This window comes from Pinus tabuliformis, chromosome 6, assembly GCF_031772625.1.
Source record: "Pinus tabuliformis cultivar Carrire ecotype Pingquan chromosome 6, CPIR1, whole genome shotgun sequence".
NCBI classification, from domain to species: domain Eukaryota; kingdom Viridiplantae; phylum Streptophyta; class Pinopsida; order Pinales; family Pinaceae; genus Pinus; species Pinus tabuliformis.
This window is the reverse complement of record NC_142292.1, coordinates 698388815-698677172: the sequence shown is the minus strand read 5'-3', so window position 1 is coordinate 698677172 and position 288358 is coordinate 698388815. Positions and strand designations below refer to the sequence as shown.

Here is a 288358-nt window from a genome sequence, read left to right as displayed (position 1 = left end):
GAAACAAGACTCCCTATGAAATGTGGTATGGCCACATTCCTTCGGTAAAGCATCTCAGGGTCTTTGGTTCCACCTCTTATGCCTTGATACCAAAGGTACATAGAAATAAACTTGGTGCAAGAAGTCGTAAGTGTATCTTCCTGGGGTATTCAAACACCTCCAAAGCATACCGTCTCTATGATGAAGTCAATGAAAATTTTGTTGTATCTAGAGATGTATTTTTTCTTGAATCATCCAAAACTGACAATGTTTTTGAGCGGCAACTTGATCGCTTGGATAGATTCGCAAATGCAAAATCATTTCAAGAATTTGATAATCAGATTCCACATATTAAAGGGGGATTCCTATACTATATCAACATGTGGAATCTTCTTCTGAAGAACTCTCTCCCCCGCATGAAACTCCATCAAGGGATGATGCTTTAAGTGATGTGATTGATAGAATTGGGAGACTCAATCTTGATTCAGTCCCAACTCAATCAACAGAGTAGCCTGGACCATCTGAGAAAGGTCCCCCAAAGTGGCTGACAAAGACACTTGAAAGTGTTCATCCTGATGAGGTTGGAAAGACAGGAACTAGAAATTCAAACCGGCAAAATGGAGGTGATGTAGATGACTCTAATTCACATGTTGATATGGATGTTTCTTATGATTGTGAATTGAACTTGTCTACAGATTTTGAACCAACTTCCTTCAAAGAAGCCACTTCTTATGATGAATGGAAAGAAGCAATGCAAAAGGAGTATGATGCTCTCATAAAGAATGGCACTTGGAAGCTGGTTGATCCTCCATTAGGAGCCAAACCAATTGGCTGCAAGTGGGTCTACAAGAACAAGTATAAAGATGATGGCTCACTTGACAAGCACAAAGCTAGGCTTCTGGCAAAAGGTTTTTCATAGAAGGAAGGGGTTGATAATGAGGATACTTTTACCCCACAACAAAATGGGCTACCATTCAGACACTCTTTGCCCTAGCAGCTCAGAACGGTTGGAAAGTCCATCAAATGGATGCAAAAACTGATTTCTTGAATGGAGATATAAAAGAGAATGTTTTTATGTCCCAGCCTGAAGGATTTGCTATGAAAGGACATGAACATAAAGTATGCAAACTTGTGAAATCCTTGTATGGCCTTAAACAAGCACCGCGAGCCTGGTATGAAAAACTAACTAAGCATCTTCTGAAACTCAATTTCAAACATTATGATCTTGATGATGCAACTTTATTTGTCAAGAAAGTTGGCAAAACAGTTGTATATCTTGTGGTATTTGTAGATGATATTTTGATGATAGGGAACAATGAAAGCTACATTGCACCCATAAAGAAGGAATTGGGGAAAAGTTTTGAAATGTCTGACTTGGGCTATGTTCATTACTATCTTGGTATTGAAGTAACTCAACATCTGAAGTCCATATTTCCTTCTCAAAAGAAATACATTGAAGATCTATTGAACATGTTTGGCATGAAAGAATGCAATCATATTACTACTCCAATGGAACAAAACTTAAAGCTCACATCTATAGAAGGAAAAGAATTTGAGGATGCAACAAAGTATAGACAACTTGTAGGAAGTCTCAACTACCTAACTACTACCAGACTAGACATTTCGTTTGCTGTTGGAATCCTCTCCAGGTTTATGCAAAAGCCTTGTGAAGGACATTGGTCTGATGCAAAAAGAGTTCTAAGGTACTTGAAGGGAACTCAAGACTTTGGAATCAAGTATACACGAGTGGACGACTTCAGTTTGATTGGATACTCTGATTCAGACTTCGATGGAGACAAAGAAACTGGGGTATCTACTTTAGGATATGCTATGAGTCTTGGATTAGGAGCTGTCTCATGGAGATCACACAAACAATCAGTTCCAACAGATTCCACAACAGAAGCATAATACGTGGCAACAACTGAGGCAACAAAAGAAATTGTGCGGCTCAGGAAAATTCTTGAAGATTTGCAGGTAAAACAAGTACAATCAACTCCACTCATGATTGACAATACCTCTGCAATAAAGATGGCCAAGAACCCAAAGTTCCATGATCGAACAAAGCACATCAATACTAAATATCATCTGATTCGACATCATCTTGAGGCCACGACAATCCATCTCCATCATTGTTCCACTAATGAGCAAATTGCAAACATCTTCACCAAAGCGCTTGGAAGAGAAAAGCTTGAACGATTCAGAATGATGCTTGGACTCACTAGCATCCCTTCAGATTAAGTTGGGGGGGGGGTGGAGAGGGGCCGAGGGGTGAGGAATGTTGACACCTAATCATCAGGATTGGGTGAATAAATACAATTTATGTAAATAAATAATAAGAAATATGAACAGTCATCGGGAGATGAAGTGAATAGTCTCCCTCATGTATATAATAAAGACCAACCTGAAGGAATAATATGAATTGAATTCATGGAGTTATTACCTAGCCTGACAGTTTCTCTAGCCTCAGCAATTCGATCTCACTGATCAACTCTTAGTGTTTTCTCTAAGTTCCCATCAATCCTTCTCTTATAATCCTCTCGTTGATAAATAAATGGCCCAAATTATATTATAATCAATGGCTAAGATCATATTGACTTGATTTTCGGCTTCTTCTACAAGTTTCACCCACACTTTATATTAATACCCTTTAATTATTTTAATTTCATAAGTTTAGACTTAGGGTCCCATTAAAAATAATTAATTATTTTAATAAAACTGTCTCAGGGTGGAATTTCCCAAAACGAATTCTGGGTATTGGAGAATGCATGTGTCTAATTCTCCCTGCAAATTTTGAGACTTAGAGGACATTCGATGCTAGCATAAATGAATAGTCTCATGAATTTTACAAGATGGAATGTAGTAGGGAATAGCTACAAGAAACATGAGAAAATAAAGGGGGTATTTACAGAAAAAGAGAGCAAGGGAGCTTTAGTGAAGGGGAGCTTAAGGATATGTGGATAGCAGCATGTTGGGAAAGGTGCAGACAAACTAGAGATTCATAGACCTAGTTTGGGTTGTGGGTGCACATGGTGCAACGTGGATAAGAAAAAATAGGTGGAGTTGCAAAGTGATCTGGATTCATGGTAAAGGGTGGAGACTTATTATTTTCTTGATTCTTGGTTTGCAAATGGTATTCTTTGCATTTCATTGGTTGATTGTGGGCATCACAGTTGGATAGTAATGTGCGTTGGATTCCCGATAAAGGGTAGAGCCATTAGAGGTTGTAATGCCTAGTTCAAGCAGGTGAAGACGAGTGGTCTATGGATTCCTATAAGAAACTGATTGGATTTGATTTTATTCCCTTGAGAACTTCTCCTCATACTCTGAATCTAGCTTGGGGTTGGTTGAATACAAGAAATAATTACACTGCAGTTAGCCTAAGGTTGGGTGGAGAGTTGAAGTCCCACTCTCAATTTCCAGTTGATTTCTTCATCTAAGATAAGTTTTTACTTATGTCTTTGTATATGTTGATACTATGTGAATGAATACTATTATTATATAGCATGTTATCTTTATGATATGTATGTGTTCATGTATGCATTGCTTATATGTGTGCTCCTTCATCTCATGATATTAGGAATTGAGGATATCGACTGATTGCTATATTGATAGCTAATTCTATGAATTGTTAATTAGTTGGAATGTTAGTATGCTAATTGAAATTCCATGTTCTATTTTCTATGTTTTAGTTAAGAGTTTCCATGTTAGGAAGTTACCATTTAAAGTGTTGTGTAAGTACATTATATGCCTACAAAGCTTGCAGGCTCTTAGGTTGGAAATTCCATCCCTCATGGAATAGTAAAGATAAGTTGTATTTTTCTACATTAGCAAACTTTTGTATTATTGTGGCTAATACCATAGGGCGTTGATGCCATGATATTAGTTGTGTAAATGAATAAACAAAAGGAAATATTAATTTTTTTATGAACTCAAGTGCATTCATTATTGTTCATTATCGTGAAATTTTTTCATAGCCATGGAATCAATTGTGTTTATCATTTCCTTATCACTGTCAAAAAGGCCCGATTCATGGGTTCTTTTATGCCCACATGTTTCCACCACAATTATGGTTGAAGTTATTTCTTACTCCTTCCTCAGATGATTCACCCCTCCCAAGGAATGGGACGGTGCCCTTGGATCCCTAGGGAAAGATGGGGGGTGACATACCTAAACTTGACTCTAGCTATTGTGGTTGTCACTTCCCTATCCAGTTGAATATTTGGACCCTTTTGTTCCTTAGGATCCTCCAACCACAACTATAATTCTTAGATGCTTGCGAGCAGGAAACACCTTTTGGAAAGGGACACACATTCTAAAGGTGAATAACTTGTTGGCAATACCTACATCTGAAGGCTGAATTTTTATAGTCTAGTGGTTGGGAATACAAATTTCCCAACCACTGGAGCTCTAATTTATTTGGCAGATCCTTGTTAAGATCTACTTCAACACATAAGTGGACATAGGTGAAAATGCCTTTTGAAATTTTTTCTTGGTTTACTTTCACGAATTTTCCAATTAAATTTGCCACTTTTCTAAGAGATCTAGATGGGTAAAGTGGATGGGAAAAATTAGGAAATATTACCGATACTGGAGTAGTGTTGGCAGTATAGTGAGAGGATTGAAGTTTGGAAACCATAACTTCATAGAATGACCAAATTGTCCCCAAAACCATGGACCTTGGTCAAGGAGTTTTTACTTAGCCTCAAGGAATTTGAATACCACCACAAAAAAACCTTTTGAGTAAAATATCAATTCCTTATTTTGGGTCCAAGTTTGATAGATCTAATCTCTAAGGGCAGATGATGAGTACCAAAATCCATTGAAATGGCGTATGATTGCCTTTCCTAGATACTTTGCGACCATCATATTGATGATAGCATTTGTCACTTCCAGGGTATGAGTCTCAATAAAGTGCTCAACCAAAAATCTTGAGCTTAAAAGATCCTTAAAATTTGAGGAGTTGGGACTAGGCTTGAGGGCTTCCTTAAAAGATATGGACTTGGTGGCAAAAGGAGCCCACCCTCCCTTCACTCCCCCTTTCAGCTCTATCACAAGGGAGATTGAAGTCTCATTTTTGATGCCATAGTCACTTACAAGGAATTCCTCTTTTAAAATCCTTATTTATACAAAAGCCTCGAAATCTCAACTGGAATTCATATACGAGCCTGGAGTTTGGCAACGGGCTTTTCTACTGAGTCAGTTGACGTCATCATGATACAAATAGTCCCTTGTGAAAGAGGTTTGACAGATACTGTGAAATGGGGCAGGTTTGAAGCTAAAGATCCATACTTCACAAGATATTTCTAGGGGAAGTGAGGGGCTGATGTAGGCCAACCCTCTTCATCTTGGTGAAACATTTTGACAAACAGTTCATAAACGTCCTTAGCATTGCCCCTCCTATCTCATTTAGGAATTTCTACAAAAACTTTGCTAGCAACCAAAAAAATTGTGTCCACCCCTATGATTGGACACCAGATTTGATCCAAATGTCCTCAAATTAATTGAAAGCAGCCCATTGAAGGGAAGCTCTCTGATCTTGAATAAAACCAACATTATCTTGTGGTCAAGTTTGATATTCTTTATAGTTGGTGGCTGAGGATGTAAATAAATTGAAATAAGAAAAAGTTGTAGAACAACATTAGCCCCTATAATGTCCCTCACATAGCTGCAATTCTCCTGTTGAGTTCCATAAATGTTGTCATATAACTTACATGCCTTCAACAACAAGCTAGCCTAGAAAAAAGGCACTGATCCACACTCTAATAATTGAGTTGAAAAACTTGTAATGAAAGTCATTGATGAAGTAGTTGTTAGCTTTTTGTGTTGTGTTCAGTGTTATCATTAATCTCCCTTTATTGTTGGAATAATATGCAATAGATATATATGTGTTGTTCCATTAAATGGTTAAAAAACAAACTTAAAAAATCATTATTAAAAATATATAAAAAATACACAATTTTTTTTTATTAAAAAACAAATTAAAAAATGGATAAAAAGCCGTGTTTTTTATTTTTATTTTTTTACTATGTTTATTTTTTATTTGTTATTTTTTATATTTTTTAACCCTTTTTTAATTATTTAATTGATGTATTTATTTATTTTGTAAAATCTTTATTTGTTAAATAATTATTTTTTCTATTAAAATATGTTTTATTTGTTTATTTATTTATTCATATTTCTTTTAGTGAAATAATTTTTTTTAATTAATTAATTAATTATTTTTATTTTTATTTTTATTATTATTTTTTTTTTTACGTTATTTGTTTTCTTATATTTTTTAATATTTTGTGTTTAAATTTTTCCAATTATCAATTAATTTTGATTATTTAAAAAAAAATAATGCTTGATTTTAATTTTTTAATAGTTTATTGTAACTCAATTTTACTATGTCTTAATTTGATAGTTGATTTTTAAGTTTTAGTTATTATGTATTGATTAGATGATTGTTTTTTAAGTTTTTATTGCAATGGGTCAGATTCTCCCTCAATGTATATCAATTTTGATATTTGATGGTTGATTTTTAAGTTCTATTTCCAATGTATCAAGTTTTCCAAGACTAGAATTCTAAAATAGTTGTACTTTTAGCATTAAAAAAAATTACTTAATGACACTTTGGTTTAGGAATTCATTTTTGAAGTTCTTTTTAATCATGATATTTCATCTTGAATTATGATATTTAGTTTTAATTTTATGACTAAAAAAGTTGAAATTTTAAAGTTTTTAAAAATTGTTATATTTTATCTTCTTTCACAGTAAAAAATAATTAAAAATTTTAAGTTTTTTTTGAGTCCTAATATATTTAACGAAACTATCTGAGTTTAAAAAAAATTAAAATCATGATATTTCATTTTTAATAATATTACTAAAAAAATATTGTAATTTTAATTAAAAATATACAGATTTCCATTTGTTTTATTTATTAAATAAATATTTTAGTTTTTAATACCATTGTTAAATATATTTACATTATTCTACTATTTACACCAACCACATAATCCATGAATCACATATGGGTACCTTACATCAGTCTCCCTTCAAAATATTGAATGGCTTTATGTGATAGATAGGAAAGGTTTTAACCAAGTCGTTACTGGGCATATCTCGTTTCCAAATTGCAACATATCATTGTCCATACCTAACCAAATTCCCCCTCGCAGAAAAATCAATGGCAGCACGTGGCGACATGTTAGAAGTCACTTTAAATTTCACGACAAACAAAATTCCTCTTCCCAAAAAATTCGTGGCCAACATAGCACAATGGACACATTAAAATCCAATCCCACGAAAACAAACAAAATTCCTCCTCCCAAAAAATCCGTCGCCAGTATAGCACAATGGACACATTAAAATCCAATCCCACGAAAACAAAAGTGTAAATCGGAGATTTGCAGATTCTTGATATGGATTTCTGCCAATAAGGCAAGCCAGGAGACGACAATTCCTTTTAACAGTGAAACCAAAATGTTCAGCGAACGAATATCAGCATGTTATTTTTAGCATTAGGCACCCATTAGATTTCGAGGTATTGTCCCAGCCAATTTCACTCTCGAACTTTTATATTGTTATCGAGAAGATAAGGAGGAGAAAAGAGAATCAATCCTGAAAATGAATTATCTAGTTTCTCTAATGTTTTAAGTAAAGTTTTTTTTGGTAAAAATTATGTAAGAGAAATTTTTGGAAGAATTTTTTCAAACCAATAAATACGATGAATCACACTTGTTGATTCGAAATCAGTTGGTCAAAAATTTCTCATATGTGATTTCTACCAATTTTTTACTTAATTCATTATGGATAACAAAAACCTGAATACAAACCTAATAATACAAACATAAATAATTCATTATGTGATTTCTACTAATTTTTTTACTTAATTCATTATGGATAACAAAAACCTGAATACAAACATAATAATACACCTAATTAATAAATCGAATAAAAATCCTACACCCGATAATTGGGACATAATACTGCTCAATTATTTATTGTATTCGGACATAATACTGCTCAATTATTTATTGTACACATAACTGATGGATCGAATAAGAATCCTGCAACCAATAAAAAGAATAGGAATAATAGAAAATAGTAGAAACACACTCAGACAGAAAAATCAGTAAGAACTGATGATTCTGTTTGGAAAAACTCAGTAAATGTACTAATTTTTTTATTAATGAAAAGAAAGCGTTTTTTTCTGCTGAAAAATAGAAGGAATGGAAGGATCATCCTTCGCTTAATATGTATGCAGGTTGCCTGTGGATAGATGATGATCTGTACTAATAGTAGATAGAGGTAAAGTAACAATTGAAATGGCTGCCAGGCATGAATATTCAAAATATGATTGACGCTTTCCTCATCTATCCCTCCCCTTTCCTGTCATCTCAGAGGCCCTGGAGATCACAGAAGGTAGCGAGGGGGAAGGATGGTTCAAAGAATTTTCCACTCAAAATTTGTTTAGTGAGGAGTCTGTTGGCCTCGTCAGTCAAGTGGGCCCCGTCCCAGCTAACGTAGGAGGCTGGATCCGAGCAGGACACCGCTTTCACAGCGCTCCCGTTGATAGTACCAGTGGATCCACACTCTATGACGTTGTTGTAATTATAGTTTCCCCCAACTCCGCAGCATGCCGTCGTGGGGGCCTTGAACCCTGCATTTATATACAGAGATTAGATAGTGTCTTTTTCAATGAAAATAATTCTCAGCAAAACTATACGTAATTCCCCACTATCCAGTGTGAAGTGGGCTGTATGACTTTAGTATATATACACCATAAAAATCTAGCTAGGACCTACACAGAAGGCCAATTTATTACAAAGTTCTGGTAACAGAAACACCAACTAATTGAACTAATAACTAAATTTTATGTATATACCACACCATTCATTCATTCACTTCCCATTTGGAGTATATACACGAATACAGAAAGAAGAGCGTGGGGATAAGGAGTATATAAAGAATTAAATACCATATTTAGAGGGATTGGCGAAGAAATCATAGATAATGTCGTACGTGTTGACGTAGATAATGTTGGCGTCTTTCAGTTGTTTGCGGATGGAGGAGAGCTGATGTCGGAGGAGTGTGTTGAAATAGAGAACCGCGTCGTTGTAGTCAATGGAGCAGCCGTGCTTATCGAAGTCGTTGGAGGAATGGGAAAAGTAAGTGAGCCAGAAAGGACTGCAGCCTTGAGGCTGCATCCCACTCACCAGGATAGTCCTTGCTCCTTCATTGTACAGGGATTGCACAGCTCCTACAATAGACATTGCAACGTTTGGAAGAAAGCTCTTCTTCACCTGAGCGGTGGTGAGTTTGAGCTTCATGTATGCGTAGCTGAAGTCATTGACCCCTATATCTATAGTGTAAATCCCGCTTCTGAATGCCTCCTCGCTTGGGAGATGATCTAGAGGACCTGTAACATTATTCCAGGAATTCTGAAATCAATATATTCAATTTAGCATTCAAAAACCTATTAGTATTGCTATTTAGATTGCTGAGATCTTTGGCAGTCAGTAGTTCAAATCCCAGGGGTAAGATATGTATATATAGTTACCACATTCCATGGAATCAGGCCAACTAGCATAAAAATTCAGTTCGTTTTATTTGATCGCTGATCATATAAAATTCCATCCAAATTCAAACTCAAAGCTTTAGTAAAATATGAAAGAGCATTTCTGCTATTTTAATATTACCATTCCTCTCATCGTATCACGAGCAAGGAGAGCAGCTCGGTAATCTCTTCGTTATGGATCAGTCAAGCAATCAGACATGGCTGGGAAGCGAAATTGGGAAAGGAAAGAAGTGAGTCCACTGGGTGTTGGTATTGCGCAGAAGCAGGGCCGGTGAGGAGGTGGGCTATGATATTCCTGGAGTGTATCATTTCTATGCGCTCATTTTACGTTCATCAAGACTCGAACCAATTATATCTTAGAGTTTTTATTGAAATGGAAATTTTCTTTTTCGAATTATTTGTAAATCATATCCGTCGCTTCTCTAGGCCATTTCTAGCTCGGCTACTTAGCCCTTGACATCTTCGGTAACTTTTCTTTTGCCTATGGATTTGTCTGGTAGGGTGTTTCAGTTTGGATGGCCTGTTAATGATTCTCTGTTACAACGGGGTCTCGTCTTGGTCCAAGTCATCTCTTGATAGTGGGTCTGGGGATATTGTACGGATTGTGGTTTTGTAAAATTATGTTGGGATACCGATTCTCCGTGTTTGGTGTCTTCAGTATTTGTGTTGAAAAAGGGATATAATTTTGGTGCGTCTCTTTTCTAGGTTTTTTGTGGAGGTTGTTAGGTGGTTATTAACCTATGAGTTTGGCTGATGTGGGTTGTTTCTTTTCTAGGTTTGTTTTTGGAGGTGGTTATTACCCTTATGAGTTTGGCTGGTGTGGGTTGGTTTTTGGCTTGTGTTATAAGTTTAAAGTTTGTAATTGGTGTGTTGTTAGTGATTTTGTCATAGATTGGTGCCAGAGACCTTTGGCTATGGGTTTTTGGGTGGTCATTTAACGTGGTGTCTTTCTTGGGCATCATGCCAGCCAGATAGCATATAGCAGGAGGAGTAGGGTTGCCCCAGCTGAGTCTTACTTCTCTTCAATGTTGTCGACTTATAGGAAATCAAGAATCTGGAAACCATGGTGAGTGTTGAGTGGCAAGCATTTTCTAACTCTGAGATATTGGAAGAGGTTTCCTATTAGGTCCTTGACATTGGTCACACTAGGGGTCACAGGAAACACTACCTCAACTCAATTGCATGTACTAGCAAATGAAAACTCATGCTTAGTATGGTATTGGAAGACCAGCAAGTGAAAAGATATAATGTGTTTTCCTCATTGGAAAACATCAAGAAAATGCTGAGAAATCAAAGTTGCTTCATGGACAAACTAGATGCTAAGGCTGGTCCATATAGAGAATCATCTTCAATGTGATTCTGATCTAGATGCAAGGTGAGCCTATATAAAAGGTCATCTTCCATGTGATTCTGATCCTCCTCTTCTCAGTTTGAATGTAAAAGACTTAACTCTGGTTTCCTTCTCGGATCTTTAATAGTCATGCAAGTCTGCTAGCTTCTTTGGTTTTCCCCTAGCCTACTGGTAAACAATGAGAAACCTACTATGTGAAATGAAAAATCAGCACTGCATGGATGAACAATGTAATCTGATTTTGAATACATCCTGAGACCAATATCATTATATTATTAATTAAGAAACCGTTAGAGTGGATTCTGGCGATAATATAATGTCATTATATTATTACTCAAATTACCGTGTGCCTGGATGCTGGCCAGAACCTTTTGCTTGAACGCCTTGAACTGATTGATCTGAACAGTGAGAGAGATGGGAACAATGAAGGAATTGGTGTCACGCGCAGTAGCACCTGCCGCTGCAAAGTTAGCGCCATGCCCGAAAGTCGAAGCTACCGACTGCAAATATGGACTCAGAAACGGTAATCCAATAGCCTGGGCTGCAGCATCGATCATGTTCCACAATTAATTAAATACTAAACGTCATGATGAGAACTAATCGAGCTAAATAATATAATACAATTATCCGTGCAGCAAAGATCAGCATAACAACCAAAATTAACATACCGAAGAAATCTATGGACAACCTTCCGTCGCTGTATCTGCTGACGGGTTTCCCAAAGAAGGTTTTTCCATAGGGAGGATTCTCTGCAAGCTCGTTGTAGGGAAATATAACGTGAATTGCACCCGTATCAGATGTGGAGTCCCCAAAATTAAATATCGCCGAATAATTGCACCGGGCATGAGACATTATTGGCAAAAGAGCCAGCAATATAAATATGCGTAGTAACAGATAGTTACTTAGTATCTGCTCCATTTTGCTGGTCTCCAATGTCGACGATAAGCCTCTCAGATAGGTTTTCACAGACGAGACTAAGTATGTACTGAAAAAGGCACCGCATGCATTTCCTAAAGTTAAGCTATGGAACATAGCCTTCGTTCCCATCTGTGGTGATGGTTAGCATTTGAAACGAACCAGGCATCTTCCAGTCAATCGACCTTAGTGTTTGGTTACCGACACACTGGAAGGTCCTGCGAAGTCACGAGGGAAATGGACATGACACACTGTAAGGTCCTGCGAAGTCACGAGGGAAATGTACATAAAGTAAAACAAACCTAACAGCAGACCTGTATTGGATCGACAACGAACGTTGTCTCACTGTGTGTTCTGAATAGGTAATTTGTGGGGAGTTTGTGGGGAGCTTTGCATTACATACTGAACAAATCAGAAATCGAATCTTCATTAATGGCAGAAGTGTTCTTATACATTGTAATTTTATTAATCAGAAAAAAAAAATAACTACATAATTTGATTTTACAAGAGTTTACACTCGAACATCTAAACACTCTTGCAATGAGCTATTTATAAGCTCAATGACATAACTACCTTTAATTATGGATCACTTATTAAATAACAAGTGTCTGTCTATCTCTAATTATGGATCACTTATTAAATAACAAGCGTCCATTTACAATAAATGTTATTCAAACCATCTAGCTAACAAATCTCCTAAAATAAAGTCTAAGATACGACACTTTTGGAGAGTCATAACTTGTTACAACAATACACTAATTTTAAATATCTTTATTAAATAATTACAAATTCTAGAATAATAACTATTAATTTAATATCTTAAATTAATAATTATTTTATTCCAATTTTATAACTTAATAATATTATATTTTTGAATCATCTAATATTTACCAACACCACACACTTAACACAAATGAGTCACCACACACTTAACACAAATGAGTTAAGCATTTCCAGACAGATTCAAATGCTGTAAACATTTTAACGCATATATAAATGCAAAGATTTCAGGGGCGAAAATTTTGGTATATCAGAATAATTCATCAAAAGATGTTTTCCATATATTTCCGAAAGTGGACATAGAAAACCATATAAAATAAAACTGCCCACCAATTCGCGATTTACTTTATACATAATAGAATATGAAACGATCTCAAAGCGAGCTAACTAATCGAAATGTCTTTTAAAACCGTATAACAAAATTCTCGGGATGAACATTCTCAATTCAAATCATTAATTGATTGATTGAGTGGAGAGGGTTATAATTAATTGATTGAGGGAAGAGGTTTATTTTATAGTTTTATTATTATTATTTAATATTAAGGTTATTGTTATATTAAATTAGTGTATGAAAATTTGTGAGATAATCTGTTAATGTAATTTTTTTTTTTTACACATATATTTTTATATATATATATTATTTTTGAAATAAAAGAATGCAATGTCAGCTATAATAAAAATCCAAAATAATATGTTATGCATGTTATTTATTTGTTTATATGATCCAATATAATTTCATCTACAAGTAAAAAAATTATTAGTATGTTTAAATTTTTTATATTTCAAAAACATTTCGAGGATTTAAAAAAATTATCTTAAGATCTATGTTAATTAATTTATGTCAATATTAATTTGATATAAATAATGTTAAACAAATATTTTAATATTGTATATAATGAAATATTCAGTGTAAGTTATCAATCAAATATTTTAATATGAATTAATATTAACTTATTTTTAAAAATACATTCATAACAAAAAATGTTTATAAAATGTCTACATGAACTTATATTGTTCTAAAAAATTTGTGTATATATCATATGAAAGTATTGAAAAAAACAAGTTGTTATGGTTAAAACTTTTACCATGCTCTGAACCTAATGGGCCGAGTATTTTACAATGTGGTCCTCTTTTAGGTATATGTTTTTTTTATTATTGAAATGCAACAAATATTTTTTGGATTTATAAGTTTATGTACTCTATATAACATTCAAAACACAATTGAAACAATGAAAAATTACACATTGTATTTTGCACTCTAAAACAAGTTTGCACTTGAAGAAATCTAATCCCTCTTGGCTTAGGTTAAATGTGGAATTAGATGGATCTAGGCTAGTATAAAAAAATTTAATATGAAGTTTATAATATTGGAGTTTATAATATTTTGCGATTAATATATATGGTTTAATATTGGAATTATAATATTGTGCTTATAACATTTCAACTTATAATATGGGGTTATAATATTGTTGTTATAAGATTGAAGCTATAATATTTGAGTTTTTAATATTGGATTTAATATTAAGATTTATAATATAGGGTTTATAAGATTAAGGAATATGCTTTATAATATTAGAGTTTAACATTAAGTTTAGAATATTGAGTTTGTAATATGAAGGTTTATAATATTGATATACACTTATCTACATACATCATCTACATTTACTAATATGGTTGTGCGTGTGTTTGATATATGTCTTTCCGTGTATATGTTGTTGTGCTAGTTAATTATCATGTTAATAATCTTGGTGTTCTATTTCGAAATGAAACTTCTAAATTAATAATTATATCATAAAAATAATTACGTATATGGATCACAGGAGCCTAAATTCAACAATTATATATATGATTGAGATTTAACACTATCAAATATTTTAAATAATATAGTTAAGATTTATCTCACCCCATCATCTTATACATTTTTTATAACTTCCTTCCCGATTAAATTTATACATTATTATCTTTCACCACTTGTTTTGCCCATTTACTCGTAACCATGTTTCACTTTTTCACGCCATGTCCTTCGCTTACTCTTTGTTTAATCCTTTGTCTTTCTTAAATTTGTTCATTATTGTCTTTCACCACTGGTTTTGCGCCATTTATACATTATTATCTTTCACCACTTGTTTTGCCCATTTACTCGTAACCATGTTTCACTTTTTCACCCCATGTCCTTCGCTTACTCTTTGTTAACCATCCTTTGTCTTTCTTAAATTTGTTCATTATTGTCTTTCACCACTGGTTTTGCGCCATTTACTCTTAACCATGTTTGACTTTTTCAGCACGTGTCCTTCCATTTACTCTTTCTTAACTATGCTCTGCCTTTCCTTCCGGTAACTCTCTCTGCACAGCATTTACTTTTATCTACCATCTACCGTTCAATTCGTTGTCCATTTGTTATTGCTATCTTTCATCATGTCGTTTACTCTCTCCATTATTGCTAAATTTCCCCGAATGACTGCACGCACCTGGAATCCCATCAGACTGTTGGATTGTTTGACTACAAGCATGCTAGGCTCACTCAACTTGTCGCTCCAAGAATCAGAATAAAACAATTAATTTTAGAATTATGCTTGCAGATTTCGGGTAAATGAGACCTTGTTTAGAACGATTTCATTGTAAAATTCAATTTACATTAAATTCTATATAACAAATTTGTTTATATTGTTTGTTGGATTAGTGCATTATCATTTACCCATCAATGCAAAATTTGGTTTCAATTTATCCGAATTCGATTTAATTTCTTATTTGGTTAGGCTTGATTTTATGGTAAAATTCCATTTCGACCCACATGTTCGATTTTCCAAGGTTCTAATTATCCTCGTTCATGTTAGATTTTGTTTTCAATTGCAACCTAATGACACCCAAATTCAATCTTGGCAAGTTCAATTTTGCAGCTTTGTTGTGACCAAGTTCAGTATGCTCAAGTTTGTTTTTACAAGGTAAATGTGCCAAGGTTAAATTTCATCTTTGTTTTCACAACGTAAATGTGTCATGGTTAGATTTCATTTTTTATAGGCTCAGTGTACTAGTTTTGATGTCATATTTATTAAGCTTGATTTTGTAAGTTAGATTTCATCTTTTACAAGCTCAGTGTACTAGTTTTGATTTCATATTTATTAAGTTTGATTTTGTAGGTTAGAATTTCTTAGAGTTGATCTTTCTAATGGTTGATTTCCCAAGGAGCTAGCTATGGTCAGTGGTAAGTTTACATAGGGATTTACTTTTGCCCAATTATCATAACGATCCTTAACTGATGTTGGATCTCCTCCATTACTATATAATGGAATTCTTCTATACAATAATAACATTGTGAGTAATATAATACTCTTGCATGGTATCAGTGCGTGTTTCCTACCTTGCTAAATTTGTAGTTATTTTTATAGGTTTCATAAATGGATTTTCTAATTTTTCTGTTGAATTTGAATGATGCTTCCATTCTATTTTAAATTGTGGATGAATTTATATCTATGGTTATTTATCATTGTTTAAGGTTGATCAAGGTTATCCCAATCTTGGTAGCATAGATGAGGTAGTCCATTCAAATTGACTCATGGCTTCAGGCTTTGCAAGAGAGCAATATGAAAAGAAATGCTAGCGACAGAGGGTATGTATGTAGTGTTGTCGTTTGAGGTATAAATCAATCAACCGATAGATCGCGGGTCAAGGGTATTAGTTTTTTCCCAATCAAATCTTGATCTGTAAGGGTATATCACCTTCTGATTGCAGTCTCTCTCAGATGGATAACCCTCTCCATACTTAAATATGTTGGAATAGTAAATTACTCCCATATACATTAAATCCATAGAGTGTTAGTGTGAGTTAGTTCGAGTTCATTCCATATTTGGAAAAGTCTAATTTAGTGTGAATTTGAATGGAGAAGCTAGTTGAATTTGAGACAAGTCAACTTAGAAATACCATGATTCCATATTTAGTAACTTTGGGTCTTATATACCCGTGATTAGGTCATTGTAATGTGTGTCAAAGTATGAGGAGAGAAGAGCCAAGAGTTGCAACTCGATGAATGCGTATGTGAGAAAGATTGATTAATAGAAGTTTATTTTGTGTTTATTTTTGCTTCCTCCTGTTTGCCTTTCCATCAAATTGGTATCAGAGCTGAAGTCAAGGTTTGAAAAATCGGATGAAGAGTTAAAGGAGATAATAATGTAGTGAGAAAAACTGAAGAAGGTTATGAATTGAAGAATTTTTCAGTTTTTAAGGGACTAACATATATAGTTTTCTAAGTACTGATTTGTCGAGTTACAATCACCACCAGTAGAGATGCTTGCAAAGCCACCATATGGAGAAGTTGCCATAAGATGGCCACAGTCATTGTTGTCATGATTAGTCCACAAAAAAACTAGAGAGTGTTTGTTGAGGATTTCAAAACCCATCTGCTTTGAAGAAGTAGTTGCATTCTTTATGAACAACCCTAGCTACATCCTCAAAAAAGTGAGTGAAGGAGAGACAAAATATTAACTAGGAAAACTGGTTTGACAAGAAATGAAGAGGCAAAAACCGAAATGGAGTTAACAACTCTTGTCATCGTTCAAAATAATTAAATAGATTACATAGGAAGCATCAACAATAAATGAGTGGAGTGAAACTCAACTAAACTGAACTAAATTTGAATTGACTATGAAACCTAGCAAACAATGGAATTAAATATGATGACACCTAGCAGACAGTGAGATTAATATCTCAACACCCCCTCCTAATCTCAACTGTTACAAGTAGTGGCACTTACAATGCCTAGTCTCTCTCTTTGAAATTCAAATACATTTTTTCCCAAATGCTTTGTGAAAATATCTACAAGTTGATCTTTTGAACCACAAAAAGTAAGTAATATGTCTCCATCATTGATGAGTTCATGGATGAAATGAAAATGTGCGTCAATGTGCTCATTTTCTTTTAAAGACGTGATATTTTTTTTATAAATAAATTGCATAACCGTTATCACGGTAAATGGTAGTTGGCTCCTTTTGAACATTTGAAAGATATGCCAATAGTCTTTTGAGCCACACTACTTGAAAAGTTGTTGAAGTGGTAGCTACATATTCCGCCTCTGTTGAAGATATTGAAACGATTGGTTATTTCTTGGATGCCCATGAAATTAGATTGGTTCCAAGATGAAAAACATACCCTGAGGTGCTTTTTTGATCATCTAAACTTCTTGCATAATCGTTGTCTGTATAACCTGAAAGTGAGTTATCTTCATAATGTGTGTAGAGAAAACCATAGTCTAGGGTCCCTGCAATATATCTTAAGATCCTTTTTGCAACCTTCCAATGAGAAATCTTGGGTGACTACATAAACCTGGAGACAAAAATAGTTGCAAACATGATATCAGGTCTAGTTGCAGTGAGATATAACAAACTACGAACTAGACTTTTATACAGCATGGAATCAATTAGTGGTGCTACATATTGTATGCTCAACTAAGTGCCTTGAGCAATTGGTGTATCAACTGGTTTGTAATTGGTCATTCTGATTTTTTGGAGGATGTCAGTGGCATATTTTTGTTGACCAACAAAAATGCCATTAGAAAATTGTTGAATTTCAAAGCTTAAGAAGTATTTCATGACCCCTAGATCATTCATACCAAACTTTTTTTTCATTGCTTCCTTGAAGTCTTCTATCATCATATTGTATGTATAAAGAAGACCATCAACATAAAAGCATACAATGAGAATTTTACCTTCATGACTTTTTGTATACAGTGTTGGCTCATGGTTGCTTCTGCAAAAACCCCTTTTGATGGGATAGGTGTTGATGTGACTGTACCAAGCTCTTGGAGCTTGTCTTAATCCATACAAATATTTATTCAACCTATACAACTTATGCTCCTGTCCTGGAACTTCAAAACCAAGAAGTTGCTCAATATAAAATTCTTCCTGCAATATACCATTTAAGAAGGAAGATTTTACATCAAGTTGATAAACTTTCATTTGTGTTGATCTATTGTGGATAAAATAGTTATGAAAATGTCTAACCTTACTACTGGAGCAAAGATTCCACCATAGTCAACACCAAATTGTTGTGAGAATCCTTTGGCAACCATCCTTGCTTTCTGTTTCTCTGTAACAACCCTGGTAAAAAATCCATGTAATAAATTTAATAAAGGCAAAATAATAACCATGCTCATGGGACATGTATTCCAAGCTAAATGTTGGGAAAAACATAGTGTTGGGGATCACTTGTGATTAATTAATGGCTATGGAAATTGACAAAAGCAATGTCAAAGGGTTTGGAAAGGTATGAGGCATTTATTGACATTTTATTTATGAAAATAATGCAAATTAGGAAAAAAGGAAGGTGAAAGGTCATAGGTTGCCTGTGAGGAGGAAAATGAAGGAAAATAATGGAAAATTAAAGAAATTAGAGGCTTCATTAATAAAAAGGCTTCTGAGGATCAATTGATATACTTTTGTCAGTTTTAGCTTGGAGCTCTCTATTCTACTCTCTTTCTCATACTCTTGGACACTTACAGTTTTCTTGGAGCACCCTTGAAGGAGTGTGGCATAATTGGGATTTGGAGCAAGAAGGCAAAGGAAGAGCAGGAAAACATAAGAGGACATTAGGATCAGTAGCTACAATGGTTTTTCCTTGCAGATACCAAGTTGCATGTATGATTTCCTTGATACTTTTGGCAGACATGACACATGCATGTGGTTTCTTGGTTATGATCTATCATTGGCATGGATGATTGCCTGGATTAATGGTGGATTTTCCTAGCCTTACCATTTCCTGGATGGCTATGGTGTTGTGGGTGTCTTTCCTTTTTTATTTTGGATAGTTCTCATGTTCCTTATGGTTGTGGATTGACTTACTAATTCCTGGAAACCTTGGTTGGACAAACACTCTAGAAGACCTATAACAACTTGGGTTGAGTTACTAGTCCTAGAAGCCTTGGTTGGATAAATTCTCTGGAATCCCTTGGTGGGTTGAGTTACTAATCCTGGAAGCCCTGGTTGGACAAATGCTCTGGGAGCTCGACAATAATTGTGGGTTGAGTTACTAGTCTTGGTAGCCTTGGTTAGAACAAACTCTCTGGAGCCCTGGACAACTAGGGTAGAGACCAATCTGGTGATGGTTAGTGATGTCCGACCATGAAGTGGAATCACTGGTTGACGGTTGAGGTGGTTTGGCCTCTAGAAGCTCTGGTTTGGTTTTGTTGGATTTGTTCCATGAGATCCCACATTCATGGTTACAAAGTGGAACATGGGTGATTGGCTAAAATAAAGTTTTGGTTCAGTCAATTTATGGTCGTGTGGTACATAGTAGTCTCAAACTCGATTGAATTTTGCATATGTAAATAAGATTCATTTCCTCTTGTATTTTATGGGTAAATATACTTGTTCATATGTAGTTTTTATGGATGTCATATCTTTGTTATTTCTGTTGAATATATGTTGGTTATGAGGATGCTTTATGACAATATTGAGTATGGATTTCATCACGTTTTGATTAGAAACTGAACAAACAATGAATATATGACCTAATAGATGATAATGTAGTTATTGTAATAAGGCATCAATACTTCCTGATGAATCTCAGATAAGTATGAGACCATTATGCTCAAATATGTTGTTATGACCTATAGATTACATTTTTGTGACATGTTTGACGATATGCCTATCATGGCTAGTAGAGGTCCAGTCAAGTCATTGATTAATATTTGCATTATTAATCTTGTCTCAATGTTATTTATCATTTCTGAAGTTTTCATGAAGTTCTGAGCAGTGTCCTGAGTTCTAGCCCTAGAAAAGTGGCACATAATCTGGGGTTGTTGGCTTAGAACTAGTTGAAAAATTTGATAGTCACATGGATTCCTTGTTGTGGGAGTGACTGGAGGGTCCCAATCACATGCATTCCTTGTCATGGGAGCGATTAAGGCTCTACGATAGTGAAATTTCAAGTTGTCTGAGGGGTTGGTCACCTAGAAGGGTTGGTTTGCTCCTGAAGGATCTGTAGCATGTGTGGAAGGTCATAATGGTTTTGTTTGGTGGTTTCCACTTCCTTAAATGTACATGGGGAGCTGAATCGCATCATAGTAGCCTCTTGTCACATGTTTACACCAACGGACTGATTAAATTAGGTAAATGTGGGAGGAGGGTGTTAGAAAGTGGTATCAGAGCATGGTTCACCCCTTGGACTAGATGGGAGGTGTGTGTTGGTTGTGCATGAATGTTGATTTCATATGTGTTCCTTATTATGGCCTATGTTCTTGTTTCATATGCATGGCGTTGGCCATAGTTGTAGTGGTGTTTCCATGTGAAAAATTGATGGTGTTGTTGTTGGATGTGGTCATCACATACTATATAGAGTTATTACACCATCTCCTCAAGCCCTTGTTCACATGGAGATTAGTCCCATAGAGCTTTGGCATATAAGATATGGACACATTCAATACAATATACTACCCTCTCTAAGTCAAATGGTGAAAGGAATCCCCAATATTAAGGAGGACCATGAAGGAGTTTGCAAAGGATGTACCTTGGGAAAGGATACTAGGAAACCTTTTACAATGAGTCACACAAGGTCTAAAGAAATACTAGACCTCATTCATTCTGATGTAAGTGGAACCATGTCTAATAAATCTCTTGGAGGTCATCAATACTATGTGACCTTCATTGATGATCACTCTAGAAAGACATGGCTCTATCTTCTCAAAACAAAGATGAAGTATTTGAAAAGTTCAAGGAATTTAGATCTGAAGTGGAGACTCTAACCAAAAGGAACATAAAAACTCTAATATTCGAAAATGGGGGAGAATACACTTCTAAAAATCATAACTCATTGCAAAGAAGTAGGCATTATGAGGGAGCTCATAGTTCCCTATAATCCCGAAAAAAATGGAGTATTAGAAAGGAAGAATAAAACCATTGAGAAATGCATAAGAATTATGAAATTTGATCAAGACCTACCAAAATTAGTATGGGGAGAAGTAGCCATGATAATATTATACATACAAAATAGAAGTCCTCATAGAATCCTTGATAATATGACACCTAAAGAAGCATTTTTAAGGAAGAAGACATGTGTAGACCATCTCTGAATCTTTGGATGCCCTGCATACATTCATGTTCCAAAAGACAAGCGAAATAATTTAGACTCTACAAGTATAAAATGTATCTTCATTAGTTATATTCTCTCATCAAAAGCTTATAGAATTTGAATCAAAGAAGAAAGGTGAATTGAAGTTAGTATGGATGTCATATTTGATGAAAATCTTGCATACAAAAGATCCAAAGACATACCTATTAAATCCAATGAAGAAGATGTACCACTATTTGAAGAAGCAAAGGAGCATGAAAAGTCACCTACAAATCAAGAAGAAGAAGGAACAAGTGAACATATTCAACTTACAATCATTCCCGAAATAAAGAAAAGGCCAAATTGCTTAAAATCTACACTTGAATATGTTGAAGGACATGGAGAAGCAAGATGATCTTTCAGAGAAAGAAAATAATGAAAAGGTACTCAACATATGCAACATACATAGCGAAGCTAGCTGAAATAGAACCAATTACTTTTGAAGAAGTTGCTCTTCAAGAAGAGGGAAGAAACCAATGCATAATATCAATATATTATGATGAATGGGGTTTTGGGTTTGGGAAATCTTCCTAGACCTAGTGATAAATCTATTATCAATTCCAAATGGATTTACAAGATCAAACATGCCACTTATGGAAGTATATACAAATACAAAGCAAGATTTGTTGCCAAGGGTTTTCTCTCAAAAAGAAGGAATATACTATGAATAAAATTTTCCTCCCACTGCCAAGTACACTAAAATTAGATCTTTGTTTTCCTTAGCTGCAACTATGGGATGAAATATCCATCAAATGGATGTAAAAACAACATTTCTAAATGGAACCATAGATGACGAAGTATATATTGAAAAATCAGAAGGATTTGAGATAAATAATAGGGAAACTCAAGTCTATAGATTAACGAAAGCTCTATATCGTTTGAAACAAGCTCCTAGGGATTGGTACACAAGAATGGATGTCTATCTTTTACGGATTGGCATTGTCAAAAGTATTGCATATGAAAACCTCTACATCAAGCAGTGAAGAATGAACCGACCATCACACTTTTATATTTGGATTATTTATTTGTTACAGGCATGGAGCGCATAATTCTATAATGTAAAAAGGTGTTGGAAGTTGAATTTGAAATGAAAGATCTAGGGCACATGCATTACAACTTGGGATTATAAGTTTGGCAGAAAATGGGTAAGATATATCTTGGTTAAGGAAAGTACATAATCAAGATGTTACAAAAGTTTGGGATGATGGATTCCAAGCCTATGACAACTCCTATGATCACAAATCTAAAGAAGTTGAGAAGCTGTGATTCTAGTCATGTTGATCATACAAGTTATTTTAAGTTGGTGGGCTCTTTAACTTACTTGGTAAATACTAGACCTAACATATGCTTTGATGTCAATGTTCTTAATAAATTTCAATTCGAGCCTCATCATGACCATTGGATAATTTCCAAGCACATTTTATGATACATGCATGGAACAATTCATCACTAACTTAAGTATGATGGAAATGAAGTTAAACTAATAGGTTTTACTGAATCTAATTAGGGTGGCAATAAGACTGATGGAAGAAGTACTACTAGGACTGTTTTAGTTTGGGATCTGCAATGATTTAGTGGATGAGTAGAAAGCAAGGTCCAATTGCATTAAGTACTGTTCAAGTTGAATATGTTGCTACATGTGAAGTAGGAAAGGAAACAATTTGGTTAAGAAGGCTCCTATTAGATTTGTTTGGAGGACTACTAGATCATATCATGATAAATTGTGATAATCAAAGCAACATCAAAATGTCTGAAGACCCTGTGTTCCATGCCAAGATGAAGAATATTAACAACAAGTACCACTACATTAGAAGTTTGGTACAAGATGGGGTTGTGAATCTACAATATATTCTGACAGATGAGCAAGTAGTTGATATATTGACGAAGTATCTTCCAAATAAGAAGTTTGAATATTTCATAAGCATGCTTGGACTAGTTGACATTAAAGATTTATTAGATAGGGAGAGGTGAAGCATATTGGGGTGACAAGATGCTTGGGAGGACATATGGTCAGCGCATGATGATGTCTAGATCCAAGAGTAGGGAGGGTATCATTGGGCTTGTGGAGTTCTAACCTTGGATACAATACATAGATCCCTAGGTTGGTGTTAGAGTTGAAACTTGATGGTACCTATAGTGGCTAATGCTTGGAACACACCTTAGTCCTACCTAGTTAGATACCTTGGTCAAGTATCTAATCTATAGCACTGCATGTGTTGTGACTCTTCATAGATCATATCATTTTTAGTTCATCCATGTATATATATACCTCCCTAGTTAAGAGAGAGTGTTGAAGAATGTAACTAGTGGAAGTCTTCATAATTGTATTTCAGTCATGATGTAATGTATTTGTCAAAATAAAAGAAAAATATTTTTGAAGCATGGGTTTCATGCTCTTTTATTTATTTTCTAGGTCAAAGCCTTCATTGAAGGCTTCTGGGTTTTGTCTTGAGTCAAAATAGTCTTTGTCACATTTATCAGACCCTTCTTGGGCATTTGTATCATGTAAAGAAATTTATTATTGTGTCAAAATAGTCATTTTACCCCTCCTCACCAATTCGGCCCTGTCTTGGAGAAGTCAACCTAGTTGGAGGCAATTTGACCCTATGGAAGCAGTATAAATAAAGCCAGGTCGATCCATTTAGAAGAAAACACACATAAGTTCGATATGCAAGAGAAAGAGGATGAAAATGAGAGTGAATTGTGGGAAAAGAAGACTTAACCCAAGGAGAAAAGAAAATTGAAGTTTGGAGCATCTCTATCTCTCACATGTGAGTTTTTCTAGAGTTTTTGGGAAAGGTTTTGTAGCTGAAATTTCTGCAGTAATTGTGGGTTTGAACTTCTGTTGATGGGGGGCCAAAATTATGGTTTGAAGCAATGTTTGAGAAGATAACACTTGGAGGATTTGGAAGATTTTTTCTACTTGAAGGAAGGGATGGCTTGGTGACTGAAGGAGGTCTTTGTATAGCCCAAAAGGGTCTTGGATTATCTCTTCTTTATTGAAAGTACTAAAGGAAGAGTTTGACTGGTTTTTCCCCTTCATAGAGGTTTTTCCCTAGTTGAGTTCCTACATCTTGTGTCCCTTGTTTTTGTGGTCTTCATGCACTTTTTTGATTTGGTAATTACTTGATGAAAGATAAAACAATAAAGAAGTAAGCAAATCCACCACACATCACAAGTAATTATCAAGAAAGAAGAATCAAAACCCTAATTACTACAAGCATTGATTTCTCAACAATGCTTGTATTGTACCAATACATCTTTGTCGAGACTATGGACGCTTGTGAGAAACAAAGCAATGTCAAGAAAAAGGAGGTAAATTATGCACCTAATAGATGTTTTCTGATCGTAAATCTTTATAGTCGTACCGTATCTATTCAATAGTATAAATTATTCTCCACATTTTGGATTCATTGTCTAAAGATGAATAGATATTAAGTACCAAAAATTTAAAATGCATTTTGTTAAAGTTGTCTTATGTGGGACCCAGAAAATATTGTACAATGTTTAAGGAATTTTGTGAAACATATATTTTGGTTTTCAATCAATTTAAACCACATTGAATTAATATCTAATATACCTTCTTTGCCTCAATGTATTACCATTTTTCAAGGCTCAGCAACCCCCCTTTTTCATTTTTTGTAAAATAAATGCCCCCCAATACAAATTTGAAAATATTACCTTTGATTTTGGGTGCTTGATTTAGAGTTATAGTTTTATGATCTTCCTTCTCCAGTTTTGCATTCTTCTTTACATCAATTTGTTTGGGTTTTCCTTCATATATTGATGCATTTGTGATCTAATGTTGCCATAACATAATCATTAGTGGGTTTTTATGCATGTATCTAACACAATGATTATGATTTCCATGATGGAGTTCTTGTATCATGCGAGTTTTTCATTTTAACACATTTTTCCACACATTATTCAAATGCACCATTTGAATCTTCCTCCATGATTATTCATCATTAGTACACATGCTCATTTGAACTTATTCAAGTTAATTCCATTTCTCAATTTGCTTAAGATTGAGCTACCATGATGTTTCAATAGTCTCACTAGGGTTTAGAGTGCATGAATGCATGAGTTTAGCATTTTGGAAAATTTGAAATAATTCAATTAAAGCTTATTAATATCCTCATAAATTGCACTATGACTATAATTGAGTCCATTAGGTATTATTGGCTTCTTTAATCTCAATGGTAGCATGTTTTATATGTACATATAATAAGATCAAATGTTTGATTTCACTTTGTTTTAAATTTGATAGGTGATAAACTAGTGTGAAGTTTATTTTTAATGCATTAGCTAAGCTCTATTTTTTTTAATTAAATCATTTCTTAATTTTCAGCCTACCATCAACTTCTTCTTGTCGAGAGCTTTTCGACGATATTTTCTTTTGTTCTTATTTCGAGTATGGAATACAAAATTATGGCTCTCTAAAAGTTTTATCACAGATGTTATTTTATTTTTCATTTTTTATTTTTTATTTTGTTTTGTTTTGTTGAGATTGGTCAGTTAACAAAATCCAATAAATGATATTTGTTACCTTTATCTGATGGGTTCCAATGGTTGAATATTGAATTTCGAGACTTGTTTTCTCTAAACTCTCATCTCTTCCTAGTTCATCTCAGAGATGAGATCCATAAATTAACAAAACTCAGTACACAGATTATTTACGTTAGATTTTTCTATTTCCCATTTTCCAATGTCCAATGGTTGGAAGATCATAAATTGACAAAAATCAATACACAGAGATTACTTACTTTAGATTTTTCTATTTTCCATTTTCCAATGTCCAATGGTTGGAATCCAATGTTCAATAGCCAAAATATAGTGTCTCGATAGTCGTAATTCGGTGGCCACTAATAATTTTTATTTTCTCTCAGTGTTTCTCTTCTCCATTACTTTATAATTCATCCGAGATCCAAGTTTGTGGTCGTGTGGCTAATGATATTTTATGTAAATTTCTTTTATTTTTATTTTTTGGATTTTATTTATTTTTAATTTAGATTTAGATTTACGTGCACAATCAAAACATTTAAAGTGGACAAATACTTTCACTTTACTTTCACTTTATAACTTTCACTTTACTTTCATATAAATTTTTCTATTGGACAAATACAATATAAACTCTCAAAACATGATATACGAATGGATGAGATTAACCCATGAGTTAGATCAACAATGGTTGAGCGTTAACTTTGGGAAGCCATATCTAGAATTCTAGAAGGTCAAATTAGGCACAAAATAGCTCATTGTAAAGTTAAAATAGAGGAGAATAATTTGTGAAGGTTAACATTGGTAAATTTAAGACCATAAAAAATAAATAAGAGGGACATAGATTTACTATAATATTGATAACACCAAATTGTATAAATATTGTGAGCCTGAGATCACTAGGTCTATTTGAAGAAGTGAATTGATTTCCAAAACAATTTTGTTATTAAATTCACACCAAATGAAAAACATTAAATCTCAGTAAAATTCCATCAATTTGTTAAGAAACAAATTGCAATAGTCATATATCATGAAATACAAGAATATTGAGTTTGTTATAGTGACCTCAATTTTGAATTTTTCCACACACTTGCCTTGTATTACACATCAATTTGTTACATCCATGCAAACGATGGTCAATCTGGATCTTTCATTATTTGATGAACTATTCTCATGAATTCCCACCATATATGGAAGAAATATCTCTCCATGAAGTATAAAAATCCTAGATTAAGTACATAAAAACCCCTAATTTTGGATGTCATCACAGGTCTTCAATTCACAACCTGCAATGTTGCATGTTGTAGAGTGAACATAGAGAAATGTCAGTGCAATATGAATGTCTTAAAGGCCCAATGGTATTCTTACAAAGGTAAAAAATAAAAAGTAAAAGAATATTTCTATTCTCGAAGCCTCAAGATTGGTATCTATTCTGAACTGGTGGAGATTGGGCTCGATCTCCCTTTATCCTGGACCTGCTTCCTACCATAGCGGATCCATCCCACTCATTGTGGAAATACTTCCTCCCTTTATGGATCTCTCAACTTACACTCTTTGCCGATAAGTATAATTCTCTTAAAGAGAACTTGGTTGTCATTTTAGAATTCTGAACTATACTTACATCCTTTTGCAAGTATCCATTAGCGACATTTTGACTGCAAGGGTTTGGATTGAGGATCATTGGAAGGAGGCTTTCAAAATCAAGGCATGGTTGTAATTCTCATTTTTTTCATTATTAATACAAATACATGTTTCTTTCCCATATACATTTGTCATGATGTTTAATGTAAGACTCCATCACTTACATAGTTTATGATTATATTTGGTGTATTATATATGCTTTGATCATTTTTTTTCTATCTCTATAGGTCTCTTCTTGGAGAATTGAGGAAAAGACTAAAGCTACAAAGGACATCAATAAGGATCATCATAAAGCATTTTAAAAATGGTATGAGATATGCATCCTTCTTACATTTGTGATTTAATGATAAAGTAGGGAATGTTTTCATGTTTCTAGACTTGGTTTCTGAGTCTAGGGAGAGTTGTCCTATCAGCATGATATGATTTTTTTCAAACAAATTGGTGACTCCAATGTGGAACGCATTGTTCCTATAGTTTCTCTTTCTTTCGGAAAATTAAAATTGTGTTTTGAGTCTCTCGTCAACACTTATTGATTCTGAAAACCCATATCTCTGAGATATTTTGAAATTTTTATTTTTTTTTATGAGTTTTTGCACCCATCTTGCCTTGTTGTGAGAGACAGTGTGGCCTCATCACTTTTTCTCCTTAACAAATATGAATATCACATTGGTGTATACTACTAACTTGTAACGATCAAAGAAAACTAATTTTTTATGAGTCTTTCTCTATTTGATCTTCAATCTGAAGATTATTTTGGTTTTTGGGTCCATTCTCAATCTACTATAGATTGAAAACATCATTTTAGCTTGTTTTGGAAAATCTTTTTATTTGTGAAGATTTTCCATTTTAGTTTATTGAAGTATTAACAATCTTCTACTGCATTGGAATTGCTTTGTCAAAGATTTGTTTGTTGGAGTTTTTTATGAAGAAAAATCTTATTCCTTTCCATAGAATATTTGTTTTTCAAAAAGGAAAAATTTGTATTGGAGTTCATGGGTGAAGTATTTTTTTAGCTTCCATTTTTAAGCATAATAAGTTACATTTTTCAAAACATTTCCTCCTCATGATTGGGGTAGCTCGTGTATGCTACATTTTCTTTTATTTGCATTTAAAGAGTGGTTCATGTTTCTTGCTTTGAAGTTACCCTTGTTTCTTTGCTTGAAACCTCTCACTGCTTACTATAATAGGTATTCATTAAATTCAAAATATTACATTTTCACATTCACTAAATTAGATTTGGACTTGAGTCATAATATCATTGGATTCATCTTTGTGGACCCTCTTAAGTAAACAAAAACCTAAAAGTAATGTTAATAAAATCAATTAGACATCCTTTTTAGATTTATATCTAGTCACACCTACATTGGATTAGTTGTAGGGAATTGCAATAGGTTTGAAATTTAACATTCCAAAGTTACAAACAAACATAGAAGCTTGTGATAGGGAGAGAAATCCATTTGCTACAATTTGTCTCTCAGAATCTCCTCTTATACAGGAGTCAAGCATAAGGTCATATATAACCCAGTGAAGTAATCGACCTTGCATCATTGGTTATGGTAGCATGATTTTCACGTATGAAAAACGATGTCGAAAGACACTTGAGGATCACTTTGGAGGAAACTCGCAAGGGGATTACGAGCCTTATGGTTTCCTACCCTTGTGTGTACATGATCCACTTCTTATCATCTACTAGAATTAACCAAGATCTTTTACTTTTGTGATGTCAGCAGAATTTGATTTAAAAGAGCATGAAAAGCCACATGTGCATACTATAAAGATGATGAAACATAACGATGACCATCAAATCAAGAACACAAACACATTGATAATGAAGTTCACACAGTGTGGGTTACGTCTTTGGGCCCTGGTGTCAAAAGTGGGGAGGCCACTTCATTAATGCTACAACATGATGATGAGTACATCATTACAAGGATGAATACCCTCAATTAGATTGGCGTGTCTCTCCATGATATGTTCTCAAGAACTCTCACTCATATGCGAAAAATCCCTCAAAAAAAGTGTCATGTCTCTCTATGAGACATTCTCCCTATAAGAACTCACCCTCAAATGGGCATTCCTTCAGCATGACAAGCTAATAAAATCTCACATCATATGGCATAAAATTATCCCTTAACATAATGGTAATCAAGGATCTCAACAACAAAAACATCATCTTCGTAAAACAAAAGAAAATCGTGACATAACTGCATCATTTACCTCCATGCTCATAGATTTATGAAAAATTTAAATCTCAGCTGCTGACCAACACCACCGTTGAATTCGTGGCATAAAATCCTATCAAATGACTATAAATATTTCCCCTTTTTGACACCATCAAATTTTGGACCCTCTGGAATCTTGAAGATTCACATAAAGATTCCTTCCTGAAGATGGCTGAAAAATATGCTGCTCGAATCAAGATTCTGAGCGCACCACTGCACTCCCTGTGGGATTCTGTGAAAAATGACTAGAAAGTTGACATCATTTTGCCTCGGTAAAAAATTAGCCTCTAAGGGAATATTTTAGATCCCACAGGATTCTCCAAAGATTTATTTGTTGTTGGGCACCTAAATTTCTACTACTCAGACGGAGATTAAGACTGCACAGTTGGAATCCTTGAGAGAAAACATGCAAAAATGACTATCCACTTGTCAAGTTTTGTCACTGATACCTCTGGCCCTCTAAGGGAATCTTTTCAACATACTAAGATTCTCCACGTTCAGGGTTCCATACCCTCTACTCACTCATGGTTCCATCTGAATTGTGGTTCTGCACTCCTGGTTCTGACCTCTGCCTCCCCTTCACTGCCTAGTTGACTGATTAGAAATGTTTAAGTAATGGTTTGACCAATGGAGTTAACAAAGGCGTTGTTGGGCACATTGGTTAAGGTTCTAAGTTTGGTGGGGGGAGGTCAAAGGTTCCAATCCCCCGCCCAACCAATTTTGACACATTGTATAATTTAAATTCGGCGGTTATAACATATATTAACTATTTTTTTGAGTTCAAATATAATGTGGTTAATGCAAATGGTTTTATTTAGCAACAATGTCAATAAATAGCATGTGGGGGTTAATATAAGATATGTAGCCACAGGGTGTGGTGGGGGGGTGGGTTCGCCACCCTAATTTGAATTTTTCTTTTTTGTTATATAATATCATGTTAACCAGTAGGGTGGGCGGGTCTGGCGGGCCCTACCCGCCCCCTTTTTCTTAATATTTTTTTAGTTTTATATAACAAATTAGTTTTTTTCAACTTTGTCGAAAATAAGGGTTATTGGGCATTTTAACTATTCTAAAAATTCACCTGTTACGGTGGTTGGATTCCATGTGCATGGTCTCGATCATCTTGTTGCCTCCTTAAGCCTGCCACTTGTCCAATTTTGACCAAAACTTTGATCGTGAATATCTGGAGCATACGAACTCAGATTTGAGTGCCATTCACACCGTTGGAATGAGGTTGATGAGCACTACAATCTGGTCCTAGTTTCACTTTGATCTAAGGAATTTTATGTTTGAGTTATTCTGAAGCCACTGTTAAATTCTAAGCATGTCTGGAACCACCTAGATCATTCCTCACCACTGAGGAGCTTTTGGTCCTCCAAAAGTATGAACATAATCTACACCACAAGTGTCCTGACAAGTCACCCATCCATAAGTGATGAATCGACACTGACATCCTCTGTAAACCTGTATTACAATCTTTTCAAATTACATGCTCAATGACCAACCATGACCCAAGCCCCCAAACTTTCCAAGAGAACACCCCAACTATCAATAAAAGGCCAAAACATAATTGTTGCTTTAATAAGTGATGGAAAAGAAATCATCACTTTCACATTTATGTTGCAACACATGATTTACAAAATATGGCCATGAAAAGCTACAAAATCTAGTAAAACCATCTCTTACTCAACAGCTCCACGAGGAATGTGGTGAATTTTCTTGTTGAACACCTTCACCAGCTATTTTCTGCATAAGTGGTTTGTCTTTAAGACGTTGTTCTAGATGGAATCTCCAACATGTGGCTCTTTGATGTCCACCTCTATTGGAATGACTACAAAAATTCTTCTTCCTCCATGTTAGGGTCCTAATAAATATAGTGTTCAAGTTATGATTATCTAGCTATTTCTCCCAATGGGATGTTGTAAATTATTTTTTCATTCTAAGTTTTTTAGCTTTTGAAAAGAAAAGAAAAATAAGAAAAATAGAAAAAAATAGAAAGAAAAAAAATTATGAAAATGAAAAAAGAAAGAAAAATATAGAAAAAATGAAGGGGAATAAAATAAAAGATATAAAAAATGAATAAAAATAAAATCCCCAAGGGGGTGCGATAGTTTAAATGTTGCCATAAGTTTTGATTATATTAAAGATTGATTAATTATCAATAGAATATGTTTAAATTTATAAATAAGACACGCCGTGATGCTTTTTTGCTTTCCATAAAGCATTAGCACCATTGAAAGGTTGATATTGTCAACGATTTTCGAGGGCTCCCCACTTTTACCACTTACCACCTCTACCCCCCACCCAAAAACCACAATCCGCTACCTCCTACGCCCATGTACTCCTACTCCATCCATGGCACACCACCCGTCATTCTCCCAACCATCCATGTCACCTTACCATTTTCCATTAAATTCTCCCGCCAATAGTGATATGGACGTTGGCCATTAAATTATCCCACCAATGTATAATTCCATGCTCCAAAACAATAATATTTCTGTTAATCACCCTCATTCCTCACTTTAACAATTCTGTATCACCCTGCATTATTTCCTTTCTCCATTTGTTTGATCCATGCAGGTTAAGACCCGAAGGTTTCCAAGTCCATCAATGCTCTCAGCAGTAGCATTTCCTCTCCTGTAACCAGTCAATTACAACTTGGTAATACTATTTTTTGAGCCTCCATTACAGTTGAATATGGCTTCTCATAAAGGAAAGGGAAAAATGGTTGTCAAGAGTTATTTTCTATCTCTTGTTCATAATTTAGATGAATTACCTTTGGTCGACATGCAGTAAAAAATAGCAAAAACCTAGTGTGAGTTCTATTTGTATGAGCTTCATAACTGGGCAAATCAAAAATATTTAGACAATAGTGATGAATTGAGTATTTAGGAGTCATTTTTACGTCAGTTTATTTTTCTCCAGACTCATGTTTTCCAAGAATTCATTACATGGTGTCATCTTAGGTATCTCCCTAGCCAGCAAGTTGTAATAGCCCAGAATAATGAAATTCTATTCTCAATTGCACCAGAAGCCATCTGTCGAGCTCTTCAGGTTAATCCCCAAGATCCCTTACATCCATTTTCCACTGATTCACTCATGGAAATATACCAGAAGCTTACCTTCTCTCAACAAGCCCATATCTTTGAGTCTTTTCTGCCTGAGAATTCTGAATTTCCCAGACATAATCCCCCATATTCTGCTTCTATTTTCCCTGAAATGTCAAGGTAGGTTATTTCTATGGTTACTTGCCTATTAGGTTATCCCACAGATCAATGGGTAGATGAAGTAGTGTTAGGATTTTTGTCAGTATTTTCAATTGGTTAGAAGCCATCAGTTATTTTTAACTACAATCAATACCTATCAAGTGTTATTCATGATCAATTTCTAAAGTTTAAAGTTGAAGGTGCATTCAAACACCAAACAATCCTCATACATTTAACATTTTTATATCAAGCAAATAGGTTCAAATTTTAGTTGCAGAAGATGGATGAACAGGGAATACCACTATCAGTTATTCACTAGACTTCCTTAGTCAGAAAGAATTCAGAAGAATATTCATTTAGCAATTTTATAGATTAGTTTTTGCATGTATCCTTGTGTCTTCTTAGCAGTGATATTATACCAAGGATTTCACCAGAAATCAAAAGTTTTTTGCATCTCATAGAACAAGCTAAGGTTGGATACTAGTATCTTTACCATAATTATATAGAAATTCGAATTTATGGATGTGAACTCCCTCCCTACAAGTTTCCATCTTTTGTATCAGTCAAAATTTTTCCTTGGAGTATATGAGGAAAATGTTAAATATGGATGGCCTACATTTTTTGTCAAGAAAGAAGAAAGAACGATTTAAATTGGAGGCACATATTGGTCCTTACATTGTCAACAACAGAGCAACAACAAAGGAAGCAAATGAATTACTAAAGAAAATGAATTTCAAGTTGAGTTTTACATGTTCTTATGATCCATTAGGGGTAATTTCAAAACTGAGAGTTGAGAAGAAGACCACACCATATGCACATACACCTAGACCAGAAATAGAGCAGTATTCCAATCAAGAGGAGTGGATAGAGAATACACTATAAGAGGCTGAAGAGAAAATTTTCAGTCAAACATATCTACAAACTCCTATTTCAAAGGAAAAAGAAGTCAAGAGATCAAGGGAAAGTATGTCTCCTATAGATTCAGGGTCTCAAGCTGTAGAATTTCATGTTTTCAAGAGGAGAAAGAAAGATCCAAAGACAAATACTAAGACTGATACTAAAAGTGATACTCAGGTAATAAATATTCAAGAGGAATCTTCAGAAGAAAAGGGCTCACAGGAGCAAACCATAGTTGTTTTAACAGGTATTCCCACCACTTCATTCCCATATGTTGAGGAGACAACAAAGTCACCTATGTCTTCTACATCCCAAATTGCAACACAACAGAATATTTTTGCCAGGTACAGGGAAATTAAGAAGAAGAATGAAGCATTGAAGGCTACTACATACACAGAATTTTGGAAGCAGACTTCTACTACTCAACATAAGTTATTGTCTGCACTTGACACAGAAAAGGGACAATTCCAATTAGCATTCTTGGAACCTACAGTTCCAGTCCCTAAAGGTGCATAAGACTACAATGCCTTAGTCTTTTATTTTGATACCAAGAAAATTCATCCAATCAACTATATTTATTTTCATAAAGAGGTTGGTGAAATGATCTACTCCACTTTAACAAGTTCAACCATGGAAACGTCCAAGATGCAAGCCTCTCTAAACAACATGCATTCCAAGATAAACATAGAGTGAATGTCATCCTTAGCCAAAGACAGAAGAACCAAAGCTCTTGAAGATTTGGTAATTAAACTAGGATATGATCCTAGTGATATTAAAGAAGCTGAGGAGATGATCAAAAATAAAAATGTTGATATTCAATCTCTAAGAAATCAACTGAAGCTTCCAACCACTGAGCATCCACAAACCAAAGAAAATCACTCAGTTGTAGACAGAGAATGAGAATTTGATCAGGTTGATAGTTGAACAGAACATTCAAATTCATAAGTTGGAGATAGACATGGAGGCACTTCTAAAAGAAAATGAAATGTTAGCAACTACAAGTACACCAACACAACAAACAACAATAACAACATCAATAGAAAAGGAAAAAACATCCACTAGAGATTCTTCTAAAAAGTTAGTAAAAAATTTAGGAGATTTATCAATAACTAACCAAGAAAATTAGAGATTGTTAGCATCATTGAGAAGTATAGAAGAGAATAAAATCAAGACTGACAATGCATATTTAGTAGAAGTGCAAAAAAATTTCAAGTTGACTCAATAGATTGCAAAGTATGAAAATCAATCTTTGACAACCCAGATATTAGCAAAGGCCAAGAAAAGTATATGGCATAACATTAATGAAAATATTACAGAGTTATGGCCATCATTTCATATTATTTTTTAGCAGGAGGAACTAGTACAAAATGTTAAAGTAGCATTCTAACAAACACAAGCTGAAATTGAACACAGACTAGCAAAAGCACATAGAATTATCAAGATGTTGAACTCCAAGGCTAAGGATGAGCTTGAAGAACTCCAGATTCATGACAGAATAGGAACATTCATGGAAGTAAAGAGAGTTATGATAAAGAAGAACTTCATGATACAACTAGAAAACAAATGCAAAGAGTTGGAACTATAAGTGAAAATATTTAACAAAAAGTTTAATTTATTGCAGGAGAGAGGGCTTCCAACTTTGAAACCCTTTAATAATATTTTTTTTCCATTAGAGAACTATCAAGACCAATTATGCAACATAGTTGCATATACATCCAAACTCACTAAAGTAAGAGGAAAAATAATTGGTGAAGCTTTATTGGAAGGGTTACAATATGACCTCTACATTCAGCATGAAGTCCACCATTTATTTCTCAATAAGCCAACTTTTCAAACATACACAGAGGTAGATGAAATATTTTGAAGTATGGTGAATTTATCTATTCCTAATGAATAATGATGGGATAAACTATTGGAGCTTGTTGAGTAAAATCAAACACAATTTGGAGTGGTTAAACAGGAAAAGTAGAAATGTAGCTACAGTCAACAATAACACTCCTCAAAGTGTGAACAGAACATCTGAATTAGCCCATCATTTCTATTATTTTGTTCTATTTTGAAATATATACATCTTCTGATAGATATTATTATGCAAATAATTTATTTTGAAGTCTGAATTTAGTTCAAGACAAAATCTATAAATATTTTGTAAAATGATTGAGAAAGGGTTGGATTATCCAAAAGAGAATATCTCTCTTTGATGGTAAACAATGAAATTTATTTTGAAGTAATCAATTCAGAAATACAGAGCTAGTATTGTTTCAGGATTATTGTGTCAATTAAATGGTGATTTTTTCCTTTCTGTTATTTTGTTTTTCCTTCTGATATTTCATATGGATGTTCTTTCCTAGTTGTTACAAGAAGATTAAAACCTTAATTTACTTACAATACTTTTCTCTAGCTTGTTAAATAATCTTAATGTTTTCCTTCTGAGATTAATTATAAAATTCATTTAATTATGTTTTATATTTAATTGAATCTTACCTCATATTCATCTTATTCGTACCACACATAATTCACAAGATCCGAGATTTTCCCTACCTCGCTGTGTTTCAGCTACTCTATTTATTTGTGATTGATTACTGAAGATTTTTAATGACTCCATGCCAAATGGAATTTTCTTTCAACCCACAACCAAAACTTTAAAAAACCTATCTTGACCTTTCATACCTAGCCTAAGATCTAAACAGTAAAATTAAAATCATACAGAGAGAGCACTCTCTGAAGCTAAAAGGGATAGATCCCATCTTTAAAAGTGGTTTGTGGTTACCTTTGTCATTTCCTTTTTAGCTTAGTAAACTTACAAAGTAATAATACTCTAGAACTACTTAACCTTCTTCCCCTGATGTCGATAATACCTTTCATGCCTCATCCTTTTCCTTGTTTACATTCTCTTCCAACACTCATCAAGTACATGGTTATGTAAACCACAAAAACCACATAGTTTTCTATGCCATGATTTCCATTCATTATTAACAACATGCTTGTAATAAAAATGAACTCTAGAATACTGAGACTATTTATACCTCTCTCGACTATTTCTGGTGCAATTATGGTGATGAGATATTTCCTTAGCTCCTCCTTTGTAATGTGCACCATCTTGGGAGGATGGTGATGTGTTCTAATCATTCTCTTTCATTGACAGTTTCAACAATTCCTTAGAAGGTTCTGAAACCTTTGAGCACTCTCCTTCAGTGTATCCAAAACTTGCAAAATGAGATATTTGTACCACCTCCAATGGTTGAGTCATTCCTTGGCCATTAACACCAAGTCATCCTCCTTTATACACCATCTTAGTAAGGAGTCTCATGTAAATTCTTGAAATGGGCACCTCCATATTTCCAACAGAAATAGTGTCATGTGAAAACGAAACTGAAAAACTATCAACATTGTTTAACTCAACTGTCAATTCTAAAATAGGTGATGATGGCTTTTCTAAGCCTTCGTTATGCTTCAATTCTTCCAAGGCCTTTTCTGTGGCTTGTAACTGAAGCTGTAATATTTTCTTCTCCTATATTTCTTCTTGTAGGCATCTCCTCATTTCAACATTTTCTACTTGAAGGCTCTAACTGATATCCTCATCTAAATGACAAGAAGATGATGAAGAATATGAATGGACACTCGAGGTGGTATATGGAGCATCATCCTTTGCTCTTTCCTTCTCCCATTCCTCTCTTGCCATCTTTTCCTCATAAGCAACATACATTATGTCTACCATTTTTTACATCCTCTAGAAGGACTAGTACATATCTATGTGATCCTTCATTTTCTTTCTAGCTACATGTTCAATCCTTCAGACTCACAATTCACATCAGCGAGAAGACCGTTCTGATACAAAATTTGATTCGCTTTTCATCAGCTGCCATAATTAACCAAGATCCTTTACTTCTGTGATGTTAGCAAAATTGCATTTAAAAGAGAATGAAAAGCCACATATTCATACTGTAAAGAAGATGAAACATTACGATGACCATCAAATCAAGAACATGAACATATTGATAATGGAGTTCACCCAGTGTGGGTTATGTCTCTGAGCCCTGGTTTCAAGAGTGGGAAGGTTGCTTCATTAATGCTACAAGATCATGATGAGTACATAGTACATTATTTGTCATTACAATGAGTAATACCCTCAATTAGAGTGGTGTATCTCTCCATGAGAAGTTCTCAGGAACTCTCACTCATATGGGCAAAATTCCTCAACAAGAGTGGCATGTATCTCCATAAGACATTCTCCCTATAGGAACTATCATTCAAATGGGCATTCCTTTAGCATTACAAGCTAATAAAATTTCACATCATGTGGCATACAATTATCCCTCAACATAATGGTTGTTGGGTGATTTAACTGTCTATTAAATCCCTATTATTTAATTGTCAACCTGGGGTTTCAGAAAACTTAGAAGCAAACTAAAATATATGGGACCTCAGATGCAACTATAATTAACTTTAGAAGAGAAGTTATGGAAACTGAAGGGAATGCAATTATAAACTAATTAGAAGTGCATATTACAAATATAAAATTTAACTAAGTAATTTCTAATTCATTATGTAATAAGTTGGAGAAGTGGCTCCTAACTTAGGAGACCAGATTTGTCCTTATTCTAGGATACTACTTAATGAACAGAAATAAAAAACCACTAATGGACAATAGATTAAGATGCATAAACAAATAATAGAAGAGGCTCCTAACTAAAGAGGTCCTCGTTGTTCTTCATTACAAATCCATTCATCATTAATGCCATTGTTGGAAAACTGGAAATTCAGAAAATTATTTGAAACTAGAAAAAGAGAATGAATTTCAATTATTACTCATATCAAATGGAAGAGACTCTAATTTAGACCCTTGTTTGTCCTTTCATACTCTGATAATATTTAAACTAAAATTCATTCATTAATAATGAAAAATCTTCAGACATCTAAGTAATTAAATGAAAATAAAATCTATAATGAAATAAAATGTTTCTTTGATCCTTTTAGAGTGAGCTCAATTCTCTTAAGAGCAAAGTGACAAACTATTCCATAAATTCATATACTACATTAAGACAATTTATATCTAAAATTGTAGAAATAAAACTTTATTCTATTCCATCATAAGTTAGGATACATGCTCCAAGAGTCTTTCCTTTGGAATGGAGGAGGTACTCCTATTTATACAAAAACATAAGCAACTAACTCATTAATGGAGATCCACTAATCCCTCCTATATCCACAAATCCATCATATGGTTACAACTAATATGAGACACAAATTCCTTTATCCATGATTTTCTCCATGAGATATGCTTGACCCCTATCCCAAATCTCCTTCAAATCTTCAAAAGAATTCGAATTTGAGTCTTGGAGGCCACATAAGAGTGCCTTGGAACAAGGGAAATTTTTAGGGGCTAATATTCGCCCATGGGCTAATTTTATATACTTAAAAAAAATATTTGCTAATTTCCAATTTTTTGTAAAAATGATTCGCCCAAATTTTATAGAATGAAATTATTTTACCCCTAAAATCGCCAAAAAATTATATATATACTATATAAAAATATTATAAATTTGAGTATTTTTACAAAAATATCTCCAAACATTTTATAGATTTCATATTATGGACTAGTGGGATTCGCCAAGGTTTCTAAACTTTAAGATAAATTTTCATCCTTAAAATTTTCTATGCGTTGGAACCTTCCAAATCACCTACACATGTCACCAAACTCATTCCACCTTTAGGTATAAGCAAATACATGTTATTTTTCTAATTTTTAATCATAAATTCAATTTAAATACATAAAATAAATAACTTTGGAAAATGAAAATATGAACCCATATGGTAATGGAAATATAATGATAATGTAATAAAATGATGTGAAAAAATGAGGATAAAGGTGAAAATGGAGTGAAAGTGTATGCTAATTTGGTGGCCTAACATACCCCCCAACTTAAGTTATTGCATATCCTCATGCAATCTATTACATTGAATTGTCTTTCTTTTATATGAACTTTGGTTGATGTTAGTTTTTCTTTCAACTTCACATAATTATTTGATAATTTTGTTCCTTTTGCAAAGTGTCCTTTTGAAAAATATTTGATTGCAACATATTACATTGGTTGATTCTTGTGTAGCAACCAAATTTTATTAGTATTGGTTCTTGTGTAATAATATTTGTGTTATTTTTGTGTTGCGTCAAAAGACTTGGAAAAAATTTAATCAACAATTCATTCTAGGATCATCATTCACAAAACATGTAACATTTTGAGTCATAATGCAATAGTAGTTGTTTGGAAAAATATGTTGGTTAGGATGACATGTGTATAAAGGAAATATATGGCATATGAAAGGTGATAATGTAATATGAATGTGATATATATCACGAAATGTGAATATGAGGTATGAACATGAATTCCCCCTTCAACTAAAGATATGACAATGTGAAAAAGGAAGTGAGGAACTTTCCAATGTTATAATTTTTAGCATTTTAAGGAATTTCATGACTAAAAATTAAAAAACCATGTACCTTCACTTACCCTCAATGTGCATGAGTTTTGGATGCTAAAGAGTGTGGCTGCTAATGCTGTTGGATCATGGAGTATGTAAACAAAGGAATTTGGATCTTCCTATGTGTTTTCTTTGTTGATGACAAGGTTTGAATATTTATTGCTACTATAACAAATTGATTCATTGCATTTTGTTAAAATGATATAATCTTCAATCATTACGACACCCGATGGTACAATTCTAATCATGCAAATAAATGTGTCGATGTCGAGCAAGAAGAGAAGTCATTGGATTACCAACCATTGATGCATGTTGTTAACCAATGTGCGAGAACTCACCATTAATGTCAATGACTGCCAAGGTACCTAAGTACATCTTGCGAAGGGTGAATAGATGAGCCGATGCCGAGCCATTTGCATGATCCAATGATCAAGGGACATTGATGTATTTTCATGATTGTTGGCAAGAGAGCCTGTCATTAAGGCATACGAGCCTCAAGGTACTACTAAGAACTCTAGCCTTGAACCTAAATAATGTACTGATGTTGATAGGCCAAGACTTGTTAGAAGGGAGGCCTTAAGGAATCCTCCATCATCTAACTTGAGCATGAAACAATAATTTTGAAGGATTATGGATGAGAAATTTTGCAGCGGATCAAGGTTTATTTGGAAAAATGAAAAGGAAATGGAATGTTTTTATTGATGGGTTACAGGTTAGTGAAAGTGACGCAGGAAAATGACTGTGAAGGAAAATTAACAATGGATTAAGGTTTTATTTGAAAACATGAAAAGGAAAATGGAAAGAAAATTTTATTGACTGAAAGAGTGAGAATGCAACAAAGACACTGGCATTTGAAAGGCTTGCAAGTGATGGATTTGATTTGACAGCATGTGCTCATGCATTGATGTTTTATCTTTATTGTTGCTTTGATCATTTTCTTATGAAAGAAATGTGGTATTGAGAGGATTTTCAATTATTTGATGGATATGATGACATTCTCCCCCTTGGCTTACCCAAAATCATGTCCTCATGCTTGAAATGGGCTCTTTAAAAGACAATGTTTGCTTGTGGTTATTTGTTTATCTTCCTGGAACTTGCAAAAACTTAGTACTTTTTCTACAATGAAATGTAAGTTTATCATAAGAGAGAGGTGATCATCCCTCTATTTATGAAATTTACAAAAAAAACTGAGAATTGGTACTAATAAAAAAAATTCATGAAAGAAAAACCGAACAAATTTATAACTATGTCGAAACTAGTGCCTCATTTTACTTGTTATATCTTGTTAGAAATTTCTTCATTCTTTAAATGTTTCAAATTCTGATTATATATTTCTCATTATGTAGATCTCGTTGAGATCTTTCCAACGACGCTTGAATTGTCGAAATTTGATGTTGTACGGGAAAGTTGTGTTTATTTGACATTTGGGTGAAACAATGAAGATTGTCATAAGGTTTATGAGTTGCAAGATTGTGCCCTTCCTGCATCTAAAAATATTGTCTATCTTCTTTGGCTGAGCCATGACATAAAATTTTCCAGTTTGTGTTGTCGTTGGCTTCTGTACCTGCAAAACTCAAAGAAACATGATCATATACAAATATTTTACGAAACGAAAACGCATGTCTACAGAATTCAATCTTCCATCTACAAGATTCTCTTCAAGGCATTTTGCAAAACAATAATCCTGTAGATGAAGCACCCTTATCGTTTTTCTTCATGATCCATTTTTAGTGTTGAAAAATGAGCTGGTAGATGGAGGGTGACTGTGTAATAGTGACGTGGCAATGGGTGACATGGCAAATGGATGATGTGTATGTTGACTATTTGACTGATGATGTGGTATCGTTTTTCTTCATGATCCATTTTTAGTGTTGAAAAATGAGCTGGTAGATGGAGGGTGACTGTGTAATAGTGATGTGGCAATGGGTGACATGGAAAATGGATGATGTGATATGTTGACTATTTGACTGATGATGTGGTGATGAATGTGCAATATTGGCCAATGTTTTCCTGCCATGTGGTAAAAAAATTGTTGTTTAATTAATGTTGTGTCAAATTTGTAGAATAATTAAAAATTCCAATCCCCACAAAATTTGAAATCATGACCTCCATTATGCAATTTGAATGACTTACCAATAAACTTTTAGGAAAATATGATTGAAAAATATTTTCCAAATCATTTTTCATATATTTTGAATTCATCATTTCCAAGATTTTTAGGAAAATGAAATTCCAAAATATTTTCCAAATTATTTTCATATCTTTTGAATTCATCATTTTTGCCCAAAAAGTGGATTTTTTAACCAATTTTTACTCTATAAAAGCTTGGGAAATGTTTATGATATATATATTTTGTTGTAGGTTGTAAGCATGGAGAAAATATCATTTCTGAAAATTTCTGCAGTAAGAATTTTTATTTATTTATTTATTTTTTAAATAATATTTTTTTGTTATTTAATTATTAAATTTTTTATTTTTATTAATTTTTTTTAATTTATTGATTGATTTTTTTCTCTGCAGCTTGGCAACACTACTGTGTGGCTGGCCATGGCTTTGTGGCTAGCCTTTTGGATGGCTGTGGCCTTGGCTGCTGGCTACATTTAATTGAAAATCATTTTTCTTCATGCAACTTCGCAAATAAGGCTCGAGAGAACCCTAAAAATCTCTCAAATAGTTACGAATTTTGAGGAAATCTCACATGTTAAATATAATTCTCTCGGTTCTGAAAAAAACCCATGTTTTAGATTTTTGCGATTTTTTTCATTTGGTCACAAAAGGAATTTTAAAAATGATGTTTTTAACCTCTACGAATTTGGCCTCTGCTCAGATAATTGCCGGGTACATTAGTTGTTTTTTTTTTTTTTTTTTTTTTTTTTTTTTTTTTTTTTTAAATCAGGAGAATGCACAACTATCTTTCATTTTTTTCAAAATCACACATAACATTTGCAACAATTCATTTATTTGGCTTCCATGAATTATTTTATTTGTTTACTTTATTCTCATTTTCATTTTTGTGTTTTTATTTATTTATATTATTTATTTGTTTTTTAATGTTGTTTTGGATTTTTATTTTTACAAATTTGTTTAAATAAGCAAATATCTTTTTTTTTTGAAGAAATAAATAATGAAAGAGATTTTTTTTTAACAAAAGATATACTAACTTGAAAATTCTTTTTGTAGTCCTCCACGTCACACAAAGCGCAGGAGGAGAGCATACTCAAGTTTTTATTAGTTGATTCCTCTCTTAAAAATTTGGATGCAAAAAAATGAAAAGAATCGATCTCTTACTTGGAACTATCATTCTTCCACTTTCTCTTGTGCTTTTTGTTCACAATCGTTTGTTTTATTGCAAATTTTTCCTGCTATGGGTTAGTAAATCGGTGGTTCTTACTGCACCACAAAATCGAAAATTTATCCTAAAAATCACAAAACTTGTTTTTTATTTGTTAGTCCTATTTTATTGAAAAATAAATCAAACATTCTCTTAAGTATAAGAGAATTTCCAATGCATCCATTTGTGCAACGAGATCATGAGTAGACTCATATCCAAGTTTGAAAAGTAAACCATATTGAGTTCTTGGACATGATCATGAAGATTGACTAGTAAACCAAATTCGAATGTGATCTTTAGGTTTTTTTATTTTCTTTAACTATCATAGCACAAAGCACTTCAGATCTTGTTTTTGCAATTGGATTTTTATTTTGTTTTTATTTTTTATTTTTTTTTATTTTGTAATGAATGGGGGTTCTTGATTCTAATGTTCTATGTTTTATATATGCAAATGAAAATTAAAGTAAATGAAAAATTCCTAAATGCATCTAACCCCAAATGAAAATGACCTTAAAAGAAAATGTTTCCTAAACAATCCTCCTAAGTTAGTTACATCCAAGTTTGCTTCCCCGGCAACGATGTCAAAATGTTGGGTGATTTAATTGTCAACCTGGGGGTTTCGTAAAACTTACAAGCAAACCAAAATATATGGGATCTCAGATGCAACTATAATAAGTTTTAGAAGATAAGTTATGGAAACTGAAGGGAATGCAATTATAAACTAATTAGAAGTGCATATTACAAATATAAAATTTAACTAAGTAATTTTTAATTCATTATGTAATAAGTAGGGGAAGTGGCTCTTAACTTAGGAGAACTAGATTTTTCTTTCTTTTAGAATACTACTTCATGAATAGAAATAAAAAACCACTAAAGGACAATAGCTTAAGATGTATAAACAAATAATAGAAGAGGCTCCTAACTAACGAGGTCCTTGCTGTTTTTTATTACAAATTCATTCATCATTAATGCCATTGTTGGAAAACTGGAAATTCAGAAAATCATTTGAAACTAGAAAAAGAGAATTAATTTCAATTATTACTCATATCAAATGAAAGAGAGTCTAGCTTAGACCCTTTTTTGTCCTTTCATATGCTGATAAGATTTAAACTAAAATTCATTAATTAAAATCTTCAAACATCTAAGTAATTAAATGAAAATAAAATCTATAATGAAATAAAATGTTTCTTTGATGCTTTTAGAGTGAGCTCAATTCTCTTAAGAACAAAGTGACAAACTATTCCATATATTCATATACTACATTAAGACAATTTATATCTAAAATTGTAGAAAGAAAACTTTATTCTATTCCATCATAAGTTAGGATACATGCTCCAAAAGTCCTTCCTTTGGAATGAAAGAGGTACTCTTATTTATATAAAAACATAAGCAACTAACTCGTTAATGGAGATCCACTAATCCTTCCTATATCCACAAATTCTTCACATGGTTACAACCAATATGAGACACATATTCCTTTATCCATTATTTTTCTCTATGAGATATGCTTGACCCCTACCCCAAATCTCCTTCAAATCGTCAAGAGATTTCGAATTTGAGTCTTGGAGGCTACATAAGTGTGTCTTGGAACCTTCCAAATCACCTACACATGTTACCAAACTCATTCCACCTTTCGGTATAAGCAAATACATGTTATTTTTCTAACTTTTAATCATAAATTCACTTTAAATACATAAAATAAATAACATTGGAAAATGAAAATTTGAATCCATATGGTAATGGAAATATAATGATAATGTGATGAAATAAGGTGACAAAATGAGGATAAAGGCGAAAATGGAGTGAAAGTGTATGCTAATTTTGCGGCCCAACAGTGGTAATTAGGGATCACAACAACAAAAATATCATCTCAGCAAAACATAAGAAAAACATGATATAACTACATCATTTACTTCCACTCTCATAGATAGTTGAAAAATGAAAAGCTCAGCTACTAAAACATACACCACCGTTGAATTAATGGCGCGAAATCATGCCAAATGACTATAAACTTTTCCCCTTCTTGACACCATCAAATTTGGACCCTTGGGAATCTCAAAGATTCCCCCAAAGATTCTTTTTTGAAGGTGGCTGAAAAATCCATTGCTCAGATGAATATTTTGAGTGCACCATTGCATTCCCTACGAAATTCTGGGAAAAATGACGATAAAGTCGGCATCATTTTGCCTCGGTCAAAAACCAACCTCTAAGGGAATCTTTTAGATTCCATGTGACTCTAAAAAGATTCTTTGTTGCTGGCTGCCTATATTTTTGCTACTCAGATGGATACTCTAACTGCACAGTTGGACTCCTCATGAGAAAATGTACAAAACTGACTATCCACTTATCAAATTTTGTCATTGACACCTTTGGCCCTGTAAGGGAATATTTTTAGCATATCATGATTCTCCACGTTCATGGTTCCACACCCTCTTCTCGCTCATGGTTCTGCACTCTCGGTTCCAACCTCCGCCTCCCGTTCGTTGCTTGGTTGACTGATTGGATAGGTTTAAGTAATGGTTTGTCCGATGGAGTTAACAAAGGCGTCATTGGGTGCATTGGCTAAGGTTCTAAGTTTGGTGGGGGGATATCGGAGGTCCCAACCCCCCCCCCCACCAATTTTCGCACATTGTATAATTTAAATTTGGCGGTTATAACACATATTAACCATTTGTTGGAGTTATGTTGTAATATGGTTAACACAAACAGTTTTGTTTAACAACAATGTGTGACAGAGTTAATACATAGCCCGTGGAGGTTAAAAAAATGATGTGTGGTCTCTGTGTGTGGTAGGGGTGGTGTCCCGCAACCCCAATTCGAATTTTTCTTTTTGTTATATTATGTAATGTTGACTAGTAGGGTGGACGGGTCTGGTGGGCCCATTCCACCCAAATTTTTTTAATATTTTTCTTGTTTTATATAACAAATTAGTTTTTTTCAACTTTGTTGAAAATAAGGGTCATTGGGCATTTTAACTATTCGAAAAATTAGGCCGTTTCGGTGGCCAGATTCCGTGCAATGTGCATTGGTCAATTTGTTGGCTCCTTAAGCCTGGTACTTGTCCAATTTTGACCAAATTTGTGACCACAAATATATGTAGCATATGAACTCAGTTTTGAGTGCCATTCACACCGTTGGAATCAAGGCGACTAGCACTATGATTTGGTCCTGGTTTCGCTTCGATACGAGAACTTTGATTTTTGACCTATTTTGAAGCCATTGCTAAATTCTTAGCATGTTTGGAACCACCTGGATTAGTACATCTGACTATCAACCGTCCCCCTAGTCCAGATTGTTGTACGTGGTAACCTTAGTGACCTTAATCTTAGGGTTATTGCATAAGGTGATTGCAAGGGGGATGCCCTTGTGTTACTTGGAACAGATATTGAATAGACTCACTTAGGCCTTCTTAGAGGGTACTTCACTTGAGATGGTATTAAATGTGAAGTTACTTCCACCATATCATGACCATGAAGTAGATTGTTAGGGTAACTATTTCACCAACTCTATTATAGCAACTTTTCACATTTATCTCTATGATGTTGGATTTCATCACCAACTAATGATTTCATTGTGAAAAGGTTGTTCCATGGTTTGACTCCTTAGATTTATTAATGTGTGTTACTTTGTTTGTTTTACTTTTTAGTAGAACTTAGGTTGAATCTAATGGCAACAATTTTAGAAATTTCCAATCAAGGTACCCCCTTTAATGGGGATCCTTGTCCTTTTACTTAGTTTGGAAATGTTGGTCCTCCTTACATGGTTATGTTGTCTCTTCCTAGATTCATGATAGGTTTACTAGTGAGGTTGTTTTCACCTGCATTGGTTCCAAATACCCAATTTGCTTCACCTCAACCATCTTCTCCGCCTCAACAAAACCAACTTCATGTTGACCTTTTACCTTCTTCGCCCATCATGTCTTCTTCCCTTCTTCTTTTCCTGATGAAAGTCATCATACTAGTAACAAGGAGGCCAAGTAGAAGAAGAAAAGGAAGAAGAAGAAGAACCAAAATAAGTTAGAGGGAAACCAACCAACCATTGATGTTAGTGTTGATAATGTTGAGTAACCATCCAAGATACATTGTAAGCTCAAATTCCCTTTCAAGCTTTGTAAGCGTTACCACCTTATTATTGATTGTCCTGATATTCCTAAGGTCTTAGAAGTGTGGTCCAAAGATTCTCATTAACTTACTCTTGCTCCATCAATCAGTGATTATAAGGTTCCACGAAAAAGGTTAAAGTTAGGTTTCCTTGTAGGTTATGCGAAGGGAGTCATAGAACTCACCTTTTCCCTCATATGGATGAAACCTCTAAATTGTTGGAAAACTTTATTGTTTCTCAATGGCAACTTCGGACTAGTTAATGTAATATTTCTCCCAACCTATTGTTAGTTGACGAAGTGATTGTCCAATTCCAAATTTTCTCAATCCCACTCTTTCCTTGGAGAGTGAAATCCATACCACACAGATTGATGAACCATTGGTTGATTAAATGGTTGAATCTATTCTATCTTTGGTTGATCCCACTCTCCCTTTAGAGAGTGAAGTTCATACCACTCATGGTTTTCTTGTTACATCAAATTCCACTACATAGGGGGGCATTTCACCCATTTCCATGAAACCCCCTCCAAGTACTGAGGTCTTTTCCTTTCCAAATCATTGTGAAGGCTTGTGATAAGAACATGCATCACATCGTTATAAATGAAAGTGATTTTGTTAGAATTATATCCTCAACCACTTGGCAAGAATTTGGTTCCCCTCAACTTGTATCTATTACTCATAATATATTGGATTTTAATAGAATAACCATTGAACCTTTAGGGATCCTTCTTCAATTTCCCATTACCTTGGAAGGAAAAATTATCTGTATTTATGTTACAGCAGCCCAAGGTCCCTTGGGAAAGACTATGTCTATGCCTTATAAGTTATCGTGTCAACACTCTTTCAATTGATGTCATTCCTTGTTAATGGAAACATTGTGACTAATTACCAACTTTCGTTTGTTGGCCCTAATATGACTACCAACTATCTAACCTCCTTGAATGTTCCCTATATGCAAGTGGTATTCCTCCCACCACGTGTTAATTATGTGGAAACTTGTCCCATGCCTTCGCTTACTGATGAAAAATAACCGCTCACTGTATTCTCAACTTATTTTGACTTCGATCTAGTAGTTGACATGGTGAATCCTTCAATGGGGACATTGGAGCATAATCTTCCTACCCCTATTGAGTCCCTTAACATGTATTCCTTCCATAGAATTGTTCTTCCATCTGACGAAAACCTCTTGGAATCCATGATCAGGGCATGTCCCTTGGAATGTATTCCTTCCAAAGCTTTGTCCTCATAGAAGCCATAAATAGGTCGCATGAGCATAGTTCTTTTCCCGTGTTAAACTTGTTAAAAAATGAAATAGATTGCATGAGCATAGTTCCTTTCTAGTGTTAAGCTTGTCAAAAAATGAAACAACTCACATGAGCATGGTTATTTTCTTATTTCAACCTCACTAAAAAATGAAATAAGGTTCCATAAGCATAACTCTTTTCCTATGTACATCTCATTAAAAAATGAAGCAAGCCTCATGAGCATAGTTCCTTTGTTGTGTCATGCTTGTTAAAAAATAAAACAAATCTCCCTCCATAATGTTTAGGGGTATGCGTCTCTTGTCATCATACTGGAATTAAGCCACTAACTTCTATAGGTTATGCTGGGGGCATGGAACCTATCTCAAGCATACTTTTCTCTTTGTTTCAAGTTTGTGTAAAAATTAAACCTATCTCAAGCACAATTTTCTCTTTGTTTCAAGCTTGTGTAAAAATGAAACTTGTCATGAGCTTAGTCCTTGTTCCTTCTCATGCTCATCAATACATGAGAATAAGTTACCGAGTATATTTTATCACTTTTTAGGCTAATAAAATATACAAAAAAGGAACCCCATGGATTTATCTTTAAGCCCTTTCCGACTCTCTGAATATGAAAATGTAGCCGAGTAAGCTTGTTTCATTCGCACTCGTAAAAGTATTTGAAAACAAAAGATACCCAATATAAGATTAACCCTTTTCCAGACTGAGTAAAGTATTTACGAAAAAGGAATACTCAGTCAATCCACTAGTAGAAAATGATGAAATTAGTGACTAGGTGACTAAAAACGTTAGTCACCGAAACTTTTCTAGTTGAAATACTACCAAAAATGAGTAATCTTAACTGACCCAACTAAAAATGACTAACATAAATGAATAATTTAGTCCCAAGTTAAAATATATGACTAGTTAATAAGTAATACAACTAAAAATGACTAACGTGAATGGTTAATTTAGTCTAGGAACAAAAATATGACTACGTAACAAGTAATACCATAATAAAAATCAATCTTTATGTTAGTCATTTTAATTGTGTTAGTAATTTAAACTTATAGGTGATAGTGGATTCAAAGGTTGTTATAGATTGACTAACATATGATACTTCCTGTTTGCCTCGAAAATCGCTACACCAACATGGGGGAAAACCACCCGGTCCAGACATTAAAGAAGCTCTTTTTTCGTTTGGTGTAGTGGCTCCAATTGATTAAATTAGGCCCAGTTACCTTTTGGGAATCATTCTTAGCTTTAAATATGTCCTTAATTGCTAATAGCTAGGGACATGAAATCAATTCTTCTAGTTGATCCTGCAAGAAGAATGACCCTAAAGTTGTTTTTGCAGAACAACCAAACCAATCTAAAGTTTTGCCTCAAAGAGAGGACTTCTAAGATAACACATGCATGATTTAACTAGTATGCAATTCATCTCTCTTATCTTGATTGAAGGAAAGAAAATTCCTTCTTCCAATCAAGAGTCGATTTACTAAAACAAGACATTAAGGAATTGAAGTAAAAATGAAGGAATTAGATCAAGGAGATAGCTCTCAATATTTAACTCCTTGTTAATCTAAATACTAACAATCAAGCCCTTAGTAAATAGTTACATAAGTGTTTGATAAAATTATATTCAATCCCTGAGGTATATGCATAAAAAACTATTCATTACCTGGTTTTTCTTGTTATTTGAATGTGATCTAAAATAGTTGTCTTTAGTACATGGTAATAAAAATAATCATATACTAAAAGAAATGAAAATTTTAAGTGAATTATTTTAATTAAATAATTAGTTAAAAGAATTGTTAAACCATATATTGCCATCCAAATAAAATAACAATTTGGTGCTAGATGTATTAAAAAATTATAGCACTGGCATATTAAAAAATGAGATGATGTTGAACGGTGTTAATAATATACATATAACAAAAAAATTGAAAGATGGAATGACTGCAAATTATACAAAACAGAATATCAAAACATTGATAAAAATACCCGATGTATCATGCTCCGTTTGTAAAATACATAGTCTCAGTCTTTTTCCTTTATTCCAAAGCTTCCCAAAAATGCAGAAATGCAACTCTTTGAAGCCTCTTTAAACAAAAAAAAATAACTTTGATACAATCATTTTATTAATATGAGCTTTTGAAAATACATAAATGTAATCTCCACTCAGCTTTCTTCATAAAATTCAGGACCTGGCCCAGTCTATTAAGACAAACTTGGAGATACAAAAATGTAAGTCCCCAAGGCTTTCTTTCTTTGATTCCGGACCATTATTCATTATAATGAACAGGTGTAAATAGCACATGGAGGATGAAAAAATAAATGTTTGCACACAACATTGGGGAGTTTAAATAAATCCCTTATTATTTGTAAAGATAATAAAAAATATAAGCATTTTTTATAATCATTTGTGGAATGTCGCTTTGTCTCTTTTGTTATTGCTGATTAAGTGTGAAATATCCAATGCTCGCTGATTTTTTGGAATGACTTGTCCTTTTTTGCATAACTGTCCCTTCTGTTTTGCCCCTGAAAGCAAAAAGCATTAAGCAGATGAGCTATAGAGTCAACGTTGAATATCTCATCTTAACTTTTTCGAACTATTGAAAATAAATCCATAAGTCGTGTCGAAAAAAACAATGAATTGGCCTTAATTAAGAGGAAAACAGGGCTTTTCTTTAAGAATCATCCGTAATCACATTTGGGATAGGGCTTTAATTATGAAATAAATTGCAATCACATCTATCAGAGGGGATCAAATTGTAATCACAAATTAAAAGGAGGCGGAAATAGTGTGAGGCATGTGGATCTTATGATTTTGATATCACAATTGCGGAAGACCGGGGATAGGCTGATTGCAATCACATCAATGGAGTGACACAATACTAACAGTCTTGAAATTTTTATGATTTGTGATTTGCGGGATGACATCATGGTGATGTCGCTATGACATGGCATCTGACGTGGAGAATGATGTGGTAGATGACATCACGAGTGACATGGCATATGACGTGGATTTGACGTCGTATCACAATTGAAATCGGCATGAGGCATCATATCACAATTGTAATCGACATGAGGTGTGAGGCATGACTCTTGGAACTTTTGCCATTGCACGGACATGGGGGATGTAGTAACTGGAGTGTATAATCAGTCGTTTCCAGAATGGTCGCAAATCACATTGGGAAGGGGCAGAGTGCTTGGCATTTAGAATTTTTGATAATCACAGATGCGAGGGATTTATGAACTAACATGTATAATCCTATCGGCTCTGACTTATATTACATATCGCAATCGGTGGTGTGGAGTGGGGTATGGAATTAAGCCTTTGGATCTTGCAATGTCTCAAATGAAATATTTTGATTCAATGGATTTAAATCCATGATTTGGTCTGGTTTAAATATCGCAATTGCAGAGAGGCAAAGAGGTGTCAACTTGTGGGTTTTTAAGATTTCCTAGACACGGGGAGCTTATTAAATGGATTGTATGACTTTGTTATGTTCGGGCTATATCGCAATTGCATTAGGTATAGGTCACAAGACTGAGGCAATGGTCTTCTATGATCTCCGCGGGTGTGATATTTTTATTCAAGTGAAATTGACGACCTTGTCAGGTCTGACCTTATCAAATCACAATCGCATTATGCTAACGCCGCATGTTTTATCACGATGTGTTGTTTATTATGTTGATTTGTGATGTGGGAGTATGGCAGAGTTATAAAGATTTTAAGTGAATTTAAAAAAACTCTGATTATTTTGTTTTTTAATATAAACAACCCATGTTTTAATACTTAAGGCTTTTAAACCCTAAGTGTGATCTTGGTCTTGAGGGATATTTAAGATTTGGTTTTTGATAATCAAGGTTTAATACTTGGGTTTTAATTAAAAAGCCTAAGTATTAAACTTTGGTTATGAGATTTTATTAACATTTTTTTATGTTTATTTTGTATTTTTTAATTTTTTTTGCTTTTAAAGGAATAAAAACAAAGGCTTTTAAAACTAAAGGGTCCCTATAATAAATTTCATAGGAAATTTATAATATATTAAAATGGGGGTTGTTGAACAATACAACAATTGGCGATTCACTGGAAGAACCATTTGTCTCTGATGAATGATAAAGACATTTTAAAAATTCAGTGAAAATAATTTAGGAAGTAGAAACTACTTTTGCGAAACATTTAGATAAATAAAATTACTCTAACTATAAAATTCATTAAATTGTAATTTCTTTAAAAACCTTTCGTGAATGAAAAACACCTATTTACTTCTATCAGTCATTAATCAGTTATAGAGATAAAGTAGGGGGCCTTTTACAACTTAGCTTATGATGTACTCATTCATCACAAGTAGAGACACTACTGCCAACAAGCCTTCATAGCTTTGACAGGGTTACGTTTTAACCAACAATAATCCAATATCCCATCCATTTAATAGTGTAATAACTAAAGGTAAGTTTTTTTTTTTAAACTGATTCTAAAAGCCATTGTTGTATTTTGGTGGCTAGATAGCGACAATGTCATTCACTGGTAATAATCAAACTGAACAATATGGCTCGTGATGAGACCCCTTGTCTTATAATTGAAACAATCATAAGCCATTACCCTGATTTGGTGTTTAGTATTGGTAATGTTAGTTTAATTGGTTCCCTATGATCATGGTAGGCAGGCTTGTGATGAGATCTCTTATCTTCTAGATTTATTATATTTTATAATTACACTCTAAAAATTCTATTTTTAATGGATGGTGACAATCATTGACCCCTTAAGAGTTATTGGATGACAAATCCGAGTTAAAAGTGCTTAGTCGTAAGATAGTCTTTACCTTTTAAGGATAACTTTTTGACTGAAACTAGAGTAAAAGGATAAAATTTCTTAGGTTCTTTAAATATTTCACAACTTAATGGAAAATTTTTTTAGAGTTATATAATTTTTATCTAGTTTTCAATTTTGGTAACCTCTTCTTAAAAATTTGTACTTTCAATTTGAAAAAATCATAAAATGGTTCCAAGACGTGTTTGTGAAAATCCAAAGGTATGCTATTAATATTATTATCTAAAAGAAAAATGTAAATGTGATATAATAACAAAATTTTCTCAAGATACCACTGTTCACAAGTATGTTGATAAAATCACCAAAACCAAATCTAAAAGGAAAACTTCACAAGATTGTTTATATAAATTTCTTAACAAAAGAAAAAGAAGAAGATAATCATGTAAACATTCCTTCTTATGTTGAAATTTAGATAAATTTTAACTTGTAAAGTTATAAGCATTTAGTAACAATAAAATTCAGTTCAAATGAGGAAATTTCTGTTTACTATGGATTTTCTTTTTCAAAAGAAAAACTTGCAAAAAGTTTTTAACCATTTTGAAATCAAAGTAATGCTTTAAAGAAAGAGATTAAGGTTTAGAAATCCCCCATTTTGGCTGATTCGATGAGAAACGTGAGGAGAAAAGATGCTTGTGAAGATTTGCAAAAGAGAGTTTTATATCAACAAAAAACAAAAAACAAAACTGAATCTAAAAATTCAAGAGATGAATTAAAGTGAATATATGAGACTTACCATTGAATAATTTCATTTAGTCTTACCTCAGAGATATGAATTTCTCCAATGCAAGATAACTAACTCAAAATAATTATATATTAAATCTAAAATGCTAAGTAATGAATTTTAGGATTACATTCACCTCGATTTCACATAGGATGATAATGGTAGTGACTATAACCTTCTCAAGTACTTGCAAATCAAAGATTGCCAGAACATAGCAATTCTCCACACATGTTTTCTGAAAGTGCTATTGTCAGTGTGATGTGTTGGGTGTGGAGCCTGATTATCTTCTGTATTCAAAGGTCTCAGCAGGATGTATACCCCAGGAAGACTGTACACCCCTCCACGAGGTGGGGTGTAGGGGGGGGGGGTGATCCCCCCTGGCTGGGGGGTCCAGGGGCCAGCGATTCCTTAGCGGGGTTGCCCCCGAAGCCAAAAATAGATGTACAATTTACTTGTAAAAGTCGAGTAATTTCTAGTCAATCTGTGCCATTCATTAGGCGTATGATCTGACAGTAGAATTTATGTTTAATTTAGGGCTTTTTGCCCTAGAAGGCAACCCCTCACTATATATGAGGGAATTGTATTGCATCTATGTATATCTGTATTCTGAGTGAGGAAGAGAGAGGAGATTGAGAGAAAAGAGAGTGTTACATCGGATCTGCTGTAGGTTGTATCTCTTTAGTTTGTTGGATAATATAATAAAAGAAGGATTGGCTGTTTCTCCGTGGATGTAGCCCAAATTGGGTGAACCATTTATATCTGTCTCTCTCTTGTTTTATGCGTTTTCTGTGTTTATATTTCTGCAATATTTTATGTGTTCCATTGCTCTGTAATATATAATTGTCTAACAATTGGTATCAGAGCCGAAGGTCTATTTGGCTGATAAACTCGTAGGAGAGAGAAGGTTCCTGGTTCGAGTGGGAGCAATGACGGAAGATGGTAGGTTTAGGGTCGAAAAATTTAACGGCCAAAACTATCAGCTATGGAAGATGCAGATGGAAGATTATCTGTATCAGAGAGATCTGTACCTACCATTGAGCGGAGAGACAAAGAATCCGACAAGTATGACAAACACAGAATGGAACATTCTTGACACAAAGGCACTTGGAACAATATGGCTGTGCCTAGCGGCGTTGGTAGCGTTTAATATTTCAAAGGAAATGACAATAGAGGGTTTAATGTCGACATTGGCCAAACTATATGAAAAACCCTCAGCCTCAAATAAGGTATTTCTTATGAAGCATTTGTTTAATATGAAGATGTCAGAAGGTGGATCTATTGCAGACCATTTAAAGGATTTTAATACAATTACAAGTTAGTTAAGTTCTGTAGGGGTAAATTTTGATGATGAAGTTAGGGCTCTGTTATTTCTGCGCTCATTGCCAGAAAGTTGGAATGGCTTAGTTATGGCCATTAGTAACTCTGTCTCTGGATCTAGTACTTTAAAGTTTGATGATGTTGTCAGTGCAATCCTTAGCGAGGAAATGCGACGGAAAAGCTTCGGTGAGACATCAGGCAATGCTTTGATTGTAGAGACTAGGGGAAGAAAAATAGAAAGAGGAAAGAGCCCAGGATATCGCAGTAAGTCAAGAAAAGGCAGATCCAAGTCCAAATCGGGGATAGTGTGCTGGAAATGTAGGAAGAAAGGACACCTGAAGAAAGATTGCAAGTCTCGGAAGGGAAAAGAAGGAGATCGCAGCAAGAAACTAATCATGAAGCAAATGTAACAGGTGATGTGTTGCAAGATGATTTGATTCTTTCATTAGAAAATATTAGCCTAGGTGGTAGATTCAGGGGCCTCATTCTATGCCACACCTGATAAGAAACATTTTCATGATTATGTTCAAGGAGATTTTGGACAGGTTCGATTGGGTGATGATAAACCCTGTAAAATCGTTGGAATCGGTACAGTTTTCATAAAACAATAGAATGGAAATCAATGGCTATTGAAGGTGGTAAGGCATGTTCCAGATCTAAAGAAAAAATTGATTTCAATAGGGCAGTTGGGAGGTGAAGGTTGCGTAAGTACTTTCACAGATAAAACCTGGAAGGTCACTAAAGGATCCTTGGTAATAGTGAAAGGAGGAAAGGTTGGTACATTGTATTTATGCAATGGTATTTCTAATTCTGTTAATGCTTTAACCTATATAGGAGAAGATACAACATTGTGGCATCATAGGCTCGGGCACATGAGTGAGAAGGGGATGCAGATTCTTCACTCAAGAAATTTGTTGCCAAGTTTGAAGCATGTTGATTTAAAATTTTGTAAAAATTGTGTTTATGGAAAACAAAAGAGAGTCAGATTACTTAGAGTTGGGAAAGAAAAGAAGAGCGAAAAATTAGATCTTGTGCATACAAATGTATGGGGACCTGCTCAGGTATCATCTCTTGGTGGCTCTCATTATTATGTTACTTTTATTGATGATACAACCAGAAAAACCTGGATTTATTGTATTCGAAATAACTCTGATGTATTTGGTACTTTCAAGAAATGGAAAACTTTGGTTGAAAATGAGACAGGGAAAAGGTTGAAGTGTCTTAGATAAGATAATGGAGGTGAATATTGCAGCAAAGAGTTTGATAGGTACTATTCAGAGAATGGAATTCGCAGAGAGAAGACAGTTCCAGGAACACCACAAGAAAATGGTGTGTCGGAAAGGATGAACAGGACAATCATGGAGCATGAGATTGCATGCAAGATTGCCTTTACAATTTTGGGCAGATGCTGTAGACACTGTTGTTTATCTAATAAACAGAGGGCCTTCAAGTTCCTTTGATGGTGGTATTCCAGAGGAGGCATGGATAGGTAAAAAGGTAAACTACTGATTTTTAAAGACTTTTGGTTGTGAAGCCTTTGTCCACATTAATAAAGAAAATAGAACAAAGCTTGAGGCAAAATCAAAGAAATGTACCTTTATTGGATATGGTGTTATTGATTTTGATTATCACTTATATGATTATGAAAATCACAAAATCATTAGGAGCAGAGATGTAATATTCAATGAAAAGGTTTTGTATAAGAATCAGTTGCAGGAAAAGAAACAGGAACAAGAAAACAAAGAATATGTAGTGCTTGACGATATCACAGGAAAAGTGATGGCGCCTGAAAATCATAATGATCAACAGCCAAAACAAAAACCACAACAACAACAAGCACTTCAAACACCTAAAACTGGTGTTAGAAGATCTACTAGGATAAGTAGACCCTTGGAACGATACTCTCCTTCATTATATTATGTATTATTGACTGATTCTGGTGAACTAGAATGTTATGAAGAAGCAGTGCAGGTAGAAACTAGGAAGAAGTGGGAGCAAGCCATGAAAGAAGAGATGGATTCCTTAGCACATAACCAGACTTGAGACTTAGTCAGGTTGCCTGCAGGTAAAACAACATTGCAGAATAAATGGGTTTACAAGTTGAAGGAAGAATATGGAGGTAGAAAAAGGTATAAAGCTAGACTTGTGGTGAAAGGGTTTGCATAGAAAAAGGGTATAGACTTTGATGAGATATTTTCTCTTGTTGTGAAAATGACTTCAATCAGAACTATTCTAAGTCTAGTAGCTACTAAAGATTTACATCTTGAGCAGTTAGATGTAAAGACAACCTTTCTCCATGGGGATTTGGAGGAAGAGATATATATGCAGTAGCCACAAGGATATGAGGTAAAAGGGAAGGAGAAACTAGTGTGCAGGTTGAAGAAGAGCTTGTATGGCTTAAAACTGGCTCCAAGGCAGTGGTATCTAAAATTTGATAGGTTTATGTTTGAACAAGGTTATATTAGATGTCACTCTGACCATTGTGTTTATCTCAAAAGGCAAAATGATGGCAGCTATATTATATTTTTATTGTATGTAGATGATATGCTTGTTGCAGGTTCTAACATGCTGGAAATAAATGTGCTCAAAAGGAAATTGGCAAACTCATTTGCAATGAAGGATTTGGGTGTTGCAAAAGAAATCCTTGGTATGAGAATAACTAGAGACAGGAAGAATCGCAAATTAACATTCTCTCAAAGTGAGTACATAGAAAAGGTGTTGAAAAGGTTTAATATGCAGAATGCAAAACTATTTGGTATACCTTTGGCTAGCCCTTTCAAATTAAGTAAGGAGACATGTCCCAAGACTCAGGAAGAAATGGCTCATATGTCTAAAGTTCCATATGCATCAACAGTTGGAAGCTTAATGTATGCAATGGTCTGCACAAGGCCTGATATTACACATGTAGTGGGAGTTGTAAGCAGGTACATGAACAGTCCAGGAAAAGAACATTGGATGGAAGTGAAGTGGATTCCCAGGTATTTGAGAGGTACCACAAATCAAGCATTATGCTTTGGTGGTTCAAACATTACTGTACAGGGATATGTTGATGCAGATATGGCATGTGACAGAGATAACAGGAGGAGCACTACAGGATATGTATTTACTGTAGGTGGAACAGGTGTCAGTTGGGTTTCAAAAATCCAAAGTGTTGTTGCACTTTCAACAATAGAAGCAGAGTATGTTGCTGCTACAGAGGCTAGTAAAGAAATGATTTGGTTACAAAGGTTTTTGGATGAATTGGGTAAGAAGCAAGAGTTGGGCAGGTTATACAATGACAACTAGAGTGCCATACATCTAGCAAAGAACTTTGCATTTCATTCCAAGACTAAACATATACAGCTCAAGTACCATTTCATAAAGTCAGCATTGGAAGATGGACATTTGAAGCTAGAAAAGATACACACTAGCCAGAATCCTGCAGATATGTTAACAAAAGTTGTAACCAGGGAGAAACTGAGAATCTGCTCAGTTTCAATTGGTCTTCAAGTATGATGAAGAAGATGAGAAACAACCAAGTCCAAAGTGGAGTCATTGTTTAGCAAATGAAGCAGTGGTGGAGTTGCTATAACCAGTCTCAAAGTGGGAGATTGTTGGGTGTGGAGCCTGATTATCTTCTTTATTCAAAGGTCTCAACCAGATGTATACCCCAGGAAGACTGTACACCCCTCCACATGGGGGGGAGACTTGCCGATCCCCCTTGGCTTGGGGGTTTGGTGGCCAGCGGTCAAATAGATGTAAAATTGCCTTGTAAAAGTCGAGTAATTTATAGTCAATATGGGTTATTCATTAGGCGGATAATCTAACGGTAGAAGTTATGTTTAATTTAGGGTTTTTTTCCCTAGAAGGCAACCCCTCACTATATATGGGGGAATTGTATTGCGTCTATGTATATCTGTATTTTGAGTGAGGAAGAGAGAGGAGATTGAGAGCGAAGAGGGTGTTACAACAGATTTTTTGTAGGTTGTATCTCTTCAGTTTGCTGGATAATATAATAAAAGAAGGAGTGGTTGTTTCTCCATGGATGTAGCCCAAACTAGGTGAACCACGTATATCTGTGTCTCTCTTGTTTTATGCGTTTTCTGTGTTTATATTTTTGCAATATTTTATGTGTTCCATTGCTCTGTAATATATAATTTTCTAACATGATGGAGTTTTTAAAAATAAAGACAGCCATGCAATTTAAAGGTATTTATATGTTTTAAATCACTTTATCATAAAATTAGAAATCGATGTTGAAAATATTAAATTCATTAATTTCTTATTGAAATCTACAATGAAAATATAAAGAATCTAATCTAAATTAATATAGTCCTAATTACTAACTGAATTCAGGGTAAATGACTAGGTATAGTCATACTTCCAATGTAACAATTCCCTCATTTTGTTACCTACCTATATATACAAGTAAAACATTAGTAACAGTATGACGAAAACAATAAAAATAGAACAAAATTTATTATTTATATTTAATGTAAAATTATGTACACAAATAAGTTTATTTAAAACTAACTTGTTAGTAAACCATCTTTTTTGGAAAGAATTCTCTAAGAAAATACCTATGGGATCATCAAATAATGGATGAATATTTGTTAGAGAGTAAAATATTTCCAAAGGAGATGATAACAAGACATGTTGTCAAGTAACACTCTCAAGATTTAGATTAGAGTGATGCTGAAATGATTGGAATGAATTTCTGAATATCGAATTAAATATGAAACGAAAAGATTTTTTATATTCAGGAATACGAGTAGCCATTTCATCATTTTTATTTAATAAATCTTGAGGAAATTCAATATGGAAATATTGAACATGCTTGCAAAAGGAAAATAAAGTAAAAGGAAAGAATGGAAAAACAAATAAATTGTTATGAAAACTAAAATTACAAAATAATTTTACAAGGCAATTCTGGAATTCATCTTGGATTTCAGTCAATGAATTGCCACTAAAAGGAAATTCCCTAAAAAACTTATAAACACAAGTTTCTAAAAGAGAATCAAAATGGAATACGTTAGAAACTTACAAAGCTAAATCATCAAAATTCTCAAAATTAAGTTTGTGTTCAAAAAAGGGAACAAAATTAAAGCGCGTGAATCTTCATGAGATAGATCAATTTTCGAAATAGGCACACTTCGTAAAAGATGTGATTCTTTGTCCTCATTGTCATGATAATTGTAATACATTACCTTCTTCCTAAGAAAATTAAATGGCTAATGTGAACTAACAGAATCACAAAATACAAAAGAAGAGGGTTTTGCAATTAAAGAATTATCATCCAAATGAGTAATAGATGCAAAATTTTCATAACAAGGATTAGGAAAATTATCACTTGAAAGATTAAGATGATCATCATTGACTATATTTTGATTTGAAAACACATCCGGATAAACAAAATAATGCATGCCAGAATTTAATGATGGCTGAAATGAATCATTTATAGAACTTGCCATATTATATTCCTAGTTTAAAGAATTTCTTTCAATTAGAGAAACATGTTCTGAATTTTCCTTGTTCATTATCCAAGTCTTGTTGTAAATTATATTTTATTGGAACTATTGATCCATCACATGTATCATTAAAAATTGTTGCAATAATATTTTTAGATTCTATGGAAACATTTGTTTCAGATTTGAGAAAATGAAAATTACATTTTTCTAAGAATAAAGGTTGTGCTTCAATTATAGGTTTGGGTTCCATAAAATCGTTTAATGATTCAAGACTATTTAATGAGTTAGTTGTGCCCTTGTCTTCATTAATTGATTCATTATCTTCAGAGTGAGAAGAAACAAGAGAAGTAAAACGTTCAATTAAATCTTTAGTTGAAGGAAATCATCTAAATGAAATCTATAACAAAATGACCAAAATCTATTATAAAAATCATATAAAGATTCATTATCATACATGTGAATATTATCTAATTCTAAAAACAAACTATTGTATTTGTAATTTTGATGCGCTTTGAGAAATACTTGGCAAAAATGTTTCCACGAATGAATCGACTTCGCAGGAAGCACTAGGAACCATTTGTAGATTCGTCCTCTGAATGTGAGAGTGAAAATCCTACAAATCTCATTATCAACGATTATATTAAAATACTTACATCTATTAACAAAATCAGAAATATGTTTTAATGCAGAAATATTACTCTCATCGTTGAACTTTAACTTTGACAAGGACTCAATCTGCTTCTTGGGCATGCCTCGTGTAGGCTTAAGTGAACTGCATGCATGACCAAGTGTACTAATTCATATGGGAGCCATGATTAGTTAAAAAATGATATAAAAAAATTAAAGAAATAACTAATTTAAGGTCCTCCTTCTACCGTCAAAATGTTGATGCCTCGAAATTCGTTGCACCAACATGGGGGAAAACCACCTGGTCTGGACCTTAAAGAAGCTCCTTTTTCGTTTGGGGTAGTGTCTCCAAATGGTTAAATTAGGTCCAATTACCTTTTTCCAATCATTATCAGCTTTAAATATGTCTTTAATTGCTAATGGTTAGGGACATCAGATCAATTCTTCTAGTTGATCAAGCAAGAAGAATGACCCTTAAGTTGTTTTTGTGGAACAACCAAACCAATCTAAAGTTTTTCCTCGAAGAGAGGACTTCTAAGATAACACATGCATGATTTAACTAGTATGCAATTAATCTATCCTATCTTGATTGAAGGAAAGAAAATTCCTTCTCCCAATCAAGAGTTGATTTACTTAAAGAAGACATTAAGGAATTGAAGTAAAAATGAAGAAATTAGACCAAGGAGATAATTCTTGAGATCTAACTCCTTGTTAATCTAAATACTAACAATCAAGCCCTTATTAAATAGTTACATAAGTGTTTAATAAAAGTATATCTAATCTGTTAGGCCCCTATACTACTAGTGTAACCCCTTATTGTTATTAGTACAACCCACTTATTATATTGATGTACCCATGTAGTGCCCATATTGTTACTATTGTGCCCCATAGAAGCCCATTATTGTTATTATTGTGCCCTTACATTATTATTGTTATGTTGGCTCTGATTATGTTATGACCCCTTAGACTGCTATATATAGAAAGGAGGTCTTTTCATTTGTATCATCCAAGAATTGTTCATTTATGTAATATAAAGGAGGTTGCCCCCTCGAAGAGGCTGAATTCTAAGGTATTGATCTATCTTTTCTATCTTTTCTTGAGCTGGTTTCGTAACATTTGTATCAGAGCTTTGGATTCTAGGGTTTCGCTGCTCCAAACAGGTCATCGTGGCATTTTCGCTATAACTTTTTTTCTGCGATGTTTCAGAAGCTTAAAAAAAAAACCCATTTGAGAAGAAATCACGCTGAATATCAGATCCGAATTTCAGAGCTTTTAGCGCTATATTTGCGGAGATATGATTTGAGGAAGTTGGTCTTTTTACAGACTCCTGAATTTCATTCCAAATAGGTGACCTGTGGAAAATCGCCATAACTTTCTCTCTGAGCATCAGATTGAAATTTCGTAAGAAGGTACAGAAATAGGACGGACTATAGTTTCTTGTATATATTTTTCAGAGCCAAAGGTCGAAACAGTGACACGTGGAACTTCATACTAGTTAGCTCTTCTGGAAAGGTCTATAATCAGGTCATCTTGGGAGATTGTGCATAACTCTTTCTTGGAGAATCCAAATTGGATCAGACTGGTGGCATTGGAAAGAGGACACAGAGGTCTACTACAAGTTTCAATTTTATAACTTAAATATCCAAAAGTACAGAGTTACAGTCGTTTCAAGATCGAGCTCCTAAAATTAAGAAAAAGCAAGATGAGGAAGTTTGATGGCAAGGATCTGGTAAATTGGATACTTCAGATGGAGCAATATTTTGATCTACATGGTGTACCACTGTTACAAAAGGCATGTATTGCATATTCATATTTAGAACTGGATCAATTTTTATGGTATGAAGGGCTTTGTTCTCGTAAACAACTTGTTACGTGGTTAGTTTTCACGGAGGAAATGATAGCACATTATGAGGATACAAAGAGCAACACCTTCTTTAGAGTAACACCACAACAATTGGAAAGAGTAAAAGGGCTTTGTGACATAGTGGAAAGCAAAATAATGGAAACCAGGAAGCATACCCCTCACAACTATAAATATGGAAGTGTTGTTTCTCCTAGCCTTTCACAACCTACAAGGGTTACACCACAACAATTGGAAGAAAAAGGAGAAAAAGGGCTTTGTTACAATTGTGATAGCAAATGCACTAAAGGTCATAAGTGTGCTGAGAAGAAATTATTTTACATAGAATATGAAGAGGAGGAAGAAAAGGATCAAGAAGCATCAAAAGAAGAAAATATACGCTAAGACCCCACCCCAGAGAAAGAAGAAATGAATCAGACCATATCTTGTAAAGCATTGGCAAGAATTACCACTCCTCAAACTCTTAAGATAGAAGGACATATCAAGAAGAAAAGGGTGCAAGAAGTGAAAGATCACATCGAGAAAGAAGAAATGAATCCAACCATATCTTGTAATTCATTGGTCAAAATTACCACTCCTCAAACTATCAAGATAGAAGGACATATTAAGAAGAAAAATGTTCAAGAAGTGAAAGATCACATCGAGCATCAAGAAATGAATCCGGCCATATCTTGTAAAGGATTGGAAGAAATTACCACTCCTCAAACTCTAGGGATAGAAGGACATATCAAGAAGAAAAAGGTTCAAACAGTGAAAGATCACATAGAGCATCAACAACAAGTTCTCCAACTTTAAGGATAATGCCACTTCGGTGCAAAATCAAATGAAACAACAGGTAGATCAACATCGTAGTGAAAAATGTTTTGATGTAGGTGATTGGGTATTTTTACTGCTACATCTCAAGCAAGCTATTTATGAGAAGGAAATGTTGGCAATACTACATGCACTTTAAAAAATGGCGACCCTACCGAATGGGAAGACTCTTCAAGGATGAGGATGTGGAAGCATTGTTTTGTGCTATTTCTATTATCCAACTAGATTGGATAAACGAAGCAAGGGATGAATGGAAGAGGGACGAAGAAGTATGGCCACTTATTCAAAAGTTGCAAAAGATCCCAATTCAAACAATATTGCCAGAAATTGAAGAGGAAGGAAAAATCATATTAGAACTTGGAGCAGTCATAGAAACAAGAACCCGACAGCTACGAAATCGATCAATTTTAGAGTATCTCATCAAGTGGAAGAACTTACCCGCTGAAGATCCCACATGGGAGGACAAGAATTTTATACAGAAGCATCAAGAACTACTCAAGCGTTGAGGACAACACTTTTTGAAGGAGAGGGGCATGTTAGGCCCCTATACTACTAGTGTAACCCCTTATTGTTATTAGTACAACCCACTTATTATATTGATGTACCCATGTAGTGCCCATATTGTTACTATTGTTTCCCATAGAAGCCCACTATTGTTATTATTGTGACCTTACATTATCATTGTTATGTTGGCTCTGATTATGTTATGACCCCTTAGACTCCTATATATAGAAAGGAGGTCTTTTCATTTGTATCATTGAAAAATTGTTCATTTGTGTAATGTAAAGGAGGTTGCCCCCTCGAAGAGGCTAAATTATAAGGCATTGATCTCTCTTTTCTATCTTTTTGTGAGCTGGTTTCATAACATAATCCCTAAGGTATATGCATATAAAAACTATTCATTACCTGGGTTTTCTTGTTATTTGAATGTGATCTAAAATGGTTGTCTTTACTATATGGTAATAAAAGTTAATCATATACTAAAAGAAATGAAAACTTTTAAGTTAATTCTTTTAATTAAATAATTAATTAAAAGAATTGTTAAAGCATATATCGCCATCCAAATAAAATAACAATTTGCTGCTAGATGTATTAAAAAATTACAACACTGGCATATTCAGAAATGAGATGATGTTGAACTGTGTTAATAATATACATATAACAGACAAATTGAAAGATGGAATGACTGCAAATTATACAAAACATAACATTAAAACATTGATAAAAATACCCGATGTATCACGCTCCTTTTGTAAAATACACAACCTCAGTCCTTTTCCTTTATTCCAAAGCTTCCCAAAAGTGCAGAAATGCGACTCTTTGAAGCCTATTTAGACAAAAAAGTAAGAAATTTGCTCCAATCATTTTATTAAGACGAGCTTCTGAAAATATAGAAATGTAATCTCCACTCAGCTTTCTTCATAAAATTCAGGAACTGGCCCAGTCTATTAAGACGGACTTGGAGATACAAAAATGCAAGCCCCCAAGGCTTTCTTTCTTCGATTCTAGACCATTATTCATTATAATGAACAGGTTTAAATAGCACATGGATGATAAAAAAATAAATGATTGCACACAGTGCTGGGGATTTTTAAAAAATCCCTAATTATTTATGAATATAATGAAAAAATAAAAGCAGTTTTGATAACCATCCATGGAATGTCGCTCTATCTCTTTTAGTATTGTTGATTGAGTCTAAAATATACAATGCTAGCTAATTTTATGGAATGACTTGTCATTTTTTGCGTAGTCGTCCCTTCTCTTTTGCACCTGAAAACAAAAAAAAATTAAGCAGATGAGCTATAGAATCAATGCTGAATATTTGCATTTCGAACTATTGAAAATAAATCCATAAGTTGTTTTAAACAAAACAATGAATTGGCCTTAATTAAGAGGACAAAAGGGCTTTTCTTTAAGAATAATTCACAATCGCATTCGGAATAGGGCTTTGATTATGAAATATATCGCAATCGCATCTATCGAAGGGGATCAAATGACAATCGAATATTAAAAGGAGGCAAAAATAGCGCGAGCCCTATGGATCTTGCGATTGTGATATCACAATTGCGAAAGACCAAGGATAGGTTGATTGCAATCACATCAACAAAGTGACACAACACTAATATTCCCAAAAGTTTTGTGATCTACGGGATGATGTCATGGTGACGTCACTATGACGTGGCATCTGATGTCACAGGTGACATGGCATATAACGTGGATCTGACGTCATATCACAATCACAATCTGCATGAGGCAGGAGGCATGACTTTTGGAACTTTTGCGGTTATGTAGATGGGGGCAATGTATTAAATGGAGTGTATAATCCTGTTGGGTCCAGAATGATCGCAAATAGTACTGAGAAGGGGTAGAGTGATTAGCATTTGGAATTTGTGATAGCCGCGGACGTGGGGGATTTATAAACTGGCATGTATAATCCCGCCAGGTTCGACTTATATTGCATGTTAGGCCCCTATAATACTAGTGATTCCCCCATTACTATTGTTATTGTATCCCTTATTGTTATTATTGTGCCCCTATTGTCCCATATAGTTATTAGTATGCCCCATAGAAACCCACTATTGTTATTTTTGTGCCCTTATGTTATTACTCTTATGTTTACTTGATTATATTGTGACCCCTTAGACTCCTATATATAGAAGGGAGGTTTAGTCATTTATATCATCCAAGAATTTTTCATTTGTGTAATGTAAAGGAGTTTTCCCCCTTGAAGAGGCTGAATTCTAAGGTTTTGATCTATCTTTTCTATCTTTTTGTAAGCTGGTTTCCTAACATTTGGTATCAGAGCTTTGGATTCTAGGGTTTCGCTGCTCCAAACAGGTCATCGTGGAATTTTCGCTATAACTTTACTTTTTTTTTTTCGCGACATTTCAGAAGCCAAAAACAAAACCCATTTGATATGAAATTGTTTTGAACTTTGGGTCCAAATTTCAGAGCTTTTATCGCTATATTTGTGGAGATATGATCTAAGGAAGTTAGGGTTTTTGCAGACTCCCAAATTACATTCCAAAAAGGTGACCTGGGTAAAATAATCATAATGTTTGTTTTGAGAATAAGGTTGCAATTTCATAAGGAGTTACAGAATGAGGACGTCCTGTATTTTTCTGTGTATCAGTTTCAACTACTAATGTCGAAACAGTAACATGTGGCACGTCATACAAGTTCGCTCTACTGAACTAGTTTATAATCAGGTGACCGTGGGAGATTTGACATAACTTTTCCTTGGAAAATCTAATATTGATTAGAATTCAGCGGTTAGAAAGAGGAAGAAAATGGCTACCATGGGACGTGATTTCAGATATTCAAGATCCACAATTACAGAGATACAACAGATTGAATATCGAGCTCTTACAAAGTGAAAAAAAAGGTGTGTAGTTTTTTTTAAATTTTGCATAAGATTGGTTTGAAAAATTAGTTTGAAGGAATTCAAAGGGAATAGTGAAGAATTGTTAGCATTAATTAATGCCCCGAAGAAAAAAAATGGAAACACCTAGTAAGCAACTTGAAATATCTAGCATGACTCATGAAGAAGAGGAAGAAATGAAACATGATATATCAAAATTACAAGACCAAGTACAAAAAATTTCACTCTCACTAAAGGTAAATGAAGCCAAGATGAATGGCGTGGAAGCTAATATGAATGGAATGAAAGTTAAGATGGATGGTGTGGAAGCTAATATGGATGGAATGGAATCTAAGATGAATGGCATGGATGCTAAGATGAATCGCATGGACGATAAGATGGAAGAATTGAAGATAAATTTGAATAAGTTGCTACAAGAAATGGTCACTAATGGTGAAAGGGTAGTAAATGAAACTCATGATCAGAACAAAAGAAATGTTAATCATGATTTCATAGACTCTAATGTTGGACTGAAGATCCACCATATTCCAAAAATCGATATGAGAAAGTTTGATGGCAAGGATCCTGGAACATGGATACTACAAATGGAGCAATTTTTCGATCTCCATAATGTACAAAACACACAAAAGGTATGTATTGAAACTTTATATTTGGAACCAAATCAGTTTGTATGGTATCAATGGCTTTGATCTCGTAAAAAAATTGTCATTTGGGCAATTTTTATGGAAGAAATGATAGCACATTTTTAGGATACAAAAAGAAACACCTTTTTTAGCCAATTGATAAATCTCAAACAAAAGGGTTCAATGATGGAGCACATTGAGGACTTCCAAAAATTAAACATAAGGGTAAAATATATTCCATAGGAGCATAGGATTGATGTGTTCATAGGGAATTTAAAGGATAATATGCAACACGAGGTTTGCCTTTGGGAACCTGATTCATTGGAGAAGGCATTCAGGTTAGCAATAAAAATGGAAAGCAAAATTATGGCAACCAGGAATCCTACCACTCAAAACTATAAAGATGGAAGTGGTGTTTCCCCTGGCCTTCCACAACTTAAAAGGTTGAAACCACAACAATTGGAAGAAAAAAGAGCAAAAGGGTTTTTTTACAGTTGCGATAGAAAATACACTAAAGGTCATAAGTGTGGTGAAAATAAACTATTCTACATATATTTTGAAGAGGAGGAAGAAAAGGAACAAGAAATGTCAAAAGAAAAGGATATACTCTAGGAACAAACCGTAAATAAAGAAGAAATGAATCCGACCATATCTTGTAATGAATTGGCTGGAATTACCACTCCTCAAACTATTAAGATAGAAGGACATATCAAGAAGAAAAAGGTAATAGTGTTGATTGATTCAAGAAGTACCCATAATTTTATTGATTGTAAGATAGCAAAGGAATTGAATTTCTTCCTATATCCAGCACCAGATTTTCAAGTGATGGTTGTAAGTGGAGGAACCATAAATTTCTTTGGAAAGTGCCATAATATCAATCTATCCATGGGAGAATATGTATTGAATAGCCCAATTCTTTCAATTCTAATGGGTGGTGCTGATGTTGTACTAGGAGTCCAATGGCTACAATCCTTGGGTACAATAGCTTTTAATTTTCAAGAACTATTCATGAAACTTTTTGTAGAAGGAAAGGAAGTTGAATTAAGCAGTATTACAGGGAAACTAGGAAAGATAATCAACTTTGATGGTATGAAAAAGCCTCTGAAGAAGAAACAATGAGGTGTAATTTCACAATTATGTTCGCTAGAGGTTCCCACATCGAAATCATCTATTTCTCCAGATCTCCAAAATGTCTTGGACAATCATTCCAAGGTATTTAAGACTCCCAAAGGTCTCCCACCTATTTGTGATCATGATCATGCTATTCATTTGATTCTAGGAAGTGTTCCTCCAAACATCAGGCCATACAGATATCCCTATGCCCAAAAGAGTGAAATTGGACGTATGGTTGCAGAAATGTTAAAGGCTGGTATAATTCAACCTAGTCAAAGTTCTTTCTCTACTCCAGTAATATTGGTGCACAAGAAGGATAAATCATGGCGCATGTGTCCGGATTATATGGAGCTCAACAGGCTCACTATTGAAGATAAATTTCCCATTCCTGTTATTGATGAATTATTGGATGAATTGCATGGATCAATTTACTTCACCAAGTTGGATCTTCATTTAGGATATCATCAAATCAGAATGAATACTGAAGACATTCCGAAAACAATATTTAGAACTCACGAGGGTCATTATGAATTTTTGGTCATGCCTTTTGGCCTTACCAATGCACCTTCTACAATTCAAGGTTTGATGAATTCTATTTTCAAACCCTTCCTTAGAAAATTCATGTTATTATTTTTTGATGATATACTAATCTACAACAAGTCTTGGAAGGATCATGTTGAACATGTTGACAGAGTGTTCAAACTATTAGAGGAGAAACAATTATATGCAAAAATTTCCAAATGTTTCTTTGGAGTACAAGAGATGGAATATATGGGTCATATTGTATCTCATGAAGGTGTTAAGGTAGACCCTAGAAAAATTAAAGCCATTAAGGAATGGAAAATCCCCACATCCATAAAACATCTGCAAGGATTTCTCAGGTTGACAGGGTATTATCGCAAGTTTGTTAAGAATTATGGGAGAATAGCAGCACCTCTAACAACATTATTGAAGAAATATTGATTTTCATGGACTCTAGAAGCAACAAAGGCCTTCAAACATCTTAAAGAGGCAATGTTCCAAGCACCGGTCTTAGCTATTCCAGACTTCACAAAAACCTTTAACGTGGAATGTGATGCTTCAGGAAATGGAATTGGTGTTGTTTTAATGCAAGATGAAAGACCCATTGCTTTCGAAAGTCGTCCAATCAAGGGAAAGTATTTACACAAAGCTATTTATGAGAAGGAAATGTTGGAAATACTACATGCACTTAAGAAATGGAAAACCTACCTAATGGGAAGACACTTCAAGGTAAAAACGGATCATGACAGCCTTAAATACTTTTTAGAACAAAGATTATCCTCTGAAAATATTCCCAACTCAAAGAAAATATTCATATGGAATTGCACACTTCTCCCTTAGGAGGGCACTCAGGATTTTTAAAAACTTACCACAGGGTTAAGAAGAATTTTTTTTGGGATGGCCTTAAATCGGATATTCAAAACTTTGTGGCCTAATATTTGGTTTTCCAACAAAATAAAGTTGAAACAATTAAGACCCTAGGTCTATTACAACCTTTATCCATTCCAAGCCAACATTGGGAGGAGGTTTCAATGGATTTTATCACAGGTTTACTCAAGTTCAAAGGAAAGAGTGTCATTATGGTGGTAGTTGATAGACTTACCAAGTATGCACACTTTTGTGCATTATCACATCCATTTAAAGCCAATACACTTTATACTGTATTTATGGAAACAATTTAAAAGCTACATGGAAACCTAAAGATTATTGTAATCGACAAAGATCCCATTTTCACTAGAAATTTTTGGACAAAATTATTTCCTTGTCTCGGTACTCAGTTAGCTCATAGCTCATCTTATCACCCTCATTTTGATGGGAAAAATAAGATAGGAAACAAATGTTTGGAACGATATCTTCATTGCTTTGTATCTCATAAACAGACACAATGGGTCAAATGGTTGCCTCTCCTTGAATGGTGGTATAACACTTCCTTCCATATTGCAATAAAAATGACCCCATTTATGGCACTTTATGGATATCATCCACCATCCATCACATCATATTTAAGAGAAAATTCTAAGTTTCAAGCAGTTGAAAATCACATCGAGCATCAACAAGAAGTTCTCCAACTCTTAAACGATAACCTCACCTTAGTGCAGAATAAAATGAAACAACATGCAGCTCAACATCGCAATGAAAGAAGTTTTGATGTAGGTGAATGGGTATTCCTATGGCTACAACCATATAAAAAAATACATTTGCTCAAGCAAGATAAGAAGGATAATAAATTATCACCAAAGTATTATGGTCCGTACAAGGTGTTGCAAAAGATTGGTACTATGGAATACACATTGGAGCTTCCTGCAGCGTCCCGAGTGCACCATGTTTTCCATGTTTCATGTTTAAAGAAGGTTGTAGTTGACAAGCTCCCAGTTCAAACAATATTTCCAAAATTTTACGGGGAAGGAAAAATCATATTGGAACCAGAAGTAGTCACAGAAACAATAACTCGACAGCTACGCAATCAATCAATTTCAGAGTATCTCATCAAGTGGAATAACTTATCTACTAAAGATTCCACATGGGAGGATGAGAATTTTATATAGAAGCATCCAGAAATAATCAGGCATTGAGGACAACGTTTTTCGGAAGGAGAGGGGCATGTTAGGCCCCTATAATACTAGTGATTCCCCCATTACTATTGTCATTGTATCCCTTATTGTTATTATTGTGCCCCTATTGTCCCCATATTGTCCCCATATTGTTATTAGTATGCCCCATAGAAACCCACTATTGTTATTTTAGTGCCCTTATGTTATTACTGTTATGTCGGCTTGATTATATTGTGACCCCTTAGACTCCTATATATAGAAGGGAGGTTTTTGTCATTTGTATCATCCAAGAATTGTTCATTTGTGTAATGTAAAGGAGGTTGCCCCCTCGAAGAGGCTGAATTCTAAGGCGTTGATCTATCTTTTCTATCTTTTTGTGAGCTGGTTTCCTAACATCGCATATCGCAATCGGTGGTGCGGAGCAGGGTATGGAATTAAGCCTTTGGATCTTACGATGTATCGGATGCGATATTTTGATTCAATGGATTTAAATCTGTGATCATGTCCGGTTTAAATATTGCAATCACAAAGAGGAAATTAGGTTTCAACCTGTGTTTTTTTGCAATTTCCTGGACGCGGGGAACTTATTAAATGGAGTGTATGACTTTGTCAGGTCTGGGCTATATCACAATCACATTAGGTATTGTTCATGAGACTTGGGCTATGGTCTTTTGTGATCTCTGCGGATGCGATATTTTTATTCAAGTGAAGTTCATGACCCTATCGAGTCCAGCCTTATCATATCGCAATCGCATTTCACTAAGGCTGCTTATTTTATCATGATGTGTTGTTCATTATGTTGATTTACGATGCGGGAGTATGGTAGAGTTATAAAGATTTTAAGCTTTGGGAATTTTAAAAAACTCTGATTATTTTGTTTTTTTATTTAAATAGCCCATGTTTTAATACTTAAGGCTTTTAAATCCTAAGTGCGATCTTGGTCTCGGGGGCTCTTTAAAATTTGATTTTTGATAATCAAGGTTTAATACTTGGGTTTTAATTAAAAAATCCAAATATTAAACTTTGGTTATGGGATTTTATTAACATTTTTTTATGTTGATTTTCTATTTTTTAATTTTTCGTCTTTAAGGAAATAAAATCAAAGGCTTTTAAAACTAAAGGGTCCATATTTTAATATAATAAATTTCATCAGAAATTTATAATATATTAAAATGGGGGTTTTTGAACAGTACAACACTTCCTTAAAAAATTCTTTATTGGCTAGTGGATAATAAGAGTTATGGAGCTGATTAGAATATTCAGGGTTGTATCCTTTGATCACATTCATAGGGAATTAAACCCAAAGGCTAACAAATTATCCAAAATGGGAGACACGGGCTTACAACTGGTCAAATACAATATGAAGAATACCTGCACGGAGAAGTGTTGGTTAATTAGTAGACACATTTCCCTTAGTAATGAGAAAATTCTAAAGAAATATAAACATTATAACCACACACAAATATTTCACTCACCTTTAACAACAGATATAAACTTTATCACAAAATCAAAATATCGAATAGTAGAACAAATTGAAATCCCAATATTCTTCACTCATCTTGATTACCCAAATTCAATGACATGTGGATGTGGAGGATATATATATATATATATATATATATATATATATATATATATATATATATATATATATATATAACCCGTTCCATAAACCATTAAACAAAACCATTAGACATGATTCTTTGACCAAGATACATCCATAAACACTTGCAAATTCGAAAGTTGCTATCTTTCATCCATAGACACCTTGAAACTTTGAAACTTGTTATCTTGGTCAAAGGATCACGTCTAATGGTTTTGTTTAATGGTTTATGGAATGGGTTATTTAGAGAGTTTTGGAGTGACGTCCAATCACTTCCTGTTAGGATCATAACACCCAAATCCTATGTTGATTTACAATATAAATAACTAAGGGATCATCTTCGTAGAATCATGTCTAATGGTTTTGTTTAATGGTTTGTGGAATGACCTATTTAGAGAGGTTTGGATTGTCCCAATCACTTCCTATTAGGATCATAACACCCAAATCCTATGTTGATTTACAATATAAATAACTAAGGGATCATCCCAGTAGTGATTTCACTATAAATTCTATGAAGGCATGCATACTCCACCCCCTCTGAATTTGAACATGTGACCTCTTAGGAGGAAACACATGCTCTTAACCATTAAGCCCACTTAAGCTGTATATACACATAAATGAAAAAATATAAATATCTTAAATTCATTATACTAATATTATAATCTCAATGAACATCTACCAAATCAATGCACTATACATATAAAACTTTAAATGATAAGGTCAAGATTCTCCTCCTCTAACTAATATACCTAATAAGATGGTAAATATAAATCACATCTCATATAAAGATTTAAACCTAAATTACCATTATATGATGTATCATCTCAATCACTTAAACACTAAAAACACTAAAAATATAACCTCAAAAAAATCAAAATTTCAAAACATAAATGTAAGAATAGCACCATAATAAAAAGAACCAAATAAAATAATCAATTTTAACAATAATATAAACCTTATTATTATAATATCTTATCTTAATCATTAAATTATTTTAAAATATATTTATATATAATATATTAACAAAATAAAATCTATATAATATATTAACAAATTAAAATTTATATTGAAATAGGAAATTTTTATATGTTATATATTAAAATATACATTTTTAAAAATTAATTAAATACAAATTATTAAAAAAATATAGAGATTGTCTTGAATTAAGGGAAGGAAAAGGCTCACTGTGGGCTCTCTTCTTATATTGTCCTTTTTAGTGAAGATTAATCTGTCTCTAATTCTAATTCCCCTCGCTGAGAAGAGTTTATGAACATACGATAAGAATAATAATATGGAAAGCTTTGTCTGTAATGCCAAATTTCTAAAATAGATGAAAACTAACCTCATGGCACATCATTACTCTTAACCCAATCTAGGTTTTTATTCCCTAATGAAAAGTTGCAATGTTGAATCAGATAGATAACAATCATTAGGATGACCAACAACACATTCTTCTAGATATGAAGTTGATAGTTGCAAAAACTAGATGGTATAGATCATATTCTTTCGATTAGTTGAATGAGATTGCTTGCAGTAAGCAATCTCTCCTTGGATGCAGTTTTCAATCTTAGAATTGGAACTTTTCATGCTTCCTTTTAGAGGTGTCCATTCTATTATATTGGTATTTCTTTGTGAAATACATGTTTTTGATTCTTGTATGTGATGATTTGTGGTAGAAAGTGTTTCACTCACAAAACATTTGTATTGTGATGCCTTCTTCCTTGTGATATTTGTAGAGAAAAAAAAATCGTTTCATTCTTGAGGCAAGGGGTTATATTATTTCATTTGAGGCAGCCATGATGATCATTGTTAGTTCATTTGACTCTTCTTTACCTTTCATGTTACTACTGCTAGTGGGTGCTCCTTTCATGTTACTTCTCCTGGTGGGTGCTCAGAATACAGGTTTATGTCGTATGCGTGTAACTTGCAGAAAATGGAAATCGAATTTCTGTTCTTCTATAATGTTGGAGACCTACTCATAAATTTGATACAAAATAAGGCATCGAATAGTTTTGACTACAGGATGCGCTTCTATGCACCGACATAAGTAGGGGCTCACCCATTGCTTATAGAGAAGGATTATGCAATGGAGTAGTCTAGCTGGGCGGAAGAATGGCCCGTTTTCCGGCACCGGCCGGAAAATCGTCCGGCTCCGGCCGCCGGCAATCCCTCCGCCCTCCGCCACCCTCCCCTCGCTCCGCCACCCTCCTTCGCTGCCACCCTCCCTCGCTCCGCCACCCTCCTTCGCCGCCACCCTTCCCTGGCCATTCTGACAGAGCCTGACCGGCGCAGCTGTAAATCCTGACATCCCCTGACAATGGATGCGGCGCAGCTCGAGTGGATCGAACACGGAAAGTCTCGCTCGCTCCAATTCGAATTGAGGAGGTGCGAAATCCCAAGGTTTCTCCCTCACTCACCTTCCTCCCCAGAGCTCCCGCGGTTGAACCAATTTTCCAGATTTTTCATGATACGAACAGTCAAACGCTCTGTAATGGCCCGTTAATCACCTTGGCTCTGTAACGAACAGTCAAACGCTCAGCCGCTTCATAGGCAGCTTTGGGGATTCAAGGTGATTAATGAGTTTTTGAATGCATTCAGATGATCGAAATCAGCCCTCGCGAAATCCCGCGGTTGCTGTAACCAATTTTCCAGATTTTTCATGATACAGGGCACCTTGGCTCTGTAACGAACAGTGGCCATTCTTCCGCCCAGCTAGACTACTCCGTAACACATTGATTCCTAGGTTTTCATTCATTCAATTGCCTCGCCGAGCTCCAAGCTTGGCGCGATCTGGGTGTGAGGAATATTGTGGGGAAGAGAATGCTAGGCAAGCGTATGAATCGCACAGCAAGTATGTCACAGCTTGGATCTGCAGATTTTGCTATCGAATCCGAACAAATTCCAGATTCCCCTGTTTTTCCTATGGGCCCTGGAATTAGAAGAAGTTACTATTGTACTAATAAACTCGTAGAGCCCGCCCATTTTCTAGACGCTTGTCATCTCTGCAAATGGCGTCTGATCGATGGCCGGGACATTTACATGTACAGGTAAATTAACCTATCGATTGTCTGGGTTTCGTTTAATTCAATCTGGCATGATTTGATCAAATAAATATCTGATTTCTCCTTACTGTGCAGAGGTGATACTGCATTTTGCAGCGTGGAATGCCGGCAACAGCAGATAACCATGGATGAGCGCAAAGAGAAAAGCGCTGCAGGCGTCACTGGCCTGAAGAAAGGAGGTCAGGTTTCGTCTTCTAATCGCCATGAGAATTCAAACAAGGGCAACTTTCAAGCGCAGAAAGAGACTGTTGCAGCAGCGTGATGAATGAAGGTGCTCCGTTTTTTGATGAGAGGTTTAGCCATTTTGGCTATAGTAATGTCTGCTCTAATCTCACCCTTAATGGGTAGTTGTAATCCAGAAAAAATACTACTGTAATCAGGTGCCTGAGATACCCTTGACGAAAAAAATGTTGTACTCAATCAACAATGCAAACAATTTTTTAACCTAATTTTCAATCCGTCTTGTTGAATTTTTTGCTCTCTAAATCTGGCTCGGCCATATTGAGATGCGAACTCTATGTTACATTAGAAATATATTTAACTATTTACCAGAAATTGCAAAGCTATTCTGTTGGTCATGGGTTTGCTTGATGATTCTTTGACCTTGCAACCAGAAAATCAGATAAATTTACTTCTGGCTTCAAAATATAAGTGGTTTCAGATAACTTTCATTCTATATCATCAGTATATTTTTTAAATGCTTGCTACCATCCACCACCACTTATCAAGAGATGATGCATTGTTTATGATTGTTGTATAAATACTTCCTTAATACTGAATGGCCAGCCTCCATCATCACCATAAAGTTGGACTGCTACCTAGCAGCTATACCCCACCTAACAAAAAAGCTTGGACTACTTACTACCTGCAACCTTGAGACAGGTTAAGGTCCCTTGTGGATAGGTTATGGGCCACTTTTAACAAGTATCAAACCCTTATGAACGCTGTAACAGAGCCTAGCTTTCAGCAATCCAACTCTCCTGTGGTGGTTGCCCATCATTATTCTGCACTATAATATTCAATCTATGCCATGGAGATGAAATGAAGAATCCAGGTTGTATTTTTAATTCAGCATTTTTTGTAACAGACAACGATGGGGAATTTCAGTAATTTTAGTAGTAGGCTTTTTGAATCCTCATTAGGGTACCATTCATATTGCTGTTTCATGGCTCTAATATTCTGCATGAATTGCATAGTTCATGTGAAAATATTGTAAAAGGGAGTTATTCTCCTTGCTTCTTTTGGAAGGATGCAGAATCAGATTATAAGCTACAGGAACTTCAAAAACTTTGCTGCCTCAGGATTCATGAATCCAGTTCAGCAGCAGAGTTTCACCCAAAAACGTTGGATATGCAGGAGCAAGATGTATACAGGCAGCATGAATTTAGAGCAGAGTTTCACATGCCATAGAATTTAATGTTGGATGATCTTGAAACCGCCACAAATGGTGTGTATGCAGCTGGGTCTAGAAGTAATCTAAACGCCAAGCAGGGCTAGGGTAAAATTGTAACCTACTCAATGTGCTAAAGGTTATGTTTTTTCTTAGGCTCTAGGTAGTGAACCCAGAGTGCAGTAAAAGTGAATCAAAAGCACATAACCAGGCCCCTTTTGTTACTTATTTTATTCTAGAGGATGTGAATCAGGTCTAGTTTCCCCATCTCCACACTCAGAGGAATTCAGAGTAGGTGGCAAACTTCCTCCCTCCCAGGGAATCAAGTTGGGCTTGCCTCAAAAGGGCGTCCATACCCCAGTACACAGCACTGCAACATATTGATTGTTGTGTGTAGCAACTCAGCAACATTGATTAATTTTCCATGAATGCATTGACTTTTCCATTAAAATTGGCAATAGATGTATTCTCCATCAATTCAATTTTATTGGTGGGAGGTAAGAGTCCTGTCTGTGAACTTTGTACAAACTCAAAAAAATACGTGCAAAAGGTACTCTCAGTTATTTGATTCATATGAAAACGGAAAATGAGTGTAACTACATTCATTTAAAACACATTTAATCACTAATTTGTAAGGTCGTAAAATCTCAAGTTTAATTAGGGTAATTACGTTAAACTAATTTATATAGATCTTGATTTTTAATGAAACAAAATATTAAATTTAATGAAATAGAAATGCATTTATATATCAAATATACAGTGTTATCATTAAAATAAATAAAAGTTGAATTCCAATTTTTTATTAATTATGAATAAAATTAATGTTGGTTGTAAATTTTCATTAATTATATTTGAATTTATATAATATAAAATCAACCAACCAACTATTCAAACCACTTTGATTTCTATATATTCATATTCTCTAAATTTTATTATTGTATAAATTTTTGGAAATAGGGGAAATGACAATTCCTCTTTATTGGAAATAGGGTAAATGACAATTCTAACTTATTGTTAGTATTATGTACAAATTATCTATCAAAGTTGTCAATTCACATCAACATGTTTGTATTGATTTGGGCACTAACGCTATAGGTTATAAGGGTGCATATTACTGTTTTGGACACTAGCTCTACAAGGGTATAAAGGTGCAAGATGTTAAGGTAGTGTGACAAGTATTAAATAATAGAGCTTTCATATTGTATGGTCAAGTTGCATCATTAAAACATCTTACATAACATATTGTATGAAGTTTTACTTGCGATTTTCATTATATTTGTGTAGATTTATTATTGGTTTTTTTGAGCTTTTGGATCAATTTGGGGAGATAATCTTCATGGAGCACCTTTTCTTTATGGCTCTAGATTATTTGATGGAAGTCTTTGGTTGGTAGAGTCTCACTCCTCCTTGGTTGGATGATTGTGCTCGTTGCTTGGTGGTATTCTAACATGTGTTTGCCTTACTGATCACCCATTGGTCACACTTTTGAATTGTTGTGGAACATATCTATGGTGCGGTTTGGTATACATGCTTATTTTGGATATGGATAATTGTTCTATACCCACAAGGGTTTATAATGATTGTGTTAGGAGGTAATGTTGAGGGAAAGTTTCCCTTAAGGTTAGGATTGGATACTTTAGCTAAGTGAATGAAAGAAACTCAAGAAAGACACCTAAAAATACATGCAATCAAAGCAATCTAAGATCTGCAAGACTAATGACCTACTTGGTAGTTCGTCGGTTGAAGTAGATCATGAAGCCTTTTCTTCTTCTGTTGCTCCTAATCTTCATACCTGCAATCATAATAGAAAGAAAACAACAACCAAAAGAGAAATTAAAGCATACATGTATATACAATGTCAATATAATCAAATTTCAATGCATAAATTGGAAACAATTCACATATATCACTAGAATAGGAAGAGGAAGATGCATTTCTTTATTTACTTAGAACCCAGATAGATCCATCTTAACGATGGATCTATCAAGCGCTGAGAGAGATCAAATCTCTCGAGGTGCAAACCTTTCTTCAAGTGTTGCACTCAAAAAAGAGGTGTGCACTTTGAGAGATTTGATCCCTCTCGACGCTTGATAGTTCTGAAGTTAAGATGGATCTAGGTTGGTATTTTAAGGAATAAAACTTCAATATGTAATCCTTGTGTTTTTCCGCTCTCGAATTCCCTCCTCATGTGCATACATCTCTACACAAATAGATCATAAATCATGATCCTCCTCATTTTGCAATATATATATATTGGCAGAGTCGAGTCTGTAGCCGAAGAAGGGACTAATAAAGATATTTTTTGTCATAATTCTGTGTATCTGTTCTTGGGTTAATACATGTTTGATATACTTTGCAAATATATTGTTTATTTACTGCGCGCACCTATATGAGTGATTTATGTTGTTGAGTATAACATAAACTACGCAAGTAAGCTAAGATAATCAACTAACCTTGGAATACCAGTCAGATCTTGGGTAATAACGCAGAGCACTGCGTTCAACACCCAGGTAGGGCTGCGCAGAGGCAGTATATCGGGCTGCGAGGTGTAAGAAAGTGCACGAAGCAACCTGTGCGCAGAGTCAAACCGCGGACCACTTGAACTCATCATACATCTCCAGGGTGCAGAAACCTGGTTCTAGCACCCTCCCATACTACTTCGAGTGAGACCTCAGTCCACGCTCCATAGACTGTTGCCGAAAGGGCTAGTAGTACTGGGATTTGTTTGGCTAACTTAACTCTGAACCTAGGTCAAGCCCCAATAAGCCAACATCCCCATCACTGTGCTGGCCATGCATGTGATATGGGTGAAGTCAAGCTCAAAATGTGAAGCCAAGGTTTCACTTGTTGTTCCTCCCGAGTTCTTATTGCTTGACTTTTTTTGTGGACACTTCGCGACATAGTGCCCAAATTCATGACTGAGGCCCAAAACCCTAAATCAGATATGTGAGCCTCAGACCTTGTAATTCCACCTTAGAGCAAACATATTCCTTCACGAATGAGCCTTGGAACTGTGCAATCCAAAAAAACCAAGATAGAATATTTTTTGATCATTGTGCTTAAATGAGGTAGAGGGCATTTGTATTTATATCCTTTCAAGGTGGTCCACTTTGCTTTAGGGATTACCTTATCAAATATGCACGTGGGATTTTCTTCATAAGTACACTTTCCCTTATCTGATTTGAGTGATATTTAGGTCGATTTTGGTCCTCTTGAAAAGAGGAATTCAATGCAACCATTATCTCCATCAAGTCAGTTGTCCAAAGTGGAATTTGACCGCAGTCGCATATTTTTAGCACAGTGGAGATTCCAAGGTAGTGTGATATCAGTAGTAGATTACTCTTGAATGTATAGGTGTTGCATGCAGTGAGATGATCAACCTTGGAATTGTGCAATCAATTGGAAGAAAATTCCTAAATAATAGGGGCCTAATTTCCTCAAGAATTGTGCAAGGAAATAGGGGTTCAAGTAGAGACAGAAATTGACTAAGTGTGGGTCTGAGCTTCTCAATGAGCAAAGAGATAGGTTATTCACTTGCAAGTTGAGCTCAAATTGAGCTAGAAATTGTAATACATCTCTATTCATCATATTAATGCAAGCAAGCAAAGGGGTTTTTGCAGATTGCTTTCCCCTAGAAAAAATATTGAGTGCATGTGTGTTATTTCTCATTGCAATTTTGTGATTGATGTTCTAAAATGTAAATTGAATTCCGCAAAGCAATAGAGTAGGTTTGTGTCGTGTGATTTTGATTAAAATTTCATGAGCAGTTGCAAATATACACCATAATTTCTACAAACTATACGACAGAACAATCGTGCCACCACTTCAACCTTGCCGCAACTACAAATTCACGGCTTGTCACTAAATTCCATATGTATGCACTAAGCAACCACCCAAGGATTCAAATCTTTCAACAAATACAAAACAAAACAATTGTGCCACCACTTCAACCTCGTCGCAACCACTAATGTGTTTTTCATTGAGTTTCAATTGTGGTTTTAAAGGAGTCTCACCAATGTGTCTATATATATATATATATGACGGTGTGGCTTTGTGGTTTCGAGGACTGACCTCAGGTTGACCACAGTGCTTTCATTCCAAAACATTGACAGTGTATAAAATGGGGGCTTAGCCCTTTCGACAATAGAACCATGACCATGTGACCTCAATTTGCGCTCATTTTCTTTTGATCATATAACATTTCCATGTGACCCTGACCTAGGTGTCCATGGTCATTCGCACGATGATGTTAACGTGACATCATCACGCCACATGGAAGCCCGTGTGGGGTGTCATGTGTCACCAATATTTGGACATTTGACCAACCACAAACTACCATTTGGACCTACAATGTAGTAGTCCCTAGAGGTGCAACATCAACCTGGTGACTTCACCTCATCCAACCAGAATGCACCACATGTCATCCTTGCTTGATTGCGCAGGTGACTGTGTAGGGAGGCCACATCATCTAATCAAATGTTGCGATGTGTCATCCATGTTGCTATGTCAGGCCACATCATTGCCAAACCATCCAATCAGCCATGTATCGTACCAAGATTTGCCATTATGGTGAGATCGCTCCAGCGAACCAGTGCACATGTTGGCACTTATCTGTCATTCGATCGAAGCAAGGTGTGCACTCTTTAATCATGTTAAAATTCATGCAAGTCTGGTCGCCATCCCCTGTGGATTTAATCAATTAACCAATGATATGTTTGGGAGTTGTGCATTGTTTACCATATTAATGTTTGGGCGGTTTTACCCTATAGTTTTGGGCCCTCAACTAATGTTGATTTTCAAATGGTTGTGACTTCTCACCCGGAAGGAGTTTCTCAGAGTGGGATATCTTGTTGGATAGGTCTTGACGAGGACTACCCAACCATGTTGTTTCTAGGATCAATAGGACAACTTAGCCTTGTGAAAAATTCAATAAACTTCATACCTTTTTTGACTTCACGTGATGAGGGCATGCAAGATATCTAATTATCATACTACTTTCTTTGACTCATGAACTACATTGTTGTTGTCTTGGACATCCCCTTTGACATCAATCACAACACTATGTGCAACACCAAATCGTAAACATGTGTGGAATCCTAAGAAGTCGAGACTTACTTTCGATGATGCTACATAACTAAAAGCACTGATCATATCACTACGCAAAATGAAGTGTCAACATGTGGAAACGCCATTGAGAACCGGCTAGCAACATCAATGCCATAGCAATATCAACTAAGGATGCCTAGAGGTAAACAATATATAGAAGAGTGAAATAGAGTATACAGAAGGATAGCATAACGTACACATAAATATTAAATAGTTAGTACATAACACTTAGGATACCATAAAACACACATATTTTCATAATACAAATACTTGTGTGTTATATTATTATACTTGTCGAAGGCAATATGTATATCGTAAGCTCTATTGCTTTTATTGCTTATAATTAATTGGTGTAGTTTATATATATATATATATATATTGCAAAATGAGGAGGATCATGATTTATGATCTATTTGTGTAGAGATGTATGCACATGAGGAGGGAATTCGAGAGCGGAAAAACACAAGGATTACATATTCAAGTTTTATTCCTTAAAATACCAACCTAGATCCATCTTAACTTCAGAACTATCAAGCGTCGAGAGGGATCAAATCTCTCAAAGTGCACACCTCTTTTTTGAGTGCAACACTTGAAGAAAGGTTTGCACCTCGAGAGATTTGATCTCTCTCAGCGCTTGATAGATCCATCGTTAAGATGGATCTATCTGGGTTCTAAGTAAATAAAGAAATGCATCTTCCTCTTCCTATTCTAGTGATATATGTGAATTGTTTCCAATTTATGCATTGAAATTTGATTATATTGACATTGTATATACATGTATGCTTTAATTTCTCTTCTGGTTGTTGTTTTCTTTCTATTATGATTGTAGGTATGAAGATTAGGAGCAACAGAAGAAGAAAAGGCTTCATGATCTACTTCAACCGACGAACTACCAAGTAGGTCATTAGTCTTGCAGATCTTAGATTGCTTTGATTGCATGTATTTTTAGGTGTCTTTCTTGAGTTTCTTTCATTCACTTAGCTAAAGTATCCAATCCTAACCTTAAGGGAAACTTTCCCTCAACATTACCTCCTAACACAATCATTATAAACCCTTGTGGGTATAGAACAATTATCCATATCCAAAATAAGCATATATACCAAACCAAACCATAGATATGTTCCACAACAATTCAAAAGTGTGACCAATGGGTGATCAGTAAGGCAAACACATGTTAGAATACCACCAAGCAACGAGCACAATCATCCAACCAAGGAGGAGTGAGACTCTACCAACCAAAGACATCCATCAAATAATCTAGAGCCATAAAGAAAAGGTGCTTCATGAAGATTATCTCCCCAAATTGATCCAAAAGCTCAAAAAAACCAATAATAAATCTCCACAAATATAATGAAAATCGCAATGTAAAACTTCATACAATATGTTATGTAAGATGTTTTAATGATGCAACTTGACCATACAATATGAAAGCTCCATTATTCTAATACTTGTTACACTATCTTAACATATGCACCTTTATACCCTTGTAGAGCTAGTGTCCAAAACAGTGATATGCACCCTTATAACCTATAGCGCTAGTGTCCAAATCAATACAAGCATGTTGATGTGAATTGACAACTTTGATAGATAATTTGTACATAATACTAACAATAAGTTAGAATTGTCATTTACCCTATTTCCAATAAAGAGGAATTGTCATTTCCCCTATTTCCAAAAATTTATACAATAATAAAATTTAGAGAATATGAATATATAGAAATCAAAGTGGTTTGAATAGTTGGTTGGTTGATTTTATATTATATAAATTCAAATATAATTAATGAAAATTTACAACCAACATTAATTTTGTTCATAATTAATAAAAAATTGGAATTCAACTTTTATTTATTTTAATGATAACACTGTATATTTGATATATAAATGCATTTCTATTTCATTAAATTTAATATTTTGTTTCATTAAAAATCAAGATCTATATAAATTAGTTTAACGTAATTACCCTAATTAAACTTGAGATTTTACGACCTTACAAATTAGTGATTAAATGTGTTTTAAATGAATGTAGTTACACTCATTTTCCGTTTTCATATGAATCAAATAACTGAGAGTACCTTTTGCACGTATTTTTTTGAGTTTGTACGAAGTTCACAGACAGGACTCTTACCTCCCACCAATAAAATTGAATTGATGGAGAATACATCTATTGCCAATTTTAATGGAAAAGTCAATGCATTCATGGAAAATTAATCAATGTTGCTGAGTTGCTACACACAACAATCAATATGTTGCAGTGCTGTGTACTGGGGTATGGACGCCCTTTTGAGGCAAGCCCAACTTGATTCCCTGTGAGGGAGGAAGTTTGCCACCTACTCTGAATTCCTCTGAGTGTGGAGATGGGGAAACTAGACCTGATTCACATCCTCTAGAATAAAATAAGTAACAAAAGGGGCCTGGTTATGTGCTTTTGATTCACTTTTACTGCACTCTGGGTTCACTACCTAGAGCCTAAGAAAAAACATAACCTTTAGCACATTGAGTAGGTTACAATTTTACCCTAGCCCTGCTTGGCGTTTAGATTACTTCTAGACCCAGCTGCATACACACCATTTGTGGCGGTTTCAAGATCATCCAACATTAAATTCTATGGCATGTGAAACTCTGCTCTAAATTCATGCTGCCTGTATACATCTTGCTCCTGCATATCCAACGTTTTTGGGTGAAACTCTGCTGCTGAACTGGATTCATGAATCCTGAGGCAGCAAAGTTTTTGAAGTTCCTGTAGCTTATAATCTGATTCTGCATACTTCCAAAAGAAGCAAGGAGAATAACTCCCTTTTACAATATTTTCACATGAACTATGCAATTCATGCAGAATATTAGAGCCATGAAACAGCAATATGAATGGTACCCTAATGAGGATTCAAAAAGCCTACTACTAAAATTACTGAAATTCCCCATCGTTGTCTGTTACAAAAAAATGCTGAATTAAAAATACAACCTGGATTCTTCATTTCATCTCCATGGCATAGATTGAATATTATAGTGCAGAATAATGATGGGCAACCACCACAGGAGAGTTGGATTGCTGAAAGCTAGGCTCTGTTACAGCGTTCATAAGGGTTTGATACTTGTAAAAAGTGGCCCATAACCTATCCACAAGGGACCTTAACCTGTCTCAAGGTTGCAGGTAGTAAGTAGTCCAAGCTTTTTTGTTAGGTGGGGTATAGATGCTAGGTAGCAGTCCAACTTTATGGTGATGATGGAGGCTGGCCATTCAGTATTAAGGAAGTATTTATACAACAATCATAAACAATGCATCATCTCTTGATAAGTGGTGGTGGATGGTAGCAAGCATTTAAAAAATATACTGATGATATAGAATGAAAGTTATCTGAAACCACTTATATTTTGAAGCCAGAAGTAAATTTATCTGATTTTCTGGTTGCAAGGTCAAAGAATCATCAAGCAAACCCATGACCAACAGAATAGCTTTGCAATTTCTGGTAAATAGTTAAATATATTAATGTAACATAGAGTTCGCATCTCAATATGGCCGAGCCAGATTTAGAGAGAAAAAAATTCAACAAGACGGATTGAAAATTAGGTTAAAAAATTGTTTGCATTGTTGATTGAGTACAACATTTTTTTCGTCAAGGGTATCTCAGGCACCTGATTACAGTAGTATTTTTTCTGGATTACAACTACCCATTAAGGGTGAGATTAGAGCAGACATTACTATAGCCAAAATGGCTAAACCTCTCATCAAAAAACGGAGCACCTTCATTCATCACGCTGCTGCAACAGTCTCTTTCTGCGCTTGAAATTTGCCCTTGTTTGAATTCTCATGGCGATTGGAAGATGAAACCTGACCTCTCCCCTTTCTTCAGGCCAGTGACGCCTGCAGCACTTTTCTCTTTGCGCTCATCCATGGTTATTTGCTGTTGCCGGCATTCCACGCTGTAAAATGCAGTATCACCTCTGCACAGAAAGGAGAAATCAGATATTTATTTGATCAAATCATGCCAGATTGAATTAAACGAAACCCAGACAATCGATAGGTTAATTTACCTGTACATGTAAATGTCCCGGCCATCGATCAGACGCCGTTTGCAGAGATGACAAGCGTCTAGAAAATGGGCGGGCTCTACGGGTTTATTAGTACAATAGTAACTTCTTCTAATTCCAGGGCCCATAGGAAAAACAGGGGAATCTGGAATTTGTTCGGATTCGATAGCAAAATCTGCAGATCCAAGCTGTGACATACTTGCTGTGCGATTCATACGCTTGCCTAGCATTCTCTTCCCCACAATATTCCTCACACCCAGATCGCGCCAAGCTTGGAGCTCGGCGAGGCAATTGAATGAATGAAAACCTAGGAATCAATGTGTTACGGAGTAGTCTAGCTGGGCGGAAGAATGGCCACTGTTCGTTACAGAGCCAAGGTGCCCTGTATCATGAAAAATCTGGAAAATTGGTTACAGCAACCGCGGGATTTCGCGAGGGCTGATTTCGATCATCTGAATGCATTCAAAAACTCATTAATCACCTTGAATCCCCAAAGCTGCCTATGAAGCGGCTGAGCGTTTGACTGTTCGTTATGGAGCCAAGGTGTCCTGTATCATGAAAAATCTGGAAAATTGGTTCAACCGCGGGAGCTCTGGGGAGGAAGGTGAGTGAGGGAGCAACCGCGGGATTTCGCACCTCCTCAATTCGAATTGGAGCGAGCGAGACTTTCCGTGTTCGATCCACTCGAGCTGCGCCGGATCCATTGTCAGGGGATGTCAGGATTTACAGCTGCGCCGGTCAGGCTCTGTCAGAATGGCCAGGGAAGGGTGGCGGCGAAGGAGGGTGGCGGAGCGAGGGGAGGGTGGCGGAGGGCGGAGGGATTGCCGGCGGCCGGAGCCGGACGATTTTCCGGCCGGTGCCGGAAAACGGGCCATTCTTCCGCCCAGCTAGACTACTCCTTATGCAATTTTACACAACCTACCTATATGAGCCAAGACTAACTTACAATCATCAATGAGCAAATCTGACAACTTTGCGACTATGCCATTGGTGCTCGCGTTGACCTCTATGACTGTTCCTTGGAGGTGATCGTTTCGTTCTTGCAAGTCCACCTCATTCCATTCAAAATTTATGGTATCTCATTTAATGTATAAAACCTCTAACTTTGAATCTCTCACACCTCATTGCTAATATTGACTCTGTGTTGAATATGGATGAGAGAATTGAAAGGAGGTGGAGCTCATGTTGGAAGGAACAATCCACCTTTCTTTGAACTGCATTCACTAACACCATCATAGTATGCAGCATGTACCACTTGCAGGGAAAGGCATTGCAGCAACATTTTTTCATGATTAAGGTTTTTGGAAGCCTTTATATTTAGATCCACAAGCTCTGGACAGTCCAGATACAGGGCATGGATACCAGAGAAACCCCAAAGAGTATGTTTTTTCTATCTCAAATGCTTGAGGACCAATTCATTAGTTACTGTATGTTCCTTAGAATGGTGATTTTGCCCTTGTAAAGATTATTGGGCCCTAAATTTCTCTTACTCCTAAACATGGTTTATATATTCATTGGCGTGAGTGTAAAAAGAGGAGGAGTGCATTTCCCTTGAGACCAATAAATGTGTTGACTCTACCATCTCTACCAGCTCTATCATCTCTACCAGCTATACTATTTGAATTCTTCTTGTCAGAGCAACATAGGTAGCACGAGTTTCCCTACACTATAAAGGTTGCACTAGCTTCACCAGTTGTTGGAGCAACAGCCGTGGATTCAATGAATGTCTTTCTCTTTCGTAGCCTTATAGGTCTCAATTATATTGAAGCTGCGAGTATCCATTCATATCTTTCTTTGTCGATTGTTTTGCTTCACGAGCTTAACTGCATAGCCACTATTTGGAGTCTCGAAATGGATGTATTACGACAAAGAGCTATAAGAGGCTTATAGAGCATTCCTGAAAATGTATTGCATATAATACCAAGTCCCCTCTTAGTGGTGCTTGATCTACTCAAGTCTAGCAGCTGCAAAAAATTAAAACTTTATGCCTGAGAAACCACAAATGCATTAGTAATGTCCAATCCAAATGTATGAGACAACATATGTAAATATCTAAACTTTGCACTTGCAAGTGCAAGTACTACAAAGTGGTTTAAATAGGAAGAAGCAACATGTAACTTGGACAATCTTGGGTAGCCTTGGCCCAAGTTCTCTATCAGATTACAGAGGTCAGTTGAATCATCTTCTTTAGGCACAAAAGTAAGAGATAACTTTGTCAGTGATGGGCAGTCTATAGCCAGGGTATCCAATGAATAGAAATTAACCAGCCAAAAAGTTCCCAGATGTGCATAACATATATTAAGATTTATGATGTCTTTTACAATTTTCTAGTTTGAAGGTTTGAATTGAATAGTTCAATCCGTCCCCTGTCATGTTGTTGATTCCACCCTCGCTGATATGGATTTCTAGAGAAGGGTATCATCAATTTCACTCCTAACCTCCAGGGTGAGATGTTTTGGACATTTTTGAAGAATGATAAAGAGACTTTTTTTCTGTTTATGGGAAACCAAGAGTCAAGTCTCTTCAACAACAAACTAGACTGAATGAGCATATCATTGCCATAAGGTAGACATATTGTTTGCTGCCAATCATTTCAAAACTTCTAGCATACATATTTCTGTAAGAACACTTGTTCCTCTTCTGTCTGACGAATGCATGATGAGGAATTCCTCCAATTCTCCATGATAAGCATGATCAGATGTGTACAAATTATCTCCTACTTTACAACTACTAGCTAGAATACCCATAATCAGATTTACCAATTGTGACATCAAAGCCATGGGTTCCATGCCCTAACCTATCAACTCCCTAACCTTTCCTATAGTACTGGCTGCATCAGTTGACAAGGAAATCAAGCAACTTTTCATATGATACAACTCCACCAAGATCATACACCAAGGATAGCGTGATCCTTTGCCCAACAAGCTCATGTTCAACAACAATACCACAATCAAGCGTGAAATAAATTCCCTCAACATCTCTAGAAGTGGTACTGTAACCAATGGAAACATGTTGTCCAACAATCAAGTCTTTTTCTCTGAGCTAAATAATCTAAGTTTCCCATCTCTAGAGATAAACTCATGCATGTTGCCTGCAAAAACCATTTTCTTCGACTAGAATCAATGGGTCATCCCTTCCATAAAGAAAAGCAAGATGGATATTTGAGAAGTTCAAATAACATAGATGGAGACTGTGTAAAAATCAATCTTTCAACATGAAGTATTACTCATGCGAAGCAATTATCAACAATATTGGGAATGTGTTGATCTAGTGTTGTTGCATCTACTGGAATTGTAAGGTCAAACTTACTAAAGTAAAGGGAATTCACATAAGTATCCAGTAAAACAATACCACGATTTACCACAATGCCATCAACCACAAAAGAAGTAATTATTAAGCATGTTTCCTCTTGCAGTTCTGCATACTAATTTGAGAGGCATGCTTGACCCTCCATTACCATCTAGAAGGCTTCCATTCCAAATGTATCTTTACCCTTTCCCCGATTAAAAATAATAGTTGTCGAAATTCTCATGTGATACATCTGTGCTTCATTTGATTTATGTTTTTCAACAAAGAAATGAGAGACCTTATGAAAAACAACAAATATAAATCCTCCTATATCTTGATCATGGAGAGAAATCCTGATACATTGTTCTAAAGGGAGATTGGATTCCTCTGCCTCTGATTCAACCACTTCATTTTCTGCAACATTTCCCTTTGATGGTACCTTTGAAAATTCTAAAACGGTGTTTCCATCACTGCTATGTTTCCATGTGTAGCCACAAGCCTCTAACCTGTCACAAATATCTCTCGCCAGATTTTTCTTCCGCATCTTTAGATATGCTATCTTCTTTTCCTTTCACTTCTTTAAGGTCTTCATGATTTCCTGCACTGCCATCACTCTTTTTTTTGTTGGAATCATATGATAAGTGGAGTGCCAGTGCTCCAATCTGATTTATTACTTATGTGAGATTCCTGTTATAGTCTTCAAAACTTTGCAAGAATTCCTGTTCACATTTTTCATTATGGCGTTCACTTTTTCCACTGTGAGCTAATTCCCATGACAGTTGATTGGAAGCCCCCAGGCTCGCAGGATACTGTAATAATCTAGGGAAATTGTCCACGAGGGTTTTTTTAAAACAATTGATCAAATTGTGTAACATGATACTGGATGTGGACGCTTCCCTAGTTGAACATCTTTCCCAACTTCCTTTGGGTATATCATATTGTATTCTTGTTTGAGGTGCCTTGGTATGTGATTGATGGTCACACCTTTTTGTTAATATCTCCTTTGGTTATTTTGGTCTTTAATTCTGAAAATAGTTGGAACTTCTATTCATAAGATCAGTTGGTGTAGAAAATATGTTGCAAATTTGTACTGGGTGCTTTTCAATTAAAAATACAATGCCTTCCACCATATGGTAATTAATAGTAGCAGGTTGTATAATAAATATTTGTGGGTTCTTTACTTGTTAGTTTTTTAGCTCTTTAAATTTTGAGGGCAATCCATTGTAAAGAGAAATGGTTAACTTGATGCTTATCAGTTGGCAGTAAGGTTTTGCACTATGGCTTGCGACGTTTGGACTGCTTATGCATTTTCCTACTTTGCATTTTACATGTTCTTGATTTATTTTGTAGTGTGAATTGTGTCCTTGACTCTATTTTCTCTAAAGAGAGGTATTTCCATACCCAATCATACTACCTGTAGAGGTCTTGCCATACCCAATCATGTTTCCAATCATACTGCTTGTAGAATTCACCTCTTGATGCAATATACTAGCATTAAGCAACTTGAAATGGAAAACATGGAGTAAATATTGCAAAGGTTTTGGATGCAAGAAAATCCAAATGCCCTTATTGTATGTAAGATGTTATTAGGAAAATCTTGTTAATATTTTCCTTGTAGGCATGTAAAGGACAAACCTAGTATCTCATGTCAAAATTAATACTTTCTGTTCTCTTAAGGTTTGAAGTTATTTGGTGCAGGCCATACCTTCTTAAATGAAAGGTTACTTCTCAACAAAAAATTGCAGAGAAAAATTGTGTAGAAATTGCTGAACTTTCAATAAGATTGAAAATCAAAGAACACTTTTACAGAAAGAAAAATTCAAGGAGGAGCACTCTCACACAGTTAAGCAACCAAAAGAATAGACAAATTCAGAAAGAGTTGGGGTGGTATTTTCGTAGTGGAAATTTTATTGAGTACCTTGAAATAAATAGTTATTTGAGGAAACATTTTGCATACAATGCTCTGTATTGGTGAGGGTATGTTTTTGTCACTTGCGCAATAAGTAATGTCTGGAGATGATTTGGAGGATTTTGTGGGTCAATAGAACTAGGAAATAAGACCCATGTTGCCTTCATGCCAACGTATATGCTTACAACCATGCTAGAATTTGTTTTGATGTCAAGCTGATGTAATTATGTCCTTATTAGGGACCAATGTGCTCTCACCATGGCTTTGAAGATCTGTACTAGCCACTTAAAATTTGTTGAACATCTCCATTTACCTGTATGCTGCTCCCTAGTTTTTTTAGAGTGGCCTATTTTTCTTTTTTTCTAGGACATTATTAGGGATAGAAATTGGGCACCTAACAAATATGGTGTATATGATTTTGAAACCTAAAAGTCTCCAAAACAAGACCATTGGGCTATATGGTTGTAGTGGCAATATTGATTGTATGAGTCCATAAGATTTTAATTCCTGGCAACCCAAACGTATAAGGCATACATCATTTGTACATGGATAAACAAGAAGAGGTATTTTTCAACTTTTTCTCCTTGAGTGCGGGGTTTATGTTTAAAGGATGTTAAGTAGTTTCAATATCAACACATGAACTATGAGTTTCATAGATTTCAATTCTCTTGCCTACAACATGATTGCTTGAATGGTGTCTTGTTGTAAAAACATTGGATGCATAAACGCTAAGCCTATAAGCACGAGTAAGACATATAATCATCATCTTTTCTGATACATTTTTGATATTCATAACTTTACCTGCTAGCCTAGAGGATAACATCCCCAAAATATTCTATAGAAGCTCGTTTCACTTCATGTTATTCAAATCCAATGCCTCCTTAGGCTCCAAAAATATGTTGCTCCAAAACTACTAACATCAAAAACTAATAAAGATTGACTTATACTGGAAGCCGTTTTAGATACTTCTGTATTTCCTGTGTTTGGAAATTGACCTGCATTACTGCAAACTAATAACAGGGTAACCAAATCCATATTATGCTTCTTTCATGACAAGTTTTTTAATATTAAGAGTAATTGATGCTACGGGTCATTTCAGTGTTAGAAGTAGATCCTAGTAAACTAAAGAAATTGTTTCAAATTTTAGATTTGTTAATTTAGCAATAATAAAATCCCAAATAATTCCAAACATGCCCCAACTTATTAAAGAACTATTTATCGTGTAATCAATTTTTCATCTTCGTTGTGTGCAATACTATTTTTATTAACATGGAGCACAAATAAAATTTATGGATGTTTGCCCAAGGAATGAAGGAATCCACATTAATCCATATTTTATTGAACACATAATATATAGGTGTCACGGAAGACTACTCACCTAAAAGTTGTCTTAATAGTTTTATAATAGTTCCAAATGCATATCCCATTATAAATTTAACATCTCTTTTTAGTTGCAGTGATGTATGTACACTCATAGAGTATTGTTTCTTACCAATTATAATTTTTCCTCTTCAGAGGATTTGTGTGTGGAAGTTGAAGAATTCACTGTAGAGACTAAATAAAACTTTCAAAACCTACAAAAATGGGTATTAGTAAAATTATAAATTTGCGTACTTGGCTTTCAGATCATCAATTTATGTTTTTCATGGATTCTGCCCTTTACTTGATGTCAACTTCTTCGAAAGAGATGCTTCCACCAATTTGAAGATCTCCTCACTGGATAGATACTTCTCCCATGCATTGACATTGGCTAGAAAGGAAGATATATTATTTTATGTTAAATGAGAGGAAAGCTCCTTGATCACTATGATAGGATCAAGATACGTTAGACCTGGCTGATATGCATGTATAAAGTTTCCATTTTGGTATCCAACCAAAAAGTGATAGGCAACTTGACCAGATGTGAGTTTAGATATAAAAGGAATAACACATGAGTTTTCAATAAAAAGCATGGATATATAAGATGACATTATGAAAAGGTTTGGTGCTTCAGAATCTTCAATTTTAAAATATTGTTTCTATTCCACCAGGACCTGAAGCAACACCTATCCCATTTGAAATCAAGACTTTATGCAGAGCTAGACAACTTTGCACTATCTTTCCTTATGCAAATAATGAAACTATGGATTATCCATATACAAGAATCCATGAAGGTAGGGGAAGGACACTGTGGGTAGATATTTTTGGTGCAACTGCAACTTTTAGTGCTCCCTTCAAGGAAGAATTATCTCATAAATATTTTCCTCATAGGATCAAGGATGGTTTTGCATAGTCTACTGTAGTAAACTCACCATTTCCATTTGGCTGGAACCCAACATACTGACCATGCCTATATATTGTTGCCTCATAGAACTGGTGGGTTTTTCAGACTCCAATATCATGGAACCAAGTTACTTTTCTATTAATTTCAAATTGAAATTTCAAAACCTGTATAGTTGTTGTTAAAATCTCACTTGTCGCTTTAGCCTAGTGTGGGTTTATTTTTCGTCATAATTCTTCTTGATGTTAAGGAAGTCAGATTGATTCTCAATGACAAAAAAAAATTGAATCATCTTGAGCCCAAACTTAATCAAGCTCATCATTTCTGTGTACCCAAAATTCTGGAGTGACTTCAAAAACTCCAGTATGTACCTAGAAGATTATTACATATTAGGCCCCACAACTTATTAATGTTAAACTAGTAAATCTTCTTGAGGCTTGGCTATGGCTAATAATTAACTATAGAGGCTAAATGTATCTTTCAAATCCTACAAAATTGGGTAATGGTAAAGAGACTAAAAAATATCTTTCAAAGCCTACAAAAATGGGTGTTAGTAAAATTACAAATTTGTGTACTTGGGCTTCAAATCATCCATTTCTGATTTTGATGGAGTTTTCCCTTTACTTGAAGTCAACTTCTTCCGAAGAGTTTCTTCCACCAATTTCAAGATCTCCTCACCTGATAGATACTTCTCCCTTGCATTGACATTTTATAGAAAGGAAGACATATTGTTTTTTGTTAACTAAGAGGAAATCTCCTTGGCCACTATGATATGATCAAGATACACTAGACTTGAGTCATATTTATGTATACAAGTTTCCATTTTGGTAGCCAAGCAAAAGTTGATAGGCATCTTGACAAGATGTGAGTTTAGATATCGAAGGAATAACACCTGAGTTTTCAATAAAAAGAATGATTATATAAGATGACATTCTGAAAATGTTTGGTGCTTCAGAATCTTATAATGTTAAAAAAATTGTTTCTATTCCATCAGGCCTTGAAGCAACACTTGCCCCATTTGAAACCAAGACTTTATGCAGAGCTAGACAACTCTGGACTGTCTTTTCTGATGCAAATAATGAAACTATGGACTTTTCATGTACAAGAAGCCATTCAGGTAGGGGAAGAGAACTGTGTATAGATATTGTTGGTGCAGCTGCAACTTTTAGTGCTCCCTTCAAGGAAGAAGTATCTCATAAAAAAATTCCTCATAGGATCAAGGATGATTTTTCATAGTCTACAATAATAAACTTGCCATTTCATGTGGCCTGAAGCCAACATATTGACCATGCCTATATATTGTTTCCTCACAGAACCGATGAGTTTGTCAGACTCCAATATCATGAAACCAAGTTACTTTTCTATTCATTTCAAATTGAAATTTCAAAACCTGTATACCTTCAGTTAAAATATCACTCGTCGCTTTAGCCTAGGCTTGGTTTATTTTTCGTCATAATTCCCCTTGCTATTAAGGAAGTTATCTTGATCCTTAATGACAACAAAAAAACATGAATCATCTTGAACCCAAACCTAATCAAGCTCGTCATTTCTATGTATCCAAAAGTCTGGAGTGACTTCAAAAACATTCATATGTACCTAGAAGGTTATTACATATTAGGCCCTATTAGGGTCCTATAATTGACAGGATCTCAAGGTATTTGAGTATTGTATCTTAGGAAACTTATACTGTAAATAATTGTCAATTTGCAAATGATTTCCAAATACAAGAAAATTAAAATAAAAATGAAAAGTGGGTATAAATAAAAAAGAGGAAAAACAAAAATATTGAAAAAAGAATGAAAAATAGAACCCCATCAAAGGAAAAACAAAAAGAAATAACACTAAAAGTGTTGCAAGTCTAAATTCCACTACTGATAGATAGTTTTCTTCATCGTTGTTAAATAAAGGTTGTGTGTAGCTTGTTCAAAATGCCACAATCAATAGCTATTTGTTTAATCATATAGTGTAATCATGGTTAAACATGTTTAAATTTATGTAAATTAGGTTAGCGAATAATGATTTGCCAAATAGTCTAATCTTGGTAAATCAGTAGTTAGGTAGAAAATGACATTGATTCAAATGTTAATCTGAATCAATAGGATAAATAAGGGATAGGTTAGATAGTTTTTCATTTTTTATAAAAGAAAATCAGGTGGGTTTGCTAGTCCAAGTGCACCCCTTAAAAGAATAAAAAGTTAGTTTAGTTAAGGGTAGGTAAAATAGTTGTTTTATAAATATATGCCTATTATTCCATTTTATCCTAAGTCTAAGGACATTGTAAAAATGAAAAGCATGCACTGTAGGATAAAATGTTTTGTATATCTCCTATTTCACCTTTATCATAAGTCTGAAGGCAAAAGATAAAAGGTGCATGTCAACAAATTTTTCTTTGTCATATTTGGTTAAAGGACATTGTGGTCAGGAGCATCAGGATCCTCTCCCCCTCATGATCCATGTTTGTATCATTCTCCACCCCCCCCACCCCCCCACCCCTCCATCCTACCTTTACCATCGGGGGGTTTGAAAAGGTTTTTTCTCCTATCGGGCCACATCCCTATGTGGCACCCTGTTTGTATTTCGCACCCCCCCAACCGAAACTACTTACCACCTGCTACTACCTCTGAAAATGCCTTCCCTTCACCCGCTTTACCGCGTCCCCAACACGACACCTATGCCACTCATCTCCTACCACGTCGTCTAGTTGTTAACCAATTAAATGCTCTCCTGACAAAGATAACCATTCGGCATTCAATTCGTAATTCCCGTGTAACCATTCAAACTTAACGGTCCCGTGCCATTTCCAATAGGACTTTCACAACATTGATTAAAAGCTTTTGAAACCATCGCTTTCCTCCCTTTCACTTCGTATTCTTTGTACTTGACATCTTTTATATAGTGATCATTCTTAGAGCATTTCTTCAACCAGAATCAGATCGAAATTGACAGTCCTTTGTCTCCTTCCCCTGACAATTCTTTACCCCAGTTGTTTCCCGGTAAGATCTTCTATCAATTTCTCTTATATTTCACTAATATAGTCATGCCTCCCAAGAAAAAAACTCAAGATAAAATTGTTAATCCCTTGATCCCTCCCTCCATAGATTTAGATCACATCCCTTTAGTTGATAGAGATTATCGGATTAATGAAATAAAATTTGACTGTGACTTTTTAGAGTTATATTGTTGGTTGGAAGACAAGCATGCAAGTAAAACTGATGAAATTGGACTCTGGGAGTCAAACCTTCCCCTTTATATCTTCCCTCTGACCTTCCCAGCCCCTGAATAGAGCAGAAAATGTCAGGCCTGTTATGTCCCTACCCAAAGAGCTATCATGGCCCCATCTATTGACATTCTCTTTACAATTACTACCCAGTCTATAGACCAAATGATGTTATCATCCCTTGTGGAAAATAATGCTCCTTTCTCCTTAGAAGCCCTCACCCATCTTTATCAAAAGTTGGATTCCACTACCAGAGCCAAAATATTTGAGATCTTCTTGCCTGAGAATGCCCAGTTACCTAAGAAGAATCCTCCATACCCTTCCTCCATCTTTTGTGATCATGTTAAGCAAATTATATCCATAATTTCCTATATTTTGGTTTATTATTCTAATCAATGGGTAGATGAGACCATTTTAGGTTTCCTCTCCATATTTTCCACAAACATTAAGCAATCCATTGTATTCAATTTCAGTTAATTCTTGGCTGATAGAATTCATCAAAAATTTCTAAAATTTCCCACATAACAGTGTTTAATTACACCTCGATTTTAATCTACATGTTCCTTTATTATCAAGCAGATAAGTTCAATTTTGCAATGCAGAAACTTTATGATGCAGGAAACCATCAGCCAATGATTTTTTGGACCTCATTGGTCATGAAAGAGTAGCAGAAATTCTCTTACAAGCAGTTTATTGATGAATTTGTTCACCCAGCCATGAACATCCTTAATAGTTCAATAAAAACCAGAATCATTGAAGATATTAAAATAATTCTACATCTAATAGGTCAATCCAAGACTGGGGATTGGTATTTATACCAAAACTATACAAACATTAGAGTTTATGGTTGTCAATTGGCACCATAAAAACTCCCTAAATACCTTTCCATGAGGATTTTTTCCCTGGAATACACCAGACAGATGTTAAATTCTGATGACATTCATTTTGTGGTGGCTAAAACGAAATTACGATTCTTCATAAAGGCACAGGTGGGCTAATTTGTATGTAATATCGGGACAGCAGGTGACGAAGTAGACAAAATACTTAAAGAGATGAAGTTCAAATTGAGTTTTACATGGTCTTATGACCCTTGTGGTATTATTTCAAATCTCAGAGTAGAAAATAAAAGTACTCCCTACATCCATACTTCAAGGCCTGAAATAGAAAAGTATGCAAATTAGTTGGAATGGACAAAAAACACCTTACAGGGGAGCTGAAGAATAAGTCGTTTCTACTTCCAGTTTGCAGACTTCCACTCCTCAGGAGAAATCGAGTAAAAGAGAAAGAGATTAGGGATCATCATCAACAACAGGAAGTGAAGCCTAAGAGTTCAGGATCGATTATAGGAAAAGGACAAAATTGACTCCTAGGACAGATGTGGAGAAAGAGACAGATGGGCAAGTTGCCATCATAATTACAGACTCACCACTTGCAAGCACCAAATTTATAACATCTTCTACCGAACCTTCATAATCACAAGGTTTGAAGGAGATAGAGCTAGATTCATAAAAGGTCCAAGGAGAAGGAAAATACAGTTTTTGATAGGTACAAGGTGATTAAGCTTAAGAATGAGATCCTTAAAAATAGTACCTATAATTAGTTTTGGAAGTAGACCTCCGGCTCACCAAGCAAATTATTATCAGTTTTTGACACAGAGCATGGAAAGATGCAGATGGCTTTCCTTGAGGCCCAAATTCCACAGCCAAAAATAGTAGCAGACTACAAGAGCACTATATTTGAGTTTAGCACCAAAGACATTCATCCCATTGATCAAATGAAGATGCATAAGCAAACTGGTGAGATGATATCTTCTACATTGAGTAATATTTCTATGTCATTGTCCAAGTTGCAGGTTTCCTTTGCCAATGTTTAGTCACAGTTAAAAATGGAAAAGATATCCTCCTTAGCAAATGCTAATAGGATCAAGTCTTTGGAAGATTTGATAATCAAGATAGTATATGATCCTAAATATGTTAATGTTGTAGAGGAGATTATCAAGAAGAAGATTTTGGACATTGTAGCATTGAGAAAGTAGCTTAAGTTGTCAGCTACAAAGGATCCATTAACCAAGGACATTGAAGAAAATGAGGCACAAAAGGCTGACATGATGAAGCTTATTATAGAGCAGAACATATAGATTAGACAAATGAAGGCAGAAATGGAGAAGATGATAAAGGAGAAAGAATAGAGTCAGAAGATGGCCATTGTTCCCCTCAATGCCATACCCATTTCTCAACTTCCAGCAATAGGAACACCCACTACAACTACTTCTTCCACTCATAATGCAAGTGATGAACATGTAAAAAAGACAATGGAGAACATGTCAATCCAGTGAAAAGAGATCAATACTTTGCAAGGGCAGCTCAAAGCTTTAAAAGTACAGAAAGCCAAAAATGAAGCTTCTCATCTTATTGAAGTGTAGAAATCATAGAGATCATTGGAGAAGTTGCAGAAGGTAGAAAGGGATACCTCAATTGGTTAGACCTTGGCCCAAGCCAACGAAATCATTTGGATGGGTATTCTAGACTTTATGAATGAGATTTGACCATCTATTCAAATCACCTTTGAACAGAAAAAAATGATATAAAAATCCATAGAAACCATTGTTTAAGGAAGGGAGAAGCTTAGAGAAATGCCCACAGAGGCCTCCAACATTATCAAATTGTTGCATTCTAAGTCAAAATATGAACTTGAAGAATTAGGAATAAGTGACAAAACTACCACTATTTTAGAAGTCAAGAAAGTTTTGACCAAAAGGAACCTCATTGATCAATTGGAGGAAAGATGTGAAACATTAGAGTTGGGAGTAAACAGGTTCTACAATAGAATTGAAGCATTAATCCAAAAAGGGTTGCCCAACATTTATGTCATAAATGATAAATTAATCACTCAGGAAGACTATGTTCTGGAGATGAAGGAAATGGCTAGAAGAAGTGTCAAGCTCAATGGGATACAAGATAGTATGACAACAAAAGCATTTTTAGAAACCATGGAAGATAACTTCTACATACAAAATGAGGTAAAACATGTTTTTGTAGTGAAGCCAATTTTTTCTAAGTAAACAGAGGTTGATGAAATTTACTAGAGGGTGATTAAATAAACCATACCCGATGAAAAGAGATGGGAAGAACTTTGTGATTTTCAGGATTAAAAAGGTAATTCAGGTGCAGTAAGACAACAACCAGCACATCAACCAACATAATAGTTAGCACATCAATGCAACATGGTTTCAGGTTGACTCAGCAACCGAATCCACTAAAACAGAGCCACCTTTCCTTCCAGCTGTCTACATGGCCTATTTTTCTGCTAGAGATAAATCTTATTGTTTGTAATTAGGATAATAATACATTGTCTCTTGAGACAACGATTTTGTAATGATTAGTATAAATACTTCACTGTTTGAAGTATTAAGGGATGATTTCTTAATGTAATTTCCTCTGCATATTGTAATTTTTGAAAGTGTTGGAGCATCAATAATACAGGGACCTTTTCACAAGATTCATGTGGTGTACTAAATGGTGATGTGTTTCTTCTGTTTATTTGTTTAAACATTGTTTTTCTCTCTTTGTTGTTATGAATATCTCAATTACTTAATAGAAACCGTGATGAATAGGGTTTTTTATTTGGAGTAACCTATTCTAGCTATTAGTAATTTTCATGTTTTCCACTGAAGTCAAATTAAGGAATTCTTAATTGCTCATTAATTTCCACTAAATTTTACATTTTCTATTCTCTCATAATCCATTTAAATTTCTGAAAAGATCCAAATAGTGCAACCTAGCTTGCCATATGAAACTCCTCTAAAATTTGATGCCAAATCTATTTTAATCTATAGACTCCATATCCCAATGGAATTATCAAAGTTTAATCAACCAAACTATTCAAATCAAAATAATCACTATAGTCATAACTAGCCTAAAATTTACATAAAAACAAAGCTAAATTTTACAGAGAGATCACTCTTTGAATCTGGCAGGGCTAGATCCAAGCTTCCAAAGTGGTTTTGATCCATTCCTATGTGTTTACTCCCTCAACCTCAAAAATATAGAATGACAATATAATGGCGACCATACTGGGGAACGAAAACTCTTTAGATTAAAAAGTCATTATTCCCTAGTATTCAATCATTATTTCTATAAATTAAAGCTTATATATCATTATGAAATACATGATCTGAGGTTGTTATCTTGTATATATTTTAGTGTGTCATTGATTTTGATTTTATGAAGTTGTGTGATGAATTTTAATAGACCTAGCTCCCAAAATAATTTTCACTAGAGCTCACCCTGATCCCAACCCTGCTGAATTTGTAGATAATCCAGAGAAATTGGTGAGAAAGAAAAGTTTTACAGAGATTCAAGGTAGTAATAGTCCTTTGTCTAGGTTCAATTCTCTTCCTGAGAATAGTCCTTTGTCAAGGTCTAACTCTCTTCTAGAGAAATTTAAAACTATTCAAGATATAGAGTTTGATTTGCCTTTCCAACATAGTTTGTTTAGATCAAAATCTGAGACTTTTGTAGATCACACTATCATTGAAAAAACCATACTGCAACCATATATACCCCAAACCCAACCTTTTGAAATAGATCCTGATCTTGAATCCCTACAGTAATTTGATAAATTATAGGGTCTAGTTTTAGTTTTGAACCCATCCATTGATGAAGCTTATATTAAAAAATTTGTTGAATTTTCAGCTTTAACCATTGCATCAGCCTCTTTTTCCAGCCAATCTTCCTGGTTTGTTAATTTAAAACCCCCTAGTCCTATTCATTCCATAGTCTCTACTTCTTCACCTGTAATATCTCAGACTGTTATTCCTACTATCCTTGTAGTTATCACAACCACACCTACCACAGGTCCATCTTCCAGTCAATCTTTCAGACCAGCTATGGTAGGTAGGTATGAACCTTTGGTGTTACCAGGCCAACTAAATGCTATTCCTGGAGATTACCAATCTAAAATTATGACCTTTGACAACACTGGTTCCCATACTACTCAACAGCATGTGGATAGAATGAATGATGTGTTTGACCTTCAATAAGTAGATGAAGATGATGTAAAAATGAGATTGTTTGCTCAAAGTTTAGGAGGTGATGTCAAGAAATGGTTTAGGAGTTTACCTGTAGGAAGTATAGCCAACCTTGATGCATTCCATCAAACTTTCTTAGCTAGATGGGAAATCAAGAAAAATCCACTTCAACTCCTAAATGAATATAAAATACTGAAAAGAAAGCGAAATGAAACCGTGGAAGGATATTGTGAATGGTTTAATATTGTTTACAATGCCATTCCTACAGACATCAAGCCCTCTCCAGGCCTAGATTTAATTGGTTTTCCTGATGGTTTTGATGTAGACATGGACTATCAACTTAAAGAGAGAGACCAGACAACTCTAGAAGAAATGAAAGCTAATGCTATAAAAGTTGAAGCTAACATCTTAACCAAGAAGGCCAAACTAAAATCTGAATGCAGGGTTCCTATAAAAGAAGTGCTTTCCACTTCTGCCTCTGATCACAAAATTGATAACCTAGTGAGGGTAGTGGAAATGATGATGCAAAGAGTAAACATAAATGACCAAACTCAAGTGAGAGAGAATCAAAATGCTCCTCAAAATAGAAGCCAAAACTTTATAAGGAATGTTCCCCAAATCCAACAACGAGAACAAAAGGGTCCAGACTAGCAGGTTCAGCCTCCTTTTCAGGAAAAATACACTAATGATGAGGGTAATTTTATTGAAGAATTGGATGAAAATAAAATAAATCTGATGGGAATAAATAATGATGAAATAATTTTTCTCACTCAAGAGGAGCAAGAAATTTTTCTCCTAGGTCAAATTGAACTTGACTCTGAAGAATCAGATGAATATAAACAAGGTTTTGAAAATGCCATCATGGAGGTCCATAGGCAGTATAACCTTGGGAGCAAAAAGAATTTAGACACTCTCAACAGTAAAAACACTGATAATCTTGCTAAAAAATCCTCTGAAATTGATCTTAGGAAAACCATAAGAAAACCACAGAAAGTCTTCCTAAGAAAACTATTGATAATTCTGGTAAAAAGAAAGTAGAAATTCTTGTCAAAAAGATAGTTGATAGTGTTTCTAAAACTACTCAAACTGATATCCCAACCACTAGTCAATGAAAAGAGCCTATATCAAAAGAAATTACAGATCAATCTGAACTTCCCAACCTGATTAAGATTCAAACATTGTTCAACATTGAGAATGAATTAGAAAAATTGAAAATTCCTATTCCCTTAAGAGATTTAATGAACAAAAACATGTATAGACCCCAAGTGATGAAAGCTATAAATATAGGGTAAAAGACAGACTCTGTAAATCTAAATGATGATGACAAGTCTGAACTGTTATTTGGGCTATAAGTTGAGGCAAAACCACAGGAAGGAGGAGTTCCTCCATTCTATGTTAGCCTAAACATTCTTGACAAGATTCTTCATAATGCTATTTTAGATTCAGGTGCTTCCCACAGTTTAATACCTAAAGATGTTATGGAGAAACTGAGACTTGACATTACTAGACCTTATAAAGACTTATATTCTTTTGATTCCAGCAAAGTAAGATGTCTAGGTCTCATCAAAGACCTATGTGTTACTTTAGGTCAAATCTTGGTCAAAAGTCGAGTAATGGACATAATGGTTGCAAATATTCCCCCTAAGTGTGGCATGTTGTTGTCATGCTCATGGGAAGAAAAATTACAAGGTACCCTACAGATGGATATGAACTTTGCCACCATACCAGTTTTTGGGTAGCAAAGAAGATTATTTAGGGAAATGTTGATGAAATTCATGGTGAGTAGTCAAGAGAAACCTCACAACTATCCACTTTACATTGTCCTCTTATATTTAGACTCTTTCATTCTTTATAATGATGGAGACATGAACACTCAAGGTGATCAATGCTAAAACTGAAATTTCTAAAACAGATTCAAACCAAACAAAAACAATGGAACCAAACACTATTCCTGAACCTCTTTAGAACATGAGCTTTGATGGCTCTTGTAGCAAAGATGGTTCTGGAGCAGGAATATGGGTGGTAAACACAAGAAACAATCATGTTGAAGGTCATTCATACAAGCTTAACTTTCAATGCACCAATAACAGAGCATAGTTTGAATCCCTTATATTAGGATCACAGTTGTTGAAAAAATTAGGTGCCAAGGGAATATCCATTCAAGGGGATGCTGAGTTAATTATAAAAATAAATAAAGGAGAGTATTAAGCTAAATACCCTATAATGAGAGGTTGTGCTCGATTTTCTAAAGAGTTTTCTTGAATATTGATCCAGATTTAAACAGGAGCACAACAAATTATAGAAATAACCATAAATACAGAGATGCGGCAGAAATAATACTTCATTTAATTAATGTAAAATATTGAAATATGCCTAGAAACAGAAATGGAAATAAACTAGCTCGGGCGATTGTAGCTTATCCTTGAGAAGAGATGTGGCAGCTTCATGCCTCCAAACTGCCTTACATTGAGGCTCAAGGGCCTTTTTATTATTTAACAATAAGAGAAAACCCTAAACAACCAAAACCCTAACCAGAGGATATGTAACTTCAAGAGTTTATTGGCCCTGTTGGGGTTAGTTGGACAACCAACTTCCCGAGGTCATGACTTGGTCATATTATCTCCATTGGACGCGCATGATAGTCGGTTGGAAAGATATCTCTGAGGACTACGACGAAAAGGATTATTTTTCAGGTAGATTTCCAAAAAAAAATCGTTTAGGGCCTCAAAATTTCTCTAGGACCTCAAAATTTCTCTAGAAGTTTAGGACCCGAAAAACTGCTAAAAATAGTAAACTGTGCTACAAGTAAGGAAACTAAAAAAATGAAAGAAGCAATGGTGGGGTCCAAGTGGAATTGGTGGGTGGCCACCAGTATCCACCTGGAACATTCCTCCCCCCTTAGGAAGCAATGGTCCCAATTGTGTTCAGTTCCTCCTTGAGATGAGGAAACTTCTGCTCAACTTGGTCCCTGGTGAAGGAGTTGGCTTGCTTTGACAACTTGATACAGTTGGATCTTCTACTGGCGAGTGTGATTGATTTGTGTGTCCATGATCTGATCAGTTGAAGCTTCTTCCATGCAATCTAGATTTAACTATGTTGGTGTGAGTTGTACTGCAATGTCGGATGTGTCTTGTAATGGTGGACATTATGGCTGAAGGCGGTCCACATTGAACAATGGGTGAAGGCCAAGGAATGGGGGAATGCTAAGATCAAATGCATTGTCTCCCACAGACTTGGTAATGGTGTAAGGACCATATCAAAGTGGTGTAAGTTTTCTATAGGCTTCGGTAAGGTGTTCCTTTTTCAAATGCAACCAAACTTTGTCGCCCACCTGAAACTTGTGTGGCACGTGATGTTGATCATGTCGCTGCTTGTATTTGGCTTTTGATTTCTCCATAATGTCATGAAAATGTTGGCAGATATGTTGGATGTGCTCAATGAAGTTGTTTTCTTTATCTATTTCAGACTAGACATGAGTCGAATCTAACTGAGTAGCTGCAAATGGCATGGCCACATCAATGGGACATAGTGGCTGGAATCCCAAGCCCACCTGAAAAGGGTTGTGGCTAGTCAAGTTGTGGAGAGCCTAGTTATAGGTGTCCTGAACATAGGGGAGGATCTCATCCCATATGTATGGATGCTTTGAGTTGTACATGCATAGAGTGTGTACAATCATCCTGTTCACAACCTTTGTCAGGCCATCAGTCTGGGGATGGAAGGCTGTGGACTTAGTGAGTTTGGTGTATAACATCGACCAGAGACTGGACAAAAATGTACTGAGGAACCTACTGTCCCGATTTGAGATGATAGAATATGGAATCCCAAAGTGTACCCACACTCATTTAAAGAAGAGTATATCAGTGGCTTCTTTTGTGATTTTCTTCTTGCAGGCCGCCACAATGGCCATATTTTAGAACCTGTTGAAGACCACAAAAACACAGTCATTTCCATGCTTAGTAGAAGGAAGGCTCGAAATGTAATCCATGGAGATGGATTCCCAAGGTCAACTAGGGGTAGGTAGCGGAGTATAGAGGCCTTGCTTCTTGATGGTCAGTTTGGCAATGGTGCAGGTAGTGCAAGATCTAATGTACTTCCTGACATCTTGTCGAAGATTCAGCCAATACAAATACTTATGCAGTACTGCCACCATTTTCTCAACCCTGAAATGCCAAGCATCCCGACTGTAGTGTGCTTCCCAAATCATCTTGGCACGCTCGCTTGAAGGAACACAAAGGTGACCCAGGTGGCATAACAAGGCATCTTGGAGGTGAAAATCTAGAACATGCTGACCCTCCAAGAGTTTTTGGTATGTGTGAGTGAATTCTGGGTTGCTTTTGTAGAGAAGTGGCCAATCAGAAGTCTTGTGCCCACAAGAGTTGAGCACGATGGTTAACACCATGATCAGTGGTCGACTGAGGCATTCTGCAACATTATTGGTGCTACCCTTCCTATACTTGATATTCAAATGGAACTGTTGCAAGTATGTGGACCACTTCTGATGGCAATCATTCTGTAACTTCCCTTGCATTTGTATGAACTGCAGGGGCCGGTGGTCTGTGCGGATGACCATTTCCTTTCCCAAAATGTAATGCTTCTATTATTGGTAGGCCTGCACAATGGAATACATCTCTTTGTCATAAGTGGGATACTTCTAAACTGTGTCTGAAAGTGTCTCACTATGATATGCCACTGGATGCCCATGTTGAGTAAGGAATGCCCCAATAGCATAGTCAGAGGCATCTATCTTGATCTCAAATGGTTGTTGTAAGTCTAGTAATGCGAGCACTGGTGCCGAGTAGAGGCAATGTTTCAACTCTGTGAATGCCTTCTGTTGAGATTCAGAACAAAAGAAATTTTCTTTCGTACCTCCCTTGGTGACTTGACTCAAGGGCCAAGTGATACGAGAAAATCCCAAGATGAACTTGCGGTAGAAGTTGGAAAGACCTAGAAATTTGTGGAGCTCTGTCAAAGTAGTTGGAGATGGCTAATCCTGAATGACTTGGATCTTGGCTAGATCCACATGCACCCCCCGTTCATCAATAATGTATCCCAGATACTGTACTTGGGTCATAACAAAAGTGAATTTCTCCAAATTGGCACATAACTTGTGTTGCCGCAGTGTTTGGAGAACCTGTCGGATGTGGTGGAGGTGCTCTTCCCCACTTTGGCTAAAGATCAGGATGTCATCCAAGTATACCACTACAAATGAGTTGGTGAATGCTTACAAGATGCCATCCATCAACCTCATGAAGGTAGCAGGATCATTCGTTAACCTGAAAGGCATAACCAACCATTCAGAAAGGCCCTCCATGGCTTTGAAGGCTGTCTTCCACACATCGGAGGGTTTGATTGGTACTTGGTGATATCCTGACTTCAAATCGATCTTGCTGAAATATTTTCCCCCCTTTAGTTGGTCTAGAAGTTCATCAATCCATGGGATTGGGTACCTATTCTAGACAGTGATCTTGTTCAACGCCCGATAGTCAATACAAAGTCTCCAAGTCCCATCCTTCTTCTGTACCAACACGATCAGGCTCGCACAGGGTGATGAACTCGGTCGGATGTGACCTTTCTGCAACAACTCCTGAATCTGCCTCTTGATTTCGTTGTTCTCGAGAATGGAGTGTCCATAGATTGGTCCATTGGGCAGTGGTGTTCCTAGTGTTAGATCGATGGAGTGCTTGACCTGACAGTGTAGAGGAACCCCTACGGGGGAGGTGAAGATGTCCTCGTACTCCTCCATGACCTTGTCCATTTGTAGTTGTCATGTGGAGGGGCCTTGTCTGGAGGTCATGGCCACCATATTCTTCTTTTCGTGAGGGTGTATCATTAGGAAAATAAATTTCCTAGTTTTGGAAATGAGCTTACTGCATTGTTTTGCAATAACCAAAGGGATGGTAGTAGGTGGTGCTACCTTTGGTATCCTGTACAAGTTATTCCCCAAAGTAACAATAATAGCTCGAGGCCTTGATTCATACACAACATGTTTCTTCCACATGTATGGTTGGCCTAATAATACATCACAAACATCAATGGGAGCAACATCACATAATACCTCATCCATGAAAGTCTTGATGTTGTATAGAAGGTGACACTTCTAGCTCACACAAAGATCTTGTCCTTGGTGAAGCCACCCGATGGTGTACAATTGGGGATGTGTTGTGGTCAGTAAGACTAGTCGCTTCACAACCTCTACTGAAATGAGGTTCTTTTGGCTCCCGCTGTTGACAATGAACTGTAGCGGGGAACCCTTTACCCACATATGGGAGTGGAAGAGGTGCTCCTCCTGCTTTGGATCTTCGAGTTCATCCCTCTGGATCATCGTGGTGTCAACGGCGGCGTTGGGCTCTGGATCGTTAATATGATTCCGTTTTTCATTCACCTTGTTGGGTTCTCACTCAGATTCGGAACATGCATCTGATTCCAAAGCCTTTAGCTTAGCTACCAGTGAGTGCTTGGCCCAACACTCACATGTGTTGTGAGTGGAGCTCCTATGGAACTCACACCACTTTCCTATGTCCTTCTTCAGCTTCGCGGTGTTGCTCTTTTCTTGTGGCTTAGGGGCACCTTTCCCTTTCTTCAGATTTGTACATCTAAAGCCTCACTTATTCTGTTTAAACTTCTGATTAATCTTGATAGCATATTGGTACGTCATGCCGAGCAAGGAGATGTCCCAGAACTCCATCTCATCCTGGATGTACCTTGTATCGGTAGCCACGATATTTGAGTACCAAATGTTGCTTAGTATCCTTGATACCCAATTTTTTTCGAAGGGTATGAAAAATATTGGTAAACTCCTTCACGTCTTCATCCCTTCCCTGCCACAACGTGGTCCAATTTATGTATTTATCCTCATAGCTTTCGACAAGGTAGTACTGCTTTTTGATGGCATCCCAGAATGAATTCCAAGTGGGTGCAGCTAAAAATAGTGAGGCCGTACTTTCATCCTTTTTCTCATAGTAGGTTTCCAACCAGTCCTTGACATGGGGATTGGCTTTGAGCAGAGCGAAAGTAATCTTTTCCCGTCTGAAAAAAATCATGAACAAAAAAATACCCTTCTAGCATATTTAACCATTTATCTACAACATCTACATCTATCTAACCCTCAAATGTGGGAATGTCAAAGTTAACTTGTACCTTAAAGGGTGTGGCACTTCTAGAGTAGCTGCTGGAAGTAGATGTGCTGCCCTTGGGTAGCCGCTGAAGGATTTGGGAAAAGTTGTCCATCATCGCGTTCCTTTGTTGCTCGAGGGCCTCTTTGAGAAAGATTTTGATAAGATATCCTGCCCCCTCGTCTTTATTTTCATTTGCCATGGGAGGCCGTCAGGATTTGTGAGGCTGATCTTGCAAAGGTTCAACCAATTCAAGCCCTAACTCCTTATATCCCAACCTCGCTGGGGACATGCAAAGAAAAACAGAGAAAAAGCAGACTGCTTTGATACCACATTGGAAAGATCTCTCCGAGGGCTACGATAGAAAAGATGATTTTATAAAGTAGATTTCCAAAACAAATGTTGTTTAGGACCTCAAAATGGCTTCGGAAGTTTAGGACCCTAAAAATAGTAAATTATGCTACAATTAAGGAAACTGAAAAACTGAAAGAAACAATGGTGGGGGTCCAAGTGGAATTGGCAGCTGGCCACCAATATCCACTTGGATCAAATATGGTCTTTCTGCAATTCCTGGAAAACAAAATATCATTCCAAATAGTCTGGCTTTTTCAGCCAACTCCTGTAAAATGGCTCACCCTAACTAAGAATATACAGTGGAAGTGAAATATCGACCAGTTGTACTAGATAATATGAAGTATTGGCAGGTGTTTAGTAGTGTGTTGGGTCCCTATAATACTAGTGATTACCCCATTACTATTGTAGTTATGCCCCTTATTTATATTGTTGTGCCCCTATTACTTCCATATTGTTATTTCTGTGCCCCATAGAATCCCTCTATTGTTACTTTTGTGGCTTTATATTATTATTGTTAAGTCGGCTGGATTATATTGTGACTCCTTAGACTCCTATATATAGAAAGGAGGTTTTGTCATTTGTATCATCCAAGAATTTTTCATTTATGAAATGTAAAGGAGGTTTCCCCCTCGAAGAGGCTGAATTCTAAGGCGTTGATCTAACTTTTCTATCTTTTCTTGAGCTGGTTTCATAACATTTGGTATCAGAGCTTTGGATTCTAGGGTTTCGCTGCTCCAAACAGGTCATCGTGGAATTTTCACTATAACTTTTTTTCTGTGACGTTTCAGAAGTCGCAAAAAAAACCCATTTGAGAAGAAATCGCACTGAACCTTGGGTCCGAATTTCAGAGCTTTTCGCGCGATATTTGCGGAGATATGATCTGAGGAAGTTGGTCTTTTTGCAGACTCCTGAATTACATTCAAAACAGGTGACCTAGGGAAAATCGTCATAACTTTCTCTCTGGGGATCAGATTGAAATTTCGTAAGAAGGTACAGAAAGAGGACGGATTGTAGTTTCTTGTATGTGTGTTTCAGATTCAAAGGTTGAAACAGTGACTCGTGGCACGTCGTACAAGTTCGCTCTACTGAACCAGTCTAAAAGCAAGTCACTGTGGGAGATTTCACATAACTCTTCCTTGGAGAATCCAATTTGGCTCAGACTTGTGGCATTGGAAAGAGGACGCAGAAGGCTACTACAGGTAGCAATTTTAGAACTGGATGATCCGAAATTACAGAGATACATCAGATTCAATATCAGGCTTCTATAAAGTGAAAAAAGGTGTGTAGTTTTTTTTAAATTTTTGTGTAAGCTTGGTTTAACAGAATTCAAAGGGCATAGTAAAGCATTATTATCGGTAACTGATGCCCCGAGGAAAGAAAATGCAAACACCTAGTAAGGAACCTGAAAGCTCTAGCATGACTCATGAAGAAGAGGAAGAAATGCTACATGATATATCAAAATTACAAGAACAAGTGCAACAAATGTCACGCTCACAAAAGCTAACAGAAGCTAAGATAAGTGGCGTGGAATCTAAGGTAAATGGCGTGGAATCTAAGATAAAGGGCATGGAAGCTAAGATGGATGATTTGAAGATAGATTTGAAGACAGACATGGAAGAATTGAAGAAGTTGCTACAAGAAAGGGTCACTAATGGTGAAAAGGTAGTAAAGGAAACTCATGATGAGAACAAAAGAAATGTTAATCATGATTCCATAGATGCTAATGTTGGATCGAAGAATCACCATATTCCAAAAATCGATATGAGGAAGTTTGATGGCAAGGATCCCGCCACATGGATATTACAGATGGAGCAATTCTTCGATCTCAATAATGTGCAAAACACACAAAAGGTACGTATGGCAACTGTATATTTGGAACCAAATCAGTTTGTATGGTATCAATGGCTTTGCTCTCGTAAACAATTTATCACTTGGGCAATTTTTACGGAAGAATTGATAGCACATTATGAAGATACAAAAAGCAACACTTTTTTTAGCCAATTGATAAGTCTCAAACAAAAGGGTTCAATAATGGAGCACATTGAGGAGTTCCAAAAATTGAACATAAGGGTAAAAGATATTCCAGAGGAGCATAGGATTGATGTGTTCATAGGGTCTTTAAAGGATAATATCCAACATGATGTTCGCCTTTGGGAACCTGATTCATTAGAGAAGGCATTCAGGTTAGCAAGAAAAATGGAAAGCAAAATTATGGCAACCAGGAAGCATACCACTCACAACTATAAAGACGGAAGTGTTGTTGCCCCTAGTCTTCCACAACCTATAAGGTTGACACCACAACAATTGGAAGAAAAAAGAGCAAAAGGGCTTTGTTACAGTTGTGATAGCAAATACACTAAAGGTCATAAGTGTGCTGAGAAGAAATTATTCTACATAGATTGTGAAGAGGAAGAAGAAAAGGAGCAAGAAAGGTCAAAAGAAGAAGATATACTCCAGGAACAAAGCCTAGATGAAGAACAAATAAATCCGACCATATCTTGTAATGCATTGGCGGGAATTACCACTCCTCAAACCATCAAGATAGAAGGACAAATCAAGAAGAAAAAGGTAATAGTGTTGATTGATTCAGGAAGCACCCACAATTTTATTCATTGTAGGGTAGCAAAAGAATTGAATTGCTTCCTATATCCAGCACCAGAGTGTCAAGTGATGATTGCAAATGGAGGAACAATAAATTGCTCTGGAAAGTGCCATAATATCAAGCTATCCATGGGAGAATATGTATTGACTAGCCCAATGCTTTCCATTCCAATGGGAGGTGCTGATGTTGTACTAGGAGTCCAATGGCTACAATCCTTGGGTACAATAGCTTTTAATTTTCAAGAACTTTTCATCAAATTTTCTACGGAAGGAAAGGAAGTTGAATTAAGGGGTATTGCAGGGAAACCAGGAAAGATAATCAGCTCTAATGGCATGACAAAGCTTCTAAAAAAGGAGCAAAGAGGTGTAATTGCACAATTATGTTCGCTAGATGTTTCCACATTGGAATCATCTATTTCTCCAGATCTCCAAAAAGTCCTGGACAATCATTCCAAGGTATTTGAGACTCCCAAAGGTCTCCCACCTATGCGTGATCATGATCATGCTATTCATCTGATTCCAGGAAGTGTTCCTCCAAACATCAGGCCGTACAGATATCCCTATGTCCAAAAAAGTGAAATTGAACGTATGGTTGCAGAAATGCTAGAGGCTGGTATAATTCAACCGAGTCAAAGTTCTTTCTCAGCTCCAGTAGTATTGGTGCACAAGAAGGATGGATCATGGCGCATGTGTCCGGATTATAGGGAGCTCAACAAGCTCACTATTAAAGATAAGTTCCCCATTCCTGTCATTGATGAATTACTGGATGAATTGCATGGATCAATTTACTTCACCAAGTTGGATCTTCGTTCGGGATATCATCAAATCAGAATGAAGATTGAAGACATTCCGAAAACGGCATTTAGAACTCATGAGGGTCATTATGAATTTTTGGTCATGCCTTTTGGCCTTACCAATGCACCTTCAACATTTCAAGGTTTGATGAATTCAATTTTCAAACCATTCCTTAGAAAATTTGTGTTAGTATTTTTTGATGATATACTAATCTACAGCAAGTCTTGGAAGGATCATGTTGAACATGTTGACAGGGTGCTACAACTATTGGAGGAGAAACAATTATATGCAAAAAGATCCAAATGTTTCTTTGGAGTCCAGGAGGTGGAATATTTGGGTCATATTGTATCTCATGAAGGAGTTAAGGTAGACCCTAGCAAAATTAAAGCCATTAAGGAATGGAAAATCCCCACATCCATAAAGCATCTGCGAGGATTTCTTGGGTTGACAGGGTATTATCGCAAGTTTGTTAAGAATTATGGGAGAATAGCAGCACCTCTAACAACATTATTGAAGAAAGATTCATTTTCATGGACTCCGGAAGCAACAAAGGCCTTTGAACATCTTAAAGAGGCAATGTGCCAAGCACCGGTCTTAGCTACACCGGACTTCACAAAAACCTTTATTGTGGAATGTGATGCTTCAGGAAATGGAATTGGTGTTGTTCTAATGCAAGATGAAAGACCCATTGCTTTTGAAAGTCGTCCAATCAAGGGAAAGTTTTTAAGCAAAGCTATTTATGAGAAGGAAATGTTGGCAATACTCCATGCACTTAAGAAATGGCGACCCTACCTAATGGGAAGACACTTCAAGGTAAAAACGGATCATGATAGCCTTAAATACTTTTTAGAACAAAGATTATCCTCTGAAGAGCAACAAAAGTGGGTCACAAAGATGTTGGGTTATGACTTTGAAATCATCTACAAAAAAGGGAAGCAAAATGTGGTGGCAGATGCACTCTCAAGAAAGGATGAGGATGTGGAAGCATTGTTGTGTGCCATTTCTATTATCCAACCAGATTGGATAAACGAAGCAAGGGAGGAATGGAAGAATGACGAAGAAGTGTGGGCACTTATTCGAAAGCTACAACAAGATTCCAGTACTTCTGATACATTTAGCTGGCAAAATGATTCGTTATGGTACAAAGATCGCTTATACCTCTGTAAGAATTCCCAGCTAAAACAAAAGATTCTTATGGAATTGCACACTTCTCCCTTAGGAGGGCACTCAGGATTTTTAAAAACTTACCACAGGGTTAAGAAGGAATTTTTTTGGGATGGCCTTAAATCAGATATTCAAAAGTTTGTGGCGGAATGTTTGGTTTGCCAACAAAATAAAGTTGAAACAATTAAGACACCGGGTCTATTACAACCTTTATCCATTCCAAGCCAACGTTGGGAGGAGGTTTCAATGGATTTTATCACAGGTTTACCCAAGTCTGAGGGAAAGAGTGTCATCATGGTGGTAGTTGACAGACTTACCAAGTATGCACACTTTTGTGCATTATCACATCCATTTAAAGCCAGTACAGTTTCTACTGCATTTATGGAAACAATTCAAAAGCTACATGGAAACCCAAAGATTATTGTAAGTGACAGAGATCCCATTTTCACTGGAAATTTTTGGACAGAATTATTTTCTTGTCTTGGTACTCAGTTAGCTCATAGCTCATCTTATCATCCTCAATCTGATGGGCAAACTGAGATAGTAAACAAATGTTTGGAAGGATATCTTCGTTGCTTTGTATCTGATAAACAGACACAATGGGTCAAATGGTTGCCTCTGGCTGAATGGTGGTATAACACTTCCTTCCATACAGCAACAAAAATGACCCCATTTATGGCACTTTATGGGTATCAACCACCATCCATCACATCATATTTAAGAGAAAATTCTAAGGTTCAGGCAGTGGAACATCACATCGAACATCAACAACAAGTCCTCCAACTCTTAAAGGATAACCTCGTGTTGGCACAAAATAGAATGAAACAACAGGCAGATCAACATCGCAGTGAAAGAAGTTTTGATGTAGGTGATTGGGTATTCCTACGGCTACAACCATATAAGCAAATGTCCCTAAAGCAAGCTAAGAAGGATAATAAATTATCACCAAAGTATTATGGTCCGTACAAGGTGTTGCAAAAGATTGGTACTATGGCATACAAATTGGAGCTTCCTGCAGCTTCTCGATTGCACCCAGTTTTCCATGTTTCATGTTTAAAGAAGGTTATAGGTGACAAGCTCCCAATTCAAACAATATTGCCAGAACTTGACGAGGAAGGAAAAATTATATTGGAACCGGAAGCAGTCACAGAAACAAGAACTCGACAGCTACGAAATCGATCAATTTCAGAGTATCTTATCAAGTGGAAGAACTTATCCGCTGAAGATTCCACATGGGAGGATGAGAATTTTATGCAGAAGTATCCAGAACTACTCAAGCGTTGAGGACAACACTTTTTTGAAGGAAAGGGGCATGTTGGGTCCCTATAATACTAGTGATTACCCCATTACTATTGTAGTTATACCCCTTATTTATATTGTTGTGCCCCTATTACCCCCATATTGTTATTTCTGTGCCCCATAGAATCCCTCTATTGTTACTTTTGTGGCTTTATATTATTATTGTTAGGTCGGATGGATTATATTGTGACTCCTTAGACTCTTATATATAGAAAGGAGGTTTTGTCATTTGTATCATCCAATAATTGTTCATTTATGCAATGTAAAGGCGGTTGCCCCCTCGAAGAGGCTGAATTCTAAGGCGTTGATCTATCTTTTCTATCTTTTCTTGAGCTGGTTTCATCACACAGTGATAAACAAATTGAAAGTTTTCTGCAATCTAAGGATGAATTCAAGATGATAGTATAGATTTGGAATCTGAATTAGAAAATCAAATATATGTAAATTCTAATCTAGAAAGGCATTTAGAAAACTCAGATGTAAATACACCCATAGATAAAGTTGTAAATAAATCAGAATTGCTTGAAATAGACCTAGAAGAAGAAGAGTTTGAAACACTTCAGCTAAAGGACAATGGTTTACCTAGAGGTCTAGTTCCACTGGAAGAATGATTTGATTTCAATGATGTGACTAATAAGCCTAATATTGAGTCCATAGGAGCAGCAATAGAAGATTGTAACATAGGCAGTGAAAAAGACCCCAAAATCATAAAACTGTCTAAATCACTCCCAACTGCTGAAAAACAAAAATACATTGCTTTATTCAAGGAGTTCAGTGATGTTTTTTCCTAGAGCTATGAAGATCTTAAAACATATGATACAAAGATTATACAACACAAAATTCCAATTAAAGAGGATCAGAAACCATTTAAACAAAAGCTTCAAAGAATAAATCTAGTACTGATGCCTTTAATTGAGAAAGAAATTAAAAGAATGTATGACTCTAAAATCACAGTTCCTCTTAAGTACTCTAAATGGGTTTCCAATATTGTGCCAAATAGGAAGAAAATAGGTGAAATAAGATTGTGTATAGATTTTAGGAACCTTAATAATGTCTCCCTAAAGGACAACTACCCTTTACCAAAAATGGATCATATTTTGCAGAAGGTAGTTGGTTCTTCTAGGATTTCTTTATTAGATGGTTTCTCATGTTATAATCATGTTTTAGTCCACCCAGATGATCAAGTTAAAAAAACCTTTACTACTCCATGGGGTACCTTCATGTATGTGAAGATTCCCTTTGGGTTAATGAATGTTGGAGCCACATTTAAAAGAGAAATGGATATTGCTTTTGCTGATGAAATTGGCAGGTTTATAGTGATCTATCTAGATGACATCATTGTTTATTCTAAAACTGATCAAGAACATATGTTACATCTGAGAAGAGTATTTGAGAAATGCAGAAGGTTTGGGATTTCACTAAACCCTAAGAAAACAATGTTTGGCCTTGAAGAGGGAAAACTTCTTGGTCATATCATCTCTAAGGAAGGTATTAAAATTGATCCCAAAAGGATTGAAGCTATTCTGAAAATCAATCATCCTAGAAACATTAAGGAACTTCAATCATTTATTGGTAGAATAAACTTCCTAAGAAGTTTTATCCCTAACCTTGCAGAACTTCTCAGAAACATAACAAATATTGTAAAAATAGATTTAGAAATCAGATGGAACATTGAATCTAAGCAATCATTTAATCAAGTTAAACAAGAACTGAAAAAAGCACTGGTCTTAATCAGTGCAGATTTCACTAAGGATCTTATAATCTTTTCATTTGCTTTAGAACACACTGTTGCAGTTGTCCTTCTCCAGAAAAACGATGATGGATTTGAACAACCCATTTCTTTCTTTAGCAAGGCTTTAATGGATGTTGCACTCAAATATGATATAATGGAAAAACGACCCTTCACATTGATAAAAGAAATTAAAGATTTCAGAGTGCATATCCTCCATTCTCACATAATTTCTTATGTACCAAATGTTGTAGTTAAGTATATTTTAACTCAAAATGGACTAGATCGTAAAATAGGAAAATGGATTGCCATCATTCTTGAGTATTACTTGGAAATCAAGACAACCAAGCTTATCAAAGGACAAGGATTAGCCAAATTGATGGCTAAATCTAATTTTAATGCATTGGATATTAACTTTGTAGCTGCATTAGATGATCAAGAGGACCAGGTGACTCCATAATTAGATGAGGCTTTTATGATATCACCCTGGTATGCAGACCTCATTTTTCTGTTATTCAATTTAAATGCTCCTCCTGGTTTAACTAAGATAAAGGCTAGATTTAAGAAATTAAAAGCAATGAAATTTTGCGTCATAGATAATGTTTTATATTGGAAAGATGTTGGTGGTATTCTACTAAAGTTTCTATTGAAATATGATGCAAAAAGAACAATGCAAGAATTCCATGAAGGTGATTGCAGTGGACATCTATACTGGAAAACCAATGCTAACAAGATCCTTAGAGCTGATTTTTACTAGCCTACCCTTTTCCCAGATGTTCATAAAAAGGTAACCTCTTGCCATAAATTCCAAATATTTGAAGGGAGAAGAAAGCTATTGCCTTTACCTTTGAAACCCATATATGTTGAAAGTTCTTTCCAAGAATGGGGATTGGATTTCATTGGAGAAATCCATCCACCATCCTCAACCCAACATAAATGGATCCTCACAGCTACTGATTACTTCACCAAATGGATTGAGGCCACACCTTCCAAACTGGTTACTGATGTTGTTATTATAAAATTTTTAGAAACCAATATCCTGTCTAGATTTGGTTGTCCAAACAAGCTCATTACAAATAATGTTGCAGCTTTTAAATCCAAGAAAATGATAGATTTCTGCAACAAATACCATATTACTTTGGGACATTCAACTGCTTACTACCCACATGGTAATGGTTTGGCTGAATCTTCAAATAAGATTTTGGTAAACATTATTAAGAAGTTGTTAGAAGAGAACAAAAAGTCATGGCACAACAAGTTGATAAATGCACTTTGGGATGATAGGCTCACAACAAAGAAATCAATTGGCATGTCACCATACCAATTGGTTTATGGAATGGATTTTTTTTTTCCATCCTCTTTGGGAGTTCTAGTCATGAAGATAATTCAGGAATTGCAGGTTGAGCCAAATGACATCCAAAGGAGAATTGGTCAGACAATCCAGTCACAAAAATCCAAGGAATAAGTCTATAATAAGGCTCAAGTCATCCAGGAGAATATCAAAAAGGACTTTGATAGAAGAACTAAAGCAGATGATTTCACTTAGGGTGATAGAGTTTTGAAGTGGGACTTCAGAAGGGAGGACAAATGAAAACATGGAAAATTTGACAATCTATGGATAGGGCCTTATATCATTTATGCTTTCAGAGGACACGATGCATCTCAAACATCTAGATAGGACAGAAATTCCTGGTGGACCTTTGGATGGCAGAATGCTAAAGCACTATTTCTCTGAGCAAAAGAAGTTTTCTAGCATCAATCATTGTAAATATCATTGTTTTTATTATTATGATTGGGTGACCTATTGGCAGAAGTCGAAGCCCACAGAGAAGGCCCTAAGCTTCAATCAATATGTTACCATAAGTATTACAACAAAGGAAATCAGGTGTGGATATTGCTGAAATACAACACTTAAGGTTACTGATCAAATGTTCTTCACACCTCACAGGGAGAGTACCATCCCCAGCTAGAGCCACAATTAGGATCATATAATTTATAGGATCTCAAGGTATTTGAGTATTGTATCTCAGGAGTCTTATACTGTAAATAATTTTCAAATCGCAAATGATTTCCAAATAAAAGAAAAAAAAAATAAAAAATGAAAAGAGGGTATAAATAAAAAACAGGAAAAACAAAAAATTTGAAAAAAGAATGAAAAATAAAACCCCATCAAAAGAAAAACAAAAAGAAATAATACTAAAAGTGTTACAAGTCTAAATGCCACTACTAATAGATAGTTTTCTTCATCATTGTTAAATAAAGGTTGTGTGCAACTTGTTCAAAATGCCACAATCACTAGCTATTTGTTTAATCATACAGTGTAATCATGGTTAAACATGTTTGAATTTATGTAAATTAGGTTAGCAGATAAAGATTCTCCAAACAATCTAATCTTGGTAAATCAGTAGTTAGGTATAAAATGACATTGATTCAAATGTTTAATCTAAATCAATAGGAGAAATAAGGTATAGGTTAGATAGTTTTTCATTTTTTTATAAAATAAAATCAGGTGGGTTTTCTAGTCTAAGTGCACCCCTTAGAAGAAAAAAATGTTAGTTTAGTTAAGGGAAGGTAAAATAGTTGTTTTATAAATATATGCTTGGTATACCATATTATCCTAAGTCTACAGACAATGTAAAAAGGAAAAGCATGCACTGTAGGATAAATTGTTTCTTATATCTCCTATTTCACCTCTATCCTAAGTCTAAGGGCAAAACATAAAAGGCGCATGTCGAAAAAAATGTCTTTGTCATATTCGGTTAAAGGACATTGCGGTTAGGAGCATTGAGATCCTTGCCCCCTCATGATCCATTGTTCGTATCATTCTTCGCCCCCCTCTCCATCGCGACTTTACCACTGGGGGGGGGGTTCGAAATGGTTTTTTCTCCCACCGGGCCCCATCACTACGTGGAACCCTCTCCGCATTCCACCCCCCCGCCGAAACTACTTACCCCCTGCTACCCCATCCAAAACCACCTTCCCTTCACCCGCTTTACGACGTCCCCAATAGTTCACCTATGTCACTCACCTCCTACCACGTTGCCTAACTGTTAACCAATTAAATGCTCTCCCTAAAAGGATAACTATTCGACCTTCAATTCGTAACTCTCGGGTAACTGTTCAAACTTAACGGTCCCATGCAATTTCCAATTGGAATTTCACAACATTGTTTAAAAGGTTTTGAAACCATCGCTTTCCTCTATTTCACTTCTTATTCTCTGTAATCGACAATTTTTACACAACGACTGTTCTCAGAGAATTCTTCGACCAAAACCAGATCGAAATTGACGGTCCTTTGTCTCCTTCCCCTGATAATTCGTTACCCCAATTGTTTCCCGATAAGATCTTCTATCAATTTCTCTTATCTTTCACTAATACAGTCATGCATCCCAAGAGAAAAACTAAAGATAAAATTGTTAATCCCTTGATCCCTCCCTCCATAGATTTAGTTCACAACCCTTTAATTGATAGGGTTATCAGATTAATGAAATCCAGTGTGACTGTGACTTTTTAGAGTTATATTGTTGGTTGGAAGAAAAGCATGCAGATAAAAATGATGAAATTGGACTCTGGGAGTCAAACCTTCCCCATTATATCTTCCCTCTAACCTTCCCAACCCTTGAATTCACCAAAAAATGTTAGGCATGTTATGTCCCTTCCCAAAGAGCTATCATGGCCCCATTCGGTGACATTCTCTTTACAATTATTGCCTTGTCTATAGACCAAATGATGTTAGCATCCCTTGTGGAAAATAGTGCTCCTTTCTCCTTAGAATCCCTCGCCCAACTTTATCAAAAGATGGATTCTGCTACTAGAGCCAATATCTTTGAGATCTTCTTGCCTGAGAATGTCCAATTACCTAAGAAGAATCCTCCATAACCTTCCTCCATCTTCCCTGATCAAGCTAAACAAATTATATCCATAATTTCCTATATTTTGGTTATTATTCTGATCAGTGGGTAGATGAGCCCATTTTAGGTTTCTTCTCCATGTTTTTCACAGACAGTAAGCCATCCATGGTATTCATTTTCAATCAATTCTTGGCTGATAGAATTCATGAGAAATTTCTAAAATTTCCCAAAGAACAGGTGTTTAATTACACCTCCATTTTAATCTACATGTTCCTTTATTATCAAGTAGATAAGTTTAATTTTGCAATACAGAAGCTTGATGATGCAGGAAACTAGTAGCCAATGATTTTTTGGACCTCATTGGTCATGAAAAAGCAGCAAGAATTCTCTTACAAGCAGTTTACTAAGGAATTTGTTCACCCAACCATGAACATCCTTTATAGTTCAATACAACCTAAAATCAATGAAGATATTAAAAGAATTCTACATATAACATGTCAAGCCAGACTTGGGATTGATATTTATACCAAAACTATAGAGAAATCAAAGTTTATGGTTGCGAATTAGCACCATAAAAACTCCCTAAATACCTCCCCATGAGGATTTTTGCCCTGGAATACATCAGACAGATGTTAAATTCTGATGACATTCATTTTGTGGTGGCTAAAAAGAAATGAGAGTTCAACATAAAGATACAAGTGGGCCAATTTGTATGTAATACCCACATAATACCAGGACAGTAGTTGACGAAGCAGAAAAAATGCTTAAAGAGATGAAGTTCAACCCGAGGTTTACTTGGTATTATGACACTTGTGGTATTATTTGAAAGCTCAGAGTAGAAAATAAAAGTACTCCATAAATCCATACTTCAAGGCCCGAAATAGAAAAGTACGCAAATCGGTTGGAATGGACAGAAAACACCTTGCAGGAAGTTGAAGAACAAATATTTTCTATTTCCAGTTTGTAGACTCCCACTCCTCAAGAGAAAATGAGTAAAATACAAAGAGATGAGGGATCATCATCAACAAAAGGAAGTGAAGCCAAAGAGTTCAGGATCAGTTACAGGAAAAGGACAAAATTGACTCCTAGGACAGATGTGGACAAAGAGACAGAAGAACATGCTTCCATCATAATTACAGACTCACCACTTGCAAGCAGCAAATTTCTAACATATTCTACTGAACCTTCATCATCACAAGGTCAGAAGGAGACAAAGCTAGATTCACAGAAGGTCCAAGTAGAGAAGGAAAAGACAATTTTGGATAGGTATAGGGAGATTAAGCTTAAGAATAAGATCCTTAAAAACAATACCTATAATCAGTTCTAGAAGCAAACCTCCAGCTCACATAGCAAATTGTTATTAGTTTTTGACACAAAGCATGGAAATATGCAAATTGCCATCGTTGAGGCCCAAATTCCATAGCCAAAAATAGAATCAGACTACAAGAGCACTACATTTGAGTTTAGAACCAAAGACATTTATCTCGTTGATCAAATGGAGATGCATAAGAAACCTAGTGAGATGATATCTTCTACATTGACTAATATTGCTATGTCATTATCCAAGTTGCACGTTTCCTTTGCCAATGTTCAGTCACCGTTAAAAACTTAAAAGGTATCCTCCATAACAAAGGATAATAGGGTCAAGTCTTTGGAAGATTTGATAATCAAGATAGGATATGATCCTAAAGATGTTAATGTTGTAGAGGAGATTATCAAGAAGAATAATTTGGACATTGTAGCATTGAGAAAGAAACTTAAGCTACCATCTATAGAGGATCCATTAACCAAGGACATTGAAGAAAATAAGGCACAGAAGGGTAACATGATGAAGTTGATTATAGAGCAGAACATACAGATTAGATAGATGGAGGGAGAAATGGAGAACATGATAAAGGAGAAAGAACAAAGTTAGAAGATGGCCATTGTTACCCTGGATGCCATACCCATTTCTTAGCTTCCAGCAATAGGAACAGTCGTTGCAGCTACTTCTTCCACTCATACTACAAGTGTTGAACAGGTAACAAAGATACTGGAGAGCATGTCAATCTAGTCAGAAGAGATCAATACTTTGCAAGGGTAGCTCAAAGCTTTAGAAGTACAGAAAGCTGAAGTTGAAGCTTCTTGTCTTACTGAAGTACAGAAATCACATAGATTGTTTGAGAAGTTGTAGAAGGTAGAAAGGGATACCTCAATTAGTCAGACCTTGGCCCAAGCCAAGGAAACCATTTGGATAGGTATTCTATACTCTATGAATGATATTTGGCCATCTATCCAAATCACCTTTGAACATAAAGAATTGATAGAAAAAACCATAGAAACCATTGTTTAAGGAAGGGAGAAGATTGGAGAAATTCCCATAGAGTCCTCCAACATTATCAGATTCCTGAATTCCAAGTCAAAATATGAACTTGAAGAATTAGGAATTAGTGACAAAACTGCCACTATTTTAGGAGTCAAGAAAGTTTTGACCAAAAGGAACTTCATTGATCAATTGGAGGAAAGATGTGTAACATTAGAGCTGGGAGTAAATAGGTTCTACAACATAATTGAAGCATTAATTGAGAAAGGGTTTCCCAGCATTTATGTGATAAATGATAAATTAATCACTCAGGAAGACTATGTTCTGAAGATGAAGGAAATGGCCAGAAGTAATGTCAAGTTCAGTGAGATAAAGGGAAGTATGATAGCAAAAGCATTTTTAGAAACCATGACAATTGACTTCTACATAGAAAATCAGGCAAAACATGTTTTTGCAGTGAAGCCAACTTTTGCCAAATACACAGAGGTTGATGAAATTTACCAGAGGGTGATTAAATTAACCATACCCGATGAAATGAGATGGGAAGAACTTTGCGATTTATTGGATTAAAAGGGTAATTCGAGTGCAGTAAGACAACGACCAGCACATCAGCCAACACAACAATCAGCACATCAACACAATTTCGGGTTGACTCAACAACCAAATCCACCAAAACAGAGCCACCTTTCCTTCCAGCTATCTACGTGGCCTTTTTTTTTCTGTCAGAGATAAATTGTATTGTTTGTAATTAGGCTAATAATACACTGTCTATTGAGACATTGATTTTGTAATTATCAGTGTAAATACTTCACTGTTTGAAGTATTAAGGGTTGATTTCTGAATGTAATTTCCTCTGGATATTGTAATTTTTCAAAGTGTTGGAACATCAATAATACAGGGACCTTTTCACATGATTCATGTGGTGTACCAAATGGTGATGTGTTTCTTCTGTTTATTTGTAAACATTGTTTTTCTCTCTCTGTTATTTTGAATATCTCAATTACTTAACAGAAACTGTGATGAATAGGATTTGTTATTTAGAGCACCTTATTATGGTTGTTAGTAATTCTCATGTTTTCCACTGAAGTCAAATTAAGGAATTCTTAACTGCTCCTTAATTTCAACAAAATCTTGCATTTTTTGTTCTCTCATAATCCATTTAAATTTCTGAAAAGATCCAAATAGGCCTTGTGAAACTCCTCTAAAATTTGATGCCAAATCCAGTTTAATCTATAGACTCCATAGCCCAATGGAATTATGAGAATTTAATCAGCCAAACTATTGAAATCAAAACTATCAGTATAGTCATAACTAGCCTAAAATTTCCATAAAAACAAAGCTAAATTTTACAGAGAGATCCCGCTCTGAAGATGGCAGGGCTAGATCCCAGCTTCCAAAATGGTTTTGATGTTTTCCTATGTGATTACTCCATCAACCTCAAAAATACAGAACGAAAACAAGCCCCAAAACTTATTAATGCTAAACTAGTAAATCTTCTTGAGGCTTGGCTATGGATAAGAACACTATGCCACTATGTATGGCCGATGGCATAGTGGGCTTATTCTCCTTCCACTGTCTCTCAACCCAGTTAATTTTTTTCTTGATCCTTTCATTTTTTTGGTTCAACAGCCATTGCGCACTACACATTCTTCACCGTATACTCATGTCCACATAATACCTGAGTTGACTTGGGCAAGGAGACCAATATTTTTCCTCTATTGAGCCATAAATTTTTTTTTCCACAACCAAAAATGAACATGGTGTGTGAAAGGCCTTGGTAGTCATTGTCCTCCCCAGAGATAGTTCACCAGTGTGCACTAATGTAATAGTACAACCTTTTACATGATCGTTTTCTCCACCATAAACTTCAATTCATGGGACTAGTTTCTTAGGTTCTTCATTCCCCCCCCCAACAACCCCCCCCCCCCCCCCCCTTATTTGAGTGATGATGGGTAGTATGAAAAAATTTAATTTTTGTCCCACGTGCTTCTGTCGCCTGTGAAATATTCTAAGGTTCCAGAGGATCAACACCTTGTACATCAATGACAACACTAATTAGCACCAATCACCTTACATTCCTTTTTTGTTTCTTAAATTGTATTGAATAGACTAGCTAAAAACCTCTATAGCTTCTTGAAATAATTTAATTGGAATTTGTGATGTCTTGGGGTTTTGTCTATTTGCATTGGGAGACCTCTGAACATAGCTTTTCCATGCTTGAGAAGTTGGGCATCTTGCAGTTGTAACCAAATTGCGAATTCTTTGAAGAACATGTCAGGAATTGTCTTTTTCTCTCACTCATCAAGGACCTTGTCATCTTTATGGAAAGTGGAACCTTTTTCCTATTGGGTTTTGAGTAACCACTTATTTTAGTAACACGACCATGTATATGAAATCAACTAACATGTTCATTTGTAAATGTTGTGATGTCCATGGAATTGAGTATGTGAATTAAAAACTTTATAACCCACTTTATGTTTTACCTAGGAATACGTGGGTTGATCACTAGTTCAGTGTATATTTGCAAAATAATATATGTTTTTTTCTGAACATTTTCTTATGATTGTAAGAATTCACCACACTTATGATGAACAATGTTCGTTGTTGTACAATGTGATTACTTTTTTGCATTTATTAGAAAGGAAAAGAATGAATGTTATTTTTTTTAATTTTCAACATTGTTATTTTATCACATTCTTTAATATTGTCCACACATTTGGGATTTGTTATATGTTTTGGATGAACATTTTTCATAGTTTGCATTGAAACTGTTTTTTCAGTTCAATGTTATTGAAACTTTATAATTAAATTTTTGTAAATATGTCATGTTTTACATTTTAGGTTAGGTTACTACATGGATTCTCTTTGTTGGAGGCATAAGTAATACAAAAAATCAATCATGATGGGGAGGTCAATAGAGCCTAATACATGCCACATAATCCTTTCATTATTTCCACAAAATCAGTTAGTGTATAATTATTTGTTTGACTACAACAAGCATCCATGAAAGCCCCCTCAATATGGTGGTTGTAATCCATATCTGAGAGTAAGGGATCATAATATAGAAGGTTATGGTTTATCATGGAGCCCTTTTAAGCATGGCCATCTTCTAAGTGTTTCAGACGACACACAAATCTGTTTGTGGGACATTAATGCACCTGCCAAAAACAAGGTGCTTGAGGCCCAACAAATATACAAGGTGATATATTTTGATAGATGTTATTCAAAGTAAATTTGTGTCCGACTGCAAATAAATCCACCCATCATAATGAATTCTTATTATCATTAGGTTTGTATCTAAATACAGTTTAGGAGTTGGATGCTTTTCCCATATAATAGGATTGGTTCATATTTTGTTTTTTATCATGCTGCAACTTAGCAGAGGATTCTATAAGAAATTGAACACACAGAGGTTTTTAGGCTTCGAAAGTTCTTTTCTTTAGCTTTGTTAATGTTTCATGATTTTTAGTATATGTCAAAATGAATTTTCATGCTAAAGTTCATTGATTTTACATTATGGTAGCATGTAATAAAAAAACGTTAAATACACTATTAGAACTAAGCTCACACCTCCACAAATGTGACCATTAAAAGATGCCAAGATTATTCTTAATTTTTACTATCATTTTTGTTTTTTTTTTTTTGTAGAAAATTAATGGGATTTGTTGGTGAGTTTATGTTTGTGTATTGTTAACTTTCCAATGCCAATTTCATTATCTTTGTTGAAAATGTTTGATGACCTCATGTCAATGTAAGTCCATGAGGGTTTCGTGGAAGATGTTGCATGGAATTTAAGGTATGAGTAACCCTTTGGGTTTGTTGGAGATGACCGCCATTTGTTGATATGGGACTTTTGTACATTTGCAACTAATAAACCACTATAATAGATCATCAATGTGAGGTAAGTCAACTTAGTGTATGCCAATAATTATGAAATTTTTGTATTATATGTAGTTTCAATATGTCATTTTCATGTTTGCTCCATCCAAATTATCATTCCTATGTTACACATTTAAATTTTCATTTAATAAAAAAAAATAAAAATTGTTTCAGACATAATCCTACAAGTCTGACTTCTATTACAATTTGGCTTCCTAGCTTTTTGTTTGGACAAATGCCAACTACATTGATTTTTTCTTTAATATAATGTATGTAGAACTTTCTGAAAATTTAAAATGCATATCAGTTATATGACGCTTTTCGTAATATATCTTTTTTTATCTGCCTCTTTGTCCCCTCACTCATCCTTAGTTGTAAGCTCTAATATAGATTTTTGTCCTTTCCTCTCTTGCTCAGAACTGATATTTTTAGAGCTTTTCAGTTTATAACATCTATATTTATAATGATAGCTTAGCTTATACTCTCTTTTGCTAGGCAGATAACGTCGAGTCTGTAAATGCCTTGGCACCCACACTTTGTACTAACACTAGATGTACTATCTTTGTTCCTTTGAGAGAATTTTTTGGTCATTTGGTGGACACAAATAAAATTATCTTATCTTATACTTGGAACACAACCTGTATGATTATTTCTCCATATTTATTTTCTTGTTGTTGGGTTAGCCCTAGGACATTTTTTTTCTCTATAATGAAATCATCATCGATTGAATGTGTGTTTTTTCCTTATCAATCCCAGGGATGTCCTAGGACCCTGCCTGTGTGTTCTCTGATTGAATCTTTAGAATAAATGGGTTAAATGAAAATGTTTAATAAAACAAACAATTTATTTATGGATAGTGACACCCAATCACATAAGTTTTAGAGGTCTGCCCTCATTTACAACCATGAATAGATGCTTGCATCTCTAGATTTACCACTACATTGTAATGTTATTTTTCTAAATTATACATGAATTTCACTTAAAATGACCTGTATTTATATATTTATTTTAGCACCAAATTGACATCATGGTAAACATAAAAATATCCCATTAAGTATGAGCTGAATATGATTCAAAGAATCTCACCTTTAGCCTAAGCACATGGCTGAGTAATTTCTGGGGCGTGAATTTTTATTAGAGACACAATTTGTTTGTTTGATTTGGTTAGAAAAGTGCATGCGCTTGGTTTTAAGTGAGTTTCAATTTACCATTTGTAGCATGTTGAGAAATGGGAAAGAATAATGTGTGAAATTTATCTTGCAGGAATTGATGTTGAATGAAAGTATATAGAATTTAACCAAGCTACAGTCCGCTTTGGTAAAGGAAGAGGAACATCTTAAAACGTTTACCAAGAGTACACCATATATGAGTTTGAACACAAGTAATATATGGCTTTTTTTTAAGATATTTATTTTTTCTACCTAATAAATCATAGAAAGAAAAAAAATGATTTTGTAGGAATATTTTGAGGACCTAATTGAGTTCGATTTTTTTGATATCCTACTTGATTGATACCTTCTCATGACAAGGCAACTTTAAATATGAATTAATATTTTATTAAAACAAATAAAAATATTTTTTTATAGATACAAAAGATAAAAACAAATGTCAATGCCTTTGTTTGATTGTTACTTGAATCTGGTGTTGGTAGGTTATAGGAAATGGGATTGGAAAAAGGATGGGGAGACAATGCATAACATGTCTTGGATATGATTCATTTTTTTGTTGGAGATCCTTCAGGAACATGATCCATCAAAGTTGGAAATGTTTCTAGTAGGGATTCCTATGGTTTTAAATTTTTTATTCTTTCACCTCATGGTTATTTTGGGAAAGTAAATGTTATAGGAATTCTAGACACCAATGGACAAGTAAATAGATATTTTATAATTGCAATGACCATTCCATGATATCCTCCCTTTATTATTGATTGTATTTTGAACGTTTCCTTTGATTGTGTGTTTGCCTTTTAACTATGAAATTGAAAATACTTGGTATCATGTCCATTTAAACAACATCCAGAGTTTGAAGATGAAATTAGTATGACAGGATATTGATTGAAATATTTTGTTTTTCTTTTAACTATGAAATTTAAAATACTTGGCGTCATGTCCATTTAAACAACATCCAAAGCTTGAAGATGAAATTAGTATTACACGATATTGATTGAAATGTTTTTAGTTGTTTTGTGTTAAAATATTTTCATAAATATTATAAAAGTTTACTTTCATGTTGTTATTTGTGCACAAGTTGTCTATATAATTAACCAAGTCCATGTGTTAGAGAATGAAATGTTATTGAGAATAAAACAACAAAGATTAGGCATCACACCTCATATTATTTCTTTTCACGAGTTATCTATAGCTTGAACTTTTTAGCGTGTAAATTAGTTGGCATGATTGTGCCTAAGCTTTTCCTAAGGTTGAATACTAAGTTACTAAGGTGTTCTTTTTTGTGGTGACATTTTATTTTCTTTGTTTATACAGGTCATATGGTGACATAATAGTCACTTTCACCCAACTGAAGAAAATTTTTTCGAGCTTCTTGCTTTTCTCAGGAAATATGGCATTGACATTGCTGATGTTGAGGTGTATGTAATATAAATCCTTTATAGTCTACTTTAGTTTATATTTTAGTGTTCATCGTATTTTATGTCTTATAATCTACATTGTATCTTCTTTCATTTTCTGAAGAGGAACTCAGTATTGATGGTAAGGTGTAGAAATTGAAGAAAGAAGAAAACAATAACACTGGAGCGAAAAATGCAGAAAGAAATATAGAAGAGAACTAGTCTAGTGATACCCTTAAATCCAATATCCCAGATGAGACACACACGTAGAGACTGGTGGTCAAATCTTCAGAGCTCGTGAATTCCCCTGTAATGCATTGGAAACACAATGATAAAATTTTGAAGTGATGAAACAATATTTCATGTCTAAATTGTAGTCCAACCAATATTAAGTTGGAAACTCATATTGTAATTCTTCACATTTCGTTTAATATAATATATGTGGTTGAAATTATTTATAGTTGTACTTGATATTGTTTAGTATTGTAATTAACATATGCAACTTTGCATTTTCATATTAGATGAACATTATATGACATTTTTTTTAATTTAGTTGCAAAATTATATTAATAAATTTATATTGATTATTAATGAACACAAAAAAGCCATATAAACTACTAAATTAGTATTTAATTTAGTCACAAGCATTTTTTTTCACGTAGTTGCAAAATCATACTAATTAATTTATGTTGATTAATAATGAACACATAAAATCAATCTAAACTACTAAATTAGTAGCTTATATTAATTAATGATGAACACAAACAAAATTAATATACAACTCAATTAGCCGTTTATAATGATTATTAATAAAATTAAATGACATGAATATAAACTACTAAATCAGTCATTTATATAATGAATATGAAACTACCAAGACAAGATATATGACTATTGTAAATGATAAATTTATGATTACAAATAATGACTAAATTTTGCATATATAGGAATATTAGTAACTAATTTATAATATCTTATACCACTAAATTTAATCATATTTCTTTGGTCATTAATTAGTTTCAAATGATGACTAAAATTTGCATTTATATGACTATTAGTGGCTAATTTACAATATCTTATAATGCAACCAACATTTTGGTAATATTTCTTTAGTCATTAATAGGTTTTCTAGGATGATCATTTAGTAGTATATTTTGTTGTGTATTTGGTCATTAATTATGGAAATTAATGACCATATTTATGACTAAATATACTACTAGATGATAGAATTGAGACAACCAATCAATGACTAAGCTAAAAAAGACTAAAAATTGGTCGCGTTATAAGATACTGTAAATTAGCCACTATTGGTCACAAACAGAAAAATGGTCGTTTATATGCAATTTTTAGTTATTTTATTAGTAACTAATTAGCCATTTTGTACTAGTTCTCTCCTATATTATTTTACACTTTTTTGGTTAAAATTTTCATTTTCGATGATTATTTTTTTGGATTGAAGCTCGTTAATCAATGTAGGTTGCATTGCAAAATAATTACGGGTTTTCTCTCTAAACTCGCGATGATCATGGATCCAAAGACAAAAAACATAATGACATTGCTCTTTTTTTTTAAAAGGTGCGATGCTCAGAAAACACACAAACTTTTTAAATTTTCTTATGAAATTTCTTCAATTTTTTTCATTGTTTCTAATCTATTTTATATTTTATACTTGTAATATAATTTTTCAACCTTGTGAGACTACATTTATGAAAAATGACCTTATGTATTTTTCTTTTTATTTTTTTTAAAACACTCTAAACATGAAAAATAAGTTGAGTTGCCCCTTCATTGGACTCGTAAAATGTAAACAATGTAGGACTTGTCAATCATGATCAGATTGAGCCACTCCTTCTTAGGGTTCGTTAAAAATTCTCTGAATGACTCATCCAAGGGATGACCTTATATGACAAGAATATGTTATCCTCCTCAAGCTTGTGTAAAAATAAAGAGGTAATTTCCGGTATTGGTGAGGGAAAAGGGGAAAGGAACATTTATTTTTTGTATTTGAAAATCCAATGTGTCACCCTTGAACATGACATTGTCACTTTTTTGTGTTAGGGTTAGGAAATCCATTTGCCTCATTTAATAATACCTTAGTGAAAATCTTCATACTAGTATCTAGCATTACTTTGAGTCAAATGCTACCACATCAATTGTCATGTTGCCGATATGTTCAAGATAATGTCCACCCTTAGTTAAAATCACTTTACTGTCTTTAAATCCTTTCTATCATGTTGGTCATCTAGGACTAAATCCTTAATGACTCCTAATTTGTTCTTCAAAACTTGATATGTGTTTCATTTCATAAGCCCTCCTATGATGGGTCACTTCATATCAACTTCACCACATTATTTGGGAATTTAATCTAGAAACCTCATTTAGAACCTTGGAACCTACATGTTTAGTGGCAGGTTTCCTCACTTTCAATGACAATTTCTCATCATTGACATTCGATTGAATGGTTCTTTAGGTGCTCAACCTCAAAATATTTATTCACACCTCATAGATTATACTAGATCTCCTTAAGAACCATTGTCATCATAGATGGTTTCAATTGCATCTATTAATGGTCTTCATAATTGGTCGGTAATCAAATGGTTTCAACCATGTTCAATTTCAAGACATTCATTCACATGGTTAAATTCATGCTACAGATTGATAGATATGAAGACACTATATTTTTTTTCATATATCTAGGTTGCGTGGATTTTTGAGTATTCATGATGTAGCATGGTGCTACAATGTATATCTCGTGGCCATGATTAAACTTTGATATGGAATTTTGCATATTTCCATACTTTACTTTTGAGATACTTGTACTCTGAGTATGGGAATTACCACCTCAATGATGATCATATGATGATATTGTATTGTAATTCCTTGATTCTTGACTTGCAGGTCTATTATAGGCCATTTTTTCACATATGGTCAATAGGCCTTCAAACTGGATCAATTCACATCCTTGGACACCTTGTCATCATCCATACACAAAGCCCTAATCATAAATCTCCCATACCCTTGAGTTTCTAGACCTAACTACATAATTTAAGTGCTTTTAAGGCCCAACACACCCTGGCCCTTGAGGGACTTTTGTTTAGCAACAAATTGTTCCATTCTAGAACAACACTAATTAGTAGCAGGTTGTCCCTTATTGGGGTGTGTTGATTCTAGAAATTCGGGAAAATTAAAAAGAATCTCGATGCTTCCTCTTCCATAAGATTCCAGACATTGTTTTAATCATTTACCTTGGATAAGAACTTCAAATCCCATTTGATCATGCCTTGAAGAATTTACCTCTTATCCATTAAGCTCATCCTCCCCTCTTAAGTGGATCTCAAGCCTAGATTTGTAAATTGATAAGAATTCCTAAACTACCATCCTCTCCTATATATTTACTGCCATCCACAAGCTAGGGGTTGAATTTTGGATATTGGTCATGGTCTCATGTTGTTGCCTTAAATCTAAGAGAGTTATCATTTTCATGCATTAGGGTGACATAGAGGTGTGCTTTATGACAAGGAAGGACAAGTCAACTTGGGGATATCTCTACAAGATCAACATTATTCTTGGTTGTAAGTCTCTCCTACTTCCATTAATACAAATAGTACATTAATTTTCTATATTTTTTATGTTATGTTTACATTCATGTATTTCAATACCTTCTTGATCCATTGAATAGAGTAATTAGATTATGCCACATAGATATTGTAGATCTTTGGCTTGTGTTGATTTTATGTGTAGGTTCTATTCATAGCAGTCAGAGCTATGATTTGAGCTTACAAGATAAGAGGGGAGTAAAGATTGCAACGAATTCTAGGTAAGCCTCTTTCCATTCTTCAATTACTTTAAATAAAATTTTATATTCTTGGCTTTCTGTTGTTCTTGAACAATCCACTAGGTCTAGGGAAGATACTTTTGTCTGGAGTCATAGATTCTGCATAACAAATTGGTGACTCCACTAGGGAACGTTTCATTCCCTTGGTGGTTTCCTTGTCCTTAGTACTTGTTTTTCATGTTGTTGAGACCATCATTGTCTCACTTATCTTTGAACTGGGCTAGTAAGACCTTTCATTGAGCTTCTGTTGGATTTTTTGTTTCTTGGAAATTCACCTATCCTAATCAGCACTCCCCAGCCTTCTCTGCACCTACACTGCAAAACAATGGTGCCCTTTTAGCACCTGCATTGACCCCTGTTTGATGCAAAAACTTTCCTTTTTGTGATTTTATCTCTGATAGGCTTTGTTCCAGTTTCTCTTCCTTGTGTCCCTGAGTGTGCTTTAGTGTCTCAGAATCCTTCATCTTGTTTTCTTTTGGTTTTGAGTGCCTTTGATAAGAATTTGTTTAGATTTTTCTTTGTGCTTGTGACTAGGTCATTAGCAAATTGAATTGTTTGATCATTAAGTGCTTGAAAGATTTGGTGTTTCATTCATCGTTCTAAATATTTTCTTTTATCCATGATTAAGCATGCATCCTAGTTTTCATCTTATTTGAAAATTAAGTGGAATTGAAAAGAAAAATCGCTTTGCATTGCATATAGGGTTTTGTGTATGAATTGGAATTGGAACAATTGAAATAAGAGGAATTTCACTTAACATATTGTTTGTTGTTTTATGTTGCATACTCTTTGTTCTCCTTCCTCCCATAGATAGAATTTTATTGAAAAATAAAATTTTTATTTCATCATGGTAGTGTGCATTTTTTAGGATATTCAGGTGAAATTCGCAGTGAGTCATGAAAACTGAAATTTAATTCAAGATAAACTTTAAAATTTATTAAATCAAAATTAAGGATTCTTTGAAACATTAATGCAAGCATCTAATGGTCTAGCTTAGAGAATGTTTCGACATCTATAAACATAGGAGCTATGATTTTTTCCCAGTGTTGCATCTCGAGGGTGATATCTTGTTCCACGAACAAAAGTGTATCAACTTGTTCTCCATGTACCTTTGGGTATATTGGATGGTGCTCCATACATGAAAAGTATATGGGAATGCACTCATTGTATGGTTACTCATTAGACAACACTAACACGGACTGCACTTCTATGTACTTTTGATTATATTTCGAAAGTCCACCATAGGTTGTTATCCTCACCTTAGGTAACTGAGTCAGCCACCTTGTATACTGTGATACGCCGAACACGAAATTTAGGGAGATTGCCTACCGATACATAAATCCTTGGTTTTCCAACATGGTATATTACAATTCACATTTCCTTAGTAAACCCTTTTAACTAGTTACCCCAATTTGTTTTTGTTCGTGTCTTTAATTTCTAAAATCAATTAATTGACCACGGAACAACATCCTCCTCGTGGAATAACTCCTTAGTGGACCTTAGGTTGAAAATAATGGAAACAGTTCTTGATTCTACCAATTAAGGAAACCCCTCTAATGGGAATCCTAGTCATTTTCCTTCTTTTCGAAATATTGGTTCTCCTTATATGGTAATGTTGTCCCTTCTCGGATTTACCATTGGTTTACAAATTTGGTTTTTTCCAACCTCCTTGGTTCCGAATATCCAAAATTCTTCTCAACTAGTTTGTCCTTCACTTGAACAACATCAACCTCAAGTTGATCCTAAATATGAGCCTTTTCCTTCTTCACCTATTGTTTCTTCATCCCTTTCTTCCTCCGTTCCTGGTGAAAGTCTCGATTTTAGTAACCAGGAAGCTACGAAGAAGAATAAGAAGGAGAAGAAGAAGAAGAAAAATAAGCAGGGGGGGACCAACAAACCATTGCTACCCATGCAACTATTATGGAAAAAACTTCCAATCATCCGTGCAAAGTTAAATTTGCTTACAAGTTATGTAAGGGTGACCACTTTCATAGATATTTTCATGGTATTCCCAACGTATTAGAAGTGTGGTCCACAGGCTTACATTAACCTTTGTCATCAGCCTATCGAAATCATGTTGGTGATAGAACTTCAACTAGTGATAGTAAGTTCCATGAGAAAAAGGGTAAAGTCAAGTTTCCCTATAGGTTATGTGAAGGGAATCATCCTATTCACCTTTATCCTTATATGAATGAAGCCATAAAATTATTGGAAAACCTTACAATTTCTTAGCATCATTTTCCAGTTGGTTATCAAAATATTTCCCCTATTCCTCCAATAGTTTATGAAGTGATTTATCAGAATCTGAATCCAATAAATCCCACTCTCTCTAAACTTGAATCCCATGAATCCGTTCTTGACCAACCATTGGTTGAGAAAATGGTTGACCTGATGCCACCTTCAATAGATCATACTTTTCCCATAGAGAGTGAGGATCATACTGCTCAGGTTCTTCTTATTTCTTCTTATTCTACTAGAAAAAGGGGCATTTTACCCTTTCCTATGAAACCCCCTACAAGAAAACAGGATAATGACTTTGATTAGAGTTAATTGAGAGAATCTTGTATCCCTTCTTACATTCCTTTTAAGAAAATGGTAAAGGATTATGATAAGAAAATCCATCACATTATTATAGATTAGGGAGATTATGTTATTATTCTATCCTACGATGCTCGGCAAGCTTTGGGTTCCCCACAGCTTGTGTCCATTGCTCTAAATCTATTAGCTTTTAACATAAGAACCAGTTAACCCTTAGGAATTCTTCCTCGGTTTCCTATTACCTTGGGAGGAAAAATTGTATGTATTGATGTTATGGTTGTCATAGGCCCTTTTGACTTCAATTTTCTCCTGGGGCGAGACTATGGTTATAATATGAACGTTGTTTTTTCCACACTCTTTTAAGTGATGTGCTTCCTACATGATGGAAGGATTGTGACTATAGATCAACTTTCATTTATTGGTCCTGATTTTACTACTAATCATCCTACTTTCCTAAGTGTTCTAAATGTGCAAGTGGTATCTTCCCTGCCACAAGTTAATTATGTGGAAACATATCCCATTCACGTACCTACTAATGAATATAGGGCTTTCACTATTTTCTGAACTTATTTCGACTTAGATCTAGTAGGTGATATGGTGAATCATTTACCGGGAGCATTGGAGCCTAATATTTCCATTGGATTCCCTAAAATATATCCCTTCCAGCGTGTTGTTCTCCCATTTGATGAAAAAATCTTGGAAGCCATGGTTTCTTGGAGGCCATGACCTGATCTCCAAGCAGAGTTCGTTTTCTTGTGTCAATCTCATTAAAAAATGAAACAAGGTCCTAGAGCACATTTCATTTTCTTGTTTCAATCTCTTTAAAAAATGAAACAAGGTCCCTTAAGCATAGTTCTTTTCCTATGTCAAGCTTGTTAAAAAATGAAATAAATCTCCTTCCATCTCGAGTCTTTGATTAGATATCATAAATTCCCAGTTGAGTATTTCACTTGATCTCGTAAATAAACCTTCATTCTATCCACCTGTTAGTAACCGGTAGTATGATTAGGTGAATGAAATGAAGCTTGGGGGGCATGTCCTTATAATTGATTCATTATGTTGGGGGCATGCAAAATTATATCAAGCATATTTTTACTTTGCTTCAGGCTTGTGTAAAACTGAAACCAATTTCAAGCATAGTTTCCCATGTTTCAATATTGTGTAAAAATGAAACCATTCCCAATTTATCTTTCATGATTTCCAATTTTATCAGCCTATTTATTCGAGATGAGATTTGGTTTTCTCTTTCCATCGTCACCATATGCTTGGCCGATCATACAGTTTCACTTGGTTGTTTTACCCTTTCCTGAGGAACCGCTCTGATGAGTTGTCTTATTAACCAACATCTTGACCTCTACGTGTTTTGAGTAGTTTCATCATGACTGTAACCAGTTTCTACCATTTATATCACTCGTTCCTCCAGGAAGAGTCCTCTTTCAGCTCTTTTCAAACTCCCAAAATATGAAAATATTGTTGAGCACTTGTCTTTTCAAACTTGTTAAAGTAAATGAAAAGATGTCTACTTAGTATAAGTTGAACCATTTTCTAGACTGAGATAAACTATTTATGAAAAAGGAATACCTTAGTTGAACATGGATAAGAGGTTCTCTTGAATATTGTTTTCTTCTTTTTCGGCCTAAAGGGACTATCTACGAAAAATAACCTTTGGAGTTTTCTTTTTAGTCACTTTTTCAAACTCTATAAACATGAATAAGATGTCAAGTTTCACTTTCACTAGACTCATAAAAAAATCACACAGCAATGGACTCGTCGAACATGAAAGGACTAAACCACTCCTTCTTATGGTTCATTAAACATACTCAGAGGGATTCATTTGAAGGATGAAATTCTAGATCAAGCATATGTTACCATCCTTAATATTGTTAAAAAATAAAGAGGTAGTAACCAAAAATGGTCGGGGAAATTGGGAAAATAGGGTACTCCACTTATTAATGGCAGTAATTTGTTCTTGAACATGACACTCTTCCACTTAATCTCTATGGTTGTTGGGTTGGGAAATCTGATTGTCTTTTGGTTCAACATACCATGTCAAAGCCTCTGCTTTCAGTTTTGAGTCAATGTTGCCAACTCCATTCAGTGTCACATATATGATCAAGAGAATTCATTCGGTCCATATCTGATACGATACTCTTAAGCCTTCATTCCATGTTTTTCATTCCTGAACCAATTCCACATCAACATCATTCTGTCTCAGATCATGATACTTGTTTCATGTCATTGATGGGGTCTACATTAAGGCCCTCTTATGACAAGTCACTTCCTATCGACATCAGCTCGTTATCTAGGAAGTTGTCTTAGAAACTCCCTTCAAATACCTTGGTACTTGCATACATACATGGAAAGTTTCCTCACTCTCAATGACAGGTTTACATCATTGGCCTTTGACCAAAATATTTTTTGTGGTGTTCAACTTCAACTCATTCATTCACACCATATGGATTGTATTGTAGTACCTTGAGAGACATTAACATCATCAATGGTTTCTCTCACATTTGTTAATGACTTACATCATTGGTTGATAATCAGATGGTGTCTACCATGTTCAACTTAAACTCATTAATTTGCATGGTTAGACTCGTACATTAGACGATTGTGCGAACGAGATATAAGACCCCGAATCTAGTTTCATCCATCTGGGTTGCAATTTCAGGATTAATACAAGATTACAAAGTATGATGTCTATGATCATACAGACAATCATACAGACAATCATCCAATCATGGGTCCACACTTTGTTATTAGTGGACAAGTTTTCTTGATCATTGCACATGTAACATTAGCTTATGTGTTGAGCATGGGTATGCCTCCCTCAACAAAGATATCATGATGTAAATTTATTTTAATAGATGATGATCTCAACCAGTTTTTCTTGATCTGAACTTGTCACAAGGTAAATAACTTCAGTAATCAATTGTCATTTCTAACTTTGCACATTAGGGGGAAATCTGTTATAGGTCATTTTCTCGCATATGGTCAATAGGCTTTCAAATAAGATCCATTCACATCCTTGAACACCTTTTCATCATCCTTATAGAAAGCCCTAATAATGACTCTCCCAAACTCTTGAGTTTCTGGACCTAACTGTCTCATTTCAGTGCTTTTAAGTCCCAACGCACCTTGGCCCTTTAGGGACCTGCGTCCAGCAGCAGGTTGTTCCATTTTGGACCAATGTTGATCAGCAATAGAATGTCCCTTTTGGGGGTGCGCTGATTCTAGAAATTTGGGGAGAATAAAAAGAATCCTGAAGCTTCCTCTTCCATAAGCTTCTAGAGGTTGTTTTAATCATTTACTGTGGATAAGAACTTCAAATCCTATTTGATCCTACCTTGGAGAATTTACCACTTATCCCTTGAGCTCATCCTGCCCTCTTAACTGTATCTCAACCCTAGATTGGTAAATGGATAAGAATTCTTAAACTACCATCCTCTCCTATATATATATTACTATCCATAAGCTAGGGGTTGACTTTTGGAGACTGATCATGCCCTTATTTTGTTGCCTTGAATCTAAGAGCAGTATCATTTTCATGCATTAGGATGACATAGAGGTGTGCTTTGTGACAAGGAAGGAGAAGTAAACCTGTGGAAATCTCTACAAGATCAACTCTATTCTTGGCTGAAAACCTCTCCCAATTCCATTAATACAAAGAGTACATTTTTTTCCTATATGTTTTATGTTATGCTTACATTTGGAGGTTTTAATTATACAAATCAAAGCTACGATTTGATATTACAAGCTAATAGGAGAGTAATGCATGTGACAAATTTCAAGTAAGTGTATTTCCATTCTCCAATTACTTTAAGGGAAACTTTATATTCTTTTCTTTCTATTGTTCTAAATCAGTCCACGAGGTCTAGGGAAGACACTTTTGTCCAAAGTCATAGATTCTGCATAACAAGGTCTCCAATCAATGATTCCTTGATTCCTACCTTTACATGATAAAGCACTTCAGCCATCATACTCTTCCTAACTTTGTACTTTAGGGGGAAACCTATTACACATCAATTTGTTACATCTATGCAAATGATGCTAAATCAAGATCTTTCATTATCTGATGAACTATTATCATGAATTTCCATGAAAGATGGAAGAAATACCTCTCCATGAAATATAAGAGTCCTAAATTAAATACATAAAAAATTATTTTGATGTCATCCATGCCTTCATTTCACAACTTGTGATGTCGCATGTTGCAGAGTAAACATGGAGCAATGTCGTCAAAGTTTGACTGTGTTAAAGGTGTGATGGTCTTCTTACAAAGGTAAAAATTAAAAAGTAAAAGAATATTCCTATTCTAAAAGTCTTTAGATTGGTATCTATTTCCAAGTGGTGGAGATTGGGCTCAAGCTCCCTTTGTCTTGTACCTTCCACCTACCATAGTGAATCCATCCCATTCATTGTGGAACTACTTCCTCCCTTTATGGATATCTCAACTTCCATTGTTTCCCTATAAGTACAATGCACACAAAGAGAACTGGGTTTCCATTTTAGACTTCAAGCTACAATTAAATGTTATCCAAGTGTCCATTGAACACTTTTCAGTTGCAAGGGTTTAGATTGAGGATCATTGGAAGGAGTCTTTCAATATCAAGGCTTGGTTGTAATTATATTTTTATTCATTATTAATACAAATACATGTTTCTTTCCTATATACATTTGTCGTGATGTTTATTTTAATATTCCTTGATAACTTACATAGTTTATGATTATATCATTGGTGTATTATATGCTTTGATCATTTGTTTGTCTTTGTCTCTCTAGGTCTCTTCTTGGAGCATTGAGGATGAGACTAAATATACAAAGGAAAATATGAAGTATCATCATCAAGCATTTTGAAAAAAGGTATTAACTATGAATCCTACTTACATATGCGATTTAATGACAAATTAGGGAATGCTTTCATGTGTTTGTTTTCTTGTTTCTAGACTTGGTCTCCAAGTCTAGGGAGATCTATCATGTTAGCAAGATATGATTTTTTTCGTTAAGCATCTTGGATTATTCTACTGCTTCTCCCTACACCATCCATTTTGTGATGTTTGTTTATTGTTTCTCCAAGTCAATTAGGTTCTCACCACATGATAGATCTTCTTGTAGTCCTACTGGCCTTTTAATAAACTTGTTTTTTACCCTTTTTATTTTAATTCCCATAACTTCCATTTCTCCTTCCACTATGGCCTCAATTTTCTATATTTTTACTTGCAACAACACATATTTTTTTATCCACGAGTATCATATTTTCCATTATCGGTTCTCCAGGTCACTTAGTTGATTCAAGAGAGTGAGAAACCTTTCCACATCTTTTTTAAGTTGGTCTAGCATCCTATTCATTCGTTCATATTCCAAAGCAAGAGAAATCAATTCAGTCTCCTCCATGTTGAGATTATTATTCATGTTTGGATTCTTTCTTGTTTACTTCCAATGTTTGGTGATTTTTCATGTTAAATTTCACATGGCACTATTGATACCAACTCTCTAAGTTAATTTCTTGAGATTGCTCAGGATATTCCATATTAGTTCTCTACAGAGGATGTGTGTGATCCCTCATTCCATAATTAAGTTTCTACTCTCCTAATACTTCTCTGTTCTTCATGAGGAATTAGTTATCTTCCAAGTGTCTGAGCTAATGACGTGGTGTAACTCTTTATAAATTATGTGATTTATAGGGTTTTATGCTATTACCTTATCCTTTGTTAAGTGGAGACATCATTACACAAAAGTTTTTTGAGTCTTCATTGAGTTACCTTAATGCAGGGTTGGAGGAATCCAAATATTTGACCTAGGATCCCACAACTATATCTAACACTATGCGATAATTGTTTATTCATTATATTAATGTATCTTATCATGGGAGGAGCTTATAAATTATAACTTCTTGTTCCTGTTCTAACTTCCCTTGCTCCATATTAGTTCTGTTATAGGCCAGTGCGTCTACCTCTGCATTTAGTTTCTGCTAGATATGATAAAATTTTGTTATCTCAAAATGCCTCAACTGGATTTTTATCCTTTGAATAATGGGGGACTGATGTAGTTATTCTCATCTCTAAACTTCTCTCTATGTTTAATAACTAGCATTGAGTCCTCAAGGACCATCAAGCATTGTTACACAAAAATATCGTCACCATGATTATTTGCAGTCAGTATGGGTCTATCATCACTTGTACTGTCCTCCTAAGCAAGTCTCAGACCTTAGCTCTTCAAGTCAAGCTTTGAAAATGAGAGAAAGACATTGAAAATCAATAAAACTCTGGTTCCGCACTTTCTCTCACTGTTGCCTGCGGTCCTGCACCTTCTGTTTACAAAAACTGCAGACCTGCCCGCTCTGTCCCTAAAGGTGTGGGTGCGGACCCCTGTGAAAGTCAAAAAGGCACAAGTTTATTCTAAAAAAATCACTTTTGGTTAATTCTTGTTACAGAAAAATATCGTCACCATGATTATTTGCAGTCAGTATGGGTCTATCATCACTTGTACTGTCCTCCTAAGCAAGTCTCAGACCTCAATTCTTCAAATCAAGCTTTGGAAATGAGAGAAAGACATTAAAAATCAATGTAACTCTGGTTCCGCACTTTCTCTCATGGTCACCTGCGGTCCCGCACCTTCTGTGTACAAAAATTGCGGACCTGCCCGCTCTGTCCCTAACGGTGTAGGTGCGGACCCCTGTGAAAGTCAAAAGGCACAAGTTTTATCTTAAAAAACTCACTTTGGGTTAATTCTAGAGCTTTCTAGAAGGAATTTTGACATGGATTGTTCGCTCTGAGGTGGTTCATGCATCCCAAAAGAGAAGGAGCTAATCCCTTGATGAGAAGATCTATCCCTTTGAAGGATGGCTTTATCCCTTTGAAGGAGGACCTAGTAACCTCCCTCCATTGCACTATAAATACAGGCATTGAGCTGGTTGCTGGAGAGGTTAGAAGCTGAACATTTTGAGGGTAAATGCTGGTGAAATCAAGACTTCCTAGTTAAGCCTAAAGAGGAGAGATCACATACCTTTTTGGTTTCATTAGGGAGTGAGTGAAACTTGTCAAAGTAGAGGAGACTTCTTGCTGGACCCTGGGAGGAGCTTGTACAGCATCAAGGCAAAGGTTGTAAAGTTCTTCTTTTTTTGAATTAATACAATCAAACTCATTTTTCTCAACAAGTATCTTATGTTATTTGTTTCATGGACTCCTTGACTTTCATGTTAAATATGTTTTATGCAATTGGCTTTTCAGGTGCTATTTAATTTGTTTGCCTTGTTTGTGTTTGCAGATTCGCGAAAAGGAGCTCATTTGGATCAAAGAAGCGAGGGCATCCACAAGCTTGCGTTGGACCTAAGGTAGGCCCTAAAAACACTTGTTTGCTATTGTTTATCAAAGCATATTTAGAGAAAGATAGTGTCTGGTTGGTTTGCTTGTCATTAGGTCTTCTTTAGATTCTAGGAAGGTCTATCTTGTTCGCAAGATCGACTTATTCTGTGTGAAAAAATGGCGACTCCACTGGCTGGGGACTTGATTGTTTTCCTTGTTTTTACTTTGACCTGAGAAACTCTATTTTGTTTCTGTTTTTGGCTTGTTGTGTGTAAAATTGGGTAGAGTTTGTAGATCCAGGGTTATTTTTTGTTTTTCATAGCTTTGGGAGAGGACTGCACCCTAGCCGTTTGACACAGTGCGTACTTACCCACAGCTTGGCTTTTAGCACAGAGCGGGACCGCACCTGTGCCAACTGTGGGCCTGCGGACCCTGTCAAAATTTTGAAAACCCTAAAATTTCCTTTGTCAGTCAGCTTAGTTTGTGTTTAGAAATTGTTATCCACTGCCCAGACCTGCATATAACTTGTCAGAAGCTTTCCTTGGATTGATTTCGTTAGTGTTAGGGTTTTAGGTGAAATTCCTAGGAGTTTTGCTTGTTGGGTTTGTTTTTCATTGTGGTTGTGTAGTGGCTCTGAGCTTAGAAGCTGTAGGGACTTCAGATCACCTTAGTGTCTACCAACCTTCTTATGAGTCTGACCATTGATGAAATCTCCCCTTGTTTGAGGAATCCGCTTTGAGTTTTCTCTTTACAAAACTTCGAAAAGCTTGTGTTTGAAAGTTTGGATTTTCATTTTCAAAAAGAAAACAAAATTGGTTGTTCTTGACTGATTTGTGATTCTGCATAAATTAGTCCTTAGCTTGCATCTAGCTGAGTAAAACATCCTTAAAAAAGACTTTTAGTAGGCTTTGACTTCAAATAGATTTTTATAGTTTGTAGATCTCAAAGTTAGTCATTTTCATTAGTTTTGAGTCTTTTATTAAAAAATATAAAAAATCTCTTTTGAAAAAAAGTTTGTTTTTTGTAGTGATTGAGTGCTTTGAAAAAAAAGGGAAATTTTTGTGAAATAACTAGTTGTCTCGTTTTGAGTGCTTTGGAAAGGAAAAGCTCTTCTTTTAATTTGTTTAATTGAGAAAGATTTGTGTTTACAAAGTATTTGCATTCTCAAACTCTTTCTTAGTTTAGAAGTTCATCGAAGAGAAAAAGATTGTTTAGATCATCTTAGGTGCATTTTTAGTGATTTTGAGTCGAGTCTTCATACCATGAGTTTCATCTCCGCACCTTTGAACTTAAACAAAAACCACTAAAATTAACGCTTAAAGTAAAATTCACCTAGTAACATTTTTATTTCTAGGGCTCTGATACACCAACTTAGCTTAGGCTAGTGTCTTGGAGTAGGAGAGTAATTAACTCTCCAAGACAGTAAAAACAAACAAGTAGCTGTATCTTGTGGTAGGGAAGAAATCCAATTGTTGCATTTATGCTCTGGGAAAGCTCCTCTTAAAGGAGAAGCACGAGATCGTGTCCGAACCAGTGTGGGAATCAATCCTTCCTCATTGGGAACGACGCCAGATATTCACGTATTAAAAACGGTAAACCTTGGATTAACCATTGTCGAGGAGCCTGGGGTCACTTGTTGGTAAACCTTGGATTATGTCAAGGAGCCTTCAAGGGGATTGAGCTTGCTACTCTGCCCTTGCGTGCGTATCGGATCGTAGACTGTTCCCCCAGGTGTATTTGTCTCAGTTGGTAACCTTAGTGGCCATATTCTTTAGGACTCTTCCTGAGGTGACAGTGGTGGGAAGATCCCACTGTACCTGGAGCAGACGTCGGCTAGACTCACTTGGATTTTCTGGGGGGTTCACTTCACTCGAGACGGTTAAGTGGAGGAACTTGTGCCAGTCTATTCATTAAGCAGGTTGCCGGGGTAACTGTTCCAACCGCCATTTCTGTATTGAACTCTGCGATGTTGGATTTCATCACCAACTAGTGTTTTCAGTCCGGAAAGTTACTGTTTGTGTGTGTTTGATCTCCTAGATTCTTTAGGCGTGTGATTCAAATTTGTTTGGTTCTTTAGAGACCTTAGGTGCTTTTTATTGAGATTTTACTTTGTTTGCGTGTGAAGTAGTTAAAAGTCTTTAACTGTGGCTGAATTACCAAGACAGTCCCGTAGACTTCGGGGCCAGTCTCCTGAGATTATAAACATGGCTGAGTTACTGAGGAAGTCCCGTAGACTTCGGGGCCAACCTCCTGAGGAAGTACCAAGCCAACTTGAAGGCTTAAAAGTCCTTGTAACTCCTAGAGACAGTAGAGTTGGGTCACCGGAAGAAGGAGAATCTTCTTTGATAGTACATCCTGATTTTCAACCGTTAGTAGCAGATTATAATCCACAGTCAGTGTCTGTCTCCGAAATCGCTGGTAGCTTTTCATCTACTAGTGATATAGGTGAAGAACCCGAAATATCCGAGCCTGAAAGTGAATTTTCTGCTACTCCAACATTGGGGTTTGTTTCTCCAACTTTTAGTGGTCCTGGTTCACCTAGGGTAGAAAGAGTAATCACTCAAGATCTTCCTTTTGGACTTATTTCTATTGAAGAACTTGCTCCGGAAGAAGAAGAAGTAGGCATCCCTATCCCTGAAAATCAACCTGTTATTGAACTAAGGGAGCGTGAATCAATTTTTTACAGTCCACCTAGGAGCAGTTCTTGGTATCTTTCTTTGACTAATTATTTAGAAAACTCAGGGTTAAGTTTTTCACCACCTCGTGCTCCTTATCACTCAACACCTAGAGGTTTTTATACTCCCGTAAATATGTCAGGACAGTCATCCATGTTTACTCAATCGCCCGAATCCTTTTTGTACGGCGGTCCTTCTGTTCCCTCTGGGTATCAGTCTCTTTCTGGTACTTTTTTGGGAGCATCTCCTCAACCCATTGAGCAAGGGTTATTAACTGGAAGCAATGGTACAAAGCCGTTGAGCGTAGAAGACATTCTTATGATGTCAGGTTCTATTCCCAATCCTCAACCTCAAGGTGGCCAGTTACCACCTGGGGGGCAGCCTCAATTAACGCCTGGGGGGCAACCTCAAGGTACACAATTTGCATCTGGGGGGCAACCTCAAGGACAGTACATACCTACGGGACAGTACGTTCCTCAAGGTCAACCCCAGACTCAATATGTACCCCAAGGTCAACCCCAGTATCAATTTATACCTCAAGGTCAACCCCAGTATCAGTATGTGCCTCAAGGGTATCAACCCCAAGGTCAATACTCAAACCAAGGTTTCCAACCACCCCAAGGTCAAACGTATGTTCAAGGAACGAGAAATGTACCTTTCAATTATCAATCCTACCCTCAACCCGGTTATGGTCCTCAATATTCTCAACCAGTTATGGGTCAGTACCCCGGAATGAATATAGTGTGGGATCCATCGCAAACCCAACAGGTGTTGCAGCCAAGTGTACAGTTGTCATCTCAAACTGGACAACCCTAGTTTCTGGTACACCCCAGCAACCAGTCCAGTCTAACATTCAAACTTCTGTACCTTCGGTAGTTTCTCAGCCTGGGCCTAGTACACCTCGTACTCCGCCTCAAACGACTGCTACAACTGCCGCAACATCTGTTCAATCTACCCCACCTACTTCTGGAGTATCGACAGCTCCGGTTTCTACTGTTCCTGTATCTACTCCTCAGACATCTTTACCACCGTCTGGATCTACGATTCAAACTTCGGTTCAGATGCCTGTAGGACAACCTGGTTTAAGTACGGTTGTCACAAGTCAACCACAATTCACCTATCAACCGTACCAGGGACAGTACCAATTCGGTCCTGCTGTCTAGCAGCCAGTTTATCAGTATCAACCGTATCCTGGGTACACTTATCAACAACCTCAACAACCCCAGTACGGTCCGGTTAATCCTGGTTTTCCGGGAGGATACAATATCCCGAACGCGATTCCTATTCCTAGTTATCCTGGATATCCTCCTCCTGGGGCTGGTCTCATGACCCAGAGTTTTAGGGATCCTAATCGGCAGTTACCGTTTATCGCAACTTTGGACTTACCTGACTTGTCGCGCCTAACGAACGATCCCATTAATTATCTTCCGTTTTGGCCGCCAATGCCGAATAAGTTGCCCAGTGACATTCCCAAGTTCGAAGGTAAATCAGGAGAGGACCCGTCGAACCATGTGATGACTTACCACCTCTGGTGTGCGTCTAACTCCATCACAGATGATTCAATCCATCTTAGACTTTTCCAGCGCACTCTAATTGGTCTCGCGGCCAAGTGGTACATTGAGTTACCGCGAGGCACTTTTTATAATTTTAGTCAGTTAGCTACCTCGTTTTTAACTCATTTTCAGTTGCCAGTCCGATATGACAATGGCACGGAATTGTTAACTTCGCTAAAACAATCGACATCCACTTACATTTCAGATCATATTCATGAGTGGAGACGTCGACGTCGTTTAGTGAAGGTATTTATTCCGGATCAGATCTTGGCTGAGTGGTTTGTAAAATCTTTGTTGCCAAAGATCACTGAAGATGTTGCTAAAGCCGGAGTTGTTACTGAGGAGCAAGTCATTGCTCAAGCACAGTACCTTGACTTGGTCTATACTCAGTCAGGTACGTTACACGAAAAAATCCCCGATCTTCCCAAGCAAAATCAAATCGCTGCAGCTCCTTCGGGATCTCATGCCGCCGATGGTATGATTGGCACGGTTAACACTAAAAGTAAGAAGAAGTCTTCCAAGAATTCTTCCCCTATCATAACCTTGCCTGATTCCCCAACAGGAGATTCTTCTGCAGAGATTTCCACCGATATTCACGTTGTAGAGTCATCTACAGCCAAATCAAAATCCGGTGGGAAGAAGAAAGGAAAGAAGAAGAATAAAACGGACAAAAGTTCAAAGGAGAAACCTGAAAAGGCGAAATCCAATGATGAAAAGCGCAAACCTCGTTATCCTTGTCTCATTTGTGACGATGAACATTTTACAAGAGACTGCCCTCATCGTGCAGAGGTTGCGAATATTGTCAAGGGTTCCCAAACTCCTGCTGTTTTGAAGGATCCTTTTCCGGCTCAAGACAGTAAGATGATAGGTTCATCCTCGAGTGCCAATGAAGAACCCATACTGATGATGTCCCATGTTAGGATTGCGACTCGATCGCAAGATTATGGTAGTAAGAGTCCTGTTGATGGTAAAGAAGCAGAATCTTCTCATTCTAATCCATCAACCTCAGCTCCCGGTTCCGATCCACTACAGATCGAGAAACCTAATCCAGACTTGGTAATCAAACCGCCCGCCAAGGGTATACTTCGAAAGTCAGCTTTCAATCCACATGCGAGAGCGGCTCAGAATTATAACATTGTTGAGGATTTAGCTGTTTCACCCTCAGCAATGTCGGCTTTGGAAGTGCTGCAATCATGCCCAGCACAACGTAAATTACTTTTGTCGGCTATAGGAGCTGTTGATGTTCAGGACCCGAACCTAATAATTTTCGATCTAGAAAATAGTACACTGTGTTTGCCTCATCAAATGGCTTTCCAGATTCCAGTGATAGTCAAAAACAGGCCTATTCATCGGACTGTAATTGATGAGGGAGCCTCAACGTGTATTATGTCGATACAGTGTTGGAGATCGCTTGGTTCTCCTTCGCTAAATCAATCCCCGACAATTCTAAAGGCCTTTGATGGCCGTGGGTTTCATCCTTTTGGCATTCTACAGGATTTGCCTATAGGGGTTGAAGGAAAAACCGTTAGTCTAGATGTGGAGGTGGTTGATGCCCCTCTAGATTACAACCTTCTCTTGGGTCGAAGTTGGTCTTACGCTATGACAGCAGTCGTTTCATCGGTTTTTCGAGTAATAAAGTTTCCACACAATGGAAAGATCGTAACAATAGACCAGCTGGCTTACTTTTCATCCGACCCAGCCTCTTCTGAGAGTATTCAGCATGTTGGTAAAACGACTATCCCATATAAGGATGTTGGAGTAGGACTAGTTAAAGATGCCGGTTTACTGGGAACTTTTCCTTTTCCTCCAATCAACGCATCATCTTCATTTGCAACCATTCATATGATTACATCAGACACCATTATTTATGATGATCCTTGGATCGTCCCTTCTAAATCTGAGATAGACTCATTTGGTAATTCCATGCCTTTGAGTCCATATGAAATTGCCTATGAAGTCGTGCAGTCATTTGCCGACCCGTGTTCAACCGAAAATGACTTAATGAATGTGGTCCGTGAGGAATCACTTTTCACATCAACCTCGGATTTAACTACGTTTTCTGAACTTGTTCACTCTGATGAGCAAATTCGTGAAATCCTATGTGTAGATGATTTACCATGGAAGATCTCCATCACAGATCTTCGTTTTTACCTGAGGATGATCGTTTTGAAAATGATTTCTCATCAATTTTTACAACTGAATATGTCAAGGAACCTCAGAATCCAATGAAACATCCCGATTCAGAGTTAAATTTGGGAAACATCTCTCGAACTATTCCTATTGACATTTCGGTTAAGCCTGGAATTGTTGAGAACATTCATATAGGTGCCTCGTGTACAGATGACGAAATTCAATTATATAAGGCCCTATTTCAAGAATTCCGCGACGTGTTTTCCTGGTCCTATGAGGAAATGCCAGGAATTGATCCCGCGATTGTTGTTCATGAGATCAAGACTTACCCAGACGCTAAACCCGTCTGGCAACGTTTGCGTCAGATTCACCCACGAAAAGCTGCTGCAATTAAAGCAGAAGTTGAAAAATTGTTGAAAGCAGGTTTCATTTATCCGATCCCGTTAACGGATTGGGTATCGAATATTGTTCTGGTTAACAAAAAGCAGGGAACAATAAGAATATGCATCGACTATAGGGACATTAATCGAGCCTGTCCAAAGGACAATTACCCAACCCCTATATCGATCAAATCATTGATGATTGTGCCGGCAGCGAAATATTTTCCTTTATGGACGTTTTTCCGGATACAATCAAATCAATATTCTACCTGCCGATCAACCAAAAACGGCTTTCATTTGTCCATGGGGGACATTTGCTTATTGCAAATTACCTTTTGGGCTTAAGAATGCCGGAGCAACTTTTCAAAGGGCGATGTCTTATGCGTTTCATGACATCAAGCACATTGTGCAACCGTATCTCGATGATTTGCCTGCTCATTCATTACATCGAGCTGATCACCTCGTCCATTTACGAGCAATCTTTATGAGGTGTAGGCATTATCGGATTCGGTTGAACCCACACAAATGTGTCTTCTGTATAGAAACGGGTCGATTGCTGGGGTTTGTAGTTTCGAAAGCTGGCATTCGCGTCGATCCCTCGAAGGTCGAAGCTATCATCAAATTGCCTCCTCCTTCGAGTCTTCGCCAACTCCAAAGTTTGCAGGGGAAAGAAAACTTTTTATGACGATTCATTCCTAACTATGCCGAGGTTACAAAGGGTTTTACCCGGTTGTTGAAGCAAAACACTCAATTCTATTGGGATGAGATAGCTTAGAAATCTTTTGATGCACTCAAACACGCGTTGACCCATGCACCGTTGTTGCATCCTCCCAATTACAACCAGGATTACTTCTTGTATCTCGCCGCCTCTCATTCCACCATTGGAATGGTCTTAGTTCAGGAAGATGAATTCGGAACGGAACATGTGATATATTACCTTAGTCGAACCTTAAATCCAACTGAGCTAAAATACTCACATGTGGAGAAATTGGCATTGGCAGCCGTTCAAGCTGTCCAACGTTTTTGTCACTACATTTTACTACGTAAAACTACGGTAATTTCGGATTGCAACCCTATGATCTACATTTTGACCAAGCAATTGCTAGGGGGCAAGTACTCTAAATGGATCGTTATCCTGCAAGAGTTTGACTTGGAATTTGAGAAATCTAAGTCTAAGAAATCTTTAGTTTTTGCGGAGTTAATGTGTGACTTCCCGCGTGCTGACACGGAAACTGTGGTGGAGGAGCCCATTGCGGACGAATCCTTGTTTCTAATCACCACTTTAGATCCATGGTATGGGGATATCATCGTTTATCTCCAGACCCAATCCTTTCGGCCAGAAATTTCAAGGTCAGAACGTCGGAAAATTCGATTCCAGTCCCAACAATTTAGAATTATTGGAGATACTCTTTATTGCCGTGGGGCGGACTCCGTTTTTCAATGTTGCTTAAGTCACGAGGAAGCTGAAAGGGTTCTAAATGACTGTCACTCTGGAGCCTGTGGCGGTCATATCTCTGGGTTTTCCATAGCCCAAAAGATATTGTGCGTTGGCTACTTCTGACCGTCTTTATTTAAAGATTGTATTACGGCGTTCTGAAAATGCCACAACTGCCAGATTTTTGATCGTAAGATGTGCGCTCCACCTGCTCCTCTCCACCCTATAATTGTCGTTGGTCCTTTTGCCAAATGAGGTATCGATTTTATTACATGTAACCCTCACTCGGTCGGGGGGCATGCGTATATCATCCTTGCGGTAGATTATTTTACTAAGTGGGTCGAGGCAATGCCTACATTCGAGGCAGATGGCAAGAAAGCTGCAATTTTCGTGTTCAATCATATAATTGCTAGGTTTGGTGTCCCGCAAGCGATAATCATTGATCATGGGCATCATTTTTGAAATGTTATGATGACCGAACTTACAGGCCAGCTTGGTTTACGTCACGATAGTTCAACCCCTTATTATCCACAAGCGAATGGTCTGGTTGAATCCATCAACAAAGTTTTAGTTATCATGATCTGACGAATCATTGGGATTCATCGGTCGAATTGGCACAACATGCTATTTTCAGCGCTTTGGGCATACCGAACTTCAGTAAAAACATCAACAGGGTTCACTCCTTTCCAACTAGTCTATGGTTTGGAAGCCGTGTTACCCATTGAATGCGAAATCCCGTCACTGCAAATGGCCATCGAATTACTTCCAGCCACTTCCGAAGAGGAAAATCGTTTGTTATACTTGGCTCAATTAGATGAGAATCGACATGATGCTGCATTGGCGATCGAGACTCACGCAAAATGCATGAAAGCTCAGTATGATCAAAATGTGACCCCTCGAAATTTTTCGGAAGGAGATCTAGTCTTAGTTTATGATCAAGCTAATGATAAATTAGGCGCTGGAAAATTCGTTCCTATGTGGCATGGTCCCTATGTTGTCAAGCGAAAGCTAGCCAAAGGGGCTTATGAATTGGTAGACTTTGATGGGGACTCTTTGGGTAAACCCAGAAATGGCCTTTACTTGAAGAGGTATTATGCTTAAAAGAATGGGTATGGAGATTTTTAGTTAGGATATTTTTTCTTTCTAGCTGGTGTGTTTTAGTTTAAACAATGTGCTTAGCTTAGAGAGTGTTTTTTCGTCATTATTCCTGCTTATCTTGGTTTTACTCTTGATATTGCAGATGTCGATGCCTCTCCAAACATACATTGGTTTCGCTGATGGTGCTTGTCGTAATACACGGAACATCTCTTCCGCAGCTTGGGTTATCTATTCGCCCTCTGACGAGTTAGTATCTATGCATGGGGTAAGCCTTGGTCAAACAACGAACAACATTGCCGAGTACAGTGCAGTGATTGAGTTATTGTCTGAATCTATTTCATTTGGGATTCAGAGTTTGATAGTGAGGTTAGATTCTGAACTCGTTGTATTACAGCTTAATAGAGTGCATGCCATTAGAAATCCAGTGTTATTAAGATTATTTTTGAGAGTGCGTCTCTTGGAATGTGAATTTGATTACATTGAATATCAGCATATTCCGAGATCTTTAAATACATTAGTAGATGCAATTGCTTCTCGAATGTTAAATAGACATTTGCAATAATCATACATGTAAATTTAAAACCATTCCATAACATGATTTACAAGATAAGCCAGTAATAGTGATATATATCTATATATATATATATATATATATATATATATATATATATATAGGAGTGCATCAAAAAATACATCGTCTTCGATCATAGGTTGAAAAACACCTTATAATCGGCAAAAATGATAAGTACAAAAAACAAAAATGTCACATGTGCCCACAATAGGCGATCATCCTATCACTGCTGATGATCTCTATAAGAAACCACTGCATGGACCACCTTGAAAAGGAACCTCCTAAAAGGTCCAGGGACTCCAATCACATAGCGCTGAAGTCGACGAGGAATGTCGTCTATAGTGGTCTCAGGAATATCTCCTGTCAAGCGCTCGAGATGACCCTCCAACTCGGCCAAAACCTCTACTGATTCGTCCTGTGGGGCTGGCACAAGTGCAACTGGTTGCCTCCTCTCGAAAGGCCGGAGAGCGGATGGTTGCTGTGGACCCACATCTGCATTTTAAAATTTTTACTATCAGTTTTGAGACAATGGAAAAATAACAAAAAAAAATTAAAATAGAAAAAATGTTGAAAATGATTTTACCTGACTCGTCCCACTGCTCTCCTGGTGGAAGAACCATGTCTGGGTCACCACGAAAATCTATCCCAGCGTAAGGGAAGTCCTGAATGGAAAAGACCTGGTTTTCCAACCATTGGAAATACTCAGGTTTGAATCGAGCAACCCCTGTCCTCTCGTCCGGGTGACGGGCCATGACTGCGACCCATCGCATCAGTTTGGGCTCTCGAGGAAGCCCAGCTCCAACAGTAAGGTGCTGTGGGATCAACATAGGAACCCTCTCCAGGCCAAAACTTACGACCAAATCCCCATAACCAAAGGTCTTTAGTCGTCCGTTCTTGGCCCTGGTCAGTTGGCCTTTCACATTGGCCAACACGACATCGCACCAGTTGAATATGGTGCCTCGAAAGCAATCAACTGCCATATGCATTTGGGATTCGGTGGCAATATGTAATGCGGCAGCTCCACAAAGTCTAGTGACAGTGAATGCAATCACCATGAGCTCAGGACGAGATATCGTCTTTATGTCTATCCCTTTGTCTCTAGCCTGCCTGTTGCAGTACTTTAGCCGGAGGTTATCGACAGACTGGCCACCTGGCCTAGTACCGTGCAGAGTCAAGTCTTCGCCTCTCTTAGGCAAACCAGTCAAGAAATATATGTCCGCCGGCTCGATTTCGAGCTGGTGGCCGCCAATGAAGACGCACTAGTCCTGTATGCTCCATCTGTCAACCAGCCACTATAAGAAATCCACCTGAGCCCTCATGCCAGGAATGACCCACAATTTGTACAATCCACACGCCCTCAAAGCATCAAGTGAAGGCTGATGATTCCATGCGGCAGCATCCACGTCCTCATGCTCTCGTTCACGCCAATCTAGCATGATGTACTCTTTGCATCAAGTATAAAGATTAATTAAATTGCTAGAAAATATTTTGTGTGGTCCATTTTTGAGAATTTTTGGGTTAAAAACCCTTGCGGCGGGGACCGCACCCTCCAGGTTAGACACAGTGCGTGGGATCGCACTTTGTCTACATGGAAGGTGTGGACCCCGAGCTTTTTCCCAATGGAGAAAAAGTCGGGGTCCGCAGGCCCGCAATGGTAAACCTGCGGCCCCCGCGCGCGAGTTTTGCGCCTAAAAACCCTCCCAAAAATGAAACAAAAGACTAAAACAAAAAATTAAACGGTTAAAAATGAAGAGTCGGATGATGTAGATTACCTGGAGAAGACCGCGTTCGATTCCGACGGTTGGATTTTCCGCAATCTTCATGGGAAGTTTTTTGAGCAAAAGCACTATTTTCTCACCCAAACTCAAACGGTAAAAATGAATTGACAAAGGCCCTTTTTATAAGTTTTTTGAGTAAATAAATTGTAAATTTGTTTATGTTTCACTTTGAAAAGGTATTTTGTGACATTTTTATCCATTTCAAACAAGTATGAGTAATGTTGTGTTTTTGTGCAGAATAAAGGATTATTCAGGCGAAATCTATCATTTTCAACGAAAAGACATGTAGAGTCATCTTTAAGCTCTTTTCTGACTCCTAAAACATGAAAAGATTGCCGAGTGTTTCTTTTAGACTCATTAAAACGGAATTAAAAGACGGTCCACTTACAACTCTTTTCCGATCGTAAAAACATGAAAAGATTGCCGGATTTTTGTTGTTTCAAATTCGATATTGGTTATAAAACGACGTGTCATTGATCGCTTTTTTACTTTTTCGGGTCAAAGGCACTAATGACGAAAAGTACTCCTTGGTCGTAAAAGATCAATCGGTTCTCTCAAGTATTATTTTATACTTTTTCGGGCTTGGGAGACACAAATTTACGAAAAAGGTCAACCCCGGAGTCTTCTTAGGTTTTTTCAGACTCTCTAAAATTGAAAAACGCCGAGTTTCTCCTATACTAGACTCGTTAAAATTTCACAGTAAAGGACCTGTTCAATTACAAACAGGAACGAACCACTCCTTATTAGGGTTCGAATTTAAACTAAGTTGGACTCATCCGAAGGATGAGCTTATAATCAAGCAAATGTTATCCTCCTCAAGCTTGTCAAAAATAAAGAGGTACTTTCCAGAAATGGTGGGGAAAAAGAGAGAAAAATGAGCCTGTTTGTCATACTTTGTAACCACTCTTGAACACGACACTTTTATTCACCTGGGTTGGGAAATCCTTTGCCTAACAGTTGATCAAACCACATTGAAAGTCTTCAGCCGGTTTTTGGGTATTAACTTGTTGGAAATAATACTGAGAGGGGGGTGAATCAATATTATCTAATTCTTTTTCAATATATTTATACTTTGAATTATTGTATGTCAGTACCATAAAATAATGAGCATGAACAAGAAAAACAGATAGTCACACCAAAGAACACCAGATATAAGGTGGAAACCCAATGTGGGTGAAAACCACCTGTTGCAATATGTCTCTATCTTCTTTCAATTAGAAACTCCTTTTACAATGATTTTGTACTGGTGCAGTCCTTTACCAGTACGCAGGCTGCAACCTGCGGAGAGCTACAACTCTCTCTCCTGGAAGGGAGTTACAACCCCCTACTTCTTTTCTTTCAAGGACCACTTTTCATAAATTTTCAGACTGGATCCATGAACATCAATCAATCATCAAGTATATCTGCATCAAACAATCTCCTTTTCCCAATTAGCACTGAATCAAGTAAACACTTCTTTGACAGCTGTACCCAGAACACAGTAACAGTAACCACACACCAAATTCTGAACCCAGAATACTGCAGCAATAGACAGAGGCAGCTAGATCATAATTTAAAGATATACGCTACTTCAACAACCTGAAACCTGCGTGCAGATCTATAAAGAATAATTCCTTCTTTCAAATATTCAGACACTAATTAACCCAGATTGTCAGATTTATAGATCAAGCATGCGCCTCATATAACAGATCAAAATCATACAAAGATACTATTATTCAAGCATAAAGATTATGACCCATCAATAGAACTTATCCTTCTTTATGCGCTAAGGTTCCTCCTTCATTCAGATCCAGATCTGCACTATAACCCAATCACAAATATTTCATATCTAGCACTTATTAGATATTCAATTCATTCGATGATGCTTTGCCAAATGATCTTCTTCCTCTTATATAGTCTTAGGCCTTCCACAATACCACGGTCCAAAACCATAGGATCAAAAAACTGTTGGACTAATACCATGAACCAACCATGAAAGTGCATGAGATCAACACTTTTGGATGCAATACCACGAACCAAAACCATAGGATCAAAAACTATCGGACTAATACCATGAACCAACCATGAAAGTGCGTGAGATCAACACTTTTGGATGCAATACCACGGACCAAAACCATAGCATCAAAAATTGTCGGACTAATACCATGAGCCAACCATGAAAGTGCGTGAACTTTTCTCTTCATGAAAGGAACTTTTCTCTGCATGAAAGTGCGTGAACTTTTCTCTACATGAAATAAACTTTTCTCTGCATAAAAGTGCGTGAACTTTTCTCTAAACTTTTCTCTGCATAAAAGTGCGTGAACTTTTCTCTACATGAAATAAACTTTTCTCTGCATAAAAGTGCGTGAACTTTTCTCTACATGAAAGAAACTTTTATCTTCATGAAAGAAACTTTTATCTTCATGAAAGTGCGTGAACTTTGCTGCACTATAATTTATCATCTGAGATGAGTGGGTTGCCATCAAGTACAACATATGTATCATAATGCCAACAATCTCCCCCTTTGGACTTGATGGCAACAACAACCAATCACTCTCCCCCTTTGACATCAAGGGCAAAGGGAAAACCAAGATAATCTCTTTCCTAGAGAAACATTCTGCTGCCCATACTCCCCCTGAGTATCTGCTGACATCTCTGAAAGAGCTCCCCCTTTGTATATGCCAAGGTGTACCACTCTGTCCATGCTTCCTCTGAATACATGCTGAAGTCTCTGCTCTACTGAAGTGTGCTGTTAATGCTCCCCCTGACTATAAGCAATGTCAATAACTGATAGCAGCAACATCTGACAATCACCATAAATGACCATGAAAGAGATAGAGACATATTGCAGCAATATTCCTTCTGTCCTTCCTCCATAATGCCAACAATGCATTATATGCTCCCCCTGAACTTGTGCCATTCGATCTTTGACCAATCTACAACTCAGCAAATGTACGAATATACCCCAGATGAACCTTGCGTACAACCAACAATCAGAAGAGAGTCAACAACAAGATGATGCATCAACAACCCCCAGCTTTTGCCTGAGGTATTCAAAGGTCTCCCTGGGCAATGGTTTGGTGAGTATATCAGCAACTTGTTCCTTAGAAGGAACATACTCCAACTTGACCTTTTGTTCAAGCACTTGTTCTCGGAGAAAGTGATATTTGATTGGTATGTGCTTGGTCTTTGAATGCATGACTGGGTTCTTTGAAATGCTGATTGCACTTGTGTTATCACATAAGATGGAGATAGGTGGTGTACAAGTGATTTGAAAATCTTGCAAGGTCTGCATCATCCAAAGGAGTTGAGTGCAACAAGATGCAGCAGCCACATATTCCGCTTCAGCTGTAGACAAAGCAATTGAACTCTGTTTCTTGCTGAACCAAGATACTAATCGGGAACCCATAAAGAATGCACCACCACTTGTGCTCTTCCTGTCATCCATGCTTCCGGCCCAATCTGCATCTGTATAAGCATGAAGTGTGAGATCTGTATCTCTAGGATACCATAAGCCATAGTTTTGAGTCCCTTGAAGATATTTGAAGATTCTCTTCACTGCCTGAAGATGAGTTTCCTTTGGATTTGCCTGAAATCTTCCAACTATTCCCACTGCATGCATGATGTCTGGTCGGGTACCTGTCAAATAAAGTAGACTTCCAATCATAGATCTGTAAGTTGGTTGATGCACTGCTGCTGATTCATCATTTGCACTGAGGTTACATCCTGTGACCATGGGTGTACATACTGGTTTTGCTTCTTCCATACCATATTTCTTCAAAATCTGCTTGAGATACTTGGTTTGAGACAAGAAGATCCCTCCTTCATTTTGTTGGATTTGCAAACCAAGAAAATATGTCAATTCTCCGAGCAAGGACATTTCGAATTCTTTCTGCATCACCAAGCAAAGCTTTGACTCATAGATTCTTCATTTCTACCAAAGATAATGTCATCTACATACACAACAAGTATTAGCAATTTGTCATTTTCAATTTTTATATAAAGATTGCTATCTGCTGATCCTTTTGAAAAACCTTGTTGATGAAGATATTTGTCCAAACGATAGTACCAAGCCCTTGGAGCTTGTTTAAGACCATAGAGAGCCTTTTTCAATCTGCATACAAGATTTGGATCATTTCCAAGAATGAAACCATCTGGTTGCTCAATGTATACTTCTTCTTCTAAGTCTCCATTCAGAAAGGCTGATTTCACGTCCATTTGAAATACTTTGAACTTTTGAAAGCTTGAGAGAGCAAGGAACATTCAGATGGCCTCAAGTCTTGCAATAGGAGCAAAAGTTTCTTCAAAATCTATTCCTTTTTGCTGTGCATACCCTTTACAAACAAGTCTGGCCTTGTTTCTAATTACTTCCCCATTTTCATTCAACTTATTTTTGAAGACCCATTTTGTCCCTATAACATTCTTATCCTTTGGTCTAGGAACCAACTCCCAAGTGTTGTTCTTTTCGATCTTCTCAAGTTCTTCATCCATTGCTTTGACCCAACATTCATCTTTGCATGCCTCTTTTACATTTTGTGGTTCAGTGGATGAGAGTAATGCCAAATAGCTTGAAGCTTCTACAATTGTTCTTCTTGTTTGTACACCTGCTTCTTTTTGCCCCAAAATCTGAGATTCTGGATGATTCTTCTGAACGTACCTGGACGGAGTCTTCTCTTCTACCCTTATCTGTTCCTCTGGTGCTTCTTGAGGTTCTTCTTATTCATCATTCTGTCTTTGAGGGTAGTCTTCATCTTCTTCGATATTTTCATGATTTACTTGCCTAGGAATGTATCCTTTTTCATCAACCACTACATCAATTCTGTCAACAATTCTTCCAAGTCTTTTATTGTAGCACTTATATGCTTTGCTGTGTGGAGAATAACCAAGAAGAATGCCTTCATCTGCTCTAGGTTCAAGTTTGCCAAGTTGCTCGTCAATATTCTTAATATAGCATTTGCTCCCAAAGATTTTGAAGTGTTTTACTGAATGAGTCTCACCATACCAGAGTTCATGAGGAGTTTGACTGCTGCTCACTCGGACATTTGTTTTATTGAGAATAACAACCGCAGCATATGCAGCTTCACCCCAGAAAGTTGCGGGAGTTCCGGACTCATCAAGCATAGGACGGGCCATTTGTTGGACTGTTCTGTTCATCTTTTCCACCACTCCATTTTGCTGAGGAGTTCTAGCTGTAGAGAATTCCCTTCTTATCCCATGTTCTTCACAGAAATCGAAAAATTCATTTGAGGTAAACTCCCCACCTCTGTCGGACCTGAGGCACTTAATTTTGTAACCTGATTCATTTTCAACCAAGGCTTTGAAGGATTTGAATTTTTCGAATGCTTCGTCTTTGTGCTTCAAAAGTCCTAACCAAACAAACCTGGAGAAATCGTCAATAAATAATATCAAGTATTCTTCTCCTCGAGGTGACCTCGTCCTGAAAGGACCACATACATCTGTATGGACTAGTTCAAGAGGCCTGCTGGCTGATCCTTCCTTCTCCGGGAAGTTGGCTCTGGTTTGCTTACCAAACTGACATGATTTGCATATAGTGTTGTCTGGAATTTTGATATTTTGAAGACCACGAACTGCCTGATATTTGCATGCCTTCCTTATTTGTGAAAATCTTAGATGCCCCAACCTCCGGTGCCATAACCAATGTTCATCATCCTTGCTCAAATAGCATTGTTGTTGTCCTTCTTCAAATATGTATAGATTATTTGGAGTTCTTCTACCTTTGATCACTGTTTTCCCTGTATCAAGATCACGAACGCTACATCCATTTGATCGAAATATTACCTCGGTTCCTTGATCGCACATCTGACTAACACTCAGAAGGTTATGCTTCAAGCCATCAACATACAAAACATTTCCAGCTTTGACCTTTTCTTTTAACTGAGCTGTGCCTTTTCCTTTTATAGTTGCTGGAGTATCATTTCCAAAAGAAACTTTCTTTCCCTTTTCTAAAGCAGAATACGATTCAAGTTTTTCTTTATCACCTGTCATATGCTTCGAACATCCACTGTCGATGTACCATAGATTTTCCTGTCCCTCTGCATAAAAGGCTATCCCACATATTTCTGATTGTGGTTCCTTTATTCTCCATGTTTTGGTGCTTGAGGCTTGTTCCTTTGTCTGCTGAAATCTGCTCCTACATTCAGAATCTTCATGACCGAAGTTATTACAAATAGAACATTCAATTTCATTTTCAAGAGCCGAAAAGTTGTTATAGGTCCTTTTTGTAATCCCAGTCATACTTCTTTGTTTTTGAGCTTCTCTAGTCATGATTGTTTTATATGAAACACATTGAACTGCTTTGTGACCAAAGTTATGGCAAGAGAAACATTGGCCATTGAAGAAACTTCTGCGATTATCAAATCTACCACCCAAATGATTGTAATTCTTATTGTCATCCATTCTTGAAGCAAATTGAGAAGATTTTACCTGTGGCTGGTTGTAGCTTTTGTTCACCCTTAAGACAGATTGCCCCTGGTTTACCTGGTAGTCTTTGTTAGTTCTTGATGTAATTCGTCCCTGCTTTACCTGGTGATCTCCATTGTGCTTTTGCTCATTCCTTCTTGCTGCATCAAGATAACTCTTTGAGGTGGATGCTTGAGATGTTTCTCCATTATACCCCAGACCTGTCTTGTTTAGCGGAGAACGCTGTACATTGATGATCTCATCCAGAGTTTCAGATCCTTTGACAAACTTAAGATTAATAGTCTTTGTTTTCTCAATTTCTTTTCTAAGGCCAACAATTTCACATTCTAACTTTTCAAGAAATTTTTCTTTTTCATCAATTTGAAATTGTAGAGTATCAATGATCACATTCTTTTCTTCTATACATGTCTTGAGTCTAGAAATCTCTTCATAAAAACTATCCACATCTATAGCATCCATGTAATCATCATCTTCAAAGGCCATTAAAAGTTTATAGTCATTACCTCGTTCATCTTCATCACTATTTGATAGACCATCACTGTCTTCATGCGTGTAGTAGCTTTTCTTATTTGCATTCTGTTTCTTGTTCCATCTAATAGGTTCCTTTCCCTTGTCGATCTTATCCTTATGAGGACATTTGGCAGCATAGTGACCTACTCTTCCACAAGCAAAGCATTTGAAGGGTAACTTACCTCTGAACCGTCCAACACCCCGTTGAAGATTTCTGACAAAATTTGATTCTTCTTCTTCTTCTAACCCATGTCCTGATTCATAGTACTCTCCTTTACCTGAAGCCTTGAAGGCAGCTTCTTTCCTGTCAGATGGACCTCCTTTTCTCATTTCATAAGCAGTTAGAATTCCATGTAGTTGTGACATTTTAAGATGTTGTAGATTCTCCTTTTCTTCTATAGCAGAAACTTTAGATTCAAACCTAGGTGACAAAGATCTTAGAACTTTTTCAACCACAACAGCCTCTTTTATTTCTTCACCCAAATTTTTCATACAATTAACAATCTCATCCACACGAAGAAAATAGTTAGCCACACTTTCATCATTATACATCTTGAGATTTTCATATTGAATCCTGAGGGTTTGAAGTTTTGCACGTTTTACCTGATAATCTCCTTCATAGCTCAGAACAATCTTGTCCCATATTTCTTTTGCGGATTTATACTGCATAAATTTCACAAATTCTGATTGAGATAGACATCCTAGAAGAGTATTGACTGCCTTTGCATTTGTTTCATATTTCTTCTTCTCAGCTGGATCTGTAGGAGTAGTTGATGGAAAAGTATACCCTGTTTCTACGATGTCCCAGACTTCTGTACCCAAAGATTGAAGATAGGCAGTAACTCTTACCTTCCAATACACGAAGTTTGTCCCATCAAAAATCGGTGGCCTGATTGATGCTTCCCTCTCGTAGTTGCTCATGATGATAGATCTTCCTTCAAGCGATCAAGCTCCTTCAGAAGGACCTGCTCTGATACCAATTGTTGGAAATAATACTGAGAGGGGGGGTGAATCAGTATTATCTAATTCTTTTTCAATATATTTATACTTTGAATTATTGTATGTCAGTACCATAAAATAATGAGCATGAACAAGAAAAACAGATAGTCACACCAAAGAACACCAGATATAAGGTGGAAACCCAATGTGGGTGAAAACCACCTGCTGCAATATGTCTCTATCTTCTTTCAATTAGAAACTCCTTTTAGAATGATTTTGTACTGGTGCAGTCCTTTACCAGTACGCAGGTTGCAACCTGCAGAGAGCTACAACTCTCTCTCCTGGAAGGGAGTTACAACCCCCTACTTCTTTTCTTTCAAGGAACACTTTTCATAAATTTTCAGACTCGATCCATGAACATCAATCAATCATCAAGTATATCTGCATCAAACAATCTCCTTTTCCCAATTAGCACTGAATCAAGTAAACACTTCTCTGACAGCTGTACCCAGAACACAGTAACAGTAACCACACACCAAATTTTGAACCCAGAATACTGCAGCAATAGACAGAGGCAGCTAGATCATAATTTAAAGATATACGCTACTTCAACAACCTGAAACCTGCGTGCAGATCTATAAAGAATAATTCCTTCTTTCAAATATTCAGACACTAATTAACCCAGATTGTCAGATTTATAGATCAAGCATGCGCCTCATATAACAGATCAAAATCATACAAAGATACTATTATTCAAGCATAAAGATTATGACCCATCAATAGAACTTATCCTTCTTTATGCGCTAAGGTTCCTCCTTCATTCAGATCCAGATCTGCACCATAACCCAATCACAAATATTTCAGATCTAGCACTTATTAGATATTCAATTCATTTGATGATGCTTTGCCAAATGATCTTCTTCCTCTTATATAGTCTTAGGCCTTCCACAATACCACGGTCCAAAACCATAGGATCAAAAAACTGTTGGACTAATACCATGAACCAACCATGAAAGTGCGTGAGATCAACACTTTTGAATGCAATACCACGAACCAAAAACATAGGATCAAAAACTATCGGACTAATACCATGAACCAACCATGAAAGTGCGTGAGATCAACACTTTTGGATGCAATACCACGGACCAAAACCATAGCATCAAAAATTGTCGGACTAATACCATGAGCCAACCATGAAAGTGCGTGAACTTTTCTCTTCATGAAAGGAACTTTTCTCTGCATGAAAGTGCGTGAACTTTTCTCTACATGAAATAAACTTTTCTCTGCATAAAATTGCGTGAACTTTTCTCTGCATAAAAGTGCATGAACTTTTCTCTACATGAAATAAACTTTTCTCTGCATAAAAATGCGTGAACTTTTCTCTAAACTTTTCTCTGCATAAAAGTGCATGAACGTTTCTCTACATGAAATAAACTTTTCTCTGCATAAAAGTGCGTGAACTTTTCTCTACATGAAAGAAACTTTTATCTTCATGAAAGAAACTTTTATCTTCATGAAAGTGCGTGAACTTTGTCGCACTATAATTTATCATCTAAGATGAGTGGGTTGCCATCAAGTACAACATATGTATCATAATGCCAACATAACTTTGGGTCAATTGTCACCAAGCCATCTGTCGTGTCGTTATGTGTTCAAGAGGTCACTGCCAATAAGCCATTCATCTGCAAAATATCTATCATCCATCTTGACCATCCCTGAGTCAGTCCTTGCAACTAAATTTCTTCAACTTGATCTATGATTTCGTGTTGTGGGCTTGCCTACGACGGATCGCTTTCTATCGACATCAGCTCATTATCTAGAAAGATGATCTAGAAATCGTCAGTACCTTGAAATCTGCATGCCTCAATGGCAGGTTTCTCGCCTTTGATGACAATTTACATCACTGACTTTCGATCAAAGGATTCCGTGACATGTTCGACATCAACACATTTATTCACATCTCATGGATTGTACTGGGTACTTTGAGAGCCATTGACATCACTGGTGGTTTCTCTCACACTTGTTAACAGTTTACATCATTGGCTGGTAATCAAGTGGTTTCTACCATGTTCGACATCAACACATTCATTCGCATGGATAGAATCGTACTGTTTCGGGAAGTAGAAATGAAGACCCTGGATCTAGTTTCCACAATCCAGGCTGTGAGGAGTTTTGTATTCATTATATAATGGACTATTCATAAACAGATGGCTGCGTCCATACTGTGTCCACCTGAGTCTATACTTGTGATGTTTTACAAGATCATTCCTGTATCAGAGCAGTAGTTAGTTTCTAGTCAGTTTTTATCTGAGTATGGGAATGCCTACCTCAGCGATGATATGATCTCATATATATATCTTGCATTGAATGTTTTTACAGGTTCCAACTAGGTCCTCCACAAGATGATCCTTGAAATGATAAAGTACTTCACTCTTCCTAAATGATAAGAAATCCTCATCTACTACAGACTTCGCACTTTAGGGGGCAATCTGTTACACAAAAATATCGTCACCATGATTATTTGCAGTCAGCATGGGTCTGTCATCACTTGTACTGTCCTCCTAAGCAAGTCTCAGACCTCAGTTCTTCAAATCAAGCTTTGGAAATGAGAGAAAGACATTAAAAATCAATGTAACTCTGGTTCCACACTTTCTCTCATGGTCACCTGCGGTCCCGCACCTTCTGTGTACAAAAACTACGTACCTGCCCGCTCTGTCCCTAACAGTGTAGGTGCGGACCCCTGTGAAAGTCAAAAGGCGCAAGTTTTATCTTAAAAAACTCACTTTGGGTTAATTCTAGAGATTTCTAGAAGGAATTTTGACGTGGATTGTTTGCTCTGAGGTGGTTCATGCATCCCAAAAGAGAAGGAGCTAATCCCTTGATGAGAGGAGCTATCCCTTTGAAGGAGGGCTTTATCCCTTTGAAGGAGGACCTAGTAACCTCCCTCCATTGCACTATAAATACAGGCATTGGGCTGGTTGCTGGAGATGTTAGAAGCTGAACATTTTTTAGGGTAAATGTTGGTGAAATCAAGACTTCCTAGTTAAGCCTAAAGAGGAGAGATCACATACCTTTTTGGTTTCATTGGGGAGTGAGTGAAACTTGTCAAAGTAGAGGAGACTTCTTGCTGGACCCTGGGAGGAGCTTGTACAACGTCAAGGTTGTAAAGTTCTTCTTCTTTTGAATTAATACAATCAAACTCATTTTTCTCAACAAGTATCTTATGTTATTTGTTTCATGGACTCCTTGACTTTCATGTTAAATATGTTTTATGCAATTGGCTTTTCAGGTGCTATTTAATTTGTTTGCCTTGTTTGTGTTTGCAGATTCGCGACAAGGAGCTCATTTGGATCAAAGAAGCGATGGAATCCACAAGCTTGCGTTGGACCTAAGGTAGGCCCTAAAAACACTTGTTTGCTATTGTTTATCAAAGCATATTTAGAGAAAGATAGTGTCCGGTTGGTTTGCTTGTCATTAGGTCTTCTTTAGATTCTAGGAAGGTCTATCTTGTCCGCAAGATCGACTTATTCCGTGTGACAATTCTAGATGATTCTAGAAGGAATTTTGACGTGGATTGGCCGCTCTTAGGTGGTTCATGCATCTCAAAAGAGAAGGAGCTAATCCCTTGATGAGAGGAGCTATCCCTTTGAAGGGGGGCTAAATTGTGTATGAGTGTTAATCGCCTTTGAGTGTTTTTATTTTTTGATCTTTGGAACTCTCACCCGATTTTCTTGACTTGCACTTGATTGGTTCTTAGATTACATTAGAATCATCTTGTGTTTGAGAATTCTCTTGCATAGATCACATTTGCATGATTAGAATTCTCATTTTCAGAATATGAATGAAAAATGTGCATAGATTACATTTGCATACTTTTCAAGTGAATTGTGCATAGATTACAATTGCATAGTTTACATTCTGAAAAATCAATCGTAGATTTAGATCAGCTTTCTTTGATTTGAATTTACATATTTTTATTCTTGTTTTAAACACATAAAAGTAAAAAAAAATCTGTTTGGGAATTTATTTGCATTAATTTTTCTTGATGAAATTAGTGCATTAGAGAATTTGTTATATTTTCTCTTAGTGATCAATTTTTTGCATTGTTGGAAGTGAATGGAAACTCTCTCCTAAATTTAATTAGGATTCATCGAATTGAAAGGATTACATTATCATATTCGATTGCATTCAGTTTTGAGTCGGGTCATAACACCATTGGTTTCGTATCCATTTACCCCTTTGAGTAATAACAGCCTAAATAACACAGCGCTTAATTAAAATTCATCTAGTAATTTTTACATTTTTAGGGCTCTTTCCACCAATATAGCTTAGGCTAGTGTCTTGGAATAGGTTTTAGTTAACTCTCCAAGACAGTAAAACAAACAAGTAGTCGATCTTGCGGTAGGGAGAAATTCCAATTGTTACATCTATGCTCTGGGAAAGCTCCTCTTAAAGGAGAAGCATGAGATCATATCTGAACCAGTGAGGTAATCAATCCTTCCTCATTGGGAATGATAGAAGATATTCACGTATTAAAAACGGTAAACCTCGGATTGAACATTATCGAGGAGCCTGGGGTCACTTGTTGGTAAACCTTGGATTATGTCAAGGCACCTTCAAGGGGATTGAACTTGTTACTCTGCCCTTGCGTGCGTATCGGATCGTACACTGTTCCCCCAGGTATATTTGTTTCCGTTGGTAACCTTAGTGGCGATAATCTATAGGATTCTTTACTAAGGTGACGGTGGAGGGAAGATCCCACTGTACCTGGAGTAGATGTCGACTAGACTCACTTGGATTTTCTGGGGGGTTATCTTCACTCGAGACGATTTAGTGGAGAAACTTGTGCCAGTCTATTCATTAAGCAGGTTGTCGGGGTAACTGTTCCAACCACCATTTCTGTATTGAACTCTGCGAGGTTGGATTTCATCACCAACTAGTGTTTTCGGTATGGAAAGTTACTGTTTGTGTGTGGTTTGACTCCTAGATTTGATAGCGCGTGTTAATTTGTTTGTTCTTACTTTTAGAGACCATAGGTGTGAATTGTGAATTGTTAATTTTAGTTTTAAATTGTTAATAAAATTCACTAAAGTTGAATATAATGGCAACTGTTTCAGAATTTACTGACCAAGGAACCCCTCTTAACGAGGATCCTAGTACTTTTCCTTTCTTTGGAAATGTTGGTCCTCCTTATATGGCTACTTTGTCATTACCTGGATTTACAATAGGTTTACCGATATGGTTATTTTCAACTTTGTTGGCCCCAAATACTCCAATTGTTCCACCTCAACCGAATGTTCCACCTCAACAGAGTTCACCATCTCAACATCACCAACCTTATGTTGACCCTTTACCTTCTTCGCCTAATTTTTCTTCCTCCATTTCTTCCTCTTCGCTTGGTAAAAGCCTTGATGCTAGTAACCAGGTGGCTCAGAAGAAGAAGAAGAAGAAGCAAGATAAGAAAGAAGTCAACCAACCAACCACGACTGTAAGTGTTAGTTGTGTTGAGGAAAACTCCGACATGCATTGTAAACCCAAATACCCTTGTAGGCTTTGTAAGGGTGACCACTTCCTTATCAATTGTCCTGGTATTCCAAAGGTCTTGGAAGTATGGTCAGAAAAATCTCATCAACTTTCCATTGATCCATCAACCAGTGATAGTCAGGTTCCTGGGAAAAAGGGTAAAGTTAGGTTTCCTTGTAAGTTATGCAAAGGGAGTCATCAAACTCACATTTTCCCTCACATGGATGAAGCCTCGAAATTGTTGGAAAACCTTACCATTCCACAACAAGAATTTCCAACTGGTTACCGTAAACTTTCTCCCAACCTACCATCAACTGACGGAGTGATTGATCTAGTTTCAAGTACAGTCAAACACTCTTCCATTGGAGAGTGAAACTCATGTCACTCAGATTGATGATCCATTAGTTGATCAAGTGGTCGATTCAATTTCACATTCGGTCGATCCCACTTTTCCTTTAAAGAGTGAACTTCATACCGCTCAGGTTCTTTTTGTTACATCAGATTCCTCTACGCTGGGGGGCATTTCACCTGTTTCTATGGAACCCCCTCCAAGTACTGAGGTATTTTCCTTTGATTGGAATAGATTGACAGAACCTCGTCTTCCTTCCTCCATCCCTTTCCAAATAATTGTCAAGGTTGGTGGTAGGGACATGCATCGCACGCAGGTAGATGAAGGTGCTTCTGTTAGTATTTTATCCTCAATTGCTTGGAAAGCTTTGGGTTCCCCTCAGCTTGCGCCTATTACGCAGAATCTGAAAGCTTTTAACAGAACCATTAGTGAACCTTTAGGGATCCTTCCTAATTTTTCCATTACCTTGGAAGGTAAAACTGTCTGTATTGATCTTATGGTAGTTCGAGGTCCCTTGGATTTCAATTTACTCATTGGGCGAGACTATGTTTATGCAATGAAAGTTGCCGTATCGACACTCTTTCGTGTGATGTCTTTCCCTCACAATGGAAATATTGTGACTGTAGACCAGCTTTCGTTCCCTAGTCTTGTTTCAACTACCAATAATATGACAGCCCTAAATGTTCCTGATTCTCAAGTGGTATCTACCCCGCCACGGGTTAATTATGTGGCAACTGGTCCCATGTTTTTGGTTACCAATGTAAGTGAGCCTCTCATTGTTTTCTCATCTTCCTTTGATTTAGATCTGATAATTGACATGGGAAACTCTATGGGATTACTTGAACACGATGTTCTTATCCCTTTTGAGTCCCTTGACATGTGTTCCTTCCAAAGAACTATTCTTCCTTCTGATGAAGACCTTTTGGAAGCCATGATCAAGGTGTGTCCATTGACATGTCTTTCTTCCAGTTGGAAGCCATGATCAGTGAGTGCGAGGATAGTTCCTTTTCCTGTACCAACCTCGTTAAAAAATGAAACAGGTGTCCGTGAGGATAGTTTTGTTCGGATCAACCTCGTTAAAAAATGAATCAGGTTTGAGGATAGTTCTTTTCCTGTGTCAACCTCACTAAAAAATGAAACAACTCTCACGAGTCTTTCCAAGATTTCGAAAGTAAACCTTCATTTCATCCACCTGGTTGAATGCAATGAAGCTTGGGGGTTATGTACCTCGATTTGCGCCATTATTATGGGGGCATGCGAACTTATAACAAGCATAGTTTTTTGTTTCAAGCTTGCGTAAACATGAAACCGGATCTGAGCATAGTTCTTTTCCTATGTCAAGCTCATTAAAAAATGAAACAAATCCTCCTCTAATTGAGTCGAGAGTTTGACTAGATCTCAAATGTTAAGTTGTATATTTAGGTTAGTTATTTCAGTTTTTTGCATAATTTTCTTACAGTTTTAGGTCGAGTCTTTCAAATGATCTCGTAACTAAACCTTCATTCCATCCAGCTATCAATTACCAGCAGTGTACTTGGTTGAATGAAATGAAGCTTGGGGGCATGCGCTCTAGCAGTTACGCTTACGGGGCATCAAGCACAATTTTCTCTCTGTTTCAAGCTTGTGTAAAAATGAAACTACTTTGAAGCATAGTTTTTCTCTCTTTCAAGATTTTGTAAAAATGAAACCTATCTCGAGTCAATTTCAGTTATTTTCAAGACTCGTTAAACTCATGAAAATCCTGAGATTATTTTGCTATCTTTCATTCTCGTAAAACAAATGAAAATGCCGAGTTCTTTCCGTCCTTTCCTGCTCGTAAATTAAATTGAAAGTCAGCCATATGAGTACATTTTTATCATTTTTTCGAACTCATTAAAACTTACGAAAAAATGAAAACCATGAGTACATTTTTATCATTTTTTTCGAACTCGTTAAAACTTACGAAAAAGTGAAACCTTAGAGTCACCTTTAAGCTCTTTGCTGACTCCTAAAACATGAAAAGATCGTTGAGTTTTTCTTTTAAACTCGTTAAAACGGAACTAAAAAGATGGTCCACTTACAGCTCTTTTCTGACCGTAAAAACATGAAAATATTTCCGGATTTTTGTTGTTTCAAATTCGAAATTGGTTATAAAGCGACGTGTCGTTGATCGCTTTTTTACTTTTTCGGATCAGGGGCACTAATTACAAAAATTACTCCTTGGTTGTAAAGATCAAGCGGTTCTCTCAAGTATTATTTTATACTTTTTCGGGCTTGGGAGACACAAATTTACAAAAAGGTCAACCCTGGAGTCTTCTTAAGTTTTTTCAGACTCTCTAAAATTGAAAAACGCCGAGTTTCTCCTATACTGGACTCGTTAAAATTTCACAGTAAAGGACCTGTTCAATTACAAACAGGAACGAACCACTCCTTAGGGTTCGAATTTAAACTAAGTTGGACTCATCCGAAGGATGAGCTTATAATCAAGCAAATGTTATCCTCCTCAAGCTTGTAAAAAATAAAGAGGTACTTGCCAGAGATGGTGGGGGAAAAGAGAGAAAAATGAGCCTGTTTGTCATACTTTGTAACCACTCTTGAACACGACACTTTTATTCACCTGGGTTGGGAAATCCTTTGCCTAACAGTTGATCAAACCACATTGAAAGTCTTCAGCCGGTTTCTGGGTATTAACTTTGGGTCAATTGTCACCAAGCCATCTGTTGTGTCATTATGTGTTCAAGAGGTCACTGCCAATAAGCCATTCATCTGCAAAATATCTGTCATCCATCTTGACCATCCCTGAGTCAGTCCTTGCAACTAAAATTCTTCAACTTAATCTATGATTTCGTGTTGTAGGCTTGCCTGCGACGGATCGCTTTCTATCGACTTCAGCTCATTATCTAGAAAGATGATCTAGAAATCGTCAGTACCTTGGGATCTGCATGCCTCAATGGCAGGTTTCTCGCCTTTGACGATAGGTTGCATCATTGACCTTCGATCAAAGGATTCCGTGACATGTTCGACATCAACACATTTATTCACATCTCATGGATTGTACTGGGTACTTTGAGAGCCATTGACATCACTGGTAGTTTCTCTCACACTTGTTAACAATTTACATCATTGACTGGTAATCAAGTGGTTTCTACCATGTTCGACTTCAACACATTTATTCACATGGATAGAATCGTATTGTTTCGGGACGTAGAAATGAAGACCCTGGATCTAGTTTCCATAATCCAGGCTGCGAGGAATTTTGTATTCATTATATAATGGACTATTCATAAATATATGGCTGCGTCCATACTGTGTCGACATGAGTCTATACTTGTGATGTATTACAAGATCATTCCTGTATCAGAGCAGTAGTTAGTTTTCTAAGTCAGTTTTGATCTGAGTATGGGAATGCCTACCTCAGCGATGATATGATCTCATATATATATCATGCATTGAATTTTTTTACAGGTTCCAACCAGGCTCTCCACAAGATGATCCTCGAAATGATAAAGTACTTCACTCTTCCTAAATGATAAATGAAATCCTCATCTACTACAGACTTCGCACTTTAGGGGGCAATCTATTACACAAAAATATCGTCACCATGATTATTTGCAGTCAGTATGGGTCTATCATCACTTGTACTGTCCTCCTAAGCAAGTCTCAGACCTCAGCTCTTCAAGTCAAGCTTTGAAAATGAGAGAAAGACATTGAAAATCAATAAAACTCTGGTTCCGCACTTTCTCTCACTATTGCCTGCGGTCCCGCACCTTCTGTTTACAAAAGCTGCGGACCTGCCCGCTCTGTCCCTAAAGGTGTGGGTGCGGACCCCTGTGAAAGTAAAAAAGGCGCAAGTTTATTCTAAAAAATTCACTTTGGGTTAATTCTAGATGATTCTAGAAGGAATTTTGACGTGGATTGGTCGCTCTTAGGTGGTTCATGCATCCCAAAAGAGAAGGAGCTAATCCCTTGATGAGAGGAGCTATCGCTTTGAAGGAGGGCTTTATCCCTTTGAAGGAGGACCTAGTAACTTCCCTCCATTGCACTATAAATTCAGGCATTGGGCTGGTTGCTAGAGAGGTTAGAAGCTGAACATTTTTGTTGACACCTAATCCTCTACGGTTGGGTGAACCTGGAATGTGAACAATCATCAGAAGATGAACTGAGTAGTCACATTCTTGTATATAACAATAGCTACCTAATGTAATAAATCGAATCAATTTTCTGAGTTTTATGCCAAACTGGAGTTACTCCTGGCCTGACATGGTATCAGAGCCTGGTTCTAAAAATAGTTGTAACTCCCTTCATTTTTGCCACTGCCTCTGTCCTGAGCGCTGCTCTGCCTCTGTCCTGAAATAGTCTGCCACTGCATCAATCCTGAGCGCTGCTGTGCCTCTGTCGATGGCCTAACATGCCCAGAGATGCGTTGGTGCCTCTATGCAAACCTGTCCAAGCTCATTTCGCTCTCACCAGACCGAGTTGCTGTACGCTGAAGGCGTATGGTATTGGGATCTCAAGATCTCCTGTAACATTTACCTTTGCTATGAAAAGTGCCTCTTCATTTGCCCAAACCATTCTACTTTGCTGTAAAAACCATCATTTCATTGCCCTGTTCGACCTGCATGATATGTGAACGCTATTCTATGGTAACTTTCAACACTACTGTCGCTCTGAATGCCAGCTCTTTTTTTCCTGGAGCCGAGAAAGAGCACTACTGTGCGTTTGCATTAACGCTTGAATATTAATGCGCAGTCGTATTAACGTTTGAGTGCTGACGGCAAGTGGTATTATCGTTTTGAGTTTTGAATTCTCAGTGCTGACGGCAAGTGGTATTATCGTTTTGAGTTTTGAATTCTCAGTGCTGACGGAAAGTGGTATTATCGTTTTGAGTTTTGAATTCTCAGTGCTGACGGCAAGTGGTATTATCGTGGTATTACATTTTGAATTTTGAATGCGCAGAGACTTCTTTGAGTCTCCCAATTAGCTGGTATCTGCTATTGTGTTCAATTCAGAGACTTCTTTGTAAAGCTGATGACAAAGGCTTCTGAATGGTGAGGGCTTTTTTGAAATTTGCTGCCTTGAAATTTTTCACGAACAGTAGCTGAAGATTGCTTCCTTGAACCTACTTCATTATCGATTTCTGCATTAGGCAACAGATTCTTTGAAACGCTGATCGGCTATTTTATTCAATTCTCTGAACTCTGTGAAAGATAAAAGGCTCCTTTGAAAAGCTGAAGTCATATTAACGTTTGAATGCGTTTGCATTATTAACCCTGTTGAATTAAAGCTGAATCCGCTCACTATATTCAAGTATTGAATGTGTATTAAAGCTGAGCTCATCTGGGGAAAACACTATGGGTATTAACGAGCACTGTGGGTGTATATATATATATTGTCCAAGTCTGTGGTATATATATATACATATATTGAATGGTTTTCTTGTTTAAAAGAAAATGAAAGGGGAGGATATTTTATAAATTTTGGAGACATTTGAAGAAAACTTAGTGCATAAAGAATTTGAAATCTGTTGCCCTTTTGAGTACAACTTCATTGTATATCAGCAGAAAGTTTTTTTTTTAATCAGCAGAAGTTATTTATTAGCAGAAGTTTTTTTATCAGCAGAAGTATTTTTTACAGAATGCATTCAATCATCTCTATGGTAGGAATAGTTCTCACTGGCAAGGAGAACTATCCTGAATGCTCCCGGATGATAAAACACACCCTCATCTTCAATGAGTTGTGGAAGGGAGTGTGTGTCAAAGAAGGAGACAATGACCCAGTGCAGCCTACATTAGACAAAGAGCTCGTCATTTGGGAAAACAAGAACAGCAAAGCCTATGCATTAATCGCAACATCTGTAAATGAAGAAGTAAGTCGCCATATTTCATCATATTCAACTGCCTTTGAAGCTTTACAAAAGCTGAAAGAACTCTATGACTCACATTCTGCACTTGAAGTTGTTCAGCTCATGATTAAACTCTTCACTCTTGAACTGAAAAATAATGATCCTCTTGCTCTTGCATCTGAAGTAAAGTCTATAATGCCTGATATTAAATCCACTAAGGTTGAGCTGGATATCCCTCTTATTGCTTTTCTCAAGGCACTCTATCCTACCTACTCCAATTATCTTGAGTCTTTACAAGCAAATGGAAATCTTAAAGATATACCCTTTGACTCTCTTGTGAAAAAGTTTGTTGAAAGAGAGAAAGCCTTTGGAAAGAAGACAACTCCTAAATCTTTTGAAGAGACTATGTGCCTTGCTCATAAAGAAAAGCATCCTGCTCAAGATTCTACAAGAGGAAGAGGTGGACGAAGAGGAAGAGGAAGATACTTTAGAGGCAGGGGGGCAGACATTCTCAAGGAGAAAAGGCAGATCTGCATTGCATTCGCTGCAAACGAAATGGATCACATGATGCTTCTACATGCAAGCTACCATGGGACAAAATTGAACAGAAAAGAAACCAGCAGGAAGGTAAAACTGATGATACAGACAAAGGTAAAGCACCTGAATCCACTCACTATATTGAGGCACAATGTAACATTGGAGTAAATGAAGATTTGTTTAGTTCTTCACTTGCTTCTTCGAAAAATGATTGGTTGCTTGATTCAGGAGCAACCTGTCATATGACTCATAGAAAAGATTTTTTTGAAGATTTCACTGACAATGTTGATGGAGCAGTATACTTTGAAGATCAGTCAAAAATCAAGCCATCAGGGCTTGGCACAATCAGGCTTAAACTGCCTGGTCTTCCAGACTTTCTTCTGGATCATGTTCTATATCTCCCACAGCTCAAGAGAAACTTGCTGTCCTTGGTCCACATCCGCCAGCAAGGTCACTCCATTCATATGTTTGATGGCAAGCTTGAGGTAAGAAAAGCATCTGACCACTCACTTGTCATGAGGGGAATAGAAGAAGAAAGGCTTCTCAAACTGCAAGGAACCTCTGCTCATGCACAACATTTCTCATATATTTCTCATCATGAAGAAGGTACTTCCATCAAGTTTATTATGGCATACTAGATTTGGACATTTAAACTATGACAGTGTCTACTTATTGAAGAAAAATGGTGTTGCTGGTTTGCCTACAATTCCTAGGAAACATAAGCAATGTGATGCTTGCATTCTAGGAAAGCATAGCAAACAGTCTTTTCATGATTCACATTCAAGAGCACATAGGAAGCTTGAACTCATTCATTCTGATTTATGTGGTCCAATGCCTGTTCCTTCTGCAAATGGAAATAAATATATCATGACATTTATTGATCATTACACCAGAATGTGTTGGGTTTATTTATTGAAGAACAAATCTGATGCTTTTCAAACATTCAAGAATTTTCATAAATGGATTGAAAATGATGCACAATCTCATATTGGGTCTATTCGCACTGATAATGGAAAAGAATATACATCAAATGAATTTGAAAACTATCTTCGCCAACATGGGATCAAACATCAAACAACTGTGCCTTATAATCCCCAACAGAATGGTGTAGCTGAAAGAATGAATAGAACAATCTTGAATATGGTACGATCCATGCTTTTCTTAAAAAATGTAAAGATAATGTTTTGGGCTAATGATGTTCTATGTGCTGCATATATAAAGAATAGATGTCCATCTAATGCTATAAGAAACAAGACTCCTTATGAATTGTAGTATGGAAATGTTCCTTCGGTAAAACATCTCAGGATCTTTGGTTCCACCTGTTATGCTTTGATACCAAAGGTACATAGAAACAAACTTGGTGCTAGAAGTCGTAAGTGTATCTTCCTAGGGTATTCAAACACCTCTAAAGCATATCGCCTCTATGATGAAGTAAATAAAAATTTTGTTGTATCTAGAGATGTCATTTTTCTTGAATCATCCAAATCTGACAATGTTGTTGAGCAGAAACTTGATTGCTTAGATAGATTCGCAAAAACGAAATCATTTCAAGAATTTGATAATCAGATTCCACATCTTGAAGGGGGGATTCCTATACTAGAACAACATGTGGAATCTTCTTCTGAAGAACAATTTCCTCTGCATGAAACTCCAACAACGGATGATGCTTTAAGTGATGTAATTGATAGAATTGGGAGACTCAATCTTGATTCAGTCCCAACTCAATCAACAGAGCAGCCTGGACCATCTCAGAAAGGTCCCCCAAATTGGCTGACAAAGACACTTGAAAGTGTTCATCCTGATGAAATTGGAAAAACAGGAACCAGAAATTCAAACCGACAAAATGGAGGTGATGTAGATGACTCTAATTCACCTGTTGATATGGATGTTACTTATGATTGTGAATTGAACTTGTCTACAGATTTTGAACCAACTTCCTTCAAAGAAGCTGCTTCTCATGATGAATGGAAAGAAGCGATGCAAAAGGAGTATGATGCCCTCATAAAGAATGGCACTTGGAAGCTGGTTGATCCTCCATTTGGAACCAAACCAATTGGCTGCAAGTGGGTCTACAAGAACAAGTACAAAGCTGATGGCTCACTTGACAAGCACAAAGCTAGGCTTGTGGCAAAAGGTTTTGCACAGAAGGAAGGGGTCGATTATGAGGAAACTTTTGCCCCCACAGCAAAATGGGCCACCATCCGGACACTCTTTGCACTAGCAGCTCAGAACGGTTGGAAAGTCCATCAAATGGATGTAAAAACTGCATTCTTGAATGGAGATCTAAAAGAGAATGTTTTTATGTCCCAGCCTGAAGTATTTGCTGTGAAAGGACATGAACAAAAAGTATGCAAACTTGTGAAGTCCTTGTATGGCCTCAAACAAGCACCGCGAGCCTGGTATGAAAAACTAACTGAGCATCTTCTGAAACTCAACTTCAATCATTTTGATCTTGATGATGCAACTTTATTTGTCAAGAAAGTTGGCAAAACAGTTGTATATCTTGTGGTATATCTAGATGATCTTTTAATGACAGGGAACAATGAAAGCTACATTGCATCCATAAAGAAGGAATTGGGGAAAAGTTTTGAAATGACTGATTTGGGCTATGTTCATTACTATCTTGGCATTGAAGTAACCCAACATCCAAAATCCATATTTCTTTCTCAAAAGAAATACATTGGAGATTTGTTAAACATATTTGGCATGACAGAGTGCAATCCTCTTTCTACTCCAATGGAACAAAACTTAAAGCTCACATCTATTGAAGGAAAGGAATTTGAGAATGCAACAAAGTATAGACAGCTTGTAGGAAGTCTCATCTACCTCACTACTACCAGACCAGACATTTCATTTGCTATTGGAATCCTCTCCAGGTTTATGCAAAAGCCTTGTGAGGGACATTGGTCTGCTGCAAAAAGAGTTCTAAGGTACTTGAAGGGAACTCAAGACCTTGGAATCAAGTATACACAGGTGGACGACTTCAGCTTGATTGGATACTCTGATTCAGACTTCGATGGAGACAAAGAAACTGGGGTATCTACTTCAGGATATGCTATGAGTCTTGGATCAGGAGCTGGCTTTTGGAGATCACGCAAACAATCAGTTCCAACAGATTCCACAACAGAAGCAGAATACGTGGCAGCAGTTGAAGCAACGAAAGAAATTGTGTGGCTCAGGAAAATTCTTGAAGATTTGCAGGTAAAACAAGTACAATCAACTCCACTCATGATTGACAACACCTCTGCAATAAAGTTGGCCAAGAATCCAAAGTTCCATGATCGTACAAAGCACATCAATACTAAATATCATCTGATCCGACATCATGTTGAGGCCAAAGCAATCCATCTCCATAATTGTTCCACAAATGAGCAAATTGCAGACATCTTCACCAAAGCGCTTGGAAGAGAAAAGCTTGAAAGATTCAGAATGATGCTTGGACTCACCAACATCCCTTCAGATTAAGGGGGGAATGTTGACACCTAATCCTCTGCGGTTGGGTGAACCTGGAATGTGAACAGTCATCAGAAGATGAACTGAGCAGTCACATTCTTGTATATAACAATAGCTACCTAATGTAATAAATCGAATCAATTTTCTGAGTTTTATGCCAAACTGGAGTTACTCCTGGCCTAACAATTTTTGAGGGTAAATGCTAGTGGAACCAAGACTTCCTAGTTGAGCTTGAGAGGAGAGATCACTTACCTTTTTGGCTTCATTGGGAAGAGAGTGAAACTTGTCAAAGTAGAGGAGACTTCTTACTGGACCCTGGGAGGAGCTTGTACAACGTCAAGGCACAGGTTGTAAAGTTCTTCTTTCATTTGAATTAACACAATCAGATTCATTTTTCTCAACAAATTGTCTTATGTCATTTGTTTCATGAATTCCTTGACTTTCATGTTAAATATGTTTTATGATATTGGCTTTTCAGGTGCTATTTAATTTGTTTGCTTGTTTGTGTTTGCAGATTCGCGACAAGGGAGCTCATTTGGATCGAAGGAGCGAGGCTTCCACAAACTTGCGTTGGACCCAAGGTAGGCCTAAAACACTTGTTTGCCTTTGTTTATAAAAGCATATTTAGAGAAAGATAGTTTGTGATTGGCTTGCTTGTCATTAGGTCTTCTTTAGATTCTAGGAAGGTCTATCTTGTCCGCAAGATCGACTCATTCCGTGTGACAAGCATCTAATCGTTTTAATGATAACAAATTATAGCCCTTGCCACAGGGCCAAATATTCTTCTTGTTTATTGGTAGATATGCCCAAACCCCATGCGAATTACAACTCATATCAGTCATCGAGGCACAATATTACCCTTCTCACTCCTTTCGACTATGGATTTCCTTTCGATCCATTTTTATATTTATTTTTTTATTGAAATCAAGTCTCGAACTGAGATGCCAATTTGATAAAGAGATTTTCCAAGCTCGATCCATCCTTTTTAATTTTATGATAAATTCTCCTATTCAGAAGGCTTATATCCCTTGGTTGAAATGGCTTCAAATAATAGAGATAAAGCCTTGTTCACTATTGAGACTGTGATTGGGTGCTCTTCCTTAAATATAACACTATTGTGAGCAGTCCAAATTGACTAGCAAAAATATTTGGGAAGTACCATCCAACATCTCATAGATACATATGTAACATTCCTAGGAAAAGGAATCTTGTTTTTCCGCAATTCAAACATTTCAATCTATCTACTACGAATGTTTTCTATAGAGCATACCTTTTCTAAATATTCCTGCAAGACCACAAGGGAGAATGAGAATGTTCTAAATAAATATAGAATATCCTCTTCTACCTCCTTACAAGGTGAACACCACATTGTCCCTTGTATGTTTCTCTTCCTTAAGTTTTTTATAGTTAAGACTTTCCCATGAACCATTGTCCAATAGAATATGTTTACCCTTATGGGTCCATCCTTGTTCCAAATTTTATGCCATAACTTAGAGGGACCAGGATGTGGTAGTTTCTTTATAAGAAGCTCATATCCTGCTTTTACTGTGTATCAATAGTGACGACTATACTTCCATGATCATTTATCATTTTGTGAAATTTCAATTGGGGCTAGATCCTTTAGACAATTAATTAATGTTTCCCATTGTGCTTGTAGGGTGGCAGACAAATTTATACATTTCCACCCTATCCATGGTCCTTGTTTTCTCCATTGAGAGATGTCTCAAAGCCCAATGCATCCTTCTATTCTCAACCAATTTTCTAACTTGCTTACCTCTACACTTTCACTTAGGAACTCTGTTGATGGTATGTTATCCTTCCAGATATTTATTCTAACACTATTTCTATTCTCTAACCCAATTGTTCCAGTATAAGGGGGGATGCATATTTACATGGCTTCCATATCTTTGAGACCACTACAGTCCAGTTTGCTTTTTCAACCCTTAGGAATATACTTTTTTGAAAAAAAATCACAAGAAGGCTTACTTCCACCTTTCTTTGGTAGACACCATATTGTTTTAGCTCCCGATCCAGATTCAAGAAATGGAGGTTCTTGATTCCTAACCCACCACATTGTTTAGGGAGGCATATTGTGGTCCAAGTGAGAAAATGAAATTTATTCTCATTGTTTTTACCTCCTTTCCATAAAAACCTTTGAAATAGATATGTTATTTGATTGATCACACTTTTGGGGGCTAGAGGTCTAGCGAACAAATAAATTGGCACAGATGAGAGAACTAATTTAATCAGGTCAACTTTCCCTACTGTATTTAATCAATGTGCTTCGCATGAGTGTATCTATTTCTTTTTTTTTTGCATTTCATTCTAGTCCTCCATGCTTGGGGCTCCGAAATAGATTGGCATTCCTATATATTTGAAATATTTCCATCCTCAATCCCTTGGATATTCCAATACATAGGGGATCTCTCTTAGATATGACTTTGAGCAATTCCATCCATATATTTGGTGTTTCCTTTTTATTCACTAGTCCATCCAAGAGATCCAATTATTCATCTAGCATAGATTTGAATCACCTCATAATTATTTTGGATTCTGCTCCTAATAAAATAGTATCATCATCAAATTGTGAGTGGTTCACTTCTTTCACATTTCAGAGTAGTACTCAGTCCCAATAGCTTGCATTCCATTCTTCCTCACTCCATATTTCTGCTCAAGATTTCAACAACTAATATATATAACAAAGGGGATAAAGGAGAACTTTGTCCGAGTCCCCTTGAAGAAACAAAAAGGGGTGATTCTTCCATTCATTAAGGGCATGATCCAAAAGAAACCAATACAACATTTTATCCAGCGAATAATTTCACCACTGAAACCCAACTTTTCAAGCATATGAAATTAAAAGGAATGTCTTACCTGGTCAAAAGCATTGGCGATGTCAAGCTTTAAAATCATTCTAGTCTCTGTTACTTGTTGGAGTGAATGAATTCATGAACTAGAATTATATTGTACATTATTTTATGATTATGCATAAAGTCTCCTTGATTTATAGAAATAATTCATGATAAAAAATTCTTCAACCTATTCGCCAATATCTTTGTGAGGATTTTGTAAGAATAATTGTAGAGAGAAATAGGCCTAAAATGGGTAGAGTTCATAGGACTTGGCTCTTTTGTGATCACAACAAGAAAAGAAGAGTTTGTACTCCCTCCAATTTTGTCATTTGTTCTCATCCAATTGAGAATTCTTATCAAATATTTTTTATTAGTGTCGAGAAACCTGAAATAATTTGATAGGGAATCCATCTTGTCTAGGGTATTTATTAGTATCCAACAACCAAATTTCCTCTATAACTTCTTATTATTCAATTTCATTTACTAATTGTTGATTTTCATATGTTGAGATAATTAAAGGGATGCAAGATAAAAACTCTCATGTCTTGCCCATATCTATTTCTCTATCTTCAAAATAAAGCTATTGAAAGTGGAGTTCTTCCTTATTAATATCATCAAGGGTTATCAATTTAGATTTACCTTTAGCCCTGATTTCTCTTACTCGATTTTGTTTCTCCTTTGACTTACCTTACTTGTGAAAGAAGGTGGTGTTCTGGTGCCCTGCTTGTAGCCATATTCTTCTTGACTTCAATCTCCAATATTATTCCTATTTTTTTTTTCTCTACATGAATTTACCTGGTCAATTCCTTTTCCTTTTGTATATGCTAGTTATCTACTTCACTATTTCGTATCAGTATTTGGTGTTGTTTGAATTGCTCTACGAGCTCCTACTTTTTTTATTTTAGAGGTCTATACTTTTCCTTTGTTGAGGCTCATAGTGTGTGCTTGACTTTATTGAACTTCTTCTCCCAAGAAATAACACGAAGAGCCTTTGATTGAAGTCATCCAAGCTTGTTTTATTAAATCTACAACCCCTTCTTCATGTATCCATATTAGGTTGCAAAAAAAGAGAATAGGACCAAGGTTTTCAACCATAGTGTCAATTTCCAATGTTCTTGGTCAATGATTCATTTCTCCCTATGTCAATATTGATGAGATGCAATCTAATCCTTTAGTTAGCCAATTTTTATGGATCAAAATGTGATCTAGAATTGCAACTATATGTCTTTATATGCTTCTTCTATTGAAACAGGTATATTTATTTTTCTTAGGTAGTATATCAATTAAATCCCACTCACTAATAAAACCCTTCATCATTTCTTTGAAGGGATCACAGACTAGACTTCCCCCTCACATTTCAGAAGAGTATAGAATGGTATTGGAGTCCCTTCCTACAAGACTATTGAGATTCCATTGGTTTTCTTTTAAATATATCAACTAGTTTCAAAACTCATTTTTTTTCTGCATACACAACTATGGCGTATATATCGATTACATAGATATATTTGCTTGTGTCCTTTATTTCTAGTAAAAATGTTTTCCATAATCAAGATTTCAAGATATCCTTCAAAGTGAATAATGAGTGTAATAATAAAACTCCAATACCACCAAAGGCTCCTCTAGAGTTGTGTACTACTCAAAAAATTTATCTCCAAAATGATTTGTTTAAGTTCACAAGCTCTACTTCTTCCATTTTTGTTTATCAAAGAAGTAATATCAATGGGATTTTCTGCTTAGCTAAATTTTTGATAGATAGGGATCTTGTGGTGCTTCCCAAACGCCTTATATTCCATGAGATAACTTTCATTATAGTATTGGGGGGTTTTGTGGCTTATCTCGTCCCTCCCCTATTTATTCTTTCTCCTTGGGTGTCATTAGCTTTAGGATGTCACTGATTTCTGGTTGACTCCCTAATTTATTCTTTTCTCCACTTCGAGTTCTCTAACTGTTTTCTTGGTAAATATCCCATTATTATTTTTTCTTATCTTTGTTTCGTAACTACTAATTTCATCAACCCAATTTGTTTTATGAGCTTTCTTCCTTGTCATAATTTTTTAAGGTTTGGATTTTAATTATTTCTCTTGTCATGGAATTCCTCTAGCCTCATTCCTTGATTTTATTGTTGGGATTCCTTTTTCTTCTTGATTTGACTGATTATTCCCTTAGTCTTGTGATTTAGTTAGGGTTTGAGTAATCCCCTCATGTTCCTTTACTTCAACTCACTAAGGTTCCTTGATTTCCCCTACTTCTTCTACTCTTAACACTTCTTCCACTTGAACCTCATTGATTTTGTTTTTTTTTTTTGTCCCCTCATATTTTTCTTCGCGGGATTATAAAACCTCAAAAAGGTTTTCTAAGGTTGAATCCATATTCATTCCTTGTTCTATTTGGGATTTTTTTACTATCCCTTTTCCTTATTTATGCCTTTTCTTTGGGTTTTCCACTGTTCCTCTTTTGATGGTTCTACCTCCTCCTTTTGTTTGATCAATCCTTCTAACAATCTCTTGTAAAATTCCCATGATTATGGCATATTCTACATTTGAACAAAAATTGTTTACAATTTATGGTTTGGAAATGACTCCATTTTCCCTGAGCTAAAATTATTTCTTAGGGAAACCCCTTCTCCAAATCTACCTCAATGTAGATCTTTGCACACATGAACTAAGATCCTTTAGGTTTAGTTTTGTCTATATATTTCCCCATTTTGTTCCTTTTTTCTCACAGGCAGTCCTCATTCCAACATGATAAGGGTAGCCTTGGGAGTTTGACCCAAAAAGGCACTGGATTTGGGATATTGTCATATATATCGAAATCTAGAGACCATTGTTCAAATGCACACCTTAGGTTCTTAAGAGATATAGGTCAACCTAAAAAATAACATATTTGTCTTTGTTATACTTGAAGAGAAAAGCAAAGAATCCATTCCCACATGCGTACATTCTTATTTTATTTTCATTAGTGGTTTCTAGGTATTTTCTAGCCATTGTTCCATGGACATAGGAAATGGCTATATTCCAGTGAAATTCCTGACTAAGGTGCAATCTGTAAAGGGCAAAGTGGTTCTTAAAAAACCTGCGGGAGCACAATCGAGGGAATAGCCTTTTCCTTCTTCATGAATCTTCACTGAGCCTCCTTCAATTTGGATTTATTGGGTAGAGAAGAATTAACTAGATCTTGGAAGGTTGCAACATCATCTTGTGGAGGGGGAGGAGACCCTTCCTGGCCATCCATTTCCAAATCATAGTTATGGTTTCATCTTGTGTTTTTTCAAGAGTTGTAGAGAAACTCCCTTTTTTATAAAAGAAAGTTGAAAAACAAACCTATGAGGATATTTGTATGGACACTTATAAAATCTAGAGGTTGGGTCAATGAGATTTCTAAAGGATTTTAAAGGACCAGAAGTTGAACTAGAGACAAACAGAGATTTGTATTGTTATAATTTCATTCTTGTAATGAATTTTATTTTGGAATTAGAAATGAGTGATCAAAGGTAGTGCACTATTGTCAATTTCTTTGAACTTATTGATGAATCTTAATGTTTAGCAATTGTTACTGATTTTGATATCATTATCATTGTCAATAATAATGAAAATATTCTCTTTTATTTTGCCTAAATTTTATTCCATATTAATATAAGTTGTATGATGTGTATAGTTTATTATTTAGGAAAAGTTATATTTTTTTAAAATTATTGATAAACTATCTTTCATGGTTTGTCTTAATTTGGCAAGATAAATTATTGATATGAGTATACTTGTTCATGATCTCTTTGTAATTGTTTACTAGAGGAATCATTGAATATTATTTTGTTTTAATTGTCATTCGATTATAAGAACTATTCCCTTAGTTTATCATTTTATCTTCATCTCATATTAAATTTGTATTAAATCCTCCATATTGAGCATGCGTTTGCATAGTTGTGATTTTATTCATTAAATATTTACTAAGTTTAGAGTGATATGTATTTGTTTTAATCATTATTAGTTTGTACAAATTACTTCGATGGCCTGATAGCTTAGAATTATCTCATGTTCATTCCTCTATTATTCATTTTTTCTCCTAACCGAGATACTATGAATTGCTTCTATATCTCAGTTATGATAGTTTAGGCTCAAAATTGAAATATATTAGTTCTTTATGTTTTTTGTATAGTAGCTTAGACTGCATTTAGATGTAGGAAAACATAGTTGAAAGTATCCTTTCGAGGAGAAATTCGTTTAGTGACAATTGGTCCAACATACTAGTGGAAACCACTATTTTAAATGGATAAAGATTTTTTTTGGACCTTGATCAAGTGACAATCCCCTATTGCAAGTAAGATATTTCTTCCTATTAATAGGCTCTAACATGAAGGTAGTTAGGGTAGAGGCAAAGGCCCAATGGAAGAGGGAATTGGCGGCCTAGAGGAATACAAGAATATAGGTAGAGGTATGGTGAAAGTGTGGATGGGTTTGGCAATAAAACATGTTTTGAGCTAAGGCTTAGGCTTCCCAATGGTACCAAATTAAGGCCTTGATATCCATACCCAATGATCAAAAACTTGTGGGGAAACTAACATCTTTCTCAATGTTCAAGGATACCCTCTAGATATAATGTGCAGTGATTCACAACACTTTTCATGGATATGGATGCCTCAAAGTTTTCTTTTGTACCTCAGGCATGACCCTCTTCTCTAGATCATTGCAACGGCCTTGTTATACATACCTACTGCTCAAAACTAGCTAGTGGAATTGAGATCCACAATAACAGGGCAATAATACCCTCATGAGACCATTGTTTTTTCCTAGGCATCCTTGTTAGCCTTAGATGGCTATAAACTTCCTTTAGATCCTAAGATTTGTGTTTCATCTCATGGCCATGTATGAGTTCCCAATACCCATACCCGACACTAAAAATGCTAATGGTACCTATATACCTAGTTAGAGGAAAAGTATGCCCTTGATTGGTCATTTGTCACCATTCAAGGTGTCATTTTTGGCCCTAGAAGCCTATAAACGTCTTTTAGGTTCAAAATCTTAGGTTTTTTAGGTTCAAAATCTTAGATTTAGAGCACATGTGCATCCTTTTCATCATTTTTTTCAAGAGCGAAAAATTTAACATACACATTTTTTAATTTGGTTTCCTCAAACTTGGTTTCATAATGTCAAACTCAGTACTTTGAACTACAAAGACATTAAAACATCCATTTTTTAATTCTTATTAATAACTTTATTTTCATATTATTTTTATATAGGCTACACAAATTCATCATCAATAAAAATACACACATAAAATTGATTATACTAATTTAAAATAATAATTAAAAAATTAATAATATTATTTTTTATTTTTTATATATTTTTAATTTGATATATATTATCATATTAAAATACATACATATTTTATATTTATTTTTATATAAATTTTAAGCCCTTTAATCGATTTTTAAATAATTATACAATCTACGAGAATGTGTATGTAATGGACAAAGCACTGGATGCATCTCCTAAAGTAAAGCTATGGAACAAAGCCTTGACGTTTCCTTAGAGAGTGACGATTGGCATTTGGATACGAACCAGGCGTCTTCCAGCCAACAGACATTACTATCAGGCAATGCAGTTTGGTTACTGACAGAAGGCCCTGCAAGGTAGCCAGGGAGAGGGACATAAAGTAAAACAAACCTAACAACGGGCTTGTGTTAGGTCATCAATCAAAGTTGACTCACTCGGTGTCCAAAATCAATAGTGAACAAATCAATAATCGAATTATGGTGGGTGGGTGTTAGAGTAAGGATGGCGGTTTGTCATCTTATTTATTTGGGTTCAGTCTTTCGAGAGGTGGTCTATTATACTAAGGGAGGGAGGGATATGGATGTCGTTGGAGTTTTGGATTTTAGTTTTAGTATTTGTGGTTTCTAGACGCTTTAGTCTTAGATTGAATTATGAATTCTTGATATGGATTATTATATATTTAAAAGAAATTACTAATTTTTTATCAATAAATTATAAATTTCTAATATATGTGACATACAAACTACAAATTACTAATTCCATATCTAAAATTAAAAATAAAAAATTAAAAAAATTCAATAATCAAATCTTTATCCACACGTAAACTGCTATGACTTATTATGCAATTGAGATAAAAAAAATTCTAAGAGATGCTTATTCAAATGTAACGCATGCATAAATTCACAATTTTCATACCAAAAAAGTTACTGTCTCCTTCTAATACACCGAAAGTATGCTTTCTGAAATATTTCCCACCAACTCATGGTTTACCCCATGCCTATGATATTATGGTTTACTTTATGCCTGTGATTATAAAGTCACTTCAAAGCGATTTAACTAATTTTTTATAAAAGGGAAAATAAAATTCCTCATATTGAAAATTCCCAATTCAGAAACAACGTTAAAATTCATGCTCTACGCTTTTGACCGCCATTACTTTAGACATTTCACACATGACATAGTATCACTTCCTACGGGAGCAGGGGCATCTAAATTGAAATTGAATTTCAGTGCAGTTGCATATTCACATATAGTTCAACCCCAATAAAGATGGATGTCTGGTTTTCTAGCTATAATGAAAAATTATAATTAATTCTTCATTACAAAAGTTAGAATTAAAATTAGCTTTGCTGGCTCTTCCCGAGTATAAGTGAAGAAAATGAAACATTTATTCGATCACGCTTTGATGTAAAATTGTAAATGCCATTCTTCCTAAAAGCCTCACCATCATGTTAAATTGAAATTTTTCCAAACATCTCAAATAGGTTATTTTTATGATATGTTTATCTTTAAATTTTAACCATGCCGGGATAGTGAATGAAGTAGTACTTGGCTTCATATTTGCTATTTTCTCTTTCAATAAATTCTTAGTTATATTTCATTAAGTTATTATTTATGAAATGCAATAATAATTTTTTCTAATCTAATTTAATGTAATCATACATTTTATGTTATATTTTTACTTGTTGATAGTAAAAATTGACCATGTCAACATTGGTGAAATCACTTGGCCAAGGCCTCAATTAGACCTTATTTTGTTTAGAGTGGTGATTTTGACTAGTATGTGTGTTTGGTTGCAACTGAGTAATTTTTTTTATTAAAGAAGAATACATTTTAATATGATTTCTTAAATCTAAACTAAATGCAATCTAAACTAATATGTCAACATCAGAAATAAATCTAATATATCTCAATCAAGGGATGGAATAGTTGGATCTAAGATTGGGATGAACTAGCCAATCATTAAAACAATTCATATGATTTATAGGTATTCAAGATTATACACATACAATAACCTAATAAGCAATTATGAGATCCTTTCATGCATATACTTAGATCCAAATAACATTGATTGGATTCAAGATAAGAAAGTATTTGTTTAGAACAAAGAAAAGCATTGCATTAAGATGCTAAATATTTACCAACTAACACATACAAATCTACTTGAATTCTAAATTCAATTCTAATTTAACTCTTCCCAACCCTGCAAAGATAGCTTTACAATAGTTTTAAATAAACATGAATTGTCATGATTTTAACAATAGTGCTAAATCAACAATCACACTTATTTAGAATAGAAATAAATCAAACTGAATGGTGTCATTATTTAATGCTCAAAACTGAACAACAATGTTCATATTGATTATAGAATAAAGAGTTTTCTTCATCGTTCAATCCATCAAATTCCTAATCTCCTTCAAGAATTATCTTGTGCAATAGTGCCTAGTTTCCTCCTATTCAGAAAATTGGAACCCCTATCTCTTCTGCAAGCCTTTTATTTATAATCATACTATTTAATTCAAAATAGAGGGTTGTTTTAAGACAATTCACAGAGATTTGTTTTATGATATTTCTAGGAGAAGGAGAATCCCCTTTTTCTTTTGAGACTCCAACTCATAACTACCCTCCAAAATATCTGCAAAATATTAACAAAATTATCATTAAAAACATATTAAAATTGGGAGGAAAATCCATATCTAAAACTTGGCAGAAAATTGGTGTTCTCTCAATACCTATAGCCCCATCCTCCAATGTTTATCATGCTCCTTTTATGCCTTGGAGTAGATAATAATATCATCCAATAATGCAAGAACAAAATGTCTAAGTAATCCTTGAATGCTCCATTAATTAGGCACATAAAAGCAATTAGTACACTTGTCAGTGAAAATAGCACCACCACAAACTCATAATGGTCATACTTAACTGAAGAAAAAAATAAAATAAAAAAACTTACTGACATATTCTTCTTTGATTCTCACCCGATGATAACCTAATCTCAGGTCAATCTTGGAAAATAACCTTGCTCCTAAAAAATATTATTAATCCTTGGTAAATGATATTTGGTCTTTATAGTAACTTTGTTTAGTTGTCTGAAGTCGATAGAAAAATATTGGCATTTTCTTCACAAATGGTATTAAGGCACCTCAAGGTGAAACATTTAGACATATATGCCCTTTCTTCAACATGTATTCTAGATACATATGTAACTCTTTCATCTCTAGTGCACTCTTTCCTTAGGGTGTCCACATGTCAAGTCAATAGAAAATTAAATGTCTCTCTTTGGTGGAAATCCTAGAAAATCCCAAAACACCTCTTCATATTTTCTCATTATTCGATAGTCTTCAATATTTAGCTACTCGTCCATTAAAGGATCTTCCTTATGGGATACACATTTATTACATCCTTTTCTAAAATGTATCAGGGTATCCTTAAAATGTGTTGTTCGTCAAGGCATGTAAAAGCATTGTTATGGTAATCTAAACAAGCATATTGCTTGTCTAATAAATCCATACAAATAAAAATATCATAGAAACCAATTTATGATATCTAAATCTTCCTACATGATGATTCCATTCAGGATACTAGGAAATCCTTAACAAGCTTGTTGATTCTTCTCTCGATTCTAGTGGCTAGCGGAACAAACCAAGACTTTTCATGCTTATATCCCTTAAATTTAAATCTTTCAATGAGATTAGGATCTAAATGTCTATAACTATCTCTATAATGGATCATAATAGATATGTATTGATTATGAATCTTACCTTCTATCTCAATCATTCAGATTGATAGTTTACTTGCCTATTGTGCAAGGTCGCATAAATCCTTGGCATGCTTTTGTGCATATATTCCACTATATTAGCTTCTTGGATGTTATGCACATTAATTATCATCTCTCCCTTGTGGGGGAAATCTTCATACAAGTGGTCTCCCTCACCTTCCCAATACTTTATGGGTTGTTTAAGTTGCCTCTTCCCCAAGGAATATGTCATGTTAGGTTCACCATCTACTTGTTTATGTTGTTGATATGACTATGAGCTATTCCAAAAAAATGGTGGCTTGGATCCCTTTTTCCTTTAATCCATCTTGACTTTCTCTTAATCATCCTAAATGTCTTGAAAATATATCCTTATCTTTCTCTTCTTATACTAATACCTGGCTTTCCTTATTCCTTCCTTGAAGGTTTTGGGCACATCAAATTAGATTTTATCTTTATAGAAGGGAGGTATCCAACTAAAAAATTATTAAATCTTCACCTTCTCATCCTTGATGAATCCAACATAGATTAAGAGTTCTAGAAACTTCTTCTCATATTCTTTCATGAAAATGGATCTCGATTAGAGTCCATATAACTCTTCCATTTTCTTATCATAATAATGTCAGATAATTAGCTCTTCTAAAAATATTTCTTGAATTGTTTTACCATATGTATTATTTCCTTGTAGATGATGAATGATAATTCTTCTTCAAAAGTTGATGGATACTTCTAAATATGGAAATATTTTTCATGCCTAATAACCATGCTTTGTATTCTTCACATTTTCTATGTTTAGCATCAAATATTAGTGGATTGATCTTGTTGAGTTCTCCTCACAACTATCTAATCCATACATTCTCCTCCAATTTGTATCATGGGACATACCATTGTTTCTCTCTAACTCTACATGTGGCCTTCTAGTTGAATTTTCAAGTAAATGATGGTGTCCATTAGCACATCTTGAGTCCCTACACCATTTATAATAATTATTTTTCTTATCAAATGCATGCTCTACTACATGCCCTACCCAATTTTTATGTCTTGTACTTGACTTCTTGTGAATTTATCTTTGTGTATTATTTGGACTTGACATAGAAGTCAGGAAATAATTTGGTTATACTCTTTGTGAGCTCTTATAAGCCTTTAGGTGTCTTCTCTATAACTTTTCACTTCCCTATTCAATATTTAACTTTCTCAACTAGCTATAGTAATTCTATGTTGATTTTATTCTCATTCGATTTTATTTCAATATTAAGTTGATATTTAAGCCTCTAATTCCATATCCTTAGCTATAATAACTTTTTCATCCTCCACATCTCTTGTTCATGTTTCTAAATTGGATATATTCTTCTTGTACCATTAATTATGAAAAAAATATACATGTAATAATTGTTGTTACAATATACATTAATTAGGCTATAGGTCATTCTTCTCCTCAATTTATGAATACAATAATGACTACTCCAAATTATGAATCTTCAAATATAATATCCTCTAACTAATATTTTCAATCACTATTGTTGCACCTCTTAATCTAAAAGTTTTGACTTTTTGAAATCAACTTCCATCTTTCTCACACTTGTCTCACTAGTGCAATTATTCTCAAGGGCTAACTTCGACCACCTATGAAATAAAATCTGTTAAGAACAAGGATTTTTTTTTTTTTTTTGTCTAGCATAGATAATAATTATGATAGTAACTACATGTCAACTTCTAGATTGGTGATCTTATGTACTAGTCAAATTCTACATAAATGTAGAATTGTCAACTTTTCCCTATTTACATTTTTTCTAGACTTCAAATTTTTAGCAAAAAGTGGTCTCTCCCAAACTAAGCTTAAATTGGAGAGATTTAGTAAGGGAAAGGTGTTGTTATTATCCACAAGGTAAAATGTTGAGTAAATAAATTTTTCCATATTTGTCATCTGGGGTCCATTGAAAATTTTAGGGGCTGATATTCGCAAGTTGGCTAATTTTCCATGATTTTTCCGAAAAAAAGATGCACTAATTTCTATTTTTTATAAAAATCATTCGCCCAAATTTTACAATATAAAATTATTTTACCTTAAAAATCGCCAACATTATATAGAGAGTACATATAAAATCATTATAAATTTGAATAATTTTACAAATACATAAATAAACATAGTTTTCATATTAGGAACTAGTCATATTCATCAATGTTTTTAAACTTCAAGATAATTTTCCATTCTTAAAATTTCCCCTACTGGGGTCACGTTTCCTATTATGAAAATCTCAAAAAATCTAAAAAAGTGGCCCAAAATGGTGGATTTTTCCTAATTTTAACACATCCACTCCTTTGGAAATTGGCCAAAATAAAAACTTAGTATCTTCATATCTTCTTGGAATGTTTATAAAAAATCTATAGTGCCTCCATCAAAGAGTGGCACCTTTTATTTCAAAAACCTCTAATTTACCATTTCTAGAAATTTGAAGTCAAATTGGCTAGTAGCTCTCACTTACACTTTTGTAGGCCTTGACATTTGAAATTGAATCTCAAAATTTCATTTCATTTGGATATTTTTCCCTCTTGTTATGGCCAAAACAATATTTTGGCTTCCATTTTTTCATTTAAATGCCACCATCTAGTTGATGTGGAAATCTAGCAAACATGACATGGTACATGGTTGTTGATGTGGAATTGATATCTAGTTTTAAACCCTTGATTTGGACATGTTGCTCTCTTCCTCGACAAACTAAATAATTATTATTTCTATGATCCAAAATATTCTTCCATTAGCATCAAAGTTTCTCCTCCATCAGTAAGATTCAAATTTTGTCCATTGGAGAACCTCCAAAATTTTCCTATTAGTGGACTCCAAAAGTTGCCTCATATGTGAACCCCAAATTCATATGTATTCTAAACTACAAAATGCACCTCATTATTGAATTTCAAAATCATTCTTTGATGAAAAACAAAAGCCTTCTTCATTACTTAAATGCATAATGCACTTCAATGAACTAAATAATGATCTCCACCACTGAAGTCCAAAAATATTCTTTAGTGAACTACAAAATTCTTCATCATCACTAAGCTATAGAATGCACTTTGGAAAATTACAAAATGATCTTCATTACAACACATAAAAACACTTCCATCACCAAACATTGAACTTCTTCCATTATCAAACTTCGAAATTCTCTCATCACTAAACTTAAAAATTCTTCCTATCTCTGAACTTTGAATTTATCTTACTATTAAACTTGAAATTTTGTCATCACTAAACTTAAAAATTATTCCTATCTTTGATCTTTGAATTTATCTCATTATTGAAATTCAAAATTCTTCCATCGTCAAACTTTGAATTTTTCTTATTAAGAAACTATATAATTATTCTCTTTCGACAAACAAACAAAAAGTTCATCTATTGTCAATCTTCAAAATTCTTCTTGTTCAATGAATTCAATTTTCTGCATATTACTAAACTAAGGAACAAGTCAAATTCATGAACTTAAAAATTTGTTACAACATTAATATAAGGAATTTGTGACTACACTAAACTCATTTGACTTAAAAATGTCTTTCCAACTTATTCAACTTATTCAAGATATAATTGGGTATTGTATCCCATAAATTAACATAATGTGCATGATTAATTTCAATAAACGTATTTAGAATTTAGAATCTACCACCATGTATTTTATCAATCCACATTGTAGGTACAATGCACATCATTATCCATAGAGAATTTCTCCCAAAATTTAAAATTTCTGAAGATTAATAATTTTCAAAAATTATCTTTCTCATTTTCTCTGTGACAGAAGCTTTGATCCTAGATTCATGTGGCTAAATTTGACCCTATTCTTATTAATATAACATAGTTTCATTGGATTACAAGCGTATTTCATCCAAAATTTGGGAATTTCACTGCAATTTCATCATTTCCCAAAATTTGATGCAAAATAAAAATATGCAGTGATGAATTCATCAAATTCACATTTGTCTTTACACCGTACAATTATAATGTTGAACCATAAATATGATACATCTCTATAATGTACCCAACTAAGATGTTGGGCCTTTTTATTACAAATATGACTTTGATACTAATTTTTCTACTCTCAATGGATGCATGCAACATGATGAACAAACTCATGCAATTCAACCATGAAAGAATTTATAGATGCAAACTATATAATAAACATACACAATTCTTAAACAAATAAGCACAAAATAAAAGGAAAAAAATTAACCATAGCAGTAACTTTATAAATGTTTCACAACTAGCTATATACTTCAAATATTCCACCCAACCTGAGTTTTGTCCAACACCAACTCTCTCTACAACATGAAAAATGTAACCTATGGTTATGAATCTACAAGGATGAATAGATTCCTACAGGTGTTTATTGTCCACTTACACAACCCAATACTTAGTAAAAACATAGGTATGCATCTCCTAAAACAATTCCAACCATCCAAATTTCTTCTCGATTAGTTTGCAAAACCCAGAGGATGATATTTTCCTATGTACATTTTAGTCCCACAAACAATCTTAATAGCCTATAGAGTTCTAGTATAGGCTGGCTTGGAACACCTTTACTGTGGACTCCAAGAAATGGAGTTTTAATAGGAGTGATCATAGCAATTTTTATAGGGGATATTGGTTGATTTATCATCAAGAACTCCTCATAGGAACACTAGCCTAGTTCTCACTTCAATTATTAGCTTCAACAAATTTTCTTAGGTACACAATATTGAATTTTTCCCAGTGTTAGCATCCAAAAGTGTGATTTATTCCCTTATTTCTATTTATCAAACTCGGTATATACTCTACATGAATTTTTATTTCCTATTCATGGTTGATTCTTTCCTATGCATATTCTCTATAGTGCATTCACATTAATAACATAAAGGGAAAAAATTAATCTCACAATTACACTTAATCACAATATTTAGACATTAAGATTATAGAAGATGCGGAGGGGCTTGGGGGAAATTGGAGCATGGGAGCCTAGGATTGAAAGTCATTTGATACCTATAACATTGACTAGGGCATTAGGATGAAGGTGTGAGTAGTGTGGAGCCCCAAGGAAGACATATGGGCATAGGGATCTTAGGGCCGAGGTGTAGAGGGAGTTTGGAGTCATTTGTAGTTTTAGGACTAGATGAAAATGGTTATGGTCTAAGTGGATGAAGGGGCTTTGACATAGAGGGGGATAATAGTTGAGTATATGTAGGAGAATAAGATTATATAGGGATATGGTTTGGGTAGTGTTAAGGCCTACATAAGCCGCATTTTAATCCTAAAATCCATTTCTAAGTTATAGATATTGAGTGATTAACTTTGTATTGTTATATTGTTATGTGGGCTAAAACCTTTCATGGTCCCATTTTATTATAGTTGTACCCTTTGTCTCATATATATGTATATATATATATATATATATATATATATATATATATATATATATATATATATATACATATATATATATACATATATATATACATATATATACATACATACACACACACACACACACACACACACAGACACACACACATATATATATATGAGACAAAGGGTACAACTATATATATACATATATATATAGACAAAGAAACCTTAGTCCTAGGATCATAAAATCTTGTCTTGTTCATTTCAATCAATGTAAAAGGAGATTTCCCATAATTATTTTTTCTTATCATTTTTAATGTGCAAGGTTCATAACATCTGGTATCAAAGCATATGAACCTAGGGCCCTTTGCTGCTTCAAACTGGTCATCTTGAAAAAATTTCTATAAATGTTTTCTAGCAGGTTTCAGATGATGAAATTTGATAATATGATGATGTTTTCACTATACTTTTGGAGATATTCTCCAAGGAAGTTAGGATTCTTGAATGCTCCTAAATTTAGTTTCAAATTGGTTAATTTTAATTTTCACTATAGAAACAAATTCTAGGATTTTTGATATGGTGAAATTTGGAGGATATTAAGGAGATACCTTAAGGAATATATGGTTAAAGATTCAAATAGTTTTTCAATATACTTTTAGATATACTCTTTGTGGAAACTAGGTTTCATGAACACTCCTAAAATCAGTTTCAAACAAGTCAGCTTGGAATTTTCACTATAACCATTTTTTAGGAAATTTCAAAAGGTGAAAGTGGGATCATAGTGATAAAAGTTATTCGGGAACATATGGTTAGGTTTTGCTTCTATATATTTTGTGATATCTATACTATGTGGAGTTTAAGGTTTGTGCGAGATCCTGAAATGAGTTTCAAATAGGTCAACTTGGTACTTTTTCCATAAAAAAAATTATAGGACTTTTCATACTATGAAATATTCATATAAATTAGGAGACATGCAAAAGTACATCATACAAAAATTTTAGTATTTCAAGAATTAGACATGTGGCATGTTATAGAAGTTTGCTCGTAGGAAAAGGCCAAAAATCAACAAGTTTTTGAAAGTTACTATAACTTTCACTTAGAACATTAAATTATGGTCACATTTATGGAATTATAGATAATACATACCAAAGTATTAAAAACATAAGTTTCATATTAATAAAGACTAAAATATTTGTAGCAACCCTGGTGACAATTGCATGTAATAAAAGTAATAAAGGAAAAATAATAACCACGGTTGATAGGACACTTATTCCATGTTGAGCATTGGGAAAGACATCTTAGTTTGGGTGTTCATTTTAGTAAATATGGCTAAGGAAATTGGCGAAGGTAATGGCTAAGGCTTTGCAAAGGAAAAATGGCATTTTGGCATATTTATTTATGAAAATAATAGAAATTAGGAGATAAGGGAGGTGAAAGGTCACATGTTGCATGTGAAGAATAAATTGAAGGAAAATAATGGAAAATGAAGAAAATAGAGGCCTCATTAATAAAAAGGCTTATGAGGATCAGTTCACAAGATTTTTCAATCCAGTTTTGGAGCTCTCTCTCTATTCCTCTCTCTCTCATACTCTTGGACACTTGGATTTTCTTGGAGCACTCTTGGAAGAGTGTGGCATACTTGAAGTTTTGGAGAAAGAAGGTAAAGGAGCAGCAAGAAATTGCAGGAGGACATCAGGATCAACAACTACAATGGATTTGGCTTGCAAGTACTGAGTTGCATGTATATTTGCCTCACTATTTTTGGCATGCATTACATATGCATGTGGATTATTGGTCATGATCTATCACTGGCATGGAGAATTGTCTGGATTGATAGTGGATTTTCCTAGCCTTGCCATTTCCTAGATAGCCATGGAGATTGCGGGTTTATTTCCTTGTTTTTTTTTTGTTGGTTCTTATGTTTCCTTTAGCTCGGGTTGAGTTATTAGTTCCTAGAAGCTCTGGTTGGAAAATTTCTATGGAATCTCTGTAACAACTTGGGTTGAGTTACTAGTCCTAGAAGCCTTGATTGGAAAAACTCTTTAGAACCCCTTGGCGGGTTGAGTTACTAGTCCTGGAAGCCCTGGTTGGACAAATGCTCTGGAAGCCTGACGATAGTTGTGGTTTGAGTTACTAGTCTTGAAAGCCTTGGTTGAAACAAACACTCTAGAGCCCTGGAAGGCTTGGGTAGAGGCCAATATGATGATGGTTTTGTGATGTCCAAATGTGAGGTGGAATAACTATTTTATGGGTCGAGGTGGTTAGCCTCTGGAAGCCCTGGATGGTTTTGGATTGATGTGCTATATGATATCCCACATTCATGCTTGGAATATGGCACAGGGGGTCAATGGATGAAGAGATATTTGGCTCAACCATTCTATGGTAGGATGGAACATGGTAGTACCATACCAGGTTTTGATTTTCCATCGTCAATATAAGTTTATTCCTCCTTGTATTTATATGATTACTATAGTCGTTTATATGTGGATCGTATGGCTATGATTTCCTTGATATTTTTGTTGCTATTATGTTGGTTATGTATATGTTTTATGACAATAGTTATGTATGGTTGTCATCATGTTTTTACTTTTAAATGGATGAACAATGTATCTATGACCTAATGTTTGAAACTACAACTAATGTGTTGAGGCATCAATGTTTCTTAGCTATTCTCAGCTGAGTATGAGACCCCTATGCTTAGATCTATTATTTACACATGTAGACTACATATTTGTGATATGTTTGATTAAATGTCTGTCATGGCTAGTAGGGGTTTGGCTAAGTTCTTGTTCAAGTATTTGGATTTGCATCATTGTTTCCTTGTTATATCAATGTTATGAAGTTGTCATTCAATTCTCGGTAGTTACTTAGGCTCTAGTCCTGAAAAAGTGGCTCAAATCCTGAGGATGCTCGAACAACACTGAGAAAAATAGTCCCTTGAAATTGGCATGCCTTGTCATGAGAGCATCCAGAGAATCGTACATGCTCTCAGGCCTATGGCATGGGAGCATCCGGGGGTCAAGTAGTCTAAAACCTCAATGGGACCTAGGGACTGCTTACCAGAAAGGTTGGGATGGTTCTTAGGAGTCCTATTACTGATTTTGAAGGTTTGTATGGTGTGTTTCTATCGGTTCAACTTCCTTAATGTGACTTAGGAGGTCGAATCATATCATAGTAACTTCTCGTCACATGTTTACCCCAGTTGGCTGATTACTTGGGTAGATGTGGGAGGAGGGGGTTACAGAGTGGTATTAGAGAATGGTTCGCCCCTCGGACTGGACGAGTTGTGTATTAGTCATGCATTCATGTCGGTTGCATGTGTGTCTCTTGTGTTGTAGGACCATGTGCTTGTTTCACTTGTATGGTATGAGTCAAGGTTTTAGTGATGTTTCCATGGAAAGTTGATGGTGTTGTTGTCGAGTGTGTTATTATGAGTGCATGGTTGATTATGCATTGCTTATGCATGTTGATGTTCAGATGAGGTCAATTGTATAGTGATGTGGTGGTTTTTGTCATGCATGAGATCATGGTATGTGTAGTTGATATGGCCATGCATTAATGAGTAGACTTTATCTAGAATGATGGGTACATGGTTATATGCTTATGTGTTATGTTTCTATATGATATAATGATTATGTTATACATTTATGACGTTGATTTGTTGATCTTGCAAATGAGATATCCTCCCTGAACTATACTAAGGTACATTGGTTTATTCTGAGTTGGTTGAGCTGACATGATATACCTTGTAGGAAGAAATATCAAACATGGCTAGCAAGATGGTAGACTATAGTTCTTGAGACTCTCCCTGTGGATCAAATGAGCATCGTGGTGTTGGGCACTCTTCTAATTTGGTAAACACATTGAGAAGCTAAAAGACATAAATAAGGGGTTGTAAGGCAGATCATGAAAGAATCATATAGGCACAAGAGAAAAAAGGAGAGGTAAATGAAATGATACTTCAAAGTTTGTTAGATTTACAGTGAGAGGACCTACTTCAGGTCAACCATGAGTAGGAGAACAGAACTGATATGGCATATGGTAGTAGTTCTCATGGTGGTCAAAGGTCAGATAGAGATGACACAATGAGAGATGGCAGGTTGTTATACACTCCAAATAGGAGAGGGGATGGACACAAGAAATATTCTAGTTCTAGTTCAGATAGGCACTATGAGTTATCATCCTTATAGGAGGAGTGTGTTAGCACCTAAATCTACCTTAGGTTGAAGGAAGACAAAATTCAGGGTAACCTCAAACCATGCTCAGTATGGTAGCTAGCCCTACCGGAACAGGAGAGGGCTCTCTCTGAGTCACGCTCAGCGAATAAGTAAACGGAATGGTCTGAGATGACTAACAGTGAAATATTGATCTTAGGCTAGTAAGTAAATATGGATACAAGAATCAATTTTTTATGAATGACTAAGTTTCTGGGATGGTATGGGAACAACGAACATCAATGAGCAGAGAATTTAATACAAAGGCACAGATTACTTCGTGAGGCAAGACAGGTAGAAAGTCTAGCAATTTAGTTTGAAATAACACGGAATGGAGGAATTTCTTAGGAGGGTGAAAAGGGCATAAGTACATGAATCCTTTTCAATAGAAGAAGAACACTGAACATGAAATTTTCCCACAGGCAGAGCAATAAAAATGAATTCTACCTTATCTAACTTAGAAAATTTCACTGGAAATGAATACGAAATGAACTGTGAAACATTACGAAATACATATGAAACATAAGAGACACATTTGCTACACTCACAACCACATGAATCTCATGAAACAGAGCCGCTGCCTTTCATTAATCCTCTGTCAAAATATACAATGAAGAATTGAGTTTCTCTCCCACAGTCTCCCAAAAATTACAAGCCAACCAACCATTTGCAAATAGTTTGCATACAATATATAAAATGTGCCATGAAGAGATAGAATGCCCAAGGGTTGGAGAGTTACTCGAATCATTACAAAATGGAGGTGGAAAGCCAACCATTAGCTACAGGTGCAGCGTTACAAACATGACAAACGGCTTGGGTGACTGTTTGCCTTCCTTTTCCACTTGGATAGAAGCCAATCTGGAGTGGAAATACTTTAAATTTTGCCTTAGGTGCTGAAAAAATTGTAGTGTAGATGAGCGGGCCCACTTGGAGAAAGTCGCGAATCGAAATGTCGCGAAACGGAGGTGAATTTGGCCCTTTTCTCTATATGCGCCGCGCCACTTTGGAGGCTATTTTGAGGCACCTTCAGGAGTCCAAAATGTTCCCAAGTGTGCTTGTTGGAAAGCCTGGCCTGTCTACTTTCCAACCTAAGTGGAATTTCTGAATTTGGTGCTCATTTTCCCCTCCAAATCTTCATTCTCCCAAGACTACTTCCTGTGTGTCAAAATAGGGGCAGAGAGGTCATTTTTTGAGTGTTTTTGACCTCCTGGAGACTCAAATCATGCCAAAATTTCTTGTCCAAGCACCAGTAGTCGTGATTTTTCATGCTGAATCCAAAAATGCAAGCCATTTGTTATTTGGAGCTCCCAATCCTAAGCGTCGCGCCAGTGGCGAGGCGCACAGGGAGAAAAAACCTGTGTTGTGACCAAAAATTTGCCATGTGACCGAAATTGCCCCAAATTTCTTGAAATTTGGACTGGATATCCTCTATGAGGTGCTATGCTGAGCCAAAGAGGCTTCGTACAATATCTGAAGTCGATCGAGCTCCGTTTGCCTCTTTTGCTTCTTGATTGCCTTCCTCAATTTTGCCTTCAAATTCCTGATTCGGGCCTTACATACTTTGTTTCGCGCCATGTAGTGGAAAGCCATGTGCCTCAGCAATGCATGGTTCTTGTCAGAATTTTCTAGAAACCTCTCCAAGTGCATGTTAACTCTCTCGAGGTTGGCCTCCCGATCCTCATTAATCTCTTGCTCCAATGACGTGAGCTCAACTCTTCTCCTTTGTGCAGCTTGGTGATGCTCACGAATGTTTTGTAGCTCCATGATCACTTGCTGATCCTCAAGCTATTTGTTCCTCTGCTCTAGATATTTCATGTTCCACTTAGCCCTCTCCAAGTCAAGGGATAAGGCTTCGATCTCTGATTACTGCTCCTGGATGATCTCTTTGAGCTGTGCACTTGTTGGTTCTATATCTGTATCATCATCATGAAGGAGAACGAATTCGGTCTCTCGTTCACCTGATGGCTCACCTGAAGGCCCCTCATCCTGCATTGGCTCCTTGCCTTTGTCCTATTCCTGTGATGCTGATGGAGGAAGCGAGGCCCCTTCCACCCCGGGTGGAGATAACACTCGCTTTGCTGCTGCAAACAAACGTCTGGTGCCTTTTTGATATGTGATGAAAACCGGCACATTAGCAGTCTCATGGTGCTCATACCGACAGGAAGGTTCACCCTCTTGCTTAACCTCTAATAATACCTGTGAAGTGCTGAAGAAGTCATGGGAGATGAAATCATCCCAAGTAATGCCCTGCAATCCCAGCTGATGAACCACCAAAATCTTAATAAAAGCGAAGTGATAAACACTGTTAAGTTATTGCTGAGGGGTCTTGTGTTGCATGAAGGTGTTCATCCTCTCTATGTTCCTGCAAATGAAAAATGGGATGTTCATCATCCGAACCCTGGTAAAGTGCATGAGCAACTTGATGTGATATGCATATAGACGAGAGAACCTCCCCTCATAGCTGAAGTACTTCATGATCAACTTCATGAGTGGAGCATATTCATCTTTCAAATATCTGAATGGAAAGACTCTTGTGAGCTGCGTCAAGCAACTGGCCTTACTGTAAGGCTCATAATGCTGCCGATCAACTTTCTATTTCTTGTGCCATGGTTCTCCAACATTTGGTATGCCGGTTGCTAATGAGACAGTTTCAGGTGTCAGTGTGAAGGTGACCCTGGCCAAGATAGAGTGATCTCCATGTAGGTGAAGCACAAAAATATGGGCCAACTCATGATGAAATCGAACATTAGCCACTCTTTGACAAAACTCAAAACATGATAGACGCTGGAAGCATGACATGGCAAGAGGGCAAGCCTGCAATTCTGTGAGGGTGGTTGGCTCATCCCTAACATGTTTGCCACTCTTGTGATGTCTCCTCGGAGCCTATTCTTCCGAGGATGAATCACTTTGTGTCTCCATCTCATATTCTGATGAATTCTCAGATGCCATGACTGCTGTGTGTACTATACTTGGTCTGCCCTTTGATGATGGTGTGAAACTAGGTGTTGTTGTGATATCTGCCACCAAGGGGAACAATGAAAAAAGGGAGTATTAGGAGGGGAATAATATGATGGGAATAGGGGTTATGGGGAGAAGTTTTGTTTAGGGATATGTAGGGGGGTTTGGGGATTTGATAAGGTAGGGTTTTGGGGTTTATATTGACCAAAGAGTGGAGGGATAAGGAATAGGGGTTTGGTAATATTTTAGGGTAGGGATAATAGGAAAAATGAGAAAGGGAGGGTAGGGAAAAATGGTAGGTGAGGGAAAAATGGTGGGTGAAGATGGAACCTTGGCCTCAATACCACAATTATGCAACCCTAGCAACAATGGCCTTTGGTGTTTTCTTGTGGTTGATTTTATGAGTTTTGTTGCATTCAAACATAGCCATAAACCACCATATCATTTATAAACTTTGATGAACAAGTCATGTCATAGAGCCTACCTATCAATTTGAGGGGCTTCACAAGAAATTTGAGGAAATTTGGCACGGTTTTGGCCCTTCGTGGGTGTGCGTCGTGCGCAAAACCCAGTGCGCTGCGCCTTGGGTGTGCGTCGCGCCCGTTGAAAAAATACACTGGGGGATGGCTTTGTGTGTGCCGCGCCCTCTGTGTGCACCGCGCCTTGGGTGTGCACCGCACCCATTGAAAAAATACACTGAGGGATGGTTCTGTGTGCGCCGCACCCCTGTGTATATGCGCCACGCTCCTGGAAACTGCCTCCAACACTCTCCAACACACACTTTGCCTCTCAAACACTTTGCAATATCTCCCTATGCACTTGATTTGCAAAATGGCTTTGATTTTGGTGGAAGCTTGTATATAAAGAATTGGAAGTCATGGGTTAAATTTTTGCTTCTTCAAAAACCCATTTTTCTAATGTTATGTTTTGACACTTTTTCACTGACTTAAAGCAACACTGATTTTCACTTTCCCTTTGAAATTTTAGCTCAAATGATGAAATTTTCGGCACTCTTTGCAGGGATTACACGACAGGACATTTGGCCACGGAAACCATGCCTGCATTTGAAGAAATCAACTGACGACTTTTTTGAAAATTTTATCACCAATGACACTGTTTGACTTTTCTTCAAAACAGAGTTTTGAAGAACAGTCGAAGTTTATCAATATGACGATGAAACTCTCTGAATCATTACTTTGTAAGGGCCTCACTCTGGCCTGCATGGCTTTACTGGACATATTTAAAGACCAAATTGATTAATCCCTAGACCTAATGATCGAAAATGACTTTTGTCCATTAAAGGACCAAACCTTGACTGTCATGGACTTTGGTGATCATTGACAAAAGACCTAAGCTAGCAGGAGCCAGACATGGGGGGAAATGACTAGCAATGACCTTTTCCGTCAGATTATGGCATGCCCCTAGTGGAATGCAGCTGAGTGAATGGAGCGGGACTCCTAAAAAATGAAATGCATAAAGAGTTTTGATCTCTGACGGAGGACTGACCAGACCGACTCTAACATTGGCTCCAATGGGGGATGGTAGCTCCTTAGAGGTGCCAAGAACAGCAGATCTTTGGAAGAGCTAGACAGTGCCTTCGTCCATTGGGCTATAGAGTCATCATTTCGACAAACAACACAAGACTTCGACTCATTTATTGACTGAAACTTGACTTAAACCAACTTAATTATGAAACCAACAAGACTGAAAAAACCGACTCAATGCAAAAGGAAATGACTCATGACTGACTTAACTAAAACAAGAACTGACAAAACTTATTCAATGGCAACAGTCCATCAAGATTCGAGGGTTTCAAATCATGATGACAACCACCTGTGTACTAATGCAATATGTACAATCATGTGTAATGTGTCTTCCAATGTAACCAATCAAGTAGATGCCTCCTTGATTGATTCTTCGGATCAGATCTTCTGGTCAACAACAGATACTGGTAACTGGGCCTCCAAAAACATAATTGACCATGATCCCCTTCATCACGAAATACTGCAATAATCACCTTCACTGCTGACTGTAACAAATCTGTCATTGGATCCTGAAAAACATGAAGTCTTTCCTCCTGCTAAAAAAACAAGGTATCTTTTTCTCTTGATTCTGGTCTTTCTTCATAAATAAGAGTATGCTCCTGGTCTTCAAAAAATTCTGAACAAATAGGTGAGCAGATTTCCTCTTCAAAGAACATTTCAAAACATGAGACATATGAGGAAGAGTCTAAAAGGGAATCCTGAATGGTCTGGTCTGCTGAAGTCTGAATATATTGTAGGTCATCTTCATATGATATGACAACCAGATTGTCTTTGCATTCATCAATCATGAGAAAAGAAACCTCAAATGATTCTTGAAACCCAACACAATCATTTATATCATCTACCATAAATTCACCCAGAGCTTTTTCACTTACTTGAACAAAGATCTCATCTCGCTGTTCATAGAGGGAATGAGCTACCTCCCCATGAAGGTCTAGTTCAGGTGAGATAAGGCCAGTTAGGTCTGTACCTCTGTTTTCTCCATTTGAGATAGCCTCAACCATGCAACTCTCTTTTTCCTCCTCACCATCTGTCTCTTGATCTGATTTATCATCCCCATTATCTGAGATTGGAACATCATTTTCTTGCATATCATCTTTTATTTCCACCAGATCTGAAACAAAACTTCTTCTTTCATCATTTCCAACCATATGGAAATCTTTAGCCTGCTGATCTATAAAGCTGCCCACAGGACTGTTGTCCTTTTCAGAAGAGGAAAAATTTCCACCATCACCTTCTTGACCGGGTGCACACTGCAAATTTGTGTTAACTTGAGCTGGAACATGACTGTTCAAGAGTTGATCTATTTCATCTTCAGACAAAGGAGATATGGCTTTTCGTTTTCTCTTGCATGAACAATGATTTTCTTCAATATTTTCAAGTGGAGGAGTGTACAAATTTTCCTTAGACTACTGATCCATTTCATGCAATTCCTGTTGACTGTCAAGATGCAAAATTCCTTCATTTTCCACCGTATAAAGATCTTGATTTTGCTGCAATGTTTCCTGAGCATCTTGATAGGACTCCTCTAGTTTCTCTTCATGTTGTTCAAATGGATTCTCATATAAGGCTTCCATGATCTCATCATCCATAAAATTATCATCCTCATAGTATTTTTCAATGCTTTCAATAAAAGTAGAAGCATGTTTGCAACAGTCATGAACTAGATTTAATGATGGATAAGATTCTTGATATCTTTCAATGAACAGGGCATGAAAATCCTTTAAACAGTAAATACAAGCAGGCGGAAAACTTTCATACCAAGATTGGGCTTCACCTTCCAGAGTGGCCAGTATTATCTTCATCAAGCAATCTTCAGGAAAATCAACCTTCAACTTGCGAATATGCATGTGAAATCGAACTAGATGTAAAGAAGTGTCCTTATTACCATCATCTTTAAACGTAGGCAGATTCCTTGACCAATCTACCTTCGGAATTTTATTTGGAAAGCTTGGAATGTGATCTCGGCTCATGGGAGCGTATCTTATTGCAATCCGCTCAATTTAAAAAAAATCTCAAACCTACTGATCCCTCTGCAATGGAGTCACCATGAAGCACCGGTTGCTAGATTCTTCAGTGAAAGGAGTCGCCAGGTGAATGATTTCAGCCGTCTTCTTATGTCTGATCGTTGTTCACCATCAACAATTAGCTTTGAACTTGAGATATGTACTGGGGCAAAACAATCTTCAAGCAAACCATTTTCCTCCCCAGTATGGTCGCCACTATGTTAGCACCTAAATCTGCCTTAGGCTGAAGGAAGGCAAAATTTAGGGTAACCACAAACCACGCTCAGTCTGGTAGCTAGCCCTACCAGAACAAGAGAGGGCTCTCTCCGAGTCACGCTCAGCGAATAAGTAAATGGAATGGTCTGAGATGACTAACAGTGAAATATTGATCTTAGGCTAGTAAGTAAATATGGATACAAGAAGCAATTTTTTATGAATGACTGAGTTTCTGGGATGGTATGGGACCAACGGACAACACTGAGCAAATAATTTAATACAAAGGCACAGATTACTTCGTGAGGCAAGACAGGCGGAAAGTCTAGAAATTTAGTTTGAAATAACGCGGAATGGAGGAATTGCTTAGGAGGGTGAAAAGGGCATAAGTACATGAATCCTTTTCAACAGAAGAAGAACACTGAACATGAAAATTTCCCACAGGCAGAGCAATAAAAATGAATTCTACCTTATCTAACTTATAAAATTTCACTGGAAATGAATACAAAATGAACTTTGAAACATTACGAAATACATATGAAACATAAGAGACACATTTTCTACACTCACAACCACATGAATCTCATGAAACAGAGCCACTACCTTTCATTAATCCTTTGTCAAAATATACAATGAAGAACTGAGTTTCTCTCCCACAGTCTCCCAGAAATTACAAGCCAACCAACCATTTGCGAATAGTTTGCATACAATATATAAAATGTGCCATGAAGAGATAGAACACCCAAGGGTTGGGGGGTTACTCGAATCATTACAAAATGGAGGTGGAAAGCCAACCATTAGCTACAGGTGCAGTGTTACAAACATGACAAATGGCTTGGGTCACTATTTTCCTTCCTTTGCCACTTGGATAGAAGCCAATATGGAGTGGAAATACTTTAAATTTTGCCTTAGGTGCTGAAAAAACTGTAGTGTAGATGAGCGGGCCCACTTGGGGAAAGTCACGAATCGAAATTTCGTGAAACGGAGGTGAATTTGGCCCTTTTCTCTATATGCACCGCACCCAATTCTATATGCTCTGTGCCACTTTGGAGGCTGTTTTGAGGCATCTGAAGGAGTCAAAAATGTGCCCAAGTGTGCTTGTTGGAAAGCCTTGCCTATCTACTTTCCAACCCAAGTGGAATTTCTAAATTTGGTGCTCATTTGCCCCTCCAAATATTCATTCTCCCAAGACTACTTCCTGTGTGTCAAAATAGGGGTAGAGAGGTCATTTTTTTGAGTGTTTTTGACCTCCTGGAGACTCAAATCATGCCCAAATTTCTTGTCCAATCACCAGTAGTCGTGATTTTGCATGCTGAATCCGAAAATGCAAGCCATTTGTTATTTGGAGCTCCCAATCCTAAGCGTCATGCTAGTGGCACGATGCACAGGGAGAAAAAACCTGTGTTGTGACCAAAAATTTGCCATGTGACCAAAATTGCCCCAAATTTCTTGAAATTTGGACTGGAGATCCTCTATGAGGTGCTATGCTGGGCCAAAGAGGCTTCAGCCAATATTTGAAGTCGATCAAGCTCCCTTTGCCTCTTTTGCTTCTTGATTGCCTTCCTCAATTTCACCTTCAAATTCCTGATTCGGGCCTTGCATACTTTGTTTCGTGCCATGTAGTGGAAATCCATGTGCCTCAGCAATGCATGGTCCTTGTTGGCCTTGTCTAGCAGCCTCTCCAAGTGCATGTTAACTCTCTCGAGGTTTGCCTCCCGATCCTCATTAATCTCCTTCTCCAATGACGTGAGCTCAACTCTTCTACTTTGTGCAGCTTGGCGATGCTCACGAATGTTTTGTAGCTCCATGATCGCTTGTTGATCCTCAAGCTGTTTGTTCCTCTGCTCCAGATATTTCATGTTCCACTTAGCCCTCTCCAAGTTAAGGGATAAGGCTTTGATCTCTAATTGTTGCTCCTGGATGATCTCTTTGAGCTGTGCACTTGTTGGTTCTGTATTTGTATCATCATCATGAAGGAGAACGAATTCGGTCTCTCGTTCACCTAATGGCTCACCTAAAGGCCCCTCATCCTACATTGGCTCCTTGCCTTTGTCCTATTCCTGTGATGCTGATGGAGGAAGCGAGGCCCCTTCCACCCCGGGTGGAGATAACACTCGCTTTGCTGCTGTAAACAAACATCTGGTGCCTTTTTGATATGTGATGAAAACCGGCACATTAGCAGTCTCATGGCACTCATACCGATGAGAAGGTTCACCCTCTTACTTAACCTCTGATAATACCTGTGAAGTGCTGAAGAAGTCATGGGAGATGAAATCATCCCAAGTAATGCCCTGCAATCCCAGCTGATGAACCACCAAAATCTTAATAAGAGCAAAGTGATAAACACTGTTAAGTTGCTGCTGAGGGGTCTTGTGCTGCATGAAGGTGTTCATCCTCTCTATGTTCCTGCAAATGAAAAATGGGATGTTCATCATCCGTACCCTGGTAAAGTGCATGAGCAACCTGATGTGATAGGCATATAGACGAGAGAACCTCCCCTCACAGCTGAAGTACTTCATGATCAACTTCATGAGTGGAGCATATTCATCTTTCAAATATATAAAAGGAAAGACTCTTGTGAGATGCCTCAAGCAACTGGCCTTAATGTAAGACTCATAATGTTGCCGATCAACTTTCTGTTTCTTGTGCCATGGTTCTCCAACATTTGGTATGCCGGTTGCTAATGAGACAGTTTCAGGTGTTAGTGTGAAGGTGACCCCGGGCAAGATAGAGTGATCTCCATGTAGGTGAAGCACAAAAATACGGGCCAACTCATGATGAACTCGAACATTAGCCACTCTTTGACAAAACTCAAAACATGATAGATGCTGGAAGCATGACATGGCAAGAGGGCAGGCCTGCAATTCTGTGAGGGTGGTTGGCTCATCCCTAACATGTTTGCCACTCTTGTGATGTCTCCTAGGAACCTGTTCTTTCGAGGATGAATCACTTTGTGTCTCCATCTCATATTCTGATGAATGCTCAGATGCCATGACTTCTGTGTGTACTGTACTTGGGCTGCCCTTTGATGACGGTGTGAGACTAGGTGTTGTTGTGATATCTGCCACCAAGGGGAACAATGAAAAAAGGGAGTATTAGGAGGGGAATCATATGATGGGAATAGGGGTTATGGGGAGAAGTTTTGTTTAGGGATATGTAGGGGGTTTTGGGGTTTATATTGACCAAAGAGTGGAGGGATAAGGAATAGGGGTTTGGTAATATTTTAGGGTAGGAATAATAGGAAAAATGAGAAAGGGAGGGTAGGGAAAAATGGTGGGTGAAGATGGAACCTTGGCCTCAATACCACAATTATGCAACCCTAGCAACAAAGGTCTTTGGTGTTTTCTTGTGGTTGATTTTATGAGTTTTGTTGCATTCAAAAATAGTCATAAACCACCATATCATTTATAAACTTTGATGAACAAGTCATGTCATAGAGCCTACCTGTCAATTTGAGGGGCTTCACAAGAAATTTGAGGAAATTTGGCACGGTTTTGGCCCTTTGTGGGTGTGCGCCGCGCGCAAAACCCAGTGCACCGTGCCCTAGGTGTGTGCCATGCCCGTTGAAAAAATACACTGAGGGATGGCTCTATGTGCGTCGCGCCCCTGTGTATATGCGCCGCGCTCCTGGAAACTGCCTCCAACGCTCTCCAACACGCACTTTGCCTCTCAAACACTTTGCAATATCTCCCTATGCACTTGATTTGCACAATGGCTTTGATTTTGGTGGAAACTTGTATATAAAGACTTGGAAGTCATGGGTTAAATTTTTTCTTCTTCAAAAACCCATTTTTCTAATGTTATGTTTTGACACTTTTTCACTGACTTAAAGCAACACTGATTTTCACTTTCCCTTTGAAATTTTAGCTCAAATGATGAAATTTTCGGCACTCTTTGCAGGGATTGCACGACATGACATTTGGCCACGGAAACCATGCCTGCATCTGAAGAAATCAACTGACAACTTTTTTGAAAATTTTATCACCAATGACACTGTTTGACTTTTCTTCAAAACACAGTCGAAGTTTATCAATATGACGATGACACTCTCTAAATCATTACTTTGTAAGGGCCTCACTCTGGCCTGCATGGCTTTACTGGACATATTTAAAGACCAAATTGATTAATCCCTAGACCTAATGATCGAAAATGACTTTTGTCCATTAAAGGACCAGACCTTGACTGTCATGGACTTTGGTGATCATTGACAAAAGACCTAAGCCAACAGGAGCCAGACATGGGGGGAAATGACTAGCAATGACCTTTTCCATCAGATTATGGCATGCCCCTAGTGGAATGCAGCTGAGTGAATGGAGCGAGACTCCTAAAAAATGAAATGCATAAAGAGTTTTGATCTCTGACGAAGGACTGACCAGACCGACTCTAACAAAGTGACAGGGGATATTTTTTAGACGAGTTTAAGAAAGAAAAACCACTTACCTTTGATGGAGATATGAATAAATCACAAGATGAAGAGGCATGGTTTCTTGGTATGAGGAAGTTCTTTAGGTTACATGATTATTCAGAGAACATGAAATCTAGAATAGCTATAAAGCATACATTTGGTGGGAAGATGTAAAGAATGTCAAATTTATTCATGAGGAGGACTTGACTCAGAGAGAGTTTGAGACACTATTCAAGAAGAAGTACCTATCTGAGAGATGCTTTGATGACAGGGAAAAATAGTTCTATGAGCTAAAGATGGGATCGATGACATATGAGGAGTACACTAGCAGGTTCTTAGTGTTATTGAGGTATGTTCCTACCTCAAGCAGGAGAAGGCCAAGATTCAAAGATTTATTAGTGTATTTCTATTTCATTCAAAGCCAAGATTGAGTTCGATGAACCTAGATCATTGGAGGAGGCCATCCCAAAGCTAAAACACTACTATGAATAATTGAAGTGCATTGAGACTAAGCCGGACTAGAAAGGTAATGCAAAGAACAAATGAAAATGGGACAAGAAGTGAGCAAGATATCATGGTATAGGTAATAAAGAGAATGTAGTGCTATGTAAGAAGTTCAAAGCATCAAATAGAGGAAATGGATTTCGATCTAAGGATCAAAATAGGGATGCAAGTTGGAAGCCTATAGAGTGTTGGACTTGTGGCAAAGATCACCACAGGAGAGATTGTCCGCAAAATCAGGGTGGTAGGCCTCATATATATAGTGCACAAGAGGTGCATACTATTGGGGATGTATGTCAGAGCATTCCTTGCATCTATGTAGCAATGGATAATAGACATGTAGACCATCAGCCATATATTATTGAGATGGATGGTAAGAATTGTGATCAAGTCGTTTCTATTTTGATTGACCCTAGATCTAATTATAGTTATGTTAGTCTTGATTTGGTCAATAAGTGTGGTTTAAATAAGGAAGTGCATGCAGAGTCGTGGCTAGTGCAACTGGATACAGGTACAAAGAAGTGATCTCATCATTCGGTAAGGACTTGTGCATTTGATTTGAATGGAATGCCTACCTATTGTAGTATTCAATAGCCACCCATTTAATTTTTATTTTATCCATATAATAAAATAATGGGGACCCTTTTTTTTGCATTGCATGTAGGCTTTGAGTGTGTTTACTTCATTTCAAATCTAATATGCCTTTTATTTACAGTTTGTTTAAGTTTGTTTTTCTAAACATATTAGATTAATAAATAAACATAGCCCCCATGGCCAAGCTTTTCATTATAAATTGGCTTCTTATTTTCTCATTTAAAAGCATATGTAACAATTTTATTATTATTAGTGACTAAATAGTGGCCGAAACCTTTTATGTTATAAGTGGCTTTTGATTTTATTTGTAAAGTGACAAAATACTTTTAAAAAAGTGGATGTAGTTTATAAGACAGAAGACCCATATACTACATAATTCTCCTCCGCTCCCTTATATCAAAGAATCCCCTATCGGAGCTTTGTTATGTGTCACCACTCAAAAGTTTTGATAACCATAAGTATCCAATGTCCGATAAACTATTCCTTCCGATAAGTAGACCCTTTAATTTACAAAGGATCCTAAGGTTTTTATCAGTGGCTGCAGTTTTTCAATACATATATCGAAGCTTTGGAGGAATTCTTTAGAAGTTCTAATATCCAAAGTTCTGAATCATACTAAGAGATTGTATTTTATTGGTTGGAGAAATCAAACATCCCACATCTTTGCCACGTTTCACCTCCACTTCCGCTATTCCTCTTACATTGGAAGTGACCAATCCAAACTTTTGTGATATAGTCACTTGAACCCTAGACCCAATTTGATAATCATGTAGTCTATAAATATATCGTGTCCGGATGGATCACAACTTTTCAAAGGCATATCATGTGAAACCTCTGATTGTCGATTATGTGTCACCTTTGATTGGTTCTCATCTCCGATATTTCGATCCTGCCAATATTGCAATATCCAAGCCTCCAATATGCGGCTCCGATATTAAATTTAACTATAATTTATAACAATATCGGGTCTTTGTCTAATGCATTCCCACTCCAATCTCTAATTGTGATATCCCTTTAATATACAATCTTGGATTGTGATATCTGGACCCGTTATGGATTTAATTATGATCTAATCACAATATTGCATCCACTTATATAAGAACTTTTAAAGTGTAACAACTTTAAAACCGCCAATATCAAATATCTGATTAAATCCTTTGATATTATGGATCTGATTTAGATATGAAATAGAGTTCAATGTAATATCATGTCCCCTCCATATCACATATCGGTGTTTTTCGTTTATGCCCATTGTTGAAAGCTTTGTTTTCAATTTTTCCTATATTGCTCGACTCTTTCCATTTTCCACCTATAGGGGATCATTGTCTTATTAAAAGAAAAGTCGTGATATACATTAGTTTCTGGTTTAATGAGAGTTAAAACAGTTTTGCATCTGCCTATATCAAAACTTTTAAATGGTAGCAATTTTAAAACTGTCGATATCGAATTGGTGATACCACTTAGATTTTACCATGTATCATCCTTCGGCCACTATTATAGCCACTGCATTAAAATTAAAAATTATTGAGTCATGTGTATTGAATTTCCGTCATGGCTAACTCTGGTTTCTCTGTTACAAGTAAACCTCTAGGCCAATCCAAATTGATCATTCGATCAAAAAACCACTCATCCATGTGTCAATATCTAAACCAGAATAGATAAAGAAGTCTAAAAAAAATGCAGATCAATATCGTGAAGAGCACAATATGCTCAGTAGTGGTCAACATCAAACAAACTCAACTCAACAACAAGTTAAATTGGGCACTTTATCAACAGAGGTGATTGACATTTGCCCTGGGATTCAACAGAGGGAAAAAACCACCTGATTTAATTACTCTTATTATCTCAGTGGTGGAGAGATATGTGGAGTTGTTGTTACTTAAACAATTTCACCTCAAGATCTCTATAAATAATCTCTTCGCAGATTCTAAAAGGACTTTTTTCCAAAGGAGAAATTGGAGAATTAGAATTGCATGATAGGCATAGTTAGGCATTATTAGAATAGAGGAAGAGAAGTAGAGTAATGTTTGGGCTTCTGACTTGTTTGTAGAGGGAGTACAATTCTCATTCACACTATTGTGGTGAGGTCGAAGTCATTCTTTACAGACAAAAATCGAGTTGCTGACAGTAGGGGATTTTCACTACTGCAATCGTTTGAGGTTCATGTAACTTGTTTCAATTCTATAATAAAATTTATTTCAGTAAGTGTATGCATAGTGCTACTATTTGCATCAATTATTGAAATGAATTCTTCATATTTCAATTTAATTTCTATTGTATGAGTATATTGGTTTGTATTTAGTGTTATTGTTAAATGTTATCTGATATGCCCATTTAAAATCTGGTCAAGCTATCTTGCAGGGTTAATAAAAAAATGAGATCCGAAATTGGAACTTGTATAAGGATAGACCTATATCTTATTGAGCTATTATCTATTTAACAATTTAATCTTATAGATGTCATGTTTCATACATGTCATATATTTGAACTATTTCATTATTATGGCATGAATCTTTTGGTCTTTATGCATATTTTATATTAGGAGTTAGAGCTATTTACAATTAAGTGTCTAGTAACTACTTATTAGGCATTTAGTTGTTCATAATTGTTTTAACAAAGATTAAATCTTGTGAACTATTTCCCTGGTCTAGTTCTTTAATTTTATTTCAATTCCTACTTGCTTCCTTTCCAATCCTTTTAGTTTGCTCTTGACTGAGAAAAGGACTAATCCTTCCTTCAATCGAGATAGGTCTAGGATTAGATGCATCTTAGGTTATACTTTACATTTAGTTCTACTTACGACATTTTAGAAGTCCCCTCATATAGGGGAAAACTTTAGTTGTGGCTTGGTTGAGCCCCAGATCATCTTAAGGATCACTTTCTTGCCTGGTAAAAAAGAGGGTTGATCTAATGTCTCTTCTCTATTGGTAGGTGAAATTCATATTTGAAGCGAGTGGAGATAGAGAAAAGGTAACTGGACCTAGCTTAACGAGTCAGAACCACCATTTCAATGGAAAATGAACTGCTCTAAATTCCTGCTCGGGTGGTATCCCTTATAATGTTGAAGGAGAGATTTTCGAGCCTTCAACATTTTTGGCGCAAGAAGGAGGGCTTGAAGACTTGTTTTATTTTGGATTTTTTGTATTTGAAAGTTTTTATTTTAATCATAATGGCTCCTCTTAAACTCCCCAATTGGAGTTGTATCTCTGGACGTGCATCTGTGTATACTCCGCCAGATATAATAAGACACATGTCAAAGTTAAAGTTTAATGGTAAGATAAATACTTCTACATTTGATCATGCCCTACAATTTATTCAAAAAAATTCAAATTCTACTTTTCATGATATTGATGAAGGTATTCTATGTAGGATTTTTACTCTTACATTCTCCGGAAAAGCCAGAAACTAGTGTCAATATCTTCCAGTTGCCTATATTCACAGTTGGGATCAATTTATCATAATATTCCTTTATAAATTTGATGGATATGATTATGAATAGGTATGTGAAGAATTAGAAATTTTACGAAGATTTGAAAATGAATCTCTCTTAGATTTTACTATTAGATTTCAATTAATTTTCTTGAGATTCAAAGTTGTAGATAAACCTTCAGGAAATGAATTGATAGATTGGTATGAATATATTTGTTCTCTTTATCCCATTTCAAATATGTATGAAACAATTTCAAGTCTTGATGACTCTCTTTCAACTTCCAGTAGTATTATCAAAAACTTTGATATAGAGGTGCATATCAATTATGATGAAGTGGCCTCAGCCATACATGATAAATTCTTAAATCTAGTACACACCTCTTACAGTGTTAATGATAATCAAGCTAATGAACCATTATCACAAAGCTTGCAAGAATTTGATAAACAACTACAAGAAGAAATCACAAATAAACTTGAAGGATCATCTACTATGAAATTTGAAAATCAATATGAATTAAATTCATAAAATCATATTATAAATGAACGAGTAGAACCAAAAATTGAAATTTCAAATAATATGCAATCTTGTTTACAAATTTTTGAATTTGATCATGTTGATCAAATACAAAATTCAGGGCAGCTAGAGAACACTATTCAATAAATCACAATTAGCCAAGTAAACGATCTGGAATCTGGAATAGATATATTTTTAAATTCATTGCTTCTCATTCTCATTTTCTCCTCTATCTTGATATTTTTTCTGATAGCAATTTATCCCCTCTTTACTTTAATGTTGTTTCAGAAAATAGAGAGGTTGATATAAATAAATTTCCAATTAGTTTTCATCGAGACAGACAATCATTCATTAATCATTCTTTTGGCATTAATGAACATGTGCTCCATATTCCTTCTTGTTTTGATACATCGGATGAGAGTGAAGATAATTTTAATGAATGTTCTGAAGTCATTTACGATAATTAATCTAACATTGAGGATGTTGATTTATCTTCTTATACATTAAATCCTCATGATCAAAGTCAAATCATACTTGAAAATGAAGAGAAACTCAACTCAAAGACTGTTTCAATTGGTTCTCATTTTCAAACAATTAATCATACCCATGATTTTAACATTCAAGAACCTATTCCAATCTATGATTTTTATGATGATCAAATTCTCACTTCTATTCATAATCCCGATCCTCTCTCTAATTCACAAATTAGTGTTGGAAATTATTCTAATTCCATTATTATGGTCAATCCTTGTGAACATAAAATCACTTCAAACTAGTCTCAATTGTGTTGCAACAATAATTGTAATAATAATGTAAATTATGATTTGATTTCATTGTTGTTCCTTCACTTATTTTGTTTGATTTCAAATCTATTTTTTATTTTCATTTTTCATTTTTTTAATATCTTATGCTGGCATATTGAGCAGTTCAATATTGAACATTCAATTGATGCATTGTGTGAATGGGAAAATGAAGTTTCAAATCATAATCACGAACATCAAGAGCTATTAGTCTTCCAATTTCAATTGATGTTCATTTCTAATCAATTTATTCTTTCTTTTCAAAAGCAGTGCCAACAAGAGAGTGTATTCTTACAACATGATCAACCATATAACACAATTGATGATCTTCAATCATATGTACATAAAACTGACATTTTGGTGCAGGTCATAGCATTTAATAGGATATTTTTACAATCTAACTTGTTATCCTCTTCTTCAAATCTATTCTAATCTCTAACTAATATTAATCCATATTTTTATGATCCCATCGAGATCTAGTTGGAAACAAATTTCCAAGAGAGGGTGAATGTAAGCAAGCTTCTTCTTGTACATACATTAACAATAAATGTACATAATGTTTTTAATTTTATTTATTTTGTTTTAAGTAGATTTTTACTTTTGTTACTAATGTTTTATGTTTATATTCCTGTAGAAAATAAGATGCTTGAATGGCTTCATTGAAAGTATGATTTCACTTATTCTTAGTCTACTTTTTATATTAGGATTAGGTGTAGTTTAGTAGTAGTTTTAAATTGAATAAATTATGATTTTGGGCCAATGAAAAATTACATTCAAAGCCACTTCTTCATGCTTTTACTTCCAATTAAAAGAAGAGGTTACTTTGGTTGGAGAAAACATTTTTCTCAGGTAAGATCAAACAAAATTCTCCAGTGGTAAGTTTCATATGCCCATTCTCATCCTTTTATTTTCTGCATTTTTTTCCTTTTACTTATGTTTTCTCTTCCAGTTATATTCCCTTATCCTTGTCTCCTCTGTTTTGCAGGTTTTCATTGGTTTGAGGATTTATTTTGTTTGAAGATATTTGTAAAAGAAGCTAGGAAGAACAGTCAAGGAGTTTCAGGAAGTTTCTTCTTCCCTTTCTTGTTTTGATTTTCATTCTGATTGATGTTCTTTTTCTTAAAACAAAACAATATTTAAAGACTTGCAATTTAAATTTCTAGAACATGATTTGTAAAAGGAGAAAGTCCCCATAAATGCACATCAATGAGTTATCATTTAATAAGCCTCAATTAACAAATTTCTTTATAAGATAAAAGCTCTAATCTTGATATAATTTTTATATCTTGTAAAAAATTTACACGGAGCTTTGGTAATTTCCCTTTTTTACTTCATTTTTACATAATAATATGTATATACTAGAGTGTTTTATGTTTGTTGAAGTACCATTCCTTTTGATTTTATACTTGGGCTATATTTCCATTTGTGTGATCCAACAGAGTTCATTCCAAAAGGAAGATTATTAAAAGAAAAATCATTATGCTATCTTTCAGATTTTCACTTCACTATAATCTCTGACTATTTAATCATCATTTTGCTAAATGATCTCTGAGCTTAACACTTTAAGGGTTAATTCTATCATATGATAAGCTATAACATATTTAGCTATTAAAGCAGAAAAGTTCATCAATAAAAGTTTGGCATCTTAGGACTTTTCCTATCATCCTGATCTTGTAAGGAGTGGATTTATTTCCCCATCCATTAATAAAATATTTTTAGAGTGTAATTAAAAAATAATAAAAGACTTGAAAGATAGGGGATCTCACCAAGAGCCAACCTACCATGATCATAGGCACTGATAGTAATGACATTATCACAGCTGGTTACCAAGCTAGGATAATGGCTTGTAGCCAGAAGGTTATAAGATAGGAGCTCTCCTCACGAGCCAGCATCTTTGCTATTATTAGCACTGGGGTATGGCAATGCCAATATTTGGTCACCAAACCAGGACATTTGATTTCAAAGTAACAAAAAAGAAAAAAAAATAATTATTACTTATTGCTCTGAAGTATAGACTAATGGATGGGATCCAGATACTTCCAAAGGTTAAAAAGTGACCCTGACGAGGCTATGGACACCTATTGGCAGCAGTGGCGCAACCTATGAAATTCGAGTATATATTTAAGCTGACTCATAATATATATTTGTTTTCTTTAGTTCAACCTAACATCTATACATAGTTGTCTAAAATATAGTTATACTCTTGTATCTAATACAAGAGATTTTATGCAGATGTTGAATTCAAATTTTTTGATTTTACAAAGATATCTTTAAAAGGAAAAGTTGAGTCCTAGCATCTTATCTTTATTCATTTTTCTTTGAACTTCCTTGGTATTTTCCCAGAGATAACTATTTTTCCCAGTGTGTCACCAATTGTTGTAGTACTCAACAACCCCCCATTTAATTTTTATTTTAGCCATATAATAAAATAATGGGGAAACTTTTTTTTGCATCGCATGTAGGCTTTGAGTGTGTTTATTTCATTTCAAATCTAATATGCCTTTTATTTACACTTTGTTTAAGTTTGTTTTTCTAAATATCTTAGATAAATAAATAGAACATAGCCCTGAGACCAAGCTTTTCATTATAAAATGGCTTTGGCTTTTGTCATTTAAAAGTGGATATGACAATTTTATTATTATTAGTGACTGAATAATGATCGAAACCTTTTGCGTTATAAGTGGCTTTTTCTTTTATTTGTAAAGCGGAAAAATATTTTTAAAAAAGTGGTTGTAGTTTATTGGTCAGAGAAATCAATATCCCACGTCTTTGCCACGTTTCACCTCTGCTTCCACTATTCCTCTTACATTGGAAGTGCCCCATCATAATTTCTATGATATAGTCACTCGGCCCCTAAACCCGATTTGATAATCAATTGTAGTCTATAAATATATCGCATCCAGATGGATCACAACTTTTCAAATGCATGTCATGCAAAACATTCGATCGTTGATTATGTGTCACCTCTGATTGGTTTTGATCTCTAATATTCCAATCCCGATGATTTTTGCGATATCCAATGCTCTGATAGGCAGATCCAATATTGAATTTAACTATAGTTTATAACAATATCAGGTTTGTGCCTAATGCATTCCAGCTCCAATATCTGATTGCAATATCCCTCTAATATTTGATCTTCGATTATGATATCTAGACTCGTTATGGATTTAATTATGATATAATCACAATATCGTATCCGCTTGTATCAGAACTTTTAAAGAGTAACAACTTTAAAACCGCTGATATCAAATATTCGATTAAATCCTCTGATATTATGGATATGAATTAGTTATTAAATAGAGTTCAATGCAATATCGCGTCCACTCCATATCACATATCGATGATTTTCATTTATGCCCATTGTTGAAATATCTGATCCCAATTTCTTTGATATCACTCGACTCTTGCCACTTGTCACCTCTAGGCAGTCACTGTATTTTTAAAAGAAAATTTGTGATAAATATTAGTTTCAAGTTTAATGAGAGTTAATACAATTTCACATCCACCTATATCGAAACTTTTAAATGCTAACAACTTTAAAATTTCCAATATCAAATCGCTAATACCACTTAGCTTTTGCCATGTATCATCCTTCAGCCACTATTATAGCCATTGCATTAAAATTAAAAAGTCTTGAGTCATGTGAATTGAATTTCCATCATGGCTAAGTCTGATTTCTTTGTTACAGGTAAACGATTGGGCTAATCTGAATTGATCATTCGATCAAACAACCACTCAGCCATGTCTCGAGATTTAAACCAAAATACACAGAGGAGACTAAAACAAATGAAGATCAATACCATGAAGAGCGCAAGCCTCTCTAACAATCTTCTCAGTAGTGGTCGACAGAAAAACAAAGTCAACTCAACAACAAGATAATTTGGGCACTTTATCAACAGAGGCAATTTACATTTGCCTTGGGATTCAACAGAGGAAAAAACCACTTGATTTCATTGCTTTTATTATCTCAGTGGTGGAGAGATACATGGAGTTGTTGTTACTTTCAGGATTTCACCTCAAGCTCTATATAAATAATCTCTTCGTAGATTTTAAAAGGATTGTTTGCTAAGGAAGAAATTGGCGAATTAGAATTTCATGATAGACATAGTTAGGCATTATTAGAATAGAGGATTTGAATCCAAGAGGAAGAGAAGCAAAGTAATGCTTGGGCTTGTAACCTATTTGTAGAGGGAGTTCAATTCTCATTCACACTACTGTGGTGAGGTCGAAGTCATTCTTTACAGATAGAAATCGAGTCATTGACAACAGAGGATTTGCACTACTGCAATCTTTTGAGGTTCATGTAACTTGTTTCAATTCTGTAATAAAATTTATTTTTGTAAGTGCATGCATAGCACTACTATTTGCATCAATTATTGAAATGAATTATTCATATTTCAATTGCATTTCTATTGTATGAGTATATTGGTTTGGCTTTAGCACTATTGTTAAATGTTATTTGATATGCCCACTTAAAATTTGGTCAAGCTATCTTGCAGGGTTAATAAAAAATGAGATCCAAAACTGGAACTTGTATAAGGATAAACCTTTATCTTATTGAGATGCTAGCTATCTAACAATTTAATCTTATAGATGTCCTGCTTCATACATGTCATGTATTTGAACTATTTCAGTATTGTGGCATGAATATTTTGGTCTTTATGCATATGTTGTATTAGGAGTTGGAGTTATTTACAGTTAAGTGTCTAGTAACTACTTATTAGGCATTTGGTTTTTCATAATTGTCTTAACAAGGATTACAATTTGTGAACTATTTCCCTAGTCTAGTTCCTTAATTTTATTTCAATTCCTAATTGCTTCTTTTCCAATCATTTTAGCTTGCTCTTGATTGAGAGAAGGACTACTAATTCCTTCAATTGAGATAGGTCTAGGATTATATGCATCTTAGATTATACTTTACATTTAGTTCTACTTGTTGCATTTTAGAAGTCCCCTCATACAGGGGCAAACTTTATTTGTGGCTTGGATGAGCCCCAAATCAGCTTAAGGATCACTTTCTTGTTGATCGGTAGGAGGGATGATCTGATGTATCTTCTCTATTGGTAGGTGAAATTAATGTTAAGCCAGTGGAGATAGAGAGAAGGTAACTGGACCTAGTTTAACCAGTCAAAACCACCATTTCAACTGAAAAGGAACTATTCTCAATTCTTAGCCAGGTGGTATACCTTATAATGTTAAAGGAGAGATTTTCAAGCCTTCAACACTACCACAACACATTTGAACGTATTACTGTTGGAATCATACAGTATGTTGTTGGGAATTGATTGGTTGTACCTTCATAGAACCAAGGTGGATTGTTATGACACAACCATTAAGTGTGCGGATGATAATGTGGAACGAAGAGTTTTGCAGGGTAAGAAGAAAGAAACATCAGTTAGAAAGGTGACAACTATGCAAGTCAAAGCGTAGTCACGGGAAATGGTGTGTGTTATTTGCAGTACACATATCTAGTGGCAAAGGGAAGGAGGTTGAGGATGTAGATGTTTTGAGCAAGTATCCAATTCTATAGCAGTTTCAGGATGTATTTCTTGAGGACATTTCAGAGTTTGCGCCTTATAGGATGGGCACACTTGAGTTGATAGAGTTAAAGTTGAAATTGAAGGAAATATTTGACAAGGGATACATCATGCCAAGTGTATCACCTTGGGCCGCACCAATATTGTTTGTGAAGAAGAAGGATGGTACTCTTATATTTTGCATTGACTACAGGTAGTTGAACAAAGTGATTATTAAGAACAGGTATATGTTATCGAGGATTGATGAATTGCTCGATCAGTTGGAGGGAGAAGTAGTGTTTTCAAAGATTGATATAAGATCTGGATATCATCAGTTACACATTAAAGAAGAGGAAATCTATAAGAAAACTTTCCAAACCAAGTATGGGCATTATGAGTTTGTTGTAGTTCCTTTCGGTTTGACTAATTCTCTGGCTACATTTATGTGCTTGATGAATAGTGTGTTGCATCCATATTTGGATAAGTTTTTTATTGTGTTCATTGATGACATATTGGTATATTCTAAAAATGAGGAAGAGAACGTCGAGCATTTAGCAGTAGTGTTGAGGTTGTTGAGAGAGCATCAGTTGTATGCTAAGCTTAGACAGTGAAGTTTATTTTAGACTAAGGTACACTACTTGGGACATGTGGTTTCCAAGGATGGCATAGCAGTGGACCCAGAGAAGATAAGAGCTATCATGGAGTGGGTGGATCCTAGAAATGTAGATGATGTGAGATCCTTCATGGGGTTGGCAAGATATTACATGAGGTTCATCAAGAACTTCTCACATATTTCTTATCCTATCACATCATTACAGAGAAAAGGTGATAATTTTGAATGGACAGAGGAATGTGTGGCAAGTTTTGCACATCTCAAGCAGTTGTTGACACATCCACCAGTGTTAAAGATTATAGATCCAGACAAATATTTTGTAGTATGTACAAGCACTTGCAAAAGAATACTTGGTGGGGTCCTTATGCAGTATGGATAGGTGTTATGCTATGAGTCACGAAAACTGAAGGAGCATGAACATAACTAATCCACACATGATCTTGACTTGGTAGCAATCATACATGCATTGAAGATGTGGAGGCACTATTTCCTGGGTAGGAGGTTTATATTTATGAGTGATCACAGTGGTTTGCGATATCTATTTCACCAACTAAATCTGAATGGTAGGCAGACTTGATGGTTGGCCACAATCAATGAGTTCAATTTTGAGATTAGGTATATCAAAGGTAAAGAGAACAAGGTGGCGGATGCTCTTAGCAAGCAAATACAGGTAAATCACTTAGCAGCAATGAGCTCCTATAGGACAAACTTACAGGATAGGATATTGCAAGAAGGTTAGCAGGATGATAGGTATATGGAGATTGTGCACAGGCTGCAATAGAGTACACGTGATGGTATAGGTACATTTATAGGTAGTAGTATAGGTATAGGTATGGTACAGGTGGTAGTACTGGCATAGGTACAGGTGATGGTACAGTTACATGCACATGTAGTGGTACGGGTACATCTACATGTAGTGGTACAAGTGTAGGTGCACAGGATGAGGACTATTGTCTCACAATAGATGGATTGGTTAGATTTAGAGGCAGGATATATGTGCCAGACAGTAGTGAGCTCAAGAAGGTGATCTTGAAAGAGTTTCATGAAAAACCATATTTAGGTCACCCAGGTTATCAGAAGACACTGACAACAGTGAAGAAATTATATTATTGGCTGAATTTAAAGAGAGACGTAACAAAGTTTGTGGCTAGGTACTTGGATTGTTAGCAGGTGAAGGTAGAGTGTAAGCATCTAGATGGACTGCTATAGCTGATTTCGATTCCATAATGGAAATTGGAGGTCATTTCCATATACTTTATCACAGTTTTTTCGAGGATAATGAGACAACATCAGTCCATCATGGTAGTGGTGGACAGGTTGAAAAAGGTAGAAAACTTGATCCCAGTGGAGTGTACATTCTCAACGAGTGATGTAGAAAAGGTCTTCATCAGGGACGTGGTTAGATTGCATGGACCTCCGAGGAAGATTGTGTCAGACACGGATGTGAAGTTCAGTTCTAGGTTTTGGAAGGAGTTATTTACAGGTTTGGGAACAGAGTTGGCCTTCAGTACAACTTATCATCCACATATTGATGGAAAAATAGAGTGGGTCAACATGATATTGGAGGACATGTTGAGGATGTATGTGATTCCTCAGCAACAAAAGTGGGAAGAGTACATGCCACTAGTAGAGTTTTCTTATAACAATGGGTGCCAGGAATCATTAAGGATGAGTTTGTTTGAGGCATTGTATGGGTGGAGTTGTAACACTCCCATTAGTTACAAACATGTTGGCAAACATGGAGTGGGAAATTCCAGTAGTCAAGAAGAATTTGAAAGCAGCATGAGATAGGCAGAAGAGTTATGCATATCGGAATAGGTTGTTCAAGGAGTTCCATGTTGGGGAACAGGTGTACTTGTGCATCGAACTGAAGAAGAGCTCCTTGCAGATTAGATCATGTGCTAAGTTGGCACCACAATTTTGTGGACCTTTCAATATTATTGAGAGGATTGGGCTAGCAGCCTATCGACTTTCACTACCTTCAGTAGTGAAATTCCATGATTTTTTCCATGTTCCATTGCTTAAGAAGTATGTTAAATATGTTGATAATGTGATTGACTAGTCTGTATTGCAAGTGGAACCAGAAGGAGAATTCTAGCCAAAACTGCAGTGTGTTTTTCAAAGAAAGATGCTCATGCTCAAGAACCGATCAATCGAGTAGGTTAAGGCATAGTGGAAGCACTTTGGGCCCGATGAAGCTACATGGGAGATGGTGGATCAGATGTGGGTTATGCATCCTTCCTTGTTTGTCAGTTGAGGCAAAGCTTTGGTATGGTGGTTTGGTATATGTCTTGGTATATGTTTTGGTACATGTTTTGTTGATGTTTGGTATATGTGCATATGTATATGGATGTAAATACTACCATTAGCTATGTTAGAAAGCTCCAATAAGTGGTATGGGTGTCATGTAACAATACTATAACATGAATATTCTAGACATATAGATACTTTAAATTACACCAAGTATCAAACTTACAAAATTAAATATTGTATCCATGATTTTAGAACAATACCAACATGTATGGTATCAATGGTTTTGTAAAAGGAAAAAGGATTTGATTATATCTTGGTCCATGTTGAATGTAGAGCCTTCATAGGTAGTAAATAATGGACTACATCATGAATACCAATAAGAGGACACACATTAAACATGCCTAGTGTTGGTCACTTTGATTGTTTATTAATAAAACAATGGAGTGCCACATAAATTATCAACCCGGGAAAGTCTGATTATTCCAAAGGTGACTACGTATTGTATGTACTCAATCTTAATGGTATTAAAAGCTGTAGTATAAACAATCTACTATCTATTAAATCCCTACTCTGTGTTACAACTGTTATAGTAGTTACAACCTATTGCAGGAATGAAGTAAGAACAAATAACTTAAAGGAAACAAATCTGCAAAAGGAAGTGATGGCTATCCTGCAAAAAAGGATCAGGACCCTATCCTCAGAGTAAGGACTTTCAACACCTGCCTCTGTTGTCCAGCTCACCAATACACTCTGTAAATCCTAATCACCGGTGAGGCACTCATATACAACATCAATCAGTTAAAAAAGAAAACGGAGTTTCAGCAAAAGTAAATATCATTAGAAGCAGTACTTGTGATATAAGCAGAAATCACACACACACCACACAACGGAAAGAAGATGGGTGAATCTTGTGATGAAGGTGGGCCTTGTCCTTCTCACAAGATTCCCCAGAACACAAAAACTAAGATAAAATACTCAGAACAGAATTGTATTCATCTGCCAATAAACCATATTACAAAAAGAGATTTAGTCTCATCCCTTCACTACAGTTTCTGTGTTACATCTTGTTCCCTCCTTTTCTGTGTATCCCTCTATCTTCAGGCATAGCCTCATTGTGAAGATAGAGTTCACACAACAAGTTCTGGTCATTGTTTGGTGTTACATCTTGTTCCCTCCTTTTCTGTGTATCCCTCTATCTTCAGGCATAGCCTCATTGTGAAGATAGAGTTCACACAGCAAGTTCTGGTCATTGTTTGGTGCTTCTGCAAAAGTCTCAATGAATTGTTGTGGTGTAGAGACTTGGTGTGGTCTTCCATCCTTAATTGATTTTAATTGGAGGAAAGCTAAACGTGCTCTCAAGAATACAGAATAATTAAAAGAAGGCTTTCTTGTAGCAAGTAAGCGCCGGACCAAATCGAAGATAAGGGACAGTCTGGCTTTTAATTGCTTATTTTCCTTGTGTTGTGCACGAGACTGTTCCATTGCTTCCCAATTTCTATAGGCATAGTTAAGCCATAATGACTTTTGTTGTTGAAATGCTTTTCCTTGCGAGAGCTCGTATTCTGCCTTCCATGTGTTGCTTAGTTCTTGAAAACTGGAAGTCTGTGCATGAGCACTGCTGACACAGGGAGGTTCAGTTTGTATATGCACAGTTGTAAAAGATTTTGATTCTGGTTTCTGCTCATCAATAACTTGGGTAGGCCGGGGTGGTTCTATTTCTTCTTTTGAAATTCTTGAAGACCCTGCTGGTTCTTGTGTAACAACAGGGTGTTCCTTTTTGAATATAACAGGGCTGGCTCCAATCAATGGGATTGCAATTATCTTATATCCTGCTTGAGTATAACTATCCCCACATTCACTACACATGTATTCACTGTATTGCTCTTTCTCTACACTCTTTTCAGCTTGAGATGCTACCTGAGCTAACATGTACAGATTGAGTTCCTTTTTATAGGCTTCCCTAGCCATTGCTAACTCTTTCTGATAGGCCTTAATTTCTGATTTTAAGAACTCATTTTCTTCCTGTAGGGAGGCTAGAGTAACCGGGGCTTCTATAGTTGCAGATTCCAAAGGAGAAGAGAATTGTTGTTCAGCATTAACTTCATCATTTGCGTCCCCAACAGGTGGTTCTTGTGTATCACCTATTGGGTCAGTTTGTGTATCAGTCTCACCTAGGGCATCTTCTTCTTGCTCCCCAACAGGTGGTTCTTGTGTGGCACCTATTGGGTCAGTGGCTGGTTCTTGTGTAACAGCCACATGCAGGTCATCTTCTTTTTGCTCCCCAACAGGTGGTTCTTGTGTGGCACCTGTTGGGTCAGTGGTTGGTTCTTGTGTAACAACCACATGCAGGTCGTCTTCTTTTTGCTCCCCAACAGGTGGTTCTTGTGTGGCACCTGTTGGGTCAGTGGCTGGTTCTTGTGTAACAGCCACATGTCCTATATCGTCTTGGATGTCTAGTTTGAATGTATCGGCAGCTGGTTCTTGTGGAGCAGCTGCCTCTGTTGAGAAAAATGATGTCACAAAATCGTGAACACTCTGTATTTCGGCATCTAAGGGTGAAGGAGGTGAAGGTTTAGGGCTATGCGGAATACGGGGATTTAAAATGATAGGAGGGACATTGGGGATAATGGCCTCAATTGCTGCAAACAACCTTGTTCGTTGCCGAGGTAGGGAACCAAGAGAGACAGTAGTTTTCCTCTTGCGAGGACTTTTACTCAGGGTAGAGGAATCATCAGAAATAGTAGCTCCCTTAACTGAGGGATATGAACTATGGGGGTGGATGGTTCGGCTTCATGAGGGAGTGAGGACTGCTGCAGATTTTCAGTGCTCAATTGGGGTGTTTCTGCTGCTGGTTGCTGAGTTTCAGCATCTTGCCGAGAATTTTCTTCATTTTGCTGAGGATTTTCCTCAGCCTGCTGGGGAGGGTTATTGAGGGGAGGTGGATTGTGCAGGGCGAAGCCTCTATTTATCAGAAGTTGGACCAAATAATGGTGCATGAGGTAGAGGAGTTGGTGCCTTCCGTTCACAGTATAGTGTGCCATATTTTTTAGACATCCAAGGAGATAATAGGGCATATTTACTAGACGACCATGCCGCAAATGATTTAATAAAACAAAGTCGTGTTGGTAGACTACCTGATAATGACCCTCGCAGGTGAAGTAATGCTTGACGAATTCTGCAACCTTTGGCCAAGGTGGTGGTAGTGATCGAAGCGCAACACCCCTGCCTTTGGCTTCCACCTGCTCCCCAGGTAACAGGAAATCTTGCTGTGCATTGAGGATAAGATGCTTCCTGCTGAACCAGCGAATACCGTTGGTTGGAAGCCCCGAAACTTGTGCTATGTCTTCTTCTGTTACTGGGATTCTCACCCCTTGGACAGTAGAGTACCCCTCCCTCAAATTGCATGCAAATTCCAGAACCTGCTGTAAATCAAAATCCGGAAGTCTTTTGAAATAGTCCACCCATCCTTCTTGTTGGAAGATTTGGTATGCGTCTGGGTAAAGTTCCAGTAATGCCGTCGAGCCCAGTTCATGTCTAACAGCATCTCCTCCCATAGTTACTGTTTTAGGCAGAATACAAAGTGCAGAGCCAAGTTGCCGAGGTCGAAACAGAGCAGAACATTGCAAAATGAAATTATGACGTGATAAGGTATAAACGAGGTGGATTAGACACAACCGCGAGGAATAGGGATGGCGGTGATCAGCGTGTTATGTAATGATTACAATATTTCGGTAATCCCCCCCCAACTGCGGCTGAATGATATGGTTGGCAGTACGACGCTTTTAGCGGTCATGTCAACTATCTCCTCATTAACTACAATTTAATATTCACACTTAACATGCATACCTTTACAATTACCTTTGGTTGTTGCGCCGAAAAGTGTTATCTCGTCCTTAATAGGTCAATGATCATTATAGAAAGGGTTTGTAAGGTGTGAAGGTTTTTATACACGAGGTTTTTATTATTCACGAGAGGCAGTAGTGAAGGGATATTATTAACAGGATAAATGGTTGATTCCTTTGAATAAAGAATGATATGTTTCTATTGAAGTAATAGTTCATTCTCGGGAGCAAAAATGGGGACATTTAGGAAAATGGAAAAGATTGGTGTTTAAGCAGTGGGATTTGGTGTTTCGACACTGGAAAGTGGTGTTTGAGCAACGGGAAATGGTGTTTCGACAACGGGAAATGGTGTTTCAGCAACGGGAAATGGTGTTTCGGCAACGGGAAATGGTGTATCGGCAACGGGAAATGGTGTTTCAGCAACGGGAAATGGTGTATCGGCAACGGGAAATGGTGTTTCAGCAACGGGAAATGGTGTTTCAGCAATGGGAAATGGTAGAGGGAATGAATTATGATCTGGAATGACATGGCAATGCTTTCCAATCTGCAGATTAATTCTTCCTATATTGGAATTTTTCTTTTCAGCCACCATCCAAAGCTAAGATCTGCAAAATAATTAATTGTAACATGGAAACCCTTGACAGGGATTATTAGTTAAGAAATCTAATCTAAAAATAAATACATAAACAGGAAATTAAGTGCATTGAGGGATAGCCGGTTCCCCCAAAAAGGCATAGTGTATGTCTGTCATGCAAGTAGCTTTGAAATCCTCTTTAGAAATAGGTTGTTTATACAAACGAAGTCGATACCCATTTACTAATAATGGTGTTCTAGAATCATCAATCGTTAGGAGTCTGACTGTTCCATTTGGAAAAATAGTATCTACTTCATAAGGTCCTAGCCACCTTGTTCTTAATTTACCCTGAAAATTTTCAAAACGGGAGTCATACAGTAAGGCCCAATTACCTTTTTGGAACTACTTGTGCTTAATAGTTTTGTCATGCCACCTGGTTCTTTGATGTTGTATCATTGTTGTTTGATGGATGGCATCCAACCTCTTTTCATCCAATTCCTGAAGCTACTGCAACCTAGCTGTCTATGCATCAGTCAAGTCAAGGTTAATAGCTAAAGCAGTCCTTAAGGTTTTGATTTCAAATTCCACAGGAAAAACAACACTTTTACCATAAACTAATTCATAAGGTGAAAAACCCGTAGTGTTCCTCCAAGTAGTTCTGTAAGCCTATAATGCTTCAGGCAACCTTTGAAACCAATCCCTTCTATTCTCCTTGACTGTCTTTGTTAAAATGGCTTCTATGACTTTATTTGTACTTTCCACTTGCCCATTTGCCTGGGGGTGATAAGGTGTAGTCATTTTATGCTTAATGTGATATTTCTGGAGTGTATCTTTGAAGCCATGAGAATTAAAAGGAGGTCCTCCATCTGTAACTAGCTCTCTAGGAAAACCAAACCTAACAAAGATTTCTTCAAATAGAAAAGTTAACACTGATTCTTCATTAGCTTTGATGAGTTCCTTAGCTTCTACCCACTTAGTCATATAATCTGTGCAAACCAGTATATAAACTCTTTGATTGGATGGAGGATTGATGGGACCTATAAAATCTAGTGCCCATCTTTCAAAAGGTTCAATTATTACCTGGGGGTTAAGTGGAATTTCATCCCTGTGATTAGGCTGGCCCATTCTCTGACAGCTATCGCAGGCCCTAACATATTTCTTTACGCCCTTGAAAAGTGAGGGCCAATAGTAACCCATTCTAAGAACTTTGTGTGCTGTTCTTTTGTCCGCAAAATGCCCTCCACAAGGGCCATCGTGGCAAGCCTTCAATATATCATAAACTTTATCTTCTCTGATGCATCTTCGAATTTCCTGATCGAGTCCTGTGTGAAAGAGACACCCACTTATCCAGCTGTACCTAGCACTTTGCTGAACGATCTTTCTTTTCTCTCTGTGCGATAGGTGTGATGGTAGTTTCCCTGCAACTAAGTAATTGGCAATGTCTGCATACCAAGGTGAGTGAGCAGATACTGCAAATAAATATTCATCAGGAAAAGAATCGTCCACTGGAATACTCTCATCAGTTTTTAACCGAGAAAGAAAATCAGCAACTACATTTTCTTTACCTGGTCGATCTACAATTGTGATATCAAATTCTTGTAATAATAATAACCATCTGGTAACTCGAGCATTTGTAACTGATTTGTTCATTAAATATTTAATGGCCGAGTGATCAGTATGCACAAAAGTAGTATAACCAGTAATATAATGTCGAAACTTATTAATAGCATAAATAACTGCTAAGAATTCTTTCTCGGTGACTGTATAATTAAGTTCAGCAGGGGTCATATTTTTACTAATAAAATAGATAGCATAGGGAAGATTGTTTTCTTCTTGACCCAAGACAGCTCCAATTGCAGTATCTGAAGCATCAGAGGATATATGAAAGGGGAGTGCCCAGTCAGGTCCTCTTAAAATGGGAGCTGTAGACAATTGATGTTTAAGTTCATTAAATGCTTTTTGACAACCATCAGTCCACTTAAATTCAGCATTTTTCATAAGTAACACAAACAAAGGAGAAGCTATTTTAGAAAAATCTTTGATAAATCTTCTATAATATCCAGCATGTCCTAAAAAACTTCTTACATCAGTTTGTGTTTTAGGGATAGGCAGAGTCTGAATTACTTGTAATTTAGCTGGATCAACTTGAATACCTAGGAATGAGATGAAGTGTCCCAAAACAATACCTTGATTCATCATCATATGGAATTTTTCAGTACTTAAGGCAAGATGTGCTTCTATACATCGTTTAAGTACTTTTTCAAGGTTTTGTAAAGCATCTTCAAAAGTCACACCATAACGAGTAAAGTCATCCATAAATATTTCTAAGGAATCATTAAGCATATCAGAAAAAATTCCTATCACCGCTCTTTGAAATGTTGTTGGGGCATTACATAGTCCAAATGGAATAACTCCATAGGCAAAAGTCCCCCATGGACTAGTAAAAGTGGTCTTGTCCTGATCTTGGGGTGCAATCTTGATCTGATTATATCCACTAAATCCATCCAAAAAGGAAAAGAATCTCTTACCTGCCAAATTATCTAGTACCTGATCAATAAATGGTAAGGGAAAATGATCTTTCTGAGTAGCCTTATTTAGAGCTCTGTAATCCACACACACTCTCCATTTCCCATTTTTCTTAGGTACTATTACTAATGGTGAAACCCATTCACTATCAGATATAGGATATATAAATCCTGCGTTCAACAGTTTTTGAAGTTCTTCCTTGACAATTTCCCTTAAATTGGGATTCATTCGTCGTTGGGGTTGACAGACTAGGCGGGATCCTTCTTTAATATAAATACGATGATTCCCTTCATATCTGTGTAATCCCATGCGAATGCTTGTTTATTCTCATGGAGTAACTTCATTATTTGTTGTGTTTCAGCATCTGTTAGGTTAGGGTTTATATTTAATGTTTTGCCAGGCTCGATTTCGAATGTTATACTTTTGGAGTAGGTGTCAGTTGATGTCTGAGATAAGTCTCAAGTTCTAAGATTTTGCTGTGATTCAGATTCCAAGATTGTAGTCAAGTGATCATGTATTTCAGAGTTAACCGAAGAAGGTTCATAAATAAAGCTACTAATTAATTCATCTCCGGTTGAATCCTTAAAAGTTAGGGCTTGTCCGACAGTCAAGATGGGTTGGGTCTCATCATCCTCATAATCTAACCACACAGAGTTATCATTATTAATCATAGGTGTAGCATGAGGGTACAGAGTAAGCTGTTTGGTTTCACATCCATTAGAAATTGTCATTGAACCTGACCTACATCTGATGAAGGAATCTGCTGTAGCCATGTCATTGAACCTGACCTACAGCTGATGAAGGCATTTGCTGTAGCTAGCCAAGGTCTTCTTAAAATCAATGGATGACCCCCCAACTTTGTTTTGGTCTGTAACACCACAAAATCAGCTGGGTAGTTCCAAGATTCAACTGAAATTATCAGGTCTTCAATGACTCCTTCAGGTTTGATTGTGGAGCGGTCAGCTAGCTCTAGAATGGTTGGGGTTTCCCTAATTACATCCTTTAACTGTAATAACTATGCAGTTTCAAGTGTCATGATGTTTATTGCAGCACCCAGATCTACTAGAACTCTAGAAACAAAAGTTTTTCCCACCTGTACTGTAACCGTAGGATGACCACGGTCACCATATTTCACAGGAGGGTTTTTTTCTGACATTAGAGTAGCTAGATCACCCATCACATGAACTGTGAGGGGGTCCTTAGCTTTTCTTCCAGGTTTCTTAATAAAAATATCTCTAACAGTTCTATCATAAATTGGTACATCTCTCAATGCTTGTAAGAGTGGAATTTTAACATATAAATTCTGCAGCTCTCCTAACAAATTAAAAGCAGGTGGCTCAAGTGTTTTGGTAAGAGCCAAACGTTCAGGGAATGGTGGCTCTGCTGCTTCAATAGTCTTTTTAGAGGATGTTTCAACTGTTTTAGCATTGTTATTAGAGGATGATCCAACTGTTTCAGCATTAGATGACTTTTCTTTTCCGATTTCTTCTTTATCAGAATCGGAAGTAATGTCATCAATAATGGGTTCAACTATTCTTCCAGAGCGTAAATGAATGTCATTACATTGCATAGGGGAAACCAGTTGGTTTTGAACATCAATTACCTGCAGAGCTTTATTATTATTCGGGTTGGGGTTAGGTTGTACAGGCAGCTGGGGTCTCATTGTCTGATTATTTGGTGGAGCATTTGATGGTAAGGAGAGAGATTGCTGATACTGAGGTAATTGGTTTGGAAATGGGATCTGTGGAGCTGTCCAATTTGGGTTCCATTGATTAAAATAGGTTTGCTGTAGAGCCCAGGGATTCCACATCGTAGGATCAACAAAAGGAGGGTTCGGTTGCTGCATGGGTGGGAAATTCATTTGATTAAAGTGTGGGTACTGCATTTGATTGAAGGGTGGGTAATTTGTTTGAAAAGGAGGATGATTATTCCAATGATTAAACGACATGTTAGAATTCGTACCTTGTCCTCGTGGTTGCCATTGCCTTCTCTATGTGAGGAGGTACACTGCTTCAGCTTCTTCTTCAGTTGGCTGCAGTGCTGCTTTTATTCCTGGCAAAGAAGGGCATTGTTGAGTCTCATGGTCCTTTTCACAAATAGTGCTGATTGGTACCTTGTCCAGGGGGCATTCCCTTAGTGGGTGTTTTTCCCTGCATTTAGAGCAAAAAATAGCGAGAGCAGCTTCTGCTTCTGCTTGCTTCTTTTTAACCTGCAAGGTATCAATTTGTGAAGCAAAAGAGCTTAACATTTCAGTTTTAAATTCTTCAAGTAAGTTACCTATTTCGGCCCATGTTGCTCCTCCACTTGCTGATTTTTGGACTCTTGAGTATGTACTATCTTTGCTCTTTGGTCTGCTTGCTGCTCCTCTCGAACATCTTTTACAGAGATTGATAATCTCATCATAGGATTCCTTAGATATGTCTCCTTTTCCAAGCATATTCAACATATCTAAATAATCATCTCGTACCCCTTTTAGCAATATTGACTTGAGAATATCCTTACTCATATCAGGATGATCAGATCGCTGTAAGTTATACTGTAGCCTTTCCACGAAGTCCTCCAGACTTTCGTCCTCCTTTTGAGTCATCTTGAATAATTCCTCCTTCCTTTCTCTTGTTCGACAATAATCTTGGTATTTAGCCAAAAAAATTTCCTTCATCTGGTCCCATGTTGTAATCACATGAGCTCCCAGGCTCATGAACCATCTTAATGCGTTCCCTTTTAATGTAGCTGGAAACAACTTCAATTTCTGAGCAGTATTAACATAGTCATAGCTTCTACACAATATATCAAATTCAAAAAGAAATTCATCAGGATCTTCTGTGGATAACCCATGGAAATTGGGTAACGCTGAAAGTGGGATATTCTTCATAGGAGTTGCTCCTCTGGGGAGATCTCCAATAGGGAATTCCAGGGTGGAGAGAAAATTTTCTCCGCTTCCTTCTATTCTGCGACCTCCACCGAAAATTCCTTCATTGTTATCCTCCATTGGTTGTTTTCCTGTTGCGCTTGCCTGGTCTTCGGAGTTTTCTGTTGGAATTTCAATGTCCTACACTGGTTCTTCCACCTTAATTTCCTCTATTGGTTCTTCTACTAGTCATTCGTCTTCTTCCATCGGTTCCTCAGTATATTCTGATGGTTCTATAACCCTCTCTGGTGCCACTACTTCCTCTGTCTGATAGCCTGTCTGGGAAGAGTGTTGGGTCTGTGGCCTTTGAGAGCTTAACCTCTGGGATGTCTCAGCTTTTGAAATAATATCATCAATAAAAGTTTTTCTTCCTCCTCCTTTGCCTTTGCCGCCTAAATGGTTAACCTTCTTGCGTCCTCTCATGCATCCTGCATTTCTAAAAGAAAATTGTTAATACCCTTAAAATCTTTAGTCTACTTCCCCGGCAACGACGCCAAAATGTTGGTCACTTTAATTGTTTATTAATAAAACAATCGAGTGCCACATAAATTATCAACCCGGGAAAGTCTGATTATTCCAAAGGTGACTACGTATTGTATGTACTCAATCTTAATGGTATTAAAGGCTATAGTATAAACAATCTACTATCTATTAAATCCCTACTCTGTGTTACAGCAGTTATAGTAGTTACAGCCTATTGCAGGAATGAAGTAAGAACAAATAACTTAAAGGAAACAAATCTGCAAAAGGAAGTGATGGCTGTCCTGTAACAAAGGATCAGGACCCTATCCTCAGAGTAAGGACTTTCAGCACCTGTCTCTGTTGTCCAGTTCACCAATACACTCTGTAAATCCTAATCGCTAGTGAGGCACTCATATACAACATCAATCAGTTAAAAAGGAAAACAGAGTTTCAGCAAAAGTAAATATCATTAGAAGCAGTACTTGTGATATAAACAGAAATCACACACACACCACACAACGGAAAGAATATGGGTGAATCTTGTGATGAAGGTGGGCCTTGTCCTTCTCACAAAATTCCCCAGAACACAGAAACTAAGATAAAATACTCAGAACAGAATTGTATTCATCTGCCAATAAACCATATTACAAAAAGAGATTTAGTCTCATCCCTTCACTACAGTTTCTGTGTTACAGCTTGTTCCCTCCTTTTCTGTCTATCCCTCTAATGTAGATGTCTCCTCTTTATAGAGGAGACATCTATTACAAAAGATTTTCATACATTCTGATTCAACCCTTTTGTACCAAAAATAGGAAAGTCAGTTCTCGATAACAGAATATTGTTACAGTCATGTGGATCATGATCATTACGACCAATATAGTAATCGGTCAGACTCCTTTGCCGATGCAGATTTGTTACGCAAATCTCAACTGTTCCTCAAAGTGCGCATGTTGTTCGTGCTGTTTCAGCTTCAAGGTTCATGCTGTTCTTGCTGTTTTAGCTTCACGGTTTGTGCTGTTTCCGCTATTTTAGCAACTGCAAAATGTGATCTTGCCAGTTAGGCAGTTTCAACAATTGGTCAGCACTTAATCAACTTCAGGGAACAATTATAAAGATAGCATGATTACGTGTTGAATAATTAAACATATAGCAATGAGGAGAGTTACTCTATACCTTTTGGAGTGATTAAGCCAAAACACTAGCAAAGGCTTTCAACTAAGGGTTGAAGAGGGTAATATAATGGAAAAATATACGGTCAAAAATAGACAATATGGGAACCTAACACCTAGAAGAAGGATTAGGAAGGAATTCCAATTGTATTTGCATTAAGTCTTTATGTGCAATTTATACATTAAGAGAATGGTTGGAGCAATTATTCCCACTCCAATTAATCGCTCATTATATTTACTTTATACATTTACTACTTATTACATGGGTTTAATTATACTAATTATGACGAAAAATACATAGGCTTAAGAGGCCCCTCAATATCTCCCGCACCTTTAGTTCCTTTCTTGTCTCAAACAATTTTGTAGCTACTCAACTATGACTTGTTTACTTTTTATCCTTTGCCTTCAATTTGGTATATGCATGTGCAGTCGGCAAGTCTCTCTAGCATCATTTTTCTACTTGCTCAACAAGGTGCTTTTGACTCTCTTTAAATGCCATCATGTCTATGCAATGGTTCTCCACTCATCTTGTGCTCATCTTGCACCTACACACACCTTATGGGGAGCACATTCCTCAGCAAACCTACCATATCTATACTTTTGGCTTCTAAGGCCATAACCTAAAGAATTGTTCTAGTAATCTCATACCAAGGGGTTCAAATATTTCAGCTTTCTATTGTCATCATTGTTTTCATTCATCTCTTTGTGTGTATGTTCGGCCTATATAGTTTCTTTCTTGACTACATTCTTTTTCTCCACACTCACTACAAGTGTTTTTGTCAAATAAAATTAGTGCTCTTATTAGATATGATTTCAACCTTCTCAGAGCAAGTGATGCTATAATGTATTTGTCTATTTCTTTGTTGTTGTTGTATGTTTTTTGTTGTTATGGATGTGATCTCTTATAATTTCTTTAGCTATTGTTATTGTTTTTTAGTGATATATGGTGTCTGTGTTTAATATATTACATGAAGGACACATCTAAGTTGACTAGTACATGACACATTTTTTCTAGTGTTGGGGTTTTTTGAACTATCAACTTAGTATCTAGTAGTGTTGGAAGAATATGTTCTCATCATCTTAAAATTAATTTAAATTACAAGGTTGAGAGAATCACCTACCCTAAAAAAACTCATATTTCATTTACTCCTAAATTTTAAATAACATTTTGTGACTAAAAGTTTCAATCAACAATGTAATTACAGACGCAACATCTTTCATGCAACTTTCTTTTCTACTTTGAGACTTCATTTATAGTTTTAGCAATGTAGGAATTTACAGGGCAAGTTCCTTAGATAGAACACCAAAGGACACCACTCACACACAGATCACAGATCAATACACCAGTATTTTGACGTGGTTAAAACCCTCAAAGAGGGAAACAGTCCACGGCTTGAGCCAACGCGGCCACTTCAGGCAATTTATTAATAAAAGAATGAAAATTTACGTAAGCTTCTCTCATGAACGGGTTAACCTACAAATGACCCTCCATGCTCTTTAAATAGAGATCATGGACCAATCGGGTGTTAAGCCACAGATCAAGTGTCAGTAATACCGAGGAGAGAATGAACCGTCAGATCACAACATATTGTGACCGTCGGATTGTAAGTTACAAAATGTACATAGTAAAGAAACACACTTTACCTAACTCTATACTAGACCAAGTTATACTTAACTATTTCCTATGTGTCAGAATATCCTAACATCCCCCCTTAAGAACAACTTGGGATAGGATTGAAGGATTTACAAATATGACACAATAGGAGAAGGAAGGAGGCACTAGAGCCTATCCCCCCTTAGTGACAACTTCCTGAACTCCAACCATAAATCAAAGTTTAGTGAACTCCGCCTCTGTGAGAGCCTTTGTAAAGATGTCTGCAACTTGATCATCTGTTGAACAATATTGCACTTCAAGAACATGGTCGTGAATGAGATTTCTGATGAAGTGCATGTGCAGTTCAATGTGTTTGCTACGCTGATGTTGGACTGGATCTTTGCATAGTTGAATGGCACTTTGATTATCACACCAAAGTGTAGTCGGATGTTGCTGCTGAAAGCCAAACTCTGACAGCATCTGATGAAGCCACAAGGCTTCCTTACTAGCTTCTACGGCACCACGATACTCTGCTTCTGCTGAAGAAAGAGAAATGGCACCTTGTTTCTTGCAAGCCCATGTAATAGGTCCTGAACCAAGAGTGAACACATAACCTGCAATAGACTTCCGATCATCAGGGTCACTAGTCCAATCGGAATCAGTGAAACCAACCAATAGAGGAGCTGCTTCGGCACTGTAATGAATCCCAAACTGAATTGTACCTCGAACATAACGAAGTATTCTTTTAGCTGTTTTCCAATGACTTTCATGTGGGTTTTGCATAAACCGAGCAACAAGGCCAACAACAAAGGAAAGGTCAGGACGAGTATGGGTTAGATACAAAATTTTTCGTACAAGTTGACGATATAAGGTAGCATCAACTTCAGGAGAAGTACAAGTGACTGAAAGTTTGACTCCAGACTAAAAGGGAGAAGGGGCTGGCTTGCAGTCTTCCATGTGAAAATGGCGTAGAATATCACATGCATACTTGGACTGGGAAAGGGAAATACCTTCCTTGGATTGCAAGATTTGAAGACCAAGAAAATAATGTAAATGTCCTAAGTCTGTCATTTCAAACTTCCTTTTAAGGCTAGACTTCACATGGTTTATAAGGTTGGGATCAGTACCAGTCAGGATAAGATCATCAACATAAAGAACAAGAATGATAAGAGACTTGCCCACTTTCTTGGTGTACACAGTATTGTCAGAATGACACCTAGAAAAGCCATTTTCTAAAAGAAAGTTAGCCATTTTGGCATACCAAGATCGAGGAGCTTGCTTGAGACCATAAAGGGATTTCTTAAGCCGACATACAAGGCTAGAGTCTGTTTGTATAAAGCCAATAGGTTGTTCCATATAGATTTCTTCATGCAAGTCCCCATGCAAGAAGGCAGATTTAACATCCATTTGATGGACTTCCCATTTGAAAGAGGCAGCAAGGGAAAGAACAAGGCGGATAGAGTTCACTTTGGCAACAGGGGAGAAGGTTTCAGTGTATTCAATGCCTTTAACTTGTGAAAAACCCTTAGCAACAAGACAAGCTTTATGTTTATCAACTTTCCCATCTGGTCCATACTTGGTTCTGTAAACCCATTTGCATCTAACACGTTTTCGTCCCTTTGGTAGAGGAACAAGATCCCATGTATCATTTGCTAATAATGAATGATATTCTTCATTCATAGCTGCTTCCCAATCTGGATGGACTGAAGCTTCTGCAAAGGTGTCAGGATCATAATTCACTGAAGCTTGAGCCAGTAAAGAAGAGGCTCTATCAAACTGAGAATGTGTACATTGCTGATCTGTAGGATCACCAGCAAGATCACCTGCTGCATCCCGAGTAGCACGGACCCATTTTGGAAGCTGAGGAGCTGAAGGAGGATCCTGAGAAGGTTGGGGAGGATTTTCATCCTCGCTTTCATCATATGAAGAAGAAATATTTTCAAAAGTAGAAGAGATAGGGAGAGGTGGCACATCCGCCGAACTAGGCTCGTAGGCCGATATATTTTCAGAAAACTTTACATCTCTTCTAATGATAACATTTTTGGACTTAAGTGGAATAAGTCTATATCCTTTGACATCTTCAGAATATCCAAAAAAAATACATTTTTTACTCTTAGGTTCTAAAGCTTTATGTTTCTCATCTGGAATATGGGCCCATGCTTCACTTCCAAAAACACGAAAGTGACTTACATCTGGTTTAATTGAGCTCCATGCTTCTTCTGGAGTGATATTCTTTAAAACCTTAGTAGGAGTGTGATTTATTATGTAATTTGCACAGTTAATTGCTTCTGCCCAATAATTAAGACTAAGTCCTTTAGATTGAAGCATACAATTAGCCATTTCCTTTAAGGTGCGATTCTTCCTTTCAGCTACACCATTTTGTTGTGGAGTATATGGAACAGTATGTTGCATTTGAATTCCATTCTCAGTGCAAAAGTTGATGAATTTGTTGTTAACATATTCTCCGCCATTATCAGATCTTAGCTTAAGAATTTGATGTCTAGATTGTTTTTCAACAAAGGCGTTAAAGGCCAAGAACATGTTAAATACTTCACTCTTGAGTTTTAAGAAGTATACCCAAGTGCATCTAGAGAAATCATCAATGAAAGTTAAGAAATACTTGTAGCCAGAGAAGGAAACAACTGGAAGTGGACCACATAAATCACTATGCACGAGCTGTAAAGGGGTTGAGGCGTGCTAAGAGGCACGTTTTTCAAAACTGTCCCGATGATGTTTTCCGAGTACACATCCGGAACAAACACCATCTCTGCTAGATACCATTGGAAGACCTGTCACCATATTTTCTTTACATAGATTATGAAGAGAGCGATAGTTTAAGTGACCAAATCGCTCATGCCAAAGTTTTCTCACTTCATCATTATGAGCAACAAATACCAAGGGAAGATTTGATGATCCAAAGTTGTGAAACTTATACAACCTTATAGAATCATCAGCAATGCCAGTAGCTAAAATCTGTCTAGGATCTCTCAGGTCGTTAATTACAACATCGTGAGGTGAAAATTCAACGATTTTACCTTCACCTGAATGATTTATCTGATATACAGATAGAAGGTTGCAGGATAAGGTTGGAACACATAATACATCATTAAATTGACCATTGTCTATATGAACAGTTCCAGTCCCTACAACACTAAGAGATCTATCATCACCAACATATATATTTTTGGTGTTACAATCATTTAAAGAATAAAACATGGCTTTGTTTTTGGCCATGTGATAAGAAGCTCCAGAATCAATGAGCCACTCATGAGAATGAGAAGAAGAAGATACATTTAGTGCATAGCCAGACCGAGATGCTTGACAACCACATGCAGAAAGTGCCATTCCTGAAGATGAAGTTGAAGTTGAAGAGTGCTCCAAATGGATGTTATGCTTCTTCATTGCTGCTTCCAAGGCTTCCATCTTTTTAAAGCATTTGGATTCTAAGTGGCCATCTCGATTACAAAAGTTGCAATGTCTATCAGTCTTCTTCCCTTTGTTTTTGTTTGTCTTATCATTTGTTGAAATGATTTTTCATTTTGAGGCTGAAATTGCTTAGGACCCTTGTTTGGTTTAGGACCATTCTTTTTAGGATACAACTTCTTAGGATTCTTTGGATTTGGTTGTTGTTGGACGGCTAACGCTTTCTTAGAAGATTTTCCAAGATTAAGAAGACCAAGGTGTAAGAGTTTTTCTTGTTCTCTTATTAAAGAATCACAAAAAGAATCAAAGGAAGGGGACTTGTAGTCTTGTCCTTGAGAAATGAAGGCTTCTCTTGTAGAATGGAAGGTGGAAACAAACACAGAGTAAGCTGGTCCCAACTTAGTAAGAATGGAATAGATAAGGTTACTATCTTCTTTCTTAACCTTAACACCTTCCAAGAGAAGTCTAAGGGTCTTGAACTTGGACAAAAAATCTTCAATGCAAGAAAAATTATTGGGGTCCAATGTAAGCAACTCATTTTCAAGTTGATGGGCTCTAAGTTCATTTTTAATTCCAAAGACTTCAGTAATCTGTTTCATTGCTTCATCAGGAGCATCAAGTTCTGCAATATGAATCTAAGATCTGGAGAACTAGACATCCCTATCAACCCATGTGCTTGGTCTTGCCTATTTTCCCATTTAGCTGCCTTATCTTCATCTTTCGGTTTGGTCTCTTGGCCTGAGGCTATTCTGTAAAGACCTTTACTTCTAAGTAAATCCACAATGTAGGACCACCATTGGAAGTAGTTGGTGCTGTCAAGAATAACTTGGCATGGACTTTCCATTTTAATAGAAACTAAAGCTATAGATGTTGAAACTAATTGTTCCAATGGAAAGATCTCGAAAAAGTAGGCTGTTTAAAAAAAAACGGTTCTGAAAAGGGCTTCCGGATGAAGAAGTTATGGCTTTTTGAAAAAAATTTGATGAAGATGCCAACGAAGTGCGGGAATGTGCAGAAATGAAAAATCCACCCCCACAAAAAGGAGACTTGAACTCAAGACCTCTACTCTCATAAATTATCTTTGGACCAAGTGAGCTATACAAAAAGTTTGAGAGAGAGAGGGGGGGGGGTTGAAGCTTTAGGTTGCGTGCTTGCTTTGAGAAAGTTCTTTTTCCCTACAAAACAAAAAACACAAAACCCAACACGGACATACAAAAAAAATGAACCTTGCAGCTCGAAGTTAGCTTTAGCTGGAAACTAAATATTTTCCTCAATGTTTCTGATTTTCCGAGATCACACTAAGGCGCAGCGGAAAAGAGCATACGCATGAGAAAAATCCTTCCTTTCTGTTTCTGATTTTCCCAGATCACACAGAGTCGCAGGGCAAAGAGCATACGCAGAAATGAAAGGTATAGATCCGGTAATAAAAAAAGCTAAATAAACCGAAACCGAAATAAACAGAGAGAAAATAATTGTAAACTGCAAATAAACACTGTATACCTCCAGATCTTAAAAATGACGTAGCTAGGGCTACCGGAAACCTTTTCGTATGAAACGAAATGGGTTCCTCACTGGAACAAATGCTCCCAATACAATAGAGCAATCCTCTCGGCCTGAAAGTAGTCAGAAACTGTAGATCTAGGAAATGACAGTCGGATGTAGTTCTACCGGCTTCAGATTTGGATCACCAACGGACGCGACCCCCAAATAGCTCTGATACCATGTAGGAATTTACAGGGTAAGTTCCTCAGATAGAACACCAAAGGACACCGCTCACACACAGATCATAGATCAGTACACCAGTATTTTGACGTGGTTAAAACCCTCAAAGAGGGAAACAGTCCACGACTTGAGCCAACGCAGCCACTTCAGGCAATTTATTAATAAAAGAATGAAAATTTACATAAGCTTCTCTCATGAACAGGTTAACCTACAAATGACCCTCCATGCTCTTTAAATAGAGATCATGGACCAATCGGGTGTTAAGCCACAGATCAAGTGTCGGTAATACCGAGGAGAGAATGAACAGTCGGATCACTACATATCGTGACCGTCGGATTGTAAGTTACAAAATGTACATAGTAAAGAAACACACTTTACCTAACTCTATACTAGACCAAGTTATACTTAACTATTTCCTATGTGTCGGAATATCCTAACAAGAAATTCATTACTATATATAATTTTAGTAATTAGTATCAATCATATAATACAATATGTTTTGATCTTCCAACATCCAAAGTGATCATTTTTCAAGTTAATTTAATTTGCAACGAATTTCAACACTTGATTAATGATACTTGATTAGTGTAAACTAACCATCCCTTGTACATGGTATGTTATGTACAAGTTGATTTCTCAATTATTTTCCAAGTTGATTTTTCTCCATTCTCATCTTATAGTATCTTTCCATGGTTCTCATATGCCTAATACAAATCTAGAGAACCTTGATATTCTTGTCACCAAGCCAAGGAAATTCTTTTCCATTTATTCATTGATAGTTGAATTAATCAAGGATATAGGTTTTTTTATTATTTAATTTGTCGACTCCAATATTATTTTGAAGACTATACTTCTAGAAATTGATGTAGTTTGATGTTCCCAAATAACACATAATTCTCTACAGTTATGAGCAATAATTAATAAAGATATTATCAACCCAATTTAAAATCATCTTTCAAGTTTGATGCACAATATTATTAAATCGGTTAAATGAATCAATCATCTAACTACATTGATAATTTCCACAACCCAAGCCAAATAATGGAGCAAACTAGGCATTGATATGTGGGCAATGGAGAAAAAACAAGTTATAAAAGTACCTAGTTAGCAACGTTCAACATGTTGGAAGAAATTTTAAAGAAGGTCACACTCCATATCAGTATTTCATGTGCACGAAAAAACGAAAGGAAAAGTTCCCAATCAATTGTCATATATCTAAAAAACATAGAGCACAAACCCACAATTCCACTTGCAGGAAATACCAACAAAACAATACCTTATGTTCTTAATTTTGCTTCTTTGTGTACCACTCTTATCATGAGAAAGTGAACCAAATGGAATAATTCTATCCTACAAAGGAACTTATAGAGATAGGGGAAAAAATAACACACACTTGGAAAGCAATAATTTTCAACCCTAATATTTATAACAATAACCTATTACTCTTTCATTACTGGTTTTGTTATGTAGACTTTGTTGAGAAACATCCAAGAATTCATGAACAAATTCACTAATAATTATTTTTTACAAATTATATGTTGCAAATTTTCTTGATCTCACTTTTCTTTAGATTACTTCTTGTAGGTTCACACTATGTTTATTTATTGCTACAATCCTAGACTTGGTACCAACAACAATAGAACTAGAGTTAAAGGAAAAGACCACATTGGTAGACAAGAATGAACTACATCATGAACACCAAGAAGAACACACACATTGCACACAAGAGGAAGGATTAAGAAGGAATTCCAAACATCTTTGCATTAATTCTTCATCTCTTCTTTCATGGATAGCTCCCACTTCTTCTTGGTTTCTACCTACATTTCTTCTTCATAACATTCTGGTTCACCAAAATCAATCAATGATACATAATATAATGAAGGATAGTATCGTTCAAGGGGTATAATTATCCTGGTAGATCTTCTAATGCCACTTTCAGGTGTTTGAGGTGCCTGTTTCCATTGTGGTTGTCGTTGCGACTACTGATGATTATGATTTTCATGCACCTTTACCTTTTCTCTGATCTCATCAAGCACTGTGTATTCTTTGTTTTCCTTTTCTTATTTATTTCCCTGCATTTGATACTTATACAATAAATTTTCATTGAATATGACATATTTTCTCCTAATGATTTTGTGATTTTCATAATCATATAAGTGATAACTAAAATCATTAACACCATATCCAATAAAGGTACATTTGTTTGATTTTTCCTCAATCATTGTTCCATTTTCTTTATTAATGTGGACAAAGGCTTCACAACCGAAATTATTTAAAAATGAGTAGTTTACCTTTTTACTTATCCATGCCTCCTCTAGAATACCACCATCCAAGGAACTTGAAAGCCCTATGTTTATTAGATAAACAACGGTATCTACAATATCTGCCCAAAATTGTAAAGGCAATCCTTCATGCAATCTCATGCACCTTGCATGCTCCATGATTGCTCTGTTCATCCTTTATGACACACCATTTTCCTCTGGTGTTCCCGGAACCATATTCTCTTTGCAAATTCCATGCTCCGAATAATGCTTCTCAAACTCTTTGCTGCAATATTTACCTCCATTGTCCGATTTGAGACACTTCAACTTTTTTTTGTCTAATTCTCAACCAAAGCTTTCCATTTTTTGAAAGTATCAAATCCATCATATTTATTCGAAATACAAGAAATCCAGTTTTTCCTATTTGCATCATCAATAAAAGTAACATAATAGTTAGGGCCACCGAGAGATGATACCTAAGTAGGTTCCCATACATCTGTATGCATAAGCTCTAAATTTTCACTCTTCTTTTCTTTCCCAAATCTGACAAATCTGACTCTCTTATGTTTTCCATAAACACAATTCTCATAGAAATCCAAATCAACATGCTTCAAACCTGGTAACAAATTTCTTGAGTGAAGAATTTGCGTCCCCTTCTCACTCATGTGTTTGAACCTATGATGCCACACTGCTATATCTACTCATATGGATGTTAAAGCATTAAAAAAATTAGAAATACCATTGCATAAATATAATGTACCAACCTTTTCTATTTTTTCTATTATTAGGGCTCCTTTAGTGACCTTCCAGGTTTTGTCTATAAATGTGGTTACAAAACCTTCACCTCCCAATTACCCTATTAAAATTAGTATTTTCTTCATATCTGGAAGATGTCTTACCTCCTTTACTAGCCATTGCTTTCCATTTTGTTTCTTTATAAAAACTTTATCCATTCCAACGATTTTATAGGTTTTATCATCACCGAAATGAACTTGTCCAAAATATCCTTGAACATAGTCATGAAAATATTTCTTATCATGTGTGGCATGAATTGAGGCCCCTAAATCTACCACCCAAGCATCAATAATATTTTCTAATGAAAGAATCAAAGCATCTTGCAACAAATCAACTATCACAATTTCTTCATGATTGTTCTCTTGTTGTGTATCTACTTATTTTCCCTTCTGAGATTTGCAGTCTTTCTTCAAGGGTCCTTTCTTCCCGCATTTCAGCACACTATCCCTGATCTATAATGAGATCTATCTTTTCTTTAATTACTACGATGTCCTAGGCTCTTTCCATTTTTATTCCCCTAGTCTACAGTCAAAGAATTACCTAATGTCTCATCATATATTTTCCATATCATTTCCTCGCTAAGGATAGCACCAACGGCATCATCAAACTTTAAAGTACTAGATATAGAGATAGAGTTACTAATGGCGATAACTAAATCATTCCAACTTTCTAGCAATTAGCATTGAAAAACAAAGCCCTAATTCCATAATCAAAATTTACCCCTATAGAACTTAACTGACTCATAACCATGTTAAATTCATTTAAATGATCAATAATATATCCACCCTCTCACATTTTCATATTAAATAAATGCTTCATAAGAAATACCTTATTTGAGGTTGAGGGTTTTTCATATAGTTTGCCAAATTTCATCATTCAACCCTCTATTATCATTTCCTTTGAAATGTTCGAATTGCCACTAATGTTGCCAAACTGTAACAACCTTGGTGAAAATTCCATGTAATAAAAGTTAATAAAGGACAAAATAATAACCACGATTGATGGGACACTTATTCCAAGCTGAATGTTGGGCAAGACATCCTAGTTGGTGTTCATTTGGTTTATTATGGTTAAGAAAATTGGCAAAGGTAATGGCTAGGGCTTTGGAAAGGAAAAATGGAATTTTTGGCACAATTATTTATGAAAATAATGGAAATTAGGAGAAAAGGAAGGTGAAAGGTCACAGGTTGCATGTGAGGAGGAAAATGAAGAAAATAGAGACCTAATTGATAAAAAGGCTTGTGAGGATTAGTTTGTAACCTTTTGTCAATTCAATTTTGGAGCTCTCTCGTTATTCTCTCTTTCTATCTCACTCTTGGACACTTAGAGTTTTCTTGGAGCATTTTAGCATTAGATCAAGAAAGGCAAGGGCAAGAGGAAGCATAGATCAAGAAAGGAAGAGTAGGATCAAACAACTCCAACAGTATTCTTTATAGGTATCGATTTTCATGTGTATTTTCCTTGCCATATTTGGCATGCATGGTATTGCATGTGGTTTTTTTTGTTATGGCATGGATTTTTTTAGGTGTGACAATGTTTTCAGCCTAGCCTTTCCATTCACAGATAGCCATGTTGTGATGGGGTTCTCATTTTTTGGCTGAGTTGGATTGTTGGATGGATTCGAAGCTGAGTGGGGTGGATATTTGAATGATAGAGAAAATGTCCTAGTGGTCCCTAAAATGGATTGTGGATCATTATAAATCCACTGGCCTAGTAACCCCTGAGCCATATTGTGGGTTTCGGCTAAAGCTAGTATTTTGTTGCCTTAGCATGCCTAGGAATCCTTATCGATGAATGGAAGTATATACGGTAAATCTAAGAGGTGGATTTCTCTCCATTGGGCCTAGTAATCCATGGTTTGGATATGCGGTAAAGGATGGAGAGTTGGTCTCAATTTAGGGCCTAGTTATTTGGTGTGGCTTGCAATAAAGCCTGAGAGATTAGGAGACAAGTAAATTTCTCATGGTGTAGGTGGAGAAATTTGATGGCATCCATGCTTGTTTGGCCTAGTGATTGGGTGGAGATCATGGTAAATCATTTTATTACATGTTCATTGTGTTGGCCTAATGATTTGGGATGGATTACGGTAAAGTCTGGTTTCTATTGATGAGGGTGAGTTGGTTTAGCCTCATTATGCCCTAGTTAGTTATTTTGGTTTGAGTCCCACATTCATGCTTGGAATATAGCATGAGGGTGAATGGTTAAATATATATTTGGCTCAACCATTCTATGGTCGGGTGGAACATGGTAGTCCCACCCGGAGTTTGGATTTTGCATCATTAATATGAGGTTATTTATGCTTGTATTTTTATGAGTATTATACTGGTTTATATGTGGGTCATATGGTTGTGATTTCATTGGTATTTGTGTTGCTATTATGATGCTTATTTATATGATTTATGACATTGGCTTTGTATGGATCTCATCATGTTTTTACTTTTAAATGAATGGACAATGTATCTATGACCTAATAGATGATAATGTAGCAAATTGTTGGGTTGTGTTATATTCTTTCCACGACTAGCCCACGTAGTTAACCAGACAGTTAAAGGGGGTCGGAGCCCCCTTTCGTTGCGTCGATTGCGTAGCGGGGGGGGTCACAGGGGGTTTGAGGGGTGCAAGTAACCCCACTCTATGGTTTTGTGCATGATTTTCGCACATGGTTTTGGATGCAATGCTTTTTGGTCCATGGTTTTGGACACAATGGTTTTCGGTCCATGGTATTGGATGCTTTGGCATGTATAAATATGTATTATAACATTGAAAGGAACATAATGAAAAATCAAGCTAGTAGTCCTGGTTTTGGGATCCAGGGGAAAATCTCTGTGTATATGTGTTTTATGTGTTATGCTCTCACTATTGTTTATTTTGTATGTTTTAAAATTCATATGCAGGTAATTTCTGTACGGGGTTAAAACATACATTTGGTATCAGAGATGTTTTGGCTTCAAGGGGACGCTTTTGTTGCTGAGGGGTTTCACTCGGGCCTGTAGTAGACCCTGTTTAGTGGGAGATATGTGAGATCGATTATCATGGTGAAAGAAGATGGTGAGCAGTGGAGAGATAGAGATCGAGAAATTTAATGGTCAGAGTTTTGAATTGTGGAAACTCAAGATGGAGGATCTGTTGGTGGATAAAGATCAGTGGATCGCGGTAGATCCAAGTACTAAACCAACGGGAGTGTCTGATGAAGAATGGAAGAAGTTGGATCGAAAGGCAAAGAGCACAATACGATTATGGGTCTTAGATTCAGTATTGTTGAATGTATCAGGGGAAGCTATGGCAAAGGATTTGTGGGACAAGTTAGGGACTTTGTACCAATCTAAGTCTCTGGTGAATAAACTGTTCCCATGGAAAATGATGTATAACCTGAGAATGAAAGATGGAGACTCGGTGACAGAGCATCTAAACACATTTAATACTGTAGTAAGTCAGTTAGCATCTATTGATATTAAAATTGCAGATGAAGATAAGTGCATCAATTTGTTGTGTTCTCTATAGATTCATGCAATAATCTAGTTATTGCAATAGGTAGCAATGCAACTACATTGCAGTTTGATGAAATAGTCTCATCCTTGCTGACATAGGAGATGAGATGGAAAAATATGGAGAGCCAGAATGGTGATGCCTTGTCTGTACGATGACGGTCCTAGAACAGAAACAAAAATAAGTCATCGAGTGAGAGATTTAAATCTAGAGGGAGATCTAAATCTCCAGGAAAACCTGTAAAGGTGGTGTGCTGGAAATGCAAAAAGGAAGGGCACTACAAAAGAGACTGTAAATCTAAAGCTCCTGATAAAGGAAATGGATTTGATGATTCTAATTCTGCAAAGGCAAAAACCACCTTAGATGAAGGTGGGGATGTGTACTTGACTTCTTCAAGTACACATGTAGATCATGAGGCATGGTTGATTGACTCAGGTGCATCCTTTCACTTCACTCCCCATAGAGAGTGGTTCTGCGAGTATGAGAAATACAATGGTGGTGATGTCTTCTTAGGGGATGATAGGAAGGCTAGAATCGTTGGTCACGGAAAAGTAAAGTTTAAGTTGCAAGGTGGAAGGGTTAGAACACTTCCGGGTGTTCTGCATATTCCTGCATTGGCCAGAAATCTGATTTCTATAAGCAAGTTGGATGATGCAAGTGCAAAAACAGTCTTCGAGAAGGATACCTACAAGATGTTTCAGGGAGCACTGGTATTGATGTGGGGAGTTCGGATTGGAACTTTGTACAAGCTGCAAGGTAGCACGGTTGTTGATGGGTTCAACAGTTCTGTGGTTCCTGAGAGTGGAGCAGGAAATCTAGTGGTCTCTGGAGAGAATACCATGCTATGGCATCAAAGGCTTGGACATATTGGAGAGAAGGGCCTTCAAATACTTCATGGTAAAGGTATGGTAGAAGGTATGAGTAATAGCTCTTTGGATTTTGATTTCTGTGAAAATTGTGTATATGGGAAGAAGAATCGGGTGAGTTTCCCCTCTAGTGGTAAGAGGGCGAAACATATATTAGAGCTTGTGCATAGTGATGTGTTTGGACCTGTGAAGGTTCCATCACAGGGTAAGTTTGTGTACTATGTATCATTTATACATGACATCTCAAGGAATACGTGGATATATTTCCTTAAGAAGAAATTTGAAGTCTTTGACATGTTTAAAGAATTCAAGGCTCTGGTGGAAAACCAGATAGAGAAGAAGATAAAGGTGCTGAGGATAAATAATGGTGGAGAGTTATGCAGTAAGGAATTTGAAGAATTATGTAAGAAGTGTGGTATAGCATGATAGAATACTACTCCATATACACTTCAAAAAAATGGAGTTGCAGAAAGAATGAACAAGACATTGATGGAAAGGGCAAGAAGCATTCTCAGTGGTGCCAGATTAGGATAGGAATTCTGGTCAGAGGCGGTGGAGACAGCATGTTACCTGGTCAACAGATCACCTTCATCAACGTTGGAGGATAAGACTCCACAAGAGGTATAGATTGGTAAGAAACCCTCTCTTTCACATCTGAGGGTATTTGAATGTGATACATATGTACATGTTCCAAAGGAGAAAAAAACCAAGTTGGATAGTAAATATGGAAAGCGCATCTTTATTGGATATAAGGATGGTTTAAAGGGTTATAAGCTTTGGAACCCAGTAACAAGGAAGGTTGTGTATAGCCAAGATGTGGTGTTCAGAGAGGTAAAAGATGTTATTAAACATGAAGTCCAACCAAAGGAACATGAGAAGATAGACTTTGAGCTAAAGGAGGAAGAATCAAACTCTACAGAAGAGGAGGAATTAGAATATAAAGAGCCACAAACTCCGAGTGTGAGAAGATTAGTTCGAGAAAGAAGATAGCCAAAAAGGTATAGTCCATCTGTTTTCTATTCAAATTTTGCTTTATCTATTACTGATGATGATCCCAGAATTGTGAAGGAAGCAATAGATTTAGAGATGGAAAACTCTAGAAAGAGGCCATGGTCGATTAAATGGCATCTTTGCACAAAAATGAGGCTTGGGATCCGGTGGAGTTGACGGTTAGAAGGAATCCCATTGGCAGCAAATGGGTGTTCATGAAGAAGACAAATTTAGAAGGAAAGGTGGATAAATACAAAGCTTGGTTGGTAGCAAAAGGTTATTCCCAGGTGTTGGGAATTGATTTTAGTGATATTTTTCTCCCGTTGACAAGGTAGCTTCTATTAGATTACTTTTATCTGTCACTGCTGCTTTTGATTTTGAGGTAGAACAGATGGATGTGAATACAACATTTCTTCACGGGGATTTGGTAGAGGAGATCTACATGAAGCAACGTGAAGGCTTTGCGGTGAATGATAAGAAAGAACTGGTATGCAAGTTAAAGAAGTCTCTGTATGGGTTAAAACAGTCACCAAGAATGTGGTATCAGAAATTTGATACATTTATACGGGGACTTGGCTTCACTAGAAGCAAAGCAGATCACTGTGTGTATTTTAAATTAATTGGTGACTGTGTTATTTATCTGATCTTGTATGTGGATGATATGTTGATGGTTGCAAATGACAAAGAAACTATCCAGGATTTGAAGAGCCATTTGTCCTCCAAATTCGACATGAAAGATCTTGGTGCTGAAAACTATATTTTGGGCATGGAAATTAAAAGAGATCAGACAAATAGGAAGCTCTGGTTAAACCAGAGCAAGTATTTCAAGACAATATTACAGAGGTTTAATATGCAGAATAGTAAAATGGTGAAGGTTCTTATTCCTGTAGTGTAAAGTTATCTGCTGAACAGTGTCCCAAGACACAAGAAGAGGAAGAGGACATGTCCCGTGTTCCATATGCAAGTGCAGTCGGTAGCCTGATGTATGCAATGGTCTATACTAGTCTAGACATTGCACATGCAGTGGGAGTATTGAGTAGGTTTATGTCAAAACCAGGGAAGGAGCACTGGACAACAGTAAAGCGGGATTTTAGGTATTTGCATGGCACTAGTGATTATGGTTTGTGCTACCAATGAAAACCAAGATTGGACAAAGTGTTAGATATCCATGGCTTTGTTGATGCGGACTGGGCTGGAGATCTGGATCAGAGAAGATCTACAAATGGGTATGTGTTTAACCTATTTGGAGGTGTAGTCAGTTGGATGAGTAAGAAATAATCTGTAGTGGCACTATCAACTACAGAGGCAGAATACATGGCAGCCACTCATTCAAGCAAGGAAGCAGTTTGGTTGCAGAGATTGCGTTCAAGTATGGGGTTAGTACAAGGAGCTATAAGGATAGACTGTGATAGCCAAAGTGCAATTTTCTTGGCAAAGAACCCTGCATATCATTCAAAGACAAAGAACATTGATGTTCAGTATCACTTTGTGAGGGATATGATAGAAGACAAAAAGGTGTTGCTGGTAAAGGTGGACACTTTGAAGAATACTATAGATGCATTGACAAAATCTTTGAGATCTGAGAAGTTATCTTGGTGTATAGAAACAATGGGCATTTCAAGGCTGGATAAATGACTAAGCTCTCATGTGGCCCCCTGTGGAAAGAAAACAACAAGTGGGAGAATGTTGGGTTGTGTTATATTCTTTCCACGACTAGCCCACGTAGTTAACTGGATGGTTAAAAGGGGGGAGAGCCCCCCCTTCATTGCGTTGATTGCATATCAGGGGGAGTCACAGGGGGTTTGAGGGGTACAGGTAACCCCACTCTATGGAGTCTGGGGAAGCGCCCCGGAAAATTTTGGTTTTGGACCCTATGTTAGGTTGGGTGGACCTACCTATGGTTTTGTGCATGATTTTTGCACATGGTTTTGGACGCGATGGTTTTTGGTCCATGGTATTGGATGCCTCAGCATGTATAAATATGTATTGTAACATTGAAAGGAACATAATGAAAAATGAAGTTGGTATTCCCAGTTTTGGGATCCAGGGGAAAATCTCTATGTATATGTATTTTATGTGTTATGCTCTCGCTATTGTTTATTTTCGGTGTTTTAGAATTTGTATGCAGGTAATTTCTGTACGGAGTTAAAACCTACATAAATGATATGAGGGAACAATGGTTCTTAGTGATTCTCATATAAGTATGAGATCCATATGCTTAAATATGTTGTTTACACCTATAGCTTACATATTTGTGATATGTTTGACGAAATGCCTGTCATGGTTAGTAAGGGTCTGGTTAAGGGCTTGTTTATGTATTTATGTTTTCATCATTGTTTCCCTGTTATCTTACTATTCTGAAGGTGTCATTCAATTCTGGGCAGTGACCTGGGCTCTCAGCCTGAAAAAAGTGGCTCAAATACTAAGGACGTTGGCACAACATTGAGAAAAATAGTCCATGGATGCTGGCATGCCTTGTCATGAGAGCATACAAAGCCTCTTGGAAATTTGCAACCCTATAGCATGAGAGCGTCGAGAGTTCAATTGGTCAAAAAATTTAGTGGGACCCAAAGGCTAGCTACTTGAGTGGTTGGAATGGTTCCTAGGAGTCTTGTAGCTGATGTGGAAGGTTTGTATGTTGGGTCTCCATAGATTCCACTTCCTTACGGTCACATGGGAGGTTGAATCCAATCATAGTAGCCTCTCGTCACAAGTTTACCCCGATTGGCAGGTTACTTAGGTAGATGTGGGAGGAGGGTTTTACAGAGTGGTATCAGATCATGGTTCACCCTTCAATCTAGATGGGAAGTGTGTTGGTCATGCATTCATGTCATTTGCACGTGTGATTAATAATCCTTGTGGTCTATGTGCTTGTTGCATATGCATGGTTTTAGTCATGGTTGTAGTGATGTCGACATGTGGAAGAGGATGTTGTTGTTATGAAGTATGTCATCATAAGTGTATGATTGATTAGATGTTGTTTATGCTTTTGTATTGTCAGTGTACATTGGTATGGTTGTTGTTTTCATGCATGAGGTCTTGGTATGCGTAGTTAATATGGTTATGCATTGATGACTGGACTCTAGCTAGACTGATCGTTACATGGTTATTTTCTTATCTATTATATGTCTATATGATGTTATGATTATGTTTATAATGTATCACGTTGACTTGATGATCTTGCAGATGATATATTCTCCCCGAATTTTGCTAAGGTACATTGGTTTATTGTCATTTGGTTTAGCTAACATAGTATGCCTTGTAGGAGAAAGATCAAAAATCACTGGCAAGATGGTAGACTATAAAGACTCCCCCTATGTGTCAGGTGAGAAGCGTGGTGTTGGGAACTCTTTTGATTTGGTAGACACTTGAGAAGCTTGAAGGAAGAAATAAGGAGTTGTAAGGTAGGTAATGACATGATCATATAGGCACAAGAGAAACAAGCAGAGACTAATGCAATACTTTTTCAGAATTTGTCAAAAGTGCAGCAACAAGGGCCACTTTGGATCAACCATGGATAGGAGGAAATAACTAATGGGGCATATGGCAATAGGTCTCATGGTGGTTACTAGTCAAATAGAGATGACATTGTTAGAGATGGAAGGTTGTTGACTACTACGAATAGGAGAGGTGATGGATACATGTATTATTCTAGTTCTAGTTCTGACAGGAATCATGATTGTCATCATTATCATCCTTACAGGAGGAGTGATAGGGGATACTTTCCATATGAGTTTAAGAAAGAAAATCCACATACTTTTGATGGAGATGTGAAGAAGTCGGAATATGCAAAGGCTTGGATATTTTGGTTGAAAAAATTCTTTGAGTTTCACGAGTACACAGATAATATGAGGCCAGAATAGCTATCTTTAGCCTGAGAGGTAAAGCAAACATTTGGTGGGAATATGTGAAGCAGATTAGATACATTAGGACATATGACTTGAGTTGGTATGAGTTCAAGAGGATTTTCAAGAAGAAGTACTTGTCAGAAAGGTACCACAACAGTAAGGCCAAAGAATTCTATGACCTAAATATGGGATCAATGACACATGAAGAGTACACTACTAAGTTTCTAGAGCTATTGAGGTACGTACCATATCTTAAAGATGAGAAGGATAAAGTTCAACAATTTGTCAGCAAATTTCCATTAGCATTTAGATATTGGATTGAGTATGATGAGCCTCAATCACTTGAGGAAGTTATTGAGAAATTGAAGCATTGTTATGAACAGTCAAAGCATAAGAATGAATCTCAGCAAGGATGGAAAGAAAAAGATGAAGGTAAACGTAAATGGCAGCCGAAAAAATCAAGGCCTCAGAATGCAGATGAGAAAGAAAATGTGGCACTGTAAAAGTGGTTCAATGTAGCTAGACATGGACATGGGTCACAACAGCAACATAGAGGTAAGGTTACTGGTTAGTTGGAGTGTTGGACATGCGGTAAGGAGCACCTTAAGAGATATTTTCCATAGAGTCAGGGTGGTAGGCCTAAGATATATAGTGTGTAGGAGGCACAGACTGTTGGGGATGTTGGTCAGACTGTTCCTCATATTTATGTAGAATTGGATATCAAACAGGAAGACCATCATGAATCTATCATTGAGATGGATGGTAAGATTTGTGATTAAGTTATTTATATTTTGATTGACACTGGATCTAATTATATTTATGTTAGCCCTGAATTGGTGGATAAGTGTGGTTTCATTAAGGAATTGCATGCAGAATCTTCATTAGTGGAGTTAGCTACAAGTACAAAGAAGTGAGTTCATCATTGGGTATGATCTTGTGCATTTGATTTGAATGGTATGCCTACTGCAACACATTTGAATGTATTACTATTGGGATCATACAGTATGTTGTTGGGCATGGATTGGTTGTATCTTCATAGAACCAAGGTGGATTTTTATGACAAAGCCATTGTGTGTGTTGATGACAATGGGGAACCAAGGGTCTTACAGGGAAAGAAGAAAGCCACATCAGTTAGGATGGTGATAGCTATGTAGGCAAAGTGTAGTCGCATAAAGGGATGTGTGTTATTTGCAGTACATATTTCTCGTGACAAGGGTAAGGAAGCTGAGGATGTAGATGTATTAAGCAGGTACCTAGTTATACAATAGTTTCAGGATGTATTCCCTAAAGAGATTTCAAAGTTTCTACCTCACAAGGAAGTAGACTTTTCTATTGAGTTAGTGTGAGGGGTGGCTCCAGCATCAAAATCACCTTAAGGATCATCACACTTGAGTTGGTAGAGTTGAAGTTGTAGTTGAAGGAAATGTTGGACAAGGGATACATTAGGCCAAGCGTATCACCATGGGGCGTGTCGATATTGTTTGTAAATAGGAAAGATGGTACTCTCAGATTATGCATTGATTATAGGAATTTGAACAAGGTGGCCATCAAGAATAGGTATGCATTACTGAGGATTGATGATTTGTTTGATCAGCTGAAGGAAGCAGCTGTGTTCTTTGAGATTTATTTGAGATCTAGATATCACCAGATACACATCAAATAGGAGGAAATTTACAACACAACTTTTCGGACCAGGTATGGACATTATGAGTTTGTTGTAGTTCCATTCGGTTTGACTAATGCTGCAGCTACATATATGTTTTTGATGAATTTTTTGTTGTTTCCATACTTGGATAAGTTTGTTATTGTGTTCATTGATGACATATTGCTATATTCTAAAAATGAGGAAGAGCATGTCGAGCATGTAGTAGACGTGTTGAGATTGTTGAGAGAGCATCAGTTGTATGCTAAGATTAGCAAGTTTAGTTTCTTTCAGACTGAGGTATATTACTTGGAGCATGTTGTCTCCAAGGAGGGCATTGCAGTAGATCTAGAAATGATAAGGGCCATTATGGAATGGGTAGCTCCTAGAAATGTGGATGAGGTGAGATTTTTCATGGGATTTGCAAGTTATTATAGGAGGTTCATCGGGAACTTCTCACAAATTAGTTATCCTACGAAATCATTGTAGAGGAAAGGTAAGAAGTTTGAATGGACAAAGGAGTGTGAGGTTAGTTTTGAGCAACTTAAGCAGTTGTTGACACGTGCACCATTGTTAAAGGTTGCAGATCCGAACAAGGAGTTTGTAGTATGTATAGACACTTGCATGAGAGGACTTGGTGGAGTCCTTATGTAGGATGGAGAGGTGGTATGCTATGAGTCACAAAAACTAAATGACCACAAACAAAACTACCAGACACATGATCTTGAGTTAGCAATGATCATACATGCATATAAGATGTGAGGCACTATCTTCTTGGCAGGAGTTTTGTACTGATGAGGGATCACATTGGGTTGAGGTATTTGTTTGACCAACCAAATCTCAACGCTCGATGGGCCAGGTAGTTAGCCATGATTAGTGAATTTGACTTCAAGATAAATTACATCTATGTAAACTTTGAAATGGGAACTGATACTGTTACCTGTTTCGTAGAGATAACAAAAAAGTGACCTGATTTTGAAAAGGAGTGATGTAGAATGCACATGTTTTTTTTACAGCATAGTTTTTGGCACTTTAATTTTTTTTATGTACATTACGTTTTATAATGGTAGTGATTTTCATGCTGATTTAAAAAAGTGAGTATTCTGCATCACACCCTTTTTTTAAAAGACCAGTTTTTTGGCTTTAAATTTTCTAATGTATAAAATGTAAATAATTATTTTGTAAATTTGATCATTTTTGAAGTGGTCATTTTCTTCACATTTTCTTGTTTTTTATTTTAATTTTATTTTATTTTTAGTGAGGTTTTTATTGTTTTGCATTTTTAAATTAGAAGGTCGATATTTAGAATTTTCGATATTGTACATATCTATACATCCTTAATTAATTTTTCAATCCACATGAAATAATTGTTTCTAAAAAACAATATTTTTTAACAATAGACATAAAAATAACCATTTTAAACATAAATATAACTAAAAAACTACATGTTTTGATAATTTTTTGCTAGAATTGACATGTCAAAATCACAATTTTTATACGATAATTTTAACTAAAAATGGTTAAATAATAGTTTTTTTTTTATGAATTTCATGTCAAAAAAATAACAATAATCACTTTTTTTTTCAAAAAATAATGATTAACTTAAAATTCAATGTGAAAATCACATATTACAAATATTGAATGTATAACAACCCTAATTGAGTGTTTATTCTTCTCATAAAATATCAAAGTCAAAACATTGCAAAGCTTGATTTACAAGCATAACTTAAATTTAATCAACAATGTCACGTAATCCAAACTCTTCGTCCTCTAGATTTTCATCATTGCCTTCTTCCACAATATTTTTTGTTTCCTTTTGCTCATTTTCCTCTTCTAATGGATCTTTGATGTCTGCGAATCTCCCAATGTATGTCTTTACAAACATTCCATGTAATGGTGGTTGGGGTTCCTTTGCCTTTTTTGCCACCGTGATTCACTAAAGTCCCCTTTCTTCAACCCAATTTCTTGCATTGCATTTGGAAGAAATTGAAGAGCATTAATTCTTTGTTGAATGAAATTGCACTGTACTGGATCTTTTTCAATTGCAATGCAATTTCTTCCTTTTTGAAGGCAACATGCTAGTGTTGTACCTAATTATCAAGCACAAAAAAAATAATGAACTAAATTAGTACAATGCCATATTAATTAAAAAATAACATATTGAAATTCAATTCCATATAATAAAACTTACCTGAGCCAGAAAATAAATCCAGAACCCAATCTCCTTCATTTGAACAAATGTCTATAAGATAGTTAATCAATAATTGTGGTTTTTGATAAATGTTAACTATCTCTCCTTTTGCTTCTTTCTCCTCATATGTTAGTTTTCTTACAACAACATCATAAGTTAGTATTTGGCTATGACTCTTTCCGTCTACCCGATTAAAAATCATAGACATATGACTATCATCTTTTGCCCAACTATCAATATGAATGAACTCACAATCATTTATAAATTGTTGATCTTCATTGTTAAGAAGATTTGACTTTTTCCTGTAACATGAAATAGTAAAAGTTCAATTAACTTGTACATAAATAATTTTTTCAACATTAATCAAATATACATTTTAAACGTCTTACCATGTAAGCTGCATCCTTGAATTTGTTTTCCCCTTGAAGCTTGACAATATCATTTCCAATTGTGTGTCTAAATGAAATGTCACAAATCTCCATAATGGTGATGACGTGACTTCTACAAATCCCGCAACCACTTTACTAAGAGCTTGATAAGTATAAGGGTCACTATCATAGTCAATGTTTGGAATATTGAAACCATGGGGATATCTACAATGACTAGGGCATAATCCCTTTTAGGTATGAGTTTAGCAATGTCTTCACAGTCGCCTTGTATTAATCGATATTGAATAGTGTCTAGCCCATTCCAAATGAAATGATTAAGAGTTGGATCAAGTTGAAGATTCTTAATACATTGCTTCCTCAGTCTCTCGGTCTTTTTTTTCAATAAAGGTTTTGAAACTATCTGGCACTCCATTATCATCCTTCCTCATCTTTTATAAAATAAACAAATATATATGTAAGTTATAAATTAAAAAGTGTACATAGGTGAATAAAAATGAATGTATAAATCAAGATACCTTTTTAAATGCAAGATAAAATGCTTTTAATGTTGATGTACAACTTGAATCTAGATAGTTGCATACAACATCATCCCAACTATCTTCATTCAACAATCTAACCATTTGTTCTTGAATTTTCATATAAAATTTGCGACTGCATAGATAAAGTAACAAAAAGTTAATATAATGATATGTATAACAAATACTACCAAGAACAACATGTTTTATTTAAAATATAATTATAATCTAGAAATAAATAAAAATAATTCAACAAACTTACTTTTGAAATTCTTCAGACATTTCCTCCAATGATAATTCCCCTGACCTCACACGAGATAATATTGCTTTGACAATTTTTTCATTTTTCACTCCTTGCATTGCCCTCCAAGGTGTGATAGTCATATCGTTTGGAAGCTGCTTCATTTCAGGAGCTAATTTACTGCTGCCACATATCAATGGCTTAGACTTTTTGACCTTCTAGTTTTTAATGGTAATGTCTTCCCACATGCTAAAAATCTCATCAATCAACTACCAAACATCTCCAGTTCTAAATTCCAATTGGAAAATGTTATCAACACCTCTGAATAAATCACTATTTTGTTGCCTTTTCCACCTTTTGAATTGGTTTTCTCTTCAATTTGATATCCTATTTCCATACAACATTCCTTTCGAAAATCTGCAGTAACATTTATCTTATCCCCACCACATTTTTCTTCAAATTCACTATGAATAAATCTAACCCTTTGGATGAAAGTCATAGACATCCTGTATTCATTATCTAAATTATGATCCCATGCCACTAACTTTGCTTCTGTATCTGATAAACCAGCGTAAATGATACATTTCATTGTTTCAAAACGTAGGTTATTAAGATATTCCTCCATCAATTGTCTTTGAGCTTCTACAGAATGGTTCCCCCCAAGCACATAATAATTGTATTCAAAACATTTTAACTTATCAAATGCTTCTTTGTTGGGAACTTGAAGTGGATCAACAAGAAGCACATAACTAACCACATGAGTATATGGATTGTACCTCATCAATGTCTTCAAGTTGTGAACATGCAGATGATGTGGCTTTCTAACTTGATATTGACATTGTCCTTCACTTGCTTTATAGGTTTGCCTGACATTAAGCTGAAATGTGCGACCACCATCAATTAAATTTCTCTTTGTCAAATTCTCTCGAATAGCATTTTGTTTTGTTTTGATAGTTCCATCCTCTAAATCAGCTCCTGGTGTAATGATTTCTCTACTTTCTTTTGAAGTTTCACTAGGTTCTTGACTGCTGGTAATGACTGCTTCATAATCTTCAACTTTAGTTTTCTTGGTCATAATATTCCCTACAGATTTATTCTTGGGCATTGTTACTTTTAGTTTTTTATGTTTCTTCTCAGTTCCAATGTCATCTTTAGTAATGGCAACATATGCTTCACTGTTAATTTCAACTTCATCATTCTCAAAAGTAACTTGTTTACCCTTGCTAGATTTATCCACCAGAGGCCTTTTTTTCTGATTCTTTGGATGTAGTTTTGTAGCATCATCAATTACTACATTTTGCTTATTTTCCATATCTTTTTCTGACACTGAGTTAAAGCTGCTGAAAACTTTCATGATATCATGCTCTAAGAAATGAATGCCTCCAAACCTAATTGAACAAATTTCAACAAAATTCTGCCAAACAAAATATCATATGTCAATAAAAAACAAAGTTAAAAAAAATAGCGAGACACTTTCATGAACGTAAAATACAAATATAAATAAAAATACTTACGATGTTTTGTGTCATCTCATTTATGATTTGTTTACACAACTTTGTAGATACCTCTCTCGTGTCATACAATGAATATGATAGTCGGTATTTAATCCTTTCATGTGACTTGGGAGCTTTTGTAAGTATGTAAACAAATTCAGTGTCCGATACCGAACACATATCTATGACTCTTCCTATCACCTCAAAAATTCCATTATCATTCGGTATATCAATATATAGATATATATTCACATTTGTGCTTTCTCTTTCTTTCACATACCAGATTCTTGATGGAAATTTCACCTCTTGCGAATTCTTCCAGTCTGAAATCATCTTCTTATCACTTGAGGCACTTGAAAGATTTGTAGTCATGAGCTCAGGTGGAGTTCGTTCACCAATGTTTCTTGAAGATGCACCTTTAAGAGTCTTTGGTCCAGAAAGATTCACTGAAATTTTCTTTGATGCCATTTTCCTGAAAAATAGAAACACATAAATCAGTAAACAATAAAAACATATTAACTTAAATTAACAACGAAAATATATAATAAATTTTTTATTTGTATGAGAACAATCGCCTCACCCACCGCCCCTCACATTCTAAAAAGCCATGCATTAACATTCTAGTGTAAAAAAAGTAAATCATGAATAAAACATTCTAAAATTAACTATATATATATATATATCTATATATATATATATATCTCTCTCTATATATATATATATATATATATATATAAATAGATATTATATGAAATGTCTATTTTTTTAATAAGTACAAAAAACATATATGTAATGGCGCTCCATCGCACCCACCGACGCCCTACTCCATCCGCTCGCCCCTGGCACACCCGCCACCCGTCTCCTCCAACGAACCCACCGGCGCTCCTCCCTCCCCCCCCAGTGTCGCTGCCTGCCCACGAACGGGCGCCTGCCCCTCTGCCCCCACCCCCCGGGCGCACTCCCCACCCAGCCACCCACCCACCCAGCATCGCCCCCCTCTTCACCCAACCCCCCCGGGTGCTTGCCACACTCCACTCACCCACCTACGCCCCCCTCCAGGGCGCCCTCCCCGGGGCACCTAATCCCCCCACCGACGGCCGCCCTACCCCCCTACTTCATGCCCCAACCCTCTGCGCCCCCCCCCACCCCCCGGGGCGCGCCCTCCCAACCCCTCGCCTGGGGGCCCGACCGCAGCTTGTGCCCCAATCCCCACCAACACCCTAGACACGCCCTCCCAACCCCTGGCCCGGGCACCCCATCCCAACCCACCCCGGGCACCCCACACCCCACCTCCCTCGCGCCCTAACCTTCTCACTGCTCGTGCCCTAACCCTCCCCCGGGCGCTATGGGCCACCCTCCCTCCCCCGCCCGGGCGCGCCCCACTCCACCCTTCCCCCCGCCCCCTGGGCGCCACCCACCCCACACTGCCGCCCCTTGGGCGCTGCCCCTCCCTCCCTCCCTACCCTGCCACCCCCTCCCCCTCCCGGGGCGTGCCCCGCCCCACCCTCCCCTCCTCGGGCGCGGCCCCTCTGTCGCTCCCCTTCCTCCCCCCGATGCCACACCCCACCCGACCCTCCCCCGGGCATCGCCCCACCCTCCCCTGCTCGGGAGCCCCCTGCCCCACCTCCCCCTACTCGGGCGTGTCCTACCCCACCCTTACCCACGCCGTTCGCCGCCCCAAGCCCCTCTCCCCATCCCCCGGGCATGCCCCACCCCACCCTCCCTAGGCCCCGCCACCCGGGCGGCCCGCGCCCGCGCCCCAACCCACCCTTCCTCTCCCCCTGGGCGCGCCCCGCCCCACCCTTCCCCTCCCTAGGCGCCGCCCCACCATCCCCCCCCTTCCCCGCCTCCCCCCACCCGGCCGCGCCGCGCCCCACCCTCCCACCCCCGGGCGCGGCCCCACCCTCCCCCCCTTCCTCCCCCCCTTCCTCCCCCGGCGCCGCCCCTCGCCCAACCTCCCCCCACCCAGGTGCGCTCCGCCCCACCCTCCCCCACCTTCGCCCTGGGCGTCGCCCCACCCTCCCTCCCCCAGGCGCCCCCCGCCCCACCTCCCCCTTCCCGGGCGCGTCCTGCCCCACCCTCCCCCCGCCATTCGCCGCCGCCAGCCCCTCTCCCCCTCCCCCGGGTGCGCCCCGCCCCACCCTCCCTCAGCCTCGCCACCCGGGCGGCTTGTGCCCCTGCCCGATAAATGGCAGGGCAATTCCAGGAATCGCCTCGCTGCCTGCTGGGCGCAGGCGCGGGTCGCCCGGGTGGCGTGGCCGGGGCTGACACCACCCGGGAGGCCCGCGCCCACGCCCAACAAGCGGCGGGGAGATTCCTGAAATCGCCCTGCTGTTTGTCGGGAGTAGGCGCGGGCCGCTCGTCTGGTGGGGCCGAGGCAGGCGCCACCCGGGTGGCCTGCGCTCCCGCCTGGCAAGCGGTAGGGTGATTCCCGAAATCACCCTACCCCCTACCGGGCGGGGGCGCATGTTGCCCGGGTGGCCCCTGCCTTGGCCCTGCCACCCGAGCGGGGGCACGGGCTGCCCTGGTGGCGCCTGCCTCGGCCGCGCCACCCGGGCGGCCTGTGCCCATGCCCGGCAGGCGGCAGGGCGATTCCCGGAATTGCCCTGCCACCTATCGGGCGGGGCCGCGGGTGGCCCGAGTGGTAGGGCCGAGGGAGGGTGGGGCAAGGCTCACCTGGGGGAAGGGGAGAGGGGCGGAGCTTGGCGAACGACGGGGGGTAGGGTGGGGTGGGGCGTGCCCGGGCGGGGGTAGGAGGGGCGGGGGGCGGCGCTCGGGGAGGGGAGGGTGGGGCGGCCGCGCCCGTGGGGAAGGTGAGGGAGGGTAGGGCGGCGGGAGGTGGGGCGGGGGGCGGTGACCGGTGGAGGAAGGGGGGGAAGGGTGGGGTGGCGCCCGGGGGGGGCGAGGGTGGGGCGGGTATGGTGGGGGTAGGTGGGGTGGGGGGCAGTGGTTGGGGGAGGAAGTGGGGGGAGGGGGGGGCGTCCCCGAGCGGGGGAGGAAGGGGTGGGTAGGGGGTGTCGCCTGGGGGGAGGGTGGGGTGGCGACGGGCGCGAGGCGCCCGGGGGGAAGGTGGGGTGGGGTGGCGACGGGCGCGAGGCGCCCGGGGGGAAGGTGGGGTGGGGAGGGGTGCCAGGCGCCCGAGGGGAAAGGGTAGGGCGAGGGATGGGGTGGCGCCCCGGGGGAAGGTGGGGTAGGGTGGGATGGGGGGTAGGGTGAGGCGGGGCGCGGTCGGGCGGGGAGGAGGGAGGGTAGGGATAGGCCGGGAGGAGGGAGGGGCGCCCGGGGAGGATAGGTAGGGCACCCGGGGAGAGGGAGGGCGCGGGCCGGGGGTTGGGGTGAGGCGCTCGAGCGGGCGGGGGGTTCGGTTTGGTAGGGCGCCGGTGGGGCTGAGGGAGGGGAGAGCATCCGGGGGGTGCGTGAAAGTGAGAGAGGGGGATGAGGGAAGGATGGGCGCGGGAGGGGTGAGGGCGCCCAGTGGGGTGCGGGGAGGTGAGAGAGGGGCGTGAGGGAGGGATGGGCGCGAGACGGGGCCGGGGGGGTGAGGGCTCTGGGGTTTTGGTGGTAAGGGATGAGGGTGGCATTGAGGGGGTTATGGGGGCAAGGGCACGGGGTGTGGGTGAAGGGAGTGAGGGTGTCGAGAGGGGGCTTGGAGGTAGGGGGCGAGTCGGGCTGTGGCGCCCACCCTGGCAGCTCACCTGCCCGCCGTGGGGATTGGGCGATTCTGAGAATCGCCCAACCCCATGACAGGCGGGCGAGCCGCTGGGCCCCCCCACACCCCCTACCGCCCCCCCATGCCCTCACACCCCGCCTGCTCGCCCGACCTCCCCGCCCACCCCGAGACACCACGACAGTCCACCCACGGGTTTTGGGCGATTGAGTTTGATCGGGCCCACCATGCTCACGATGGATGTAATTGTTATTTTGGCTCAGAAAAATTATTAATTTTAAAAAAAAAAAAAAAAAAAAACAAACAAACAAACTTTTTCATTAAACTAATTTAATATAAAAAATTTCAAGGAAAAAAATTTAACTTACCTTTCAATTGCGAGAATTCTTCATTGAATATGTTGTTGATAGCGATGTAGCTGCTCCACAAATTCACAAGTCTTTCAACGATTTTCAGAAAGCCTGAATGTGATGTGATTAATAGTGATAATGAAATTTTAATATATAAGTGAAATTACGGAGATGTTTTACTGTACGGTTAATGTGGGATAATTTGTTTTAAAATATTATAAAGCGAATATTGTAGAATTGTTTTACAACGGGTTGAATGTGGGATAATTTGTTTTAGAATATATTATAAAAATTTAATAAAAAATAAAAATTCAATTGTTTAGTAAATATTATATACTTTAACTATTAAAATAATTACTGTAGAAGTTGTAGTTTACAATTTTAATTTTAATGATTTATTTCATAAAAAAATTTAGTTTACATTTTTCAATAAATTGTACAACAAAATAATGAAGGTAAATAAATTTAACAGACTTTTTGGAGGGAAATATTTACGCAAAAATTTTTGGAGGGAAATATTTTCGCAAAACTTTTTGGAGGGAAAATTTCATTCTTTAAGCTATATAATATCTTTAGGAGACTCTCCATTTTTATCATTCAACATCTTCTATTTGAAAGGGATGGATTGTTCTGATAGTGAAGTTTCGATTTATACACCATCAACATCTTCATCACGTAATAACTCTATTCATATTGATGAATATAGCGGGAATTCTTCCACTATGGATAGAAAGTCAATTCTTCCACTTAGTCCTGATTCTAAGGACTATGAGAGCAGCACTGATGAAAGAGGGGATGGAGAATTTCAAATAAATAAAGAGTCACAGATTCCACTTAGTCCTACTTCTAAGGACTATGAAAGCCACAAAGATGAAGAGCATGATGGTGAAGTTCAAAAGAACGGAGTGTCATGATGTCCACTTAGTCCTAATTCTGAGGACTATGAGAGCAGCAGTTTTGAAGAGCATGATGGTGAAGTTCAAAAGAATGGAGTGTAGCCGGCTCCGTAAGGATCTATCAAGCCTTATAACTGAGGAAAGGGGGGGCATAGGGGGGGATAGGAGGGGACCCTAACATTTCTTTCTTGAACTCGAAGAGACAAAGGATCCATTCTATACCCTCCGGGGGCCGGCTCCGTAAGGATCAGCTTATCGAGCCTTTCTTTCTTGAACTCGAAGAGACAAAGGATCCATTCTATGCCCTCCGGGGGCCGATCCCGGCTAAGCGTCAGCTAAGCGTCGGGGTCCAAACAAGATAATGTCGGTGTGGTATGGCGCATGGGGAAGGAAGCTGTTCCTTCCCCCCACAAGGAGAAATTTTCTCACCTGTGCTATTTCGAATATATCCAGGTATCCGTTTGTTCCGGTATAAATAGTAGCTATTTGTTCTTCTACAGTCAAAGGAGCCGACTGAGATTGTTTGAGCAACTCACGTAATCGTTGACCCCTCGCCAATTGATCTTGAGTAGCTTTATCAAGATCGGAAGAAAACTGTGCAAAAGCTTCCAACTCTGCAAATTGAGCTAACTCTAATTTCAACTTTCCAGCTACCTTTTTCATAGCTTTTATCTGAGCCGCAGATCCTACTCTAGAGACGGAAATACCCACATTAATAGCAGGTCGGATCCCGGCATTGAATAGATCGGCCGATGAAAATATTTGTCCATCGGTAATGGAAATTGCATTAGTGGGAATATAAGCTGAAACATCTCCAGCTTGAGTCTCAACTATTGGTAGAGCAGTAACACTCCCCTCACCTAACTGGGAACTTAATTTAGCTGCTCTTTCCAAGAGACGGGAATGCAAATAGAAAACATCTCCCGGATAAGCTTCTCGGCCAGGTGGTCTTCTTAATAGAAGAGACATTTGTCAATAAGCTTGTGCCTGTTTGGAGAGATCATCATAAATGATTGATGTGTGTTGTTTTTTATACATGAAGTATTCAGCCAAAGTTGCTCCTGTATAAGGGGCGAGATATTGTAATGTAGCGGGAGAATCCGCAGTTTCCGCTACCACAATGGTATATGCCATTGCGCCACGTTCTCGGAATGTATTAACTACCTGAGCCACGGAAGAAGCTCTTTGACCAATTGCTACATAGACACAGATTACATTTTGACTCTTTTGATTAGGAATAGTATCTGTAGCTATTGCTGTCTTGCCGGTCTGTCTGTCCCCAATAATTAATTCTCGCTGACCACGCCCTATAGGAATCATAGAATCAATAGCAATAAGCCCCGTTTGAAGGGGTTCATATACGGAACGTCTTGATATAATACCTGGAGCGGGAGATTCAATCAGTCGAAATTCGGAAGCTGAAATTTTACCCTTACCATCAATGGGTTGGGCTAGAGCATTTACAACACGACCCAAATACGCATCACTTACTGGTATCTGAGCAATTTTTCCTGTTGCTCTCACGGAACTACCTTCTTGTATCATCAAGCCATCGCCCATTAATACAGCTCCAACATTATCCGATCCCAAATTTAGGGCAATGCCTACTCTACCATCTCCAAATTCCACTAATTCCCCTGCCATTACTTCATCAAGACCATGAATACAAGCAATGCCATCTCCTACTTGAAGTACGGTGCCAAGATTACCAACTCTTACTTCGTTGTTATATTGTTCGATCTGTTTCCGTATAATACTACTAATTTCGTCGAGTCTAATACTTCCCATTAGCACTTATTCATTATCTGTTCAGAAATAGGTCCTTAACCTTTTTAATTATCTATTGAGAAATAGGACCTATAACAACTAATCATTTGTGTTCATCATGGTTCTAAGTAGGCCAATATTGTGATCGATCGTACGTAAATGTAACTCAGTATTCAAACGACTATTCAAAGTTCCTATAGCTCTTCGTAAAGCTTGGCGAGAAACTTGTTGTCGGATCTGGTCAAATGCTCTTTGTTGTTCGGAGTAAATCGTCTCATTCTTGGGATCCTCTAATTGTTCCAAATTCTCAGAAGCAGTATTGAGGAGATCCTCTTTCTCTCGTTCTATTTGGGAGTTTCCATTTACCTGGATTTCGTCTGCTATCATTTCCACGTTCCTTAAGCAAGCCTGAGCTTTCTCGAGCTGATCGATAGCTCCTTTACATAGTTCTTCCGAATTCTGAATAGTCTCCAATATTTTCTATTTACGGTTATCTAATAGATTACTTAATGAAAGTAGATTATCTATTCACAAATTTCACAAATTCATAATCTCTTCCCAAACCGAACACGAATCTTTCGATTCATTCGGCTCTCCTGCTCAGTTCTTTTTTATTCCCCAGGAATGTATACGTTCCCTTCACACCAAGCTTGCCCTTTCCGTTCCGTTTACGGAAGATTAGAATCAATTTATAAAAGACCGAGATCTCCGAAGGGCTCTTCCAGCAAAAGGGATTTGCAATTATCAAGAAAGTTTTATGTTGTTTTTGTTTCCCCTTTTCTCTCCTCTTCTTCCCTCATGAAAATTGAATCGTTCCATTCAATCAATTAATTTGTTCCTCCTCCTTTTTTGTTCTATCGAATAAATTCCCTTCTGTTTAGGTCGTCAGTTCAGCATTGGAACTAAAATTGGATGGGAGATTGGGACTATTTTTCAGTAAATAGATCAAATTATTCCATTGATATGAATGTTATATATCGGATCAATCTCCAACTATGCCTTTGAATCCATCTCATCTTGACACAGCGGTGGAAAGAATACCCAGTTAGTTGTGCTTAGACTTCAAACAGTTCAGCTTTAACCATTCTAGTGGTCCTCCCTCATTGGTTGTTATAAACTAAGAGTTCATTTCCCAATCAATTACGAAATGCTATAGTTCTTCGCTATTCCCCATTCGGAAGTAATTCGTTGAGATTATGCACTTTTCTATCTCCAAAGTGCAGCTGGTTGGGCCCAGCCATATTATTCGAATATACAACTCGCACACACTCCCTTTCCAAAATAGATCAGTACACTAAGCACCACACTTGAATTTATTATATTTGTTTCTAAAATATTGGTATTTGATCCGAAACCCCCAGCGGAAGGCCAATAACTCAAGGAAATGAAAGGATCAATTACATTTTTCATACGCTCTCCCCTCATAGATAAGGATATGTTCTACAGAATTTTGTTATTTTCTTATTTGATCCTATCTAGTTCTGGATAATAATATTTGGGATACTTAACTTAGTCCCTGGGCTTCATGGGAACATCAATCAGTTGGTAACATGGGTTCTATCGATATCAATCAAATGAAATCCAATCGGATGAATCTAGCGAGCAAGAAGCACGTAAGTAATAGCAGCGAGAAATCGATGGTGGCCTTATCAGTCGAGCCCCTGCCGGTCCTCTCCTTAACAGTCAAGCCCCTCGGTGATAAGGTGGTTCCTCAATGGGATCCAGGCTCCAACTAGATTTGCTAGTGAAACAGGGTCCTTTTTTAAGGGCAGGCTCCAACAACCAATTCGAATATGGAAGCATTAGCCAATAAGAGTAATTGTTTCAGAAAAGCCTATACTTCCAATGAGGTGTGGTTATTCCGTTGGGCTCGATAGATCTTATACTCGTCGATAAGCCGTAACACATAGGTCGAGGATAGATGCCACGGGAGCCTCAGCATTGTTGATGGAGCGGGAGCATTGCTACACCGGGCAGTTGATGGGAATAACGTTGGGCTAGCTACAACTGTTCCTTCTATTTCAATAGGTGGATAATATTCTGATGGATTGTTATCGTGTATTGCTTAATTGAAGCATACCAAGCCTTTCATTCATTTTATTGAAAGGCTTGGTATGCTTCAATTGTTTGGTGTTATTCTTCATACTTCTTCCCATTCCATCAATAATGGATATGTGCAGTTCCCCTGCATCCAGCAGGAATTGAACCTGCGATTTCGCCAATTATGAGTTGGGCGCTTTAACCATTCAGCCATGGATGCTGGATAAAGATTATCAACATTTTCATTCTATAATATGAGTATAGACTCAGATCTAAAATTGGGTAGTTCGGGATTGGGACCCATTTACATTCTTTCTCTCATACTTGATTCATGTCAAATATTCTCAATAGACATTCAAATAACATTTCATTGAATTAATTTGATAATAAGCCATGGACGAAACAAAATATGTGAATCAATTAGAATTGATTGTATTTATTGTTCGGTCCTTTGGTCTTCCACTCATGGTGGGTGGGATAATAATTAAGAAGTTGACGTAAAAATATAATAATTTGATCTATTTCAAAGGAGTATATTCATGTTCCTATTTCCCTAATATAATACTTTCTGGCTCGATATTTTCATTAATATATAGTCTCATTCCTACCTATTCTTGCATCCTTTATTTCCAGAGCTTTGGCTCCCATTGGTCAAGAACCGGACTACTAGTTACGAATCAAGTATCGAACCAATGGGAAGATACTTGGATCCGATCTAAGATCATTATATGTTCGCTCCAGTTCTTGTTGTTCTTGATGTTGGAACAGTCTCCCTTTCTCTATGGGCTATGAGTTCTAGTATACAGGGTATATCTGCATTTATAGGAGCTTCAATTCTCGTGCTTATTTTCATCGTTGGTTCAGTCCATGCGTGGCGAAGAGGAACATTGGAATGGTCCTTAATTTTTGAGTGGGGGAGGGAAGTACAAAATGACATAAAGCCAATGATGAATCCTATGAAGTTACCTTTACTCGATCAAACAATTTTGAATCCAGATATTTAAACTACCCCAAACGATCTGTCGAACGAATTGGGCCAGACTCTCCAGTTTATGAACGCTCCTTTATAGTATTAATTGTGGTTTCATCAAATTCGCTTCATTAATAGATTCGCGATTCGACTCCGATTGTTACGGTCCGGTACCAAGATCTGGACCTAGACGAGCTTACCTCATTATAACAGCGGGGACTGTGACCATGAAAAAGGCTCCTTCTGTAGTGAGATTTCAAATGCCGGAACCAAAATATGTAGTTGCCCTGGAGCATGTACTATCACAGAGAAATGTTTGGTACAGATTATTATAGTACCGTTCGCAAAGTAGATAAGTTAATTCTTGTGGATGTCTATTCGCCAGATTGCCCACCTGAACCAGAGGCTATTATAGATGCTATAACGAAACTTCGTGAAAGAAAATAAAAGATAGTTCGATGGATATATGAGGCCTATGAGAGCAACAGTTTTGAAGAGCATGACGGAAAAATTCAAAAGAATGGAGTGTCACAGTATGAGAGCAGCAGTTTTGAAGAGCATGATGGTGAAGTTCAAAAGAATGGAGTGTCACAGTGTCCACTTAGTCGTAATTCTGAGGACTATGAGAGCAGTAGTTTTGAAGAGCATTATGGAAAATTTCAAAAGAATGGAGCGTCACAGTGTCCACTTAGTCCTAATTCTAAGGACTATGAGAGTAGTAGTGATGAAGAGCGTGATGTTGAATTTAAAAAGTATGGAATGTCACGTTGTCTAGTTAGTCCTAATTCTAAGGACTATGAGAGCAGCAGTGATGAAGAGTGGGATGATGAATTTCAAAAGATTGGAGTGTCACGGTGTCCACTTAGTCCTAATTCTGCAGACTATGAGAGCAATAGTTATGAAGAGCGTGATGATGAATTTCAAAAGAATGGAGTGTCACTGTGTCCTCTTAGTCCTAATTCTAAGGACTATGAGAGCAGCAGTGATGAAGGATAGGATGATGCACTTAGCCCTAATTCTAATGAGTATAAAGGTTGCAGTGACAAAGGATGTAGCATCTTCAATAAGTAAACAGTCACATTTTTTACGTAGCCCTGATTCTATGGACTATGAGAGTAGCACTGACAATGCACATGAGGAAGGATATCCATTAAACATCGAGTCAGATTTTCCATTCAGTCTGAATTCTAAGGACTACGACAGTAGCACTGAAGAAGCGGAAGATGAAGAATATCCTCCAAGTCAATATTTGAAAAGCAGAACTGATCATAGTGTGGATAACATTCCTCTTAATGATGATGAAAAACCTTATACAAATGATGATCCAATGATGGAGATGTTGCCAAGAAATATTATATCGAGGAGTAGGAGCAGACCTTTTCGTATCAATGCAAGTTGTTCTAGTTATACAAGGGGTAGAGCAGAATATCTGATGAGAAGAAGTTCTATCAGTGCTCTCATTTCAAGTGAATGTTGCCAAAAATATTGCTTGAAACATATGGATTTCAAATTTGCATTAGAAAGGAGGAAGAGATATTTGTCAATGAATAAAAGCATGCAAAATTCATATTTAGTTGGGTGCATGCAATCTACATTGTCAGGTTATGATTATCATATTGGGACTTTATTTATCTGTAGAAAATCTTTCAAAATGTTTCATTCGATTGGGAATTTTCATCTCTCGATAATTCAAGAAAATTTGGAAAAGGATCCCACATTTTATTCAGAAGTACGTCATAAAAGACAGTTTGGGCCATTATCAAATACTACAATGTCATGGATGAAATATTTATTTTCAAAGCATGGAGAGTGTATGCCAAATAGAGAGACAATACATATTCTAGATATTTTTTCAAGACGAGAAATCTACAACTTATACAAAGAATATGCAGAAGGTGCTGAGGGACATGGCCAGTTTATTACATATCAATATTTTGTGAAAGTATGGAAGAAAGAATTCAACAATGTCCGTATTCCTAAGAAGACAAGGATGGGGATTTGCAGTACATGTGCTTCTCTAAAATCAAAAAGGGACAAATGTGAAGGGTCAAAAAGAGGTAAGCATTCATAAATTTAACTTTTAAAATTGTATAGTCATCAACTATGAAAACATATTTCTTAATGAATTTCTTTTATGTTGTGTAGATTTAATTGTCAAAGAACTTCAGGATCATCGTGAACAACAAACAAACAAAAGGAAGAAGTTGTACAAGCATCGAAAGAAGTGTTATGATAATCCAAATAAATATTTGGGTTTGATAATTGATGGTATGGACCAGAAGAAAACACTTTTACCACATTTTGTTCGCACACCCAAAAATTTACAGGAGTAAAATTTTATTCAATTTCACTTGGTCGGTTGTATGGTCTTCAATGGGAAAATGTTGCCAAGGGTGTACTTCAGAGCTCCAAATATTCATATTGATGCAAATCTGACCATAACCATAATTCATGATGTGATTTCTCATTGGTCTGGTACTCTTCCTGAAGTTTTGTATCTACAATTGGACAACACTTGCCGTGAAAACAAAAATCAAGTTGTTTTTGGATATCTAAACATGCTTGTTGAATTGAGAATTTTTCAAAAGGTAAAGGTTGGTTTCCTTCTTGTTGGGTACACTCATGACCATATTGATCAGATGTTCAAACGTTTTTCAGTCATATTGAGGAGGAAGAAAGTTGGGAGCTTGCCATCACTAATTGAATGTCTTAAGAAATCATACACGCCAGAGCCTACTTTTGATGTGTTGGAAGAAACTGTTGAAATGCGAAGGTTTATTTTGGGATCATATGGCGAGGGGAAATGCATTGAACAACTTAATGACATTAGCTTCCAAAATCAATTTCGTATCAAAAAAATTGATGGGAAAACACTAATATGGGGCAAGAAGTATTCAACTACTGCAGAATGGGCACCATCATCAGGTTTGCAATTTTTGAAGTTCATTCCAGATCATCCAATATTTGCATCAAAAATATTGTTATTACAATCAATTGGTGAAGTTCAGAATGCATGCAGACAAAATAGAGATATAAATTATTCTGATTGCCTGGAAGAAATTAAAAAATGTATTAGATATACATATGAGTACTTTGACATTGCTGATTTAGTTTGGTGGGAGTCATTTTTCAATAATCAAAGTGATATCATTTCAACAACAAAAAATGAAGATATACCTTTGAAAAATCCATTTATTTGGCTACAAAATGTGTCAAATGAACATGAGGAAATAAACATTGTTAAATAGCAACAATCTCAAGGTATTATTAATTCTTCACAAGCAGAGGAAAGAGAGATGTATATTGGTTCCAGAAGATCTCGTGCACAACATGAAGCCATGGAAGGCCTTTACAGGGGTTCAGTACATGATATTAAGGAGGGTTGCATGATTGTAGTGCTAGCATATGGAGATCCCAATGGCTATCCATTCTAGGTTACTAAAGTTATAAAGGTCTTTACAGAAAATGAGGATGTTACAAGTGTTGAAGTACATTGGTATGCCACAAATACACACCCATTCAATGGTGTATATAAGCCAGAGATGGTAGTTGACAAAAAAAATTGCAGAAAGAGAAAAAGAAAGGGTGAAAATATAAATCGCCGCCGCACAGACATATTAAAATTGGAGGATGTTGAGATACTTGTTTATGACTTCAATTTAACAAAGAGAGGAACTCTTCGCTTCAAGATGATAGAGATTCTGAAAAGGTTGTTACCAGAAGGAACAGTGTTGAGATGGGAGTCTGTTGAAACCAGCCGTAGATCTAGAAGAATTTTGAAACCTGAAGTGTTGGGCATGCATGTGGACTCAGATGGGGCACTAGTTGATGAAAGAGAAGAATATGGAGCATCTTTGTCAACATCCAGTCACTCATCTGAAGATGTGAATTCTGATGGTGTGCAAGAAAATATGAGTGATTTTGAATAATTGTTTAAGACAGTTTATATAACTGATGTATGCATCGTATCTTGAAATAAAATTAATGATTTCCATGTGGTGTTAAATGAGAATTTATGAGGCATTTTTATATTGTTGGATTATATGTCTTAGTTATGATAATTTTTATTGTTTAAAATATGTACAATGCAATATTAAATTAGAGATATAATGTATGTTTTATTCAATATACAAATAATGACTTTTGAATTCATTTAGTGATGTAATTCGTTCATAATGTCATGGTTTTTTAATTTTATAGTTGAATAAAATTCAATTTCTTTTGTATCTAACATGTTATGGTTGAAAACATGTTGAATTTATACTTAGGAAAGAAAAATGATATTCTACCAAAAACATTAATGTGTTTTTTTCCTCATAAACAACTTTGTTTGGCACATAAAAATTTGGTTTTACTAACATTTTTTAAAAAGTTTGGAAATTGACCCTAAAAAAAAAATCATTGTTCCAGTATCATCACTTTCGTTTTGAAGCTATATTTTGCATGAAAATTTCATAGTAAATTTCGTAGTCACTGCCATTTTTAAAACATGTTCAAAATTGACCCCTAAAAAATAAAATCATCGTTCCATTCTACACACTTTTCATTTTTAGCATTGTTTTTGATGTTTTTTTAGGGTTTTTTGGCCAGAGTTCTCATTTTGAGTTTATAGTTCCCGTTTCAAAGTTTACATAGATTTACATCAAAGAAAAGGAGAATAGGGTAGTAGATGCTCTTAGCATGAAGGTCCAGGTAAATCACATAGCATCTATGAGCTCCTATGGGAAAGACTTACAGGATAGGATTTTACAGGCAGGACAACAGGATGTCAGGTACATGGATATTATGCACATGTTGCAGCAGAGTGCATGTATAGGTACAGATAGTGGTACATGTGCAGGTGCGCAAGATGTCAACTATTGTCTTACAATAGATGGATTGGTTAGATTTAGAGATAGGATATATGTGCCAGAAAATAGTGAGCTCAAGAAGGTGATATTGAGAGAGTTTCATGCAAAACCATATTTGGGTCCCCTAGGTTATCAAAAGACATTGACTGCAGTAAAGAAATTTTATTATTGGTTGAATCTGAAGAAGGATGTAGCAGAGTTTGTGTCTAGATGTTTCTATTGTCAGGATGTGAAGGAATATTGTAAGAATCTATGTGGACTACTACAGCCGGTTGCAATTCTAGAGTGGAAATGGGAGGTAATTTCCATGGACTTCATCACAAGTTTTACAAGGATAGTGAGACAATAGATTCCATCATGGTTGTTGTGGAAAAGTTGACAAAGGTTGCACACTTCATTCGAGTGAAGTCTACATTCTCAGCTAGCGATGTATCATATGTATTCATTGGAGATGTGGTTAGTCTACATGGTGTTCCCAAGAATATTGTGTCAAACATGGATGCAAAGTTCACTTCCAAGTTTTGGAAGGAGTTGTTTTTAGGATTGGGTGCAAAGTTGGCCTTCAGTACAGCTTATCATATACAGACTAATGGAGGGACAGAGAGGGTCAAAAGGATATTGGAGGACAGGTTGAGGATGTATGTGATGCATCAACAGTGAAAATGGGAAGAGTATCTTCCACTAGTAGATTTCACTTATAACAATGGGTATTAGGAATATTTGAGGATAAGTCATTTTGAGGCATTGTAGGGAAGGAGTTGCAATACTCCCATTAGTTGGCACAATCCAGTTAACAGGGTGTTGATTAGACAGGATATGTTGGCAGACATGGAATAGGAGATGCAAGTTATAAAGAATAGTCTAAACATAGCACAGGATAGGCAGAAGAGTTATGCCAATTGAAACAGGTTTTTCAATGAGTTCCAAGTTGGGGAACCAATGTACTTGCACATCAAACCAAACAAGAGCTCCTTATGGATTGGATCATGTGCCAAGAAAGCACCACAGTTTTGTGGACCCTTCCGTATTATTGAGAGAATTAGGCTAGTATCCTATCTGATAGTGAAATTTCATGATGTTTTCCATGTGTCATTGCTTAAGAAGTATGTTAAATATGCTGATCATGTGATTGATTGGTTTGTATTATAGATTGAACCAGAAGGAGAATTCCAGTTGGAGCCTCAGTGTATGTTGCAGAAAAATTTTCTCATGCTCTGAAACCAAGCAATCGAGCAGGTTAAAGTGCAATGGAAGCACTTTGGGCCTGATGAAGCTACATGGAAGGTGGCGGATCAGATGTGGGTTATGTATCCTTCATTATTTGCCAATTTAGTTAAGTAAGTTTTGGTACATGTTTGGTGATGTTTTGGTATATTTACATATGTATATGGATGTAAATATCACCATGAGCTATGTTATAAAGCTTCAATAAGTGGTATGTGTTTCATTTGATTATGTTGTCATGTTGGTTGGCTTTCCAGTAGGGTGATCATTGTAAATACTGCATCAAGCTATGTTATAAAGATCCATGGGAAGATTGTTTTTTCTTTCAGCGATTTTGCTAAGGTATATGTGTAATTGAACACCGACGATGGTGTGCCCCAAGGGGGAGGGTTCTATAACAGCCTTGGTAAAAATTCCATGTAATAAAAATTAATAAAGGACAAAATAATAACCACGGTTGATGGGACAATTATTCCAAGCCGAATGTTGGGCAAGCCATCCTAGTGGGTGTTAATTTGGTTTATTATGGCTAAGGAGATTTGTAAAGGAAATGGCTAAGGCTTTGGAAAGGAACAATGACATTTTTGGCACAATTATTTATGAAAATAATGGAAATTAGGAAAAAATGAAGGTGGAAGGTCACATGTTGCATGTGAGGAGGAAAATAATGGAAAATGAAGAAAATAGGGGTCTACTTGATAAAAAGGCTTCTGAGGATCAGTTTGTAACCTTTTGGCAGTTCAGTTTTGGAGCTCTCTAATTATTCTCTCTCTCTCTCTCACTTGGACAATTAGAGTTTTCTTGGAGCATTTTGGCATTGGATCAAGAAAGGCAAAGAAGGAAAGAGGAAGAAGAACTCAAGAAAGGAAGAGCGGGATCAAGCAGCTACAACATTATTTTTCTTAGGTATTGATTTGCATGTGCGTTTTCCTTGCTAGATTTGGCATGCATGGTATTGCATGTGGTTATTTTGTTGTTATTGCATGGGTTTTACGAGAAGTGACATTGTTTTTAGCCTAGCCTTGCCATTTCTGAATAGCCATGGTGTGATGGGGTTCTCATGTTTTGGTTGAGCTAGATTTCAGGATGGATTCGAAGCTGAGTGAGGTGTATCTCCAAATGATAGATCACATGGCTTAGTGGTCCCTGAACGAGACTGTGGATCACAGTAAAGCCACTAGCCTAGTAAAACTTGAGCCAGACTGTGAGTTGTGGTAAAGCCAGGATTCTATTGCCTCAGTGGGCCTACGAATCCTTACTGGTGAAAGGTAGAATATACAGTAAATACAAGAGCTAGTTTTCTCTCTGTTGGGACTAGTAATCCCGGGTTGGGATATGTGGTAAAGCCTAGAGAGTGTGTCTCTGTTTAGGGCTTGGTGGTCCGGTGTGGATTGCGGTAAATTTTGAGAGCTTAGGAGATTGGAAAATCCCTCACGGTGTAGGTGGATAAATCTAGTGGCATCCATGTTTTTTTTCCTAGTAATCAGATGGAGATCATGGTAAAGCCTGTTATTACATGTTCATTGTTCTCTCCTAGTGATCCGAGATGGATTGCGGTAAAGCCTGATTTCTATTGATGAGGGTGAGGTGGTTTAGCCTCAGGATGCCTTGATTCGTTCTTTTGGTTTGAGTCCCACATTCATGCTTGGAATATGGCATGGGGGTGAATGGATGAAGAGAGATTTGGCTCAGCCATTCTATGGTCAGGTGGAACATGGTAGTCCCATCCCGGGTTTGGATTTTGCATCATCAATATGAGGTTATTTCTCCTTGTATTTCTATGAGTATTATATTGGTTTATATGTGGATCATATGGTTGTGATTTCATTGGTATTTATGTTGCTATTATGTTGGTTATGTATATGTTTTATGATAGTGGCTATGTATGGCTCTCATCATGTTTTTACTTGTAAATGAATGGACAATGTATCTATGACCTAATAGATGATAATGCAGAAAATGATATGAGGGAAAAATGGTTCTTAGAGATTCTCAAATAAGTATGAGATCCCTATGCTTAAATATGTTGTTCACACATGTATATTACATATTTGTGATATATTTGACGAAATACCTGTTGTTGAGTGATAAAAGGTGTCTTTTTAACTCCTAATTATCTTCATATTAATTGTCAACCCAGGTACGATTTTCTATTTCAAGAGTGTACTCAGTTTGAGGCGCCTACTTACTTAAGAGTAATGTTTCTAAATTGTAGTATAGTGCTCTCAAATACAAGAATAAATGGATGCAGCTGGTGAAATCAAATTGCAGTTAAAAGAAACTCAATGCTCTGAAACTAAATCATTCACTCAAGAAACTACAACAATCATCAGTCAAGGATGAAGTAGTAATAACTCTTTCCTCTGTCAACTAATGCAAATAAAATTAAACAAGATCCTCAATCTGAGAACTGAGACAGTGATAGTCCATGTCCTTTACAGTTGTTGATCTTATACTCCACACCAAATCAATTAACTGGAAATGACAATTCAATCAATAATGTTGCTAGTAGAAATGGAACAAACACACTTGCTGCAATAACATTTAAAAGGCGAAATCAAATCCTTGTAGAAAAGGAACAGCAACTAAGTCTATTGAAAAACTGAACAACAAAGCTTAACTTTAGCGGAAATGAATTGAACAGCAAAGCTCATCTTACAGAAATGAAATATTAATGGAAATGAATAGTAATACTAAATTATTGAAGATGAACAACAATGCTAAATGGAAATGAACCGCAAAGCTAAATGAACAACAATACTAAATGGAAATGAACAAAATTACGAAATTAATAGAAATGAGCAACAATACTAAATAAGCAGCAACCTGTAATGCACAACAGAATCTGAAGTGAATAGCGAAGCTGTATAACCAAAAGGAACAACATAAAAATTTAAGTTGTAATGAATAATAATCTCGTTATGATGGAAGAAAATGGAAATGTGATTCAATTGCAGAAGGTAATCATTAAACAAACCACAATTGCAGAAATCAGAAAGATATAATACAAAGCAACAACTTAATCCACCAGAGACTGGGCCCTTAGCCGCCAACAAATGTTGCTGGGCTACTTCAGATAAGGTGAATGAACAGCAACCTCCAAATTATATATTAATCATTGAACTTGAGTGACATTACAATATGATCATGTTCTCTTGGCACCAAAAATCTGTAAATCAAAATTACAATTTGAAATAATAGATATCCATCCCCTTTCCTCCTATCCTATCCTATCCTATCTCTAATCTACTGACCCATTTAATTCTCTCTCTAATCATCCATCATGAATCCTCTCCATCTTCTCTGATCTCTATTTTCATTTAAATACAGAGAGAGCAGAGAGCAGTTACAACAGAGATGATTATAATATGATTCTCATTACAAAATTGGATTTCTCACAAAAAATTGATAAACAAGATCCTATCTGGAATATCTCTTCATCAATCATTAAACAGGAACAGGTCAAATTTGGCATTGCAGCTGAGATATTTTGGAAAACGGCCACAACAACGAATCTGAGAAAAATGTCTTCAGAGAACCTTCCATTTCTCTTAGTATGGACCGAATTTGGGAAAATGATTTATTACAAAACTAATTTGGTCCGTTCTGGACAAAACCCATGTTTCGGATTTTCCAGATTCTTCTCCATTTTCCCAAAACGTCCAATGCAAAATTGTCACTTCTTATTCCAGCAAATTTCTGAGTTGGCACATTTAATGATGAGCTGGAGATCAAATCTTCAATCTGGAAAATATCTTGGAGGCTAAAATGGTGAAAAAATTTATTAATAAACCATCATTGGTAAAAAAATGCATAATAATCAATTTATTTAAAAATAAAGGAGAAAAAATAATATTTATCCATAAGAGCATAAATCATTATAAGATGGAATTATATGATAAACCATGATAAATGACATGATAAAGAAGGGTAGAAATGGGTGGAGTAGGCGTTCAAAAGTGATAATAATAATGACATATTAATAGCCCAACACCTGTCATGGCTAGTAGGGGTCGAATTAAGGGCTAGTTTAAGTATTTACTTTTGCATCATTATTTCCCTGTTATCTTACTGTTCTGAAGGTGTCATTCAATTCAGGGTAGTGACCTGGGCTTTGGGCTTGTAAAGGTGGCTCAAATCTCGGGGGTGCTAGCACAACACTTAAAAAAATAGTCCTTGGATGTTGGCATGCCTTGTCATGAGAGCGTCTAGAGCCTCCTTGACATTGGCAGGCCTATAGCATTAGAGCATCCATAGGTCAAGTGTTCAAAAACTTTAGTGGGACCTAGGGGCTATCTGCCTGAGTGGTTGGAATGGTTCCTAGGAGTCCTGTAGCTGATGTGGAACATTTGTATGTTGGGTCTCCCTCGATCCCATTTCCTTAAGGTCACATGGGAGGTTGAATCTAATCATAGTAACCTCTCGTCACATGTTTATCCTAGTTGACCGATTACTTGGGTAGATGTGTGAGAAGGTGATGAGCCCCAAAAATGGATAATTATTTGGGCTCATTCAACCTCCTAATTCAACTTAATCCACCATTCTCATTAGTTTATTGCATGTTTTTTATTATATTTATGCTAATAGAGTGAATTGGGTTAGTCATTATGCCAACAAGTCTAATGTGTGCTTTGTGTAGCCTTTTTGGTCAATTTGGAGACAAAATTGAAGGTCTTAATGAGCACTTGGCAGCCAAATTCGTGGGAGAACAAGGGAGAGGATTTGTAGGAAGGTGTCCCCTTCATTTATGGGCCCTTACCTCGAATTCTCCACCATCAGCTCGGAGTTCAAGGGCCACCAAATCAATCAGCACAAGGGCAGCCAAGCAAGTCAAGTAGGACCGCTGTTAACTACAAGTCTTGGGCAGCCGAGTCCCTAAAGTTTAGGAGGACTGTTGGGGTCCTCAATTTGTATAAATAATAAGGCTTAGGGCCTCATTTTGGTTAGCTAGTGGTCAGTCATTTTTCTTAGCTGGTAGTTAGTCATTTCATAGTCTTGTTGTAGTCATTTTGTAGTTCGATTTTTAGGCAATAGATTAGTTTTGCTGTCAGCTCATTTTCAAGTTCTCCTTGTGGACAGTTTTGATGTAACTCTTCATTTCTTGATCAATAAAGATGAATCCAGCTTTGCACCAGCTCTAAATCTCTCTTATGAGGCTGTAGCTCTTGGGGTTGGGCCCATCTCAAGTGCCCAGTACCTCCTTTGTTTACCTTTATGTGTCTTTGCTGCATTCTTAGAGTAAAATCTGCTATTTAGATTTAAAACTTGTTGTGTTATTTAGGTTGCTTTTGATGATTAAAGTAGATTTTCATGTTCAGATTGATTTGGATAGATTAATAACATAAAGGATCCTTGGAAAAAAGGGCTCAAGCACCTCTGATCTTACCTCTCCCTCAGTGGGATCGTGAGTTGGGACAAAGGTGACCTTGCTGCCCACAAAAACGTTGTTTTGCTTCACCATGCAAGTATTAGTGTTGGATTCTTAGTTGTCAAACTTGATATCAGTTTTGATTGCATGCTTAGGGTTATGATTGCTTAGTTGCATAGTTAGTTCATCTGATTTTGTGAACATAAACTTCTGTTCCATTTCTTTTGCTATTATCTAGGTCAGATTAGGTCAAGGTAATTAGGTTCTTGATTTTCCAAGTCTTCATTTGTTAAATTCGAAAAATAACTTGCAGAGCACCTGTTATCCTTCTCTATCTACCCATAATCCATCAGATAATCTGCTCCAACCCTTAGTCCATGATTCGTACCCTTCATTTTCCATCCTTTCCCCACCTTGCCCTAATTCCTACATTCTTGTGCATCATCGCTTCCTCCATCCTTGAACAAATCCAATCGCTCCTTAGCCTCATCCACCAAGTCCTAGACCTCTTCACACCCCTATTTCACCTCCATACTCATTCCTCCATCTTTTTCCCTCCATCCATGCTCCAAAATCCCATTTCGAAACATCCTGTAGAAGAATTACAGAACATCCTGTAGAAATCCTGAACATCCTGTAGAACCCCTGCAGACTTCCTGTAGAAGCTCATAAACGCGGTTTCTTGGCAGCCAAGCTTTGTGAAATTCTCTGGAAGGGTGTTAGGGACTCCTTAGACCCTCTCTGAACCTTCCCGACCTCTTCCAAGCATTTCTCCTCCTTGATCCACCTCTGCACAGTCAAAAATAGTTAAAAGCACATGCATGATAATTCCAACAACTTAATCAAAAATACAAAAAGATGTTTTCTTCATATAGAGGTAGTCTAGACACATGTATTTTACCTTCATAGAAGTAATGGCATCTCTTTCAGTAGTTTGCATGCTCTCCTTTGCGTCAGTAGGACTAACTGGTAGAATTAGGGTTTGCTAGGGTTTGCGTTTCTTTTTGGCTTTCAGTTTCTTTTTGCAATTAGATTAGCTTCCTTCGAGTTAGCTTTCATCCATCAATTAAAAATCTTCTTCTAAGAGCTCATAGAATTTGGCTTAAGCTCCTAGTGGACTTGTGCTAGCTGACCAAGTGACAGCTGCGGCAAGAGCTAGTACTTGTGCATACAACACCGTCACTTCCAAGTTTGTTACGAACTACCGGGTTGATAAAATTAAAGAAGGGAGTTCCAGGAGTTGTAGCATTATTGCTACAATACTGGAGCCCACCACCTTTTTGGCGCCGTTGCCGGGGAAGCGTCAGAGTATTGGTGATTGCCGCTTTTCTTCTATTTTCCACTACAATCTTTTGCTAAGTAGTTTATTTCATTTCCATTATGCAATTTCATTTATGAAAAAGTAGATTAGCATTTCCCGCTTTCATAGATTAGCATTTCAATTCCGCAATTTCATTTCTGCAAGCATAGACTAGCATTTCATTCTTGCAATTTCATTTGAGCAAAATAGATTAGTCATTTCCTGCTTTCATTTCAATTCCGCATTTTCATTTCAGCAAGATAGTTAGTTGCAGTTCAATCTATTTTAGTTTTTGCAGGTACAAGAAGAAAAATACAAAAATCAACCAAAAAGATTTCTTTTCATGACTTGTAGGAGTAGAGATAGTTCAGAAAAATGATTGCACAACACCCCCACTGCTTCACACAGCCAACCTTCTCTCTTCTTCGATGGTTGTGAGAGAAGAACCCCTAAGTGGCCAACAAGACATATTTAAAGAACCTCTAGGGGAGAAGAAGAAGAAAACATTCCTCTGGAGCAAATGGCTACAAACAAAAATGTTGGGAGCAGCACCTTGTCCAAAGACGAATTTGAAGATCAGATAGAAGATTTCAAGAGTGATATGAGGCAGTTTCTTGCCATGCAATTGGATACCCTGTGGATCCAACAGAAGCAAGAGGAAGCCAAGAGGGCATTGGTCATCTTTTGTCCCAGGTGCACTAGAAAGCATCCTAGGAACGAATGTCCAATGCACTCCCTAGAAGTGTGTTTCATCTGTGAAGAATACCATCCTACGAATCAGTGCCCTTCCTTGCCCGGAATCAAAGCTGCCTATCAGAGGGCTAAAGGAACCACTGAACCACTCTATTTCATGAACCAAAGGAGGTCACATGGACCTAGAACTTACCAGGAGGGAATTCAAGAGACATCCGAAACCTATTATAACCCCTATCAAGCCACTTCCATGCCTTCTTGGAGTCCCCCTGCTCATCCTTCCTGGTCTACACCTCCTCCTTGGTCATATTCTCCTTGTTCCTTCACAGATCCATATTATGCCCTACCAGTTGCTCATTCATTTCACTCTTATGCTCAGCCACAGCCTCAGTGGAATGCACCTCATCAGGGGTGGAGGCCCCAATACAACACTCCTCCCGCTTCTTTTCCTCCACCACCTGCTCATCCACAACCATCGCCTCCTGCTCCACCAAGGCAACCCAAAATGCCTACCCAACCACAACCCCATCCACATCCATCTCAAATCTACGCCCCCACTCAGCTACCCATACCACCACTTCCAAACCTATCCATTGGAGTAGCTCAACACAATTGCAATGCTGGGACACAACATGTCCAAATGACTCCTCTTGAGCTCAATGATCTTCACCATAGCTCAGGAAGAGTACTGCAAAAAAGAGACTATATTGAACGCATTGAAGGACCACATCAGGCAAAAGAAGATTCAGAAGAGGAAATCAAAGAGCCATGGGCTTTACTTGATGAAGAGAAGACATCGGAAGCAGAGATAAAGAAAGATCCCTCATGGTTACCATCAAATATTCCATGTATTCAAGAGAAAGATCAACAAAAAGAGGAAGATGAGAAAGTCATGTTAGAAGGTGACATGAAACATGATCCAGATCAGCAAAAGAACCAAGGATATCAGAGCTATATTGAGATATGGTTTCAGAAGGTCACTAAGTTGCAGCAATACTCTCTTCTTCAGCTATGTTTGATCCCTTCAAAGTCAGATCATTTGGTCTCTAAAATCCGGATAGCTATCCAAGCATGCATTTCAAGCCTCCACATCATTTTGTCTCTAATCTCGATGTGCACATGGCTCCATTGGAAGTATTCTTATACTTGAGAACGATTTTGTTTTTCAAATAGGGTAGGGTAAAAAAAAAAAAAAAAAAAAGAGAAAAAAGAAAAAGGAAAAAATGAAAAAAGAGGAAAATAGAAATCTAAGGTGAAAACCTCCTCGGAGGCGCCTTAGATTGGCTCATTGATTGAAAACCTCCATGAGGCGGTCAATGGGTTGGGAAAAAAGAGAAGAGAATAAGATCTCTGGGTGAAAACCTCCCTTGGAGGCACCCAGGGCAGGAAATTAGGGTGAAAACCTCCATGAGGCGCCCTAGTTGTTTTTCAAAAAAAGAGAAAAAGCAAAATAAAAATAAAACTAATTTCCATTGGCTAATTGCAGGTTGCA

General features: G+C 36.6%; 2 protein-coding genes, 1 non-coding gene and 2 pseudogenes across 4 annotated transcripts; 1 reads left to right on the top strand and 4 right to left on the bottom strand.

The window, feature by feature from the left end:
* Window positions 1-8130: 8130 nt before the first annotated feature.
* Window positions 8131-12044, bottom strand: LOC149260589 (GDSL esterase/lipase At4g01130-like). The gene is made up of 4 exons (XM_089380296.1): window positions 11558-12044; window positions 11233-11430; window positions 8939-9379; window positions 8131-8620 (listed from the first exon to the last, which is right to left on the bottom strand). The coding sequence occupies exons 1-4, from the start codon at window positions 11934-11936 to the stop codon at window positions 8358-8360; spliced, it is 1281 nt and encodes a 426-aa protein (XP_089236422.1). The 5' UTR covers window positions 11937-12044; the 3' UTR covers window positions 8131-8357.
* A 64715-nt stretch (window positions 12045-76759) lies between these two features.
* Window positions 76760-77736, top strand: LOC149260588 (uncharacterized). Its single transcript, XM_089380294.1, has 2 exons — window positions 76760-77265; window positions 77356-77736. Exons 1-2 carry the CDS (start codon window positions 77039-77041, stop codon window positions 77540-77542), a joined length of 414 nt encoding a protein of 137 aa, XP_089236420.1. The 5' UTR covers window positions 76760-77038; the 3' UTR covers window positions 77543-77736.
* Window positions 77737-87330: 9594 nt separating this feature from the next.
* On the bottom strand, window positions 87331-88666 carry LOC149260587 (uncharacterized; annotated as a pseudogene). The gene is made up of 2 exons (XR_016248302.1): window positions 87806-88666; window positions 87331-87715 (listed from the first exon to the last, which is right to left on the bottom strand). The product of XR_016248302.1 is annotated as an uncharacterized LOC149260587 (transcript).
* A 33661-nt stretch (window positions 88667-122327) lies between these two features.
* On the bottom strand, window positions 122328-264730 carry LOC149260586 (hydroxyacylglutathione hydrolase cytoplasmic-like; annotated as a pseudogene).
* A 7877-nt stretch (window positions 264731-272607) lies between these two features.
* TRNAM-CAU (transfer RNA methionine (anticodon CAU)) lies at window positions 272608-272681 on the bottom strand. Its single transcript has one exon. It is a non-coding gene; the product is annotated as a tRNA-Met (tRNA).
* Between the last annotated feature and the right edge of the window lie 15677 nt (window positions 272682-288358).

Excerpts from the sequence above, each read along its gene's own strand:
- LOC149260589 (XM_089380296.1), bottom strand. The coding sequence starts at position 11,936 with ATGGGAACGAAGGCTATGTTCCATAGCTTAACTTTAGGAAATGCATGC. Across the intron at positions 11,431-11,557 it reads GTTGTCCATAGATTTCTTCG|CCCAGGCTATTGGATTACCG; the intron begins GTATGTTAATTT and ends TCGATGCTGCAG. Across the intron at positions 9,380-11,232 it reads GGCCAGCATCCAGGCACACG|GTCCTCTAGATCATCTCCCA; the intron begins GTAATTTGAGTA and ends ATAATGTTACAG.
- LOC149260588 (XM_089380294.1), top strand. The coding sequence starts at position 77,039 with ATGCTAGGCAAGCGTATGAATCGCACAGCAAGTATGTCACAGCTTGGA. Across the intron at positions 77,266-77,355 it reads CGGGACATTTACATGTACAG|AGGTGATACTGCATTTTGCA; the intron begins GTAAATTAACCT and ends CTTACTGTGCAG.